At 32.6% G+C, this 247,304-nt stretch overlaps 26 protein-coding genes, 4 long non-coding RNA genes and 3 other non-coding genes across 66 annotated transcripts in view; 14 read left to right on the top strand and 19 right to left on the bottom strand.

Moving 5' to 3' along the window:
* Nucleotides 1-6,913: 6,913 nt before the first annotated feature.
* LOC100865890 (uncharacterized) lies at nucleotides 6,914-26,188 on the bottom strand. Of its 3 annotated transcripts, XM_086915883.1 has the most exons (6): nucleotides 25,998-26,188; nucleotides 25,020-25,488; nucleotides 22,753-23,240; nucleotides 14,528-15,655; nucleotides 9,096-9,764; nucleotides 6,914-8,619 (listed from the first exon to the last, which is right to left on the bottom strand). In XM_086915883.1, exons 3-6 carry the CDS (start codon nucleotides 22,918-22,920, stop codon nucleotides 7,816-7,818), a joined length of 2,769 nt encoding a protein of 922 aa, XP_086772009.1. In that variant the 5' UTR covers nucleotides 22,921-23,240; nucleotides 25,020-25,488; nucleotides 25,998-26,188; the 3' UTR covers nucleotides 6,914-7,815. The 3 variants fall into 3 exon arrangements, with proteins under 3 accessions (XP_086772009.1, XP_012347945.2, XP_086772044.1); XM_012492491.3 differs by lacking the exon at nucleotides 25,020-25,488 and having other exon boundaries at nucleotides 25,998-26,140; XM_086915918.1 differs by lacking the exons at nucleotides 25,020-25,488; nucleotides 25,998-26,188 and adding an exon at nucleotides 23,484-23,549.
* LOC147658840 (uncharacterized) lies at nucleotides 10,236-13,658 on the bottom strand. The gene is made up of 2 exons (XR_015294733.1): nucleotides 11,043-13,658; nucleotides 10,236-10,816 (listed from the first exon to the last, which is right to left on the bottom strand). It is a non-coding gene; the product is annotated as an uncharacterized LOC147658840 (long non-coding RNA).
* LOC147658839 (uncharacterized) lies at nucleotides 25,508-27,322 on the top strand. Its single transcript, XR_015294691.1, has 3 exons — nucleotides 25,508-25,618; nucleotides 25,920-26,202; nucleotides 26,606-27,322. It is a non-coding gene; the product is annotated as an uncharacterized LOC147658839 (long non-coding RNA).
* A 129-nt stretch (nucleotides 27,323-27,451) lies between these two features.
* LOC147658838 (uncharacterized) lies at nucleotides 27,452-28,546 on the top strand. 2 transcript variants are annotated; one of them, XM_086915713.1, is made up of 3 exons: nucleotides 27,452-27,770; nucleotides 27,834-27,960; nucleotides 28,084-28,546. In XM_086915713.1, exons 1-3 carry the CDS (start codon nucleotides 27,655-27,657, stop codon nucleotides 28,285-28,287), a joined length of 447 nt encoding a protein of 148 aa, XP_086771839.1. In that variant the 5' UTR covers nucleotides 27,452-27,654; the 3' UTR covers nucleotides 28,288-28,546. The 2 variants fall into 2 exon arrangements, with proteins under 2 accessions (XP_086771839.1, XP_086771889.1); XM_086915763.1 differs by having other exon boundaries at nucleotides 27,538-27,770; nucleotides 27,834-27,955.
* Nucleotides 28,547-30,396: 1,850 nt separating this feature from the next.
* LOC100865766 (leukocyte receptor cluster member 8) lies at nucleotides 30,397-35,532 on the top strand. 7 transcript variants are annotated; one of them, XM_086914648.1, is made up of 7 exons: nucleotides 30,397-30,517; nucleotides 30,603-30,741; nucleotides 31,164-31,558; nucleotides 31,645-32,816; nucleotides 32,910-33,243; nucleotides 33,328-33,535; nucleotides 34,140-35,532. In XM_086914648.1, the coding sequence occupies exons 2-7, from the start codon at nucleotides 30,674-30,676 to the stop codon at nucleotides 34,300-34,302; spliced, it is 2,340 nt and encodes a 779-aa protein (XP_086770774.1). In that variant the 5' UTR covers nucleotides 30,397-30,517; nucleotides 30,603-30,673; the 3' UTR covers nucleotides 34,303-35,532. The 7 variants fall into 7 exon arrangements, with proteins under 7 accessions (XP_086770774.1, XP_086770731.1, XP_086770976.1 ...); XM_086914605.1 differs by having other exon boundaries at nucleotides 30,401-30,520; XM_086914802.1 differs by having other exon boundaries at nucleotides 30,408-30,434.
* Nucleotides 35,533-36,119: 587 nt separating this feature from the next.
* On the bottom strand, nucleotides 36,120-43,536 carry Pka-R1 (protein kinase, cAMP-dependent, regulatory subunit type 1). Of its 4 annotated transcripts, none has more exons than XM_086915376.1 (6): nucleotides 43,315-43,485; nucleotides 38,749-38,874; nucleotides 38,048-38,357; nucleotides 37,664-37,930; nucleotides 37,386-37,589; nucleotides 36,120-37,281 (listed from the first exon to the last, which is right to left on the bottom strand). In XM_086915376.1, the coding sequence occupies exons 2-6, from the start codon at nucleotides 38,758-38,760 to the stop codon at nucleotides 37,109-37,111; spliced, it is 966 nt and encodes a 321-aa protein (XP_086771502.1). In that variant the 5' UTR covers nucleotides 38,761-38,874; nucleotides 43,315-43,485; the 3' UTR covers nucleotides 36,120-37,108. The 4 variants fall into 4 exon arrangements, with proteins under 4 accessions (XP_086771502.1, XP_086771465.1, XP_003690327.1 ...); XM_086915339.1 differs by lacking the exon at nucleotides 43,315-43,485 and adding an exon at nucleotides 41,307-41,770; XM_003690279.4 differs by lacking the exon at nucleotides 38,749-38,874 and having other exon boundaries at nucleotides 43,315-43,536.
* LOC147658837 (uncharacterized) lies at nucleotides 43,042-44,127 on the top strand. Its single transcript, XR_015294568.1, has 3 exons — nucleotides 43,042-43,178; nucleotides 43,296-43,546; nucleotides 43,632-44,127. It is a non-coding gene; the product is annotated as an uncharacterized LOC147658837 (long non-coding RNA).
* Syn2 (Syntrophin-like 2) lies at nucleotides 43,467-50,127 on the bottom strand. 4 transcript variants are annotated; one of them, XM_086915143.1, is made up of 11 exons: nucleotides 49,852-50,127; nucleotides 49,244-49,348; nucleotides 48,966-49,164; nucleotides 48,378-48,503; nucleotides 48,145-48,306; nucleotides 47,886-48,070; nucleotides 47,637-47,795; nucleotides 47,325-47,549; nucleotides 47,040-47,243; nucleotides 46,860-46,974; nucleotides 43,467-43,536 (listed from the first exon to the last, which is right to left on the bottom strand). In XM_086915143.1, exons 1-10 carry the CDS (start codon nucleotides 49,912-49,914, stop codon nucleotides 46,867-46,869), a joined length of 1,536 nt encoding a protein of 511 aa, XP_086771269.1. In that variant the 5' UTR covers nucleotides 49,915-50,127; the 3' UTR covers nucleotides 43,467-43,536; nucleotides 46,860-46,866. The 4 variants fall into 4 exon arrangements, with proteins under 4 accessions (XP_086771269.1, XP_086771354.1, XP_031775646.1 ...); XM_086915228.1 differs by having other exon boundaries at nucleotides 48,966-49,161; XM_031919786.2 differs by lacking the exon at nucleotides 43,467-43,536 and having other exon boundaries at nucleotides 46,520-46,974.
* A 22-nt stretch (nucleotides 50,128-50,149) lies between these two features.
* LOC105736708 (mitochondrial nicotinamide adenine dinucleotide transporter SLC25A51) lies at nucleotides 50,150-52,814 on the bottom strand. Its single transcript, XM_012492528.3, has 3 exons — nucleotides 52,300-52,814; nucleotides 51,902-52,162; nucleotides 50,150-51,820 (listed from the first exon to the last, which is right to left on the bottom strand). Exons 2-3 carry the CDS (start codon nucleotides 52,046-52,048, stop codon nucleotides 51,107-51,109), a joined length of 861 nt encoding a protein of 286 aa, XP_012347982.1. The 5' UTR covers nucleotides 52,049-52,162; nucleotides 52,300-52,814; the 3' UTR covers nucleotides 50,150-51,106.
* Acadvl (Acyl-CoA dehydrogenase very long chain) lies at nucleotides 52,394-56,389 on the top strand. Of its 3 annotated transcripts, XM_086914972.1 has the most exons (9): nucleotides 52,394-52,498; nucleotides 53,030-53,191; nucleotides 53,774-53,978; nucleotides 54,084-54,302; nucleotides 54,376-54,804; nucleotides 54,873-55,136; nucleotides 55,203-55,559; nucleotides 55,626-55,841; nucleotides 55,912-56,389. In XM_086914972.1, exons 2-9 carry the CDS (start codon nucleotides 53,121-53,123, stop codon nucleotides 56,038-56,040), a joined length of 1,890 nt encoding a protein of 629 aa, XP_086771098.1. In that variant the 5' UTR covers nucleotides 52,394-52,498; nucleotides 53,030-53,120; the 3' UTR covers nucleotides 56,041-56,389. The 3 variants fall into 3 exon arrangements, with proteins under 3 accessions (XP_086771098.1, XP_012348793.2, XP_086771154.1); XM_012493339.3 differs by lacking the exon at nucleotides 52,394-52,498 and having other exon boundaries at nucleotides 52,817-53,191; XM_086915028.1 differs by lacking the exons at nucleotides 52,394-52,498; nucleotides 53,030-53,191 and adding an exon at nucleotides 53,405-53,696.
* Nucleotides 56,263-60,787, bottom strand: LOC100865645 (leucine carboxyl methyltransferase 1). The gene is made up of 4 exons (XM_003690278.4): nucleotides 60,042-60,787; nucleotides 59,318-59,501; nucleotides 58,877-59,228; nucleotides 56,263-58,747 (listed from the first exon to the last, which is right to left on the bottom strand). Exons 1-4 carry the CDS (start codon nucleotides 60,249-60,251, stop codon nucleotides 58,543-58,545), a joined length of 951 nt encoding a protein of 316 aa, XP_003690326.1. The 5' UTR covers nucleotides 60,252-60,787; the 3' UTR covers nucleotides 56,263-58,542.
* A 316-nt stretch (nucleotides 60,788-61,103) lies between these two features.
* Nucleotides 61,104-75,268, bottom strand: Gyg (glycogenin 1). 2 transcript variants are annotated; one of them, XM_086914488.1, is made up of 8 exons: nucleotides 75,128-75,268; nucleotides 69,076-69,211; nucleotides 68,643-68,817; nucleotides 68,252-68,541; nucleotides 67,998-68,178; nucleotides 64,774-64,977; nucleotides 64,526-64,634; nucleotides 61,104-63,151 (listed from the first exon to the last, which is right to left on the bottom strand). In XM_086914488.1, exons 1-8 carry the CDS (start codon nucleotides 75,132-75,134, stop codon nucleotides 61,809-61,811), a joined length of 2,445 nt encoding a protein of 814 aa, XP_086770614.1. In that variant the 5' UTR covers nucleotides 75,135-75,268; the 3' UTR covers nucleotides 61,104-61,808. The 2 variants fall into 2 exon arrangements, with proteins under 2 accessions (XP_086770614.1, XP_086770568.1); XM_086914442.1 differs by lacking the exons at nucleotides 67,998-68,178; nucleotides 68,252-68,541; nucleotides 68,643-68,817; nucleotides 69,076-69,211; nucleotides 75,128-75,268 and adding an exon at nucleotides 65,556-66,696.
* A 301-nt stretch (nucleotides 75,269-75,569) lies between these two features.
* LOC147658836 (uncharacterized) lies at nucleotides 75,570-76,524 on the bottom strand. The gene is made up of 2 exons (XR_015294168.1): nucleotides 76,095-76,524; nucleotides 75,570-76,017 (listed from the first exon to the last, which is right to left on the bottom strand). It is a non-coding gene; the product is annotated as an uncharacterized LOC147658836 (long non-coding RNA).
* On the top strand, nucleotides 75,947-88,459 carry LOC100865526 (guanine nucleotide exchange factor DBS). 3 transcript variants are annotated; one of them, XM_003690277.4, is made up of 16 exons: nucleotides 75,947-76,333; nucleotides 81,652-81,747; nucleotides 81,913-82,027; nucleotides 82,095-82,185; nucleotides 82,255-82,485; nucleotides 82,543-82,802; nucleotides 82,947-83,181; nucleotides 84,268-84,462; nucleotides 84,532-84,708; nucleotides 84,774-84,959; nucleotides 85,028-85,363; nucleotides 85,464-85,781; nucleotides 85,877-86,074; nucleotides 86,137-86,345; nucleotides 86,417-86,615; nucleotides 86,688-88,459. In XM_003690277.4, exons 1-16 carry the CDS (start codon nucleotides 76,162-76,164, stop codon nucleotides 86,913-86,915), a joined length of 3,246 nt encoding a protein of 1,081 aa, XP_003690325.1. In that variant the 5' UTR covers nucleotides 75,947-76,161; the 3' UTR covers nucleotides 86,916-88,459. The 3 variants fall into 3 exon arrangements, with proteins under 3 accessions (XP_003690325.1, XP_012347308.1, XP_086770344.1); XM_012491854.3 differs by lacking the exon at nucleotides 75,947-76,333 and adding an exon at nucleotides 77,513-77,652; XM_086914218.1 differs by lacking the exon at nucleotides 75,947-76,333 and adding an exon at nucleotides 81,328-81,414.
* Nucleotides 77,515-80,751, top strand: LOC105736601 (uncharacterized). The gene is made up of 4 exons (XM_031918087.2): nucleotides 77,515-77,652; nucleotides 78,204-78,427; nucleotides 78,838-79,034; nucleotides 79,213-80,751. The coding sequence occupies exons 3-4, from the start codon at nucleotides 78,882-78,884 to the stop codon at nucleotides 80,215-80,217; spliced, it is 1,158 nt and encodes a 385-aa protein (XP_031773947.1). The 5' UTR covers nucleotides 77,515-77,652; nucleotides 78,204-78,427; nucleotides 78,838-78,881; the 3' UTR covers nucleotides 80,218-80,751.
* A 1,714-nt stretch (nucleotides 88,460-90,173) lies between the features above and the next one.
* Ak2 (Adenylate kinase 2) lies at nucleotides 90,174-92,603 on the top strand. The gene is made up of 4 exons (XM_003690276.4): nucleotides 90,174-90,515; nucleotides 90,605-90,841; nucleotides 91,099-91,266; nucleotides 91,352-92,603. The coding sequence occupies exons 1-4, from the start codon at nucleotides 90,399-90,401 to the stop codon at nucleotides 91,586-91,588; spliced, it is 759 nt and encodes a 252-aa protein (XP_003690324.1). The 5' UTR covers nucleotides 90,174-90,398; the 3' UTR covers nucleotides 91,589-92,603.
* Nucleotide 92,604: 1 nt separating this feature from the next.
* On the top strand, nucleotides 92,605-99,014 carry Cul4 (cullin 4). The gene is made up of 11 exons (XM_003690275.4): nucleotides 92,605-93,187; nucleotides 93,840-94,203; nucleotides 94,290-94,478; nucleotides 94,553-94,699; nucleotides 94,777-94,963; nucleotides 95,053-95,245; nucleotides 95,317-95,618; nucleotides 95,744-95,974; nucleotides 96,059-96,337; nucleotides 96,412-96,564; nucleotides 96,645-99,014. The coding sequence occupies exons 1-11, from the start codon at nucleotides 92,884-92,886 to the stop codon at nucleotides 96,738-96,740; spliced, it is 2,445 nt and encodes an 814-aa protein (XP_003690323.1). The 5' UTR covers nucleotides 92,605-92,883; the 3' UTR covers nucleotides 96,741-99,014.
* Nucleotides 99,015-103,295, bottom strand: LOC100871733 (mitochondrial intermediate peptidase). Of its 2 annotated transcripts, XM_086913951.1 has the most exons (11): nucleotides 103,107-103,295; nucleotides 102,216-102,372; nucleotides 101,869-102,131; nucleotides 101,596-101,782; nucleotides 101,405-101,484; nucleotides 101,144-101,332; nucleotides 100,910-101,051; nucleotides 100,476-100,814; nucleotides 99,949-100,170; nucleotides 99,625-99,855; nucleotides 99,015-99,546 (listed from the first exon to the last, which is right to left on the bottom strand). In XM_086913951.1, the coding sequence occupies exons 2-11, from the start codon at nucleotides 102,351-102,353 to the stop codon at nucleotides 99,253-99,255; spliced, it is 2,085 nt and encodes a 694-aa protein (XP_086770077.1). In that variant the 5' UTR covers nucleotides 102,354-102,372; nucleotides 103,107-103,295; the 3' UTR covers nucleotides 99,015-99,252. The 2 variants fall into 2 exon arrangements, with proteins under 2 accessions (XP_086770077.1, XP_086770104.1); XM_086913978.1 differs by lacking the exon at nucleotides 103,107-103,295 and having other exon boundaries at nucleotides 102,216-102,841.
* HDAC6 (histone deacetylase 6) lies at nucleotides 102,820-110,222 on the top strand. Of its 2 annotated transcripts, none has more exons than XM_012491841.3 (19): nucleotides 102,820-103,117; nucleotides 103,622-103,798; nucleotides 103,868-104,290; nucleotides 104,374-104,471; nucleotides 104,989-105,162; nucleotides 105,246-105,438; nucleotides 105,563-105,622; nucleotides 106,259-106,348; nucleotides 106,439-106,545; nucleotides 106,611-106,754; nucleotides 106,828-106,934; nucleotides 107,030-107,199; nucleotides 107,307-107,647; nucleotides 107,720-107,915; nucleotides 108,008-108,137; nucleotides 108,226-108,774; nucleotides 109,398-109,564; nucleotides 109,677-109,964; nucleotides 110,034-110,222. In XM_012491841.3, exons 1-19 carry the CDS (start codon nucleotides 103,115-103,117, stop codon nucleotides 110,109-110,111), a joined length of 3,495 nt encoding a protein of 1,164 aa, XP_012347295.1. In that variant the 5' UTR covers nucleotides 102,820-103,114; the 3' UTR covers nucleotides 110,112-110,222. The 2 variants fall into 2 exon arrangements, with proteins under 2 accessions (XP_012347295.1, XP_086769951.1); XM_086913825.1 differs by having other exon boundaries at nucleotides 103,079-103,205.
* A 2,582-nt stretch (nucleotides 110,223-112,804) lies between these two features.
* On the bottom strand, nucleotides 112,805-115,692 carry PIG-Z (phosphatidylinositol glycan anchor biosynthesis class Z). Its single transcript, XM_003690430.4, has 4 exons — nucleotides 114,955-115,692; nucleotides 114,481-114,881; nucleotides 113,866-114,404; nucleotides 112,805-113,777 (listed from the first exon to the last, which is right to left on the bottom strand). Exons 1-4 carry the CDS (start codon nucleotides 115,130-115,132, stop codon nucleotides 112,871-112,873), a joined length of 2,025 nt encoding a protein of 674 aa, XP_003690478.2. The 5' UTR covers nucleotides 115,133-115,692; the 3' UTR covers nucleotides 112,805-112,870.
* Nucleotides 114,986-120,437, top strand: Tmem214 (Transmembrane protein 214). The gene is made up of 10 exons (XM_012492716.3): nucleotides 114,986-115,086; nucleotides 115,993-116,283; nucleotides 116,534-116,727; nucleotides 116,823-117,506; nucleotides 117,590-117,800; nucleotides 117,869-118,008; nucleotides 118,868-118,994; nucleotides 119,073-119,338; nucleotides 119,404-119,555; nucleotides 119,618-120,437. Exons 2-10 carry the CDS (start codon nucleotides 116,157-116,159, stop codon nucleotides 119,742-119,744), a joined length of 2,028 nt encoding a protein of 675 aa, XP_012348170.2. The 5' UTR covers nucleotides 114,986-115,086; nucleotides 115,993-116,156; the 3' UTR covers nucleotides 119,745-120,437.
* On the bottom strand, nucleotides 120,116-122,632 carry LOC100864981 (deoxyribonuclease TATDN1). 2 transcript variants are annotated; one of them, XM_012492756.3, is made up of 5 exons: nucleotides 122,302-122,632; nucleotides 121,967-122,146; nucleotides 121,136-121,526; nucleotides 120,850-121,078; nucleotides 120,116-120,750 (listed from the first exon to the last, which is right to left on the bottom strand). In XM_012492756.3, exons 1-4 carry the CDS (start codon nucleotides 122,339-122,341, stop codon nucleotides 120,871-120,873), a joined length of 819 nt encoding a protein of 272 aa, XP_012348210.1. In that variant the 5' UTR covers nucleotides 122,342-122,632; the 3' UTR covers nucleotides 120,116-120,750; nucleotides 120,850-120,870. The 2 variants fall into 2 exon arrangements, with proteins under 2 accessions (XP_012348210.1, XP_003690321.1); XM_003690273.4 differs by having other exon boundaries at nucleotides 120,875-121,078.
* A 51-nt stretch (nucleotides 122,633-122,683) lies between these two features.
* Nucleotides 122,684-124,805, bottom strand: LOC100864865 (ribophorin I). Its single transcript, XM_003690272.4, has one exon. It carries the CDS (start codon nucleotides 124,691-124,693, stop codon nucleotides 122,867-122,869), a length of 1,827 nt encoding a protein of 608 aa, XP_003690320.1. The 5' UTR covers nucleotides 124,694-124,805; the 3' UTR covers nucleotides 122,684-122,866.
* A 115-nt stretch (nucleotides 124,806-124,920) lies between these two features.
* LOC100865174 (uncharacterized) lies at nucleotides 124,921-129,758 on the top strand. Of its 4 annotated transcripts, none has more exons than XM_086913281.1 (14): nucleotides 124,973-125,202; nucleotides 125,308-125,434; nucleotides 125,532-125,579; nucleotides 125,649-125,700; nucleotides 125,792-126,177; nucleotides 126,257-126,441; nucleotides 126,537-126,739; nucleotides 127,379-127,526; nucleotides 127,652-127,993; nucleotides 128,276-128,520; nucleotides 128,594-128,798; nucleotides 128,875-129,064; nucleotides 129,149-129,234; nucleotides 129,321-129,758. In XM_086913281.1, the coding sequence occupies exons 1-14, from the start codon at nucleotides 125,153-125,155 to the stop codon at nucleotides 129,499-129,501; spliced, it is 2,448 nt and encodes an 815-aa protein (XP_086769407.1). In that variant the 5' UTR covers nucleotides 124,973-125,152; the 3' UTR covers nucleotides 129,502-129,758. The 4 variants fall into 4 exon arrangements, with proteins under 4 accessions (XP_031774601.2, XP_086769407.1, XP_086769368.1 ...); XM_086913242.1 differs by having other exon boundaries at nucleotides 127,229-127,526; XM_086913201.1 differs by having other exon boundaries at nucleotides 126,896-127,526.
* A 2,280-nt stretch (nucleotides 129,759-132,038) lies between these two features.
* LOC100865051 (shavenoid) lies at nucleotides 132,039-192,720 on the bottom strand. 3 transcript variants are annotated; one of them, XM_086913022.1, is made up of 10 exons: nucleotides 192,658-192,720; nucleotides 147,927-148,053; nucleotides 146,936-147,106; nucleotides 136,958-137,071; nucleotides 136,702-136,835; nucleotides 135,858-136,008; nucleotides 135,416-135,747; nucleotides 135,036-135,254; nucleotides 134,799-134,901; nucleotides 132,039-134,640 (listed from the first exon to the last, which is right to left on the bottom strand). In XM_086913022.1, the coding sequence occupies exons 2-10, from the start codon at nucleotides 148,036-148,038 to the stop codon at nucleotides 132,101-132,103; spliced, it is 3,876 nt and encodes a 1,291-aa protein (XP_086769148.1). In that variant the 5' UTR covers nucleotides 148,039-148,053; nucleotides 192,658-192,720; the 3' UTR covers nucleotides 132,039-132,100. The 3 variants fall into 3 exon arrangements, with proteins under 3 accessions (XP_086769148.1, XP_086769208.1, XP_086769106.1); XM_086913082.1 differs by lacking the exon at nucleotides 192,658-192,720 and adding an exon at nucleotides 149,105-149,149; XM_086912980.1 differs by lacking the exon at nucleotides 192,658-192,720 and adding an exon at nucleotides 183,174-184,284 and having other exon boundaries at nucleotides 132,040-134,640.
* LOC105736866 (putative odorant receptor 92a) lies at nucleotides 190,803-193,229 on the bottom strand. Of its 2 annotated transcripts, XM_086913622.1 has the most exons (7): nucleotides 193,052-193,229; nucleotides 192,658-192,947; nucleotides 191,825-192,162; nucleotides 191,537-191,740; nucleotides 191,357-191,461; nucleotides 191,100-191,258; nucleotides 190,803-190,998 (listed from the first exon to the last, which is right to left on the bottom strand). In XM_086913622.1, the coding sequence occupies exons 1-7, from the start codon at nucleotides 193,117-193,119 to the stop codon at nucleotides 190,936-190,938; spliced, it is 1,227 nt and encodes a 408-aa protein (XP_086769748.1). In that variant the 5' UTR covers nucleotides 193,120-193,229; the 3' UTR covers nucleotides 190,803-190,935. The 2 variants fall into 2 exon arrangements, with proteins under 2 accessions (XP_086769748.1, XP_086769712.1); XM_086913586.1 differs by having other exon boundaries at nucleotides 191,537-192,162.
* A 454-nt stretch (nucleotides 193,230-193,683) lies between these two features.
* TRNAE-CUC (transfer RNA glutamic acid (anticodon CUC)) lies at nucleotides 193,684-193,755 on the bottom strand. The gene has a single exon. It is a non-coding gene; the product is annotated as a tRNA-Glu (tRNA).
* Nucleotides 193,756-194,235: 480 nt separating this feature from the next.
* TRNAL-CAA (transfer RNA leucine (anticodon CAA)) lies at nucleotides 194,236-194,358 on the bottom strand. Its single transcript has 2 exons — nucleotides 194,321-194,358; nucleotides 194,236-194,270 (listed from the first exon to the last, which is right to left on the bottom strand). It is a non-coding gene; the product is annotated as a tRNA-Leu (tRNA).
* Nucleotides 194,359-194,762: 404 nt separating this feature from the next.
* Nucleotides 194,763-194,835, bottom strand: TRNAV-CAC (transfer RNA valine (anticodon CAC)). Its single transcript has one exon. It is a non-coding gene; the product is annotated as a tRNA-Val (tRNA).
* Nucleotides 194,836-195,428: 593 nt separating this feature from the next.
* cos (kinesin-like protein costa) lies at nucleotides 195,429-198,957 on the bottom strand. Its single transcript, XM_012493426.3, has one exon. The coding sequence runs from the start codon at nucleotides 198,581-198,583 to the stop codon at nucleotides 196,028-196,030; it is 2,556 nt and encodes an 851-aa protein (XP_012348880.3). The 5' UTR covers nucleotides 198,584-198,957; the 3' UTR covers nucleotides 195,429-196,027.
* Nucleotides 198,958-199,694: 737 nt separating this feature from the next.
* On the top strand, nucleotides 199,695-204,032 carry LOC147658835 (uncharacterized). Of its 4 annotated transcripts, XM_086912869.1 has the most exons (5): nucleotides 199,725-200,004; nucleotides 200,862-200,953; nucleotides 201,243-201,431; nucleotides 201,555-201,840; nucleotides 202,370-204,032. In XM_086912869.1, exons 3-5 carry the CDS (start codon nucleotides 201,248-201,250, stop codon nucleotides 202,470-202,472), a joined length of 573 nt encoding a protein of 190 aa, XP_086768995.1. In that variant the 5' UTR covers nucleotides 199,725-200,004; nucleotides 200,862-200,953; nucleotides 201,243-201,247; the 3' UTR covers nucleotides 202,473-204,032. The 4 variants fall into 4 exon arrangements, with proteins under 4 accessions (XP_086768910.1, XP_086768955.1, XP_086768995.1 ...); XM_086912784.1 differs by lacking the exon at nucleotides 200,862-200,953 and having other exon boundaries at nucleotides 199,695-200,004; XM_086912829.1 differs by lacking the exon at nucleotides 200,862-200,953 and having other exon boundaries at nucleotides 199,713-200,004; nucleotides 201,246-201,431.
* nAChRalpha2 (nicotinic acetylcholine receptor alpha2) lies at nucleotides 204,022-207,756 on the bottom strand. 2 transcript variants are annotated; one of them, XM_012492873.3, is made up of 8 exons: nucleotides 207,512-207,756; nucleotides 206,702-206,925; nucleotides 206,533-206,577; nucleotides 206,350-206,459; nucleotides 206,076-206,256; nucleotides 205,314-206,007; nucleotides 205,027-205,235; nucleotides 204,022-204,939 (listed from the first exon to the last, which is right to left on the bottom strand). In XM_012492873.3, exons 2-8 carry the CDS (start codon nucleotides 206,879-206,881, stop codon nucleotides 204,733-204,735), a joined length of 1,626 nt encoding a protein of 541 aa, XP_012348327.1. In that variant the 5' UTR covers nucleotides 206,882-206,925; nucleotides 207,512-207,756; the 3' UTR covers nucleotides 204,022-204,732. The 2 variants fall into 2 exon arrangements, with proteins under 2 accessions (XP_012348327.1, XP_086768829.1); XM_086912703.1 differs by having other exon boundaries at nucleotides 204,022-204,935; nucleotides 207,512-207,755.
* An 11,527-nt stretch (nucleotides 207,757-219,283) lies between these two features.
* nAChRalpha1 (nicotinic acetylcholine receptor alpha1) overlaps nucleotides 219,284-247,304 on the top strand; it is a 117,096-nt gene continuing 89,075 nt past the window's right edge. Inside the window, exon 1 of the mRNA XM_031919295.2 lies at nucleotides 219,284-219,910. The gene's annotated coding sequence lies outside the window, so the exon portion shown is untranslated. The remainder of the gene's footprint in view (nucleotides 219,911-247,304) is intronic.

The following is a 247,304-nucleotide window of genomic DNA, read 5'->3' as shown; positions in this document are numbered from 1 at the left end:
TGATCCTATTTCTTCGAATTCTACCGATCGTGGTTATTAATGATCGTTTCACGGCTCGAGCATGTTTTCCTCCGCGTATAATAATTCTCATCGTTTCAAAATAAATCTTTCATCCAACGTCGTTAATCGATAAATCATTGATAAATCATTGGCGAAAAATTCTATCCCCCCCCCTCCTCTCCCTCCCATCGCTGTTTATTTACCACAGATATAACAGACATATTCTCAATCGGTATCAATATGAATAAATAAGAGAGTTAAAAAAAGAATTCGAACGATCCAAATAAATATTAATAATAATAAATCTTGTCAATTGGACAAGTTAAAAGATCAATTTTCTTCACACGTTTCCTAGACACTTACATGTACGTAAAACGTACGTTGAAGAATTTTTATTCTTCAATTTTTCGACAAGTTTCGGTTTCTCTTTAACAAATGAAATCCAATAATAAAATTCGTTGAAGTGCCATCATTTTTTCCCCTCTTATCTCTGGGTGCCACACACACCGCGTGTGTCGTTCTCGAAGAAAGAAGAGATTACGATCCGAGGTCAAACGAGGCTGCATAACACGTAGAATACTACTCTCTGCGCTGTGCTCTTCGTGAACGAGAGACCGGTGAACCTGTTCCCAGAGAAAATATGCACCGGGGAATGCGTAACTTAACCATGTGATGAAATATACTTCGGCCAACTAAATTATGATATCGAAACGGTGTGTATAAAGTGCCGAAACGGCTTTTTACAGGAGCGACAATTCGAGTTTTTGCGGTGAAAGTCATCGGTCTTAAATTATCTTTAAACTTTGATCATCCAGATTGTACATATCCGAAACTTTAATCATCCGAAATAAGAACGAAAGTTTGATTGGACGAGGATTTATCTTTACATCTTGGATCCGTGACGCGTATAGTTATTCCGGATAAATATGTTTTCTAATCTCTGTAAGAATTCGTTTTCTGAAATTAGAAAAATGTATGGATTTAAAAATAGAACAGACACGATTGAAATATATTCGAGGAGAATTACCATTTTAGAAGAGGGTATTAATATTCGAAGATTCGTTTAGGATTAGCAGATTCATAAATTCGAAAGGGAAGTATTGAATCTCATTAGAATAAACAATTTATCATCGAGCGGAAGAAATATTACATATTCTCTCACGGAATCGATATTGAAAGATCCATTCCAAAGACAATCTCCATTTACAAATTTTTGCAAATTAATTTATTTGTTTCGTTGTATATTCCCTCTACTTGAAACAAAGTTTTAATTAACTTGTTGACCGTTCTGACCGCTTAAAAGTCATCGTTGTTATTTATCGAAGTGCAGAAAAGCAAAGAAAACGTACGATGTTGTTGGGGCGTGTTATACCGATTTACTTATTGCACAACATATGATTTACAGAGATATGACATTAGCCTCGTTACCGCATTTCAATGAAAATTGACGGTTAACGTTATAAATAAAAAGGAAATACGCTTGAAAAATTGCATTTCGCGGTATTTTTGCGATATTTCAGTGTCAACGAATCGGGGAATATAAGTGGAAAGCGAATCATCAAGAAAATCGATTAGATCTCTCCTTGTCAGAAATGTATGTATAAATGAAAGTAAGTATGAGGCATTGTATAAATAAAGATAATCGGATCTGATTTATGCGCTGTCACGCTATTGTTTCGTTTAAACAGAGTAGAAAGTGAACTTTGGATTGATATAATTTGTCCGTTGACCAAATGTTTCGATGGACAGGCAATATCTCTTCTGCCGATCTATATCTCTCTCTCTTTTTCTTTTCTTAAAATTTTTTTTACGCATATACACGCACAGTGTTCTTACGTAAGATAAACGAAATTTTAATATACAAGTACGAATTACCGTGTACAGTGTATTATAGAAATTTTTCGATTTCGTTTTCTTTAATAAAAGCTTCTTAGATTTTGTATCTGAGAAAAAAAAATATATATATATATAATTCCTGAAAGTTGAGAGAAAGGTGAAAGATCCGAAGGTGAAAAATCTCGCACAAATAATAGATAAAAAGCGATCATCGATGAAGAGCGAATTGCAATAGATGGAATACCCGCAATCATTGGATAAGAGGATCGGTAAGCTCTTACAGTAATTTCGCTTCTAGTTACGCAGCGTAAATGTTCATCGTATATGATATACACACGATTGCTTCTTCGCTTGTTCGCGAAGATGTTATTTAACTTGTTGGAGAAAATTCTGCTCGACGGATAGAATCGGTTAAAAAGGTGGTCGACGATCGTTTAATTCGTTCCCGGAACGATATTATACGAGATACAATTAAACTAGTCGCTATACTTTTTCTATCCTATCCTTTAAATTGTATTGTATTGTATACGATGTATTGGAATTAATAGTGAGACATTGACATTGATCGTTTTCCAATCAAATTGTTAATAACGAGCGACGTTATTAACCCGTTCGTCGAAAAAAAATAAACGAGAAACGGATTACCGTTACACGGTCAAAGGATTATCTTCAAGGACGAAAATCTAATAAATCACCGATGTCCGTCGATCGAAATATCGTAGGAAAAAATTCTAACGGGCAAACAGGCCCTGGCATAAAGCGTGTGGCGTGCCATATAATGGGCCAGGGATCGGTACATGCTATTTCGTAGCCGTCATGCAAATCGAATCAACTTTTTCTTGGAACAGACTCATGGACGATCCGGGACAAGCAGGTTCCCTTGAGTAACCACGGCGAACTGGTTTTAACATAATATTTGGCCTGCGCTCATATGTGTGGAGATATTTGTTACGCGAATGAGGTATAATTATCGGCGACAAACGCGCTTTCTTTCGTATCTCAAGGCTATTGGCGAGGGATGCTATTACGATATTAATCGAGGTGAAAACGTAACGTCTTCTCGAAAATTAGAGATCTCTCAATAAAGGTGCGTACGTTTTATCTTGGATTTTAGCTTTAGAAAAGAGAACGTGTTATTTTTAACGCATAGTACGAATAAATATTAGATCGATATATTTATCGATTCGTTGAGATTGAGGAAGATTAAAACTGACTCGAGGATCGATTGAATTTTATTAGGAAGATAAATGAAATAATTTTTCGTTGAACACGGTTGTTATATTTCATTTGAAAAGACGAAGGAATGGAATAAAGGATCGATCGATTATTTTAATCGAGAATAATCGTTTCTACACAACGCGATCTAAAAATTATTGTAGAATATGGATTAGAGAAAACTACATTCCTGTCATATTAGCTTTGAATAGAATGTATAATATAGTAAAAGATATTTTTAGGTCATACAGGGACCGTGTTAAATTTCTAATCGAATAAAACAAAATAAAAGGTAATATAAAACCGGAATGAGGATTTGCATGTACAGGATGTGATAATGGGAGAGAAACGTTGAACAGCAATGATTGGCAATTTTTTTAAACCCGAAATTCTGTGTATTCTGATCGAAGCCTGTTCGCGTGACAAGTATCATATATGCGAAACAAGGCCGGTTGCTTATATTCAATGCTGATGCCTGTGTGAACTTGATCCATTAGCATTGTGCAACGTGTTGTATGTGCGTAGGCTACTCGTTTTACTCGTTCGATTTAAAACAGCTCAGCTCCATTGCGAACGGGCTATTTGCGTTTCATGATTGCCTTAACGCTCGTTTTTTCCATCTTCCTTCCTATTTACATTCGAATCAGATTTAATAAATTCATTATTTGATAAATCCTGTATCCTGTTATGTCTTAGTATATGTCTTAAAATTATTTGGTAATTTTAAAGAGGAGAAGCAGCGAACTTTCTAAGAGAAAAGGAGATCGAAAAGATACAAGGGGAGATTGAAATGATTCGAAGATGATTCAACGTCGAGTGAATATTAATGTCTTGTTAGAAGTAAACACGTGAGTAATGCGCTTAAATTATTACATATATGTGTATATATATATATATATATATATATTTATATCTCGACGATCGAAATAAATGAGGTGAACGCAGGTTAATTAAACGCGGCCTAATGGATAATATGGAAAATAACACCGCTTTCGGACCGATCGAATTATAAAACTCGATAACCGGCAATCTTGTTGCGCTATTGCGTAATATTTATCTCTGTCGTATTAACGTTGCAAATACTTTTCAAGATTATCGAAAGTGCGACCGATCCTTCTTTTTGCCAATTAAATTTTACAAGATTTATCGAACAAAAGTGATCGAGCACGCAAGGGCTGCGCCAAGCTCATCTCGATCTCGTTCACGTAAACCTCTAATTATCATCGATTCATATGTGAGACGTAGCTTGAATTTTTCACTCTAAAACTGGTTGGTCAGGTTCCATCGAGTTTTCTCTCCAATCATTGAGTTCACGGGGTCAGTACGCAATTCCTAAAGGTGAAACGAATACCGGCGATCATCATCAGGAACAGGAACAGGGCAATGAGATCGTGGCAAGCGGCATTGTTCAAAGAATAAATGAACGGAATGTATGCCATTTTAAGATCACGAATCGGCAAGAACGATGACCTTAAAAACTAACCACGGCCACTGGCCACGGTGATTCATCTGTTTGCTCGCGTGTTAGAGAATCGTAATTAATTTTCAGAGAGATTAGAACGATGCTTTCGCGCGAAATAGAGGCTCAAAGAGGCCGTTTTCAACTCTTCCTTATATCTCATACCTTGATTACGTTTTACTCTTAAGTATACAGGAATCGAATCGCAGTTACGCTCGTTACGAATTATGGAATACCCAATCCACAATATCTAATTCGTTTCGTTTGAGATTCAGAGATTTGTTACTTTCGCGAGGAATGAATCTAATTTTTATCTCGAAAATTTTATTCATTTTTCAAAAGTGAAAGGATTATCGGTGCTCGAGTTTTCCTGGATTCTATAAAACACGATTACGTATTACGATAATTTTACAAGATAAAAAAAAAAATTTGTATATTAATTAATGACCGTTTCCTTTCACTGAATCAACTGAATCGTAGAAATGTTGATCGCAACATCCGCGATATTTTTCGAATCCCGAGAAAGCAGTATGAAAGCAAACTTTTTAGGGTAACAAGCGCGATAAATCAAGGATACGACGAAGAAACCACTTTCGATCCACTATCTTCTTTTTTTTCCGTTTGTACGTTATATAGCAGAAGTTAACAATAATCGTTAAGTAATTCTCTCTAACGCTACTTTACATAACACATTTTACCTCTTTCGTTTCTCAATTTCAAACGTGATTGCAAAATTTATCGATCTTTTCTAATTATTCCGTTTATTTTATAAATCTAACGGAATGTTATTAGAGATCATTATTCATTTCGTGTCAATTAGGAATATCATTGGACAAGATAATCGCGTTTAAAAAAAGTTCACGCCAGATAATTCGTTTCGAATCATCGTGGTCTTTTGATGATTAATAATCCTTAGCTACGAACAGCTTGAACGATAGAATTTCGAAAAGCTCGTGAAAGCCAGACAAATTGACATTACATTATAGATCCTTCTGTTCATATATCATCGATATATATATATATATATAGATTTTTTTTCCTTCCATGTGGAATTTCGTGGTCACTCTGATTCAAGGCAAAGAAGACATATGATCTTTGAAAGCAAATATTAGCTCGCTATTTCTGGAACGTTTATCAAACATTTACATTGAAGATTCGATAGATTACCAAGTAGATATAGACTTGACACGAAATTCTTTGACTACGAAATTCAATAATTGTGGAAGTTTTTCGATACTTCTTAAAACATTTTTATATTTCGAAAGTGTGAATAGATGATTGTGATTCGTTTCGAATTTCAGATCTGATAAAATATTTTTCTTATCTGATGTATCATTATATATATATATATTTCTAAAAGGAAAGTAATTATTTTGAATAGAAAGACATAGTTTCGGATAGTTGCAAGAAGGAAACTATTTCTTGATCATTTTTTTTTCGTTCGCCATTTTATACATTGGAATAAGAGTGATTATAATCTTTCAACTGCAGATATTAATTCCGATCTCTGAATTAAAATCTCTCACATTTAAATCAAATACAGTGAATTCTTACCGGATTTCGTTTATTAATTCGCTTTTGGCCTCTTTAGATCGCTAGAGTTTCATGTCGTTCATAAATATTTCCATAAAATAAGGTCACGAGAGGTCCCGTAAACGGAACTGTCAGATACTACAACGCAACGAGACGTTTTCAATGAGATAATAGCTTAGAGTCGTCTATAAATCAGAAATAAATAGCACATCATGTTGTATTCTAACGTTTAACGGAGCTTTCAGCAAGTATGGTAGCGCACAGAGGTCTTCTTTTATGTTAAAACGATTGAGTGTTAGTACTTACATATATATATGTATACAAAACTTCTGTTCCTCAAGAGAGAGTGGAACAACTATCTTCGATATACGATACGATCTCTTGAACAGCTCGAAGAAACCCTTTAAGTCGTAGCCAAAGAGAAAATAACATAATGATTGTTACATGTTTTCGATAAATCAGAAGAAAGTCTATAAGTGTCGTCTTTTAAATGGGAACATAATTAAGAATCTAATTGTAAGAAACTAGTCATTGTAGCAGATTGTCCCACAAGTAAAGAAATTTAATTTTGATATAAAGAAATAACAACCTGATAATTATGATTGTATTTTAATGGGACCGGTGATTCATTACGTTTTTTTAAAAAAGGATCCTCTATCCAGATGCTTTTACTTTGATCTTGGCTAGAAAATTTTTCTAGATGAGTGTATCAAGATAATTCCAAGAGATGGAAATGGTTAAGCTGTATTAAGTTACCTTTGATTCAAAACAGAATTAAAATTATTCTCTCCTGTTGAAAAATATTTTTTAAAGTACTTATCGTGTGTGAAATGAAAACAAAATATAATTTTTCAATAATTTTCAGTGATGTTCATCGTTCGCAAATTCAATTTTATTGTTGCGTATTTTTTTATACAAGAAATATACATCCTTATGTATATATTACAAAAAAATGGGAGTTCATATATAACAGATTAAAATACAAAATGTCACAAACCTTTCTCATTAAATCTCATTTTTCAAGCAATTTTGAAACCTTATCGATATTCATCATACACGCATGTGGAAGAAAAGAAATCATTTTTTTGTGTATCGTCATCAATTTTTTGCGTGATTTTTTTCTCGCAATTACAATAATTATACAAAGATTTGTAATTCTTTCAATTATAAGTTAATAACGTGGATGATATGTTTTGAACAGAAAGAGAGATAAAAAGAAAAAGGAAAATAACATGAAAAAAAGGAATTCAGGATCTGATGTAATGATTTACAGGTTAAATCGATATGTCTTACCGTAAAACAACGATTTCTAGGAAAAGGCGGTCGTTCGTACTGTTATGGTAACTCTCGGATTACCAATTGACAGTGCTACTTTCAAACGAATCTAATACTTTCTATCGTTCGATTACATTTGCAGGCTGTAGCAATTCGATCGATTTATTCATTGAATTGCCTCATCAAGCATTATCGTTTTAACCACTTATCTTGAAAACACCGGGCAAAAAGCATCTTTGTACAATGGTTGCTTCGTTGGTTATAAAAACCAGCTACACATTTTATGCGATTGTCAATCCTATAGAGAATCTAAATTTCATGATACAAGTCTGATTCATAACCGCGACGTGTATTTCATTTCTTCAATTTGTCACACAGATTGATTTCATCGAGTCGAAGAATATATGTACTTGTTATTTCTTTATCTAACTACTGCTAAAATATCTCTTCGAATCACTTAACAATCACGGTTTAGACGGTTTAGTAACATGCTTTCGTTACAATCCATTCCCTTCTATTCCGTTATTTTTAGAAATCGGTGTTAAAATACTTAATTCTTGATCCGAATTTGGTGGTGTTAACGTATCAGTAGGTGTTCTAGAGATTATCCGTGCTTGTACAGTCTTAGACGAGTCTCTCACAGTACCTTCCAATTGTGAACTTTTCGTTTCCATCAGATTATTTACGGTACACTTTTTGAAATGAGTCCTCATATTACTACTTTGAGAAAATCTTAATCCACAATTTGGACAAGAATAAGGTTTGGTCCCTGTATGATAATTAAGATGAGTTTTTAGATGATGTTTCTTCGTGAACGCTTTAGAACATAATGTACATTGATACGGTTTTAATCCAGAATGTAATCTCGTGTGTAACGTCATATTCGATCTATCCGCGAAAGCTTTTTGACAAACTTGACACTGATAAGGCCGTTCCCCGGAATGCGTTCTAAGATGTTGCTTTAACAACATTTTCCTAGAAAATGCTTTTCCACATTGTTCACATTGATGCGGTTTTACTCCAGTATGGATTCTAACATGCATATTGTAAGCGACTCGCTGATTAAAGCTTTTACCGCATTCCGCGCACCCATATTCTTTTCGGTTACGATGGATCTTCATATGCGAACTTAGATAGCCACGGTCGTTGAAATATTTGCCGCATTCTGGACAGGTCGCTGCGAATTCCCTAGTGCCCTCATGTACGCTTCGGTGGTACTTGTAATTTCGTAGTTGTGAAAATTGTTTACCACAGTCGGTACAACGAAAAGGTTTTTCTCCTGAGTGCGTTCTAACGTGCACCTAAATTTGCAATGGAAACGACGAATTTTTATCATCTTGTAAAATTTTTTTGTTAATTGCAGCTGATTTTTTAGTAATTAATTTGAGGAATTTTTGTAATAAAATAAAACAAGATAGATTATAAGTTGCAAAAAATTTATGTTATGTTATAATATTATAGTTATAATGTTTAGAAAAAGCAATAGAGTAGATAATATAGAATAAGAAATTGTAAAGAATTATAAATAAAAAAAGCAGAATTTTCATATTTTGTAGGAATTATTTTACAGGATAAAAAAATTAAACTTTATTACAATAATTTGTTCCAATGATAATCATTTGAAATTTTAGCAATACAGGATAAGGAAGTGTCAAAAAAATTGCAACAATACCTTATACCGACAGTCGTTAATCAATTATAAATGTCAGTAACATGGAATATTAGACAAAAATGAAAAAAAAGCAGAAAAAGTTATCGAAAGCCAATCAGTCAATACCTTTAGAGAGGCTTTGGTAACGAAAGTCTTGCCACACTGATCGCACCTATGATTCTCCTGCGCTCCTTTTCCCCGAACAGCATCCTGACTAACGATGGCATCATTATTGTTCTTATCACTGTTGATAATGACTCTCTCTACGAGGTTATCGTCGATCCTCGCCTCTTTCTCCGAATTCTCAGCTTCTAGGTTTGTAAAATGATCGATTTTACCGGTCGACTCGATCGTATCGCATAATCTGCTAACAGGATGAGAGATTTCTGGCTTCTGCTGCGATTGAACTAGCGTTTGCCCGAAATAACCACCCTTTTTATTGATATTTATCTGACTACTCTCCATAGGACACGGCAACGTTCTCGTTGTAGAAATTATATTATTTTGAGATTGTAATATCGTCTCGCTGTTTATAATATCATTGTTCATCGATGTAATCATTTGCGTAATCGTCGACGAAGGGATTTGAGGGGAATAAAACTCTTGAGGTCTCGATATCGAGGTAGAATTTGCTTCCAATAATTTGTTACCATTATGATACGTGACCTCGTGAGTAGTAGGAACTTCAACACCATAATAATGATCCGCAGAGTTTTTAGAGAACTGTCGATTAGGACTGGTAGAGATCACAGAAGATCGCGTAGTTTCCAGCACACGTAGATTTTCCTCGCTTCTCTGAAACAAAATCATCGAAACCTTTACTTCCTTTCTCTATCTTCTATCTTTCATCGCTGATAATTAACGTTATTAATACAACTCGTAAGCTTTAATTAATCTCCTCTCTCTCTTCCTCTCTCATCTTTATTCCATCATTCGATTTCTTCGTTTGAGTTTAATCACTTTTTTAAAACAATTAATTGATTAGAGAAAATCATCAGAAACGATCGAGGATTAATTTCGTTCGGAGGAAGTGTAAATTCGATCGATATAATTATCAATTCTTAATTAATTTTTGTTTTCAAGTTACAGGACTCAATTAATTGATAACATTGTAAACATTCCATACATCTATATTTGATTTTATCGGCTTGATCCGGTTTTTGTATTTATCACTTCGATATCGATCCATGGAACGATTATTCCAACAAAAGCAAATGGATATTAGAATGTACGGTTATCTAAGTGGAATATTATATACGAGCAATATATTAAATGATAAAAACAGTAATTTAATACCACATTCTCTAATGATATTTAATGTATTAATCGAATTATGTTTACGGAAACAGTGACAATTATTTTAAAAATATAACGCAACATGAGAAAAGAATATAGATAGAAATAATGTTGCACAAGATCAATTAGCAATGTATGCATCGTATCTTTGCATGATCTTATCTTTGTAAAGTAAATAAATTCGTAATTTTTATTCCCAAAAATATTAAAATCTTTCACTCGATTTCTACTCGATACGCAGCTCAAGTATCAATTTTCACATCGCTAAAATCATGTGTGTATGTGAAACATCAACAATACGCTCTTTTAAAAAGAAAGGTGCAACTGTGCTGCAACTGTGAGTGAAAGAAAAATAAAGAGGAAGATTTCGCGTTGAGATACGCAGAATCAGGTTGCGCAAGGTTGTAAAGTAATCGGAAAAAATCTGGAGCATATCAGTGCACGTGTCGAAAGAGAAAACGCTCCTCTCCAGATTACTTGTAATAACACGTAAAAGGGTTTCTCGCAGCTGGCCTGTGCTACCAGCTGGTCTGGCACCTTCTGGCACCAATCTGGAAAAAGAAACGGAGTGGAAAAAAAAAAAATAATGCGACAGAGAAGGGAAAAAAAAAGGGAGGTCCAAACGGAAAGGGAGAATGAAGGAAAGGGGGGGGGGGGAGGGAAAAAAAGAAAGAAAAAGAAAGAAAGAGCAAAGAAATTCATCGCGTGTAATTGATAGTTTCATTAATAAGAATGACATTGGGCCAAGCAGCTGGTGTTGTGGACAAATTTTATCACCTGGCACCATCGAATTAACCATGGCCCGCTAAATGACTGGACTGCAGAAGTGCACACCCGGAGAAGCACTGATTCCTCTGCATATTTCAACAGAAGAAAGCAAAATGAACGGCTGGCATATCGAGACGCGCACGATTCAACGGCGTGCTTTCATTTGTGGTGAAAGGTCGATGAAGAATAAGTGGGTCCTGCTTGTACTCCCGGCTCTTCTCGCTTCTTTCTTGTTTCCTTTATAAATAACAAGCGATCGGTTTGTACAGGGTGGTTTGCATCAATCGGTCGTCATGATATGTCGAGCAACCGCATCGATAATAGAAATTTAATAAGAAAGATAAAAAAAGGAATCGAGGAACAATACTTCGAAAGTATATTTCTTTTTTATAAAAAAAAGAAATCGTTTAGCGTTTCTTCTTCCTCTTCTTTTTTTTTTTTAAATCGTATCTTGGATTAAAAATCTCTTTACAATTCTCCTTACAACCTCACTTTATGACCGTGTCTTGTCTCTAACATCGTCGAGCAATCGATTTTCATTAGAGCGTCTGGTATGTGTTTGATTGAAGGACGAGTAACTTCACGTTGTTCCTCTTATTTTTTTTTTTTTTTTTTTCTTTCTATATCCCTCTCTCGATAACATCAAAAATAACGATCAGAATGTGTTTTCAAAGATACGAAACGTCGATGAAGATGCGAAACTGTAACACTTTTAACGAATATGAGAGAATGATTGAAAGATACGTTTGATCGATCAATAATGAATTGTATGCAAACGATCAACGAGGGACCTAGTTTCGATTGATCCCTATAGCAGTACGTTCTAACGTCAAACGAACAATTTCTGCTCTACTTGCTTACCAGCAACGATAGGTACATTCTTCTTTTACGATTGACACGGAAGATAACGATTTCAGTCATGAACCAGAAATAGGATTGGCAAAGTTACCGGCCCGATTAACCTTTTAACCGAACGATTTGGAATAACCAATATTTCATGTGCTCGGCATGCGAATAGTTCAAATCACAGATGGCTGTTCACTGATCGTAGTATCGCGTGTGCATTTGTTGCGAATTCAGCAAGTGATGTGCTTATGTAATTTTTTTTTTTTTTTTTTAATAAAAAGTAAAATTGGCAAAAGCGTAGGTAGATTATCCAAAATCGTTAAAAATCCGAATAAATCCGAGAACATTTTAAGCTTCGAGGAAAATTCGAAAATTTTTTTTATTTCCAAAGTGAATTATTCGAGGAAATGCGGTAACGACGACGAAGCGGTGATGTTTATTAACTTTCGAGGCGTGTGTGCAGATATTATTCAATCAAATTGAAAAACAACCGGTTAAAAAGAAGAAATCGAGTTCCGAGATAAATGGGTAAAATATTCTTAGCTATCCTCTCGAACGAGTTCAAATTTTAATAAAAGTCGAAAAGACAAATGGTGGAAAATATATTTAAAACGTCCAAGGCACAGAATGTTAGGCCGATCGCGGACTTTCCATAAGTGTTTTATTCCTGAAACGGGGACGATCTCGAGCAATACGGACGGGTGAATGTTATGCAATGACCCGAGCATGTTCGAGAGATCATCAAACGCGAGAGGGAAAAGGAGGAGGTGGAGAAGCAAAAGAGCGGAATGTTGAACGCAGTGATTTCGCGGTGAAGATTTATAAAATGAAGGAAAGGGGAGGGAGGGGAAGGAGGGTTAAAAGAAGAAAGAAGAAGGTAAAGGTGCATTAAACGGTCAGCTGATTTTACGATGAAAATACGATCGATATATAATAAGGAATCCCGTCTTCTTTTTTAAGCGCGTTTAATTTGCAAAAATAAGAAAGTATCTATGGATAATTCTAGAAAATAATTATGGAAAAAGAGAAGAGTTGGAAGGTGTATAAAACATCTACGCGATTTCCACTCAATTAGCTTTTAAGACGATTCATCCTGCCAACGATGATCGGAAGAATAATGCAAATATTTTGTTAGTCATTGGATACGATGACGATCCGAATCAGTGACATTTTCAACTTCTTCTTCGTTTGAACGAAGAAAGAGTTCGGAATCGCTTGAGGTTTAAGATCTGATCATTAGTTCCAAGCATTTCCTGTTCAATTTTATTTTAAGAATGAAATAACGGTCCCAGATAAAATTGCTTCATCATTTGCCACGAATACTTAATTATTTAATTAACGATGGAGGAAGCACGCTTCAAATTAGACGAGTCGAGCAAATTTTCCTACAAATTTTTTTCAGAGCGAGGAAGAAGCACGAAGGATAGAGATTGTATTGGAGAAGGAATTGAAAAAAAAATTAAAAGAAAAATATAAAGAAATTTCCTTGTTATCGCTGTAATAGGTTAGCATATGGCGAGGAGGAATCTCGAAGGATGAGAGCACAATCTCTCCTTCTTGATCAAAAGCCACGGTAAACAAGTTACTTTCTGTACGAAAGGATAGAGATTGCTACCGAGTAAGATTAGTAACCCGATCTAAGCGAGATCCGTGTATGCGACGTGATGTAACAATATGAAGGCACGGAACAGGAATCGGTAATTGTATCTGGCCGATAATCGACCGAACAAATTCATCGAGCGTTGTGCAATTGAAAATCCGACGTATTACGAAAAACTCCTCGAGTTACTTATCGTGCCAAATTTTCTGCAATCTCTCCCCCCCCCCCCGCCCTCCCTCCTCTCTCTCTCTCTCTCTCAGCGCATCAAAACCAGTGCTCTAATTTTCATGAAAGTAGTGAAAGGAAACGGCTATCTATCTTGGCAATATCTTCTGATCTTATTTTCCGATGGAACAGCCCGACGAGAAAAATCTCAAAACTGTTATGAAGCGGTTTTAATTTTTTTTTTACCACTTGGAAAGATTATAGATCAATTGTAGAAAACGTTGCAAATTCGTTTCGTAGATAGATGCAAATGTATCCATAATGTAACGATGTATCCCGTTCATTATCCCTCTCTGATATACGTTCAGAGCATGGAATCGGATATTCGAGGAACGATAAGTTTACGAGATAAATAATATTCTGAAAGGAGTAGCGTAACGGAGAAGTGTAATGGGCACCTTGAAACAGAAATCTCGATTCGCGTATATTCTTCAAGCGATGCGAGATGTTTTCAGAATACTCGATCCCGCATAGAATCAACGGAAGCTGCGAACGATCGTTTAAACGCTCTTCTATTATTTACGAAGCGAAAAATTCACCGTTTAGCATTTCGATGTTCCTTCCATGTTCCATTCAATCATACGTGAGTAAATATACGATCGTTTGTATTAACTCCACAGACTCTTTTTAAATATCTCTTAGTTTAATAACGAAATATTAGCTTCGTTCAAGTATATCGATTATTTGACGGATACTTATACAATTAACATCTCTCTCTCGTGCGATGATTTTTCTTGCACGAAGAAGATCGTAATCTTCGTCTCTAACATTTGTAACCTATCCCACCATATCCTGTTTTAAAAAAAAAGAATCATAAACTTACAACGTTCTCGACATGAGGCTGAAGAAATGCCATCGGCTGCATTTTCGGCAAATGATAAGGCTTAACAGTCTGTTTCCATGGCGAAGCTATCACCCTGTTCGCCACTTGTCTCTTCGGTGATCTCCGGACGAAACAACTCTCGCGACACGTCAAATCCTCGCCGAAATCCGTTCTTTCGTACGAGTTTCTGGCAAACTCCGATAAGGATACGGTTTTACTCTGTACGGGGCCGATCCGGGAACGGATCACGCTAAGACGATCCTCGGGGATGATCTTCTCCGAATTGCAATCACCGCACGAATCATTTCCCGGTGCGTCTTCCTCCTCGTCCGCGAGGCGAGAGCTCTTCATCCTCGCCTCGAGCGTTGGAGGCAACTCCAATCCCCCATCGCGAGGAGCAGGCTCGTAGGCCCCCGTCGAAAACAACTCGCCGCGGGCCTTCTCCGGAAAATCGGAGTTAAAATGATTTTCCCAGTGGCGAGGAATCCCGGTGGGGACGTCGGCAACCCTATCGATCCTCGCCACCACGGAGATGGGACGATACCGCGCCACGTCCGCCTCGCTCGTCCTGTCCTTATCCAAATGCTGATCTACGCCGTGGACCATCTTTTCCCTCGCGAAAGGAGGAACGGGCCACGAGGAGGTTGTAGAGCGATATTTACTCGGCCCGTATCTCGATCCGGCAAAGTTCATCGATTCAGGAAGCGGTCTGATTTCTGCCGCGGTTTCTGCCAAGGGCTCGATCGTAGTGGGATAGGGTCCCTCCTGTTTGCCCGCGGGGCCATCTCCGTCTTGATTTATATAGGAACGGGGACGGTAGCAACGGTCGCAGCACGGATACTGATCGCAGGTTGAGCGAAGGTACTTGGGGTCGATCTTCACGTCCTTGATGTCTTTCTGCTTGCAGTCGGATTGCGCGCACGTCATTACGAGGGGGACGGGAGGAAGCGCGATGTGGAGGGCCTCGGCGGCGTGGAGGAACGCGTCGAGACGAGGGCGAGGGACCGTCGCGCTTCCCGTGTACACGAAGCCGAGGATGGCCGCCAATTCCGGGGCCTCCACCCCGGCAAGGATCACCGTGATGGGCTCGCAGTGGGTCGACGTTTTGCTGTGCGCGAGCAACACCTCCTGGAAAAGAAAAAAGGGGGAAAGGTCGAGCTGGATTATTTGTTATATATATTCGAGATCGAGATCGACGTTGAAAAATATACGTTGAATATATTACGATATCGCGTGTTATTCTATACGCGAATGTGAAATTTTGCGCCGTGACGTGGCCAACTTCCTCGTTTTGGTTGGACGACACACACTGCATTCCACACACACATAGAGAGAATTTAAATTCCGCGTGTGCGCTCGCATACGGAGACCTCTTTCGGTTCTGGGAAAAGGTCAGAGATGATCTCGTATCCTAGATTCGTTCGTTACTTTTGAAAGAGTAGTGAGTCTCTCTCTCTCTCTCTCTCTCTCTCGTCTCTGCTAATTTTATTCACGGAAAGAATTTAAGCGACCGTTCTTCAAGATTTTGTAATGCGATGAAAACAGTCTTTTTTTTCGCTAGATGAATTATCATAAGTTCATCTCTCGAGATTTTAACGTAATTCAACTTTTATCATAGATCGAAGATCCAAGTTTCAGTTGGCACGTTATCTTTCTTAATGAGCATTATAATTCCGTTGGCCGTGTAGAAAGAATTTTATACCGAAATTTATAATAGTTATAAAATTTCATCGAGTATCTGAAAAATATTTTATTTCTTACGAAACATATTTTGAAACGAAATTACGACGAAATTACAACCGAGTTCGCCACTTGATCTCATCCTCCCGATCTCTCTGTTCGCAGACAGACTTCATCTTTCCTCGTTATAAATGAATTTTCGCTCGAAACGAGAGCGAAATGAGTGGTATCCTTGTGGTATCCTCTTCCAATACGATTAAAACGCGCAACTATGTTTCTAATGCAACCGTAACGCGTAAGTAGAATCGGTGCTAGTTCTCTAAATGGCTCGACCGGATCGCGATCCACGTCTGTGTGCGCGATGCAAAACATTCAACGACGCAAGCGTTATCTTGGATCATAAATCTTCGGAATAGAAGAACGCAGAACGATCGTGCATTCCGAATTGGCAAAAAAGAAAAATAAAAAAAAAAAAAGGATATTCTGACCGGTTGTACGCGGTGAATGAAAATTAAACGAATCGAGATATTTACCTTATATAGTATACGTGTAATAAGATTGTGAAAAGCTCGTTGTTATTATATAAATTACTTCAAAGATAATCGAATATTAAAAAGCAATAACTTAGAAAGATAAAAGTAAGTAAAAAGTTCAAGGCAGACTGGGTTAATAGCTTGTACACCTTGTATAACACGGCTATCGATAAATTGCTCGCGTATAATAAGTATAATATCACTTTTATGTTACATTTATAACGAAAAATAATGGTTTCTTGATTGCCCGTTCATACGTCTTTTCCGATTTCCTATTCCGATTCTTTCTTATTATTTCGACGATTCAGAGATTCTGAACAAAAAACGAAAGAATACATCGAATGTGAGTACAAAATTTTTCGAATCCGAACTTGTCAAATGGATATCTCGTGAAAATGTCAGTTGGATGCCGCCAATCTTTCTGTTATCAATTGTACGTGTTACTTACTGTAAATGCGATGGACAAAATTAAGTTATCATTGCTCAAAAAGCAATACGGAATACATCAATAAATTCAAATAAATATATCGGCGAATCTATGAATAATACTATTGGATTTGAGTTTTTCATTTTTTTTTTTTTTTTTTTGAATTGCTGTACGTACAAATTAAAATAAATCCAAAAAATTAACGATATTTCGTAATATCATTCGCAAAACGATAAAATAATTTTCATTAACATGAAGAGATATCCACGGATATCTATAAAAAAAAAATGAAATATACGAAAAAAGTTCTAGAAGTCGGTAAACATTAGGAGAATTTAAAACGAAGAGAAAAACCAACTGAAAGTTTCGAACACCTTTAACACGTAATTCATAATAGAAAATAAATTTAAAAGATAAATTATTCGATATCAACGATTCTCTTTACACATAATAAGAAACGTATAATTATTACACTAATTTTCTAACGAGATAAAACCGTGAACGATAGCACGATAGACGTAACTAATGGCCATCATTAGAGAACCACGGTGAACTTTTCTTTGATGCGTAACCAGCCGATGTCACGATCAGAGAAGCACGCGGATGGAGAAAGGTTGACGATCGATTTTCGTATCTCGAGAAATCATTTTCAAACGTATATACATAATTATCTAACCCTGTAATACCAGCTGTTTCTCCTTCTTTTTCCCGTCTATACAATATAACAACACCTAGAGAATTCCATGAACAATTTCTGAAAATAACTGTTCCATTAATCAATATTACAAATTGGAACGATATGATTATTATATTCGCTGTTTTGTACGAATAAAGTCAAATTAATTAGAATTACCAACAACGTGATTATTTTCAGTACCATATTTTTTTGGTCGGTACGATTATTTTTGCGAGAAATGTAGAAAACGTTTTATTTCTTTCACTTTCTACAATTTCCGGTGTTAAATAATTAGTAGAAATCAGCTCGATATCGACGAATTCACGATTATATTTTACACGTAATCAGATCAACTTTCATGAATTTTCTTATCCATTTATCACGAGATATGGCGCATCAAAAAGAGAATTAATTTTCGAATATTTATTTTATTACGATGTATTGGAACGTTAATTGGGCAGATTTAATTACTGTATTAAATTGAAAAAAAACCAAAGAAAACTTTTTAAAATAAAATTGTAAAAAATTCCTAATTATGAAAACAAATATTGAATTTAACATGAAACTATTATGAAAATACACTGGGAAATTTAATAATTTAGATAATCCTATAGAATCAAAAATATCGCAATATTAGTTTTTAATTATATCAAGTTAAAAATATAATTTAGAAATTGAAAGAATATAAAAATCTCTAAACAAGTTTTATTAATCATTTAACTAGTTGTAAATTGTAAATTGAAATTACTGGCAATTACTTGTTGCAAAAAATGTTACACAAGATGTAAGTTCCTGAATCATTTTATTATTTCTTCTTTTAGATAGTAAATAAATATCATCCATGATAAATTATTTTATTGAAAAGCGATTCTATATTGTCGCATAAAAAATCTAATAGCACGTATTAAAAAAGAAATTGATTCAAATCGAGATTTCTTGTAAAACAATTTCCCATATCATTGCACTTAATCATGATTTTACATATGAAGTTGAACAAATATATATCTGTAAAATTTTTGTCATACATCAATCATTAATATAATATTAAATTGTTTTACAATTAATTCTGCTTTTAATTACCAAAATTTTGCAATAATTCTTCAATGATTTTTTCAAATATTTTTTTTAGAAAATATCTCGTCGATAAAATAGAAAAATAATTATAGATGAATAAATGAGTAAATCTAAGATTGCGATGATTTAAATATATCCCATGTATATAACATCCATTTTTATCGATTTTAATATCGATAAAATCTTAAAAGCTTTTTTTGCCAAGTGATTAGAAGAGCAATATACATTAAATCGCAATATATATATATATATATATATTTAATAAAAAAACATTTAATTTAATTTTATGAATTCATACTACGTTTTACCACTTATACCGTTAAATCTATAAAAAAAAAAAAAAAATTTTGCATGATTATCATTAATTAGAAAGAATTTAAGAATATTAAATGTCCATCCAATGCGACTATTTGATTTTAATTTTAAATTTTCGACTCGAAGACAAATTCATATATTCCATCGTGCCATCATTTTTCAATTCTCTGAAAATCAATTCATCTATTAATTTTTTGACTAATTATTATTAATTGATTCAATTTGTGAATCCAAGATAATAAAATTATTAATTAATTTCAATGAAGAATTTGATGGAGATTACGATATTTATATATGTACTGTGTTAAAAAGATAATAACATAAAAAATAAATCAAAAAAAAATAATGAATGAAATTTTTTATGCATCGTTTAAAAATATTTAAATCATAACTATAATAAAAACAATTTTTAATAAAAAAAAACAATAAACACAATCTTAAAAATATAATAATTAAACAAATATTTTAATAAAAAGTGAAAAATGTTTAGGTCAAAATTTCCATTTTCTTAAAGATAAAATATAAAACAGTGAATGGAGTGATTTCAACGCGTGTATAAGAAATAAACGAGTATAATATAAATAACCTATATATATATATATATATATATATATATATATATATATATATATACTATATACATCCATATTGCAGATAGCTGCAAAAAGATAATTTCTTCATCTTCCGTTTACAAAAAGTACATTGCACATGGAAAAAGATCAACAACTTGCATACACGAGACACGTCATTCATTCTTGTTTATGACAATTCTCTAGAGAGGCGACAACGTGTACTATCTTGAATATAGTGAATCAACTGCTATAAAATAGCTGCGTGCAAGTATTTTAATGGTACCGTAAGCCGCTATCTGGTAGATCAAGCGCGGCGTTTAGCATGCATCAACTGGCTTAACGCGTACAATCCTACGTGCTAGAACCTCTCTTGTGCTCTTTTCAAGTGACCGAAACGGTAAATGATATCATTAGAGTGCACTGACCCACGAATATCGAGATAGATTATCAACATACACATATATTTATATAAATGCCATCGAGCTTTTCCTTACAAAACTGTCTATCAAGATAATATCTCAAAATATATCTTGTTTATCGATTAATTGGTGAAATTAATTATCTCAATTATCTTCATACGTATCTTGTTAATTACAACAAAATTCCAATTTAAAATTTAAAATTAAATCAATGCTTTATCTCGAAATTATAATTTTTAATAATAATTTTCGAAATTAATATGGAAATTAGGACAATGTAAGAGGTTAAATTATTAAAAAATTGGTTTTAATATTCTTATCATCAATCTCTAATGTTAAAGATAAAACGAAGGAGTTATTTTGATCGAAGATTAAGTAACATTGTTTTTCTTCTCGATTACGAAATGGTTCGCTGTGCATGGAGAAACATTAGATTCTAATTCAACTACCTATCGTTCCAGCTACTTTTCCATTTTACTCGTCAATTATTTCAAACGTGAAACACGTTCCATCGGGTTTTGGCGTTGACTATCTGAAAATGGCTCGAGTCAGGAAGCGTGACATTGAACAGTAGACCATACGCGGTGCAAAGAAAATTTCTGGAATGGCATAAAATAAAATGTTTAATTATTTAAGTCATCGACGTAACAGAGAGATTGTAACAGAGTTTATAATATGGCAATCAACCGGATGACAAAGATGGTAATGAAAGAAAACGAATCCCGTAAATAGTATTCATTATCGACCGGTTAAACGTGAAATCCGAAATTAGCGATATCGAGACAACTTTGTTATTTTGTATGTTTGTTTTCTCGAAGAGAGAGAGAGAGAGAGAGAGAGAGAAAGGAAAAACAAGGAAAAACAACAAATTGTACGATGCGTGAACTAAGAACCTTTCACAGTCGAGATTTGCAAGGTGTAATTTTTAAGACAAGTTCTCCACTGTTTACCGGGTGAGCAATCGAACTGAAAACGATTACCAGAAAATTGTAGACTAAGTCGACGGGTAAACTAGAAACATTGCAAAGATGTGGGATAGAGCATGGTGATTATGTAACGTGGCATGGATGGATTAGAGTTCGATGAAAAACATATCAGCAAATAGAAAGGAGAAAAGAAAAAAAATAAATAAAATCTATTTCACGTATCTACCGCTTTGTAAAATATATAAAACTTACCCATGAAGATTTAGAATTAAAATTAAAGTAAATGTAATCGTTTAAAATAATCCTATTATTATTGATTATATTTATTATTATATTATTTAACAAGAGAATAAGAAAATAATTTTTTTAATTTCTAACTCGATTTGAATCAATTAGAATGATATGATGATATGAAAACCAAATGATTAATTTTTTCTGTTTGAAGATTAATTTCTTTAAATCTTTATTTAAAATCTAAAATTGTCATTATAATTATTTTAATGCATCCTCATTGAATACAACTGATTGTCATAATAGAAATTAATATACAAATAGATAAATTTTACCTGTGATAATTTAATTATTTCAATAGTTTTGTTAACGTCTAAATGATTTTTAATTATTAATTAAAGATTAATTTATAAGCAGCATTATTCTAAGAAATTTTTGACTTAATCTTGAATTAATGCATATTTGTCTCATAACTATAACATACGTCATATGTATATAATGTACTTTCCTGTTTCTTGCCAATTTCTCAGAATATCCTTTTCGTTTCAAGAAACATTATTAACGATAAATTCTACGCATTTTATTATATCAATTAATCATCAACCTTGTACTTTATGATTTCAATGACTATTAGCCTCTTAAAATGTAACTTTATTGAAATTATTCGTATTTATTGACCTTTCTTATCCGTATATTTAATATTTAATATTTAAATTATTAAAACATTTAAAATATTATAGCATAATGAAGTTTATTTAACGGAAATAAAATTTTTAAAAAAAACGAGACGAAAAGAAAAAATTAATTTCAATTCGCTTTCATTATCTATTTAATTTCATATAAAGCGATTCTATTTGTATTCTATTTCCTCATCTTTTATTATAATTGAATTAAAATATCTAATAGTTAATGATTAATCCGACTCATCATATCTTTAAACAGAAATTAAATCACTTTATAATGGATTTTAATCTAATCATTAATTATATTATAAATATTTGATTGCAATCAGTATATTTGGAATGATATTTTTTTCGTTTGTTTTTTGCGCATACAAACAAGGAAGTTACATTATGGATCGTCGATATAACGTGTACGCGTTTCTTTTTTATTTTTCAACATTTGAAACACTGTTGCCCCCGTAAGTAGCAATAATTGATGTTCCTTATTATGGATGAATTTAACATGATATTGCTATTCTATATATAATTATTGATATTAATTATTAATTATTAATTAAATCATTTTAAAAGAAAACATTTGCATAACACACTTACATTTGGATAAATTTGGATAAATTTCTATTTTGTAAATTTTGTATTACAAAATTTTTCTTTCTATTAAATTCTCAAAATTGAAATATAATACCGACCTGTAAATAAGGACTTGCAGCTGAAAGAACCAAACGATGTGCCAAGAATTTTTGTCCACCAGGACAACAGAGAGCCACATCGGCAAATCTTTGAGACAGCATCGCTTCCTTTAGAAATTCTCCAACATCCGGTGCACGTCCAGAAACCCGGATCACTTCTCCCATCATGCTCCAATTTTTTTTACGGTAACACACTAATTTTTATATTTTTCAATCGATTTAAAACAGTTTGAAAAATCACCATGTATTCCAGTTTCTTTCCATAATAATATGTTTCATTAGCAGAAATGTGTTTGTTAAATGACGTCAATTAAGATACGATTCCATTTTGTTGATTCACGTTTCACTTTAAAAACACTGATTTCCTTAATATGCGTATGATCCATATGACGAAATGATCAAGAATTGTTATTTAAGTTTCTTGACGTTATAAATGAAAATCAATTATCTGTAGAATAATTCCATATCGATGCCCAATATAGCCAGTGCTACAATAAAAAGAAACAAATTCTGATCAGATATGAATTCCAATAAAAAAATTTGTAAAACTTTCAAAATGATTCGATTATCTATTCAAAATCTAATGTATTATTTGTTCAAATAATACATTCCTATAACTTTTTATTCATATACGTTTTTCTTATAAAATGCAGCTAACATATAATTGATATACATATTTGAAACATTTTATAAATATATTATGACTATTAATTTTAGAAAATTTTACTTACACAATTTAAATTTTATTAAAAATAAATAATTAAAATATATATAAAAATCTTTTTCATTCATAAATCAGAAATAAACGATAATATTTTAAAAATATGATTTGGAATATATCCTATATCCTATATATCACAAATGACAATATATATATCATTCGTTTATAAGTTTAATCTACGTGTAAAGAAACAAATTGCCTAAAAATTTCTAGAGTGAGATAACATCACTTTATATTATAATAGCAGAAATTGATGAAGGCTTATATTATTATTATATTAGTTTACTACTTGATCTAGCGGTTTATGCAGACTACGACTAATACCATTGTACTGTGAAATTAGTTTGTGGCCAAGAAATTGATATTCTATAAGATAACATCCTAGCAAAACGTAGAGCACATAAGTAGATTAGACCTTGTCATATGCGTGGTTGAAAAATTTCTCACGTGTTTGCGATTTTAATAGATAATAGTATATCACTTTGCATGTACTTATCAATTAGAAATAAAAATACATATTAATGCCAGTTGTAACATTGAAATAAACATATTATTTCTGTCTATTTATTATATTTAAAACAGAACATTATTAAATATAAATTTATTTATTATTATATAAATATGATAAATTCATTATTATTATGTATATACATTATTAATATAAAAAAAAAATTGTTTTTTGTTAATATAGAAAATAAAATTCATTTTTAAATTCTTACAGTTTCTAATTGTTATACTCTTAAGATTTTTATAATTAATAATTTTAAAAAATACTTTGAAAATTTTTATACTCTTAAATTCTTAAAATTTTTTGGAATTTTAAATTCTTTCTCGATATTGAATTTTCGGAAAATCTTGAATTATTATGTTCTTCAATTTCTAAATAATTTTTTTTAATTATTTAGCATCTGAATTTTGAAATCTTTGAAATTCATAAATTTCACATAGAAATAAATAATATATATAAATATATATATATATATATATATACACTAATTATAAGATAAACTTATTAATCTCCTATTAAAGAAATTAATCGCTAAATTTATAATCGATCGTACACTTGTTTCTTTGTCAAATGATTGCCAAAATTTAACGATCTGGTAGCTTTGATATGTTTAATTATTGTTGCAATAAGAACACTAAGCTTTCAATTTGTATCGGTACGAAATTATTAGTTTCAAATTTGTTTAAATTCACAGAATTAAAACAATTATATTAATTGTTTTTATATTAATTATTTTATATTAATTGTAATATAGTAAATGCAAAATGTTTTAGAATTATTTATTAATTATCATAATTTATTCAAAAGAATCAATGATTAATAAATAATTATGTTAAGAGATTTCAATATTGTTTAACAACTTGAAAAATAATTTGCAATATTTTTAACAGAATAACGAAATATGTTTCATCCAAGTACAGCAAAATGTTTCTATAATGCATAATTTTCTAATATTATAATCATTATTTGTTTTTTAATTTTCGAATTATATTTTAAATTAGATTTGTATAATCTATATATATATATATAAAGTATTACCACGATAATATGAGTTAATTAAGTTTTCACACCAAATACTTATTCCCATAATCGATTGTGATTATAGAAATTTTTAAATTATTGATTAATGTCTCGATATTTTTTTCGTATTTATAATACAATCAATTACTACGTTATTGCAAATCGGTTTATCAGCGATAATTTTATAAAATAATTCGTTAACTCGTATAAATTTCGTACAAATTTTTGTACATATAATGACTTTTTTGTTTGATTTTTCACTACACTATTTTTTTTTTCCAACTTATTATCAATAAAGAAATTTATCAAAGTTTGAAAATTTTCACATTTATCTCAAAATTATACAATTTTGCTGTATATTGAAACATATTTATCAATTTATTAATTTATTGTTTCACACACTTCGCTGTCTTTATACAGTCCATATATAATTTTAGAGTTCATTTATTTATATCAATCACTTTATTAAATTGTACTATACTTTACACTAATAACAGAAATCAATCGATATTCAATTTTAATAGTATTATTATAATATTATTTAAACTCGAAGTTTGCGAACATCTTCATTGATTTGATATTTCGATAATCGAAACCTATAATCGAAAGAATTTAAGGTAAAAATTTTAAATTTAACCAACAAATTTACAAAAAACAGATTTATTAATATTATATAAATAAAATTATTTAAATAAATGTTTAATTTTTATCATATAAAAAAATCACTCTCTAAGAAACGTTCACTTTCTTTGATTCCAATGCAAACATTTCGCATTGCATCTAACCTCTTTAAAATTTGTTTTAATTGTCTAAGAAATTGTTCAATCATTTATTTTCATTATTTTCTTATATTTTCGGCAAAAATCATTACAATAAAACAATTAAAATTAAAATATCAATCAAAGATTTTGTTATTAGATAATAATCTGTTCCGAAGGAAAATATTTCCGTGAGAAGAAATAGTTTTCAAAAGGGATGACAAATAAAATAACTAACCGTACAAAACGCGTTTATCTCAAACGATTCAATATTGTGAGTGTAAAAACAAATAAATAAATAAAAATCCAACATGATAAAACAATATGCAGAATAGAACGAGAGTTCAACTGAGATCTCGCGGTAATTCTGTGAATCACAAAATGATTACGAGATACCCGTCGCTGAACAACTCAGCACGGCGACTGCCATATGAAATCTTCAGGTGAGTAGAAACCACCTCTGCTCCTTGCAGTCTCTCAACGGAGAGAGAACTCGAAAGAACTCCTCCCATATCAATGTTTTACTCCCTCCTTAAAGAGTTACGTTTCCGATTTTGTTACCACAAATCACCAACTATCACACCAATATTCAAATTGATGATTAAGTAGAATATAATTTTTTCAATACTATTATTATTTGTAAATTAAAGTTTCCTAATTTCGTTGTATTATTTTTTTAATAATTTTTTACAGAAAATTCGATTTGATTAATATGTGAGTGACTAAAAAAATATTATAATATAAAATTATAATACAATATAAGATATTAAAATTGAGTGAGTAAATAACATTTTTTATAAAAAAAATTTTTAACGATAATCGTAATAATTTGTTGATGTTTTACAGGAAAAAGAAGAAAGTAGAAATTTACATATATGTATCAACATTCTATCGAGAGTGATTCGATTTTAGACATAAGACAATTCAATTTTGCATCAAGAAATATTGATGAACTCTTTAAATTTTTTAAAAAATTATCTACAATTAAGTTAATGTATTAAGATTTATAATTATTAAATAGAAAATACATAAAAAAGATGGATTTAGAGTGAAAGTGATAATGTCATACGTCGCAACTTGCATTTATTTTAAGGAATATTTTATCAGGGTCATAATAATTATTTCCATTTATATCTTTCAAAAGAAACTGACAAATCCCTAATCTATCTTATTATCCATTTTACAGAATTTTAAGAATTTAATTCAACTATCAAGAATTATATTAATTCATCTATTTGATTAACATTTAATTAGCAAAATATCCTGTGTATCCAATAAATTATGAAATCTATAATTCCGATACAAATTCTGCAAAAGATTTGTAGGACATTGCTAATTTCGTCTCGAACACGTGGTATTCGCACGTAACATTAAATTTGTTAACACAAGGTGAGAATGTTTTCCAGATTAATTATCGGATAAGCATAAGTTGTGTCAGTTCCCGTTTTACCTATACATTAATCTCGTTGGTATTCATATTATGAATTATTAAAATTCTAATTTCTACAACTTTTATTTCTACTATTATTATTATTGAAATAAAGGAGGCACATAACATAAATATTTACTAGTTTCATTTCTTTTGTAAAAAAACGCGTTAACTTATTTTAATAATATATCATTTTAATAATATCTTGATAAGTTACAATAAAACTCATATCAATGACTTTTAAGAACTCACTTTGATTATAGACATGATACGTGATATCGATAAAATTTATATCGATGATTATTATAATGACATTTTATTTTATATTATATGTCGATAAAATTTTAACTTCGAGTTTAATATCGATATTCATCGTCATTTGTTTAATTTGATTCTTTTTAAATAGTTCATCATTTTTTGCGTTTATTGCGTTTGATTTTAAGAATTTGCAAACGACCTTAGAATAATGAGCACAGATACAAAGGTGAAAACATGGTCACCCGCGGTTCCTTGTAAAATTCCAGACAATATTATTTCTTCTCAATTCGCATCCCAAAAAGTGTTTATTCCGTCTTATGAAAAGTGCGTAAATTAATTAAATTATAATTAGATTCAATATTTATATTTCTTTTATTAATATATTAGAGAAAAACGTCCTTGTATAGAACAATTATTAACGAATGAATACCAACGTATATGGTGGCAAGAAAAGGAAATATGGGATAAAAGATATGGAACAAAGAAAACTACCAAACAATTACTGCAACGTATGGTAAAATAATATATTATAAAAATCTTTTTCGATAAGAACTTATACCATTTATTTGATAAGAAATATTTATATAAAATATTGATTAAGCTTGTAAAAAATAATTTTGTATAATTTCTATTAAAGATAATAAAAAAAAAAGTAAAACCTGTTATCGACATATTAACAAAAAGTATAAAACCAAAAAAAAAGAAAGGAACAACAAAAATAGTCCAAACCAAAGAACCAAGGGATATTACGGAAGAGAAAGAAAAAGTTTCTCCGAAAAAAGAAAAAATACCAGATGAAATCAATGAAAATAAAAATGAAGAATCAATAGGAATTTCATAAATTACCGTTATCTATATTCAAATTTAAATTCAATTTTTAATTTTATAATAATATATAGAATACATTAGAATACTGTGACTCATAATTCAAGCTCAATGCTCATTGTTATTATTATTCGAATTTGAAAAATCGCAATAATTCTGGTGCAGCATTCATTAATATTAAATTGTAATTATTTTATTCTCTTCTATTCTTCTATTCATGAAATATTTTTTGTATTTAGAAAAAAAATAAAAAATTTTAATTATTTTTAACTAAATTGTGAAAAAGAGTGTTATTCGTCAATTATTAATTAATTGCCATTTTTGGATTTTTTTACAAGGAAACTGAATTATAATCCTACAACAAAAATAGATATAAAAAAATAATATTTAAATTCAGAATATAATAACAATCATATATTAATGATCAGTTTAAGAAATGGTTATATAATTTTAATGATTTTTTTTTATTTTTATAAAGGCTTTTTAATTATTACTTACCAATCTGTTCTAATATGATAAGATTACATAAAATCGCACTATACACGATTGCACTTTGTTGAAAAACGAAAGTGGGAAATGCTGATGCAATTAGCAACTATAGTTGAGTTTGATTTTCAGGATGAATAGAATGAATTTTTATGGGGAAAAAGAATGTCGTATTCAGGTTTTATAGTTTTTCACAATCACATATTATAAGATTTGTCTTATTTTATAACTGAACAAATAAATCTTTTATTTCTCTTAATATTTAAAAAAAATATATATATTTTTTAAAATATGTTAAGTATATGTAAGAGAAAATAGTACTTATCTTTCATTGTTGTATTACTTTAAATATTACTTTCTTGTTTAAATATTTTATACGTATTCATTTTTTATTTTTTTTTTAATTTTGAACAATATTTTTAAAAGAAAGGTCCACAACTTATTCAAGGTAAACAACATGCCTCTATCTATCAATTAACTACCTGATATTTCATCTATAAAACAAGATGAAATAATCAACATTATTGCATCATAATGAATTTATTTATCTCTATTTTAAATAATAATATGATAGCAAAAATATGATCCTTTATAATAATATTCTTCTGAAATATAAAAAAAATAATGTCAAATATATGTTATAAAATCGAAATATATTAATAGCAACATATATATACATAAATATATTTGCAAAAAATGATATATTTAAAAAATGATATTTATTTTTTAAGATAAAATTTATTTTTTAATGCTTTTATATATATTTTTATATTTTCAATAAAAATATAAATGAATTTTAAATAAATTTAATTTTAAAATTAAAATTGTAAAAAAAGATTCTAATATGTATAATCAATTTGAATCTTGAATGAAAAAAATTCTTATATTTATAGATAAATTAAAATATGATTAAAAATTAAAATATTGTTTTTATTTCTATAAAAAAAAAAAGAAAAAAATAATACACAAAATAACATAACAAAATGTAATCAAAGATTCGATAATCGAATTAAAAGATAAAACAGATTGCAGTCTACAACTCTATGTATATATTCAAATCTATCTTTAGTCGTGTTCTGACATGAAAAAAACAACATAACTACGTATGTACAACTTCATTCGATATCCTTCGAATATAATGTTACAATTCGTGCTAGGCCATATTCCATTTCTATCATTTCATTGCAAAACTATCTAAGTATTTGATTACGTTATGCTACCGCATTAAATAACAACTATCGACAATTATTTTCTATATGAATGAAAGAGAAATCGAAATAAATTATCACAAGTACAATACAATTTTGCACTCAATCTTAGAGATGATACTTTAAAAATAGAAAAAATTGCATAGCTTGAATACTATGTTTGAGAATTATTTATTTTTAAAAATATCAAAACTGAATTAATACTTATAATGTCAAAATTTTTGACAAATTTTTTTTACAAACGTATTACATTATATACCAATATAATTATTAAAACGTATTAAAATTCTTCAATTTAATTTAATTCTATTAAATATTCTATTAAACTACTAAGCTTTTAAATTTATTTATTAAATATTAAATATAAACAAATATATATATTTAACAAAATTGGCGCGTGAAAGATGACAGTGCTGCCGTCTGACAGAGAATAATATATTCCTCAGCACCATTTTAGTTCATTGAAACGGTTAGTCATTTCGAAAGCGTTACAATTCGATAAAATGTATTCGAGAATAGTTTAAGAATTTTATTTCCTGGTCTAAAAAATCCGTGGTAATACAAAAGTGTTTACGGCAACGGAACGTAAAGGGTACAATTGTTTAAGCAATTCTGATTTTGTTCTTCGGTATGTCAGAAGGCGAGGCTACAGCGTCGCAGAAGAAACAGCAGCCATTTCAACAACAGCCACAACTTGGAGTAGGCTCAATGGCGAATATGGCATGGCAATATCCCTCGCCAAACAATATTCATAATATGTTTTCTCCATATTCAGGGTAATTATTGATTACAGATTTAACCATAAAAAATATTATTTTATAAGTGCATAATGAGTAACACGACGTTTTGAATAAAAAAATTTCATAAACGTATTAACAATGCATAAGCGTAACATTTAATGATTTAATAATTCTTCTTACTTTACATTGCTTTTACGTTTTTTATGATTTAAAAAAATAAAAACAATTACTAAGTAAAAATAATATTAAGAATGAAAGAAATGAAATATATGTGATATATATTATATATAATATATATAAACATTTTATAATGGCCTAATTTTAGATTAATGCATGTGATATATATATATATATATATAGGAAATTATAAAAGTGAATATTTTATAAACGAAATAAATTGCAATATATAGTGAATCAAAATTAAAATAATTATTTCTATATATAATTTTTTTTTATAGGCAATTGTATGGACCAGGGTATCAAAGCGTACCTCATCAAGGACAAACATTTAGTTATTATCATGCAATGATGCCTGGATATGGACAACCTTTTACTCCACAGCAGATGCAACAGCAGCAGCAGCAGCATCAACAACAACAACAACAACAACAGCAACAGCAACAGGACAACAATCAAGGAAAGCAGTTACATCAGCAACCACCAGTACCTGGAACTCCAATGTCTTTAGATGATGATTCTGAACTTCCTCCTTTACCTCCTGGACCTCCACCATCTGTGCAAACATCTCAACAACATAATAATCAAGTACAACCAACAATACAGCCTCATCCAGGTTATATGTATAATGCATTTTCATATGGTACTTGGAATGGAATGCATAATGATATGTCTCGTAAGTTTGCTTTTCATAGAAAATATAAAAAGAAAAATATTTTCATTTTATATATAAAATAATATTTATTTTTATTTTTGTTTTAGAATATAATAATCAAATTCGTTTCAATGTATACAACAAAAAGAATGGTTTAACTTTTCTTTCTCCATCTGGCAATAGTGGAGCTGCAAAGAAAAAACGTAAGCGGAATAAAAATTTAGCAGCTCAGTTCAACAATAGCTTTCAGGCAAATAGTTCAACGACGAATTTTGTACCGGGTCCTAATCTGAAGACCGAGTTACCACCTTTACCTCCTGCACAGCGTGAAGTAGTGGCTCCTCTTCCACCAACTGAAGAATCCTCTACTCCTACTACACCCGCTATCACAACTGTTAATAATACAATTCCTAATGCTGGTACACCAGCTGTAGGTACTCCCTCTATTGTGACAAATCCCAGCCCAGTTGGTGATTGGCCTGACAGTTTGAAGAATTATGTAAACAGGTGTTATGAAAAATGCAAAACAGCAGTGGACAAGGATCAAGTTGAAATTATATTAAAAGGAAAAATTACGCGTGCCGCGAATGATGGCTCACTTTGGGTGAAAGATTGGGACCAAGAACCTTTGCCTAGCATTCATAGTGAACGTATGACTATGACGATAAAACCTCAAAAACCGGCCTTGAAATTAAATAATTTACCAAATCCACTGATGAATGCACAGGGAGGCTTGCGCAAGCCAGGTCTCTCCACTTCTCTCGGGGCTCGGCTTGGTGCTCGTCTCTCTGTGAATTATAAACGGTCAAGGTCGAGGACTAGATCAAGATCAAGATCAAGATCGAAGTCAAGATCGAGGTCGAGGTCGAGATCGAGGTCAAAGTCGAGGTCACGTTCAAATACACGTAGTCCACCATCACGAAAATACAGACGTAGTACATCGTCGTCGTCGAACGTTAGTGATCGGGAACACGATTATAAATCATTAAAAACGAAAAAATCTACTAAAAGCAAACCGAGTCACAACAGCAAGAAAACAAAGAAGACTAAACAGATGAAATCACATTTCTATTCAGAATTTGGTTTAGCTACAGGAAACACTGAGGAATTAGGATCCAAGGAGAAATTACAACAACGTGCTGCAAGATTTAACGATACTATTTCTAGGACAGTCAGCAATGGTGTTAAAGATGATTCTTCTACAGATTTTGATTTTACTGGACTTCACATTGTTGGAATATGCAAGGATATAGAGAAACCATATTTACGTTTAACATCTGTAAGATTTCTTTTAATCAAATTTTCATCAGTTATCAAATTTATTTGAAATTAATTTTTAAAATTAATTTAAATATTTGTTATTTTTATATAGGCTCCAGCTCCCTCCGCTGTTCGACCGGTAAGTGTACTCCAAAATTCTTTGGCACATGTCAAGAAACGTTGGGTGGCTGATCAGGACTATAGATATGCTTGTGATCAACTTAAATCTATTCGTCAAGATCTTACCGTCCAAGGTATTCGAGATGCATTTACAGTCCATGTATATGAAACACACGCTCGCGTCGCTCTAGAAAAAGGAGACCATGAAGAATTCAACCAATGTCAAACGCAATTAAGGATGTTATATCAAGATGTTGGTGGAGAAAATCGATGTGAATTTATTGCATATAGAATATTATATTATATTTTCACGAAAAATACTCAAGGTTTTTAATAATTCTATATACATTTTAATAACAATACAATATTTTTTATATATAGAAATTAAAAAATTAATATTTTTGTTATAGATTTAACAACTATTTTAGCAGCTTTATCAACAGAAGACAAGAATGATGAGTGCGTAAAACATGCATTAAAAGTACGTTCAGCATGGTGGTTGGGCAATTTTCATGCCTTTTTCAAGTTATATACTTCAGCTCCAAGGATGGCAGCCTTTTTAATGGATTGGTTTGTTGCAAGGGAACGCAAGAATGCACTGAAGAGCATGATAAAGTCGTATGTACTAAACTCTTTAGAAATAATCATTCATATTTATTTTTATCAATAAATCTTTAATACTTTATAAAAAATTAATCATAATGCAAAAGAATATAATCAATTGAAACAACATAATTTTATATTAATGAATATATTTTGATAAATTACTAGTTAGTTAATATAGTTTTCAACTTTAAACTAATTTTATTTAATAATTTTTTTGCAATTTTTTAAAACTAATGAAACATTTTTTATTTTTAGACAATCTTTAAGTATATTTCTATAAATAAAATTGACAGAAATATATTTAATTGTTTTTTCTCAAATCTTTATAGATAAATATTATCTATTGTTAATTTGTAAAGAAATGGAAAACTATTTCAGAGATTAAGCTTTTCGAGAATGGGAGAAATGAAAAATTGCAAATAATTTTTTTACCAATTATAATTATATATATAGATTTCTGTTACAGGACATCGTAGCCGAAAAATGACTAGTTTTGTAGTTATTATTTATTTTCATTGTACTATATATATATATACATATATATATATGTTTGTACATTTTTTTATATACATATATTCAATACATGATCTAACGATACATTTCTTCTGCTGTTTAGCTACCGGCAAAATTTGGCGGTTGATTTCATCGTAGCAGAATTGGCCTTTGAATCTTTGGACAAGTTTTATGAATTTGTCAATGAATTGGGGTTGGTTTATGCTGATCCTGAACAACATCTAATCGACTGCAAGACAAGCAGTGGTTCTGTAGGTGCTTGGTAAAAAAGCAACATCACTCTTTTTTCGTGGAAGATGTATAAACAAAAATCATTATTGTGCATATTCATAGGCACAAATTTGTGTGTGTATATGCATATGTTTTCCAATTATGCATATGTAGGCTTAACATATGCATATGCATGTGCATATATTTAATTACACATTGATCACTGATAATTCTTACCATCCCCTAATCATTGTTCTCTTCGTTGATCGACGCTACAACAGTCGAGCAACAATTTGTAAATGAAAGTTTTTCCCGCAATAATTTGTACATATACGTGTTTCAATCTCAGCCCAGCGCAAACGAAGAATGCATTTACAGGCTGATGTGAATTGTACAAAAAAATTAGGATGACCGTTTTAAAGTCATCCGTAACTACCTCAATAGACTTCGGTATGAAACCGAGTTCGTAGTAAATTACGAAAAGAGAGAGAAAACAATAGAAAGTTATCTTCAGAAAACGAATACTTCTTGTTTGGTCAAAACTTCAAATTTCTTTGGTCACAGCTGATCGATTTTCTACAATTTATTCATGTCATATATGAATTTTTAGTCTTATCTCTGGTAATTTTTTTCCAAACAAGATCCACTAAAAGAAGTCGGATTTTTTTAACTATTTATCAAATCTTTTGCTCTATACAAGGATCTACGTTTCGTCATTTCGAAGAACTATCGATTCGTAGTATGAATTCGCAATTATTTCTACGATAAAAAATATAAAGAATTGAAATCAATGAAAATGAATATATATAATCACTATGAAGGGTTTTTCGGTAAAAATTAAAATTATTGAGGGTTTGACAAGAAATTGGCATGCTCGACATTTCGTTGATGAAGAAAGAAGAGAAAAAACGTGGGAAGATCAACAAGTTTTAATTTGGTGGTAATAACAACATGAAACATATGTTCTAAGAAAAAGAAAATATTCGACGAATCGTGTTCAAGAATCAACAATTAGAAACTTTTAACGGGACAAATGCATATTGGTATCTAAATCATTCTCGTGTGTGAAGAGTGATTATTTTTATCTTTCTAAGTGTTTACTACAGGACAATGCTTTTTTTCCTTAACAGTTTGTTGTCGATTCTCGAGTGTTGAGAATTTTATCTTTATGTTTTATCCAAAATACAGGAGTACAGAGGTATATAATGAAAGAAGAAAGATTTCATTGTACGATCACATTTGAATATAGTGTTGTACGTAATAAATTATTTAATTTTTGAATATTATATTATTTTTTAATCTATGTTGAAAACCTAATATATTTAGATGAATCTAAATTATGATTTTATTATTAATAAACAAAATTTATTATGTATATTTAGTATTTGAATAATGAATGATTACTAAAATCTATAATTTTTTTTTAAGTCATTAAAAATTATTTTGATATATGGCAGTCAAGATGTAAATCTATTCCCAATTATATATGGAAATATAATAGATCTTTCATAAATCATAAATCTTCAATCATTTAATTTATAATATATGATTTTATATTAAAAGAGTTAATTGATAATTAATAAAAAAATAAATACTCTTCTCTATTATTATAATACTAATAATTCTCTACACAGAGGACATGAGTTTATTTCAATTTAATATTTATATTTTATTTTAAAAATAATAATTAAATAATATATATAAAAATTATTTTTTTTATATTTACATGCAATAAAATAAAATTTTTATTATATAATTCAGAAAAAATAAATATATTGTGTTAAAGAATACAGGTTTGTTGCAATTAAATTATTAATTATATTGCAGATATGGAAATTGAATAAAACATATTTTAATTAATTAATTTCAATAATTAATGATCAAAACCTGTTTTTTTATTGAATTTACAATATGATAAGTTTGTATAAGCAATCAACGCAATTACTTAATATAGAATTTTTTTAATCAGTTCTTGTGCATAAATGGCCAATAAAATTGTGCGATGTTACAGCTGAATTTTAGTTTTTAAATTCATCGGCACATAAGTATTTAAATTACATTTTTTTTTTCTAATCTTAGATATGTGTATAAATAATCATTGCGTCGTAATGCATATAATAAATTCTATTTCACACGTTTCCAAAACTATAAAATTTATTTAAAATTTCAATAAAATAAATAAAAATATTACTATAATAGAAAATGAAACCTATGATTTAATAACTTAACATTTTTTTTATTCGTTCCATAAAAATCAAAACACTTGCCAAGTGGAATATACAGTTATTAAATTGTTTCCAAATACTTTCACAGGTTTCGAATATTTTAAAGAAATATATTGTGTAAAAGTAGCTAAGATTTGATTTCTATGATGCCTGTTATAGCAAGTTATAAAGTACGTAATAACCTGATATATTACGAAATTTAATTATTCACTTCGCGTTATAAGAATTATATATGTTTTTGCAAAAATATATATCAATTGCATACATTAATATCATAAATAATAAAAATTCGCAAAGAAAAAAGATATCTTTTTAAATTTTAAAAATCATTTAAACTAAATTTAAATTTAATTATTCAATAATAATACTTTTGTCAATCTTTAAAAAAAACTTTTTTGATAAAATTTAGATCTATTATGAAATTTTCAAATTATCATTTATCATTTATCGTAATATTCATGATATAATAAATATAAATTTAATAAGCAATTATATTATTTAACATATATAATTCTTAATACGACTATATCGTTATTTGATATGATACAATTACTTACATTATTCAAATAAAAAATGTTAATAATGAAACGTACTAAAAAGAAATTAAAGTGACTGATAATATCATTGATACAGTAATTTATACGGATAGGGACACAAAACTATTATACTGGGTGATGTTGCGTTTCAAAATATCTGCACACGGTCCTAAAACTCGTTCAAATCTTGCTCTATCAAGTTTTACACACTTTAAAGGACCTCGCGCAACAACGGTTGCTGCCCTTGGCCTATCCAATAATAATGCAATTTCACCTGCAATCAATAGAAAATTATTATTAGCATAATATTAAATTTTTTTCAAAATTTATAATTACTTAATTGCATAATTATTAATAATAATTTAAAAATAAATATACCGAAATAATCAGATGGTCCTAAACGACCAACTTCCGCTAGTTCTTCACCTTCTGAACGTTGTTGTAAAACAACAGCTGTACCCTCAACAATTATATAAAAATCTTCACCTGGTTCACCTTGTCGAACTATAGTTTCACCATCATCAAATGCCACTGGTTCTAAAGCATCAGCTACTGTGAGCCGTTCCCACTTATCCAAAGATTCTAAAAATAACAATTTTGTATAAAATATTCATAATAATTCTAATATATTTTCATGGAACATAAGCATTATTTACCCAAAATTGAAACTCTGGAAAGGAATTCTTCGTACATCTTTCGTTTTCTTATAGTAGAACCCATAAGGATTCTTCGATAAGAATCTCTATCGATACCCCATAATTTCACATCTGTTTTTGCTCGAACAGTTGCAGCACGAGGAGTCCCGTATATTAATGCAAGTTCACCAAAACTTCCACCTTCTCCTATTGTTGTGGCTAATTCACCATTAACAAAGATTTCGACTTCTCCTTGATCGATTACATAAAAATTGTCACCTTCGTCGCCTATTAATATTTGACAAAAAATATTTGATTCAAGCAATTAAAAATATTCGGTTAACTATTGTTAATTAATTAATTAATAACAATAGTAATGTATTCAATATATATATTTTTAAGTACCTTGTCGAATAATTGCTTCTCCAGGCAAAAAAGTAACAGGAAACATAGCATCAAAAATATCAGAACGTTCATTCTCATCAAGATGAGCAAAGAGGACATTTTTAGCAATCGCTTTACTCAGGGCAGCCATTGTTTTATAATCCTTAGGTACGACTTTTTTAACATAACTAGTCGCATCTTCTTCGGAGACCGGCTCCGCAGAGATGCCTCCTCTGCGTCTGGGAACTTGGGGGCCTTGTTGCCCAGCAGGTATGTCCTCGGTATCTTCTGGGCTAGTTGCAATCTGTTGCTTAGCATCATGAGCCTGCTCCTGAAATCAAAAAAACGAAAGTCAATTAGTTTCATTACTTATATAATATATACTTTTATTATTATTTATTATTTATTAGAGATAACTTTTATTATATACTTTATTCGATATATGTTATATATGTTTTGGTTTTTGTCAAAAAAAGAGTTTATCAAAGAAATCATTTTTTAAAATTAATTTAAAAAAATATATATATATATATACATTGCTTATTATATATATTTTTTAATAATTATATATTCTCCTTAAATATTGCTCTATTTAAGGAATATTCCTTAAATAGATTAGATAATTTCATTTTCATATCTATTTTTTTTATTTATATTATGTAGATTAAAATTCATTATCAATTAGAAAATTGAACGCTGTTCATGTATTTTGCTTTACTTGCCTGTTGCACCATGTCGAAAGCTGATGTTTTCCTAGTTTTAATTAGTATCTTCGATTTTATATCCAATCAATCAATTTTTTTTTTAAACTTTTGCTTATTATTTATTTATTCCAAAACGATGCAACCCTGAAAGAGTCACGTAAGACAAACAAGCCGCTTTTATAAGTCAATTTTGCTTAGACATGCGCAACACACAATATTGTGCCCTTCTTTTAATGAAATCATATTTTCTCAATTTCTTAAATATATATATACATTGCAAATATAAACAACATATATTAATGAGATCACAAAAAATATGCATTATTTTTTCCACAGAAAAATTTGATATAACAAGAAGATTTCTACTTTTTAATTCATAGTTAATAATTTTTAAATAACAAATAATATAGTTTACTTTATTTTTAGTATTCTTACTTTTTCCAATGATAAGTAACATCAAATTTTTAAAAATTATTCTTTTTTAATGCATTTATAAAAATTTAAATGATTAATCTTTCAATAATAAGAAATAATAAAATATATTTCATGAATAAAAAAACTAATGCTTTATCAGATATTTTAAAGTGAATTTCGTTAGTATATATAGAGAAACAAATAAAGAAATTTCTATTGAATATTTTTATAAGTATTATTTTATATTTTTCGAAAATTGACTACTTATTATAAAAGTATATTGGATAAAATATTAGCTTGTGAACGATGAACATCGATGAAAAGGTGGGCAAATAATGTCATAGGTCACTTGCCGTTTTTACAGATGAATGCCACCTTATATATGCGCAATATAACATAAAAACATTATAATAATATGATTTTTTTCTGAATCTTGTATATTTTATTAAAATTCAATTAGTTCAAGTTGAAAACAAAATGAACGCATCGATGTATGATAAATTTCCATTTTATTCATGACTTTTAATTCTCGTGAATTTTGATAATGTTTAAATATTCATAGAAGATAAGATCTTGAATTTTTCCTTACATATGCAATTGTTAGTTGGTCTTAATTTTTAATATATTTGTAAACATAATTGTTATTATTATAATAAAACTTAGCATTAAGTATTAAGTAAAAACCATTACATTTAATATTTATTCAAAATATAAAATAATGAGCGATCGAAATAACAATAATAAATATAAAGTACATTTTAGATACCAACAATCATAAATCGTATTTTTATATTGATTAAAGTTGTTCACAAACTATTTGCAAACTATAGAATTATTATATAATATTCATACTAAACAATTCATAAACAGATTCTTATTATTTGGAGATGAATTTGCTGTAAATAATTTATTTATTCACACTGTTAGCAATTACATTTTACGAGCTGTTGTGTGAATAGTAGTATGAACGCGGTATGATACACACGCTGTCAAGGACATATAAGTGAAATTTAATGTAGTAGTAGTATAATTTTTTGCAAATATTTTAAAAACAAAGATTAACCGATGATATAAGAACTGATATATAAGAAAAACTTACTTAAAATTTTATTTTCTATAACATAATTTTTTTTTTATAACATAATTTTTATTTTCTATAACATATTTTTAAAAATCATTAAAATCTATAAGTTATACAGTTATCCATCGATATAATGATCAAATATTTATATACTCGTAAACAGTAAAATAAATTAGGAATTATTCGTTTTTTTTAAATTATAAATTAAATTATATATTTTTTTTTTAATTATAGATTATATTTAGAAAAATTAATCGATTAAATATTAATTTATATCGAATAAATATTAGTGATTACAATTATTTCAAATTAATTATCAAAAATTTTGTTAAAAATCAATTTTTTTTTGCCATCCAGCATTATGTTTACATTTTTATATTAATTATTAAGCATTTGCAAACTATCAAACAATAATTATCTATAACAACTATACATTTATTTTATATTTTTTAAATTTTATTAACTGATATTAGTTAATATTAAAACTAAATTTTTTAAAATAAGCTATAATAAAATAATATCTTTATATAAATTATATAATAAATATATTAAAAAGATGATTTATGCAAAAACATATATATTTAAAACATTTAAAATAGTACTATTTTATGAAAGTGTGCGAGTTCATTAACAATAATATCAAATTTGAAATAGTAAAACAATAAAGATCAATTGATCAATGATTTTAACACGTGCTGAATTTATTTGACATGCGTACAATTAAATACCATGTGCATTATATCATAAAAAATAAAAATTCACATCTATCATTAGATTATTTTTAATAAATTATACTAAAATTCCATTCCATGTTTCATGATTTATTTTTTCATAATAATTATATAAAAGAAAATAAAAAATATTATATTGATTATGTTATGCTGCACATAAATTGCTTAATGACCATTAAAACAAAGCAATAATATAAAGTATCAAAACATAAATTTGAAATTGTTCGTTGCTCAGTAAATAATATATTCAAAAATCGGAAAATTACATATAATGATAATATATGCAGAAATGATAAAACGTATAAAATACGTATTAAACAATATAAATTTTGTATAAGATTCGATCATACCTCATTCATTATATGTTGATATTAACTCGATATTTAACACAAAACAAGCAACGTCTCTTTTATTCAGTTATTACATAAATTTCTTTGTTAACACTTGTTTCACATACCCGAATAATTGTGAACGAAAGAAAGATACAAATCACAACTATGAATCTTTTCTGATCGCGCGTTATATATTCAATGTGTGTCGCTTGAATTTTCTAAGGTCTCGCCAAATTCGATTAATGCGACACGATCTTTCGTAGTAGTTACTTGTAAAGTTGGTACTGTGTGCCAGATGATATTTTATGTCATAAAATAACGATATTTTTCGTTAATGTAAAATCGAATCTATAGGTCATTCATTTACAGATGAAATCCGAATGGATGACAACGTACTTCTGATGTTGCCTGTTTTAAACATATTGTCGCAGTGCGCTTCGCACATTTTTGAGGACGATGCGTTAAATACCTATACAACTTTTGTAGTTGTTGGCTAAGGTACGCGCTTAGTTATATTTTGAGCATATGCTATATTTAGATCAGCCCCTGTAGTCACACATATTCTCTTTCGATATATGTGTATAGCTATGTGTATAGTAATAAGTATATAATAATAAGAACTGATGTCAAGTTTCTTTTTTTGTTGCTCTCATATTATGTTTATTTAAAATGAGAAATAAAAAATATTAATCATTTTATGCGATATAAGTTTATTCATAATACAATACAAAAAAAAAAAAAAAAATAGCCAAATATTCAATTTTTTTTATGAAAATCTTAAATCTTAATAATAATGTTGCAAAATTCCAAGGAAAATATATATATTTAAAAATTACATTTTTAAATATATATAATTACATATAATTATTTTAAAAACATCTTTTTTCATTATAACGAGAATTAAAAAAATTAAAATGTAATATTGATTATTGTTAAAATAAGTATTGGTTATAAATATTTATATATAAAAGCACAAATGTTTGATGATAAAAATAATGGAAAATAATAGAACTTTTATAACTAATAATATTGACCGCTACTTATCTATTTAAAAAAACTAATAAAATAAAATGAATATTAAATAAATAAATAAATAGTCAAATAATTACATTAATATTAAAAAAAAATATTTAAAATTTTATATATAAATCTCTAAATTTTCTTTCAATTTCTTTGATCATATTTTGTTTTATTTTAATTCAACAATAGCAAATTTTTAAATGATTGTTTGTTTAATAAAAAGTACTTCACAATATCGAACATTTATTAAATAATATTATACATATAATATTAAATATTATGCACATATTTAATATATGTATAAAATTTTTTTCTATAACAGTATTGGTATATTAAAGCATGATATCCAAAAAAAAAATAAATAAATAGATTATAAAATGTACAAATTAAAATGAAAAAAATTAAGTTTTTGTTGCATTATTATATTTCATTTATATTATGTTAAGTGCATTTTATTTTTATTTTTATTGTACAATGAATATAATTTTCAATTTAATTATTTTTTTTAATTAATTAATTATGTAAATAAAAAATGTATTTAATTATGGATATATAGTATAACTTTTTTAAATACAAAATTTTTAATTATAAAATAAAATTTATTAAATTATATACGTATATGTATCAATCTATTTATATTGATCAAAATAATTTGTTTATAAAATTGCAAATAAATTTTTTTCATAATAATTTTATGCAAAATTACAACTTTGTATTAATAAAATAAAATAGCAGTAAGACTTATTGTATAGTATAATATATATGCATAGTTTTATTAATCTTAACATTTCCTAATTCTTTGATAAATCTATAATGTAATATATATAATTTATCTGACAAATGATATTTTTTTATTACATTTATATTATTGTAAGTAAATATTTATCTTTAAAATAAGAGAAAATATATCATAAAAAACTAAATTATTATATTTATAAGTAACGATGAAATAAGTAAAAAATAAGAAATCTAAGGTTATTTTAATAGGACATGATTCAATACATACCCGTTCCAGTTTTTGAAAGTATTCTCTCAGGAAAGATATGGGATTTTCAGGACGACCTACACACAGCTGCACTATACAGTCTTTTAAAACTTGTTGAATATTGTGTCTTTGTACGTATTCCTCGCACTCTCTTAAACTTTGCTCTTCCTCGAGATTCGCCGCCATATTGATACACGAGTTGACACGTTATAGCAAATACCTCTTCAACAATTCCGTTCTTGGCTTTAATAGTGTAAATATATTATTTCTTATAGTTACTTCAATTGTTTTATATAAAGAATATCGATATATTTAAATATTTATATTTCTCATTACAGTCTATAATTAACAAACATCCTTTCCGAAATTTTAATTTAATGAATATTGATATTACATATATATATATATATAAGTAAAGTTGAAAATAAATTTTTTTTTTATTTCATTTTTGTTTCAAAACATACATTTATAATTGTTTAATAATTTAAATAATATAATAAATTTTTTATTGAAATTTAATAAAAGAAATGTTCTAATATATGTTTTTAACTTTTATATATAAAATATTATTTTTTATACAAAAATATTTAAATAAAAATAATGAAGTTTTTTTTCTTTCTATGATAAAAATGTAAATAAAAATTCACTACATATAAAATATAAAATATAATTAATAATATGTACTACATATGGGTAGGTGGTAGGAAAATTCAAAAAATATTATAAATTTACATTTATAACTTCTAACAATAATATATTTTAAAACATATTGTCAATGGGTGGATAAACATTATAACACATAAACTATATTTTAAAATATATGATAAAAATGTTTTTTGTTTGTTTTTTTGTCTTTGATAATTGTATCTCTGTAATCCCATATCATTCTGATATCAATTTAAACAAAGTTTTTCATTATTTAAATAAAGAAAAAGAAGAAATGGGATTTCAGAATTATCAGTTTTAAATTAAAATATCATTTAAAAAATGTGTATATATTCTATATACATAATATATGATGTATATAAAAAAAAATATTTATATGTAAATATCAATACATTGTAGAATTCACAAAAATTGTATTAACATTATAATAAATTTAATTTAAAATAGTTATAATAATATAAATTATATCATCTATATTATATTTACTAAAATTATATTTCTATTATATTTTGATTAAAAATTTATCAAATTAAATATATTTCATGTATTTTTTATATTTATATATAAATAAATATTTATTATTAAAAAGTTATAGAAATTTTCGTGAATTCTTCAATGATTTTATTTAAAAAAGTAATTTCTTAAATAATAATTAATGATAAATAAATATGTTTATCATTGTTCAATTTTTATAGTTCAATTACTTATTTTACTTATTTAATCTAATTGTGCAGTTTTTTTTAATAATAATCTAAATTTAATTATAGAATACATGCGATGTATATATATAATAAAAAATGGCAATGTTACAGAATATTGCAACATATGCATCTAATAATTACAATTGCTTTAACAATGCATTGATTTGCATGCATGTTGGAATTACTATGTTCCTTTATTATTACATTTTTATTAAATCTAATCATTTTTGCAAATCTAACAAGTGATTAACTATGAATAATACTTCCCTGTATCCGAATTTTTTTTTTATAGTTTTGAATTTTCTAACATTAAAATTTATAAAATTCACCGCAATGTTTCTATAATTAAATTCAGTTAATTAGTTGCACTTAATATCTAAATTATATTATTACTCAATATTATATGCATATGCTCATTTTATGAATAAATAAGATTAAAAAAACAAATTATTTTATTAAAAATATAATAAAATAATTTTTTCTAAAGTGCCTTTTAGCTATAATAAATAATATTATAATATTAAAAATTCTGACCATAATAATAATGTAGTAGTTTAATTAGATTTTAAGAATAAAACAAACAAAATTAATTATATTTTATATATAAAAACAATTTCTTTTATGATTGTATTGTAATATATATATTTATAGGCACTTTCTACAATTCTAATTGGGTATCTTTAAAATGTGAAAATTGGAAATGAAATTTTTAATAATTTTTTTATTAAAATTCTATTAAATTTCTATGTAAATGCTAAAAATGTTTCTTTAAATAGTAAATCATCAACTAAGAAAGTTAAATAATTAATTAAAGAATAAATTATACATATTCATATACATAATTATAAGCACACACAGTTTTATTACTTTTTTTTGAGATGATTATGATAAAATTGTCATAATATTTTAACGATAAAAATTGTGTATCATGATTAATATAAAGTGCAGTTTGTTATCTAAACAGCATTTGTTTTATTTCTTGATTTATTATATATTTATTGCTCTAAATAGATTTGTAAATTGATAGATTAATTGCACAGAATGTGTTTTAAGTAACTTTTAATGTAATTAGTAATATTAACTTTTAAATGTGATAAATGGGAATGAAATCGTAATAAGTTATGTATAATAATATAATAAGTTATCATGCATAGTAGAATTTTCATATAATAAAAAAAAAACCTAATAAACAACATTTTAAATCTATTTAGATTTATATTAAATGTAAAAATTAAAATTTATTAAAAAAATGCTAGCATTCAGAGAAAAATAATTAACAATTTAACTATTTATTAAGTTTCAATAAATTAATTTTTTCCCTATAATTTCTCTCTCATTTATATATATTTGTAAATAAAATTGTTTAATAGATGGCCACCATGGTCTGTTAGTACTACTTATTGCTATTAGATAGTTATATGTATAATTTATTTCTCTTAAGTAATACTGATTTATAATTAATATCAAGTTAATATAATTTTGAATCTGTAAATCTTTAACGTAATATGAAATTTTCTAATGCGTATTTGTTAATATTAAATGCATAAAATTTGCTGTTCTAAAGAACTATGCTTAACTAATGAATTTTTTTAACTTATTAATTACATCTTGTTCATGGTTTTTAAGGCACCAGATATACATGAAAAAAAATTTAACACATAAATATGCAACTTATTGCTTAGAAAAGATTGCCTTATCATTGGAACTTAAAAATCATGAACGAGCACAAGTTTTTTTTAAATTTCTAACTTAAGATTTCTTTTTCATAATAAATGCAAATATAATTATTACATAAAAGAAAATAAAAATTTTAAAATTAAAGTAACAATATTTGTATTTTATAATTGATTTAAAATATATCAATAAAATATAAATTTATTCAAAAATTTCTAATATATTGAATATAAAAAATAAATAGTAGTACTTAGTTAATAGTAAGGTACACAATAAATAAAATAATTTTTAGTAATAAACTCATTAAATATGAAATTTTACTATTATTTTATAGATATAAAATTAAAAACATAAAAATAAAATATTTATAAAATTTTTATTCAAAAACAATAAAGAACTTTTTTAAAAATTGACTAGTATTTCATATCGTTAATCTAATTTATTAATTAGAATATTTCTGTTTATGCAAATATGCGAATATTGAACAGTGATCCATTTTCTGATTTATTTGGCAATAATACTTACTTCAATTTTATGGAGTTGTTGATGTTAAAAATGTTGGATCAACTGCAGCAACCTTTGCAGTTAAAAATGCATGCATACAGAATAATAAATTCTGCAATTGAGAACATTCCAATTCCTACAAATGAAATGTAGAGAAAATAAAATTTATATATATTATTTCTGCTTCTAATAAATAAATACCTTTGTCTCAATAGCAATACTATCTGATTCTTGAAAATGTAATTTTAATCTACTTTTTCCATCATCACTAGATCCTCTTAATTGTGAAAATTTATAACGCCATACAGTCTCTCCAATGTCATCATAAGAAAGTGTAAAACCTTGAGTCCATTCTAGAGTTAAACCTGCACTTTTCCCATTAAAAGTAACTGGAAATGTTTTACTCTATAAAAAATAGAAACTTGTATAATAATAATAAATTTTAAAAATAATTTTCAACGAAACACATAAGAACCGATTACTAACTTTCAAATGTGTAACAGCTGAACATACTGCAGTATGCCATGCTGCTTCTACTCTTAATAGTTCTTGTCTAGTTTCGACACTTAAATATCGCGGTGGTTTACCTGGACTTTGAGCTAAAAAACAATGTTGTCTTTCATCAACATTTTCGGATTCTCGCATTACGCGAAACATTGTTTGATATACTTTAAAGGTCAATGCACATCGTGACCAATCTCCTATATTGCACTAGAAATAAATTGTTGACATTTATGCACAACATGCATTATTAAAATTTATTAGATATATGTTAATTATAATATTACTAACACTTACAGGAGGAGTTTCAAATAATAACAAATCAGGTCCTTTTAATGCTAAAAATCTTGGTCTATAACTTTGCCATGGTTGATTACTATTACTTACTGCTTCATTAACCCATCCCATATATTCTATACGTTCACCAACTCCAAAATTGCGGTTATATAATTTCATCTAAAAAATAAATAACTTATAAACAATTATATAGTTATTACTAATAATAATTAATAATAATAAATTAATTCGGAAAAGAATATTTTTCACCTGTAAATGCGTTAAACCTGTAATATTATCTGTTATATATTTTAACCATTGACTTAAAATGGCACTATCATCACAATGAATTACACCTGTACGTGCACCATTTAATCCTCTTACTTCAAATGCATTTCTTCTTAGTTTATCTGTTCCAAAGATATATCTTGTCACATAAGCCATCATTAATGGAACTGAAATTACATAATATTCTTAGAAAAATTATTTATCTTAAAAAATTTTTTCAAGAAAAAAAAATGATTAAAACCTGTTATAACATCTATCCATTTTTTATATTGCATTGAAGTGGCAGATGCATTTGAACTTTGTCTACTATGACCACATCTAGAACTATCACTTTGTCTATTAGATGATAACCATTCATCTTCTGATCCTCCATTTGCAACGTTGTCTAATTTTTCTTCTTTTTCTAAAAATTATATTATTATTTAAAATCAAAATTATTAAAAAAATGCTTAAAATTTATTAAATGATATTTACCATTTTTTTGTAGAAATGGCTTTGCTGCACGATAATGTTTTACTGTTAAAACTACTATATCACCAGCATTTCTTAAAATGTTGACAGCATCATCATGATTACATGCAGTTATATATTCTCCATTTACTAAAATAAAAATATTATTTATAAAAATAAAATTATATATTTTACAAATAATTTTATAACTAAATTTTATTTTTAAAATTTTATAAGATTGAATTATTTTAAATAAAATAATTTTCATTATTTAAAAGTAAAATTTTATAATATATAATATATAAATGAATAGTCAATACAGAAATATTATTTCAAAGAAAAAAGCCAATATTGACAGGTATGACACAAATAGGCATTCAAGACTATCTATTATATAAAACAGTATATGTACAACCAATATGTTTTTCATTGGTTTATTTTCCATTATGGAAATAAAAATCTATATTATTTATATACAAAAACATTTATTTTTTTAATATAAAAAAAATTTTTTTAATTTTTTAAAACATTACTTTTTAATAATTAGTATTTAATATATTATTAAATCTATATTAATTTTATTAAATTTAATAATATATATTAAATTTAAACCTTTAATAATCGCATCTCCTACAAATAGTTGGCCACATTGATCAGCTGCTTGGCCTTTATAAATTCTAGATATAAGTACAGGAAGTTTATGTTCTGCTCCTCCTTTTATACTTAATCCTAAGCCTCCAACTTTTTGTCTTGTAATTTGTACCATTCTTTCTTTAGCATCTAATGGAGGTTTATTATGATTCGCTGCCTGCTGAAAGTCAATAGTATTTTTTTTGTATGTTGTATAAATAAAATCTTATGATATAAAACAATAATATTATAAACTTTACCTCTAAATCTTCTCTTTGAAGTTTTAAAACTTCCATAGACAGATGTAAACGCATTGGTACTGGTTTACTTTTTCCATCACTAACACTCACCATTCCTGTTCTTACCTTTTCAAATATATAATAAAATATATTGAATCTTGTATATTTTAATTAAATTAAATATCTTTAAATTAAAAATAAAATTTTTGTATTATAATTGTTGTATATATTATTCCAATGGTTTATACATTTATTATATTTTAAAAATATATATTTAAACAATTCATTTTACATTTACAATTTCATATTATTATATTATCATATTATTATCATCTCTAAACTAATATTTTTTTTCTTTATATATTTTATTATTTACATAATTGCAATTGAAATATGAATATAAAAATACTATTAATAATAATATTATTATTATTTTTAAAATGCACTTATAAGATAAATAATTTCTAAAATTAAAAAATATAATTTTATGTTTATTTTATCATTTTATTTAAGAGAAAGTCAACAACAAATTTAATTATAAAACAAATATTATCTTTCATATTTATATGAATTTGAAAAAAAAGATAGATAAAATATATTTAGAAAAATGAAAGATATTAATTTCTCACCTTCAATTTCTGATCAATCTTCTCCTCGATCGGAGTACTCATTTTTGTTGCGTTGATTCTCATTATTTAATATAATTATGCAACTAATAAATGCAAGTCCCCGTATTGCTGAACGCAAATTGCCGGGGTTAATAAAGCTTCGTAAATTAGTGATATAACAAGAAACATATTAATTTCACACAAATTGTTCAACACAATTACGACAAGTATTCGAACAATGAAAAAATGAGATCATATTCTTATTGCTTATTAAAAAAAATGCATCAACATATTCATAGAAAATATATAATCGAGAGTATTTTAATATAAGACACATTCATTACAAGTTTTTATTTTTCAAATTATACATTATGATGTTTTAAAACACTCGAATAAAGCAAAAACCCCGTAAACCGGGACGCAGAAAAATTGGAGTAGGCTAAAAGTAGCTAAAAGCCCGCGGCTGAGACGCATCGATTTATACAATGCAGTGCGCATCGATGGTACTTCATTTGCTTCAAATTGCGGGAAACACAAAAATTGAAAATGACAGTCTTAATATCAATTATTCGAATGTTATTTATATTTTATACATTATTTGATAAAACTATAACATATGATATATTCAAAAACCTTAATGCATGAAAAGTGATACACAAACAAAGTAGATACTATTATATTATATTTTTTGTAAATTTAAATTACTGATACTAATATTTCGTTTATTGTATTATAATATACAATAAATTACAATATTTAATTCTATTTCTAAAAACACAAAAAAAATGTGCATTACATATATAGAAAAAGTTATTAAGACAAAGTATTTATTATATTAAGTAATGCACATTTATTACATGAAACAATATTAAACAAAATACATAATACGAATTTTTATTAAATATGTGACTTGATTGTCATTTGATTTTCTTTTTCTAAATGCATAATTAAAGGAAAGAAATATTTTTTCTTTTTATTAACAGTGAATAAAAAAAATAAATCTATACAATTTCGTACTTTTTTTATATAAATCACTTTATAACTAAGTTTATTAATTATAACTTACATTGATTTGTTTTAAAATAAAAAAATAATTTTCCATAATATTTTTATAATTATTTTCACATTTGTTATATTTTGCATTTTGCTATTTCATTGCAAGAAAAATGTGCGATTAATAGCTTGAATAAATTAAAAAATATTATATGTATATATATTATACAATAGAAATATTTTTTATTAAATAAATTTAAATAACAATTTTTGAAATAAATTATTACGAGAACATGATTGTTTTTAGAAAATCATAGGATGCATTTATAACTCCCCAACTTATAAATGATCTTATACAATTTAAATGTACACCTTTGTAAAATGACATTACATTTCTATTTCTTGCAATGTATATTTCTCGAGTAACACTCATAAACTTCTCAAAGTTGCCTCCTATTTTTGATTGCATATGTATTTTTATTACATTCATAGGATAAAATATAGTACTTGTGAAACCACCTATTAGAGCACCATTAATAAAACTTGTAGATAATGATTCTTGTTCACCTATCAATTTTTTTGATTGTTCTTTCAAAATAAAGAACATAAGATTAGAACAACTATTTCTATATATAATTGGGACTAATCCACGATAACATTCTGATATACCATGGTTTTTTAATAAATATTTAAATGCATGAGAAGTATTTTTAAATTTATCATGATACCGCCAATCTTGTAACAATGTTTGTACCCTTTCAAGGGGCATAAGTATAGCCTCAACAGTACCAGCAAAATGCGCTGCTAATATTCTAGTTAATACATCATTATTTGTTAATGTACACAAACGTTCCTTGCAACCTTCATACATACTAAACATTACACTAACCGAAAGAGTTTTTTGGCAAAGAGGTGGTAAAATTCCACGATATATTAATCTTATTCCCTCTCTGGATATTTGTTGAAACGCAGTATTGACTGGAACATCTTCTAAAATCTGTCATAATGATAAAAATTTATTTATTTAATAAATTTATCTAAAATATTAAAATATTATTAAATAATTTTTCTTATATACCTGTCTAAATATAATTTTATTAATAGGAAAAGTAATAGATACATTAATTACTGCAGCTCCCCAACCACAAACAAATTCTTTAAAATCATTATTATTAAGTGTTAATAACGATCTTAATGAGACATTTTGTGAAGCAATGTTACTCATATTAATATTTTATATAGTAATTCTTTCAAACTATAATTTAGAATGTACAATCAATCATATTTATATCTTTCAAATCATTCTCCTTAGAAGGTTTGAACTAAATATATCGTTTATCTGTAATTAATAAGTAATTATATAAATTCAATATTTAAAATATTTAAAATATTTCATTGTTATTCACATTGTATAGTTTTTAAATATTTTGATTATCATAGATCACAAATATATGATTTTATAAATATACAACTCACATTTTGTGCGATTCATAATTCAACCCATATCTTATTTTATATATATCATAAATTTGACGTAAATATACTTTTTAATTCACCAAATTTCTATCATGCATTTCCTTGTCAGTACTACGAACAGTACGAATTATTCATGTGTTGGTTATGTTATTAGGATTTTAAAGTTCTTTAAAATTAGATAAAATAACCAATTAAAACTGTACGTAATGTGTATGTGCGAACCAATCAAAATTTTGAAATAAAAATATCAAACTTCAAAATCATTTTCATAATAATGCTGTTGTATTTAAAAGATATATAATTATAAAAATGTTATAAATGTTTTTTTAGATATATGTTTATAAAAGAATATATATTTTTTATATAAATATATAATTTTCTAAGAAAATATAATACAAATAATTTTTTTTTAATATCAAAATATTCAAATCATAGATAAAATATCTTTGTAAATATATCTGTAATAATCCGTAAATAATCAATTAAAATATAAAAATACAATTTAATATATATATATATATATATATATATATATATACATATATAAAATAATTTACATTAGCTATTATTGTATAGTTAGTTATATACATTTCTATATTATAGGCAAATACATAAAAAACAGTATCTTTTTAAGATAGATCTCTTTTCATAATATTAGTATTGAAAAATTAAAAATTCTTGTTTTAATTTCTTAAAAATATAAAATATATTATTTTTTTACTTATTTTAGTTTTATTTTAAAATATAAAAAAATTTATAAAATCATTTTATTATATATATATATATATTTCATCAAATTTGTATATTATAAAATCTTAAAAATGCTACGAATTACAAATTATATTCGATTAAAATCGCAAAATTTTATCAAAATCATAAACTTGAATACAAGGTAAAGTATTTTACTATTATTATTTTTGTATAATTTATGTCACATAATAATTGACAATATTATTGTATTTTATTTATATGTGTAATGATATTTAAAATTTCTAATTTTTTAAATAATTAATAAAAATTATTTTTATTGATTAAATTATTATATACGAATTTATAAATTCGTATTTCAAATATTTGCTTAGTAAAATATATTGTTTTTGTATTATTTGAACATATGCATGTTATACATATGTTATATATATATATGCATATATTTTGAACTTTGAACAATTATATTTATACATATATGCAAACTATACATTTTGTATAAATTGATATAATGATAATTTGATAATTAATAAATAATATAATTCAAATAATATATATAAGATGCATATATAAAATTGTGATGTATTTATGAACAATTATTTTTAAAATGAAATAAATATTGATATAATATGTAAAAAAATGAATAATGATTTATTTTTGAATACAAAAATATAGATTTTATATAAAAAGTTATAAAATACTTTTAATATTCAATCAAATTTACAATTTAATTTGAAAAAATTATTAAAAATGTGATATGTTTTAGATGTTTAGCGACTCAAGCTGTTGTAAAAAATATAACAGAAGAAAAAACAGAAAAAAATACAGCTTTAAAATATCAATCTTTTGTCAGAAATATTTTTATTAGTCAATTGGAGACTAGTCAAATATTTCCATTTCCAAAAGTGTTAACTGAAGAGCAAAATGATACATTAAGATTATTAATTGATCCTATGGAAAAATTTTTTGAGGTAATAAAATTTTAAGAATGAATGAAAAATCTTTTTTTTAAAATTTATAGTTGCAATTTATTATTAATTGATTATTATTTAATTGGTTTAATTCTTTGTTTAAAGAAAGTAAATGATCCAATGAAAAATGATGATAATGCATCAATAGATGAGAAAACTTTACAATCAATGTGGGAACTTGGAGTATTTTGTCTTCAAGTTCCTCAGGAATATGGTGGATTAGGATTAAATAACACTCAATATAGCAGATGTGTTGAAATATGTGGATATAATGATTTAGGTATTGGTATCACTTTAGGTGCACATCAAAGTATAGGATTCAAGGTATATTTTTATTTACACAGAATTGAATATTTTACATGAATATTATTCAACTATTTTAATTTAATTTATACAGGCAATACTTTTATATGGTACACCAGAACAAAAAGAAAAATATCTTCCAAGAGTTTGCAATGGCGATTATGCAGCATTTTGTCTTACAGAACCAAGTAGTGGTTCAGATGCTGGTTCAATTCGTTCTCGTGCAATAAAATCTGCAGATGGTTCACATTATATTTTAAATGGTAATAAAATTTGGATATCAAATGGTGGTTTAGCAGAAATAATGACAGTTTTTGCTCAAGTTCCTGTACAAGATCCAAAAACTGGTAAAATTAAAGATAAAGTTACAGCATTTATTGTTGAAAGATCTTTTGGTGGTGTAATAAGTGGACCACCAGAAAAAAAAATGGGTATTAAATGTAGTAATACAACAGAAGTACATTTTGAAAATGTTAAAATACCAGCAGAAAATATTATAAAGGGCGAAGGACAAGGTTTTTCGGTATCAATTTATTTATATAAAAAATTATAAAAAATTTAAAAGATATTCAATATTTTGTATTTTATTAGGTTGCAATGAATGTTTTAAATAATGGTCGATTTGGTATGGCTGCTGCTCTTTCTGGAACTATGCGTTATTGTATTAAAAAAGCAGTTGAACATGCAACACAACGAGTACAATTTGGGCATACAATAGATTATTATGGAAGTATCCAAGAAAAATTAGGTCGTATGGCAATGTTACAATATATAACTGAAAGCCTTGCGTATTCAATTGCGGGTAACATGGATAATGGAAGTCAGGATTATTATTTAGAAGCTGCAATTTCTAAAGTAAGATTAATTCAAAAAAATTAATTTAATAAAATTCATATTATTATTTTAAAATAATTATTTTAGTGTTTTGCATCAGAAGCTGCATGGTGGGTTTGTGACGAAACTATGCAAATATTAGGTGGAATGGCATATATGAAAGATACAGGTCTCGAACGAGTTATGCGAGATTTACGTATTTTTAGAATTTTTGAAGGAACTAACGATATTCTTCGTATTTTTGTTGTACTTTCTGGACTTCAACATGCAGGAATTCATTTACAGCAATTAATATCAGCAATTAAGATTCCTACTATTAATTTAGGATTAATATTTGAAGAATTAAGCAAAAGAGCAATGCGAACAATTGGATTTTCATCAACACGTAGTCTTATTCAATTAGTTCATCCCAGATTACACAATAGTGCTACATTATGTGCTAAGGTTTATATTAGTTTATAATAATCAATATTAATAATTAATTATTAATTTATAAATAATCATTTATAGAGCATAGAAGCTTTTGGTCAAGCTGTAGAAGGTGCTATTATTAAATATGGACCAAGAAATATTGTGGAGCAACAATTTATTCTTAACAGACTAGCTCAAGCAGCATTTGATATATATACTATGGCTATTATATTAAGCAGGGCATCTACATCTGCAAACAAAAATCTTCCAAATATGGAACATGAACTTCTTATGGCAGAAACTTGGTGCAATGAAGTAAATATACTTAAATTTAAAAATTAATTTCAATTTATTTTTATTTTTAATAAGTATTATTTTATTATAGGCAACTAATCGTGTGAATAATAATTTAAAATTTGATAAAAAATTGAATATATTTAATAATTTAAGTAAAATTTCAAAGAATATGTGTGATGTTGGTGGATGTGTTCAATTAAATCCATTAGGCTTTTAATAATAAAATCAATTAAATAACTAATCAATAAACATAGAATTGTAAATTATTTACTTAAAACAATATAATTAATATTACAATAATTTTAAATATATATGAATTTTAAATCCGTAAAATATTCCAATATGAATTAAGATATAATATTAAAATTTAATAATTTTGTAACAAAATAGAAATTTTTTACGAAATAGATATTATAAATAAATTGTTATATAAAAAATATACACATGAAAGTAGATGCTGTTTATTTTTCATTGAATCTCACAAAATAGTGAATTGAATGCTTAAGAAATAAAATAATGTATACAGCTTGTGTAGTTCTTTATATAATAAATTAAATGTAAATATAGAATTTTCCTTTATCATACATTTCAAAATGTTATATAATCCATATACAAAAAAAAAATACTATGGTATTTTAATTTATAATTAATATTAATCTTCGATTATTTTCATTTAATTGTAATATAAATGCACAATTTAACAATATCACAACATTACACAAAGGTAAGAATATATTTTTTGACAATTTTTTTATCTGTCTATAATATGGAAGCACATAGAATATAGCCATTGTATGATTTAACTTTTACAGCATCCATATAAGACATTAATAACATTAAGTGAAGTGAAATGAAGTACATGCAAAAACAAATTGCATATCTTGATATTATGAAAAATGTACTTAAGTTTGAGAATCAAACCATCAATTCTTTTTTTATATTGAAACAAAATGAAACAAAATTATTATTGATTAATTTTGATCATATAAAAATTAAAAACAAAACAATATAATGCCTGTTATTTTGTTTAATATGTAAGATTTTATAAATAAATAATACGATTTAATAATAAATATGTTATTAAAATTTTGCAATACATTGGCAGTGTTTTTCTCCAATTTATGATAATTAATGATTAATTTGAATCTCAAACTTTAAGTTATTAAAATATTTAACACATATAATAAATATTATTCAAACGTAAATAAGATGGCATGAAACTATTATGATGAGGTATGATTTTTATTATTGAATGTTAAAACATGAAATTGGAAAGAATTTATCATTGTGGACAGATATAACTGTAATTCATAACTTTTCAGAAAAATAGAATATTAGATTATTTCTTGATATTTGTGTTACTCCAGGTATGTAATTTTATCTTTAAAAACATATGAATTCCATAACATGAATTCACAATTTGTAATATATTTGTGTGTTTCTCCTATGTACTATACCTTATGGTCTAATAAGCCTTTATAAGAATATCAGTAAATATATTATATCACGAATAAAAAAAAAGAATAGTTAAAATTAAATAAGAATCGATGTATTAAAATATAGAAATAAAGAACGATTTCACGATTAATTATTAATATAACAATTTTTTAATATCATGATTATTTCATAAATTTTCTTTTTTAGTATTAATTTTGATTTTCATATCAAACTGAAATTTTTTTTAGAAAACATTATTCATATTTTATTAAATTATATTTAATAATGTTCTTAATAATTTAATAAATCAACTTGAATTCATTGGAATAAAATTGACTTAAATATTATATAATTAATGTGTTGATCTTTTATGACAGGATAATGTTATTATTTTTTACATTTTTATAATCTGTTTATTATATTTTTACGACAATGAAAATGCAATTTTCTGCATTTTTTAATAATCTAAATGATTATATTTTGTAAATGTAAAACAATTTTATTTTAATTAAATCTTTTTGATTATATAAATGAACATTTATAAAACATATTTTAAAAATGAACGTTTTAAAAATAAATTTTCAAAATGTATATTATTTTTTTTTTCATGTTTAAGTGAAATCACTCTTTCGTTGTATCTATTATCTTCATAAGAAACTGCATAAGTAGAACTAATCAATAATTTATAATATTATTTAAAGTTATGATTTAATAGGAAATTTATAAATGTAGTATATAAAAGCTTCCAAGTACAAAGTAGTAAATAATATTGGAAAACAAAATTTGTTAATGCTGAAATTAGTTTTAATTAGAAAATTAATTTTACAGAAAGTATAAAATAGAATTTTAAGAAATTAAAGAAATTATACAATTGAAACTTTGTATTTTTTAATGTTAGATTATATTTAGCTGCTCAAAAAATATAAAAGAATTTTAAAATTTCAATAATACTATTTTAATATCATAGTCACAATATTTATAGATTATTACCAAATAAAATTAATTAAAATTAATTTTTGTAAGTCATCATTATGTAGTTATATATAAATTATTTCTTCACAATATTTTAAAGATATATGAAGTATCTATATAACAGAAAAAACTATATTATCATAAAGCAAATACATTATTATAATAATACCATAAATTTATAATTAAAACTTATTCATTTTAATAATAAACAATGATTTTGTATCATTAGTTACCACATTGTACTTACAAGCTTAAAGATTTTTAATGACACAGTATCACTACCTGGAGTAACTTACAAGAGTTAGAAAAGCTAACCCTGTGCTATAGACAAATTTTTAAATGTTTGTCCATTCCAAGCAACTGAGATACAATAATGTTGCAATAATTGAACTAAAAGTTCTCGCTCATCCAACATTTCTATATGTTCGATTCGACTACGATCATCTTGAGGCAGTGAATCATAGACTTCTACCATTGTCCATGCATTAGAGCCTTCCCAACTGTTTATTATAAAGCTGAAATATATAATTTTATTTATATAATTTTTTTATATAATTATAATTATAATTTTTTTTATATAATAAATTATTGCTTCTAAAAAATTCTTATTTCTAAAAAATAAATATAAAAAAAAGCAGATATACCGTCTTTGTTGAGTTTCCAAAGATTCACAATCTTCTACACCTGCTAACAAACATCCACGACTACGTAAATTAGATAACATAACTTGACCAAATTTATCTTTCATGTTCACTTGTTCATAATTAACAAAAATACTATTTGGAAATTTTCCAGCAAGCCATTTTAACAATGCAGAAGCTGCACTAGTGTCTATGTACACTAAAACACATTCTGCAAGGAACATGGTTGGAAGATTAAAATTAACTTCTGCTTGTGTTAATTTATTAATAAGTTCAGATATGTGCCGCAGATCTATTCCCACCAAATGATAATTAGCAGCATGTAGATCTGTTGTTGAAAACCTAATTTCTCCATCTGCAAAATAAATTTTAATTAATAAAAATTTATGCACAAAGATAGAAAAATTATAGAATTAATTAGAATTTAATGCTATAATTATGTACCTTCTGTATTTAACATATCTATCAATTGTTTATGTTTTTTGATGTGATAACATTTTCTAGCAGTAATGCTAGGAAAATCAAGTTCTATAAAATTTGCTGGACTCTTTCCTGTTTCCTTAAGTCTCCAATAAAGTGTATCAAATCCAGCACCCAAGTTTATAATTTGTCCTTCTTCACCAGATAACTATATTTATCACAAATTAATTTTATTTACATTTTAAATAAATAAATTTATTTATATATTTATTTTTATTTAAATATCAAATTAAAATAATAAATATAAAATTTATTTTATATTTTGATGCATTCTTTCTTTTTATGTAAATTAGCAATTATAAAAATTTATAAATAATAATATGAAAGTATATATACATTAGCTTCAATTTTATTTGATCATTATATTTGAAATATAACATTTTTTTCATTTTTTGTTAATTAAAAAAATTCTAAAAATCATTTAAAAAGTATAGTGCATTTTCAATTGTTTGTCATTTCTATGCAAAATATCCAATGTATATTTAAGATTGACCTATTTTATTGTTTCGTGATAAAAGGAGGACTTCGGAAATTAGGACAGGGCCTCGGCCAGGTCAAGGTTTCCGGCATTGCATGTCCTTTGCTACTCAAATCAGCTGTATCCCGGATTGTTTCTATCATGTTCTAGGTTATGCCAATTTTGAAGATGCAAAAATGAAATCTAAAGGAAAAAAAAACTAGTACATACCTTAAGGAATTTGTCAACGAACACCTCAATTCCTTTTACTCTCGCATAGTAACCACGATTGATTTCAGGTGCTTTTCGACCAGTTTGTTTTACGAAAAAGTTGATAAATGGATCGGACCAGTAACTAAGTTGCACAGCATATCTTTTACATTCACTTGCATCATCATTAGTGGCCTGTATGGCCTCATCATCAGCCATATCTTTGATCATTACACCAATTTCGGTTCACTTCAGTTATGATAAATCATTATTCGAAGTTTTCTTAATGTAGAAACCGTTACTTGTCACTCATAGAAAACTGTACAAGCGACCATACTGCTTAAGACTGTATGGAGACTGCTGTAGACTCGCATCGCATCTACTTGCGGCGCAAGCTTGCGCCTGCTGTGCGGGTTATCTGACAATAGGGGTATATTCCCTAACCAGTATTTTAAATACGTAATAAATTTTATGTGTATAAAATATTAATGTATTTTAATATAAATTATTATTATTTGTAATTTATTTTAACTTGCAACTTTCATTAACTATGTTATATTATATATTATTATATATGATAATAATTATATTTATTATTATCAATTAAATTAATCATATTAAATTGATCAATAAAATTATTTTATTTTATGATATATTAATAAAAGATTTTCAGAAATGAGTTCGAAGTGTTTTTGGAAAATTAAAAAAAAAAAGTAAAAAATGAAATTAATATAATTATAATTGATATTGAATAAAGTGGATCTATAAATTAATCAAAGAAATATATTTTTTTTAAGCATTTCTATATAATAATGCATTAAATAAAAAAATATGTAATTTCATTATTTACCATAAAATTAGATAAAATAAAAAATAATTTAATTGTTATAAATAAATTTTTTAAAAAATCTGTTTTATATATATTGATTATATTATATATATTGATATTATATATTGATATGATTATATATATTATATATATATGATGTGATATTGATATACTTAAATTTAATTGTAAAATTAAATTTTGTTTATAAATTAAAATAGATTATTTTTAAATGATAATAAATAAAACTATATATCTTTTGATTTTAATAAATGTATTTAAACACAAATGTCTGACAATTTTTTAAAAATTTATGTGATGATAAAATGATTGCATATTATATATGTTACGTGTATATGTATAAATATAGATACAAATTGATACATATAAAATGTATAAATATATAATTATTTTTTATAACATTTTTTGACAAATTGTTTTGTAAAGATATTTTTTGTGCACTTTTATTAAAATAATATATATTTTAAGTTAATCAATCACAGCTACTCATACATACGTTACTAAATAAGTTGAAGCTAATATATGAGTAAAAAATTAGTTAAAACACATTAAAATAATATTATTATAATAATTATACAAAAAATTATTTCTTCAATTGTATTAATTTCATTTCAATATATGTAAACAAATAGATAGGGAAGTAATATAAAAAAGTTTTATTTAGTACTGACATATAATTAAAAAAAGGACATATGTAATGTAATAAAATATATATAAATTACGAAACAAAATATTATATTAAAATATAATATTTAACAAAATTTCAAAATATTCAAACAAATATCAAATCTGTAGGTGATACTATTTAGAATATATTAAAAATATAAAAAATTAGAAAAGACTAGTGAGTATCACCTTTCATTCTTTTTATAATTTCTAGAGTTGTTAAACTTTCATATAAAGTATTTAAATAATTATTGTCAGTTTTTATGATATAATTACTATTCTATATCTGATTTTTTAATAACCAATTTTGCAGCTATAGTTTTCACTTTTCTTTTAGGTGGAACTGGAGTTAAATCAGAAGTGCTAGATGTTGGAATTTCAGAAATAGTAGCATCAGTAGAAGTTTTTTGTGATGATTTTATACCTTTTTTAACAACTTTTAAAGTCTTTTTTTGTTTATTAAAAGAACTGCTGTCTACTATATTATCATCTAGTCCTTCTTCTGATTTTAATTTTTTCTTTTTTACTATCTTCTTTGTTATTTTTTTTTCAGTATCATCATCAATTGCTTCTACATGTTCTCCTATTGATACTGATTTTTCTGTAGATTTTTTTATCTTTTTTATTAATTTCTTTTGACTTGTTGAATCAAATTGTCCAGTTTCTTTAATACTTGTTGAAGGTGAAGAATTTAATTCTTTTATTCTTAAAGGTCTAACTGGAGTTTTGTTTAATGTTTTATTTGTTTCATATTCTGATTCTGTTTTATTTAATTTCATTGCTTCTTTTATACAATATTCACTTGTTTTTCTTTGTTGTTCTGTTTGTTTTTGCATTAATTTCTCTGGTATTTCAAAGTTATTTGAAGATAATGTAGGTATTTCTTCTTCAAATTGAGGTTGAATTTGTTCTATTGTCAATGAGATTTCTTTTGGTTTTATTGACAATTTGCTTAATTTATTGATAGCATCAATATTTTTTACATTTGTGATATTATCTAAATTTAATTTCTCTTTACTTTCTATGAACTCTATTGAATCATTAATATGTATTTTATTTTCTGTTTCTGTTAAATGAACTGGTGTAATTATAGAAGAAAGAACTTCTTGCGATATTATTTGAGAATCTAACACAGATTCTTTTGGTTCCATTTGTAATACAGATTCTGCAACTTGAATCGGAACAGGGCTAACTGTTAAAATTTCAGATGCAGTTAATAATTCTTTTGCATATTTTTCATCTCTAATATCTGGTTGATTCATTTGATGAATATCTGTGGTAATTTTAAGATCTTTATTCTGTAATTTGTTTTTTAATTCTTTTGTTGAAATAATTATTTTCTGTTCTCCAATTGAACAAGATTGATTTAAATCAGACGATACTATAGGTACACTAGTCTGTTGTGAAATTTTATTTAATAATTCAGTTGTATTAAGTTCTGTTATTTCTTCATGAGATGTTTGTACAGAAAGGTTTGTTGCAGGAAAATCTATAAATGTATTATTTCGTGATTTTCTTGAAATATCATCTTCACTCTTTTGATTTTCCAATAATTTAGGTACATTTGTGGTAGGAACATTATTAACTAGAGATTCTTCAGTATGACTGTTTGTTTGAGCTAAATAAAAAAAAAAATTATATTATATTTACATATATATAACAATTTACAAAAATGCAATTTAATGTATTTCTTGCTTACATTTAAATTTTATTATCTTAACAAGATATTTAATAAAAATGAATTCTACATAAACGTAAAAATGATGTGCAATATTAGAAATATGATATTTATAAATGATATTTTATCTGTTTAGTTATTTTTTTTAATACATAAGATATATCTGAAAAATAATTTTAATTCTACTACAAAGATGATTATAAATGAAACTGTTATTGCAAAAGTGCTCTTATAAAATGCTGTTTAATACAACAGATATTTTTTTAAATTAATTTAAAGCATATGGAATATAAAATTAGTATTTTTATTGCATCATACAAGCTTAAAAATGCAATGATAAAAAAAAAAGGTTATAAAAATATCATGCACATAATTGTTATTTTAATTTTTAGTGCAATATTATATATTAAATATATACCAAGCTTAAGGTACTTTTGTTATTAATATAAATAAATCACATATATGCAATACAAAATCAAAACATTTTTTATAAATTATTCTAAAGAATTTAAAATAATCTTTCAAAGAATAATTTAAGAAAAAAATTATATTTATATAAACATAAAATTTTATGTTTTACATTTCTTTAACTTATAAATTAAAGAAATTAAAATCATATATAATATTAGAATATTATAAAAAATATGATTTATTATAAAATGATATAATTTTTATGATGCAAGTTTTAACATATAAATGTGCTTGTTTAGTTATATATCACAAACTTTTTTAATTTATTTATAATTCGCGAATTTATGATGATGCGAGTTCTCAAAATATTTACCCCATTAAAGCAAAATGACATTACAAGACGTAGCAATGCTATGGCGCCAGGATCTGTTAGTTGCTGTCCTCCGTTCCTGTTTCAAACACTTAAACTTGATAAACTGTATAAAAAACATATTGTTTCATTTGTTTAAATTATGTCAAAATTTTGCATATATTATTAAATACAATTTGATTGTGTTCAAATTAAATTCCTATAAAAAATCTCCATTTTCATGAGTGTGAATGCCACATGCTGTATTAAAAGGGAATAGGGAGAAAATAAAAGTGCAAAGCATCTTTATAAAAACAGTTAATTAATGGCTTTACGAGCACTTTAATTTTTAATTTTATATGTATATAGTTTACATTATCAAGATTTTATTGTATGAAACCAATATTTTGAATTCTTCCTACTTTTATATAATAATTGTAATTATTATAGAGTAAAAATTTATTAACTTTAAAAATTGTTTTTTTTTATTTTTAATTAAATAATTTTTGCAATCATAAAATATTTATAAGAAATAATACAAAAATAATACATACCGGTTCTTTTATCCACTTCATCTGTAGACTTGATAAATTGAGTAATTTCAGCAGATTTAATAAATTCATCAGTTTCATCAATTGTAGTTTTGACAGACTTTTGTATTTCCTAAATCATATATTATATTTTTGAATAATATATTATATATTATATAATATATATAATATATAATAATATATTATATATTTTTGAATAAATTTTATTTTCCAATTTTATTTTGATTTATTATTATTACTCAATTAATTACTTTAGGAGGAGATGGTAATCGTGGAGGTGCAAGAGCAAGAGTTTCACAAATTTTTTTCCAAATATTATCAAAACTATCTCGACCCATATAGTCTATTTGACCTTGTTCCCAACTTTGTTTCCGCATATGTTCTTCTAATGCAATTTGTTCAGAGCTTCTGGGTTCACCTAATGTCATTTGAGCCAAGGCACCAGCAAGACCAGCCTATAGAATCAAAAAAAGTTATTCTATTTAAAAATTTACAATATAATAAAATTAAAAATATAAAATATAAGAATATAGATTAAAATTATCAGTGTTACATTCATAAAAATTACCTTACATAATTATCATATATAATAATGAGACTCTGTATACATATAATGCATATACCACAAACATGAAACAACACACAAATTTAATAACACAATAATAAAAATAGATCATATAAAATCATAATTTTATAAAGTTATTTTTAATAATTATTATTTTCTAAAATCATTTTCTTTTCTTTATTATAATATAGAAAATATGGAATAATATAGAAGAAAATAAACGTGAACTAATAATATTAGTATTATAAAAATACTATATAAAATAAAAAATATTTATATAGGCAACTATATTAAAGCTGCAAGTAATGTCCCAAAAACTACTAAATATACAAGCAATATATTTAAAATTACAATGCAAATGCTAAAGCAATATAATAAATGAATTTTTAAAAATATAAATAAAATTCTTTAAAAAAACAAATTTTAATTTTAAATTTAAAAAAAAAATATGTGGGAATAATTACTTACATTTGAATTATTTAGATCATCCATTATATGTGGATCAGATTGCGTTGCTACATTGTGGAAATCTATACAAGGTTTGGAATCAGGATAAGGATTAGTAGATATTAATGTTCGTTTGTCTGTAACGTTCATATTTTCATTTTGTGCAATATTTTGCTTAATTAAAACATTATTCTGATAAGTTATATTATTTAGCATAATATAATGTTGATCATGAATAATGTTGACATCTAGAGAATTGCAAGTTTCATTTTTTTGTTCATGATGTTGAAAATGTTTATTATTATCGAGCATTTGATAGTAATGATCATGATGATCTCTATAAAGTTTATTATGTAGATGTTTTACTTCTTCTGACAATGATTTATTAATATTATTAGAAGAATGTTGATAAGTATGTTCATAATTAATATATTGTTGTTTTGTTTCTTTTGGTAATATATTATTATTATTATTATTGTTATTATTATTGTTGTTGTTCTTATTATTATTATTATTATTATTATTATTATTATTATTATTATTATTATTATTATTATTATTGCAAGTTTTTTGAGAATTATATTGATAGTTGACAGATTCATGTTGATATTCATTCGAATGATGATTTTGTACAGGTATATATTTTTTTATATTGTGTTCAAGTTGGAAATAATTTGGTTGTATATTTATAATAGTTGTATTATCAGAATGAGAAAATGAATGTCGTTTTTCAATTTTATTGATAAATTGATTAGATTCTTGATTTTGATGATATTGAGTATGCAAAGAAAAAATATGTTCATTATATTGTTGATTATGATTCCCTATTAATTCCCTATTTTTTTTTGGAGATGATTCATGAGTCTGTTGAACAGACTTTATGTGACTAAATTGATCATTTAATACAGATACAGGTGAAGAGTTGTTTACAGAATAATACTGTTGTCTTTCATTATTTTCTGTTTTATAAATAACTGAATTATTTTGTACATAATAATTTTCCCATGGATCTTGAAATTCTGAGAAATCTGGTAGTTCTAGATATATGTCATTTTGTGTTTTGTCTTGTATGTCTGTACAAATGGGATTTTTTGGAACATAGGATTCAAAAAACATAGGAGAAAATTCGTGCCAAATTGGTGCCAATGTGCTGGTAGCCTATACAAGCATCATGCCAAAACAGAAAAATGCACATTCAATTGGTTAGTGGGAAAACTAATTTAACAGTGTCCATTTTTCTAATTAAATTTGATAACAAATAGTATTAAAAAGTAATTATAGAATAGCATTTTTAGCAAACTTAAAAATTTATATATTTATTTATGTTTTATAAATAAAAAAATAAAATATAATTTACATATTATACTTACATTCTAATACAAGTTAGGACACTATTGCAACTACTACAATAATTACATAAAAAATATATATATATATATTTATAGAAGAAAATAGTGAATGTTATAAATATATGTATAAAGGGAGAGAAAAAATGGACACTGATCTAAAAAAAGATTACAAAAAAAATGAAGTTAAAATATACTAATAGCTGTAATATTTTGACAATTTATAACATTTAATGATATTCTACAAACCTTTTTTAACTTTTATATTTTTAGACATAACTTTTTTTATATATATTTTTATATATATTTATATAAATATACATCATGTCATATGTATACAATGTAATATATGTGTGTATATATATATATATATATATATATATATATATATATAATTTTAATTCAGCTATTAATATTTAAATGAAAAAGTATATTAATATGAAAAATTATAAATATATTTTAATAAATGTAAAATTATAAAATGCCATTCTTAAATGTAATAATATATTTGTAATAAAAATATTTGTAACTAATTATTTAAGTACTAGTTCTTAAATGATCAAATATCTATTTCTAATTCTATTTGAAATAATTACATGCACATCAAATTTTAAAAATTTAAGTCTTTCTAAAACTTCTAAAACTAAAGGATTAATAAAGATTAAAAAATTAAATTTTTTAAAAATCTCTTAAAATACTTATTAATATTATAAAACATTAACTTTTATATACATTATAATAATACATTTTTATTATGTATAATATATACAATTTTAATTATATTTTATCAAGCATATTTAGATATGCATGATTATGTTTTTTTTAAGATGTTATCTATTTATCTATTATTTCAATTCAGAAAATTTTTACAATATAAATGATATAATACTTTAACAAGAGCAATATATAAAAGCATAATATATAAACCTTACCTGTTTTCTTATAAACTATAAACAATAGCAAAACTTATAAAAAAAATAAAAAAGAAATAAAAAATTTAAAAAATTTGAGAATATTGTACAAATGTTAAATTCTATAATTTTAAACATTTATAAATTATATATTAAATTCAATGACATCATAAATTGATTAAGAAAAGATTTATTAAATAACTCACCATTACAGGTGATAATTGAGAATGCACTTTTTCACAAAATATATTCCACCATAATTGTAATAATGGTTGCAAGTGTGTAGAACCCATTGGTGGTTGAACAACACCAGTTAATGTGTCAAAATACTGTAACCATGGTTTTGTAATACCAATAAAATGAATTATTCTAACATCATCTCCAAACCTAACAAGCAATATATATTATTTTATTTTTGTTTATGTTATTCCTTATATTAATAACAAATATATTTTCTTACTGCTTGAATGCAGGTAGATAAGAGTATGTAGCAGTAGAACACATATTATAAATAAATGGCAAATGTTTAGAAATATCTTTTCTAGCCCAATCACTGAAATACATATTCAATAATCCTTGGTCACCACCATCAAATGAACCTTTAGCAGCAGCAAATGCAGTAATAGAAGCAAAAGTTTGTTGGGATGGTCTGTATACAAATACACCAGAATTGAAACAATCAGGCCAACCCACATCAGGAGCAGCAGATAGTTCTTCTCTTTCAAATAGTTCATCACAATTTCTGACAACCTAAAATATAAGCAATATAGAAATTAAAAAACTCAAAATTCTTTTGAAGAGAAAAATACAAATAAATTTTATGATTAAAATATATTATTTTATAAACTTACAAGTGTATCTGCATCAAGAAACACACACTTTTCATATTGAGTCAATCTCCAGCAATGAAGTTTAGTGAATGTAATACCTAATTCTGGTCTAGCTAAAAGTGCCAAATTAGCTTCATCTTTTGAATCAAGTACATTTACTTCCATTACTACAGAAAAGATTCCTGAAAGTTTTTCCCTACAATTGAAATTAATATTTTAGTTATATAATAATAATAAAAAAATGTAAATGAATCATTAATTTTATTATATTATTATAAATTATAAATTGCATTTAATTTATAATATGAATAATATATAAATATATTTATAAACTATTTTTTTGTTAAAAAATATTTGTAATTTTTTTATTATATATGTACATATATGCACACGCACATCTATTGACAAAAATCATTTTAATCATATTAATGAAAATCATTTAAATTTAGCTTACCTCATTATCTGCGTTACTCCAGGGGTAATCAAAACAGCCAATTCATATTTGGTACCAACTCGATGTAAAGAATGTGCCAAAACTAAAGCTCCCAAGGAATAAGCATCATTGGTAGCTAATGTAACCCAGGCATATCCTTAATTAAAATGAAAATTAAATTATTATCAAAAATAATTAATTAGTTAAATAGTTAAAAAATAATTGATATTATTTTTTCATAGTGTGTATATATATATATATATATATATATATATATATATATATATATATATATATATGTTGATAATCTTATTATTCATTGTATTTTGCATGTAAGTTGATAAGTCATGCATGAAATGAATAATTCGACATTGAAGTATTGATTGTTGAATATTCTTTGATGTTACATCATTAAGTAGTTAAAATTGTTAGATTAAGTAAAAAATGCATTTTAATATATTTAATAATAATATTCTAAAGATTGCTAGTATTATTAATACTATTACATTTCTTTATTTCTTTAAAAAAAAGAAATTATTATGTAAATACAAAAAGGATTCTAATTATCTAATGTAATTATAATATACAATATATAATTATAAATAATATAAATAGGAATAAGAATAACTTCGAATTGGAATAATTTTTCAATTTTTTATACTTACAGATTTAACTTAGAGATTTATATATATATATATATATATATATAATAATTATATATAATATAATAATATATATATATTAATATTTATAATTATATTATAAATTAATATTTATATAAATGAATATATTATATTTTTCAGAAAATATTAAACTTAATTCCAGAAGCACAGAAAATATGCCTTGAATCTCTAATACGATAAAAATAGAGGAGGATGCACATATCAGAGATTCATTTGATCTAAATAGATGAACTTAAATATGTTCAACTTGTTTTTCAGCAATAAGAAATCCAACGTTACCGTTTTATTTATAACCCTTTCTATTTCTATTTCGTAAATGTCATCACTTACTTTGTTCTAGTTAGTTGATGAATTTTAAGAAATTTGATTCTTAATTGAAAATAAATAATATTTTTATTTATTTATTTAAATAGTATTTTTATTCCAACAATATGAAAAAAAAATATAAAACTTAATTATACATTATAAAAAAGAAAACATTTTACTACGTTCTTATATAATAATTAGTTATAACTTTTCCGTTTTTCTAAAAAAGTATTTTTAATTTTTTAAAATTTAAATATATTAATATATTTAAATTATAATAATATATTAAATATATTAATATTTAAATTTTACCTAATAAATTATTGAATATTATTAACGTCCATATTTTTTTTAAAGACAGAATTATAATAAAGAAATATTATAATATATATTAAAATATATATTAATATATTAAAATATTAAAATATTATAAAATAATAAGAAATATCTTTATATTTTTTATATTTATTTTATATTTTTTATATTTATTTCTTGCTTCTTCAAGAAAAAATTATTATTTGAATAAAATTAATATCTATGAAATAATTTTATATATATAGGAGCATTAATTAGCGAATTAATTATTTGAATAAATTTATAAATAAATACTTAATAATTAATTGTTATCTAGAAATATTCATTTAAAAGCATAATAATCAATATAACAAAATAATAAAATTCAATCAATTCATAATTTACTACGCAATATGTTTCATGAAACGAAAAGTAGTTTCATGTAGTTAAATCATATACGTAATAATTCTAGAATTATTCTCCCCTTCTTAAGCCTTGAAAATATACCGTTCACGTTTCTGGAAAGCGTTATACGTATCAACATTGAATGAGATATTAAGTTTCCTGCGTTAAGTAGATTTTATGAGATTATCATTATAATCATAGGAGAGATACTTTCGCAAAATATTGTCATTTAATATGATGAATTGAAATTCTTCCAATAAATAATTATTGACATTAATTACATTATTATTAAATTATATTAATTAGAACCAATATCAATTGATTATCGATTATATATAATTCAGCAATAAATATAATTTGCATATTTAATTATATTATAATATAAATATTAATTCCATTATCAATATTATAAATATTATTTTTTAAATCTGAATTTTATTATAGATTTATTATTATTATTATTATAGAGTTATATAATAAAAATCGTTTATATATATAAAATATTTAATATTTTTAATATTCATAAAAAATGGAATAAGAGAAATAAAACTAGGGTTGTTTCAATTATTATCTATTTCGGTATTAGTTGGTGTTAATTTAAATTACGCGATTAACAGTTTCTTATCAAATTCATGAAATATTTAATAGCGTTTCAGAGTTATTGTGAGTAACATTGATACGATTTCGCAATTTATCGCGTGATTTCTTAAATATCCAATTTATAGAATATCATTATTAATATTTTTATCTATTACAATTGAGAATTTTCACGAAAGTGAAATTACAAAGAAATTCTTAATGAAATTAAATGTAAGAAATATAAAAAGAACTATAGGTCATGAATATAGAAAGAAAGAGAATAGATATAGAAGAAAAGCTCGGATTTCTATTACCATGATATATACTGAAACATAATGCGGTAGATTACATCAAATTTTTTTATAAATTTTAAGCAAAATATTTTATAAATCATTGTAAAATTGATAAAAGTTAATAATAAAAAAAATTTTTAAATTGAATGTAATTTAAATCATTATCATCTCAGTAAATTTATCTATAATATAAAATACACTATATATAGATTTAAATAATTATTAATAATATTTTTAGTCTGATTATATCAATTAATTAATTTTACAATAATATTAAAACAAACTTTTAATAATATTGAATAAAAATATTATTGTATTGAATATTTTTCTTATTTCTAATATTCATTTATTATTTCTATACGATATTTAGAAACATTAAGTATATTAATATTACTAATGTATATTAACTTGATTATTTCATCATTTGACCAAAAATAAATAAATTTGATCTAAGTTATAATAAATATGAAAATTAGATTCATTTTTTTGTAAGAATCTTATGAAAAAATTCTTATAATTTGTTATATTTATTTCGTTATACATAAATCTAAGATAGTTGATAATTATGATACATGCTAGTTTCAAGGCTTCTAACGTTCCTTGAATTTGGCAATGGTGATTCTTTATTTATTTCTGATGTGCCGACATTATTGCAAAGTAAAAAACATTTATCTTGAGTATGAGAAAGGTAGTGCTCGGCTTCTCGCATATTGTAATACGCAGACGAAACCCGAGAGGCAGAATGCCGGCGTCGTTGTGCCACACAGGTTTATATTTATACAAGCCGGCCAGCTTATAATAGCAATCCAGCCTCGCGTTTGTACAAAATGCATTCATATAGCTTGCCTTAGGTCAAGCACTTGTCTCTTAGGTCTGACCAGATTTCCTTATATAATCATACATCAAATATACGTCTACGAATCGACACTTTCTCCCACGTACTCTTTTACCGAATAATCCATTGTCATCTTTGCGCTTATCTTGGTACGATATTCATAAGATGTAATTTTCGATTACATAGTACTTTTAATTAGAATTTTTATGTGAATTTTTCGTATTACAATACCAGAGATCAAATTCTTTTGATTGAACTTCTGAGAGTTATAGATTTAAAATTTTAAGAATTCTTTTGGAATTTTAAAAAATGAAATTATCATATTTGATTATTAGTATCCATTGTTTGAATTTAATTTTATGAATTTATCTACGAATTGTGAAATTTTATGATTGGAAAAAAAATTTGTGAAATGAATTAAATTTGAATTAATCATTGTCTATAAGTAATTACAGATATCGAAAAATTTTTATGAAAAGTTCTTTGATTTAGTAAATGTATATTTACAAAAAATGAATTATATAAAAAAAATTTATACATATCTTGTAAATATATCTTGTAAAAAATAAATAGAAAAAAATAGTGAAAGTTAGTAGAAATTTAAAAAAAAAAAATAATTGAACAAAAAAATATAAGTTACTCTAGGAATTTTTAGAAATTATATAGGAATTTTTAATAATAAAAAAATTCAATTCAATGATCATATGACTAGATTATCAAGAATGTATAGATTTGATGAATGATTTTTATTAAATTCAATTTAGATAATTATTATTATTAATAATTAACTATTAATAACTTAATTAATATTTTAAATTATAATTAATTTTTTTAATGATTTCATATCCATAATAATTTGATTTTGTCAAATCATATTTTTATTTTTTCTTTCAAACATTATTGAAAAATGCCTCTAAATTAAATCATTATGTATTTCGTAAGAAAAATTCTGATCAAATAATATGTAGAATTAAAAATAAAAAAAAAGGAAGAGAGTTTCACACTTAATAGAAATTCATTCTATAAAAAATATGATTACAAATCATATAATTACAAATTAAGATGCACCTAAACTCTAAACGAACATTGTAATTTAAAATTCCGTCCACTCTAGACAAAGGTCAAGATTGAATCTATGTATAAAAATAGTGTACGACTATTTTGTACCGATCATAGTACAATGAACTTAACGATTTAAACTTTTGTTCTATTTTTAAGTTTCTACAACGATGTTTCTTTGCAATGCTTTTCTTGTAAAAATTGTATTCTAATATATTTCATAAAACATGAATTTCAAATAAAAAAAAATCCAAAAAAAATTTAATGCTAAATTTTGTTTATTCTTTGCAAATGAAGATTCCTTAAGCACATATCGTAGTTTGCGGATTACGTCATCATAACGCGTCGATCGATAAATGTATTAATATTAAGTAATCATTAGTTACCGAAATTTTCTATTCTAATACAAAAAAAAGATATTAAAACTAAAAATAAATATTTACACTAAAATAAAGATAATGAAACGCAAAAAATAACATCCTATTCTTTTAAATATAATATATATATATATATATATATATATATATATAATGTAATACGCGCGCGCGCGCGCGCGCCGCCTCTCTCTCTCTCTCTCTCTCTCTCTCTCTCTCTCTCTCTCTCTCTCTCTCTCTTTCATACATATATAAATAATATTAGTAGAAATAGATTTTTTACTAAATCAAACAAATTTTATCAGGTTCAAAATAAATATGAAGAGAGACGAGGTTTGGCAAAAAGCCGTAATTTCTCCCTACGACTGCTAAAAATAAACTAGTAGGAATTCAACAGTTATCTTATTTTATGCAAAAGAAATCTTATTTTTATAACGAAAAATAATAAAAAACGAATACATATAAATAATAAAATATTTCTTTATATTTATATTTTTATATTTATATTTCACATTTTAAGCTGATATGTATTTAAATATAATCTTTTATAACTTAAAATAATAATTTATGTATTTAAATATAATCTTTTATAACTTAAAATAATAATTTTTATGTAATATTAATATAATATATAAATTAATAATTATATATATAAAAACGATGTTTCTTTTGTTGAAATATTAAAATATTATAATTTAAAGTCTATATTTTAAATTTTAAAAAATATGACATATATTTATTTAATTGTGATCATATAAGAACATAATTATATTCTTTATTAAAAAAAATGATAATTTAATACATATTAATTTTAAAATAAAAATAATAAAATTATAAAGTACATATATCAAATTCGCGCCAAGTTTCTATTAGAAAGAAAAAAAATTCACGCATGCGTATAAAGAAAACATTGTAAAGCTGAGCGCGAATTGGACCGATTTTTGTGAAATAAATCAAAACGAGATAAATATAATTCAAGTTGTTAAACAGATATTATAAGAGAATAGTTTTTTCGAATGTAAACAATAAATTACATGATTACGATGAAATCAAAATATACACATTTTTATGCATTAAGAGGTTATTGTACATTCTCTATGGAAGATGTAATTCATATGAAGGTCATTAGGTCAAGACCGGTTACCGGCGACATTATCATACGTCCTAAATGAATTCTCAATGAATGTAACTTTTAAGCAAAATGTATGAAAAAAAATAAGATATATAAGTAAAAATTCAACTTACCACCCATGGTTTTAAAAGTTTTATTTCTTTGTCAATAGACTGATTTTATACACTCAACACTTGCTGTTGATCGCTAACAACTAACAAGAAGCGATACATCAGTACCCCCTAAGCGCTACAAAACAAGTGACGACTTGCGATTCTCCTTCCATGTCACGTCGTTCTCCCCACTTTTAATGTTATTTAGTACTTATTCTATATTATCGACTGAAGATTTTGCAGATATTATTACTACTACCATGAACAAAATACATGATAGATTTTATGATACATTTATTTTTATTTTAATATATATAGACATACTATTAACTATCTTATGATTTTAATATTCCATAATAGTTAAAATTCAAATTTTAAAACAATAAATATTTTGAATTGATAAATGATCGTGATCATTTTTTTAATCATTTTTGCATATATTTAACAAACTTATAATTTACAATTAAAAGAATTTATATTTAATTTTATTTTAAATTTGTTTACATAAAAATTTTACATAAAATTGTATATCTTTGATATATTGTATATCTCAATGTTATATTTTTCTCTATATCTAATAATATACTAGACAAATAAAAATTTTTATAAAATATGTAAAATATATAAAAAAACAGATAAAATAAAAAATATTTAATCATTTATCTTACGCATTGAATAAAAATTAAAATTATAATAAATAAATACAATATAACAGCATTTAATAATTTATATCATAAATCTGATAACTGTTCGCGACACCTGTCGCGAAAATACTGCAATAAACGATGCGTCGTTTAGTTCCGGGCGTTGCTCAACACAAACAAACATGCATCGTGTAGCGGGAGACAATACAATAGTGAACGAAATTATAGCAATTTGTTCGCTTGTGCGCTATAATTCTTTCAATTTTGCTGCAAAAAGTTTGACACCGTAAAATGTAGCTAATCCCTTAGAACGAAATCATCGTGACAGTTGGAAAACTGCATACCCATGAGATCAACTTCCATTTCCATCTCCAGCACGTTGACATTTACTGAGGAGTGGCGCGCAAAAAGATGGCTAGCTCGCCGACCAGTATTGAAAATCAAATAGACAGTTTTTTGGAACAGTTCAAACGCAGTGCCTCCCGCGCGATGGAGGATTCTCATAGATCTACTTACAATGCTTGCAGCAGTAGTATTAGTCATAGCCGGAGTGGAAATCTGGATCTTGAGATCTTAGAAGCTGGTAAGTTTTCAAAATCTTGTAATTTTAAAACAATATTTATTTATTATTGTTTTTCTTTTATCATATTTAGATTTTAATTATTTTTTATAATTTTTTCTAATATTTCATTTGTTACAAATATACTCTTTTAATTTCCTACTGTCAATTGATTTTTCGGGCGTTTCTTGTATATTTCGATGCATTTATTTTTTAACATTTATTTTTTAATATTGTCAATATGAATATATTTAAATTTAAATTTCTCTGTTTTTTTTACTATGATTATTATTAGTTACATTTACTATAGTTTTGTTTGATGTGCTTTATTATTGTAATATTATTATAATATATTAAGTTTTTTAATGTTACTAATATATATTTTTTGATTTAATTGTATATAATAATAAATATATATATTTTTTTAAATAGAATAATAATTATTTGATTATTTGTCTTTATAAATTAAAAACTATAATATATGTAAAGAAAAAATATTTTAAATTATATTTTATCTTTTAAAAATAATTTTTATTATGATTATATCGTATAATGAGAATATTTTTTAACATATATTAATATATATTAATAATTTTAAATGAATTTTTTATAATTTTTGAATACGTTTTCAAATCGATAGTAAAGTAATATCTTAATGAAATTATATGTACTTTAATTAAACACTTTGACAGTAACACGCTGCAAATCACGTGTAGTTGCCCCTCTTTAGCAATTGAGTCTTTTGTGATTGGTTGTTTCATCATGTCTTTGCCTTTATCATGGAGCATTATGGCGTTATATCTTTCTTAAGTTACGATAGAGGTCGTCGTCTGCTGTAGCTGTTTTATAGTGAGGATTGAGAAGTAATAAAGCCGTAGTATAAGATGTATTCAATAGACTCGTAAAAAAAAAAAAGTATTGAATCGATATATTATATTTATTTTATAATTATACATTTTGCATATAAAATATAGCAAAATTAATTTAATATTTTATTTTTGTGCGAAGTGAGAAGATTATAATTATTTTGAAATATAAACGTGTATAAAAATAGTTGAAAATATATTACAATATTCAAATAAGAAAACCGGCACCATTATGAAATTTTATTAAATTATTATATATGATGAAAATTAGAATGTATGGTGTATTAATAAAATAATTTTGTAATATAAAAATATTAAATTGTTACGTGAAGTGTTAATTTTAACAATAATATCGTGTAATATTTTGTAACATAAAAATCGAGTAGTGAAATAGAAAAAACAGCATGATTCTTCGACGAAAATCGGTGCATGGTTGCAATTGCCCCTGTCATCAGCATTGCTCAACGAAATGTACAGGTCTGAATTATACAGATTTTTTAATATTATCTAATTTATCATTAATTTCATAATCAGAATTGTAGACTATTTTATTTTCTTTTTGTGGTTTGAACTAAAAACAAATTATTGATTTATGGGAATATCTGATTTATTTATATGTTAGCCATAGTTATGTTATAAATAATCAATACCATAATTATAAATTTCTAATATAATTTAATTTGTTTAACAATTTGTTATGAACTTCAATTTCATATTATATAACAGATGTCTGTACAGTATTAAAATATATGTACATCATATGAACATTGTACATATATTTAACATGTCTCAAAATTTTCACTATTTAAATATGTTTAAATGTATCATGAATTGAAACTAAAATGAATTATTTTTTAAATATTTAATATATAAATTTTACGCAATGTCCTCTATATAATATTTAACATAAATGACGTTTGTATAATGTGATGATTCAATGCAATAATAGATTTTTCTTGATTTTAAATTTTTAAAATTTAAATAAATTACTTAACAATATTTTTGTTTTATTAATATATATGAATAAGTGGAGATTGTTCCATTTATACGGGGCTGCTGTCGTTATCCCCTCCACGAAATATTAAGAACTATATAGATTCGCAAATCATTGAACGTGCTTTATAATGTTAACCGGTATTTGGATTTATGAGAAATTATTATTATGACAGCATATATTTTCAAATGTGGCATTTTTTAAAAGATATTATAATTAACTTCGTGAAAATAATTGTGAAGTTCAGTTAAAAAAAAGGTAAGTAAAATTTAACTTGCCACATACCATAAAAATGAAAAGCCATTGTTACGTGTAGCGATTCTCAACCATATCAATATCGAATATATTTTTTTAAATATAAATCAAAAAAAATATAAATTTTTATTTTTTTCTTCGTTATTTATATTATTTATTGAATTTTCTTTTATTGTTCTTTATTTTTGAAATACTTTTTTATTTTTTTAATAATTTTTATTAATAAATATATTTTAAATAAATATCATAATTATCATGAGTACATAAATAATATTATATCAACTGATTGTTTAGAATCTTTTTATTCGAAATTTTTATTATAATATTCTCTAAACATGATATTTAATTTATATTTTTAATTTTTCTTATTTCTATTTGTGTAAATTTATCATTGAAATATTATTGTTTACTAGAATACATAGAATAAGACATCTAACTGTATAATATTAAATGGAATATGGATACTAATTTATATGAAAAAAATGAGAAAAAAATGCAAACAGATGTATCTTTGCAAGATACTTTACATAATAAAAATCATAATTTAGAAGTATCTAATTGTCATTATATGATTAATGATGAGTTGACATACATACAAGCAAGAGAAAAGGTAAGTGAAATTATTTTAATCGTATAAAATAGATTATTTATATGAGAATACCAATATCAATATTAAATAACAATTATTTTTATAATTTTATATTAATATAATATTAAAATATGAATTTTTATGTTAATTATATATTTTTAATATTTTGCATAATATATAAAAGTTTTTTATATTATAGAAAATACATATGGATACAACAAGTAATATCAAGCCAAAGAAGAGAATAACAAAAATGAAGGTGAAGAAATATAAAAGTGAAGGAGAATCAAGTTATGAACCAACAAAATTAGAAGATAATCTAACTCAGGTATTGGAAAAATTTAAAAGAGGATGCGAATGTCAAGATGATCAGTGTTTTAAAGGTTTAAATCCTGAAACAGTATATCGTCACAGACTAAATATTGCAGAATTAACCAAAGCTGAACATGATATGTATTTAATGGGTGTTACTATGGCCTGTTTAACCAATCCATATGAGACAGCAAGACATACAGAACGACGTAGATTACGAGCACAATATGTATATCAGGGTAGAAGAGTTTGTTTAGATGCTTTTTTATATTTAGAAAACTGTACACATTATCAAATAAAACGAATTAGGAAACATTTAATGACCCATGGTGTCACTCCACGGGTTCATGGAAATCATGGAAAAATTCCACATAATACATTTTCATTAGATATTTATAAAATTGCTACAGAATTTTTAAAAAATTTTATTGAATTACAAGAAACAAAACAAAAGACTAAAGTTGCAAAAAATGCACAATTACATCTTCCATCAGATATTACTCGTAAAATAGTATATGATTCCTATATACAATATTGTAGAAAAATATCTCCTGATATAAAAATAATGGGATATTCAACATTTAGAAGATTTATGAAAGTCCAATTTCCACAAGTAAAATTTGCTAAATTAGAATTCATGGTTAGAAATCAAAATCAGAATCAAGGATATAATAAAATTGAGTTGGAGAAAAAAAATGGAACTAATGATGGAACATCTGAATCAGCAGAACTAATAACAGAGGGTAGTGCCTTATTACCTTTATTAATTGCTAGTAAAACAGGACAAAGTGATACTTATTTTTTAACACCAATTAGCAAATTACAAGATGGTATGAGTTATCAAATAACTACAAGTGGATTTCTAGTCAATAAATCATCATTACCTGTCTAAGATAAATAATATTAAAAAAAAAAAAGTCATTTATATTATTTAAGTACAATCATAAATATAATGTATATGAAAAAATATACATTTAAAAAATTATTTAAATAATATTTTAATCATTAGATTTTATATAATAAAATAAATATATTTTCTTCATATGTTTATATTGTCATTATTAAAATTATATGAAGTAAATTATTGAGTGTTCAAGAAATAACATATTAATATTTGTTTAATTATATTATTTATAAAATTTATAATTAATAATTAATTTATAAAAATTTATAAAAAGTTATTAGTTATTAAATATTTTATAAGATTATTCGTATTATTATTTTTCAATAAGGAAGATAAGTATTATATTTTTATGTAAAATTACATATTTCTATGCATATATAAAAAAATAGTTGAAAACAATAATTATAATTTATGTAATTATATTATATATTATGTAATTATATTATATTTACAATGATACTTACAATGTAAAACAGGTATGTAATAAATAATAGAAATAATAAATGATTTATATTTTTGCAATTTGATTTTTTTTTTATGTGTATAAAATACTGTGTATAAATAAATAACTTACACATATGTAAGTGAGTAATACAATAAATAAAATTAATTATTTTATTAAATACATATAATTAAATTCTAATATATGTAAACTTTAAGAATTTTTGCAAGAAACATTATTTGAAGAATCATGCAGTGTTTCTCAAATTATTTTTAAGATATATTATACATTAAATTAATATATTATTTTATATATTGTTAATTAAAATCATGTATCTTTTTATGAAAACCAAACAAAAATGAAAATTACACAAAAAATTATATTAAAAATTCAAATTATAAAATAAATTAATTTATAAATTAAAAAAAATATATATTTTTTACGATATTTTTAAATATAATATATTAATATATTCCTATTTTTTTAAATTTTGTTTTATATAAAACAATATTTTATAATTTATGTAATGATAATTTAAAATCATATATCTTTTGAGAGCCTTTTACTTTACAGTTATAGAAATATTGTAGGTACAACAGAAAACTGTAGTTTTAGTTAGTTGGAATCAAGGTCACATAAGTAAATATTGCATAAGTAATTATTTATATAATTAAATAATAATATCAATATAATATTATCAATATAATATAATATTATTAAAATATTTAAGTAATTTCATAATTGTAAGATTTAATAATCATTTTTGCCAGACATTATTAATATTTATTTATAATTTATTTATAATATAATTATTTATAAATATATTATTTCATTAATTTCTTATATTAAACATTATTTAAATATTATTATTAATTATTACTATAATATATACATAAATATAAATATTATAAATTATATATAATATTATTTTGTATTTTTAATTTTTAAATATATAATTCATTTAATTTTACATTTCATAGAAGATGTAGAGAGTATGACAGGTGAGATTGAAAATGGAGATTTGGCAATTCGGGATGTTGCAGACCTTCTTCAATCACAATATGCTATTATAGCAGGTAACATTAGATAAAAATTAATATTAGATAAATATTAGATAAAATTTAATCACATAATTTAAAATCAAATTTAATGCATTATTAAAAAATATATTTTATTAATATGTTTATTATTAATATGTTTATTAAATTTTTTAAATAATATATTTTGCATAATATGTTTAGGAGGAAAAACTCGAGAAGGATGTCCCATAATTACTTTTTCTGATAATGGTAATTTTCAAAATTTATCTGATTTGGATTATCAACGTCTCATGCTATATCTTACATCTGTACCAACGTAAGATTTTAATTATTATAAAATATTATATAAAAAATAATTTAAAACATTATTGGATAATTTTTAGATTACAAGAAGCTGATCTTGGATTTCATTTAATAATTGATAGAAGAAATGATAAATGGAACTCTGTAAAAACTGTATTATTAAAAATTTCTGTAAATATATATTCTATAAGTATTCAGAAATATAATAAAAGATTTTAATGTCATTATTTTATATTTTAGGGCTTTTTTCCTGGTTTAGTTCATGTAGCATATGTTTTACGTCCAGCAGGATTTTTACAAAAAGCTATTTCAGAAGTGTCAAATAAATTATTTAGAGAAGATTTTAAATTTAGAGTTATATTTTTAGCAAATATTGCTGAACTTCATGAATTCATAGATAAAGATCAACTAACTGAACAATTGGGTGGTACTTTGCCATATTGTCATCATACTTGGATACAAAACAGAATTGTAAGTAAAATAATGGAAATAATCATTTATTTAATTTAAATTATATTTTTTTTTCAGAGCTTAGAAAAATTTTCATCAATGACTCAAGACGTATCTTTCGCATTGGATTCTTTCACACGGCGCTTAGCCGAAATTGAATTTCCTAATAATACTGTTGCAACTACATCTTTATTATCTCAACAACAAGTAGAATATAATGAATTAAAAGAAGAAATTCTTAGTGCTGCAAGACATGGTGAAGCATTACTCGATAGTGTAAGACAATTAACTGGCAAAGGAACAGCTGATAGATTAGGAAATGTGGCAGCTATAGAAAGGTTAAAGATAATTTAACTTTACATAATAATTTTACATAATTTTATATAATAATTTTACTACTTAGTCACATTATAAAGTTTTGATTATTTTTTTATTTTTATCAACAAAAGAAGAATTAAAAATAAATTGTTATTTATTTTTAGATTACTTGTTCAGTTAGAAGAAACAGAACGTACTTTTGATTTATTTTGGACACATCATAGTTCTCGTTTGAGACATTGCTTAGCATTAAGACAATTTGAAGCTGATTTTAGAGAATTACAAGCAATATTAGATCAACATTTAAAAACTATAGAAGAAATGACGGAAGTAGGAGAAACTCAAGCAAGAGTTGAACAGTTACTTTGTGATACATCAGCATTTCAAAGAATATGTAGAGTATGTATTTATTTATATATATGTGTGTGTGTGTGTGTGTGTGTGAGTGTGTGCATATATGTGTGTACGCGCGTGTATGTGTATATATATATATTAGTTTATCATTAAAAGAATACTTTAAATTATAATACAAAGTAGCAAAAGTATATAATAAAAAATATCTTCAATAAAAAAATATATTTCCATATTTAAAATAAAAAAGGTAATTTAATAAATATTTTTAAATATATATATATATCTTAATATCTTAATCATATTATTTTCAATATATATAATACATATAATTATTGAAATTATAATCAAAGAAATATAAACTTGTTGAAAATGTTAATATTAATATTAATATTAATATCAAAGCTTTAAGATTGAGAATGTTCACAATGCACTAAGGCAGCAAGGTATAATATTCAAACCAGTAATATAAAATTTTAAAAATATTAGAATTATGACGCGTAATTAAAATAATATTTGTTATAAAAATAGATAACAAATTTTAATAGAAATTCTGGTTTGAATAAGTTTATATGTAGTTACACATACATATAATGCACATCATGCACAAATGTTATTTTGCACCGCTTTCCTCATTTTGTCGATAGTCCTATTTGTTGCATACCATGTGGATTTGGGTCTTGGTAAGCAATCCACTTAACAAAATACATATGTTTTCTAATAGATTTACATTTTCAAATATGATGATAATTTAGTATTTCAATTTTTTGATTCTATTTATTCTATTTTAAGATACAATAAAAATTTTTTATAACATGTTTTATAACATAAGTTTTATGAATTAAATCTCTATCAAATCTTCAATTATGTCAAATATATATATATTCAATTATAAAATTAAGAAATTATTCAATAAAAAATAAAAATATAGAGATTTAATTTATGTTTTATACTGGCATGATGGACTTTGAGAATGAATGTCATAGTTACTTTATTTGCACGTAAGATAGTATCTTTTTTAGAATATTTTTTTAAATCAAAAAATATCAATTGATAAAAACGTTTGATAATTGTTTGTAGTTTTTTTATTAATGTTATAGTTTTAAACATACATAAAATTAAATAAATTTATAGGGAGATATAGAACGAGCAGAAGAGGTAATATCTGCTGGTCAACAATTATTATCTGGAAGGCATCAATGCCCTACAGATGTTGTAGAACCAAAATGTGTGGAGCTACAAAGAATTTGCACTATTTTAAGTCAAAAATTGGAAAGGCGATTACATATGTTAACCAAATGTAGAGAACTCATGGAGCGTATAGATAAGGTATAAATATTTATATTTAAATTTATCTGAAAAAAAATCTATTTTTAAAATTCTATTTATTTGTGATAGGCAAATGCCTGGTGTACACGTGGAATAGAATTACTTGCATCACAAAACAACACAACACCACCTGATCAAGCACTTCAAGAATTACAAGAATTAATAGAAGCTGCTGAAGAATTTCATCATCCAAGATGTATTTTTCAAGATTCTATAATGCCAGAAACTAAGGCTCTTATTACTCAAGTATGTTTTTAAAGGAATAATCATTTATAAAGTTATTTTACTTATAAATATAATAAATATAATAGGTTTTACAAAGAATAGAAGATGTGTCTTTGATGTGTGATAAAAGAATAATGACATTAAAACAACAATTAATTAAACCAGCAAGACCAGTTCAAACTGTAACACCTGAACCAATTAAACCATTGCAATCACTGCCACAAATTGTTAAACCTGGAAGAATTCTTAAAAAGGCTAACACTATGCCAAAAGTAAATTATTATTTTATTTAATTTAATGTTTTTATCTATTATTTATTAAATTGGTTATATTCTTCTAGATGGAAATGAGTCCTATAGAAGGAGAATCTTCATCACCAGAAAGTGAATCTAAGGATATAGAAGCTTTACGTTTAAAACGTGGACATGTTTTAGCAGAACTAGTTGAAACTGAACGAATTTATGTTGCTGAATTAGGTTCTATAATCAAAGGATATAAAATGGAATTAACAAATGAAGGAATGACTCATTTAATACCAACAGTATTAATAGGCAAAGGAGATATTTTATTTGGGAACTTAGAAGATATTTACATTTTTCATGGAGAAACATTTTTAAAAGATTTAGAAAATTGTATTTCAAATACTGAACTTGTTGCATTATGTTTTGTACAAAGAGTAATTATTTATATTTATGTGTATATATATGTATAATTTTAATTAATTATTATATAAAATTTATTTAAATTTTTATATTATGAAATGTATTTACTTTTAGCGCGAAGTGTTCTTCAGATTATATAGTTATTATTGTCAAAATATTCCAAGATCCGAAAGACTACGAGAACAGATACAAAATGAACCACAATTTCTTGCAGCTTGTCAACAAAGACTTGGTCACAAATTACCTCTTGCTGCATATCTTTTAAAGCCTGTTCAACGTATAACAAAATATCAATTATTATTAAAAGATCTTTTAAAATATAGTGACGAACCATCCTGTTGCACTGAATTACAAGAAGCATTAGATTGTATGCTTGTTGTATTGAAATGTGTTAACGATAGCATGCATCAAACTGCAATTACTGGATTTGGTGTAAGTTTACTTTAAATTTATTAAATTTTTATTTTTATTTTGTCATTGTTATTTTTATTTAATAACATTATAATAAAAATGTATATTCTTTTTAGGGAGATCTAAATGCACAAGGTGAACTTTTATTGCAAGGTTCTTTCAGTGTATGGAGTAGCAGTAAACGAGAACGACTTCTCAGATTAAAACCATCACAGCGCCATATATTCTTATACGAAAAGGCTCTTATATTTTGTAAGCATAGTAAACCCCAAGCTCATAACAAAGCTACATATCATTTCAAAAGATATCTAAAGGTAACTTTTAACATTTCATATTTTTTATATCATATCTAAATGTATGATTCTGTTTTTACTAGATGTCACAAATTGGATTGACAGAATCAGTAAAAGGTGATGCAAGGCGTTTTGAAATTTGGTTACAAGGTCGTGCTGAAGTGCATACAATACAGGCATCTACAGTTGATGTCAAACAATCGTGGGTGCGTCAAATTAAAGGTGTTTTAATGTCTCAATTAGCTGAGCTTAAGGGAAAACAAAATTCTGCTCTCGGAAAAACAAATCATAAGTATATATTATTATTATTTATATGACAAATTAAAACTCTAATGATAATAATTTTTTGTAAAATGTTTGTAGACCTTTACGACAAACGATTTCGTGGGAAGCTCAAAGCAACATTTCAGGATCTTTAAGAACTCTTTCAGTTGATGGTAGCAGTGTTATATCACATATTACAGATGTTTCACAATTAACTGAAGATGATGTTGCATGGAGTTCAGAGAATAGTAATACTGATGATGAAGATGCTTTTAGTGAAAATCCTGGTCCTGCTCCTGTAAGTTTTATTTCTAATTAATTAAACAATTAAATAAGTAGTAATAAAGTTATAAATTTTATATCTAATTAGGGTGGAAGATATGTAGCATTAGCTGATTATTGCGCAGTTGGTCAATCAGAAGTTACAATGCATGAAGGAGATAATTTAGAACTCCTTAAAGTTGGATGTGCTGGTTGGTGGTTTGTAAAATTAATAAGCACTGGAATAGAAGGATGGGCACCAGCGGCTTATTTGGAACCAATAAATCGAAAAACATCGCGCAGTTCACAATCAGTTAATAGTCAAGAAACTATTTGAAATAGGCGTCTAACACACTAGAATTTCCTAGTGTGTTAGATTCATATCTATATTCAGTAAACAGTATCACTTGTTGAAGTGATTAGAAATAGCATTAACAATCATATATTGGAAAGTTTTGTAATACAAAGATATATATAATCAAGATTTCAAAAATTTTGCATAAAATATATATATAAAATTTGTTTTAAACTGTATAATATAGCAATATGTGCTTGATTAATTGATTAATCTGTGAATAATTACAATTATATATAATTTCTGAAATGAAACATTAGATTATGTAATCCATGATAAATTTTAAATAATAAGAAATCAGGGAATGAAAAAATGCATGAACTTTTTTACTAGATAAAGCATATTACGAAAAAATTTGTTCATGAAAGTGCTTTATGCAAGCAAATAAAATTTGCATTTAGATTTATTCTTACAAAGAGAACAATATTTATAGAAATATATAAAATATATTTATAGGAAGATAGATTAAAGAATATATGCACGCACACATATGAATACTTAAATTTACGTATAATATATTTGCTATAAGTTATATAGATTTCCATTCGACTTAATATATTCCAATATTGCAAAAAAATGAAATGCAATTATTTCAATTATATATTTTAATTATTACTTCCATAAATGTTATAAGAAATTCACAATGCAATTTGTAATATGAAATTTATCCATACTTATGATAATATTATATGCAAATATTTCAAAATTTAGATTAAATTTGGGATATTTTTATTTTGATAATTTATTAGCTATGCTTATAACATTTTTTAAATAACAAAGAACATGTACAAGAAAAAGAAATTAAATATATGTATTATTTATATTTTTTATTAAAATTATATAGGTACACGTATTACATATTTTTTAAATATATATAAAATTTATTTATAAATTTAATATATTATTATTGTATTATTTATAATATTTATTTATTCTTATAAATATATAATACAATATGAACTATTTCCAATATTAAAAAAACAAACTTAAAATATGTTTGAAGTATCGGAAATTGATTAAAAAGTCTTTAAAGTTAAAATAAGTAATCATTAAAATATTTATTTAATGATTTTGTAAATAAAAATTTAACAGTTCTTGTTATTAGCATAAGTCAAAAAAAACTATTAATAAATCTTTACAATCAAACAACTTTATATTAGTATATGATTTTAACTTAATAAATAGCTTATTATATATTTCGTTAAAATATTTAAAAACAAAAGATTATAAAATATTAAATAATATATATACAAATTTCCAAAATTATAAAAATTAACACCAAATATTGTGCAATATTTAATATAATAAACTTTAGAAATATATATATAATGTTCCAATAAAAAAAGCAATTTTAATAGAATTAATAATTCATTTCTTAAATATTTAATAATAATAAAATAAGTGTAATATATAATTTATACTGAAAATTTATATAGATGTGAAAGAACTGAATAAGAAATTGTTAAATATTAACATTTTTAATTTGTAGGTAAATGTGTGCAATAATTATTTTTATTTTATATTTATGTATATAATTGAAATAATAATTTAGTTACCTGAAAAATATTATTTAAATATAATTTATATATTATTTACATATAACAAAATTCTATTGTAATTATAAGATAAATATATATTGAGTACAAATAATTTATTTTAATACTATGAATATCACTAAATTCATATTATAATATATGACTATAAAATAAATATGATATTTAAATAATTTGAAAATAAAATTAATAATTACATTATTTTGTTAAGAAAATGTTCATTTTTGACCAAATGAAATGGTATCTTTCTTTCGTAAAATGAGACAAAAAACATAATTAATTTACACATAATAATGCTTTAATTTATTATATATTTTTATCTATTTATATCGACCTAATATTGATTAGCTATAAAATTTAATAGAATGAATATATTTTATTTGATGATCAATATTCAATTTGTTTGTTTTGCATATATATTGTTAATATTACGAGATATTTTGTATATTGAAATATAACATTAGTAAATGATAATAAAATTAAAAAAAATATGTTAAATATTTTTAAGAAAATATAGCTTTAAATTGATTAATTGTTATTTAATATAATGATGAATGTTATTTATTTTCAAAGAAAATTTTAAAAAATACAATTTAAATGTTTATTTTTTATAGTTTTCATTATTATTTTTATTGAATATTTATCTTGAAATGTGTACCATAGTATAAGAATAATATTTTAGAATTTTTTGTAGATATATATTAAATTGACAGATAGACAATAATTATATGTCCAATAAATGAAATGATTCCATTACAAATATAATAATAATAATAATTTGTAAAACAAAATAATGTTAATGTATTTCTGTTTAGAAATATAAATAGAAAAATTTTATAGAAAATGAATATTCTTTACATTTATCTTTCTCTCTATATATATAAATATATATATATGATGTAATATTATTAGAAATATTAGCCTTATTTAAAACTTTGAAATCTGAATTTAAAAAAAATAATTGTAATTAAATTATCGATTTGCGTATAAATTATCGATTAATTAAATTATTACGCTATATAATTATAACGCTTTAATGAAAAATTTTTTGTTTTTTTTTAGATAAACTTAATATTTAATTTATTTTTATACATAAAAATAACAGAAATATTAAAAATTTTTTTATCTAGAACATAATTAAATATTGAGAAAATTTTCACGAAATTTTAATAAAAAATAATTTAATAATCTTTTGTTCAAATATTAAAATAAATTAATTAAATTAATATTATGATAGTATAATATTAATTTTTATTATAATATTTTTATTATATTTAAATTAGAAAAAAGTCATTAATTTTTAATGAATATTAGTATGTTAAAATTTATAATAATAATATAATTAATATTGTATTTTGTTTAATATATTTTGTATGACATAAAAATATATATGTATTAAAAAAATATAAATATGTTATTTAAATCTGTTTTAATATAATTCTATTTATTATCATTTCACAATATAAATAACTAGAGAAATATATATCTAAACTGCAATATCTAAAGAAGACAAAATGATATAAATGTGATTATATATATAAATTTTAATTTATATTTTTTAAATTAATTAATAAAAAATTTTGTATTTATTAATGAATAATTAGTTAATTTTATAACATTTAAAATATTTTATAACATATAAAATTACAATTTAATTCTATAAATCATAATCGATTTAATTCGATTTAAATCGATATTAATTTAACTAGAGAACGATAGATGAGGTAACTGTATATATATGATATACAGCGAACCATTTCGTTGTATTCTTTTGGAAGATTGAGAGGAAATTGATATTTGTTCATTACACTATTTATAATAGTGTTATGTACTCTTGATAGTGAACTTTACATAATCGGTTTTGTAAATTTTATTCTTCTTAAATTTTATTAATTGTGATTGATAACAAAAAATGGCTCCGCGTGTAGAAACAGTTCCAAAAGAAATTTTAGAATTTCCAAAAGATGTACCGAAAAATGGAATTAATGCAGTTTTATTAGGACCACCTGGGAGCGGCAAGGGTACACAGGTAAAATTCATTTAATCTATAAAATTTAAACCTTATATTTTTAAAATATCGATCCAAATTATTTAATTAAATGTTTTATTATATTTTAGGCACCATTATTGAAAGAACGTTATTGTGTATGTCATCTATCTACAGGTGACATGCTTAGAGCAGAAATTAATTCTGGATCCGTTCTTGGAGCAGAAATTAAAAAAATAATTGATGAGGGTAAATTAGTCAGTGATGATCTCGTAGTTAATATGATTGATCATAATTTAAACAAACCTGAATGTAAACGTGGTTTTTTGTTGGATGGTTTTCCTAGAAGCGTTCCGCAAGCTGAAAAAGTAAGAAAGTTTAATTCAAAGTTAATATCATGAATAATTACTAATTTCTTTTTATTTAACTTACAAAAACTATTTTATATACATATATATATATACATATATACATATATATATATATATATATATATATATATATATATATATATATATATATAATTAAATGAAATGAATATTAAAATATGAAAAGTAAAGCAAAAAATATTTAATTTTTTAATTAAAATTATAATATAAATTATCCTTTTTTTCTGTTTAAACAGCTTGATCAAATGTTAAAAAAGAGACAAACTAAATTAGATGCTGTGATAGAGTTTGGAATTGATGATAATTTGTTAATAAAAAGAATTACAGGTCGTTTAATTCATCCTAAAAGTGGTAGATCATACCATGAAGAATTTGCTCCTCCTAAAGAATATATGAAAGATGACGTAAGCAATAATAATTATTTTTATTAAATTACAATTTGTAAATGAAATTAAAAATTATGTTGAGCTGCAAATTTTTTGTTAATAGATTACTGGAGAACCATTAATTAGAAGATCTGATGATAATGTAGAAGCATTGAAGAAACGATTATCCACATATCATACAGAAACTGAACCTTTGATTGATTATTATGCTTTACAAGGGATTCACTATTATGTTAATGCAGCTCGATCTAGTAAAGATGTTTTTAAAGATATTGATTGCATTTTCCTAAAAGCAACTAAACAACAGGAAAAAAAGGGTTTCTTTAGTCGGTTCTTTTAAGATGTTGAATGAAAAAAAATGTTACACTTCATTTTTTTCTTGTAAGTAAAAGGGCAATATGTAGTTAATGGGAAATAGTTTTAGAATCAACATAACTTTCAGTAAAATTTAGCACACTTTAAGTATATGATTTTGAATATAAAGACAATTTATGCTACTTTTAATCAATAGAATATATATTTTTTGTATGTCTATAGAGTATATTTAACACAAAATGTTAAAAGAGGAAGAAAAATTAATATGACTTTATTATTTTAATTGCCAACAATTTATATATTCAAAACACTATCACAAGCTAATAAGTCAAATGCACACATTTTAATAATAGAACAAGTTTAATTTAATATTTTGACATATGATTTATTATTTGACTGCATAATCAAATGATATTTATTTTTATATAATAAAAGACATTTTTTTTTTTTAAATTTGTTATAGAATATATTTCCATTTTTTTCTACTTTTTTGTTACTTTCTTATTATGTTTATTTTGAAACATACATTTCTTAAGACTTTTATATCTTTTATATACAATATGTCATTTCTTACATTTTTTTTTTAACTTGAATTTATTTTCAAGAATTTTTAGTATGAAACAAAAAATCCAATAATTAGAATATTTAAGGATATAAGATGTAAATATAAATGATAAAATTTTAAAAGAAATTTATTTCAATATTATTTTTTATGTAAGATTTTAATACATATATATTATATACATATACATATATATGTGTATATAATATTTTATACGCACATATGCTTTTATAAATTTTAATTTTGAATTTTAAAAAAAGAAATGTATGAATAGAAAATAATATATGTTTTAGGATAATGCATTAGATGCATTAGATACATTAAAATGTTTGTGCATTTTTAAATAATTTTCCAAGATGGCTATAAAATAAAATACAACATATACTAAAATCTATTTTCCATAATTCAAATATATACTAATACATAATATTTCTGTATGTATATTGAAATATAGAATAAAATTTCTAATATTCTAAAATATTTTATCTTGTTTCTTTGAAAAAAGTATGAATGAAATTATAATGATTAAAAGTGCGCGGTAAGCGCGCGGAGAGCGCCGCGTAATGTATCGCGCATGTGCATAGATTGCCAATTGTTCGTGAGTTTTGTGAGAAGCAGAGTTTGGGATAAATAAGTTTTTCCGCTTGTCGATTGGAGGGATAAAGGGGTAGAACTAGAGAAGGAGAATTTTTTCAATTTCTCAGTGGAAAACTGTGTTTTCCGTGTGCTGAGGGCCGGTGGCCGAGTGATGCACGCATATGTCTAGGCTCGGGGGAACTCAGTTTCTAGCCACAGCACAGGTGAAGAGGACGGCTGCTGATCACGCAGCGGTGTTAAACTTTGGTGCTGCAAAACGCAGCAAGCTGTCCGCCGTTGCGGTCACGGAGATCAACGAGATTGAAAACATGACGGATACGGCTGCAGCCACGACTGATACCCAAAAGAGAGCCAATTTCTCAGCTTTAACTGTTGGGAATCCAAACGGCGTCAACAAGATTTCACCAAGTTTGGCAAGCGCAAAACCTGGTACAGCTAGAAAACTCGTCATCAAAAATTTCAAAAGTAAGCAAGACCATGGGACTACTTAACCTCAAAATCAGCTGCTACTGTTCATGAAGATTTTTGGTGTAATTTATGATTGGCAATGTGCCTTCGTGGATTACGACATCTTTTTTAACATGATTTTGTAATTTTTGTGATACTTTTTTGCTTCACATTATTTAATGAAGATCAAATTAATTCTAAATGCGATTAATAAAAGTAAGCTGACATAACCTAATTTGACATCGTGAAAGAATGAAATGAATAAACGTCTTTAAGACGTATTACTTGTTCTTTATATATTTATTAAAAATTTCATATTGATTGTATAATTAATTAAATATGTTAGTTCGTATATTTATGTTTTTATTTTTATTAAATAATAAAGAATAAACACGAATGAGCTATTTTAGTAATAATAAAAATTTTAAAACGTATTTATGATTCAATTTATATTTTTCAATTTATTATTTTTTATTTTATTTTAAAATAAATTATTTCTAAAAAAAGGATACAAAAGATATTTATTAATACGTATTGATTATAAAAAATATATTAATAAGTGAAAATTATATATATTGTACCTATATAATAATATTTATATAAGAATGAAAGTTATATTTATACAAGAAATAATAATAAATACAAATATTATATTAAAAATTTTATATAGATAAACCAAAATTACCAGAAAATTATCAAGAACAGACATGGGAAAAATTACAAGAAGCTGTAATAGCAATACAAACTAGCAAAAGTATTCGTTATTCATTAGAAGAGCTTTATCAAGCAGTTGAAAATATGTGTAATCATAAAATGGCATCCACATTATATACAAAGCTAACAAGGTTAACAGAAGCACATGTGCAAGCAAATATAGAACAATTTTTAGCAGAATCAATGGATAGGCATATATTCTTAAAGAAAATGAATGAATGTTGGCAATCACATTGCAGACAAATGATTATGATTAGAAGTATTTTTCTATATTTGGATAGAACATATGTATTACAAAATCCAAGTATTTTATCTATTTGGTATGTTTAAAAAATTTAAAAACATTATTAAAAATTATTAAAAACATTTTTTTATATTTTTTTGCTCAGTATTTGTATTATTTTAGGGACATGGGTTTACATTTGTTTAGAGTATATATTGTTTTGAATAACTTAGTTCAAACACGTACAGTAGAAGGATTACTTATGCTCATAGAAAAAGAACGTCAAGGTGATACAGTGGATAGAACACTTCTTAAATCATTATTAAGAATGTTATCAGATCTACAAATCTACCAAGATGCCTTTGAAACTAAGTATGACTTTATATATATATATATAAATTAAAATATATATATTATATTTTTTTATTAAATCTTTATTTCTATAGATTTTTGGTTGCTACTGAAAGACTATATGCTGCTGAAGGTCAACGACTGATGAATGAACATGATGTTCCTGAGTACTTAGCACATGTGGATAAACGACTTCAAGAGGAAAATGAACGTTTGTTACATTATTTGGATGCATCTACAAAGTAAATATCTATTTTATATCATATCAATATTTTTAATTATAATATTATTATTAATTAATGTTAATTTAATATTATAGATGGTCATTAATACACACTGTAGAAAAACAATTATTGTCTGAACATATTACCAGCATTTTACAAAAAGGATTAAGTGGTTTACTGGATGAAAATAGAATTAATGATTTATCTTTACTTTATAATTTATATAGTCGAGTGAAGAATGGCCTTGTAGAACTTTGTTTAAACTTTAATTCTTATATTAAGGTATTTTATAAATTGTTCAAATATTTACAATTTTAATTATATATAATACATGTAATTATATGTAATGCATTCTTTGTTTTTGTTCATAGAAAAAGGGTAAAACCATAGTTATAGATCCTGAAAAAGATAAAACTATGGTTCAAGAACTCTTAGATTTCAAAGATAAAATGGATAATATAGTTAACACATGTTTTCATAAAAATGAGAAATTTGCAAACAGTTTAAAGGAAGCTTTTGAAGCTTTTATTAATCAACGTGCGAATAAACCTGCTGAATTAATAGGTAATATTATATTTTTATTTGAATAATAATATTTATTGTTTATATCAATTAATTTATTTTTTTAATTACAGCAAAATTTGTTGACTGCAAACTTAGAGCAGGTAATAAAGAAGCGACAGAAGAAGAATTGGAAAGATTATTAGATAAAATCATGGTATTGTTTAGATTTATACATGGGAAAGATGTATTTGAAGCATTTTATAAAAAAGATTTAGCTAAACGTTTATTAGTTGGTAAATCAGCTTCTGTTGATGCTGAAAAATCCATGTTGTCCAAATTAAAACAAGAATGTGGAGGAGGTTTTACTAGTAAATTGGAAGGAATGTTTAAAGATATGGAACTTAGTAAAGATATTAATATTGCTTTTAAACAGGTAATAATAAAACTTATGTTTAATTATTTATTTTTAGTTTATTTTTAATTTATATATTTATAAATTTTTTATATATTATTTATTCAATTATATGATTGTAAAACTTTTTTTATTATTTAAATTAGTATGCAGGAAATTTGCAAAGTGAATTATCTGCTAGTAATTTGGATTTGACTGTTTCGATACTTACAATGGGTTATTGGCCAACATATCCTGTAATGGAAGTAACATTACCACCAGAAATGGTTCAATATCAAGATGTATTTAATAAATTTTATTTAGGAAAACATAGTGGTAGAAAATTGCAATGGCAACCTACTTTAGGACATTGTGTACTAAAAGCTTGGTTTAATCAGGTATTATTGTTATATTAATATATTAAATTTATATTAAATTAATTATATATTCCATAGAAACATTTCGCTTAAATGTCAAAATAGGGCAACAAAGAACTTCAAGTTTCATTGTTTCAAGCATTAGTGTTAATTTTGTTTAATGATGCTGACAACTTGTCCTTGGAAGATATAAAAGCAGCAACAAATATAGAAGATGGTGAGCTTAGAAGAACTTTACAATCTTTAGCTTGTGGAAAAGCCAGAGTATTACAAAAAAATCCGAGAGGAAGAGATGTTGCAGATAACGATAGATTTGTTTTTAATGCAGACTTTACAAATAAATTATTCAGAATTAAGATAAATCAAATTCAAATGAAAGAAACGGTATGATCTTTTAAGTAATTATTTTCTTTTACATAAGACATAATTAAAAAATGTATTATTTATTTTCTGTTTAGAATGAGGAACAAAAAGCTACAGAGGAAAGAGTATATCAGGATAGACAATATCAGATAGATGCAGCTATTGTTAGAATTATGAAAATGAGAAAAACACTTTCGCACAATTTGTTGATTAGTGAATTATACAATCAACTTAAGTTTCCTGTAAAGGTATTGTGATTTATAAAATAATATATATTATAAAGATTTTAAATATATTGAATTATATAATTATAAAAAAAATTTTTCAGCCTGCAGATTTGAAAAAGAGAATTGAATCTCTCATAGATAGGGATTATATGGAACGAGATAAAGATAATGCAAATGAGTACAATTATGTTGCATAACCTGAACCAAATACCAAAGTCATTTCAGACTGGGTGGTCACTGTGTTTTTTAGCAAAAAAACCAATTTGTTTTGGTGTTTGCTCATTGTGAATGTGACATGTTGAACAAGAAAAAAACGAAAAACTTATAACTGATTGAATGTCAGCATAATGTTGCATCATGTGATCAGTTAATAAAAAAAATAGAGTGGACTCTATAAATTCGGTTTTTATAGTGCGTAATGAATACTGGACATTGAGATCATCTTTAAGATAGTGCTTTACTGTTATTATTCTTCTGTTTATGAATTTCGCTAAAAAAGGACCATGTGCAAAATATCTAATACAGCATTTAAAGAAATATATCAACAGTTTTTTATGCAGAACAGTTTTTCACAGCATACAGGTCTAAGAAGATAACATAGAATATTCTAAGAATTAAAAAAAATGCAATGACCGAAAGTGAATAGGAATGCGTTATTTATAATAAATAGAAGAAATAGTGTATTATGGATATTGAACTTCATTGAAATAATTTTAAACAAATAGAAAATACATTATAAAATAATAATTCATGTATTGAATATATTCATTACATGAAAAAGTACTTCATTACAGAATTTTAGAAATACCGAAAAGGAAAAATCACGGTACGTTCATATTGAAAAAAATGAACAAAATATTTGAAGAAATCTTATTAAGAACATAATATTATGAATTTCTATAACAAATTTTTGTATATTACCTTATAATACAGAGTTTATAAATACAATAGGAAAACACATACAATTTGTACAAATGATGTCCATTTTTGTCAAAAAAAAAAAAAAAAAAAAAAAAAAGTAAAGCAATACATATGTAAATTTATAATAAATTTAATAATAATATGAAACATCTTTCAAATAGTGCATGTTTTATTTATAACCTGCATATTATTAAAATTGATATTTTTTAATATATTTTTCTCTACTAACAAATGTATTTTTTTTATGAAGATAAAAAGAACAAACAGTAAAAGTGTTTCATATTATTATAAAATAAGTACTCTGCCATTAGCTTTACAATTTTCACTACATATGATAAATTTTAATAACTATTTAAATATAAATACAAATAATATCATATTTACTTGATATTTACTTTTTGCATATCTTTTGAGTGAATTATAGCTTGATAAAGTACAAGTTTATAAAAATATATGAATCTTCTATCTTTATATACAAATTAAAAATCAATGTGATACAAATTATTCTTGACTAATTATCAATTTACTTTATACAGAATATAAATTAAAAATGTTTAGAATAAATTTTTTCAATTTATTGCAAAAATATTATGTTTTACAGCATCTTCATCAACTGTGGTTTATTAATAATTTCAGAAAATTTTAAAATTATGCTTTTAATAACATATTTCTTTATTTTTTTTTTTATGTAAAATTATTTTTTTTTTTTTTAGTAACTCTGTATTACAAGGTTATTTCACAAATGAGTGTTAAAGAAATAATTTATTATTCATGTAAATGCTGTGCAAAATAAAATTTCTAGCAAGATAAAGTATAAATAAAATTACTGTAACTATATGCTAAATCAAATACAGAATTTCTTATTATCTTATTTACTGTAATCTAAAGATGAAGACAAAAAATTATTGTAAAAAGAAGGTCCAGTGCTTTTTTGTGAATACAAATATCTATATAATTATATTCCATAAACTACATAAGAAAACATTTTCAAAAAAAAAAAAAACAGAATTTCATAACGTAGAAATCGATTGTTATTGAAAAAAGAAAATATATATATAAATAAATATATTATTAATAATACAATCAATAAAATTTGAATCATCCAGTGGCTTGTTCAGTCATTTTACATGTAATTATGAAATAGCTTATTAATGAAATTTTGTATAAACATAAAAAGAAATGTTGATGAACCATTAGATAATTTTAATGCAAATCCTATAAAAAGTTTTAATATATATTAAAACTATCTCCCAAACGCAGTACATGGTAAATTATAATATAAAGAAATCATTTTAAAATAGATTCAAGAAAATATTTTCATGTTATTTCAGAATTTTGTTATTTTATTTGATTTCTTTTAGAAATAACATAATACAAGAAAATTATAAATGATTTAAATTATATAAATTAAATTTCATAAATTACCTTATACTGCGTTTCCTCTGTATTACATTCAAAAACTTATTTTTGTGTAATCGTTCGTAGATTTAACAAGATTGTAAATAGGATAAGATTCCATACTTGTAATAAAATAAAAGAAAAAACTCAAATTATGTTTTGTGCATGATATTTACATTTTATTTACAAGATAAAATATTAAATTATAAAATTATTTGTTTTTACAATTATAATTGAAATAATGATGTATTTATATAATACTTATTTTAAACGTATTATAAATCATCATGAATATTTTGTTAAAAAAATTATATACAAGAAAATTTTATAAATATTTCATATCTTTAAAAAGATATTTTTTTAAATATATAATCTTTTTTAGCGGTTTTCTTATCCTCTTAATTTTTCTACATGTTTGGTTTTTATATCAATTTCATAAAGTAAAGATTTTGCAAGATTACTAGCATTAGCCTGTTTATTTAAAAAATCAGATACTAATTTAGAAGGGAGCTTTCCACCTCCGTGTGCTAAGCATTCTTTCCAATATCGATTGCCTGCTGTTCGATTGAAAGGATCTCCTTGAAAATATGTTTGCCATATCCAAGAAGCAATTGCTCGAGATACTAAATAAGAATAATATTTCGCACCATATCCAACTAAATGAGAAAATCTTAATTGCCATGCCTAAAAATATAATTTTTTATTTATAATTTTTTTTATTTATAATAAATTATTGTAAAAACTAAAAAAAAAATTACATACAGTATTTTCAACATAAGGAAGTTCATAGTATTTTCCTTGTATTTCTTTCAAAATTTCAGTTGATGACTTTTCTAATTGCCCACTATGATAAACTTGATCTAACATACTATAATATATCTGATTTTGTAATTCAGAAGCACAAAATATATTTTTTGAAGCATATAATTTATCTAATAATGCTATTGGTATTTGTTCAAAAGTTTGAAAATGTCTAGCAAATGTGGATACAACCTAATAATATATATTAATATATATAACTTATAAATGATAAAATTTAAAGATTATGATTTTAAAAAATTATGATTATAATTTTTAATAACCTACTCTTGGATCACTTGCAAAATATTCCATTAAAACACTTGGAACTTCTGCAAAATCTGTACTGCATCTAGTTCCTGTTACATGCTGATATTTTGTTCTACCTAGCATAGAATGTAATGCATGACCCATTTCATGGAATAAGTTTTCTACAGAAGAAGGACTAAGTAAACATGGCTTGGACCATGTTGGAACTGGTAATGATAACATTAATACTACTATAGGATTCTAAAATAAACATTTGAATAATGATAATGAAAAATATTATTAAATTAAAATATACATATACAAAGTATTCATTATTCCATTAAATTAATAAAAAAAAGTAATTCAAATAAAAATTAATCAACATTCAGTTAACAATAATAAAAATTACTAAAAAATTATCTCACCAAAATATTATCTTATTATTATTATTTTATTATTTAAAATATTTATCAAATTATTGTCTAAAAAATTATATAATTATTATAATGAGCACCTTGTATATGTATATATTCTATATAAATATTTTTTCTTCATTTAAATTATACTTGATAAGATCCATCAGATAATTGCCTTCCACCTCTAATAGTAAAATGACAATCTTGATTAGGTTTTCCTTCTCTTTCAAAAAAATCACAATATATATAACCTAAAACTGCTTCATTTTCATCTATTACAGCAATTTTATGTACATTATTTGCCCAAACTTCACCAGGTAAAACTGGTACATATTCCAATCGGATACCATATAATGCTTGTATTAATATATTAATTCCATCCATACAAGCACCAAGTGAAAAATAAGGTGCAAATTCAGTAATAGATATATTTAACCAATTTCTTTTTGCTTTTGCTGTAAAATAAGCTGTATCCCATGGCATTATTTTCTAAATATAAAAAATAAAAAATGATGTAAATTTATTAATTTAATAACATTTTTTTTAAATAAAATTATAAATAATATCTAATAAATTTGGCAAACCTGTTTTATGGGTGATTCAATATTTTTCATCTTTTGCATTTCATTAAAATCTTGCATTGTTTTAGACTTTAAATTATCATTTAAGATATTAAGAAATTCATATATTACTTCAGGTGTTTCTATGGTACTTCCTTTAACAGCTCTATAAATTGTTTACTTTTAATACATATAAATATATAAGTAATATATAATTTTAGTTAATTTTAGTTTTATTAATAAATATTTATGATCTACCGATGAGCATAAGATGAAAATCCACATAATTTAGCCAAAATATATCTAGAATTTAAAAGTTCTTGTAGCAGATATTCTTGTTCCTCATCAGGATATAGAAATATACGATATGCAGTTTCTCTAAGTAAGCAATTAGGAGAATCTACATAAAGTCCTTGAACATATATTTTATTATCCTTTTCTGTGAAACTAAAACGTTTTTTAAAAAACATTTTAAATCTCATATTTTAAATGAAAAAATTATTTATTTACGAAACTTACTATTGTCTTATATTAGGTGGAACAATACTAGAATCTACTGCTCTTGTATTACTAGCACCTGTCATAAATTTTTGACCTACCTATTTGAAAAATATAATTACATAATAAATGTTTCTAAATATATATATATATATATATATATATATATGTAAATATTTATGTAAATAAATAAAATATATTAATCTATATACTTGTAATATATAATAATTCAATTGCACAACTTTTTCTCTTATAGATTCTGGTAAATGGATAGCACATAATTCAAAATCAGATAAGAATAATGTTGCAACATGTTTATCTACTACAGATGTTTTTTGAATATCTTCATTATATATTACGTGTTTCAATGCATTATATAGTTCACGATGAGTATTTAATCTAAAAAAATTTGTAAATAATTTTTATATTTTTTTGAAAAAATTATAAATATTTATTAATTATTTAATATTTTTAAAAGTAATTACTTCTCTACAATACCACTAACAGAGAGACAAGTTTTTTCTGCAGCTGAAACAAACTGTTTTTGTGGATGTGCAATTCTAATAAACTCTGCTAAATCTGCAACTTTACACAATGTATCAGACATATCATCAAAAATTTCTACCATTTTTCGTTTTCTATTCTGACTCATAGCTTCTGCTATAAGTGCATCTGTTTGAGATATTGCTTGATCTCTTAAAACATTAAATCCTTCTGATGTTTTTAATTCAGATATTCCAAATAATCCCTATAAAAAAAAACATTAAAATTTTAAAACTTAATATATTTATATGATCAATTATGAATATTTTAAAAAATATATATTACTCACAGTTTCTTTTCTTAAAAAATCAAATCCATATTTTTCTTTATTAATAGAATTGAATGCTGTTGCAAGAGATGACCATGTATTTACATTTCTATGTCTTTTATAATTTCTTGGAAATTGTTTTTTCAACATTTGAATCATTTTTTATAATATACTAAAACTTTTCAAAAATTATTATATTCATTTAAAATATTATAAGTTAAAACACAATTTAAAGAATTTTCATGTAAATAACATTTAAATATTAATTTAAATCATAATGATAAAACATGTAATTAAAATTTTTTTAAGCAATAGAATAATTCGTATATAAAAACAAAATAAATAAAATAAATTATTAACAAATTATTTAATCTTTATTTTCACATATAGTCATATAGTTATTTGATTGTATTTTTAATATTTAATATTTATTTTAATTTAAATTTTATTATTATTTTATTTTTTATGAAATGGCAAAAATGTTTTTAAAAGTAAAATAAGTTTGTTACTGTACATTTACATTGTACATTAGAAAATGATATGCTAAAGGTTATAAATATATAGAATGATTTATATAGTATACTTAATACAAAGTAACAATCTTAGAATACGTGATTCTAATTTTGACTGGATGATGGCATTACTGTGATTTTAACTAAATCTGTAGTTAAAAATGGTGTTACAAATAAAAATATAAATTTTCATTAGAATTATATAAAAATAAAATTGAAAGTGAAAATGAAGAAAAAACAGAATAGATGTGTTTTAATAAAAAAAATATTCAATTTATAAAATAAATTTTTTTTGATTGATAAAAGTTCAAAAGTTTTTGATTTAAGAAAGATTTATTTATTGAAATAATTTATTAGATAATTCGATTTTCTATTAAAAATTTTAAGGTTATATACTTACGAATATAAATGGTGAGAAAATTAATTTTTTCAATCATATGCAGTTGTTTGAACAAAACGAATATAATAGATTTCTATATGTCAAGTAGAAGGGATACAAGTATATGTATTATATATTCTTGTATATTATTCAAGGATATATTTTATATTATTCATACATTATTTGACATTACTTAATTTATTTCGTAATAATTTTTTTAATTTATATAATTAGATATATTTTTATTTTTGATTTTATTGAATTGTGTAATTTTTTCAATTATGTTATTTTTTTTATATTTATTATTGTTATTTTTATGTATAATAATCTTTCATAATATTTGATTTTTATAAATTATTCTTAAATTAAATTGCAATATCATATAAAATTAATATATATATGTATTTTTATATATATATATATATATATATATATATATATATTATCGAATTCAGGTTTATTTGAAATCTATTTTTTTATTTTTCATTTATATTTATCTTATCTATAAAATTAATCCTGTTTTTGTTTTCTTGCAGTCTAATTCTATGATATGTGAAGATTTATTCACTGCTGTTAAACAATTAGCAGATAGTGAGATTGAATTAATAAAGACTATAGAAAATTCAAAGAAAATAAATAATATTAAGAATATTAAAAATACTATGTCTACGACAGATAAGAAAAGTGTCAAAAAGTCTACAAAAGTATTCAATGTAAATATAAAAATCATAAAAGAATAATTTAATGATAATTGTAAATTTTTGATTTTTTCATTTGATTAGGTTCGTCCTTCTGCTGCTTTAATAGCAGCTAAACGTGAAGCAGCTCAACAACGTATATTACAAGAAAAAAAATCTAATAATGTTTTTATACATGATATATATCAAAAAGCTATTGATGCATATAATATAAAAAGAATGGAAACTGGTATTGTATTTGATCATTCTATGGCAGAACATAAATGTCTTTGGGATTTAAATTATCCAGAATGTCCTGCTAGATTGATAAGAGTTTTACAGAGATGTGAAGAATTGGGCTTAATAAGTAGATGCAAGTTGATAACACCAAGATTAGCTTCAGAGAATGAAATACTTATGAAACATAGTCAAGAACAAATAGATATTTTAAAGAGTACTGATGGATGTACAGATACAAATAATTTAGAATTATTATCATCAAAATATGATGCCATTTATATACATCCTGTATGTAAATAATTATTAATTATGAAGTAAAATATTATATTCATTTTAAATATTTATATTTAAATTATTTAAAATTGCTCTAGTCTACTTATCGATTGTCTCTGTTAGCTGTGGGTTCAACAATAAATTTAGTAGAAAGCATTTGCAAAGGAGAAATCCAAAATGGAATGGCTATTATAAGGTAAAAATACATATATACATATATTTCAAAAAATAATATATTTCAAATAATCATATATAATTTATTTAAAAAAAAGCTTTTTTGAGCATGTTTAATAATAATTTTAAATTAAATATATATAATATATATTATGGTTATTTAAGTTCATTTGATTCATTTAAAAAATAAAATTTTGTATGTTAAACATATGTATTAATTATTTTAAGTATTTTTTGAATAATTATCTTTGAGTATTGTGTATATTATATATACATTTAATGTTATGAAGAAATCATTTTAACTTTTAGAATAAATTAAAAAAAAAAATTATGAATATATACTATAAATTTCTAAAAATATTATAAAAAATTTTTGTTTCCTTAAATAATAATAAATGAACTAAGATCCATAATGCACATATATAATTTTTTTTATTTACAATGATTTAACATGTTGGTAAAATTCTTAAATTTTTTCTAAAACATCCAGGAAAAAAAATATTAATGTTATTTTTTCCATTTTCTATAATATTTTCTAGACCACCAGGACATCATGCAATGAAATCAGAATATTGTGGATATTGTTTTTTCAATAATGTTGCAATAGCTGCTGAAAAAGTTTTATGTAATAATTTAGCTAGTAAAATTTTAATTGTTGATTGGGATGTACATCATGGACAAGCTACTCAACAAATGTTTTATGATAATCCACAGTATGTAAATATTTCTATAAACATTCTATTATCTATAAATATTATAATAGTATAAATTTTATTATTATAAATTTTATATATAGAGTAATTTATTTCTCTATTCATCGTTACGAAAATGGCGAATTTTGGCCAAATCTTAGAGAATCTAATTTTCATTTTGTTGGAGATGACTTAGGAGAGGGATATAATTTTAATGTGCCACTTAATAAAATTGGTATGACTAATGCTGATTATTTAGCTATATTTCAACAAGTTTTATTGCCAATGGCCTATGAGGTAAAAATATTACATTATTATAATTTATTTTAAGTAATATAAATTTAAGTAATATAATTGTAAAAAATATTAATATAAATTCTGAATATGATTTTTGAAAAAAGATCATTTTTAATTATTACAGTTTCAACCAGATCTTATAATAGTATCAGCTGGTTATGATGCAGCTTTGGGTTGTCCAGAGGTAAAATATTTATTTTTTCTTATAATTTGTTTTTATTTTAGTTTAATTCAAATCTTATCATTATCTGGATTTAATTTATTGATTGAAAATGAAAAAGTTGAAATATATACATGATATTTCAGAATAAATGATATGAGAGAATAATTTTACATATAAAAATATATAAATAAATAAAAAAAAATATTTTTTATTTTTATTTTCGAGTTTGAAAATTTATTATTTAATTAATTTTCAATTAAATAATTGGGAAAAAAATCATCATAACATAAAAATAAACAAAGGATAAAAAAAAAATTAATTTTAACGAAATTAAAAATTGAAAAATTCGTTTAATACAAATATTTGGTTACTTTTTAACTTTATATATTATATTCAAGGATGAAAAAATTAAATGTATATAACATATACAATAAACTTTTATTAATAATCTTCAAAATTAGCTAAATTCATTTATAAAATTGTAAACTGATACACTTTGATTATTTATTTATTTGTTTGTTGACTTTAATTCATTCACTTAATTTTATTCACTTAAAAAATTTTCAAGTTATTCTCTTTCTTTGAGTTACAAAACATTGTATATTAATGAAGTATGTGTCTGAAGAATTTTAATATTTTTGTTTTGTTAATATTTAGGGTGAAATGTTGATAACACCAGCATGTTATGCTCATTTACTATCATCATTATTATGTTTGGCTTCTGGAAAAGTTGCTGTTATATTAGAGGTACAAAATATATTTTCATTCTATTATTAAATTTTATTATATATTTATAATCTTTCAAATATATTATTTTCATTATATTTTTTATTGCAGGGTGGTTATTGTTTAAAGTCATTAAGCGAAAGTGCAGCATTAACATTGCGTACTTTGTTAAATGATCCATGTCCTATGTTAGAAACTCTTACATTACCTTCAATAAGGTAAACTAAAAATACAAACATGTATAATCCTTAATCATGATTATATATACTTAATATAATTTTAGTATACGTGATACAATTTTGAATACAATTTATACACATAAACCATATTGGAAATGTTATCAATATCAAGATACATATAGTATTAATAGTACATCAAATAATAAAGAAGAAAATACTAATCAATATTTACCTGTAGTTATATTCAAGTAAGAAATTAAATTATTTTTAATAAAATTTTTTATTATTATTTTTAATTATATAAATTTTTATCTACTTTAGAGAAACTGATGTTAGGCCAAAAGTATATGAAACTCAAAATTGTTATCCAGTTCAAACTCAAGAAATTATTGAAATAATAGAAAAGCAACTGAATACATTAATACAATGTAAGTATCTCTAATTTAATGATTATAATTATATAATATATATATTATGTATATATATAATAATATAAAGTTTATAAATGTAAACTTCTTTTTAGTTACTAATTTGTCTAAAGCACCTAATAAAGTATGTATTGTTTATGATGATAGAATGCTAAAACATTACGATATATCTGATGATAATCATCCAGAAAAACCACATCGTATTAATATTATTTATAAAAAATTTCAAGAATATAATCTACTTGATCGAAGTTATGTGCAACAGGTATGTAAATTTATTTTTAAAAAAGATAACTATTGCACTATTAAAATAAATACTAACATCAATATTTTTATTTGAAATATTAATTTTCATCACCGATTATTTTAAAGGGACGAAGTGCAACAAAAGAAGAGTTATTATTAGTCCATACAAAAGAGTATATTGATAAAATAAAAAATACAAAAAATTTAAAATCAAAAGAGCTAAAGAAGCAGGCAGAAACATATAATTCGGTTTATTTGCATCCTGAAACATGGTCAAGTGCTTGTATATCAACTGGATCATTATTACAAGTAATTGATAGTGTTTTGAATGGAGAAAGTCAATCTGGTATTGCTATCATTAGACCTCCAGGGCATCATGCTACAGAGGATGCAGCATGTGGTTTTTGTATTTTTAACAATGTAGCTATAGCAGCTAAATATGCCATAGAATTTCATCATGTAAAAAGGTATTGTAATTGATTTATTTTATATATTGACTATATTGTCTATATTGATATAAACAATAATATAATTTTCAGAGTATTGATAGTAGATTGGGATGTACATTATGGTAATGGAACTCAATCTATTTTTGAAGAAGATTCTAAAGTTTTGTATATATCTGTTCATCGTTATGATAATGGTAGTTTTTTTCCAAATTCTAAACGAGCAAATTACTCTTATGTTGGTTCTGAATCAGGAGAAGGTTTCACTGTTAATATACCATGGAATAAGGTTAATTTTAGGAGATATTCTGTGAAATAAGTTAATATTAACAAAGTAGAATTATTAATTATTAATGTAATTATATTATTTGTATTATTTAGAAAGGAATGGGTGATGCAGAATATATAGCAGCATTTCAGCAAATAATAATGCCAATTGCTTATCAATTTAATCCAGAATTGATTTTAATTTCTGCGGGTTTTGATGCCTGTATTGGCGATCCTTTAGGAGGTACAGTATCATTTTATAAATATTCCTTATTATTGTGAAATTTTATATTAATATTTTCCTTATTTTTATTTTTATTTTTATTTTTAAGGTTGTTTTGTAACACCAGAATTGTATGGACACTTAACACATTGGCTATCTTCTTTAGCAAATGGCCGTGTTATTCTTAGTCTTGAAGGAGGTTACAATACTAATTCAGTTGCACATGCAATGGCTATTTGTACGAAATCGTTACTTGGTGATCCTTTACCAATGTTAGAAAGTGGACAAATTCCATGTGCGAGTGCCGTTCACACTATCCATAATGTTTTAAAAACGCAAAAACAATATTGGCCAAATTTAATATTTAATTTATCATTACCAAAAGAAAAAATACTTTCTAAACCTAAAGTGTCATATAAAAAGACAAATGAACAAATTATAAACAACGAAGAACTTTTAAAATATTCTGAATCTAAGATAGCATTGGAAGAAATTGAGACAGAAAAAATGCAAAATAAAAAAATTGCAACCTGGAAATTCATAAACAAAATTAAAAACGTAGATAAAAAAGATCTTAATGACAAATTAGATGAAACGATTGATTCATATTACGAGTCACAAAATACTCAACTTAATGATAATACTTTCTATAATGAAGGTATGATAAATTAGAAATATATGTATGTAAAGTGTTAAAAAAAAATCCAAAACTTTAAGGGTTTATAATATTCAAGAGAAACAAAAAATATTCAATTATGTAAATTCTGAGATTAATTTTTTCGAGTAAAGTCGATTTTTGTCATTTACGAACATTGGATATCGTAATTAAAATTCTTTGTTGAATATAAATAAAGAGATTTATTCAATAGTATATTAATTCAAAATTATAAATATAAAATTATTATTAATAAAGATTATTTATACATGTAAATGAAGTAAAAAACATTGGCAAGATTATATATAAAATCTATATTGTCATTTCCAATTTCTAAAATCATTTCCAAACAGATTGAAGACTAAAAAATAATTGTTTTTCATATTCAATATTAAATGCATTGAAAATTTATATTTTTATTAATGTAAATAATAATCTTATGTTAAACGAATTTCTGAATTAATCCTTCACAAGATATTGAATGTTAGTGATAAAAAGTGATTTCATATTGATTAAACATTTTTTACTTCTTGTAGTCTAAATATTATAAGCCTTTAAGCTTTTAAACTTTTTTTTTAATATCCTATCTATAAAACGATTTGTCATATAAAGAATTATTTTTATAGTTTCTAAATATACAAAGACATGTATGAATCAAGATCAAAAAGAAGGACATTCTAATGAAAATTTTACCAGTTTTGCTGCTGGTAGTAGTGGTAAACAGAATGAAAAAATAATTACACAAACAAGTGGCAATAAAAATTTATATGATTATTTTTCAGAAAATTTGCAAGTAATTAGTATTTAAAATTTTTAATATTATATATTATATATTTAATATTATATATTAATTAAATATATTAAATTAATTTTCATTATTTGGAATTTTTTATAAAATTCTATAGGCACTAATAGCTGGAGACATGTTTGCAGTGATACCCTTAAGAGAATGTCCACATTTAGATAGTATTAGGGATGTACCAGCTTCAGGAATTGATGTACATTTACCTTGTGTAGAATGTGGAAGTATTGCTGAAAATTGGATCTGTCTACAGTGTTATATTATCCATTGTGCACGTAACATTAATCAACATGGTGTATTACATGCTGAAAAAATGGAACATCCATTGGCACTAAGTTTTAGTGATTTATCGGTTTGGTGTTATAAATGTGAAGCATATATAGATAATCCAGTAAGTTTTAAATACTTGTTATAAATATTTTAATATGATTTTTTTTAATATGTTTAATAATATTTGTAGCGATTATTTGCGGCTCGTAATGCTGCACATCAAAGCAAATTTAATGAGGAATTGCCATGGACATATAATGATGAATGAAATAAAAATATATTTAAAAAAATTTGCAATTAACTATGTATTTTATATCTGTAAATCTATAAAGTATATACTTTTATTTCTGTATTATGTTTAGATAAATTGTTAACATAATTTATGTATTTTAATATTTTATAGCTTTTATCACAGACAAGATACAGTATAGACCTAACATTTAATGCATTTTTTTATTCCATGCCTTAAAGATATTAAAACTTTCTAATTGTTTTAGTGTTTAAATTTTAGTGTTAACAATATCAATTCAACTTAAAATAATATTACAATATTATTTTATTATAGTAATAGTTGGAATAGAAATTAAATTTTTATATAAAATCAAATAAAAAAATAAAAAATAAATTTTTATAAAATATAAAAAAAAATTTTATAAAATATAAAGAATAAGAATGTGTATATAAAATTAAAAAATATTTTATTATTAGAAAATTTTAGTAAGTACATAAGAAGTATTACATATATAAAACATTTTATATATATAAATTATGAAACAGGTAATTGATTGTTCTACATTATTATATACATTTCTTTAATTATAAAAATTTGCTTTTATTATTATTAAATGAAGATTAGAAATAAATTTTTATTTTGTAATTATTTTAATAAAATACTTTTAAAAATTAGAAAAAATATTATAATGATATATCATGCATATTATTTATAATTTATTTTAAAATCAATGTTCAGTTTTAATCAATTACGATATCAATTCACAAATTAATTTCATGAAAATTAACGTATTATATATATTTTTTTAAATAAAATTACATATATTCTATATTTATATTTTAAAATTTATTATTTTCTAAAATAACATTTGATTTTTTTATATATTATAAATTATTTATACATGAAGTAAATGATGAAATATACATAATTATAAATTAAAGAATTAAACACATTATAGTTTTAAAAGAAAAATAATAATAGTAATGAAAGCATTCAATTGATAATTGATATTTTATGATTGATATTTTATTGATATTTTATTGATATTTTATGATGAAAGCATATATCAAGAGCAAGGAAGGAAAGAAAAAAAGATGAGGATAAAATAAAAATTCAGGGCTTATTTAAAATATCATAAAAGAAATATAAAAACAGGACAAAAAATAGTGGAAAAAGAGTAGAAATAAAGAAAAATTTATCTTCAGAGCTCTTTATGGTGCAAGTGCTAAAAATATTTTTTCAAAATAAAACAATTTTAAAATAATTAAGAATTAGTCTAAAATTCAAATTAAAATAATATAAAATTGAAGATCATTTCCCAAATAAAAAAAATAATACATTTCTTAAAAGATTTCTTATTTAAAAATTTTCTTTAAAAACATCAGAATGCTAATTTTTATTCTATTTTATTTTGCTTTGTAGAGATATTTTTAGATAGTATCTAAGATATGTTGCTGAAAATCAATTTCTTATCATATTTTTATCCTTCTTCCGTCATTTTTTTTTCTTTATATGTTTTATTCATTAATTATATCTTAACAAAAATTTTTGTAAATAAAAAACTTTCATTAAAATTGTTTGCAATTATCTAAAAAATCTTCATATGTATATATTTATTATACATGTATTATATTTATTTTTTATTTTTATAACCCGTATTTATTTATAGTTCTAATTTGCTTAATAGATATATACATTTACATAATAGATATATACAATGTCCTAAAAATGTAGGAATATTGATTAATTGAAGATTTCTGAAATTATTTCAATCAATGATTTTTTTTACAAAAAGCTTTTTTTTGGCTTTGTTAACGAATTATTAATAAAAAACATTGGCCAATAATTATGGAGCACATAGATTAGTCAACTATTAGGTATATGCTATTGGTTAAGCACGAATAAAATCAAATAATATGTATATATAACATGTAATATGATAGATATTTTTTTATGGAAAAAATTATATCAAATTACATCTTATTTGAAATAAATTAATTTGATTATGTATTCTGTAATTGGCCAGTATTTTTTTTGTTAACAACTTATTAATAAAGTTGTAACGAAAGTTTTTACAAAGAAAAATGTTGCTTGAAATTATCTTTGAAATTTTAAGTTAATCAATGTTTTCATTTTTGGAATATCTTATATATGTTATATATATAAATTTAGTTATCAAAATAGTTATATTATTAAAAAAAAAATTGAAATACATATTACTTTTATTTATTAGTATATATATAAAATTATATTTAGTAATTTTATTAATTTATATCTTTATATTAAAATAAGCTAGATAAATAATCTCAAATAAGCTCAAAATAAAAATATCAAGATTTTTAAAAATTAAGTTTTATATATTATACATAATATAATACATATAGTGAATTTAATTTTATGAAATTATTTATTTTAAGTAGTTTTTATACGCAATAAATATTACAATTTGTTTGTATTATGCAATAAAATTTTATTTTTAGAAAAATTTAATAATATACATTTTAAATATGTTATTTCTTATATATATCAAATATGTTTATAGTTTTTAATTTCATATCAACTATTTAAATATAATATTTTTTTGTTAAAAATTTTAAGAATATTTTTACATTATATGATATAATCATATATTTAATACTATTGTATTAATAAATTATATTATATCGATAAAATATTAATTTATATATATATATATATATATATATATATATACATAAAATATTAATTTATATATATACATACATATATATATCATAACCTATTTAAATTTGTAGTTATAATTATAATAATTTCTTTCAGGACATATGTACACTTTTATATTTATTATCTATCAAATATTCAATTCGTATTAATAATAATTGGAATTGTTGAAACGTTTCCAATATATTATTCATAATTTCAGTCAATTTTTCTACTGAAAATATAGTGAAATGAGTAAAACGCGTAATATTCTTAGTAACTTTTGAAAATGGTAATTTTTCAATGGTAACATGTGGATAAAATTTATGTACAATATGATAATCAAATAAATTTATATTATTTTGAATAAAAATAAACTCTTCCAAATCCGTAGCAGGAAGAGCATAATATAATCTATATGGTACTTTTTTAGTAGCATATTTATATTCACATTCATGAAGTTTTAAAGCAATAACATTACATACATCTTGTATAGATTTTGAACCTTGTTCATAAAGATAAAAATCTTTTATCAATTTATACTTATGATTTCCACTACTTACATATGTCTTTCTAGTATTTCTTAAATGTAGAAGTGCTGTTGGTATAGAATAAGTGTGTGATGTAAATAGATGTATATGTGTAAGATCTGGTTTTGCTTTTAATTCAGTTGCTATGTGAGATGATAAGGGTAAAACTCCACCTTGATGAGCAAATCCATAAAAAAATGTTAATGCAATATTACATATAAACCATAAGATCTGTAGTTTATTCAACTTATTTCTTTCTGTTGTAAAAGTATTTTCATTATTTCCCGCAATACGAGTAATAGTATCAACTCCTGATGTTTGATTTATATTTGGTGCATACAAAAAAGTTAGAGGTAATAATGTTGGTATAATAAATCTAGGCTCTTGATGTGGAAATATTGACAACAACATAATAGGTATAATAAAAGATGTTGTCATTAAACCAACAACACTTTGTATCCGCGGCAAATTTAACCATTGTGCCTTTAAACCACTGTAAATCAAAATTAACTATTCTATTAATTATTTTGTATTTCATATTTTATACAAAATATTATTACAACAATAATTTAAATATTTACCTATATAACATTTTTCCAAATGTAAGAAGGCCAATAATTCCAAGAACATTATATAAAAGAGGTACATTTACTATAAAATGTAAATAATAAGGATGCAAACCATGATCTTGTAAATTTTTAGTATTTGAATTGTATCTGAGAAAATTGAGTGGTGTTACGACAAAGTTATTCATGCTAATGTCAAGATTACCTATTTCTGCCATTGTTAAGTAGCCAAAATAAAAACTATCGATTAAAATAAAAAAGATAGTAGTAGGTATTCCACAAGCAATAAAAGTGAGTATTCGGACATGGAAATGTCCAAATCCTACACTTTTAGAACCTAAACCTCTTTGTAACCAAAAGAAGATAGGAATGAAGGCAAATGCAATAAATGTTGGCCTATTAAATATACCAATTACAGTGATTGTTGCAATTTTTATACAATGATTTAAAGAATGAGGAGGCAATGAAGCTTTAAGTTTATAGTATTTTACTCTTTCTATTCCAGTTTTTGCTTTACTATATTTATCCGATAAATAGTCACTTTGAATAACTACCTGAAATAATAAATATTATTTTTTCATAAATTGTATTTTCTAACTTATCAATAAATTTTTATTATAAATATAATACCTTTTCTGAATGTGCCATAGAATATGATGCATAATATAATAATAATGCTGTTAATACTAATTCAATGGTATTTGATAATGTATGAGTAGCATAAACAAGCATAACATAGGAACTGGCATAAATAATCAGTCTTATTTTGTAATTTTGTCCATATATATAACAGATTTTATACAAACAATAATCTGATATAAAAGATAAACCACATACTAATAAACGTGGAAATAATATAAGGAAATATGGTGATTTTAAGGATATACCCAAATAAAAAACTGTATATTGTGAAAGTTTTTTTAAAATTGAATATGGTATACCAACTATGATTTGAGATATTAAAACAGTTCTTATAGGAAAAGTTGAATTAAATTCCCATGGTTTATTAACATCAATGTCAAAATAATCTCCTATAAAATGATTTCTTAAACTTTTTATATCATTATTTAATTATGATCTAAATAATAATAATTTTCCACTTACCAGATATAACTTCAATAGATTGAAAATATTCATCAGGATGAATGTATCCTGTTTGAGGAATAAATGTTAGAATAATTCTTATAACAACCAAGATCCAATAAAGTCCCATTTTTCTTTTTATTGGTATAGCAGGTTTGTATTCATCTATAGATCTACGATATTCATTTTTGAAGTGCATTTTTATTAATGAATAGTTCAGAACAATAAAATTAATCAATTTTTTCGAGATGTCACTTTAGTAAGGTTAAAAAAATTGACAAGAATTTTTGATTTATTAAATTAATCATTATTTTTGATTATCATAAAGTCAAATGTATTTTGTTTTATTATTGTTTTATTCAATCACGAAATATTTAATGATTATTGTTGAAACATAATGTTCTTTTCTATAATTAATTGAATTATCGGATTCGTAAACAAAACCACGTGATTAATATCTAAAGAAATTGGAATCGAAACATATAAGATAAAATAGAAAATTATTTTTTTTATTTTAAAGTTGTTTTTATTCACAAAATTATATGTTGTCATTATAAATATGAATAACATAAATATAAACTTTTATATTATAAAATCTATAATGATCAGCTATCAGTCAAATATAATATTTAATTAATTCTAAATATATTTTTTTGAAAATAAAGCATTTATGTTTCTGTTAATAATAATTGTTATTTTTGATTTCGATTTTATTTTATGCTCTAGAATTTCTATTTTATTTATACTTTTATGAATGACAGCGCATGTAAAATTAGATTTATTTAAAAACATTAAAAATAAACATTAAAAAGTAAAAATAGTTCAGAACAATTTAAGTAAATAATTATTGTCTATTATTTTTAATGATTGTTAATAAATTTTAATTAACTTAAAATTATTTAATACATAAATTAGATAATATTTTATAAAGTTCATATTATTTATAATAAATAAATGTAATAGTAAAAAATAAATTATAATTTTTTATAATTAATTATACTATTTATAATGAATATAAAAATAATAAAAGTATTATATTATCATTAATTATTTTTTTAGAAAACTGTTAAGAAAGTTATTTCATATAGGAAAACCGCGTGGCAATTTATTACGCATGCGCGACCACGTACGATATTTGGACGACAACACAACTGCCAACAAACACTTGTGCCTTTTGATAGTATTTTATTAACTGTTCATTTGTTTATTGCATATATTACATTATGTCCAGTGGTGGATGGGAATTAGTTGGAAGAAGTAAGAAAGATAAAAACAATGGAAAAATTAATAAACTTACAAAGGCCGAAAAAAAGAAATTTATCGAAAATGCTCCAAAAGTGGAAGATTTTCGTAAGCATTTTTTCCTAATTTTTGTCAATTTTTAATTTATTATATTTATTATTATTTATTATTATTTATTATTATATTTTTATTATTTTAATATTTATTATTATATTTTTCATTTTTTTATAATATCAGTAAAAATTTTTATCTTCTTTATATAAATTTTTTTATAAAATTTTTCTATATATGTGTTTGAAAATTGAATTTTCATTTAATATTGAATTAGATTATATAATAATAATAATGTTTTTTTTAGTTCCTTTAAGTCAAGTAAAAACTTTATATGATAACTTAGATAACAATAAAGAAAATAAAAAGCCATCAAAGGAGAAAGAAAATAAAACAAAAGAAAATGAAGAAAAAAAAAAACAACAAAAACAACAATCTGAGAAAAAAAAACATGAACCTAAAGAAAAGCCACCAAAGTCTATAAAAGATGCATTAAATATGGTACATATACACATATACATATCTTTTAAATTTGTCATTTTTTTTAAATTTAAATATAATAAACTTTATTTATATTAAAACATTATTTTTAACAGATTAATGTAGCAGAGCTTCACAATGTTTTCATTAATAGTCAAACAAGATTTCCTGAAGCTCCATTAATTTGGTTGAAAGATCTTGCTGCTTTTCTTAATATAAAAATACCTGTTGATAAAGAAGATGTAATCTTCTCTGGAAAATCTAAAGATTATCCTTTAAGTATAGTACCTAAATCAATTTCTTCTGTATTAGAAAAAGCAATTGACATGGCAGGCAAACAAACAGTACAACTTTTTTATGAAAATACTCTTACTACTATGGCTACTGATATGGTAAAAGGGTCACCTGTTTTGGGTCATAAAATATTTTTGCAACTTTTAGCATATATTAATCCTGAAATGACAATTTCTAACATTTCAAAATTAATCAGAATAAAAAATTCTTATCAAAATAGAAAAAATATTGGTCTCTCTTTATTGTGGGCAATATCACAAGCTGGTAGAAAAAACTTAGCTGTGGGTTTGAAAGTGTGGCATGAAGTAATGTCTCCCATGTTAGAAATAAAAAGTTACTGTAGTTATGTAGCACAAATTTTAAACAATCTTGTGTTTGGACATGAAACATTTCATGATCTTAAACCAGAACTTTATCTTGATATTGTAGAAGATATATGTTCTGGAAAATTTAATGTTTCTGCTTCTATAGGCAGAGAAATTAATAATAGCATTGAAAAATTAAGAGTATGTTTCAAAGTTTCAATTATTGATTATTAATTGTTACAAGACAATTTTACTGAAATATAATTTTTCTTTATTTTTTTCAGTCAATTTTATTTAAAAATAAAAATATAAATTATGTAAAGCTATTTGAGATGTTAATTACAAAAATTACACAAAAAATACATGCAAATTATAGGGATGAATTAATTAAAGCACTTGTGACTTGTTTGGCTACAGATTCACTTTGTTTTTCTGTTTGGAAATCTATTTATGCCAAAAATTTATATCAATCTCATTTGATTTTATCATATATTGGTAAGATTATATCATTTTATAAATCTATGAAATAAAATTTAATTTATTTACTATTTAATTTTTTGTAGATACTAAGTGGCATGTTTTATATACAACATTGGAAATAAAATGTTTGAAAGAAACATGTATAGTATTTCAAACAATTAATGAGAGATGCAAAAAGAGTAAAGATGAAGGTCTTGCTAATAATTGCAGTAAATTATGCAAGGTAAAATTATGATTGTTTTTGCATTGAATATAAACATTTATATGTATTATACAAATAATATTTTACTTTTAAAATTAAAATGTTACAAAAAATGAACAATTATTTTAACGTGATGCATATTCTTTATATAAAATAATATATTTAAAAATATATTTGAAATAACCCGCGTTACTTCTGTTTAGTAGTTTATGTCTTACGTATGCGCAAAGCAATATACTGTTAGAACGCTACGTGATGTAAATCGTGTTTTAGTTAATTTTCTAGATTTACATAAAAAGACGTATTTAAACATATATACATAATTTTTTAGTCATAAATTATAAAATTCTATTTATACTCATATTTATTTTCCTAAAATCGTGTGTGTGATATTCAAACAATTTCATAAAATTCAAATCTCAAAGTTTAGGGGTTAGGTAAGTTTGTTTTTTCGGAAGAAGATTATCGATCGCATATTGTCTGTTCGACATTATTACTGACGACATTAACATCATTTATCACGTTATACTTTTTTTTGTAAAAAAAAAAAAAAAAATAAAAAAAATAAAAAGATAAAAAAGAAAAAAAACGAATTACAGACAATATTTTAAAATAAATAATTTAGAATTTATTTTCATTCTTTTTTTTCAACTCTGTGGATAAAAAAGTACGTATTCAAAAATCAAAAGTGTATAATATGTTTACACATGTACTATATATATATATATATATATATATATATATATATATATATATATCTATGATACAATTGTTTTTTATTTTATATTGACCTTTAGACTTGTTAATAAGAATATTTCAATGTTTCAAATGATTAAGAAATTATTATAACGTATAGTGTTTTATTAATCCTCTATTACAGGCATTATTATTGAAAATGACAGCCTCTGCCAATAAAAAATTTCCCTGGAAAAAGGGAATTATTTTGTTATTACTTTTTATTAGCGTCATTCTTGGTTATGATATTTACAAACATGATGATTTTAAAGGTAATAATTAAAAAAATATTTATTTCATTTATGATATTAATTATTTATTAACTTTCATATTAATAAATAATTTTTTAGCATCTAATACAAATAAGTTCTTGAAAACAAGTGGATTACTTGCCTGTGGACAACAATCGTGGATTATAATGCAGGAATATTCTTATAAAGCACTTGAACTTGTAGAAGCTACTTCACCTGAATATTATAAAGCAACTATTGAAACATGTCAACCTTATATCAAATTAACTGGAAATGTTTATATTATAATAAAAAATCATTTTTTTAAAATTTATGACAATATTCTGGAATATATTGAAAAAAATAGTCCTTTGATTATACAAACAGTAAGTATTAATGATTTTAATACATAAGTTGTATATAAATAACAAATATTTTATATATTTTATAGATAGAACATTATATTCCGGGAATGTTAGATGAAATTAAATTACGAAGTAATCAAGGATTAGAATACGTAAAAGTGTATTCAAATTTATGTGTAGAAAAATTAAATGAACATTCAATTGCAACTCTTCAATGGTTAGAACATAATGTTTTTGTGTAAGTATAAGAGAAATCTTTGATTTGTAATGTTATGCTTTAAAATATTTTTATTTTTTTAGTGGAAAATTAAGTCCAGAAAATTTGCAAAATTATGCCTCAAAAGCTATTGATACTACACAGACATTGGCAAGTCAAACTTATGATTGGGTCTATGAAAAGGTGCAAACTCTTTCTAAAGTTCCATGAATGAAATTTATCAAAAATTATGTACCAGTTTTATTTTGGTGATAAGGAAAATCTCCTCTCATACCTCTGCATTTAGTTCTATAATTCCAAAGTTAATATTACACATTTCCAAATATATTATGGTGGCCATTTTGCCTGTGATATTTGAAAAATGTATTATATTCTGATTGATTATGACATTTTAAAAATCTACATATTTAATGAAAATGTCAGTTTCTTTTTTACGTTAATATTGTCAAAATACTAATTAAAGTAATATATAGACTACTATATGTAGTACAAAACTTAAAACTTCTTATTTTATACATTCACTAATATATTTTCATTTAATGTCTCTAATATGGTGTTCACAATAATAATATAAAAATTGATTTATGATCAAACAGTGTATTTAATGGAATTATTTTTGGTATATTTTTTTTTATAAAAATAAAAGAGGAGTATAGAATAGTGGTTAACATTATAATACATATAGAGTATTAAGTTAATATCATTGGATACAGCAATAAAAAGAATAATAATATTTATAGGACGTATAGAATAATGTTGATAAATATAGATATAATAATATAATTATTATTTTAATTATAATTATAATAATGCTAATAGTGCAACTCTAATGATGATGATTATGGTGATAATGATAATTTTAACGAAGAAAAAAATAAAATTAAAATTTTATATGAAAAGAAATCTGTGGAATGTGACATCTATCACATCCATAGAACTATGCATATAAAAATGAATTCCTTCATTTCCTTGCTTTTCAGAAATGAATTCAGTAGAAATTATTTTTTTTTCTTTATATAATTTCACAGCATTTTTCCCTGATTATAAGTATGAGCATATAATACTAAAATGCACACTGATTACAAAATTAAGTCAGTCTGAATTATTGTGTTAGAGCTCATGAGGAAAAAAAACTTTCATTGTGTTTTTATATATTTGATTGCATAAATATTCTTCTTCTTCATCTCTAATTCGTGCAAGTATTTCCAAAATTTGGCTGTAAAGAAAAAAAATCAAAATTCATTTCATAATTAAAATCTATTTATCCTTTACTATATAACCAATGTGAATGTAATTTAATCATTTTAAAATTTACTTTAATAATTGATTAATATATTTACACTATGGTACATGGTTCATTTCTTCCTTTAACCATTTTATCGGGTTGCCATTTTTCTTTTTTAATACATGGAAAATTGGTAATAATATCTTTTGCAGATGCATGTGTAGGTCTTATTTCACACCATGGGCAATCAGTTTCTATCATTAATTTATCTGATGGTATAGTTGTAACAGCAAAAAGATTTTCTTCTGTTTTAAGAGAACTGTAAATAAGATTATATTATTTGATTTTGTATAAATTTATCATTTATATAACATACCATCCATTGATGCCAATATATAATCCCATTTGTAAAATGGAATTAGCTTCTTCTGGATTCCCATCAAAAGAATGTACAACACCAGCTGTTAAAGAATCTTTATGTTTTCTTAAAATTCTTATAAAATCTTCACTAGCATTACGACAATGTAAAAACATTGGTAACTTCAAAGTAGTACATAAGGATAATTGCATTTCAAAATATTTTTTTTGAATATCTTTGGAACAAAATTGTAATCTATCATAATCTAATCCTATTTCACCAATAGCTACGATTTTGTCTTTATTGCCTGCAGCGAGATCTGACAATGATTTCAGATATGCTTCTGGATCATTTTCTTCAAATTCATTACAACGTGTTGGATGACAACCAACTGTAGAAAATAGTCGTTCTGAAATATATATAAGAATTAATATGTAAAGATATTCAATATAATAAAAAAATAATGATATTATATGTACCTAGATATTTCCATTGACATGCATTTTGTTGTTGGAGTTAAAAAATAGAATTACAGCAACCATTGCATCTCTCTTTCACTGGTTTCTTCATATGCAATGATTGTATTTCAGTTTAATAATAAGAAATAAATAGTAGTTGTATATTTTAATACATATAAGTTTTACCCTCACAGTTGAAAGCCTGCAAGGTGTACAAAATGTTAATTGTATCAAAATCATTATATATGTCTCTAAAATATTAATGTTTCTATAGAAAAATAAATTAAAAAAACCATAAAGTATTATTGCCTGTGATAGAGAGACGCGATAGTACACTATAAATTAAATTTAATAAAATTTTTTTTTCAATATTTTTAAAAAAATATCTTACCATCTGTTCGTGCTATTTCGAGAGCCTTTTTACTTTCTTCTATATTACCGGCAGTGATTATAATTTTTGAAATATTGTTATTCCAACTTCGTTCTAAAACTTTATCCAAATCTGGTAGATGTTTCTGTGACCCATGATAAATTCCTTGATACATAGGATCTGTCAAATTGGCCCCAATATCTATATTGAAATTAACAACGGTAGAATATATTATCTGTTAAACTATAACCTTTCCAAAAATATCTTTAAAAATAACATAAAGATACACTGTAGTTTGTGTAAAAATATTGATCATTAAAATATTAATACAATCACTAAATAAAGAATTTATTTACCTATAAATTTTCTTAAGTTAGTCATTCTATTTCTAAGCATTCAACCTATCAGTGAAATGACAATTTTCTTAAACACGATACTGTTTGAAAGGTTAGCAGGTGTCTTATTTAACCGGCGTTGTATACTAATACACGAGTTTAGTTGATATTCGGTGTTCCATAAAAATAGAAATTATACTTTTTTTATCATTTTATATATGCAACAAATCTAATAATAATAGAAATTAATGTAACTTTTATATATACACCTTATATTATTCTTTATTCTACATATTAATTACATATTTTTACATATTATATTCTTATAAAAATTTCAATTAATGAATTAAAATGCGCATTTTTTAAATTAATATATTATAATTTTTAATAAATATTAAATGTATAATTTATCATGTATATTTATTACAAATTATGTTTATTACAATTTTTTGAAATTACAAATCTTAATTCATTATAGAGGAAAGATAAAACTTATTATTTAAAAATTTTAGCTATTGCTAAATTATTTTTATAGAATTTTTTATTCTCAAATATTTTTTATGTCAAAATATTTTGAAAAATTTTGTTACTGTAAAGATTTTATGATAGAATTTATTTTCTCAACACAGTCTTCTTTTTTTTTTGTGATAGCTGCTTCTGCTTCTACAAACTGTTGACGTCCTATCTTGCCTGGTACTAATTTGTCTACATATAATGCTTGTTGTTGATTATAAAGTTCTTTCAAATTTCTATCATATTTTTGTAATTCTTGAACACGATCATATACATCTATTGATTCTCCTTTTAAACGTTGTATAATTTCTGTAATAGAACTTGTTGCATTCTTATATTCTTGATTAATACCTTTTACCACAGATAAGAATGTATTGGCATCTTTATTTGCTTTAAGATATGCCAATTGATCATCTAATTCATTATAAGAAGTTACTCTACGATCTTGTGCAGCTAAGATCTTTTCACACTGTCCAGCAATTCTTAATTTACTTTCTGAAACTTCATCTTTGTCAATTGAAAAGTCAAGTCTAACATAAGTAATTACTAGCAAAAATAATAAATATAAAGCAGCAGCTACAAGCAATGGTTCTTGTAACATCAATATACGTGGAAATGTATATTTTAATTTAAAATTCTGAATATGATTTTCAACTAAATTTTTTTTAGTAACAGAAATTACTGGACGACCAGTAGTATCTAAATAAGTATAATGAAGAGAATCTGGTAAACGTGTTGTAAGATATGGCAGGCTAAGTTCAATATTTTTAGAACCTTCTGGCAAAATAATCTTAACAACTAATTCATCTATAACCATATCATCAAAAATATGATCCAATAATCTCATTTCTAAAGTATATAAATCTCCAGAATGAAATAAATATTCATAACTAGGTACATTATATCCAACTATATATTTAGTTTTCCAACCTCCAAAGAGTGGAAATCTTGGACGAAGATTTAATTCAACTGAATCTTTCTTAATACGAGTATGTGATGTTGAAATGTTGCCAATTTCATCTCTGTAATAAATATCTGAGGCAGCTGCAGGTAAAATAGTATCAAAGCTTTGAATACTTGCTTCCCATGATTTTGATTCTCTGGCAAATTCATATCGTGAAAATGAACCTTTTAGTAATGCTCCAGTATGTAATAAATCAATGTGTTCTTCTACTGCTATATTACCCCAATGTGATATTTCAATATTTCTTTCAAGTCTGGTAACAGTAAGGAATTTATTGTTGTTTTCAAAATGTATGTTTAATTCCTCATAAGAAAATGGACTAAGTTTCTCATATGGACCATATGTGATAAATGAATCACTTTGTGAAACAGGTTTAAATTTGGTATAGCTTTCAATATTACGTGATGGTAAAGATACAGTAGTTGTTTGCTTTATTATAGTATAAGGTGTATAAAGATAAATATTTCCTATGTATTTTACTAATTGCTTTTCTTTTTGTGTAATCTCTTTGGGATGAGGTATAAGCTCATGTGTCAATATCCATTCTATTTCAACAGACATAGTTCTTCCAGGAGATAATGGATCTTTTAATTCAATTTGATAAAAAATTTTATCTGGATAAGCATTTACCTTTGCCTCGCTTAATTTTAATTCAACTCGTACTGGTTCTCTATAAGCAGCTATATAACTAAGACTATTCTTTTGTTCAGGTTCTAATGAAAAAAGAAAATTTCGTATGTGGCGATCTTTACTTCCATTTTCTAATACAAGTCTAATTGTAATTTTTGTTAATTGAGATTGCAAATCGATATGTTTTTCCACATTCTTAAAGTTTAAATCAGGATCGATGATATTGGTAGCAGCAAAAGATTGGATATATAATCCAAAAAATAACGCGAAATTCCATATTGATATAATTAAACTACTATAAATCATATTTTTTTATGTAGGAATTTCTTTCACTGCTGTTTTACACTTTTAACTAACCGGCAAACAGGTTACAGTCGACATATCATAGACGTGGCGTTTATATGAAACTATGTATAATCTAGATAGGAAACCGAGTTACAAAAAGATAGGTTTTCCAAGGAAATAAATAGTTTTTAATTTTAAATTTTTACTATGTAATAAAAAAAGAATAAAAGAAATAAAGAAGAAAAAGAGAAGAAAAAGACGACGTTAAATTACAATTTTATATTTTATATATGCAATTTTATATTATGAAGAATCTAACCTTTTAAATGTTTTCTATTATACTTCGTATTGCAAGTAAAGTAATAAGTATTCAAGCTTTGTATAAGTATTCAATTTGTACTAATTATTTGAAAAAAATATAAATGAATAAGCATATTATTAAATACATAAATATATATATATAAAATTAATTAAAGAAAAATGGTATTACCCCAAATTATGCTTAATTTAAAAAAATTATTATATAGTCAGTAAGTAATATACATATTTATAAATTTATTATATAAATGTAAAAATAAAATATAAAAATAATAATTGGAAACATAATTTTAATACATCATATTTTTATTAAACAGTTTATATTATACAAATCAATATATATGTAGATCAAGTTTAAAGAAATTTTACAAATATCAAAAAATATTTTATTCTGATTACAATGGACAATTGGAAATAAATGCAAAATATAACGCATTTAATAATGTAAGTTATAAAATTTTTACTTTATTTAGAAACAAAATAAATTAATAATATTTAATATTTTTTATTATTTTATTAATTTTATTATTTTTTTTTAAAGTTAAATGATAATAAAAATAAAATTAAAGGAATAAAGAATTTTACAGAGGTAAATGTATTAAATTTAATTATAATATCAATTTAAAAACATAATATTAATATTAAAATAATATAATAGGAATATAAAGAAGATATAATAAATTCTAATAACTATATGATTATACAAAAAGGTAAGTAAAATAATATTAATTTAGTTATATTTATAAATGATATAATAATATTAAATTTTATTAATAAATATTTTTATATAATAAATTTCAGATATTGAAAAATTACATCCATATCCTAAAAATGATCTTAAAATTATTTATGAAATTGTAACTAAAGAATTTAACAAGCAATGTATATCATATACATATACAAAATTAAAAGAAATGGAAACAAAATGTACCATTCAAGTCACATGGCCTTACGAAGCATCTTTTTCCAGTGTTGCATCTAATAAAAAAACAGCTGCAAAAAATGCATCATTACAATGTTTGAATTGGTTATATAAGTGTAAGAAGATTAAACAAAAAGGGTTAAAACCTATATTATATGATCATCAAAATGAGAATAATTTTTTAAATTCTCAAAAATATCTTAGTATTGATCTTACATCACATTTAAAAATTGAAATACAATCTCTAATTGATACTTTTGATAAAGTAATTATAAAGTTTACAAATAGAAATATGTATTTAATATATAAAAATATTTTAATATATTACATGATAATGATTGTAGGAAATAAAATCTATAATAACAGTGCCATGTATTACTAAAAATAATAAAGATAATTTGGAAAAAGTAATGGAAGCTGATGTAAATGCCAATTTTTTAGATTTCAATCAAATGCATTATAATCAATTAAGAAAAAATTCTAAAAAAAGAAAAAATCAAAATAACGATTTGCCTATTATTAATTATAAGTATATACATATATTTATACATAAAATTTATTATATTTATACAATAAATTTAAATTTAAATTTAAAATTCTTTTAAAATAAACTTATTCTTTCAGGGAAGAAATTCTTAATAGTTTACAAAATAATCAAGTTCTGGTGATTAAAGGAGAAACTGGATGTGGCAAAAGTACCCAAATTCCACAATTTATATTAGATGCATATGAAGAACACAATAAAACACGTGAATGTAATATACTTGTGACTGAACCTCGTAGAATATCAGCAATCTCTTTGGCTCATCGTGTTGCATGGGAAAGAGGTGAAAATATAGGCAATACAGTAGGTTATCATATACGATTTGAAAATAAAATACCACAAGTTCAATATGGTTCAATTTTATATTGCACAACTGGTATACTTTTACGAAAATTAGAGTATGATCATACTTTAAAAGGAGTATCACATATAATTATAGATGAAGCTCATGAAAGAAGTTTACACACTGATATATTATTGAAATTACTTAGAGATATATTGAAACGTAATTCACATATAAAACTTATAATTATGTCTGCAACCATAAATGCAGAAATATTTCAACAATATTTTTCCTCTATACTTATTAATATTCCTGGAAAATTATATGATGTAAATATGCATTTTATTGATGACATTCATCTTTTTAATGATAATCCATTAAATTTCAATGATCTAATGAAAGTAAAAATTCCTTTTGATAAAATAATAAATTTAATAACATGGATTATTAAAAATAAACCACCTGGAGCTATTTTATGTTTTCTCCCAGGTTGGCAAGAAATTAAGCATTTGCATGATATGCTTCAGAACACAAAAATGAAAAATTTATTGATACTACCTCTTCATTCTAAACTAGCTAGTAATATTCAAAAAAAAGTTTTTAAACCAGCTCCTGATAATTTTACAAAGATTATTTTAGCTACAGATATAGCTGAAACTGGTATTACAATTCAAGATATAAGATATGTTATAGATACTGCTATTAAGAGAGAAACAGAATGGAATGAAAAGAAATCTTTATTTAATTTAAATTTTAGTCACATATCACAAGCTAATATTTTTCAGAGGTAATTTTTATTCCATATATATATATATATATTATTTTATTAATTACAATAATTAATTACAATATATATATATTGTAATTTGATTTTCAAAGAAAAGATTAAAATATATATTTATTAATATATAGGAAAGGAAGAGCTGGACGTGTAAACTCTGGTGAAAGTTATCATTTAATTACTCGAAGTGAATACAGTAAATTAGATTTGTATCCAAAACCAGAAATACTTAAAGTCCCATTGGATAAAGCAATTATCACGTGTAAAACATTAAGTGATGAGAAAGTATATGATTTCTTTAATAGTATGATTGATTCACCTAATGAAACTACAATAATTTCTACTGTGAATACTTTAAAAAATCTTGGTATTCTCGATGATGACGAAAATCTTACAAGTTTAGGAAAATATGTTTCATATATTTCATTGACTCCAAAGCTAAGTAAAGCAATAGTATTGTCTTGCATTTTTCAGTACGTAATATAATTAATAAGAAAAATTTATACTTTTAAAATTTTATAAAAATTATATAAAAAATTATATAAAATTATATAAAAAATTACTTTTATAAAATTAATTACTAATATATTAATAATATATTTAATAATAATTTTTTGAAATTTGAATCATGTTTATATCTTTTATAACTGTATGATTTTATGATTGTACATCTTTTATTTAGTATTTTTATATTTTCATAAAATTATATTTAATCGTATCTATAGATAGATATATATTTGAATTTATTTTTTCAGATGTTTAAGTCCTATATTATTAATTGCCACAACATTTTCTAGTATTAAAAATTACTATGTTTCATTAGATCAAACATCAAATCTACATATAGTTTCTAAGGAAGAAAAATTGAAATATCATAAAACGAGTGATCATATAGCTCTATTAAAATATTTTAAAGATTTTGAGGGACATAATGATATGTCATCATTTTTTTCTATTTTTAATGATGATTGTAAAATTCAAACAATGAAAGTGATACAAAGTAAGTCTATTAGGTATTTGAAGATATATAATATAATAAAACTGAAATTAATTATTAATTATTATATATTTAGAATTATGTATGATACATATAAATGAACTTATAAGTAGTAAAATGATTCCATCATCATTTGATTTTAAATATTTGAATATAAATGCTAAAAATAATGAATTAATTCGAGCGGTTTTATTTGCCGCTACGAATAATTTAATAAAAAGAAATGCTTATGGTTATAAAAACAAGTATTTTACACATCAAGCAAATAATCTAATAATCGAGTTAGTATATTTAAAAAAATACATATAATTATAATATATAGAAAAGAGTTGAAATATATATAATAATAATTTTTAGGAATAACGAAATTGTTAATCTTAAGAATGAAAGTGTAAATTATAATCGAAAAAAATGGCCAAGTGATTTATTAACTTATATTGATAAGATGGAGTATACTAACAGATATTCTTGTTTGATTTCTGATACGAGCATGATATCATCATTATCAGTTTTATTATTTAGTCATGCTGATGTTCAATGTACAAAAGTAAATTTTTAAAATATAAATATTATTATATTTATAGATTCTTAATTTATAGATTTATAAATTTTTATTTTTTTTTTTTTGCAGATACAAAATAAAGTTTTTATAGAAAATGAAAAAATTATTATTACTATAAATAATTTAAAGAATATAAATTTGATTTGTGAACCAGAGTTTGTATTTATATCTATACCTTTTTGATTATCTTAATATCTTAATATCTTAATACCTAATATTTCATACATAATTTTTTTTCTAGGACTGCAGATCTATTATTAAAATTTCGAAATATATTATGGAATGTTGTTGATTATATAATTAAATATGAAGGCACAAGTGATGACGAAAGTAATTTAAAATCAGTTAAATTATTCAAAGACAATTTAATGGTTTTAATTTTAAAAATATTGGAAGAATCGTCAAGAGATATTGATAATTAATGAAAATGAACATATTATTAAATGTTAAAAAAATTTAAATTAAAAAAAATCAATAAATATTTCTAAAAACAAAAAATATATTTTTAATTATATACAAATATATAAGTAAAAATAATATACATATAAATAATATATACTATAAATGAATATTATTACAATTCCTTGTTTTTCATCCATCAATTTTAAAAATTTATTTCAAAATTTTTGTTTATTTATTAATGTGTAAAATTTACATATAAATATACATATTTATGGGATAATGTGTACTTCATTGTAAATCATAGTTAATAATTTTTCTATTTTTTCTATTTTACAATTTATCTATAGTCATGTAATATTTAATAAAATGTCATATATTTTATAAAATGTCATATAAATGATATATAATCTTTTAGCTTAATTTAATACTTACGATTTCTTTTTTATTAAATTTTTAAAATCCTGCCAACACCAAGTTCTTCTTTTAGAAGAAGAAGAATGTTAAGAAATTGAATCTTAATCTCAAATTTATTTTTGTTAAATTGTAATTATATTAATTGTATTAATTTAATAATTTTATCGTACATTCCAATAAATCTTTGTCGCACATTCGCAGCGTTTATTATTTTACAATACAATACAGAATATTCATAATTTTGTAAAATATACATACATATATTTATTTTCAAGAAAGATTTTTCAACAGGAAGATTAGAGGTAGTTATTAAAAACACTTGAATAATTAAATATAATTGATCAATCAGTAGAATTTCTATATACATATTTTTGTTAAATCAATTTTTTAATATTTATAACAGTATAATAATATAAGATGCATAATATTTCTGGTTTTACATAAAATATATTAACACTGATATAGTAGATTGTAGAATTATAAATATATTCAATATATTAAAATCTAATTTATATACATTTGACAGGTACATTGAAGCGTGCGCTTCTAATATTTTATTACAAGAAATAAAATGCGAGGAATAATCCTTTTTGTTTTGCTTTTAATTGTTTAGTAATTTAATATTTTTTTTTCCTTGCATATAGAATTATAATAAATTAATGAAATAACAAAAGTATATATATTAAAATTTATCGTATTATAAATATAAAATATGTATGATTCTGATGATATATATGAATCTATTTTGATAATAATAAATACAGTTCGAAATATGGTACGTTTCCACGATATATGGTATTATTAAATAAAGCCTAATATTTTGCAACAATAAAATCAATAATGAATATTAAGTTATAATTAAATAAAATTTGAAATAAATTTATAAATAATCGATGTCTTGTTTGGTAAATATATTAAATATGTTGTTATAATTCTCTTTATTTAATGACTATTAAAAAGATAACAATAACAAATATTAATAACATTAATAAAATAATATATTAAATTCAAGTTTGAATAACTATATTCTAAAAATGAAACAACTTTACATTATATAATTTTCTAATATAATCAATTTCTTATATATATATATTATTTAATAAAATTTTTTTTTATTTTCTTAGGAAATTATTATCACATGGACTAGCAATTAAATTATAATCTAGATATAATATTCTTTAAAGAATAGTGATCATTTTACAAACAAATATTCATATAATATATTTTTATAAGATAATATTGCACTTCCGGCCTTTTTTCTATTATATTAAATTACAATGGCAATTTATAATTATTGTCAACCACACATTTTTTATTCTAAGATAATTATATAAATATTTTCTTCTTATCAATATCAAGAATAGAAAAGTAAGTAAACATTCCTTTTTATAATTTTAATAGTTTGTTTTTAATATATTGTATAAATATAGTATATTAAATTATAAAAATAAACTATAAATATAATATAGTAAATGCACATTACTTTCAGATTTACTCATTGTCAGATTTAATATTAGTAATTAAATTATATATTTACCCGTTTGACGAACTTTTAAATGCGTTTCTGTTTCATATTTAATTTAATTGAATAAATTAAAATCTAGATATAATTAATTTTTTATCGAGAAAACGAATAAAATTAATGTAAAGAAGAAGATGAAAAGATAAGCTTATAAATTAAAGAAAATTCTATTCTAAGATTTTATTTAAGACTATGAAAGATAAGATGCAATTGTAAAAAAGTAAAATGGATAGGAATTCACTGGCCTTTAACAAATATTAAACAATAGTAAATAAATATGTAAAAAAAAAGATTCATAGATTGCCATGAAAATCTTTATACGATAATCTGGAAAGATGGCAACTTAATTTTGATTTTTACTCATTTCAAATATATTTTACAATACTGTATTTTCATTTTATTTTATTTTATTAACCTTTGAAAAGAATAAAAAAAAGGAAAAATAAATAAATAAAAAAAGAAAAAAAATTAAAAATATGAAGACAAAAAGATTCTATTACTATTATAAGTTACTATTATAATCACAATTCTTAATTGTGATCAGTAAACAAGCATAATAATTATATCTATTCTAATGTACCATTCTAATTTAAGGTTTCACTTAAAAATATATATATATATATATATATATATATATATATATATATATATATATAATTTTAATATTTACTTATCGTGCACAATTAAACTGATTCTCTAGATCCACACGGCGGAAGAACCGTGATAAAACTTTCAGTCTCGCTATCGCTGGTGCTAAAATTTGTAAGAATGTAAGAGTTTTTCGTTCCAATTTCCACCTCTGAATCATTGTTTTTCAACAAATTAGACACATTCGAAAGTTTGCGAAAGTTTCCAAAAAAAACACTATCCGTTCCAACACTTTCTGCACCGCTCTCACTCGCTCCATCACAGACGGATTCGGTTTCATCAGTTTCCGAGACGCTACTCACTTCGTGTTTCAACAGTTGTTTGTGCGACCCATTACTATCCGTACTACTTAAATATCCGCTATCCTCTACTTTCATTCGTGGTTGCGGTTGATACCCGAACAAATGACTCGTGGAATTGCTAACGGATTCGCTATTTTTGGAAAGTCTTGTCAAATGTTTTCTTTGGAAATCTTGTTTATGACATTGATCAAGTAATTTCTTTTTATCCTTTTGAATGCGAGAGTTATACCATGATGCAGATAAATTAGTCTTTGACTTTTCTCGCATGCAATTGTTTCTCGTTTGATCTATCAATTGATGTTTGCATTTTGTCATCGACTCCTCGGCTTGTCGTCGTTGAGCGTTGTCGGAGTAAGAACAACAATCAGTGGCCCCTACGTGGAAATGGTCACAGGGGACAGGAGAACCGTTGCTGGTCGTAGGGTCACCCGCTTCGGCAGGACTCCTGTCCCACCCGTTTTTTGACACAGAATTCGTTGATAATTTCGCATCTTTCACACGCCGCGGAGGTTTTGGATGCTGATAGATGTCCTCCGTGGGCGGTAATGGTACCACGTCCGGTTGGTTGCTCGGTTGTCGTTGTCTTTTCAACTGTCTTATTTCGGGTGTTAAATACTTACATTTCTTCCAAGATATGGAATCTTCCAAATGGCCGTTCAGCGATTTAGTGCTGTTATTCAATTCCTTGGAATTGGATTTCAGCCTAGCCTCGTAGATTTCTCGAAGGCTTCCGTAACCACGATGCAAACAAGAGCCATTTTTCGCCGAGTCTTGATCACGAAAGCTACCCTTACTCTTGAGAAGAATTTGAGCAGGCCTTTCGAGAGAATCGACATAGATCTCATCGGGAACGTCTTTTTCATAACTCGTGTCGTCGTTAATTTTCAACTTCATCGGTTTCCTGTCCAACGTGTCGGGTTCGTACTCAGATTCGTCCTGTTTCACGTAATTCTTCGGTGAATCTTGAACTTTAATGGTCAAATGTCCAGGATTCTCGGGCTCGTATTGAATCTCTGGCCCAGAATCGTCGCTGCAGGCTGGACTATCGTAACCATCGTTCACGTATACCTCGCTAACCAGGGAATAACTCTCCGATTTTTGAGAAGAGATTAGCTCCGGTAGATTATTGTAATACCCTCTTTCGAAAATATCTTTATTTAATTTATTCGATATCATCATCTCACCGGTTCTAGGATTGATCACAGCATTTTGCATCGTCAATTCTTCATCCATTGGCAGGGCTGTGGACAAAGCTGGACTCGATTGATCGGTGGATTCTGGCGAATTGGACGATTTCCTGCTGGATTTCGACCGTTCCAAGCTATCCACTTCGTAATCAGTGATATTCTCTGATTTCGAGTGATGTTCAACGAGCACCTTTGCGTCGACCATTTCACGGATGACGGCATCCATGATACGTTTCGCTGTATTCTTAGCATTTGGAAGCTCGTTGATCATGTCCGGCAATTCTTTTTTCGATCCCGCCGAATTTTCACTCGATTCATTCGTTCGTTTCCGCAACGAACCCTCCTTGACATTTGCCCCTCCTTCCTCCTTCCCATTTTCATTGCTAGAAAGAACCGCGACGCTCTTCTCTTCTCTATTTTCTTCTTTCTCCGCCGCCCCTTTCTCCAAAATGGCGTTCTCTTCCATCTGTTCGACGAACGAATTTTCGATGGCTTTCCTCACTTTGGTGTTGACGAGTTCATCGCCCCCATTAATCGAACAATCCCCGTTTCTCAGCGAATAATAATTGAATTCCTCGAACATCGATTTGGTCGAACGTTTCGAAACGCTATGTCGATCGTCCGTCTCGAGAATTTCGCTTCTTGCCACGTTTTGAAACGTTTTTATCATTTGTGAATTCTCCCTCCACGAAGAAAGAATTTTCCCCGACAAACCTTTCGCATCCATATCGAATTCTCGTTTGGCCAATTCCTTCAAATACTCTAAATTCTTGTTGAACGTTTTCGTGTTCTCTTGAAGGGTCTTTCGAGCTTCTTCCGCGTCTCGCCAACGTTGAGGCGTCGACCTAACGTCCGCCAACCATGCTCGAACTTTGCTCTCACCAGGGTTTAACTGATGATCGGGTTCCGGAAGCGCGGCGGGCGTCTCTCTGAACGCGTCCGTCGTGCAGCCGGGGCATCCGGTGCATCGTTGCGATTTCCTTGACTTGGTGACAGAGCTTCGAGTCGAATTCGAGGCCGATTGTTGAGGCTGATTCTTGCTCGTGGCGTCGCATTGTTCCGTGCTCGTTTCCTCTTCCGGAATCCCTGAATTGTCGACAGATCGAAAAAATTCGATTAGGATCTTTTAAATTTCTCGCTTGAGAGATTTGTCGCTTTTCTTTCTTTCTTTCTTTTTTTTTTTTTTTTTTTTTTATATAAATATCGATAAAGAAAGCAATACTCAATACTCAATATCAACTGACCGACGAGGATAGGGACGAATTTCTTTGCAGCCATTTTGTGCTTCGCTATGGAGATGACCTCCCGAATTTTTATAAGAAATTCGATAGCTGCCGGAGGGGGCGCCTAGAAAAATTCCGGGCTGTCTTCAAATTATCTCATAGTTAAGATATTAGAGCGAGTAAAAATATATTTTTCTTTTCTATATTCAACATATTTTATCTACATCTATGTATCCTACATGAGGCAATTTGGCTTACGAGCAACAATTGTCTGTCGAAGTAAGCGGGATTGAAGTAGAGTTTTCTTCTCTGAGCACCAGGTAATACGGGAACATCCTGTTGATGGGGATTATCCACAGTTTCCACGACTCGCACATCCTCTTCCGGCAATCTTTCCCCTAGAATGGATCCAGTTCCGAAGCAAGCTTCCGAATGTTCCATGTAAATGCAATGGGGGTGAACAATGGCCGAGGTAACCTGTTCAATCCACGCATAAGATGATAAAATATTCAGCAATTCCCTTGGAAATCGTTTCATGATATTCATGCAAGAAGGGATTAAGGATTGATCGATTGAAAAGAATGAAAACGATGGTGGTGGAGCGGTGGGCATTTTTAAAGAACAAACATTTCACGAACATTTTCGAATCCCTGTTCACCGTCACTCGGTGGAAGATCATCCCCTAGATCGCTCTCCGTTAAACCACTGTTAGTGTCGCTCTCGAAGTGTCTCGAAGCAGCGAGCAAAGGGTTGCTCTTCACCAACCCACTCGCTTCTCGGCCAGGAGTCAAGTTTATTTCCGGCTCCTCGACGATCTTTCTCTTCGTCTTTTTGCTGTGAAGGTACAGGGACACGCTCGCGACGTAGATCAGCGCAAGGATCACGGATGAGAGACCGATGGCCGTGTACTCGGTGGCGGAAAGCCCTTGCGAGAGTTGCGTTGTCGAGGAGAACATCACTTCTCGAACGTCTGAAACGAATCGAAAGGGAAGTCGACAGTTTTGAAAAATGTATCGATATCAAGAAGTAAGCAAAAAATAGAACTGAAAATGACTCGAGAGAAAAGACACGAATACCGACTGCTTTTCGATTGTGAACCAGCCACCCTGAAAGCCACGCACGGGGTGAAGACACCGGGGAGCTTCGACTTCTGAGAGGCGTCTCTGCACACGAGTTTGGCTGTCACCACGCGACCCTCAGCCGCTTCTCTCAATCCAGTTTCGCCGATCCACTGCAACAATTCCAAGATTATTCTATTCAACGAACAGAAAGTATATCGTGTATTGTTTTTTATGCTGATCTACGATGATCTTCTTGCAAATGACGGGCAAACATTCATTCATCACAAGGCACAAAAGGTTCTTTTCTTCTCGTTTCCCTTCGTTTTTGAAATTCGAAATTCATTTGAAATTCGATCGAAGAAAATGATATGGGGGATCTTGGTCGTATCATCGTGCATTTCGTCGTCCACGAAACCAATTCTTCGATAATGAAATTTAAACGCGGTTCGCATTCTCGAACGTTCTCGAACTCCTTCGAAGTTCTTCCTTAATTAACCTTCAGATCGAAGACACGGGGAAGAAAGCAGAAGTAAACGGCTGTCTTTCGTTCATTTGCTCCGAGAAGAAGTATTTTGAATGGCGTTCACATCGTTCATCTTTATTTCACTCGATCGTGGAAAAAAAATTGATGTTACGAAAATGTTAATAATTTCGTTTGAATCGAAAATACGAAGAGTCTTAATCATGGTGAAAAAGGAAGAAAGTGGAAGAAAAGGTGGGAGCGTCATTATAATCCCTCCCTACTTGTCCGCAACGAATAGAAAAAATGATTCTGAAGCGTTGCGAAGAACGCGTGTTATTTTTTTTTATCATACGAATCCCTTGATTAACTTGTTTCGCGCCAACCCATTTTAGTGACCAACCTGTAAAAACGTTCTTCCTTCGTCACGAAACAGCCTGAAGGGTGGCTCGGTGTCCGAAAGGTTCCTCAACTCTGACCATCCTGCTCGTCCCAATTGCTGGGCCCCCGTTATTCCGCACACCGGCGTGGTCACACCTTCGCTCGAGAAAGAGAACACATTCAACTCGATATATCAAGCTATTTACAATTATTACGTTGTCAACGATAAACACGTTTCGAATCGAATTAATGGTCCGAAACGGGACGAATTAACTTACCTTCGAAGCGTATCTCCGCGTGAGGATAGATTATCTGGCCACGTTGGGGTAGAAACACGTACGGCACCCTCTCGACTTGGCCTGTGCTGCTCACGAAACCAGCAACGTTGCATTCTAGAATCATCGAGAACTTTACTTTTCTTTTGGAAAATTTATCTACGATGAATAAATTATCGGAAGAAGCGTCGTTAAATTTTGCGATTATTTTTATAATTTTAAGGTTCGTGAATGAACGGAAAATAAATAAGATTAATTTTGGAGAAAACTTTAGAAGGATATTGTATAAAAAGTTTTCGATCGAAAAAGGAAAGAGTGAAATAAATCTTGTGGCGCAGTGAGAAATTAAGATGTCATTCCGTCCGTGTTACAGTTTTGAGCTTTCTCGTGACTGACAATGTTTTGGCGTATGCATGAGATGGCGTGCAATTTTCGTTTTTTGGTTTTTTTTTTTTTTTATCGCTCGCGGTCATCTCTGGCACAATTATGCAGCTCATTTAAAAATTTCGGATTCTCTGCACGCAAGTGCAACGGAGAAAGCGCTTCCTTTGATCGGGAAACGTACAAAGGGAAGTATAAATGTCGGCATTCTGTTAAAAAAATGTTGTTACTGCCATGAATGTGACGGAGAGGAAGTCGTCTCTTTTTTCGCGCAAAGAATTTTTCTTTTCTTGCAAAGAACGGAATTGTAAATCTTAATAATAAAAAGAAGTAGAATAATCTTCCTCGAAAGAAAGTAGCAGTCGAAAGAAGCTGGGAAGAAGAAGTTTCACAAGTTATCTATTCAAATATATCGATTAACCATTTATTGCTTCTCTCCAATACGACATACGAATCATCGCATCGAAGCATTTCATCCATTTTCCAGGATTAAAGCGATATAGATTGCAGATTGCGAGCTCCACGTTCGAAGATTATTTACGCGCCTATGTGTTCCAAAGGCAAGTATCGTTGCAAAATACGTTGTTTAATTCGTAATTTAACCCACGAGTTAGAGGAGGACCGCACGTTAAAATGTTCAAATCGTTTCGTCGAAATTGTCGGAAAAAAAATTCATCGCGGATAATTCGACGCCTAAAATAGAAACCGGTCTTAGAACGTTTCGTTGCAGAATAATGCAAATTAACGAGCGTCGATATCGAAAATGTAAATAATATCGAACGACTCTCCGGAAAGGGAAGAAGAACGCTTGAACGGATCATCTTCTCCTCCTCCCAAGATTCTCCACCGATTCCACACCGTCGTATATTTATAGGAATTGAAGAAAAAGGAAGCTTTTGAATTCGTGATGCGGCAAACAGTAGTGAGCCGCAACGGTCGCAAATCGCGCGACTCCTGTACCGGTTCCTTAACGAGAGAACGCCACGCGGACAATATTTTCCTGTTTATCAAGATTTAGGCGTTTGAACACGTATCGTCCTATCCGCTCCACGATACGCTGACAATTCGCTGGAAACGGGTTTTTCTGGAAGAACTGCCGCTGTTCCCCGCGGATCTTTTCAAAAGAAATTTCGAAACGTCGAATGGTTAATGAGATTAGCCGGGTTTTCAAAATTATGCGCGGTTTACTTTACCTTGAAATATTAGGCGTTGCTCTAACGAAGAGCACTCGGTTTATGTAACAGTACTCGTCGCAACGGGTTTACAACAGACCGATTTCCATCTGTTTTATTCTGGATTTATTAAAAAAAAATAGCCATTTTAACAGATTGCCCCATGTGTGGCGTTAGGATCAACCGATGTAAAAATGTGTAAAGATGACAGATCGAACAACGTGTTATAAATAAAATATATAAAAAAGGAAATGGAACAAGCGTTTCAAGATGGATCGAAAGATTTTCGAGGAACATTGACAAAGTATTATTCATCGAATGTAGTGTAAATTCAATTCGTGGAAATAATCGGGAAAGGAATAATGCAACGACAACCTCGTGTACTCTCGAGTAAATTTAAAATCAAGCCGCACGACTGGCTAACGTATGTAACCGAATGGAAAGGCTCGACAAGTTACATGTTTGGATTACATTTCATAGTAGCAGCAGCATTCATTGTTCCTTAAAGGAGAAAGCCGAAGAAGGAAGAGTCATTGTAGATCTTTCGTCGACTTTTCTTTTTCGAATACGCAAGATATATACCATACGTGCGCCGAAAGAGAAAATGCACGATCCTATTGCATATATATATATATTATGTTCACCCTGAGGTCTTGACCCTGATCGTTTGAGTTTATCTCAACGTTCTATTAATTGCTCGATTCGGTAGCTGTGTCCCCGTTCGTTGTCGACTTTCTTCCAGCTATATTTGGAAGCTGTGTTCGCGTTTCATTTTCGAAACTTTTCCGAAAATTCTTTCGTTAAATCTATTGTTTGTCGCGAGGACTAGAAAAGGAAGGAGTTTATTCTGAATAATTTAATTTAAAAGCAGGTGTTTCTGGAAAATGACAGATTTTTCTTTTACACAATTCTTCTCAGAAGATGGGATTTCGTTGGAGATTATTATCGTTTGTTGAAATATGGTTGAATTGTTCTATCTACATATATTTGTTATACAGATTAAAAGAAAGAAATTCGATTCAGACGAATCCAATTCTTTTTTCCTTATAATAATTCTCAGAAATTAGATAGTTCTCGTGTCTTTCGTTTGGAACTTTTGAAAGGGATTCGATCATTTTCTCCTACGCGTCGAACATTTGCGAAGAAAAAGGAAAAGAAAAAAGCGAAAGATGGTCGAGGTAAGCGAGGTAAGAGTCGAAGAAGAATTGCAGGAGTCAAAGAAGAATCAGGTCGATGTTTCGATAGAGGCACGCTCCAACTTTCGATCTTAGGATCTACACGAAAGTGTATTGGAAGAAGAGAAACTTGCGGTTAGGGCTTTTCAACGAGAAACTGTTTTTGCGGACGACATTGTAACATCGAAGCTCGTAACATGGAATCACGATCGCGAATTGCGGCCCGTGTCCATAATCACATTTCACTCATCACGCGCATTGTAATGTAAAATCCTCGTCGAGGATATTTAACAGGTTTACGGTTTATCCAAGAAACGTAACCGTTCGGAACAGGTTATAATACATGTAATTCGATTAAACATCTTGGTTTCACAACCTCTTGTATCCTTTGTCTATTTCTGCTTTCACTTTTTTCCCGGCGATAATAAGACGAATTCCTCGAATTCATCGTTGCGAAAGAACTTTCTATATCTATTATATTTTATATTAATTCCACAACAAACAATTGCGTTTCTTAATATAACGCCGTCTCTTTCGAATTGACGACGGCCGATGCAAGTATTTATTAGTAGGAGTCGAAACCTGGTCGAAACCGGTTATCCGAGAGAAGAACACGAGGCTTATTATTATTTTAAAAACGACTTAACATTTCCCCTCTTCTTATCGCATCCATCCATTATCATCGTATCATTTTTATCGACGAAAATTGTATACAATGTTGTGCGGACATACAATGTTTCTGATAAAAATTTCTTTTCCGCCTCGTCATCAAGGATCACGATCGATCCTTTTAAACCTTTATACATCGACGATCCTCAAACCGATTCTCAACAACCGGAGACAACAATTTTTCTCACTTTCATCAAGTTGAAGAAGAAACTTCAGAAACGTACGTGTTCGTTCGAATCGTTTAAATTAAACTCTTCTCTCTAAACGCAACGCCGGCCACCGATTTTCTCACTTTCATCAAGTTCGCTCGATTCCACGACCGAGATCCATCTCAAGTTAAAAGCGTCCACTCTTCTTCTCGCCGACACGATTTACGATAATCGATGGAAGAGAGCAATTAACGGCAGCCTCCGTGTCCCCGTTTCGCTCGTAGGAGGATGCTCGATCCGTGTCTCCTCTACGATCGGGCAAACGGATAACGAGCAGTTGATTAACGATCGGCAAAGTCGACGTGAAACTGGTGAACCAGACGATACATGCCTACGCGATGAACCTTGACCTTCGCTCCGATCACGACCGATCTTCCTCCTTTTTCTCTCCCTTTCTCTCCGACCAATAGTGTCGCTTCGTAATGGAAATCGATGAATATATATATATATATATATGTGATGGACGAATATCGGTATCGATACGATTTAAATAAATTAAAGATCGATTTAAGGCGAGCGAATCGAAACCATTCGACTCGTTTCGATTATTCGAACGAAGGAGATGAAAGTGCGTACTAAAGCGTGATGAAAACGTGAAACGATGAATTCGTGATCGCCAGGAGGTATTCTCCCGTTAAAGTGGTAACGTCGATACGGGACGATCAAGCCGATAATTAAATAGAATCGAGGGAATGAGTTAGCAATTTGGTAATCATTTAGGACGATTATTACGCAATCTCGTATAAGAGTATCCTATAAATATATATAGATAGTTCGGGTTCGACGTTTAAATGTTTCCATTACGAAAGATTTATTTATCCTAATTAAAACGTTACGTTCGTTTACACAGAGGGGTAATAATAATTCTCGACGAGAGAAGATTTTCATTTCGCGATAGAATTCGTGGTATTCGACTCGTGGCTTCTCACTCCCCGTACACACGATACAATAACGTATATCCTCCGATTCTGCCGATTGGAAATTTTACTTTCTTACTTTTACGCTTAAGTCGATTTCACGGTTCGTTAATGAACGAAGATAGGCTTTCGAAAATGTAAAGACGAGGAGGTCGGCGAGGATATTCCGTTCCATTAGAATTAGAAACCACGGGTGGAAGAGATATTGTTCCTTGCGGTACTTTTGATCAACTCGCGAGCCCCTCGGCCTCCGCTCCACCACGCGCGGCCGTACACGCTGCCGCGAATCTGTTATTTATAGATTGCACGGGACGCGGCCGGGCCCGCAGAAACAGACACGTTTGACACGACCGGTTGACCCCTTAGGACGTCGAGGCACCGAGGTCCACTGGCTTGCGCTCAGACTTTTTTAATTACCGGCTACCACGAGTTACGTGTCGAGCTACGGCACACGGTGAAAAACAGATACGTACCTATTAATACGTCCCCGCGTTTAAAACGTTTCTCGCGTTCAATCCACGTACCATCCATCCTTATCCATAAATTATTCCTACCTATCTACGAACGAGAAGTCGCGCGTATTTCCATTATCTCTCTCCCTGAAAATTCCCCTTCCAATCATCTTTTTCCAATCGAATTTTCCCTCTCTTTGTTATATAATTTTTTAACGGAAGATTTTCGGTGTATCTCGATGTATCTCGTCGGCCATCCTGTTCCTCGAAATTGGAATTCTCTCCCTGAAATTTCTCCTTCGAATCATCCTTTCCCACTCGAATTTTCCTCTCTTTGTTATATATTTGACGGAAGATGTTCGATGTTCGAAGATTCGAATTCGAATCACTCGAATTTTCCCTCTCTTTGTCCCTTAACGAAAGATATTCGATGTTCGAAGATTCGAATTCGAATCACTCGAATTTTCTCTCTCTTTGTCCCTTAACGAAAGATATTCGATGTTCGAAGATTCCATATCGAAGATTCGAATTCGAATCATTCGAATCATTCGAATTTTTCCTCTCTTTATCCCTTAACGAAAGATATTCGATGTTCGAAGATTCGAATTCGAATCACTCGAATTTTCTCTCTCTTTGTCCCTTAACGAAAGATATTCGACGTTCGAAAATTCCATATCGAAAATTCGAATTCGAATCACTCGAATTTTTCCTTCTCTTTATCCCTTAACGAAAGATATTCGACGTTCGAAGATTCGATATCTCATCGGTGGAAATCCTGTTGCTCGAAAGTGGGATTCGCGGGATGAAATATATTCTTGTTGCGTCCACTCTGCCCGTGTGAACAGGTAAGGCAACATCATTTCTCTGCTCCCCAAGAAAAACGAGGAGGGGGTAGGAAATCGATGGGAGGAAAAGCGTGAAATTGAAGGAAGGACGCGTTATCGGAGGCGACGCGACATGGCCCTGGGCCCCGCGAAAGGACTCACTCGTCCATCGTGGCCGACGTGACTAATGCCCCGCTACGGTTCCTCGTGACAGAGCTTGGGGATAATTCTTAATGCGATAATCCACACTGGCGAGGACGTACACCGTTAACGCGCGGCGTTCGGTACCGTGCTTTTAACGTGAAATCGATGGAGGGTAGATACGGGAGGATATACGGCGGCTGTCACGAGTTTCCCGCCCGATAAACAGGATTTCGAATGTATTAATATGTCGCGGGCCTTTATTCGATTTAACTCGCAAGATCGAATTGTGAAGTGATTCTCCCGCTCCCCCATCAACGAAACGACGATGATTCGAAAAGAAAACGGAAAACGGATCGTTCGATGAAAGATACACGGATACTTTGTCAAAAAGTAGGATTCGAGTGAAAATTATGCGACAGTTTTGCGTGTTATTGAAATTTACGTTCCATTGAGATAGGATCAGCGGCGCTCGATCGAAGGATATCCAGTTTCTGGTGGATGTGTTGCCGTTTTCCTTGCTGTGAATTAAGCAATTTATGTCGAAAAAGAAAGGGAAAAAAAAAAAAAAAAAAGAAAGAAAAAAAAATGAAACGACAATTTTTTATCGCTATTATCAACGTTACGCGTTCCTCATCTTTGATTCATCTTGTACAACATGTTATGGCGAAGGAGATAAAACTGGTTAAATAGAAGAAAAAGACGAAGGAATAAGCGAGGTAAATATTTGAAATACACGTCTCTTTTCTTAGAGATATGCTATTTTATTGAGCGGATGATCCGCCGTAGAAATTGCATTAGCGGATGCGAATGTTGAATAAACAAGAAAACAAAATGATGGTCGGAAAACCGGACGATCAAGAGTTTTCGACGCGCAAAATGATTGAATTGAAGGAATTTAAGATATCGGTGATTGGTGATCGTAAAGGAACGATCCCCCGGCCAAGAATCTCTCTCGCTAATTTCGCGCGAAACAACTCGTCCCGACTCGTGGTCGAACGAATGCAACACGCGTCGAGGAACGAACGAACGAACGAACGAACGAACGAACGAAGGAACGTGCGGAATAAGTAGAAAAAATGAAAATTACAAACTCAGCCAATGCGCTATTGACGTAAGTAATGCGCGTACGTGCACAATTCGCAAGCGTTATTGCAATTAATATTAAGATTGCTTGGATAGGCATGCGTGGATAGGATATTTTATGGTTTATAAGGCCCCGGGGATGATTAAGGTCACGCGTGAAACAATGGGACACTTATTCGTCGAATTGAATTCTCATTAAACGAATGGGTTTACTTTGAATGAAAATCAATCGTTTGTTGAAGAAGAGATACCATTGAAATTTGCATTAGAACGGTTAATTAATTTATGGTAATGGTAACGGTAATCGTACAACTTTCTCCTCGACAAAGTAGTAATCACTCACTTTGGAATCCGCTTGGATGAATCCCCTAAGAGGCGCTCGAAGCGCTGTTTCAAACGCTGCTCGCGCGATGAACTTAAGGTCATTGTAGCCATTGTATTATTATTAGAATAAGAGCTCGAGGGTTTCGGGTCTTGAGAACCTTTGTTCCGACCTTTCGAAGATGAACGATAAGTTGTATCATTGATCTTGTGTAAAGATCGTAAAAATTTCCAACCAAATATTTTCGATTTAGTATATATAAAAGTAATCGTTCGTTTTGAAAAATTTCCATTCACCACGCATTTTGTTGGAGGTGTAGATATGATGGAAAACGACGTTTATGAAGAGGAAATTACAGCGTGCTAAGAGATGCTTTCGCTGCAGCGTGCATCAAATGTAAGGCGATACGTATATGAAGAATCTTTACGACTCGGCAGACGAGATATTACTGCATCTAGTAACGTTTCTCTATATATCGTAGCGTACCATTACACCTGTTTCTTACGAAAAATTAATGATATCGTATCAGGTTTTAAATTGTTTATCATTCATAGATTTTCAACATCATATTCTTTGCAAACATTGCGAATCTAACGTAAATTCAACGTTCATCTCGCGACGATTTTATTAAACATATTTCTTTTTAACGTGTTTGCTATCTTTCCCGTCGACCAATAGTAGTCTTTTCAAAAGTTTTAAACTCAGTTTAAGTTTATTTATCGATTTTCGTGTCCGAATAAAAGATTTTTTTTGAAAGATTTCTCGAGTGACGATAAGTTTGAACGGATGTACCGGTTGTATTCACGAACAATACTCGCTCGAACACGAATTCTCGTGCGTTCGTTTCTTATGCAGGCATCGAAGTCTCCGGTTGCTTACGCCGCGATTTCGTGCCGATACTTTTCGCGAATAGATCCAAAACGAGTTTGAGATCGATCCTAGAACCCGTTGCTTAATACCGTCGCTAAAATAATCGTAAAGATTCTAATTGGAGATAAAGCGAATATATATCAGTTTTTTCTTTCTTTTTTTTTTTTCGAAACGAACGAAAAATGTAGATATCGATGAAATTTCTACTTTGACATTTTGAATAATTCTTTTCTCTCTCTCTCTCTGTCTCTCTCTCTTACTTTAACGCTACATTATTAAAACATCTCTGTTTACCGTTACGAATCCATCGTGTTAAAATTCACATACGTTGACACATGTTGCAATTATCCATAATCGTACACGTTTTTGCATTTAAGATTGTAGTCCGCCCATCAACATGGACGGGAGTCGATAAAGATAATATTAAAACGTGACGTTATAACGAGATTTTAAGTATAGCGCGTTATACACTTCGGTTCGAACGCGTCGCGTTGAAATCAGAAGTACGAGGTTTGCGGTTGAACCGCTACGAGAATCGGTTATTAAAGCGAGACGCGGGCCACACGTAAAGCAAATTTTAAATTGCAAATTAATCCAATTCGTCAGGTCGACGATGGTAGCGGTCAAACAACACCTTTAACTTAACAACACACGTTTTACGACGATTCGGCATGCGACCGGATCAATCCTCGTTCGCACAGTAATCGATAACATGTGCATCTCCTTTCCATCTACGTTCCATCTATCGCGAGGTTTGCTCGATACACATTGAAAATTTCCCAGATGGAAGATTAATTTCGTTTCACCGAAATTATCACGTTTCCACGCGTGCAATCTTTCGCCCCGAGATCGAGACTCATCCGGGAAAGTTAACGTAACGTTGTAGCGCGAAGACAATTTGCGCGAACAGCTAGAGCAATCATTTCTAATGACACGGTTCAATTGAAAACGGTATATGCACGTGACCGGTAGATGGAAACGGAGGTGAAGAAGATACCCAAGGTCTCGAACAGAGTTGCGAAGGGAAGAGATGCAAATCGAGCGGAATAATGATCGCTACACCGAGATAGAGAAAGAGAGGGAAAAAATATTGAATTACAAATACAAAGTTGTAAACTTTCTTCCAATCACCCGATACGTCCGTCCTCCAATCGTGGAAATTTGAAACTTACTTTTCCAAGCTTGTTTACGCAAACGTGTAAAAATATTCATCCGCGATTTTTATGCTTTCTATTCTACGCATCTCGAGATCCGGTTGTTCGTAAGGTTGTAAGGTTAAGCGAGGCCGCTGGTTGAAAACCCTCGCGATGCAAGATCGTTGAATAGTCTCGATCTACGTGTTCTTTTTTCTTTTTTTTTTTCCATCCGATTTATCGATATTTCGAGAGGCGAGGCTTCCTTTGGGAAAAATTCTCGAGAAGAGCGAATCGGGATTAAATCGTGCACAATGTAGGGCGTGTTCGTGAACTCGTGGAACGGTGCTTTCGGCCCTCTCGAAAATTGCGTGCAGAGGATGGGATAAGTATCGCGGGATTCGTCATCATCGATCGCGTATTGGAGGAGAGCTTTGAGATTCGCCGCGTTTCGGGTGATCGAGCGAGACGTGTTTGGTACCGTTGCGTGCACCACATTCTTCACGGGATAATCGTACGAAATCGGGATCGGCCATCTTCTTGCCTCGTGAAGCGAGGTGGAAAAGAAAAATCTCGAACGGAAAGAAAAAAAAGGTTGGACGAAACGAGAGATAATTAGAAACGGCTCACCGTGAATGTCGTTGACGCAGATGCGAAGATCCTCCCGGAAGGTGGGAAGCCCGTAGTTGCACTGGCAGGTGCAAGTGTTGTTAGGAGGAACGAGCCCTGCGGTCGAAGGGCTACGCGTGTAAGGGCTGGCTGTCCCGCTGCTGAGCACCGTGCAAGCCTCCGTGCAGGAACCTGAATAATTTCGAAACTTTTTAATCTTCATATATATATATATTGATAATTGAAACTTGATTGACGGTAACCAAAGATCTTTTAAAACCGTGCAAGCTGCAACCTGGATTAATTCGAAACTTAAGAAAGAAGAAGAAGGAAAAGAGAATTAACTCGTAAAAGCTTGTCAATTGTTCGTTGGAATTACGAATGGCAATGGTCGGTCGATATGAAAGCAAGTAGTTCAAAAGTTTATTTAAGAGATAGTAATACAAGTAGAGTATATATGAAAATTCTCATTCGAAAAGTAATTATCAATCGGTTGAAACAACTGGTTGGTAAGGATACTCGAATATTCTTGATAGTCTGTTTTTTTTTTATCGTAAAATTTCCACTCTTCCTTCCAGAAGGTGATCATTGGGAAAAAGTTCGGTACGGTACGTAACTGTACTCGCGCTACACGCTATCGCGCAAAGAGACGTTCGGGAGAGATAAATTTGCAGAAGGGAAGGAGAGGATTCATCCCGTGGTTGGACGGGCAGAACGCGACATATAATCTGGCCAGGTGAAATACAGCTGTCAAATCGTTACATTGTAATTTCATGGTTAATCTGTTACGAGCTTTTTTCCCTCTCCCCTCCCCGGCTTTCCTTTGTGCGCGAAACCCTGCACAACCACCGTTCCTCTTTTCCGTTGTTTTTAATATCGGATCCCGTACGATCTCTCCTCTTCCCCGACACACGAGTTGCGCAAATTCATGGCTACGCAATTTACGCTTCCGTCCTTTCTTCAACGAACAACGATCGAAACGAAGACGAAGAGGATCCCGCTCAATCCTTACCTTCCAGCGTGAAAATGTCTCCATCGGAGTGCCTGATGACCGAAAGCTCTTGACAACGAACAAACTCGAGAACGTTCAAGAAGCCCGCGAGGACGAGGACTAGAAGACGCATCTTCTCCGCTGCATTCTGCAACAAAGTGGACCGAATTATTGTAACTTTTTTCTCTCTCTTCTCTCTCTCTCTCTCGTGTTCAACGCGTTGAGAGAAAGAGAGAGAGAGAATGTTTTTCGAGAGGAGGAAGAAGAGATTGTTCACGCTTTGAATTTAAAATTTTTCTTGGTCGAACACTTTCGTTTAAAAAAAAAAAGAAGAAACTTCTCTCTTTTTTCCAGCGTAACAATTGCACGAGTCGTCGTCGAGATCCTCTCGAGCTCGATCTTTCTTGATGAATCGATCAAAATATTTTTGTTTAAAAGAGATTAAACGACGCGCGTTTTAAAAAGGAAAAAAAAAAAATATCGTTCGCTTTCGAACGATCACAGTTTCTCAAGTATGGGCCGGGTAATTAATCACGAGGATGATTCACGCGGATTCGTAGAAGGCGTAATCGCTTGAAATTAAAGTAATTATAAGGTTAGGGAATAGAGTCGCGGAACGCCTCCGTTGACTAAAATTAATAAGGATAATTAATCAGCATTAAGAGGTTTGACGATCGAGCGAGTTGTTGCTCAAGAGTTGTTCCCTCGTCACTTTTGCAACTGTCCACTGCTGTTTAGAAATAAATCTCCTCCGATAAAGACTGTGCGCGGAAGGACTGCTCGCACCGTTAAATCGTCGGCTGTCGGCGATTTTGCCCCGACAAAAAAATCACCCATGCCATCATCCGTTGGCAAATGTTAACTACATTTACTACGCCACAAAGTGTTCTTGGTATCGTGGTATAGCATAAACGGAAGTTCGAGGACAAAGGATCGGAAAGATTAATTTGTAAGGGGCTTGAAGAAAAAACTCATCGAATATAACTGGTTTCCACTCGCGACGTTTTTATATTTTTTTTTTTCGCTCAAACAACTTTTTCTCGAACAAAATTATTCGCGAAACATTCGTGGCAAATGGACGACAATAAAATTTAATCAATTCAATATTTTGTATTTGGAAAGGAAAGTGAAGTTGTTTTGAAAATTATCACTGTTGGAAAAGACAAAAAACAAAATTGGAGATAAACTTTTTCCTCCACCTCGTAGTTTTTCCTCACAGAGAATAATATCTCCCCGTACGACGGATCTTCTTCGGAACGCGAAATTACTGCTCGTATGACGGCGTGTCCAGAGAGGCATGCTGCTTCGGTGGTCGACAAAAAAAAAAAAAGGAAAGAAAAGAAGGAAAAAAGGAAAAAAAGGAAGAAAAAACTCGAGGAAGAATGTTGCAACGAGGTTGAAGGATCGCATCCCACCGCGTTTACGGTAAACTACGGGTGCACGAAGCAGGCATAAATTACACGTTCGATGCATGTCGCGAGCCGCGCAACGTGTGTCCACGTTATGCACAATCGAGGCGATGGCACGCGTGAGATAAGGAGGGAACGATGGGAAACGGCGTAAGAAGAGGCGGGAATTCCTCTCTCTCGATAAGAGAGAGAAACACTTTTTCGCGGATTCGGCCAGATGCCGAGGATATCCAATCGCCTCGATCTCGAACGATCTTCCTAGAAATGGTGGTGAACGGTGGAAAAAGAAGGAATTTTTTTTCCTTTCTCCGTTGCTACTTTATACATCGCGTCTCGAATCAGTGGTTCTCAGAACGCACCGTGCGGATTGTGACAAAATTGTTCTCGAAAGTATCGTATCTTTGACTCGATCGTTCTCGAAACATTTGTATTTACTTTTCTTCGATTAATTAAAGCGTGGATGAAAAAGGGGAAAGGACGCGATCGAGGAAATTAAAGGAAGGAATTGTTAGTTAAATTAGGAATCGTATATTGTTGAAAGGAAAAGAAGAAAAAGGGGTGGTTGGGCGATGAAGTATCAGATGGCCGACAAAGATACAAGGGGGTTCGATCCATCGTGTTGGAAGTATATATATATATTGTATATATCGAGCGTATACCTTTCTTGGGGACACGGATGCTCCTCACGATCAAATTGAAATAGTTTGCGGGTAAAAAAGAAGTTTGGTCGGATGCTCGATACTCGTTTGAAGAAACAGGCGCGTTCCTTCACCAATCGTTGTCTTCTACCTTTTTAATTGCTTCCAAAATGAATAGCTTCTCTCACGGGTATCGCGGTACCGGTTATCCACAGGCGCAGTTTTTTAAATCCTTTCTCTCCCGTCTCGTCTTCCAAAAATTTACGACGAGACATCTCGTCGACACACAATTTTTATCTAATTTCCACGATACAGTCTCTACAGGCGAGATTTTCGTAATATCGATTTAAATCTCGTTTAAAAAAAAACCTTAAAAGGGGAATTCGAGCCGTTGTTAATAAAATTTTCGGATTTTAGCGAGGCGCGAAGTTTCCAAAAAACTTTGGCGGATCTTAAAATTTTTATCGCGCGCCATCGCGAGAAAAAAGGATATATTTATGCACACAATGTTTCGGATTGGTTGGATTGCCAACACGAGAGCCATTATGGTAAAATACGTTTCGGCTTAAGCCCGGAGTTACGCGGATGGCCGGGTCACAGGGCATTATTTTACGCGACGGAGAAATTTATAGCCGATGCGTTTTACGTATCGAATGGTAGTTAGCGCGATTTTTTTCCCCCTTTCTTTCTTTCTCTCTTTCTTTCTTTTTCTTTTTTTTTTTTTTTTCCTTTCGAACAACGCGAGTTAAAGTTTCATCGAAGGAGTAAAAGACTACTTGCTACTTGCTTCGAAGTTACTGCACAAACCTCTTTGATCAAACCGTGAAAAGAAATGACCAAGGAGGATCGAGGTAGTAATATATCTCGGCGTAAATCAAAATTATTGAATTACCGATTCGATGGTTTGACGTCGAATCGATGTTAAACGACGTGATATTTAATCGAAGTTGGAACACGACGATCACGAATTATTCCTCGAAATGTCGAAGAAAAAGTTGATCTCGAGCAAGGAGGGGGATATCTTAAACGAGATAATTTATCAAGCTAACAAGCTCGATACTTGTTTCCAACTCGTACGCTTGTATTTAACATTTTATGTCGCGATTAATCACTGTACATATGTCGTTTTGAATATTGGACTTGGCCGCATAAAAAAAAATGGATCACTCAAGGGAACGTATTATTTAGAGCATCGAGGGAGAGGAGGCTATTCGAAAATAAGCGCTCGTTACGCATTGCGCATCGTGTAAGATGCAAATTCTTTTTTTTTTCTCTCTCTCTCTCTCTCTTTCTCTATCTCCTTTTTCTTTCTTTTCTTTTCGTATCAACGTAACTCGGTTAAAGCAGCACGGCGAAAAGTAAATTGAGGGTGTTCGATTTAATGCCCGTCCAGTTAACGGCTCCGTATAATTAGTTTCGCCGGACAAATTATACTTTTCATGATATTCAACGAAACGATTACTTTCTCGTTACGCCGTTTCGTACGGCCAACTTTTCCCCCCTTCCTCCCGCCTCCTCCTCCCCGAGATGCACATCGAACCGGTCGAGGGATGAAATTTCTTCGATTTCGACGATTTCACAAATGCCAACAATTCGTGCCTCGCAAAATTGTACTCGTTGTTTTCAATTTTGTTTATCGATTTTTTTTACCGATACTTTTCGCGGAATGGAGTTAAATCGTTCGACGAACGTTCGATGAACGCGAATTTTGAAATTCGCCTTTCTCGTCGAATATGTGACATCGATTAAAGGCATTCAAAGGTAACCGGGTCAAACGGACACTTGGAACACTTCTCGATGTTGTACAGTAATAGGATTTATCCAATAGATGATGTTTAATGTCGAAAACTACTTTCGTTCTTTTTTTTTTTTTTTTATCGCGTTTCACGATTACTGGAGAGATATTTCTTATATTTGAGAGAATATGCGTTCGCGTTTTCAGTTTTACTCCAGGCTTTCAATTATTTATGGCTCGCATAATTCGCGTCGAGGAATGATCGCTCGCGTAAATCATCCAAAAATCATCGTTCCCGTAATTTTTTCCTTTTTTCTTCTTCTTCTTCTTCTTTTTCTCCGGAGAGGATTTTTGATTACACCGCGAGTATTAATAATAATAATTCATTCCCGGAACGTCGATTTGTAAATCTTGAAAAACGTTATATATTAAAATTATTATTCACCCTTCTTCCCCTCCCCCCCCTCCTTTTTTTCCCTCCCCATTTTACAACAACGAAACGCGAGCGAAGGAATCGCGAGCCCGTCCCGAGTTTCTTTTCGATTTAATAGCCGCCATTAATCACACGATGTATCTCTCCCCCCCCCCCCCTAAAATTAATTCGACGACCACCGAATGAATTCGCGACATTGTTGCGCAATCAACCTCTTCCCTTCGAGTAAACTCTTTATAAAACCGCTCCAATGAAATATTCCCTGTTTACAATGCTGATGCGGTAACGAGGTTACTCTTAATACGAATAATTATCACGCCATGATAAATTTATAGGAAGTTACTCGACGATGGCCGATACATCAAATATAATCAATCGATTATATTTCAATTATCCGTGTACCGTTCGTTCTCCAGAACTTTTTTCTTTTCATTATTATCAATCTCCCCTCTTTCCATTCCATGATTTATGGACACGTTTCATAATAATAATTTCATCAACTTTAATCATCTTAGAAGAAAACTTCCAATCTTGAAATTAACCAATCATTTCTCTCTCTCCCTTTCTCGAGAGAGAGATTTCTAAGGAAGGGACAATTTAATTTCAAGACGTACAAAGACGTCCGCGATACAAGATAAGAAACGCGTGCGATTAGCCTGCATTTTCACGGACACGCGTCACCCGATCGCGATCGGGCACGTTCGGGCGCGTGCATTTCCGTCTTATAATTTCGAAATTATGCAAAAGGAAAGGGCGAGCGTGGAGAGCGAGGATGATCGCGGGACGAGATGGTACGTGACCGATTATCGAGCGGAATGTCGCGTTCTGTGTCAAGGTGGATGCCACAACAGATTGCATCTCCCTCACGAATCGCCTGGCAATACCTGGATTTATCTCCCTTCTCCAATCAGTCAACTATCCGTTTCCTATCTGCCCACCGTACACGCTTCCTTCCCCGACTTTCCCCCCCTACCCTCTTTCTTCCAACGAAAGTGGGAAAAATGAGGCTACGTCTCTCTCTCTCTCTTTCTTCAAGACGAACGTATATATTATTTCGATCGATTAGGGTTAAATTTTAAGAAGAAGAAAAAAAGAAGAAAATAATTCAATGTATCCTTCCTCGATTGTGTCGTAGTATCGTAGTTTTCGAGTCGATCGATGCCGATTAAAAATATCAACGCCATATGTCGCGTTGATGGACGCGTGCGGTTATATCCAGTTAAGGAGGAAGAGGAAGAGGTAAAAAATTTCGCGCGTCACGCTTTTAAATCGGCCGATCTCGAGAATCGAGAAAGAAATCCATCGATACGAGTATTGAGAGGGCGCGAGGGGGGAGAAAAAGGAAGGAGAGAAAAAAAAGGGAAAGAAGTGACCGTGAATCGACACGTTTTGCACCTGTTGGTGGATTGGATGAAGATGTTTATTAAGAGGAGAAGTTCGACGCGTAATCGATGATACGATCCTCGAACGAATGGAACGAGGATCGTTTCGAAGCTATCGTTCTTTTTTCTTCTTTCTTTTTTTTTTTTTTTTTTGCAGTTATTCGTGTCATTAATGGCGTGCAATCAATCTCCAAACGGTTCTACGAAAGAGATTGGAAACGTGGGAATAATTTACGCGAAATCCTATTTTGGCGAATGAACCGATTAATCAACGAGACCTTGCATTTCCACCGCCATTATCAATCTTCGAGGATGAATCTTGGCGAATAAATCTCGCTCCGTCTTAATTATTTTTGAAAATTAAACGAGACATATCGCGCCGCACTCCCGTGATTAATCGTCCACAATTTCACGGTTTTGTAATTTCCTAATCGAGGATCCTATCGATTAAACGGGACGTATTATCTTTCAGTTTATCCGTTTCATCTCGCCGAAGGGGATCGTTGATAAAGTTGAATTTCAATCAATTGTGGAAATTGCTTGGAGTTTGATACAATTTTTGTAATATTCGATTATTTTCCTCCATTTCCTTTCCTTCGTCACCAATGATTGAGCCGAATTTTATCACAGAAGTTAATTAACCTTTCGCGCTCGATAATCATTTTATGGATACACGAGTTTATTACGATCGAGCCTAAAGTGGAGATTACATATCGATGCTCGACAAAAGGGACTAAATAATAGTAGCTTCGAAATATAATCCTTATCCTCTTTTCTTTCATAATTAATATTATTAACGATAATGTCAAAATTACGACGATTTCGGATATTTATTCCTGTTATTTGGCATCAGATTCTTTAAGTAAGGGTAAGAATCCGATTTATCATCCTTCGAAATCGGGTGTTCGTAATTTAAAATTTTGTATTACTTACAAAATTTCCATTTTCTTTCGAATATTACAACGAAAGAACATAATTATAACGTTTCATTCGAACGGACGACCGTTTAACGCGATATTTCATCTCACGTCTTCATCTTTTCCTTTTTTTCTAGCTTTTCACGATTCCGTATAATTAATTAGGAAAATTTTTATTCGAACGTGGCACACGCCACGTATTTTTGCTATTTCGACGAGATACCGTTGTCGAAATAAACATTCCTGACACAAAATGCTATAAAAATGACACCAACGATCGGTCAGATTTTAATACCAATCTCCAGCTTTATTTGTGTATTTTCACGCAAACATTGAAAGCTTTTTTTTTTTTCTATCGATCGATCAAAAATCGCCATTAGAACGATTATATCCTCCTTTTTTCGTTTCGACGATTCGTTTATCTCACCAAGCAATTCCTTTTGGTTTTCTCTCTCTCTCTCTCTCTCTGTCTCTCTCTCCACCCGTTAATGCGTTAAAGTATCGCGTTATCGCGATATTATTAAAATACCGTTTCGCGGGAGTTGTTCAATCTTCCAGCCGTTAGTTTTTGCACGCATTGTCGCGATTATATTTCCACCCGCTGATGTTAAATAATAGCGTGAAATCAGGCTTTTAACCATCACGCTAGCTACGCTTCGACCACCCTCCAGCTCGCGTAACCTTTACTTTCTCGCTTCTATGTAACAATTGTTCGCCAATTTTTATCTATAACCGCGTTTCGAATTTAAAATTTAGGGACGAGTTTAAAAGGAAGAGAGAAATATAAGAATAAAAGCCATCTTTATTGTCGTTAAACGGCGCAATTAGCCAGCCAAATCTCCTTCAATTTTACATATTTCCAAGATTAAAACGAGATTAAAACTTGTTTCCCTGTTTTCATCCTTATGACAAACGACCAAAGACTCGGGTGTCTTGTTAATTTTTACCACCTCTGATAATTTACGATGAAATTAAAAATAATTTTACGACTATTCGTAACGTCATCGTTTGAAAATTACCATTTCTTTCCTGCTTTATTAGTTTTTGAACGATTATTCGACGATTCGATTAAATCTCGATGCCAACGAGTAACAAAATCGAATTCGAAAATCGATTCTCTCAAAATATATCTACCTACAAATAAACGACGGGTGTTTAGAAAACCGTTCGAACAAAGAAATTACACTCGATAGGATAGATTCGATTCGAAAAATTGGATTTATCGCAATTTCAAAACGCAAATGAATGTCTAGAGATTCTATAATTATAACGAATATTCAAGCGTTATTCCGACAAGTAATTTTACTCGATAAATAACTTTATTCGATATTTTTAAACCCAATCTACAAGATTCCGTCAACCTATCAAAGATTCTAGCGACCAGTGTGTTACAAGTAGCGCGACTGTCGGAGGCAAGCCACGGCGACTATAATCGTAATTGTTCGAAATCGGTCGAACTTCAACTGGAAGAAACACGTGTTCGTTCCGGCCGACACGTGTGAAGAGCTCTTCCACCCGTGGGACGAGGAAATTTACTATTATAGGGCCCGTTCGAGTTACATCGGTCTCGTTTCGACAACGATTTAAGGCGTTCCATTTTTGAACACGAACTCGCGTCAGATCTGGTCGACGGATAGAGACCCCTCCGACCGATTATTCCCATTTTTTCCTTTTCATCCGCATTTTTATCCGTTAAGTTTAGAATTTCAACTTTCGGAGGAAGAAGGATCGAGCCGACGCTTCTTGGTCCAATTCCCGCCTCGCTCACTCCCCTTATCTCTTTCCGAGATAGAAAAATTCGAGAGATCGTCCCGAAAACTGTACTACTACCGATCGTCGTGTCACGAGGCTCCCCGCGCGTATCGCTATACACGCCCTACCCATCTATCGATGACAGTCGCTCGAGGCGAGAGATCGTCTCCGTGTCTTTATTAACCTATAAATTTCGGTAATTATGTAAATTACCTTGGTAGGATAATATTTACCGGCAACGTGGTAACGATGCTCGATAAGCGGGCCGACGAAGAGGAATAAAAAAAAGAAAAAAAAGAAGAAAAAAGGCTCTCTTCTCTTCGAAGGCAAACGAACTTTGATGCAAGAGACGTGGACGGCCTCTCCCGGTGGCGCCCTGTTTGAGCGAAGGGGGGAGAGGAGAGGTGAAGAAACATCGCGCTCGGTGTACAACGATTCTTAAAGTGTAGCCAACATTCTGTTGAACGACACTACGAGCGACGATACGATAGGGAAATCCTGCTCGAAAGAGAAAACACTCGAGAGGAGCGTGTTTGAGCGGAGCAAACACGCTCGAGCCGGGTCGTCTCCGTTTACGGCTCGACTTCCGATTCTCCACCTGTTCGCGCGTAAGATCGTAAAACGAGATCCGTTTACCCGTCACAATATTTGCGGGGACGAAACGCAATGCCCCTCCCCTTCGATCCTGGACGAAGCGCATTTGCACAAGTTGAACAAACCGACGGATTGTTCTTCCGAGCGTGGAGAAAACGTGGAAGAGAGTTTAAAAGCGCGTAGTGAAAGTCCTCTACCCCCGTGAAAAGAAGTAGATCTTTCTCCCTCGCGAAAAATTTCACTCGGAGGAAGAATTTTCTGATTCTCGAGCGGAACGATATAATAATTAATAGTAACGGCTTAGTCAGCCAGTGATGGCTTTCCGGATTATTACTAACGTGACTGCGTATTGCGTCGTCACGAAGCAGCTGACGAAGCACGGCGGTGGACAGAGCAATGATGAATCGCGCGTGGTGGGTGGCAGCAACTTGGCGTCAATTTATTCGACAATTTTATCAACCGTATCCATTTTGCCACGGTGTTGAGAAACGGTGTTGCGTCGAGGAACGCAGCGACACCAACCAAGATTCCAAAGTCGGTTAGACGTTGACGCGAGATGCGCGATTTATTCCCTTGCTCGATTCGATTTTCCATACCAATTCTTCCTTTCGATTTACGATTTGATAAAAGTTGGTTGATCTTGGCACTTATCGAACATCGTTCTCGAAGGAAAGAGGAAGAGGAAGAGGAGGAGGAGAATTTGAAACAACGTTGCCGATCCCTTTCGGGCAGTCGTCCTTCCTTTACAGATTTAAATATCACGATCTTCTCCACCGAAGAAGTTTTATCGTTTTCCTCGCTCCAACTTTTGAAGTTAATCTTGCGCGGCAATCTGTTCACGTGCAATTAACTACATTGGATGATACGTTTTTAAAAGATGATGATTCGATGGAGGAGAAACGGGCGGGCGTAAAAAATAAGAAGGCGGTCGAAATCGGCGGAGGATCGAAGCGAATTACGGCTTCCACGAGATCCTCCCACCGAATCGTAATTGCAACGTGGCGGCTGCCGACAGTGCACGAGGAGCACGATGCTCCCAAATTTACTACGACGCCTTCTTGCTTACATTTTACGACTGTAGGCGCAGGTGGCGTGTAAATAAGAACGAAGTTTCATCAATTCGAGTGTCGCAAAGTCGATTGGCTTTCGGATATTGTCTTCGTTGGATCGAGAGGCTGTAAATTCTTAACCTTCTTTCTTCCTTTTTTCTCGCTCTCCAGGAGTCAAATTATTACGCAGAATAATATAATCCCATCCGACTTCAATTTTCTCCGTTATCTTCGATCTTTGCGTTTCAGTTTACGATAAATCTATTTCTCGAAGCACAAATATTAATTTCATACGAAAAAAATCAGTTGCAAAAAATATTTTTTTCGAGGAATACCTCGAGGTGCGTTTTTATTTCGTTTATTGGAAGAATTTTTTTAATGACAGGAACAAGTAATAGAACAGGAACAAGATCTGGTTCCAATCAAACAACTGTAACAACTTCTCTCTTACAACGACGCCACATCGATTCGCCAATTCTGCCCGTTTTTCTGCCTCTCAATTTACCAAGCTGATTGCAGTATTTGGTAGACTATACCACCAGGATGAAATCCAGACTTCGGCATAGCTGAAAGTCTATCAAGTCTATCTATTAAGACCACGTGCGATGCACATTTTGATACAAAATCCAAGTCTCCAAGATCTCCAGTGACAAGCCTCTCTTTAACACGGAATCTCTTTCACGTCGATCAATTCAATATCTTTCCATCGATAAACATATCCTGATTAGGCGACTACGCATCCTGGAAACATTAGTGGCGTCCATTATCTCGTTATATCGCGGATTTTCAGCGAGCATGGCCTCGATAGAGTCCGTCGAGTCAAAATTGTCTAAATCTCTTAAACTAATTACGTTTGGACGATCGTAATAGCACCATTCCCCAACGATGAAGAACTCGCAGTATCATTTGCGCTATTAAAGCGATGAAGCATAACATGCCACGAATGCTTCCTTTGATTATCCATATTGAAAGAGATCTGAAACGACCGATGCCGTAAACGGTTAATAAATAAGCCTGCATGTTTATATAAAAAATAGCCAGTTAAAGTCAATGCTAGCGTGGTGGAAAGAAACTTATGAGACACAAATGATACTCGTTTGGGACGGATCTCGATTTTAATTCACAAGCGATATCCTATCGAGCGCAGGGAGAACGGGTATTCGCCATAAATTTGAAAAGAGCTAGTTCGAGGGCATAGATCGTATTAACCACGTGTCGATCATCAATCGTGTCTAACCCTCGTCGAAATTATCAATATCCATGCTCCTCGAAAGTTATAAATAAAACGAGAGTCTTTAACTTGTCTCGAGATAGCGTCGATGCTTCTCCTTTAATTTGCTCCCGTGGCGCTAGTTTTCGTTTTTAGATTCAAGTTCCGTTTGGATGTGAGAATGGAAATTGTATATTTCGTATGCCGCATAGATCGTATTAAGCACGAGTCGATCATCAATCGTGTCTAATCCTCGTCGAAATTATCAATATCCATGCTCCTCGAAAGTTAGAAATAAAACGAGAATCTGTAACGATCGGGATGACATCGATGCTTCTTGGTAATTTGATCTCGTGGCGCTAGTTTTCGTTTCTAGATTCAAGTTCCGTTTGGATGTGAGAATGGAAATTGTATATTTCGTATGCCTCATAGATCGTATTAAGCACGAGTCGATCATCAATCGTGTCTAACCCTCGTCGAAATTATCAATATCCATGCTCCTCGAAAGTTAGAAATAAAACGAGAATCTGTAACGATCGGGATGACATCGATGCTTCTTGGTAATTTGCTCCCGTGGCGCTAGTTTTCGTTTCTAGATTCAAGTTCCATTTGGATGTGAGAATGGAAATTGTATATTTCGTATGCCGCATAGATCGTATTAAGCACGAGTCGATCATCAATCGTGTCTAACCCTCGTCGAAATTATCAATATCCATGCTCCTCGAAAGTTAGAAATAAAACGAGAATCTGTAACGATCGGGATGACATCGATGCTTCTCCTTTAATGGTAATTTGCTCCCGTGGCGCTAGTTTTCGTTTCTAGATTCAAGTTCCGTTTGGACGTGAGAATGGAAATTGTATATTTCGTATGCCGTTGCGAATAAAGACACGGATCATTTAAAAAAGGAATAAATGTGCAGAGATATTAACCCGTTGAAAAAGGTTAGCCCGCCTTAAGCAATCGCTTATTAAAATGCTTATAAATCGATCCACTTTTCATCTAAATTATTTGCAATTATCATTATGCTTTTGAACGCGAACAAATTATCGAAGTAAATTCAAATTTTCACTGTGCGAGCGGAAAACGCGAGCGGAACGTGTGTCTATACAATCCGAACCCTTTGCTCTACCAGTCCATACAGATGTGTATCATCTTACTCAATTATATAAACTTGGAGTTTAAATTTCTTGGACATTGCTTCCTGGATCATATCAACACCCCGTTTTAATAAATCGATAGAGACAACGAAGAAAATTTGTCCGTCTTCTCGAGATTTTTCTTTTATCCCTACGTCTATCGAGGCGATAACTGTCGGTTTAATAAACGAGAAATTCGACAGATCACGAGTTTACGAGGAGTCTTTGTAGGAGGTTGCTGACGAAGAAGCAACACGATAAGCGGACCTTTTAGTGGCTAGTGGAACGAGTGAGAAATGATATCCTGTCCGTTTCGGTGAAGGTTGATTAAACGCAGCTGTCTTCTGGACGCGCTGGTACACGAAACTATCGAACGTTGGGTTGGGCAATGTGTTAATCACACGTACAGCCTACATATATATATATATATATATCGGAAAGCGAGCACGAGCTCGAACTTTAACGCGTTATTCTTAAGTGTCTATCCTTTTCTCGCCTGTTAGATATCTTAAAAATATAATTAAAAATTCCTCCAACTGAGGAATCCATTAACCCACTATACGTACACCTTCGATCAAAAGTATACTTTTAACCGAATAATATCGCCGATAAGAGACGAATCACGACTCTTCGCCTCTAATGTCTTCCACGTAAGGATAACTCTTTTCGCAAAGAGAAGGGAAGGGAGTAATATCCACTGGCGCGTAATATTTCATGATGTCACGCTTTGGGAGGGAAACGAAATACTAATCTTCAAATAACGAAGATTGGGCCGCGAAACGGTTCAATACGTCCATCCTGCTTTCCTTCCGCGTAATTTAAAGCGTGGAGGAGGGTTCGGCTTAAAAAAAATCGCGGCCATGTTGCGAGAGATATACGCGCAAGGGGGCAGTAAAGACCGTCGAGAAACGACCCCGATATCTGGCGGCGCATCGGGAATTTTAACGGATAAAGGCACTCTTCTTTCCAGTAAGCGATTTACGAAAACTGGACGACCAGCTTTTTATGCAAATATCAGATTAACAGTGGATGCGGTGGAACAGCGATTCACGGCAATAACGTTGCAGAGGACGATGAAGTACACACAAGGATCCCGGCATCTTGTAATTACAAAGATAACCGCGCGCGATTCCAGCGTGAAAATCGTCGTACGCGCTCGATGTCAAGCCGGATCGAATCGAGCCGAGTCGAATCGGAATCGAGACGAATCTGATCGTAAATACGCACTGGATACACTGGATGAAATCGTGTCGCTTCCGCATATTTCAGGGGATCAGAGGAGTTGAAAACAGAGTGGTGAGAATTTTTGGATTTCGAAAGAAGTCGACGAGAGAAGTTTAAACTTTTGATCGAAATTGAAATCGAAAATCGATGAGTAAAGTATGGAAAAGTATCCTTCCGGATGTTTATCGTCCCGATTTTTCCAATTAGACTCGACTGTTTACGGATTCACAATTCATAATTAGTTTTCGAAAAAGAAGAAGAAGAAGAAAAAAAAACCGTGATCATTAATACGCGGCGAGTATTATACGCGATTATCATAAGTTGGAAAGAAGTTGGAAACGGGTGGAACGAGTCCGTCACGCGTAATCGCACCGCGATTAACGAGCCTGGTCCTGTGATTATCGGTTATTAATTTTAATCAAGTTCCTTTTGATAGAGGCACCGTCTCGGTGCCCCTGGCCACGCTTTCATCCTCATTATATTCGCAAATGGGACTTGGCACGAAGTGAATTCGAACCGTGTAATTAGAACGAGTCCGAGGGGAGGTAAAACAATAATGGCTGGGGCGAGTTAAAAGAAAGAAAAGAAAAAAAGAAAGAAAACCCCGAAAGAACGATGATGGTCGATCTGTAAACAAATTGAGAGCGCATAATTTGTTTACACGTTATTATATTATGCATAACGAAATTTGCTTGCGCGAACGGCGATTGAGAAAATTGAAAATTTAAAACTCCTTTCTTTTTTTTTCTTTTTCTTTTTTTTTTTTTTTATATAAATTTTTAACCGGCGTTAGCGTTCGATGATATTATTATTGCGAGGAGCAGGTATGCATGCGCGTACACGTATTTCTCGGATGATTCAATACGTTGGAATTTATAATCGATACACTCCGTGGTGAAATGGCGGTGATAAGAGTTACTTTCGGCAAAAGTATCGCTTTTACCTGGTTGCGATTTGGCTGGAAGGAAACTCGTTGCCTTGTCTCGATATTGCAATGCGCCTTTCGATTCCGCCACCACTTCGATTCCAAATTGCTGTTTTTAGCGGTTCCTCCGGCTCGCGTATGCGATAAACATATGGCCATGTCCCACCAGGAAATTGAAATCCTTCTGAAAGATCTATCGAATCTTTCGATAAACCTTTCCATTAACTTTAAAACATAGATTTAACCGGGATTTTTTACCTCTTTCTCTTTCTCTCTGTCTCTCTCTCTCTCTCTCTCTCTCTTGAGATTCACGAAATCTCATCTCGGCCAAAGTTAAACGGAAACCTGTATATTCGAAAATATGGACACGTGCAAAGACACTTGTGACACTTTCGTGAACGAGAACGCAAATTTAATATTATAAATTATAGATCGCAACGTGAATCTTACTCTTTCATATCTTATAAATTTTCACGCGTAACGTAAGATAAATTGTTCGAATGGGGTAAAGAATGGGGAAGGATTATTGAAAAATCGGTATAAAGACGATCGAAACAAAGATATCGATGAAATCGTTAATAAAAATAAATTAAAAGAAACTTACTTTCCTTCGCCGTTGATCTCTTCTTTTGGATAGTTTACGAAGATTTTGCGGTATGCATCCCGATATATAAACCCGGTTTAAGAAATTTCATCTCGGCCAAAGTTAAGTGGAAAGTTTCGATAAATATTCGAAAATATGGAGGCACGTGGAAAAAGTGTGACACTTTCCACGCAAATGAGAGTGCAAAGTGTTGAATTATAGATCGCAACGTGAATATCTCACTTTTCGATGCCTGGTTACTACAAATTTAGTTAGAAAACGATAAAATATTCTCGACTAGGAGGATAGAACGGAGGGAAGAATAATTAAAAAAGTCGGCATACCGAGCAACGATTGGAAACGAAGAGATATCGATGAAAGCGTTTAAAAAGTTAACGCGAAGAAATTATACCTTCGTTCGCCATTAACCTATGCCACCTCTTCTTTCGGATAGTTTCTAACTGCCGTGGAATCGATTATCGTTCGCGAAGATTTTGCGGTATAATCAGCATACATCGCGACAACGCATGCATGCGTCCCGTATAACTTGGTTTACCACGGCTGAAAACGAAGCGAGTGAATCACGCGTCCCACGGTGGCGCGCGTTCGAGTGCATAGTCGCGCTTAATGCAGGTAACCGCGACTCGCGTGTTACCGCGACCGTTCAAGCATCATTCGAGATCCATCGATGCGAGCGAATCGCCACCGTGAGATCTCTTATCTCCGGTTAAGAGGAATCAAATTTTCCCGACTTTCCTCCCGATCATTCGTGGTACATCGCGATGATACGTGGATGGAAAGATTTTTCAAAATGGTTGGATAATGTAAAATCGTCGAAAGCGAAGGATTAATGACGCGAACGTTCGGAGAGAAGATTGCGGGACGACGATTGTGCTCGCGCGAAAATGTTTCCTCGATGGGAATTCCGAGATTGCACGTTGTGGTCGAGGTTCGAAACTTCCAACGAGTGGAACTTTTTCCACTCGGTCGTTAAACGAGACGAAAGAGATTAGACGGGACGACAAGTTTGAATTATTTATGAGACTCGGTTTCGGATGAAATTTTTACTTCGATTTCTCATTATCCACCCATCGCCAATTACGTTCTTATTATTCATCGTTGCGAACGATATCCTCTCTATAAATCGATAATCCCTCCCTCCTTCTAATTCCACCCACGACGCGCAGGTGATGGTGATTCATAATCGTGGGGGGAAAAATCACGCGCCTCCATAAGAGATTTATCGATCGCAAACTCTTCCGCGAGAAGACGGCTCTTTGTCCGGTTCGGCCGCCCCTGTTCTACCACTCGAACGCGTCGTGGCGGCAAGCTATGCAGCCCCGCTGCCTACCTCTCGCGGCCACCGATGGGAAAAAGGTTGGAAGCTCGCTGGATTTATCATCTTCTCTCGTTCCGCTCTCGCCTACGCTAAACCTATCCCGCCGCCATCTTTTTCTATACCACGTTGTAACCTTTCCCTAATAATTATCCCTTTGCGCTCGACGACTTTTTCAGTCAGGGCGATCTAACGATTCCACGATGATTTTATATCGCATATCGTGCACGATTTACACACGCGAATTTATTAACTTACAAGAAATGTTATATTTCGATCGTTTACACGCGTTTAAAAATATGATTTTCTAATATCAATTTCTGTATTTTTTTTTTTTTTTGAGTGATAATTTATAAAGGATTGGTTTGGGCAACAGCAAATCACTTGCGATCTTTCCTCGTACCCGTTGAAATCACCCGTGGTGCTTCCCATTCCATCGAATCTCACTGATAAATTAGTTGATTGATTATTATAATAGAAAGTAATATTGTTTTCTAAAAATTAAATCTCCATACGCAAGCTCAAAATTAATGGAAAAAATAATTTTGTCCCTAACTCTCCCTAACCATACGCGATTGAGAGTCGCCTCAAAGGATTCTTCGCAAGAAGCATGCGCGCGCACACGCACAATAGAAATCGATTTCCAACGAATCATCGCTTGAAACTTTTTGTTCGAACCTCATCTTCGATCGAGTTCTAATCGCGAGTTTCAATGACGTTTCGAAAAAAAGAAGGCAAGATCGCGCATTCATTTGCATAGAGGCGTCCACGTAGAGAATGTCTGAATGTGTTTGCGCGCATCGACGATAAAATCTGTTTATCCGGCCCGTTCGTTTCTCGTTCCCTTCTTTCTTTATTTGCCTTCTCCCTCTATGCTACTTTTCTCCCGTCTACCCGTCTCTTACCCGTTTAGTCCTCGCCGAACACGTCGACTTTGACTAAGCAGCTTTGTGCCAAGGAATTGCAAATAACAGGCAGGAAGAAGTCGCAGAACCTGCGATGCTCTTACGGTTCCAGCTTATTCTTATTCATCAAAAGGGCAGCGAACGCGAACCAAGACGGATGACACGAATTTCTAAACAACAGGCCGAGTCCCCGCCATTCCATTCCGTTTTAAAATTAAAAATTTCACCTCTCTCTCCTCTCTCCATTGTTATCAACTTGCCAGTTTGTAGGAATATCATTATCGTTACATCCCGATTATTTTTACCAATGTCGACATCGTAATTTTTAAAATAATTTAAAACGTTTGAATCTGATTTTTTTTCTTGTAATACGCGAATAAAGAATACGTTATATTTCGTTCATTTTACACGATTAAGGAGTCGTTGCTAGGTAAAAAGAAAAAAAAAAAATTAAGGAGTGCAAAGGATTAATATTATAACAAAGCTGCGATCGTTTTAATTTCGCAAACGAAAGTAAATTATCTTCTTCCTCGCTGTGCGTTTTTGTCAAAAAACCGAAAAAAAGATTTTCTATTTATCGTGTCATCGCCTCGATAATTTCATTAACGCGCGTTTCGACGGAGAAATCCAAGATCCATCGATCGTTCAAAGTGGCGAGGCTTCGATTCATCTTTCAAGCAAACGTTTCTTCCGATGAAGCGTAAACCTGTTTCCGATTTATACGCTGTATCGAATTCCTTCCCGAGTCTCGAACTCTTTCTTTCTTTGTTCGCGCTTCGCTGTTTGAAGTTCATAATCGAATCGTTCGTCGATGAATTTCGTTTAGCTTAAAACTTCACACGTGCGTGCCGAAAAAACGAATTACGCGGCGATCAAAGAAGGGATTGGATCATAATCTCAAGTTACGTCTTCCGTTATTATTCCGTTATTTCTTCGAATGGAATGGAAAATAACTTTCATTCGATCTACCCTTTTGCCGATTTTCCACGGATGGTCACAAGCCGCCGCTTATCTATATAAAATTACCCAGCCGCTTGTTCACACACAATGAACAACAACGAGCATCTTCTTCGTGAATTCAAAGCGAATTAGTTATTTTATCACTTTGAAATAGGTAATTGCCACTTCTGTCAATTTTCTCTTATTATCATCTACGACTACGACGGCGGCAATCGCAGCATGGAAAAACCAGTTTCTCCCGTGTTTCGCGAGACGATTAAGGGACGATTCTTCGGGGGATAATAATGACCCCGAGTACAAGAAATATCATTTCACCTCCGCCACGCGTTGACTCGTCAAGCCTTTCTACATACATCGTATATCTCTCTAATCGAGACAAATCCCACGATTAATTTGTTCCGATAATGATCGAGAGGATTTAAAAGACAGATCTCTCGATGCTTGGACCCGCGTAACTGCTTTAAACGAAAAGGAATCGTTGAAATATCCTCTCTATTTCTCTCTCTCTTTATCGATCGATTAACCAGATTGATTAATCCGACCAGGGTTAAATATCGTCCCGATTATCTTATCCGCCTTCGAGATTTTCGAAAAAGACTGTTCGAATCTCTTTCTTCAGCTACCGTTATACTTATGGACTATTTCAAATTTTATTTCAAACGTTTTATCCGATCTATTTTCCTCTTCGAGCACGTGGAGGAGCGAACCGTGGCGGTTGTTGCAACGAAAACTTTGTAATACGATTAAAGATCAAATCTTTAGGAGAAATAAAGGGAGGTGTGTTACACCTCTCGTCCTTTCTGTCTTCTTCTCTCCTTCTTTTCTTTCTTTCTTTCTTTCTTTTTTTTATCGAGGAGTGGCTTCGTCGTGTGTGCTTCGTCATCGTAGCCATCTACAACCGGGATCGAACATTGATAATTGTTTTTCCGTGGAAAAGTGCTCGCGAAGTCGTTGATGAATTTAACCATGTCGAATCTTATTCACTTTTATCCTTATCCAGATCGCAGGATAATTAAGTCTTTGTTAGCTTCTCAAAACTAGAAGAATTTATGAGAGAGAGTCGAATAATCAGACGGTCGTCGCCTCTTTTCTTCTCGTTTGGGGTCGTCGTCGTCGTCGTCGTCGTCGTCGTCGTCGTCGTTTGGAATTTCACCAGAATCACGCGGACACGTCTGATCCCAGGCGTGTGTGTAATTAACGAGTTGGGGGGGGATTCCACTTGGAACGAAATTACATTTGGAACGATATCGAGCGAATCGGATGGAGATACACGGAGGTGTTCGATTCGCTGTGAGCGGAACGGGACTTTCATACGCGTATACATATTCATTCGGTCGATCCGTTAGATCGTTTTCAAGTTTTACTTTTCCACCACGTTCGTCCACACGGATTTTCGAGGTAATTAATTTACGCACATTAATTTACCCTGCCCTCTTAATATCAACCCTCGCGTAAAAGTAGTTAGTAGACTAGTTAACCCCATTAACTGCGGCTACTTTTGGCACAGCTTTTTCACCAAAATAAAAGCGTGATACCATAATAGACAATATAGTTCTAATTATTTTATAAATTATAAAAAACATAAACATACAATAAACTTTAACTAATATAATTATCCGATAAATACAAGCCAGATATAGGATTGTGATAATTTAACAAAATAGCAATAAAAAACAATGAGACTGAAAATTATGAAATGGAAAAAACATATTGCATACGGACAGCTCAAACATCGAAAGAAATAAGAAAATTATCCAACCAAAGTTAGGAATATTTAATTGTCGTTATTATTATGCTTAATGTATGATTGTCGTGCATCACATCAAAACAATTATTTTTTTTATAAATTTGAAAATGAATTTCGCCGAGCTAACATTACGTAATCACGAGCCACCGCGAGCCGATTTTATAACACGCTTCAATCGTAAACGCTTGAATCTTCCATTAAAATTTTTCTATTTCGTAGGAAGATACGAAAAAAATCGTATTCGATTTCACTTTTTTTCCTGGAATCGAGCGCCACGCCACACGATCGACCGTGAATTAAGACGTATCGGCCTCAACTTTTACGACCTTCCAGATTTATGGACCACCATTCCCTTCTTCTTTTTTATGCTTCTATTTACGCGATACGCGAAAACGACCGATTCGTACTTCTCCTCTCGAGATTATGATCAACTAATAAAGGAACGGTTTAACGTTCTCGAACGAGGAACGTTTAACTATCGCTTTCTTTTTTTTTCTTTTTTTTTTTTTTTTACACTCACAAGCAGTGTAATTTCGAATGATTTATCGAATTTATCCTTTTATCCAACTCGAAAATCGTCAAACGGAGGATTTCTTAAATACTAGGATTAAGGTCGATGCTCTTCTTCCGAATTCGATCGTAAAATTATTATTATTATTATTATTATTATTATTATAGATATTTCCTTTTACAGAGAGACGTCGATCGCCACTCTTTCACAGGATGGTGGCCCGTGCTCCGTATATTCGACGCGTATATATTATCTCTGGATTCTCGCTTAAGCGGCTCGGTGAAATATTCGCCGAAGCATGATTCGATATTCGATTCAGGGAGGAATTCTTTATTAAGAGGATTTATCCGAGCCAGTGAACCATCGCGTTCTAGAATATTTCTGTACCCGCGCGAACAGATTTTTATCGCGAAATGAAAAATTATTCAACTCATTAATTTTTTAATTAATATCACGGGATTAAGTTGACGCGTTAACTCGAAACGTTTTCTCTCTCTCTCTCTCTCTCTCTCGACGAGACGAGATAACTGCGATTGAAAAGGACGAGATCAAAAGATACAGTTCCGACTGGGCGCGAACTCCTCGACAGCTTCATCCTCGATCCCCGTTTCGTCTGGACACTTGACGCGGAGAAAGAAAAAGAATCGAAGGAGCGGCGATGCCGGCGCGCTTGTCCTCGACGACAAAATAGAAGAAAGCTGTCGTGTACGATACTCGAACCGAGAAATATATATTTGCACGATTCTTCCGCGCTCTTTCAAAGAGCCGTGGGAACGATTACGTATTAATGGGGAACATATGGCGTTCGAGGATGGACAAATGGATGGACGAGTAGGAAAATAACATTTCGTTACAAATCGATCCAGCCTCATCGATAGATGATTTCTACTCAAATAACACAAATCCGATATTTTAATCTCGTTGCTCGACAGACTTCACGTCTGAACACGGTCTAACGGTGTTCCTTTTTTTCCCCCCTCCCTCCTCTCCGTATCCGCTTTCTGACTTTACTTGTTAACAAACAACATATTTGCCCCGACGATTCGAATTTCACGTAACGAGATTCTAATGTTCATTTTCGCCGGTCCCGGGAATTTCTCTCTCGTTAAAAGTGCATCAACGAGGGGAGGGGGCGGCGCACAGGGCGATGCTGCGTTACGAAGCGGTTGAATCGCTTTCTATCCTTGCCCGCTTATTATCGAGTTATACCACTAACTGGAAACGATAACTCGCGAAAGTCATGGTCGAAGGTAAAATGATGAAAGTAGGCACCAAGTTGCTGCGTATTTCGACATTTTCACCCATCAATTTTCAAACCCGGCCAAACTCTCTACGGATAAACGTACGTGCGTCTTCGTCTCCTGCGGAATGTTTTTCCGAAAAAGATCTCGATTTTTCTTAATCGAGACGAAAGGTATTTCGCTACTTCGAATCCTTTAAAGATATTTATTCCTCGATTAAAATCCTCTCGAAAATAACGGAGGAAGAAATAGTTTCGTCGTTCGAGTATTCCATCCAGTTCTCGAGAAAGATGAGGGGAAAAAAGGAAAAGAATCGCGACATTGTACAATTGTATACACCTGATCATAGTTAATCGGCCGGTATAACGCGTTGGGTTGAGATAAAAGAAAACTATAAATAAACGCGTACGTTTTCCCCTGCGATCGATGCAAATATTTTTCTCGATTTTTCTTAATTAAAAATGAAAAAAAAAAAGGAAATATTTTATGCTCGGACGACGAGGGAAAAAGAAAAAGGAGGAGCTGAATCAATTATCCATATATATATATATACATACATACATATACGATCACGCTTGATCATAGTTAATCGGCTGGCAAAACGTTGCGTCGTCGTGTTCGACATTTTCACCCATAAATTTTCACCCGACGAAACTCTCTACGGATAAACGCGTACGTCTTCCCCTTTGCGATCGAGCAGAAGATGTTTTTCGAAGAAAAGAATTCGATTTTTCTTAATTTAAAAGGAAAGAGGAAATATTTTATATCCTCGAAATTATTCTTCAATTAAAATTCTCTCGAGAGAAATACGTTCGAGTACTCGTCCAGTTCCGTCTCGAGGAAGACGATTCGAACGATGAAGGAAAAAAAAGGAAGAAAGGGATCCAGTAGCTGACGAGTCAATTATCCAGAGTATATACAATCATACTTAATCATACTTAATCGGCTGGCATAACGGGTCGGATGCAGCGGGATAAAAAGCTTTCGTTCGTATAAACGCCTGCTAAACAACGCCTGTCCTCCTTGCAACGTTGCCCACCTGTTCATTTCGTACGCTATCCACCTCGATTTGTCCCGCGCGATTCGCCTTCGCCTTGATTTATTCCGTTTCGCCGACGCGGCACGAATGCTCTCTCCTCCTCTCGATCGAGGAGAAGGAGTGAAGAGGAAGAAGGAGGAAGAGGGAGAAAATTGTGTTCGCTCGATCGATCGATCGAGCAACAAAGTCAACGCGGGGTTAACGCGTGTTAACCGTTGTTGAGCGATTGTCATTAAGTTGCACTTTACGGTGCATCGACTATGGTGGTGCAAGATGGGCGCAGGATGAACCGTACGATGAATTTGCGATAATTGAACGCGTGGGGAGGGATCGCCCAACTTTTCGATTAATCATTTTTCTTTTGATATCGCGGCTCCCTACGGCTTAAAATTAAATCGATTATTTTCGCGCAACACCTGGTTTTTGCACGATACAACACAACCGAGAAGAAGAGTTGTTGTATCGAGAGAATTTGTTTTTGATAATAATAACGATTGGATCAATTTGAGGATTGGTCGATTAAAATCGAGGTTTCGAGAAAAAGTTAAAACGGGTCCCTCGGCGAGGATCGAAACGAGACGGGACCAACTTTTTTGCCCGTGCTTCTCGAAAAGGATGCGGGTCATTACCAAATGTCTCTCCATGTATCATCGCGTTTTTCTCGGGGGCGAGAAATTTGTACGCGTTTTCGTTTTGCGCGATTACGTGTCGAAGAAAAATATGGATCACAGTCGAAGGGAGGGGAGGGACGAATGTTTTCTCAACGAGAAATGATCCTCCCGTTATTTCTCCTACCGAAAATTCCTTTTTTTTTTTTTTCTTCTTATAATCTTTTGACACTTATTGGAGAAAAATGAGAGAGGCGCGCCACGTTATTTCATCCAAGGGGGACAGAGGAGGAAACTCTCACGTTGGGACGTTAACGAGATCGTCGAAACTCTTTGGAAAAAATTCACGTACGTCGATCGCGGCAATCGGCTGGAAATTTTCACGTTACGCGGAGGAAAATATTTTACGTTGGGGAAAATCAAATTATTATCGCACGACAACTTAACCGCGATTGAGTTGATAATTTATGACGGATTATCGATGGATACGCGTTGACTGGTTGGTTAATTGCTTGGTTAGTCTCGATTTATTAATTGGCGGATTTGGCATCGAGATTAATATCCAAGTCTCCATGAGGAGGAGACGAGGAGTCGGAAGGAAGATCTGTCTTTCCATTTTTTTTGAATTTTTCTTCCATCGATCCAGTCATGAGAAAGTAGCGCAAGGAAATCGCGCGCGAATCGTGTCTATAATTCTCCTCGTCCCTGTTCCTCGTTCGCGCCAAATCTACGAGCAATACCCGAAGAATGACTTTCTCTCGGTGCAATTTATGAATTTATCCGATCTTTCTATATCCGATGTTTAAAAATACTCGATAGTTTTAATCACTCAAGCCTCGCTTTGAATACTTGTTGCCCGATTAAAAGAAATGCTAGATTGACGGCGAATAATGCACGGAGCGGCGAATCGAGGCGGAATCCTGCTAGACGTAACGGTATCGACGCGTTTAACTAACCATCCCCGGATCGTTTTCGCGGGCCACTTGCGCCGCATCGTTTCGTCGCATCCTTCGATAAACATCGCGTGAATATTCCCACGCGGTATCGATACGATCCTTTATTCCCTCGAACGGATCTGTTCTGTTGAAAAAGAAAAGAAAAAAGACGATTTTTCGGAAGGAGGACGAGGGTAAATTTTTTCGTGGACATTACATTGCAACAACGTTACAAATGATCCTGCGGCAAAAGAAAGAAGAAGAAGAGAAGAGAGAAGTTATCGCTTCTTGGTAGAAGAAAAACGAACGATCGCTCATTGGCCTGTCATCCCAACTTCCTTCTATCGTACAGATACGATATTTTATCCCAAGAAAGGATTACCGAAGTGTGACCGATGAATTTATCTTTTAAATTATCTTTTTCAAGTTATTGTTATTTATTCTTTTTTTTCTTCCTGGTTAAAGAGGATAGTAATAATAACGTAATTAAGATTTCGATATGGAAATTACACCCGGGGAAAGATCGGATAGGAAGGATCTTTTTCTTAGATAATTGATGGCCAGCCGGGAATCGTAAATTCCGAGCCCTTAAGGAAGGAACGACTGTCGTTTAACAGTCTTGCTTAACTTTACTGCGAGTGATTCAGCCGAGCTAGTGTCAACGCATTCGTTAAAGACCGGGCCGCTTTATCGCGGCGAAGACACACCCGCCGTCCTACCAGTTTAACGACTAAATTCGGATACGCGTCCTCACCCTTCCCCTCCCCTTTCCCGGCCACGAATTCTCGCGGTTCCGTGTCTATGGCACTTTTAATTGGGCAACACGGTTTTTTAACGAGTTTCCACCAGCCGAACGAGGTATCGTTATTTATACGAATATTTATACGAGGAGAGTATATTTCCTTTCTTTGAAGAGAGAGAGAGAGAGAATACTTTGCGCAAAGAAGACTCGTTACGATCGAGTTTCTCATGGAAACGCCGAAAACAGGATCGGATAAAATTGTTATCAACTTGTACATCTTCCCTTGAAAACTCTCTTCCTCCGGTTAATTATCCAATTTTTCTGCCGTTTTTTTTTCAACCGAGCTCCGCGGAAATCGATTAAACGTCGGAGAACCGGAAGATCGAGCTGTTCACGACGAAAAAAAAAAAAAAAAAAAAAAAAAGGAAAAAGCTGAGAAACGGTTATTAATTTATATCCTGCCTTATATATATAGTCGAAGTAAAAATCGGCAAGCAGATGCACGCTTATTTCCGTCATTAACATCGAATTCATCGGATATCTCGAATTTCCAACCGTATCCACCGCACGCACGCAGCTATCTGCTCCACTCGTTCTCTACTCTCCTCCTTCTCGCGTTAACGTCGTTCGACGCAATTTAACGCGTTGTGCTATTAGACGCGTTATTATGTATTATTCGAGGGGAGGAAAGCCAGGAAGCAAGGAGGAATTGTGAAACGCGCGAGGGAACCTGTTCCCACCACCTCCCCCGCCCTTTTCTACCGCCGCCCCGATCACAATTAATTGGGCACGAGCGAGAGAAGAGCGAGGCGTCCGCCTGATTTACGAAAAATCGCCTCGTACGCGACCTCGGCCGAGCTATTATCGAAATTAACGTTTAATCATCGCCACGTATGATTATAATAAGGAAGGGAAGTAAAAAGAAGGGTCCCCCCCTCCGCGAGGCGGATTATTAAAGAGGCGCGGATCGTTTGCTTTTACGATGTTTGATTAATAACACGGCTCCCGTTTGACGAGACAATCTCACGTTACGCGTGTTGCCCCCATTGGGCGCGGCGATCTGCCCGTTAAACGTACATTTTTCGCCTTTTGGGGGGAAATTGACGTACGCGCTCGTTGTTATACATTGGGTGATTCGAATTTTGCGAAAATTGGAAGTTCGAAACGGCGAGAATTCCTCTTCGCTATTAGGGACGTGGCCAGAGTGTTTAAAGTTTAACATTTATGTCGAAAGAATTTCGCGAAAATTGTAAGTTCGAAACGAGGAGAATTCGATCTTTCTTCTTCGAGATTAGGAAAGTGTTCAAAGTTTATCTAAAGTTTCCATTTTTGAGAAAATTGAAAGTTCGAAACGAAGAGAATTCGATCTTTTCTCTTCGCGATTAAAGGAATGTCCAAAGTGTGTAAAGTTTCCATTTTTGAGAAAATTGAAAGTTCGAAACGAAGAGAATTCGATCTTTTCTCTTCGCGATTAAAGGAATGTCCAAAGTGTGTAAAGTTTCCATTTTTGAGAAAATTGAAAGTTCGAAACGAAGAGAATTCGATCTTTCCTCTTCGTCATTAGAGAAGTGTCCAAAGTATATAAAATGTTTTCCATTTTTGCCGAAAGAATTTTGTGAAAATTGAAAGGTCGGAACGAAGAGAATTCGATCTTTCCTCTTCTCGATTGGAGGACCGTCCAAAGTGTGTAAAGTTTTGAGAAAATTGAAAGTTCGAAACGACGAGGATTCGATCTTTCCTCTTCTCGATTAGGGGAGAAGTGTTTTGCATTTTTGGGCGAAAGAATGTTGAGAAAAATCGAGGGAGGAAAGGAAAGAAAAGAAGACGAGGCTCGTAAATAATGAACAGATAAGAGCAGGAGACGGATAAATCAAACGGATTGATTGGGGAGGTACGAATATACGGCGGAGGTTAAAGTAAAAATGAGTACCGTATTTCGAGATAATTACCGGGCTGCCCAAAGACGACACGTTTCCAAACAGAGACGTGTATCATAAAGCAACAGTTTTTTGTCGACGAACATCGTTGCGATTCCCCGCAGGTAGCCGCGCCGGCCGGTGTTCCGTTCGCGTGCATCGCATTCCGGGAAAGTAAAAAACGGGTCCACGCTCGATTTATGCGCGAGAACTAGCGTGTGCCTTCCGGTCAGCCCTCCCCGCTTTTCTCGTTTTTCACTTTCTTCCTTTCCTCTCCATCCATCCATCCATCCATCCAAGCGTTATCCGTCTATTCTATTCGTTGTATACGTCTTAATACGGCCTCAACACGGGGGGGCAATTAGTCGTTTCATCCGTGTGATACGCCTACGTCTAAGGCAAGGAGGAAACACGCTTCCTGCTGAATCTCCTTCCCCCTCCCTCCCCCTCCCTCCTCCCCTTCTTCTTTTTTAATATTTCATGACTTTACGTGACCGCCTCCGTTTCCACAGGATGAAACAGCTAGGCGGGGAACCTAACTCGAGAGGGGTTCGCTTTGCCCCTTTTCGATTCCCCTGTTCCGCGGCGAACAAAGACCGAAATGCCAGGCTGGATCTGGAAATTTTAATTTTATCGTTTCGTAGATCCAAGGCCGCGTTTCGAAAAAAAAAAAAAAAAAAAAGAAAGAAAGAAAGAAAAGAAAAAAAGAACGCAACGCTCGGATAAGCATCGTTGCTCGAATCAACATGGGAGGAGTACCGCCCATTTCTCCCGCTCTTCTCACTCCTCTCGGCGAACGAGTTTGCAAAATCGAGCGATTCGAGTTCGGGTCCCTTTGTAATAAAAAGTAAAGGCGATTAATTATTAATCGCATTTTTGCGTGTACGTGAGCGAGCATACGGGGTCGCGTGTGCATCGGCAGTCTTTCAATTCATTCCGTCGAAAGGATGCGTTTTTTCCTCTCTCTTTTCTTTCTTTTTTCTTTTTTTTCTTTTTTTTTTTCCTTTTGTTTCTCACGCAGTTTCCGAGAAGGCCGGCGCACGATCGCACAGTTACGCGCACCTCGGTTCGTCATCTCCACACGTCTCCACATCCCAATTACCTGTCCACCGTGCAAACTGATTTATTTGACACGGATCGCGGACACAATAGGCGCTCGCCTGCTATACTTGGCTCCGCGGTGGCCACGCTCCTTTCCACGAACGTTATCGACCCATGGTAAAATCCACGCGTCCCGTCTCAATAACGAACGATATTTACGCCTCGTCCCACAATTCCGATTCCCTTCCCTTCCTTCCGCTCTTGTCGTTTCTTCACTTTTGATTCGCAGCTCTCCGCCTGCCACGATCGAACTTGGAAAGGCGCCAAGTTGCTCGACCGCGCATCCACTCCTCTCTCTCTCTCTCTCTTTCCGCGTTAATGAGCACCACTACCGCAACCTGTTACCCGGCAAACAACGCTAAACCTCGCTCGTGTATACGGCCTATACGCGGCAATTACGGCGAGGAAGCTAGTTGAGAAGCGGTTGTATCGATCATCGCGGCGTGACGAAACGCGATCTGTTTTATTCCACGCCCTCGTCCATCGTGCGAACCATCGTGTTTTTTTCCTGAATACGATACACGGGGATCGGAACGGCGGCGAAACGAATTCTCTCGAGATCGTTTCGAAACGTTTCTCAAACGTTTGTGGCCCGGAACCGACCGAATGAATTCCACGTGAAAATTCCTCTCTCTCGAGAATGCCTCTCGAGAATCGGAGGAGAATGATTCTCGATTTAAAAAGAAGAAACGAGACGAAGGTTTCGTTTTTTTTTTCTTTTCTTTTTTTTTGGAGGAGGATCGATCTGGAAAGTGGATTGTGGTGTTAATAGAGAACGATATAAGGGGGAAGGAACCGTTTCCGTTTCGGCCGATCCTCTCTTCCTGCGAGCGTTTTAAATTTATGCGTTATTATAACCTGTGGATGTACACGTATAAGCGCGTGTAGGCTAATTAGAAAACGAAAGGGGCTACTACTCGGGGCTGATGTGGAAACAATGTGGTGAAAAAAGCAGCAGCGTATCGAGGAAGAAGCTCGTTCCCGCGTAGTTTGTTGGAACACGAAAACTGACGCAGACATCCTGATTCCCTTCTTCGAACGAGTTGCTTACCAGAGAATCGCTGGAGTAACGAATTGTAATTAAGGGGATCGTGTTACGAGGATTTGATATTTATTAGAAACGTAATGGAATTGTTTTTGATTTCGTTTCTATTTCTTTCTTTCTTTCTTTTAATTAATCGAATGAATGAAACGTGTTTCTCATTCGTTAAAACTTAACAGTCATTTTCACGTAGGAAGGGATAACGGTATCAATTAAGATATTGAAACGCATTAATATACAGGAGGCGAATCAAGATCAAACGATCAGATAAACGGCATCACGATCATGCAAATCGAGTTTGCTTTGCGCTTGGATTCCATTCCGTGCGACAAGGTTAGCGGTTGAGCTTTTTACACCTGCAACCTGTTACTCCAGTTACGATAATTCGAAAAAACAGTTTTCACGCGCGAAAGATGAAAATTTCTCGAATATCGGGGAACCTCGACACGGATTTCCATTTATATGTACACTTCCACGTCGGGTTTCACCATTGGATTACTGTTGGAAAAATATTCAAGATAAAAATCGAGGATGAATTTTCAATTTTTTTTTTTTTTTTTTAATTAAAAATGAAATTCCGCTTACTACAAATTTCGCGCGTATTATTATGAAAAAAAATCTCATTACAGAAATATCCGATCGAAGATAGTTCGAGTAACAGTTTTTGCGCGCGCGAAAGATGAAAATTTCGATATCGGGAAAGCTCGGACACGAATTTCGATTTATCTACACTTCCACAAATTTTTTCCGGATTTTTTTACACAACTTTACACAATTGGATCATGGAAGTTTCCACTTTGTAATAATTTTTAAACGGAGAATAGATAAAAATGGTGGATGAATTTTTCAAAATTATCTTGGATCTCTTCTTTTTAATTAAAAATCAAATTCCGCTTACTATAAATTTCACGCGTATTATCGGGCAATATGAAAATCTCATTACAGAAATGTGCCGTTATTAGCCGATCGAGGAGGTAGGAATCCTCGAAGCGCGATTCAATTCTCTGTTTTTTCTCGAATGATTAATCAACGTAGCATCAATCGATATTCACCGGTTCATTAATCACGCAGGGGGATCGATAAAAATCTTTCGGCAAATGAATTCGAGATGAATGGACGACGCAATGGACGACTATCCCGCGATGAATTTCTCATTTTCTTCTACTAGAGGAGGGGAGTCATATTCATTCTTATTTCCCGGGAAAATTCAGTAACAAGATCGTGACTTAATGAACAGGGGAGAAATGTTTAAATCACGCGCGAGGAGCGCTGGGGGATTTTTCTTTCGTCTCGAGTGTCAGCCGGCAATATATCACAGCCTATTACCGTTGTCGAGATCTTCAGAGACGCGCAAATGGACGGCTACGAGTATAGAATTATTCTCCTCGAGTTTAAGTAAATCCACCGGTGTGGTATAATTTAATAAAAAAGAAAGCCGCATCTCGAAACGAAACGATCTCTGAAATGATTTAATCAATCAACGAAATTATCATAGGATTTTTCTTGTCCGAGAGATCGAAGGAATCCTCGATTTTTCGATCGTTTTCTTAACGAGAGTGCCTGCCCCCCCTCTCTCCCTCTCTCCCTCCCTCTCTCTCTCTCTCGAATCGAACATTGGAAGATATTAATGAACCGTCAAGGTTGGCAGGCACAATCGGTCCACCGACCTTTTCCTAGCGGATTCCTCCTTTTTTTTTTTTCCTTTTTCTTTTCTTTCTTTCCCACCGACAGATTGATGACAGATTAGAGAAAATCGTGAGACACTTTATTGTGGCGGTAGTTAATTGCGCTATGGTTACACGAGCGAACGTCAAAAGGTAATTGAAAACTTTAATGAGACAGACACGTGTTCCATCCCGGGTGTTCATTATCGGCCGAATGGGAATAATAATCGCGACACGAGGAGACGCGTGTAATTTTTCCCCATTAATAACGGGACGGGAAGAGGAAGAGATCTAGATCGTTTTATTATTGGGAATGATTCATAATACGGTGATATCGCGATCATCGATGAAAAAGGAAAAAAAGAAAGAGGGGGATCGATCGAGGAAACCGGATGGGAGCATCGTAACATCGTTTCGACGCGCTTTTACTTTCGTTCTTGTTCGAGAACCGGCGGTAATACTTCGTTTCGTCCTCTCCGCGTTATAATTGGAACGAGCGGATAATTGCGCTATTCGTTTAAAAAAAAAAAAAAAAAAACGAGCGTATCGTAACACGCTCTCTATACCACCGAGTGAAAGTCTAACGCTCGCGCTATCGCCCTCCTCGTCTTTCTTTCCGCCTCGAACGAGAGCCGTTCGATCGCTTAAAATTCTCCTCTCCACCCAACTTTTCGATCCGCGATCTAACTAACTCTCTCTCTCTTTCTCTCTCTCTCTCCAAGAGATTCAGAAATAATCTCTTAATAATATCTCGGATTAATCGGTGAAAAGAAAAATTGACAAGAGTGTTATGTAAATGCCGCGTCCAATTTACATAATCGTAAACTTACGAACATCGATTCTTCCGCCGTTAAAGATAATCGCAACCATCCATCTCTTCCTTCCTTCCTTTTCTTTTATCATCTTCCCCCATCCCTTCTTTTCCCTCCTTCTTTCGACGATGTTTGCTCAATGGACGAGGAGACGTCGATCGAGGAGAGCACGATTTCGACGAGTTTTTATCGGCAGCGGAATGGAAACGAGAAGACGATTATTATCGTTTCGTGTGTGTACAAGGCGCGCGCGCACCTATCGAACGAATTACAGCCGAGCCGTGTGTAAAACTTGGCCGTGACGAAAGTGACGCGGACGGATTTAACTCGACGAGACGAGACGTTTCTCTCCAAAAGTAAATCCCGCCAAACTCGAACTTCCGATACGTCGACCGACGCCAATTCCCAGTTCGTGGGAAAGAATTTTCCGAAGGAAGAGGAGAGAACGGAGATTCACGAGCGATCGGTCTTGTCTTTTCTTTTTTTGGAATTGAAAAAAAAAAAAAAAAGGAAACGTAAAGTATCACGCGAATACCAGCGCGGAGGAGACGAGAAAAGAGGAAAAAGAATGGAGGGAGGGGGAATGGTAGGAAAGAGATAAAAACGGGACGGAACCGTTAAGCGCGATAAGTCTTTTAACGTGGCTAACAAGCAGAGAAGGAAATTACATAGGGAGGAATAAGAGAGGAGCTTGCTGGAGGAGTGACAAATACGTGTAATATACGACATAACGCGGAGGGAAGGTGAATTATTAGTTACACGATGTCCTTGTCCACAATGTGCCGCGGCAGTTGTAATAAATTGGCGTATAAACAACCTTTACCATTCATTTCTCATCGAGTGTTCTCGAATCGAGAAAAAGTTACACAGCCTAATGCTGCTCAATCCTTCTCTCGACTTCGTTCGAGAGAATCCGTTCGAAGTTTGATAACGGAAGCGAGATAACGTTCGTATTGAAATTTCATCGAGACACCGGTCGTTCAACGCAGCCGAGAGTTACCATTACGATTTCTATTTCTACCGTCTGATCGGCGCCCGTTCCATCGAACCACTCGTTTCCTGACGTTAGATTTTCCACGCGATACGACAGTCGAGTCGAAACCTCGCTGAGTTCCCCTCGAACGATCGCGCAATTCGAACGCTTGTAGATATAATAATAAATAGAAGAGTTTCGCGGAGAAGGTCGCGTCGAATTTTATTGTTCTCGAGTGTGTGCTCGAGTCACTTTCGCGAGAGCATTGGTCGCAACGCAATCACCGTGATTGCCGCGATCTAATCGGGTCTAAAACTGCTTCGACGCGCTTCCTCCTTGATTATGGATCGGTTATGCAATTTTCGAAACAATTTCATTCGAGTATTGTGTAATAACGGAGATGATGCGTGGAAAAATGATGGAAAGAAAATAAAGAGTTGAAAATAAAGGTAAACTCGAAGGAATTGGAGTCGAACGTATTCTCCGAAGATCGCGAAGATGGATTATCGAAACGTGAAAGTCAACCAAGGTCGGGAGATTGAATCAATAAGCTGTAATTCAAAAATGATGGAGGATGAAAATTATCGTATAATAAAGAATTAAGCTCTCAATTTGAAAGGATGGCAGAATGATGGAGAAATTAGCTTCTTCCAACTTCCGCGTCCAACATATGCTCGATTGTTGTGTGTAATGAGTTTGAGAAAAATTGAAAAAGAGGAATCCTCCGATTTATAACCAAGTTGTAAAACCGATAAAGTTCTATCGGTGAATGTTAACGAGATACGAAAAATGCTTGTTCCCGCGAAACCATCGGCCATCTGTTCCTTCACATAATTAAAATCATTCTCTTTCGGACGAAACGAAACGATGGATGGTGTGCTATTATCGATTATCGTTATCGATCCAGCTTTCATAAATATACAATCTTCCTCTCGATGCTTCTTTCTGCGAAACCCAAACGAGAAATCATTGCTAGTTGATTAATCGAAAAAAAAAAAAAAAAAGAAAGAAGATATTTTTCTTTGAAGCTGATTATTTATTCGAACGGACTCTTCTCTTTTCCTCTCGATCACAGTTGGGACACGAATGGTAAGTACGTTTCGCGTCTCAATTCGATAGATCGGTAATGGTGATCGATAGACATTTCAATATAGGTATCGATTATCGATGATCAGTGGGGGAAGAAGAGGAGGAAAGGCGGGGAAAGATAGGATCGCGGAAACTGGAGTATCGAGGCGTGGCAAGGCTGAATGAACGTGGTAAAACCCGTCTAGCGAATGAAGGGGAAGCTTGCTCCCTAGGTGAAACTCGGTGCCGGTTTCTAGCACGTTCACGATGCCTCTTTGGTCTTATTTTACGGGTATAAAGTGGGTGTGTGTGTCGAGGCGGCTTCTACGTGGCCTTGCAAGGTCGTTTCTACACGCCGTCGCGGAGAAGATTCTATCTTTGCCCGTTTCCTCGACGCGTTCGATTCCTGGACGCGAATATCGATACGCGGTACGGAGAATTTCCGCAATTTTTACGACCGGTCTTAAATTGCCGATTAAGCGAAAATTAAACGATTCGATCTCCCGAACGAGAAGGAATAACGGTGAAATTAAATACCTCTAATACCCTATTACCCTAACAATAATAATAATAATAATAATGATTTAAGAATTATGTTTATGTTTGGAAGAGGAATATCTTACAAAAATGTTGGGAAGGATTAAAAAAAAATTATTGGAAATTGATATTTTCTTTAAAATTTAAAAACGCCCAGTCCATTTTCATCACTTTTTTTTCAACGTCTCAATAATCGATAAATCGTTGAGTGTCGTTTTATTTAGGGATAGAATTTATATTACGGCAACGATATAAATCTTTCGGTTCGATTTTTCTCGAATAATTTCGCTCGGTGAAATTATTTTAAAAAGGATATTTCAATAACGAAAATGCAAATTATCTTCAGAAATTTTAAAATCCCATTGATCTATGTTCCAACGTAAAAAAAACGAAACGTTAAAAAGTTTTACTTTTTCTTTAATTCGACTACTACTTTATCGCGCGATAGTAATATATTAAACGATTCACTTCTGATCAGCTATTTATATTCATACGTAGACGTATCATCACTACTCCGTGTATTAATGTTATTCGCAATCGATAAATAAATTCAGCGATCTTTGTACTTTCTTAAATAAATGTATATATATATACATTTCGAAGAATTCGAGAAATGGAAAAACTATAAATTCCACAAATTCAATTAAACTGAAACTGTCGGTTATTAGACTAGATTAAACTTTGACCAGCCGGTTTGTCGAAGAAATCGTAAACCATCGATCATCCCTTGCCGAGTTCACTATTATTTTGACTGAACGTTGTTGAAAAAAGAAAAAAAAAAAAAGAATAAATTTTTAACCGAACGATTAATGAGAGAAATACGATTTTTTCAGCAATTCGAATACTATTAAATCGATACAGACATCAACGTGTGAAAAATAACGGTTTAAAAGACTTGCTTCGATTATTATCTTGTTAGGGATCAAGAGTTACGGCAGCTATTTAACGCGAGACGATACGATCGCGATTAATTCGATTTCGTTAGTTATTTTGCGCCTCCCTTTCCTTCTCAATCTCGTAAAATATATCTTTTTCTTTTTTGCGACATTTCAGAAAAGCTTGGACTCGAATAAAAATTGTGGAAAACTCGAAAACGATTAGGCGAAAAAAAAAAAAGAAAAAAAAAAGAACAAGTGGACTTACCTGTTAAATTTCAACTGGATTCGACGAGCCATGCGGTGAATCCCATCGATCCCACAGCGTTCGATGAAGACCGGCGATCGATGATAGCACGTGCACGAAATTTGTTAAACAGCCGAGACGTATCCGCATCGCATCATAGCCGGGATATTCATCATCTTACGATCCTTCCACTTCTCCCTCGCGGAATTTTTCCTCTCTTTCTCCGTTCTCTTCACCTTCCGCTCCACCTTGCCAACGTAACTCTGTCCATGCTCTTCTCACGTGGAATCACCAGGATCGATTTTACCGATCGATTTTTCCATCGATCCTCGCGTCGAGGAGGAGAAGAGAGAGAGAGAGAGAGAGAGAGAGAGAGAGAGAGAGAGAGAGAGAGAGCGAGTCACTCTTCCCTCCCGACGAAGGGATATCCTACGAGGAGGAAAGTTCGCCTCGCACAATATAATAACAACCCCACATTGTTTGAATCAAGTCACTGAAGAGGAAAATTTCAGAATCGGTCTCCTCGAATCGATCTTTGTCGCGCGTCGAACCACATCCTACGGATACCGTTCGCAGCACGCTTCGATATCGGTGAACTCGACGAACTGTGAATCTCATTCGAGCTCATGACAGCGGAAAAGGAAAAGGAAAGGAAAGGAAGGGAAGAGGAGAGGTGGCGCGATTGATGAGACGGTGTCGGAAACAAGGAAAAGAGGGAGGACAACAGGTGTGCCGGACGAACCGAGTTTTCAACGCGAAGAGCAGCCTTGAACCTTCTTTTCTCTCTCTGGCGGAAAGAAATTCGTTCGAGGGTTGTCACGTGGGCCCAAGGGCGCAAGGTGAACGTATTCTGCGAACCGAGTTGTAAACCAGAGACAACAGAGAGAAGGTAGGGTTTCGGATCCGTGCTGGCTGGTGGCCGAGTAGTTTGTGCCTGAGAGCGCAAGCGGAGCTACGACCATCTTCCTCCGTCTCCTTTCCACCGCGACCGCTTCTTTCCTCCTCTGTGATTCCTCGTCCCTCTTCAGATCCTGCGTCGCGATCCCTCGGAGAATTTCTTTCTCTTTCGGTTGCTCGTCTTGCTAGATGACGCCAACCAGCGATGGCCTCGAGCCTTTCGCGCAACTTTCGAATCTAGCGCCTCTTAGATTCTGCGCGAGTTCCACCTCCGTCCACCGCACGATCCCTCCAACTCGTTATATTTTCTCGAATCGTCGCGAACGCCGCCACCATGATCTCCTCCTCCTCCTCCACTTTCGCCGAAAAAATTCGCGAATACCGAAAAATTTCGTCGAACCTTTCGTTCGATTCCCTTTTCACGATAGATGCACGCTTCCATCGCTAGACTTCCCCTTCCCTTCCTCCCAACACACCTCTGGTCTTTTTATATTTCTTTTTTTCTCTTTTCGTTATCGCGCCTAGGCTAATCCACGTGCCATTAATACCAAATTATCCCTTTTCCTTTCCTCCGTTATTTAACACTCGTTATTCAACATTCGTTACATTCGTTTCTCCTTCATTCTCCACTCCACCGTTTTCCCCTCTTTCTCTCCTTCATATTCTTTTCCTATCTCGAAGTGTATATCGTGTGTTTCCAACCGACGACTCCCTTTTTCGGAGAATTAATTTTTCATCGACTCTCTATCGATGTTGCCGGGGAGGAAAACACCGGGAGGAAGGTTTATTGCACACGTAACTATTAGCATTGGCCGTTGATCTACGACCAGGCCGATGTCATCGACTCCGGCCGAGAAACACATTCTTGCTCCAAAAGAATCCAGCCTGCGCGTGGCCTGTACGGTGACTTATTTTGTATATACAGAAGAATGGACTTTCTGTTCATTTTTACGGGGTCCAAGTCCACTGCCAAGGCGACGTCATAGTCCTGATTAAGAGATAATAAAGACAATAAAGACAATAAAGTCTTTTTGCGCCAGTCGAGAAGTGGCGCCGACTCACTCGCAAATTACATTCTCCTCGAAAATTAAAATTCGATTTCTCCCTTTCCCAGAATGCTACGAATCCAGATTACAACGATAAGAAGTTGGGTTAATTAAAGGAGGTTCGTCAACTGACTTCAAGCGCACGACGAACCGCGACGCCTCCATTCTACTTCCATTTCGACACTTCCGTTTCGATGGCGCTCGGCTAACGGATGCAACTTGTCCCCGGCGGTCACCACACAATTCCTCGTCCCACTAAAGGAGGAGCGAGAAGACGAGTCCACTCTTCATCCTTCCTACCGTTTCTCCTACTTTTGCCCATCTTTTTTTCGATCTTACTTAGAGACTTACTTAAAAGCGCGCTTCATCCACTCCGTGACGCGAGTAAGTGTCTCTCGTTTAACTATCCGCGGGAGAAAAATTTTCTGCACACGCACGTTCTAATCGTTTCTAATAAAAAGGAGACATTCTGTCCGTTGCGAGAAATCGTTTCGAAGATTGAAAAACTGGACGATCGAGAAAAGAGAAATTAAGCGTTGAAGAATAGGAGAGGTTGCACTCTTCGTGGACACTGATCCGTCCGTGGAGGAAGATGGTTTGTTTAGCGATCCGTGTTAGAAAAGAAGGCTGCTGAAAACGGGGACGGTGTGGCGGTGGAGAGGAACACCAGCTTTGTGACGCTTTTCACGATCAGCCGCGTTGTTCACGGACGAACACGTGCCCGCTCAACCAGGCAGCCAGGCCCAGTTTCTATTTTGCGAATTATCATAATCATAGTCACGAATGGAACATTTATTCCATACGTTGTATACTCGTTCGACACGAAAGTTTCGTTCGAGAAACGAACGTCCGCAAAATGGATTTCAAGATTTTTTTTTTTTTTATTAAACTACATTGAGACCCGAAAAAAAAAAAATGTTACTCGTCGCGCGAACATAGATTCGGAATTGACGATCTCATCAGCATATTATATGTCCGACCGATGATTCAAAGAGAGTGGTTACTGTAAAAAACGATACCCATCAAAAGTTTATATATGATAATTAGCCCGGGAATAATCTAAATTAATTAACCGAAATATCGTATCCAAAGATCGATAGATAAATTAACGATTTACGATATTTAATCGCTGACTAATCGAATTTTTCGAATTTTTATCTCGGTCGAAAACAAACGGAACAAACGTTAGAAAAAAAAACAGGAAAGTTGGAGTAGACGTGGACGAAAGGCAGGAAGTCGATCGATATTTTCTTTTCTTTTTTTTTTTTTTTTTACGACGAAATCGAATTTAGACGAAATCAGTTTTGATTTCGACGAGCGAGGTGGGATGACGAGAGGCGAGGGAAAAAATGGTTTGACTGCTATAATTTTTTTTACCTCGGTCGGCGGAGGAAAAGAAGGCAGTAAAGTATCGGATGATAAATTTTGAATAGCGGCCGGTTACGTGCGCGCCTACTCTCATTGCTGGTCGCGCGGTGGAACTTAGGCGATTCGGATTTACATCTCCCCGATACTTCAACGGAAATTATAATTTATATTATCCGAGATAAGAGGCGGTAGTGGTTACGTATTCCTCGTGTGGAATAATCGGTAAGAAGCGGGTAAGAATACGTATCCTTTCACAAATTTTGACCGACGCGAGCAGTTGGAAGGAAGGAAGGAAGGGATTTCGATCCCGTGGACAGATTTATTGCAAAATTTTTCGGGATGGCCATGTTTCTTCGGGATTTATCGACCGATATGGATCGAGTTTTACAAGAGTTCGGCAACGTGTCTCGAATAAGTGTATCGCGGATGTTTTTTTTTCCTTTCTTTTTACTCAAGATTCCCTACAAACGATTCTCGGTTTTATTTTAAGCGAATAGCGCAACTTGGAAATGGGCTACGGCGCGCGCAGTATCGTGACAGGCCGTTTCGAGAGATTATACGGTACACATCGGGACACAGCAGTTTGCCGTAGAATCAAAAGATGCTGTTTTTATCCGGGTAGCAAATATTCACCTGACCACCCGGAAGATAATTAAAGAGTAATCTTTGGTATTTTTGTTTTCGCGTTTTTTCCTCTCTCGAACACTTTTTACCCGAATCTTCCGATTTAACGGATAATCTTGGCCCAAACAGGGAAGATGAGGTGGAAATTGGGACGGTTTTGGGATGATCGCGCGCAAAGGAATGTTGTTAACGAATTAATGATTTCCAATTAAATTAAATTTCGCGCAGTGAGTAACGCCCGATATTTCTCGACTCGTAAAGTATTCGGGATTAACAGGGTTTGCTCGAAATCGACGAAACTTTGCTCGAAAGAGCTACGTGAGCGAGTACCGTTAACGGAATTTCCAAATTTGTCCCCGTAATTAAATAGATTTACGATTCGATCAGAGTTATTTACTTCATTTTTTTCGATCTTGTAAATCGTGCAGCGTAAATCGTCTCCCTTGTCGAATCGATCCTCGAATTATGCTTAGTCACGGATATTATATCCTCGAAACGAAAATACATTAAAATCAATCTTTTTTTTTTTTTTTTTTTTACCATCGAGTTTCCTTTCACGAGGAATATTTTCTTTTCGTCCGCTTGATATCGTATATAGTCGAATTCCAACGTTTACGCAACTTTATACGATCAAGATGCCTCCAAATTTTTATATCGTGCACGGTGTACGGTACACGGCGAGCACGTATGTGTGTACATGCTTTTTTTTTTTTTTTTTTTTTTTTTTACGTGGATACGCGCGATGTAATAATTTCTCGATGCACATGCCTCTTCTTCGTGAATAGCACGATGGCGCGTTTGCAATTTTTATCCCGCGCCATTTCCCACCGGGATCGTCCCCTCCGCAACTTTTCCCCGCAATTTTATAATAAAATTGTTGTCATCATGTGTTATTATACACGCGAAGGAATGATCGATCTCGATTTCCATCCACCCGGAGAAGGAACACCCAAGGAGAAAAATGGCCTATTAATTTTTCTCGATTAAATTGAAAGGAAAAAAAAAAAAAAAAAAGAAAAAAAGATTCACTCGCCCCCTAAAATTCATTACACCGATCCAATTAATCGTTGGTTACAGCTCGCTTTCGCGAAATCCATTAAGTTTTCTACCTTGTCATCGAACTGTTCCTTCCCCCTCCGCCCGACTGACTCATCCAGTATGCGTACCGTACCACGTATCGAATTTTCGCTCGCACGAAACGACCGTTTCGCCTTGGTCGATCGAAGTTGTGGATACAACGAAATTTCCAACCATTTATTTATCGTCGATTCGATGGTACAAATTCGAGGCGGATCTTGACGAAAGGAGAAGGAGAAGGAATTTGGAGTTGCTCGCGTTGTTACTCCAGTTTTTGGTTGCAACAGATAAACGGGCAGCCGTTTAACGAGGGGGACGACGAAGAAGGATGCGTTGAAGGCACGGGTCAGGCGACGGATCATTTTTTTTCGGGATGAAATCAGATGAAAGGCCCGGTACGAAAATTTCACCGGTGAATTTATGCTGCCCCCTTTACAAGGGGCCGCGCGATAAGTGGAAAGAGATCGGCGGGACCACACGCGGAACGCTTCGTTTTTAACGCTCGGATTATCATCCCTCCTTATAATGCCATCCGTGATCATCCCATCGAGCACTCGATTCTTCCCCATTTTTTCTTCCCCCTTTCTTTCTTTCTTCCTCTTCTTTCTTCTTCTTCTTCTTCTTCTTCTTCTCGTTTAAATCTTTATTGACGCGTGTTCACCACCTTGATTTGTCTCGCGATAAATTCACATTAGAGCGGGCGATAAAACGAATTATTGGGTAATAAAACGAATTTTCCTATTTGCATTCCGCGCGATATATACCCTTTTTATCGCGAATCGTATATACGCGATTTCTGCGAGATAAGGAGGCACGTAAAAGGGACTGAACGTTTACAACCATAGAGAACGTTCCTTTTTTTTTTTTTTTTTTTATACTTTTGCGTAACGCGGTTAAAGCCGCGCGCTCCTGCAAAATAAACACTTTAGAGAACGTCTCGCGCTTGGGATAATCGGAACGATAATACTTGATTCTTCTTCTTCTTTTTTTTACTATCGATTTTTTTCGAAAGCCGGAAAGGGAAGAAAGAAAGAGGACAAAATTGAGAAGAAGAAGAAGAAGAATGGACGATCAGCGATTACGAGAAACGCAAGAAAACGGAGGCTGGAAAAAAACGGTGCGAGAGCGCGCACTCAGCCTGGCCGAGGATACGTACGATAGAAACGGTAGAAATGGACGGTTAAAGGGGACCTACAGTTAGATAACATGTGCTGAACCGACCATCTGTCTAGGAAGCAAGTGCCAGTGGAATGGCCTGCGGAACAACGACATCCTCGCTCCTTCTCTTTCCTCCACGACGAGGCAGAAGATTATTCGCTCGATTGTATTCGATCTCGAACGAATCGTATACGCGTGATTATTTTTCCACTAGGAATGGTCTGGGGAGATCAGAGACGATTGAATTCCCGTTCATGCCACCGAACGGGATGAAACTTTAATTTCCTTTTTGCACGAGAATTCCCCATCGACTGTACAACTATAGACTAGTCCGCGGACTATGAATAACATTTCGTCTCGAAACGATTTATCGTTCCTTCTCATCTGATCCGTGCATCTGAGTTTACAATCGTCCGTCGTCGAAAGGACGTGTATATAACGTAATAACTTGGCATTGATTACTCTCGAAAGAGGGGGAGTTTTCTATGGAGAAATATCTCATAGCAGAGCCTACCACGTTCGAGGTGAAAACGAAACGAACACTTTGTTTCGTTAATTCGCTTGGGAATCCAAAGGAGAGTGATATTTATGTAAGCCCGGTTAAATGAAACGAACGCCGTGCGAAGCGGGTAGGTCGCTATAAATCAGGCCAGATACTCATCGGTCAGATCAAACGGGAGATTGAAAAAGGGGAGCGGAGAGAGTAAGACACGAGCCCTCTCGTGTTCCTCCCGTCGTGTTCCGTGTCGTGGACGAACGGATGGGCAGAGGGCGGTAAAACGCGCCTTTTTAATTACCATCCTCGAATTTCCATCATCTTTGCCCGCGAATACGTTTTTCGAAGGAGCGGCAACTTTATCGCCAAGTATTCACGCCTGGTGATCAATTAATCGATGGAGATGACCGACGCTCGCCCGTAATCGTAATTTCGTTTAATTGCATTCGAATCGAGCGAACCGATTTTCGACCGCCACAATGTTAACATTCGTCACGCGGTTAACCCTTTCGCATGGAGAAAGATGGTCAACGGCCGCGTTCGCTCACAATTCGACGATTTTGTTTATTGGAAAACGAAATATCGATGTTTCCAGAGAAATATAATATACTCGATAATGCGCGATAACTCGAATCGCTCGTCATTTCGTACGATATCTTATGCAGCCCGATTATAATAATCGCGAAAAGGTTAAAAACGAGGAATTAATTGTTCGATTTCTTGACTCTCTCTCTCTCTCTCTCTCAAACATTGAGAAACAAGACTGTTTATTATCGTAACGCAATTATTACCGAGCAGAACAAACACAGAACGAATCGGTAAATTTCTCGAACAATCCCGTCCGACTAATGATTTGCAAGGTTGCTGGCCCGAAGAGGATCATGGAGCGTGATGAGGGAACGAGTTATCGGGATAACTTTAACGATTGACGAATACTTCAACGATAGGGTTTCTATTCTTAATTTTACGTTATTATGTGTGTTATCACGGTGGAACGCTGAAACATTGGATTAAGTTTCCGTTTTACCGTTTTCAAACCGAAGAATATATGTATAATCGATGCCTCTAAACGCGCGTGTAAACGGTCTTCTTCTCATGTTGAATAAAGACAGCGGTGTTAATGACCCGTTAAATCCATGTTGTTCAATAAGGTGAAAAATGAGTAGGATCTCTTTATAATCTGCAATGTAAATACGTGTTCTTTGGATGGAGCGCAGTTTGCGGCCTATTAATAACAAGATTATCTGGTATATCCAGGTGAAGGGTATCCCGTCTACGAACCACGATAAAAGTTTCCAAAGAAAGGACGTAAAATGCACTGGCTCTTAGAATTATCGATTTTCTGGTGAACACCGTGGACAACGTGAATATCCGAGCAACACCGGCCAAACGTTCGTGATGCCAGCCCGAGAACCACTGACTTTTGTCCAACGTCGAACTCTACGAACGATAATTCATATGATTCGTCCTTTTTCTTTCTCCCTCTTCGCATAATTCGTTTCACAAAATTTCATTCAATCCATTGGATTAATCCTTACCGCGTAGTCGAGCTCGTTCCCTAACCAACAGATGTAGAAGAGTTGGGACATAGCCGCGCTAAGATAAATCCCGTACTTCATAATATTCGAACTTTGCCCTCCGACCTGTTTCGACCGATGAAAATCGATCACGATACACTCGACCCGGCGATTATATCTTCATCTTCAGTCCTATCTTACCACAACAGCTTGAAAACCAGTCAGGCATATGATCGTGGTGCTCGAAAGCATCTGAACGAACATGCTTAAATTGTAGATATTGTTGTAATCCTTCGATATAATTACTAATCGTTGATGAAATCGAAGGCACCTCTCGTAACGATCGAGAAATCTGTTCTTGTCCCGTTTTTTCTTATCACCATCCGTGTAAACGTCGATCGTCGTCTGCGGATAAGAAACGAAGGTTACGAAAAATTTAATCACGAAAGTTAAGAAGAGAAATTCTTTTCTCCTTTTCGTCCCACGTACTTGTTCCACTGTTTCATCGTGACAATTTTCAAAATTGACATTCAACGCGTCCAACAGCATCGTGATCAAGCTGCACTTGAAAGTCGTCATGCTGTCCATCACGATTATTCCTAACAAACCACCAGAAACGGCGCAAGTTTCCACGAAGAAACTGATCTCGCGCCAAGGTGATATAGTCGTGTTCAAAGGATACTTTGCCCTGATCGGCAAACCGTCCTCCATCGGCGTGAAGCACAACAGAGCGAATCCTAGACAACCTCCTATCACGCAAAATCCGTAGAACATCACTTTGTTACGCGTGTAATACTTGTCGATAGTTTCCTTAACGCTTTCGAGTTCTACGAAAAAAGGGGGAAAAAATTTCATACGATCAATTAGCTTAAATGAAACCGAGACAATTGCTGCAAACGTTTTATAACGTTTACACTCGGCGAATGTGTTGGTTCGCCAATAACCAAGAAGTTAAAGTGTGCGTCGTACGTTGGAAAGCTGAGCGAAATACGAGGAATATGCCGAGTAATTCTGAATAAGAAGTTCCTGGTTAAGGACTCGAGGAGGGAAGATTGTGAAGAGAGGAGGGGGTGGAACAGGGTATGGAAAAGTGACGGAGTGGAATTAATGAAGTCAACGTGCATCATTTGCTGCGTCATTTCACATCCTCGACTCTGTGCTCTTAATTTTACCTGTTTCACGTTTCGTTCGTTTTATTCCGAGATCGTTTTATTCCATCCAAGATTCGATGGACAGAAATGATAATCGAAATTGAATGAAATAACGATGAAAAAATCGAGGCGAGCATTAAAAAAACGTTTATCATTTCATAATTCACTCACCGGAAAATTCGCAGAGATCGTCGCCACACTTGAATATATCGTCCAACAATTTTTTCATTTTTCCTCGATGAATCTGAAGGTTCATCGCCTTGAATATCACAACGAAGATTCCAGCGAAGATGCAGCCATCGTCGGTTGTGATCGACAAATTGTCCATATTCGCGTAAATATCGGCGAATACGGTGATCGCTAGGATGCACATCGTTACCAACATCCATACTTTGTACACGAAATACGCGCATTTCAAAATATGCGAGCAACTTGAGTCGATTTCTCCCAGGCCACTGTACCTGTAATAAACGGAAAATATACTGTTTCCCGAAAAGATATCATTTTTAACAAATCTTTGCAATAATTATTAGACGAACGACAAATTTACTGTCGCGATTCTCACTTCAAATAATTAATTTTAATGCTCGTTAATCTTCGAATTGATTTCATCCATTCGTGACCGGATGCCATCGGCAACCTGTCCTCCTACGACTACGAGAGTAAGTAGAAAAGTTTTCTTAAAGTCGTCGTGCAAGTATCTCGCGAGTACGTAATTTAGTTTATGCACGGTACGTACGTACTTTAACCCTGACAAGTTACCATAGGTTATTTTCAATCGCTCTGACGCGATACCTCTCGAGAAAATTGCGACCGTTTTTCGGAATTATAGAGTGGATAGGGATACACGTGTTGGGTCTACAAGTCATTTCCGCAAATGTCGATAAAAATGACAGTGATTGCATACCGATAGACAAGCGGAGTTACGTCTTACTAGGCATTTACGCGATGAATAAGAATAGTGTAAGGCAACAGTGTTGTCGAATAACAACCGTATTTTGTACATCAAATAAATCGCGAATACGGTAGCTAATGAATGTTTGAGATCTAACGTGAGGTACAAGTAATATCTCGAAGAGTTGTAGATAAATTTAGAGACTTACGATTTCTACTTCGATTGAAGGTAAATCGGTAAAGTGACCGATTAAAAGTAAAAAAAAGGTAATTTATTTTTGTCAATCAATGTAAGAAAAATAATTCCGGTACCGGGAATCGAACCCGGGCCGCCTGGGTGAGAGCCAGGTATCCTAGCCACTAGACCATACCGGATTTTCGAACGTGTGCTTTTTCATTACTCGACATAAGGTGATAACAGGAATAATCGAGTAGTAAAATTTATAATTAGTACAACTTAAATGTCGGGATAACGAGAAAAATTCGTTAAATTAATTTTTTTACTACAAGCACATGTTTATCACTATATTAAAAAGTAATTTAATATTATTATTGTATCTAATGCACAATTTATCCGCCTAAAATTTTAAAGAAACTGTTGAATCTCGAACAAAACGAAATACTTTATGGTTATAAAAATAAAATAATTATTTTATTTCGCTATTGTCTCGCGTAACATGATGTTTTTCATTTATTTCTGTGGAATAAAAAAAATAAGTATTTCAATGAGAATTGAACTCAAGATACACGGCGTTGATTGTCCGCATCCGAAAATATTTAAAAATATTTTTAACAAAAATTAAGATACAAGGTATTTTTTCGGGATTGAATGTTTATAAAAAATTGGAAAAAATTTGTCAGGAGTGGGATTCGAACCCACGCCTCCAGATGGAGACCAGAATGCACATTGATTCAGTCTTGGACTGAAAAGGGGATTAACCTTGAGTCTGGCGCCTTAGACCGCTCGGCCATCCTGACACTTGGTAGCAACGTCGTTTAAAATACACAACATGGTTTTGACACGATTGCTACTATATAGATAATTACTACGTTATATAGATATCTCTAGTACATTTCTCTTTTTAATGACATATATATTATAAAAAAAAATGTTTTTATTCCTATTTTATATTGATAAATCACGAATGTAGTATAAAAATATATTATTATTTATACAAATATTATTATTTTTAATTTTTTTTTTTGATATATGTATAGAAAATATTAATTTTCTAGAATAAAAATAATTTCGAGAAAAAAAAAGATAATAATTTTAAAGAAAAATAAAAAAATATAAATAAATTTTTTCTTTAGCGATGTTTAAAATTGTTTTAGCAAAAATATCACAAGTGAAGAGAAGAATGGGAAAAAGAGAATATCAATGTTTCCGCCCGGGATCGAACCGGGGACCTTGTGCGTGTGAAGCACACGTGATAACCACTACACTACGGAAACCACTATTGGTAAATTTTCATAGAAATTTTATAAATAATATACATAATATATTGATTTTAAAAATTAATTTTTAATATAATTTTTTTTATTAATTTTATATCAATTAATACATAAAAAAGAAAAAAAATTATATACTTTTCTGCAAATTGTAAAAATAAAATAATTCTGTATTTAATCATAGAATGAAGAACACATTTTTTTCTTCAATAATCGAATATTTATTTAGATTTCATTTTGTGAAAATGTAAAGGTGATATTAATTCTTTCCGTCCTTGTTATTACTTTCGTGTGTGTATTATAGGAATTTAATGATTTCATAAATTATAAATAAATTATTATATTATATTTCAGCGAAGGCCTAAAGGATTCAATATTGTATTCGATAATGTATATTATTAATATATTTACAAAATTGCAATAAATAATATATCGGAAGTTAAAGAATATTATCTTATATAAATTATTTAAGATCTGTTTTTACACTATCAAGTGTAAAATGCATCTATCGTTACTAAATGGAACTACTAACATTGCGCATTGCGTACAATGTATTATCGAATATTTATACTATATTTAATACAACGATATATATTTAATTGATCATCAATAATTCGGATTTTATTTTCTTTAAATAATTAACAATGTAATAAATATTTGATTGTATTTATTATATTTAAATGCAATACTTATTTTCTATTAATTGAGATCTGGCAAACATGCAAATGCTATTTTGATTGAGGTTCAATATTCTTAATTTTATGAGTATACTATAAATCGAGTCTACTTTATGATTATATAATAAATATTGATTGACAACGAACGAAAGAGGGAAAAATGAATACAAAATTACATATCTTTATTGCAAATTATACTTGGAGGATTTGTTTTCTGAAAACCTGAAATTGAATATTTGCGATAATCAGAAAGAATCTATTGAATGTATTTTTAAATAATATCAGATGTTCAGAAAAATTTTTATCGATATTTCTTTAATTTTTCAATTAGAAAACGATAAAAACTTTTCTGGATACTTAATATAAAATGTACGTTTAAAAAAAATGATAGCGTTCTTGTACGTACTATCAAATTAGTAATGTAATTGCTAGACACTGTACAAAAGATAAAAAAATAGAGTAAAAAAGAAATGTTAACAGAAAAGAAACATAAAGTATAATAAACTTCTCAAAGAAGTTCATTTTTTTTTCTTATCGCAGTCAGTAGTTTTTTGTATTATCAATTTATTTCGCTGCCTAGTTACTTTGGTTGTTGGTCGATTACATGGTGGAATTTGTTTCAATCCTTGCTGTGATATTTTTGCTGGACTAGCTGTACGTGGTGGTGTTGGACCTTTCAAAAGAGCTTCAACGTCTGCTAATCGTTTCCTCAACGTTCTATTTTCACGTTTATATTTCGCAAGTTCGGAATCTTTGTCCAGTCTTTCATGACCAGAACTACTAGTTTCTTCTGCAAAATGTCTAAACATGAGATGTAATTTTTCCTCGTGTTCTCTTTGCATCAAAACTATTCGCCTCTCTGCTTCCAATTTAGTTTGTTTTAAAGCATTTGTCAACGTTTGAATCTGCCATTCCTGAGTTTCTATATGACTTTCCAATTCAGCTGTTTGAACTTCTAGATTTTTTGAACTCTCCTTTAAATCAATTACCTTTAGAAAATATTTATAGAATAAAGTTCTCATTTCACCATCTGAAAGTTTCGCCAATCTTTCCATTAACATTCTTTCCCCTTTTTCACGCTGTGATTGATTTTCATCGAATCCCTTCCGCCCACAAATCATTTCATTCTTATGCTCGATCATAGCATCGATCGCTTCGATGGTTTCTCCGCATTCCAATAATTTCCTCTCTTCTACAGTGGATAGCGTCTTTTCTTTTTGAAATTTTTCATCTAGATCGCATTTTTCGTCCACTAGACAATCACGAGTACGTCGTAGATTTCGAATTTCGTGACGCAAAGCTTCTTTTTCGTCTATATCAGCCGTTCTTTCCAAATCCATTGATTTTTCTTTTAAAACATGATCAAGATGCGATATTCTCGCACTAACGTCTAATAAATTCTTTTTTTTATCAGAATAATCGGTTTTAGATTTACTATTATTTTTCTCATCCTCGCTTTCCGATTGCATCTCCTTCAACTTGGAAGCTGTTAAGTTATATTTTTCTTCGAGATCACGAATTTTTTTCTGATCCTCTGCTAATTCTTCTTCTAATTGTTTCTTACGTTCCTCCTCTTTTTTCAACTGTTTCTTTAATTTTTCCATTTGTTTTCTAGATGTATTTAAGGAACTTTCAAGTTCTAATACCTTTTTAGCAGAATCACCTGCAATTTGTTTTATCATTTCAATATCCATCAATCTCTTTTCATAATGAATAGCCATGTTTTTATATAATTCAATCTCCTTCTTATGGGCAGACTTTTCTTCTGAATCTTTGTAGATAGAAGCATTTTCAGCTTGAGCCAATTGGCTTCTTGTATTATAATATTCTTCTTCCAATTTACTCCATTTTCGTTGAAATTTTTGTTTTGCGCTAGCGCGTGCATCTGAATTTTTTATCATATCTGCAATGAATTTTTCTTTGATTTTAATAGTAGTTTGTAGCTCTTCTATACGTTTATGAGCTCCATCTAAATCTGATTGAATTTTTTTTACTTGAGTTTGTTTTGCTTCGTTATTTAATGTCAATGTTTTCAATTCCTTAATTGGCTCTGGCATTTCTGTTGTTTTCAAAGCATCAATTAATAAATCTGGTGAATTATCATTATGAGTCGTATGATTTTCATTAATAATTGTTTCAGATTCACAATTGTCTAATATTCTTATACTAGTAAATGCTGAAGTTTTATTATCTAAAATTTGATTTTGGTTAGGTTTAAGGCTATCATTGAAGGCTAATACTTCATTACACATTTCAGAACCAGGAAGCATTGAATTCCTCCTGGAATTTGGATTTCTAAGTGGAACAGCTCTAGTTACAAGAACATTATTATTAGTATTTATAGATCTTGCCACAGTTGGAATAATCTCTATATTTGTTTCTCTAAATTCGTCCCTTGTAGAATCAACTATTCTATCCGTTTCTATTTTAAGTTTATTCATACATTCGTCTAATTTTTCTAAGAAATCTGGATTTTCTGAACTAACATCACTATGATCTTCTTCTTCTTCTTCTTCTTCTTCATCATCATCGTTAGTTTCAGATAATTCACTTTCTGAACTAGATGAACAATTTATTTTAATTTTTCTTTCCATTTGATGTATAGATTCATCTGTTTTTTCATCAGTTTCAGTTACTTCTTCTATTCTTTCTAATGATCTTCTTGCATTTTCTGTATAACCTTGTAAACTACCAGTATCATCACTAGCAATACATTCTTCATATTCTTGTTTCATACAAAGCCATTGTTCAATTTGATCTTGTTCCGTATGAGGTAAAATATTACTTGTCATAAGCTTAGTAAAAAGACCTTCTGCATTTGAAACTAATTTTGACCATTGGGCTGCTGCAAATTCTAATCTAAATATATCAGCACTAGAACTACGCTCTCCTGATGTAGCAGAAGTCATTGTATCATGTGTTTCATCTCCTGTTTGTTCACTCTCTTCTTCTGTAATATGTTGTTGCTCATGATTATTATGTGTGTAAGATGGTACAGTATTTATATACGGTGTATAACATTGATGATTGTCCAGCATTGTTTGATGGTGGATCCAAGGTGTATAATGCATCATTTTGAAAATATTATATTATACAATTTAATATAATAAATATGGCTTTATTCATTTATATATATAATATAAATATTTAACGAATATCTTTTAATGATCTCATTTTGTTTTAAAATACTATTCTTTTAGCATTTGAAACATAAGATTCAAACTTATTTTCATGATTTCTAACCTATAAGGAACTTTTTGTGTTCCAATCTTATATTTAAATCTTCACTATTATATATACTGCTACATTTTCGTATATTTTAGTAAGTAATATACAAAATTCAATTATATAATTTCAAACGCATTTGATAGAATGTTTTATAAACTTCTGTATTAAATAAGTAACAGAAATATCTGGCAGAAACTGTTACCAACTTATAATTAATATAAAAAAGAAAGAAATATATTTAAAATATTATAAATTTGTCTATATTATTTATATTGAAATTCATCATGTGAAATATGTAAAATATAAATTGCATGGAATTACATAAAATACAACAAATTATTACAATAAAAGATTTATGAAATGAATCCAAAAAAAATTCCTCAAAAGTTAATTTCGTAATTAAATTAAATTTTCAGATTATAGATAACTAATATAAAAATGCAATATAATATAAATATATGATAATAAACATGTAAAATATACTTAAAATATTGTTAAAAGAGTCAACAATTTTTTTGAATCACTCGTCTATTGGCAATTCTGCCAATAAAATTCAATAACATCGAGTTTGAAATATTTAAAAATTATTATATTAATTAAATTTATATTTTTACTTACAAAAACAATAATTTGAGTTAAGACCTGACTTCTTTTCTAGACACTATCAATATTATCTCTTGATAAATATATTGCACTTTTTTATTTAAAAATCGAACCATACTATCATCCAAACGCGGCAAAAGTTTACACGATACTACGAATCAAAATGAATCAAATAATGTTTTAATATTTTATTAATATTTGTATATTTTATATATATACAAAAAATTTTTTGATTTATAAAAATAATAAAAATTTTATATAAATAATAAAATTTTTATCAATTGATTTTATTTTAATAATAATTATTTGCATTATGATATTATTTAAAATATTCCGCGCCATTTTCCTGAATTTCATTTCTGGAATAATACCAATGCTCTGATTGGTCATTGGTAAAAATTACAACAGACTCTTGTCTGTCGCTTCAGTTATGTTAATGTGACAGTTTTTGCCAAGTTTTGTGTAGTTTTCTTAATTTTTTTTATAAATACGTGAAAAATGTTATATAATGTTACGAAATAATTAATTATCTAGTAGTACGATATGTATATCAATACTTCTATGGTGCATACAAGTCATTACTAATTCGGAGTGTTCAACTATAACTAACCTCCTCTTCACAAGTAGCGACTACGTGACTTCGAAATCTTGAGAAATCAATTTAGTAAGAATATTATCTTTTCTTATTTTTCTTTGTAAATAATTTATTCTTTTTTGGTTATGGGGTAGGATGATTATGTAGGTTAGAATATATTATAATCTTAATTGAAATAGTTTTATTAAAATTCTAAAAAGAGTTACATCGATGCATTAAACGTTTACGTCATATACATTCAACGCATTTAAATTAAAAAAACCAATATTCATTTCTCGTGTTTTTACTAATTAAATGCTTATATAATCATGTTACGTATACATTATTTGACAAAAAATTATTATGAATTTAATATTTATTGAAATAAATTATGAATTTTTTTTATATTTCATAAAGTTTTTAATTTATATATTATATTTTTCTGAATATTGTTATGACTAATAATTTAAATTTGCTTTAAGTCGTAGACTTTGATATGTACATTCTTTTATCGTTAGTGTCATATATTTGCGTTTGAAAGATCTTTTATTTATATCAGTAACTTTCAATTGGTATGGTATATTAATGTACCACGAGAAATTCATAAGTGTGCTCAAGATTTTTATATATAAATTGAAAAAAAGTAATAAATATTATTATTTTCAAATTTTTTAATATTTTATCATAATTTTGGAAGAGGAAAAAAAAATATTTTTCTTTGGAAATTAATCAAAAATATATATTTTAAAGAATTTAATGTATTTTTTTATATGTCATAGAATTTTAGCAATTAATTTATACGTTTTTATTATATGAGATAAAAAATATTGAAAATTACTGATTTAAACTAAAGATCTTTGTAATTTACATATTTAATAATTTATGTATCAAACGTAATAATTTTTATATTCTTACAATTTACTCGTTCAATTTCACATTGAATCGAGGTTAAGTGGTTATTCGAATTACGTTTGAATAATATAATCCAAGTTTGAAGCAAGACCATAACGTAATATCTGATGGAACAAAGAACACGAATGTAAGTATGATGGGTTCTAAATTTTCTAGAAACGGTTCTATACACCAACATACTTTGCATTATCTCTATTACTTAATATCCGTTCAACTTTCTATTCGCATATACGCGCTTTCGCGCTCATTTGTCTATCTTTGTTTATGTTTAAACGTGATAGCATCCATAATTTTTAATTCAACTTATTTATATTATTAAATTAAAGCTAGATTTATCCGGTATGCGATTGATAGTACATGTATAAGATATTTATTTTTCTTAAGATATTTAAAATTATATTTAAATATTATTTTAGAAGAAATGGAAAAAAATATGGCGTTCGCTAGTGGAAGTACTCAACCCTCGGCTCCTCCACCTTCGGCACCTCCTTCTTATGAGGAGGCTGTTGAAAATGCAGCTCGTGTATCTCGGCAACCAAACATTCCAGTAGCAATTCCATATCCAGTGGGACCATCTTCTATGCCAATGCCATCTTCTATGCCTCGTACGTGTTATTTTATTTTTATATTATAAATCAATATATAAATATATATATATATATATATAAAATATAATAATAAATTTTTAATGATACACAATTGAACGAATAGATTAATTGGAATTTCAGATAACGCTCCTCAGATAATTCCATCGAATCAGACGACGGTGCCATATCCACCGAATTATTCTGGGCCCAGCGAATCTATGCCACAGCCACAAACACAATATAATGCAAATCCGAATGCGGTGCCTCAACCGGAAGTCCGAGTTGTCTATCAGCCAATGATTTATTCTCTGAGTCCAAATCCAACAAAAACAACGTGTCCCACTTGTCATGCTAGTATTAAAACTTCCACAATGTCGGATCATCAGCGTTGTGCTCATCTATGCTGTATCTTGCTCTGCTTATTTGGGTGAGTGTATATTAATTTTTTAAATATTTGCTGCATTGCTTATGCTATAAAAATTAATAGCTTTTGCTGCTTATTTTATTTTTAATTTATCTTTTGTTCAACATTTTCTTTGTGTTTTTCTTGTAATTGTTCAATACAAATATAATTTTCTTTTTAAAAAATAGGAATAGGAAATATTAAGAATATTTGTAATAATTTATAACACGAGTTTTATATATCAGAATACATGCCTGATTGTTTTTTAATTGACTTACTACTGGCCTTGGTTTTGTTTATTCCGACTTCAGATTTATTAGTATCGCTTTAACGGAAATAACGCACGGATCTCTAGTTATTCACTTTGGAAACACTAAAATATTTATATATGGGTCCTCTTTACTTATAATATGGCATTTCTCTTAGCTTTCAAGTGCACGGTTTTTTTCCAAATATGTTCTCGTTCTGTCTTGGTGTATGTGGTTTTCTATTAGAGCGTAAAAAAAAAAAAAAAAAAAAAAATAATTTTGACCGATGTTCTTTCAAATTTCAGATGTTGCCTTTGCTCATGCTTACCGTATTGTATGAGCAACTTCATGAGTGTCCATCATTTCTGTCCGAAATGCAAAAGTTATATCGGTACGTGGAAGGGTTGAGTCAAACCTGGGACACGTAAACTTGTATATTGTTACGCGATTCTTTATATAATCAAATACATTGTGTAATATGTATTATCGCACATTGCATTATATATATTTACATATTACATTATGTATTAATCAGTATAACATTATGGGAACTAATCGATATTTCCCTGCTTGTCGCGTACAGTAAGTTAAGAGAAAGATTTATCCGACAAGATTGTCATAGGTCGTATTATTATACATACATATATGTGACGCTTATTCCTTGCAAAATGAGATCTGATTGCAGTATACTATAATGTACAATAGTCTCGATGATTGTAGATTTCATGTCGATCCGATATAAGTGAGATGATGTGTTCGAGTGTGTTCATGTCGAATTTAGAGATAGCGTGCGTAATACTATTATAAAGATATTTTCGAGTGTTGAACTGATGAGCAGTATTGTTTTTACTTGCATTTGTCATATTCTACCTAGCTTTAGGAAAATTTTCTAGGAAAAAGAGAGCCAGAGAGAGAGAGAGAGAGAGAGAGAGAGAGAGAGAGAGAGAAAGAGAGAGAGTGAAATTCGCGTGGAAAGAAAGGAGAAACGATGTTTCTTCTGGTTAGGCGAGGAATTGTTCCCTTATTTCTTTCAACGTGTTTCATTAGCGTATAAGAAGAAAAGGGAACGATTAGTGGATAGTGAGCATAGAAAGTTGTTCCATTTCTTGTTCGCAATAATATTCGTGCATTTTTATTTTTGTATTTTATTGGTGCTTCCGGGATTTTATGTGAAATACATTCTTGCATATTACATAGTATATAGAAATTATCGTATGAAAAATGATATTTTTATGCAGACTGCAAAAGGATTTGCATATTGAACGAAACTTATTCGAATTATTATATTAGCAACAAGATATATTAGATTATCTATTTCCGTTCTCGAGTAGTGTATCATACTCTGTTCAAGCAATTTATATGAAATATTAATTGATAACTGTTAGAAATTCTCTTCTATAGACGGGTGTACCAAACAGAAAGAATAATTTTGTGTGTGAAGGAAATATCTTCGAGCTTCCCTTGCAATTCCAGAAAGATAATATTTAACGAAACATTACGTAATAGAGATTCACACGTTGTTTGATGTTTCACGTATTTAAGATTTTCACTCAAATATTTCTATGATTCTACGCATATTTATACTCGCTATACTATTTTGTTCTTTTTATGTATTATATACATATATATGTCTTTTGAATCAGCTACAATGATTAATATTAATGTCAAATTCTCATTCTGAGTAACGTCGCTATTATCTCTTGCTTTATTTGGTTTACGTGTAATTTACATGAAATTTTTTTAGCGTTTTATATATATATATATATATGTGTATTTTAATGTACGATATTTTTCTTGTATACGTGTTTTATATAATAAATTATATTTTGGTTTTTGAAGTGTATATATATATATATATATATTGTCGATAAAAATGGGAGAATTGAATTTGATCTGGTTATAAAAAAAAATAAAATATAGCACAAACAACCATATAATCATGAATAAACGATAAAACTATAATTATAATTGTCGTTTATTTAATTTTTTTTAGTCATACAAGATATCGAACGATTCTGAATATATATATATATATATATATATATTTCGTTTCTTTTTTTGAAAACGTTTAATGAAAAAGATTGATTTTATATTATTTTTTTTAATAGTTGAAAAAATTACGTATATACTATATATAACAATTTTCTTGATCGCTCATCGGGAAGGTATCGCGATTCGAGCAGAAAATGTTTCTCCCTATATACGTACTTATTATAGACTTTGATGGGCAATTGATACTCCGTTTTGTACGTTCTACGATTTAAAATCGATGTTACAAAATTTCTACAAGTAATATTGCAACCTTTTTTTTTTTTTTTTTTTGTTTTTTTTTTATTTTGTTTAGCTGAACGGTTAACACGTTTATTGTTAATTCAAGAGCACTTAATCGTCATGTGCGCGTGAGTATTATATACCGTCGAGTACTTTTAGACATTTCGAGATTATTGAAAATCTTATATCTTCTAATAAAAAGTATGTAAAGTATGTAAAGCCAAGGGGTGTTGATTCGCGGATTTTGGACAAATGCCCAATTTCCCCGCGACGAGTGAGAAACAAGAAAGTGAAGAAGTATCTTTGATTGACGCGACATTGTACTATGATGAAGTTTTTTTAATAAGAGATACGTCAGCACCCTGGCTTTCTTGCACGTCTACTCTCGAGGAAATTTCTACACGAGAGTTTCCAAAAAATCATCGTGAGGAAGGAATTGTTGCTGGGCCACGGAGGAGTATTCCATGTCGATCGGTTTGGTGTTGTCGCGAAGGGCCGGTGCCTCGCAGAGAATGATGAACGTGCCGACGATCGAAGCTATCGTGAAGATCCATAGGAAAAGTCTGTCGAGAACCATCGCTACGAAACCCCAATCCTGATCTTCCTGTCCAATTCGATTCAAAATTCCAGATTATATAAACGAACCACAACAACAACAAACTCTTTTACCCATTCAAAAATAAATACACACCGCGTTGAACTCGTCTTGCCGTTGTATGTGGTGCTGAATGAACATCACGTTGTGCAAAGCTTTCTCGAGCTCGAAAGGATATTTTTTCCTGGGCGTTACGTCGCTCAGGGACTCGTCCAAGCCTGACATCACCGTGGGAAGCCCGTTGTATCCACCGATGCCTCCCAAGAATCTGTTATGCGCGGTTGTCGTGTGCAATCCGTTGCATCCTGAAATCCAATCATTTTTTATAATAGAACATCGTAAGAATGGAAATATATATATATATATATAACATCGACGCTCACCGCCGATCCGTTGATGCCGAGCTGAATCCGGGGACGAGACTATCGAGGATGATTGCACGGCAGCCGCGACAGCAGCGTTGAATTTGCTTTTCTTCCCGGATCTCCCTCTACCGTGCATCTTGTGCGCGGCAAGATCGTTCAACAGATCGTCGGGCACCCTCATCAAAAGAAGTTTCGGTAATCTCCTTATGAAAATCTTCCTCACCCAGGGCGCCATTTTATGGGTGCTCGGCTTACGATAATGAACGTTCAATATAACGATCGTTATAACTACCGAGAGACCGACGAGGATCATGGTGAACAGCAAGTATTTGCCGAGCAAAGGCAACGCCAACGAGGTCGATGGTATAATCTCCGATATTAAGAGGAAGAACATGGTTTGGGATAGTAGGATGTTGATGCAGAGGGCGATCTTTTCGCCCGAGTCCGCGGGCAAGTAGAACGCGAGCACCGACAAATACGAGATGCTCACGCATGGCACGATCAAGTTCACCGTGTAGAACAACGTTTTTCGACGGAGGGTGATGTTGAAGAAGATATCTGGGTAGGGCTCGTCGCAGCAGGGATAGTATTTCTTGTGCCGCTCGGCTGGAACTCCCAGTATGTCCCACTCCACGCTGGGATAGTACTCGCGAAGATCGATCCCGATCTCCACTTTGTCCCCCATGTTTTGATTAATGTGTTTCAAGTCGATCTGAGCATCAGATTCGAACGGTGATTGTTAGAGGAAAGAAGTTTCTTTCTTTCTTTTTTTCCTTTTACCTGAATACCGTCGTAAGTCCACGAGCCGAACTTCATGAAGCAAGTTTGCTGATCGAATGGGAAATATCGGACGTCTATCTCGCACGAGGATTTGAAAATCGCCGGAGGTGTCCACAGTACCTTGCCCGTGTAATGTAGGATAGCTTTGGTCATCGTGGTAACCCCGTACTCCCCATCCGCGCTGAAACCAATTTTCCAATTTCGTGATCCGAAAAAAGGAGTTGGACGGAAAAGGAAAGATTTTATTAGATTTAAAAAGAATACTTGTCCGTACTTGTTGTAGAGCACAATGTCGGGAAGCCATATGTGCTCGCTGGGTACGTAGAGTTCGGTGACACCTCCGTACTCTGCCGGATCCCACTGAAACTTGTGATCCTGCCATTCCTGCAATTCGTCTCGAATGATTAAACGATGCTTCGCCCGGGGATTCGATATATAATCTCGACCGATGACTTACGTGCTCGAGCCATACGTTTGTCGTGAGAATTTGATCCTTCAAATTCTGCAAATTTTCAATATTATTGCGTTACTCTAAAAAAAATTTCGAATACCCGGTTTCGAATGTTTCGCCTACGGTGTTTTCGTACAACCATGTTGTTTATTATGTAGATAAAAAGGCCACGTACGAGATCGATCAGTTGGGACAGGCGAAGTCCTAGTTTAACGACTACGGTGTCGTTGTTATTCGAAACGGGGCGAATCAGCCGATTGTAATTCGACAGCAAATCGTCGTACAGCCTCTTCGCGTCCGGATTGCCGTGGCATATCCTCGCTGAGAGGATCAAGATGATCGCCTGAAGTATCATTTCAAATGCGTAGCTAGTTTCGGGATTCAGATCCAATCGGCATCCTGTTCATTTATAGAGAAAATTGTTGTTGAAACAAATATGGAAATTAATCGTGGGATAAACATTTATCCTCGATACGTGGATTTAATTTTGACAATTTAGCTATATATATATATATCGGAGTATTAGATAGTGGGATCGTAGACTTGTTGCGTTGTATCGATTCTTCATTGAAATACACGAAACGCGAATAATAACGTTTTTTTTTTTTGAGATTAATTATTACTTCGAGTGCAACCGCGTCCGCGATATTTACATCAGAGTATCGTATTATTCGATTTCGTTCCGAATTAATCACGCCGGCATAACTATTTAATCGATACAGATAAATTTTCAAAATTCGTTCAAATTTCTCGAAACTATGAAACCATGATTCGAGTTATAAAACAGAAGAATTTGTTCGAATTTGTTTCAAGTCGCAAGTAGAAATTTTCGAGAGAAAATTTCCTAAATTTCCTTCGAATAATTCGCGTTAACTCGTTCGACAAAATTCGAAAAGGATCTGGGCCAAAGCGATCGATCGATCGATCGATCGATCGGTCGGTCGGTCGATCGCAATGTTTACGACAAAGTTGAATGAAAATTTACTTGGTATTCCCGTTCAATCTCCTCGAGTGCTCCTCTTCTCACGAGAGTCGATCTCGTGTTCGTCTCATAACGAGGCGCCTCGATTCCTCGAAACGTTGACGATTCGTGCGTTCGGGCGGCGATCGGGAACGCGACGGTCTCGCATCACTGTGACGCGTCACCCGTTGCGAAACGGCTGTGCGTGGTGAAACGGCGCCGCGGATGAGCGGAGAAATGGTATTCTGTATACAGCCAATGGACCACTGGATGATGTTACGTGCATCTCGGATTCTCCGGGATCGATACGCCATTGCGCATGCACCGACCGAGGCTCGAGGGTGGCTGCGCGTTTTCAACGCCTCCCCAACCGCGCAGCTTCTGTTCGTTGCACTCGACAGTGGAAAAAGAGGCGCACGACCGCCGCCGCTTCTGCACCATCTCTCCGCCCCCGCCTCCGCTTCTACGCCTCCCTTTCCAATTCCTTTCCTTCCCTCCCCCCCCCTCCCCTTCCGTCTCCCCAAATTTTCTCTACGCGAGATCCTCCATACCCTTCCGGGGACTCTAGGTTATGTTTCACGCGCCGGTCAAACCATGCGGAATCGCGATCGCCGCGCGAGAGATCGATCCCCTCGAGATTTAATCGATTAATTAATTCCGAAAATATACGCGTGAACCACGACGTTTCTCTTCCTTTATTAATTCTCATCAAAGAGGAGTTGGAAGATTTGTTGTACGAGTAGAGAGGGGGGAGGGGGAGTATTTGAACGACGGAAATGGAATTGAGCCGAATCGAGTCGAGCAGCTTCGAAGAAAAATCTTCCCTTTCTCTCTCTCTCTCTCTCTCTCTCTCTCTCTCTCTCTCTCTCTCTCTCTCTCGGTTTTCTAATTTACCTAACGAAGGTAGAGACGAACAATAGGGGGAGAATTTAGGACTAGGCTAGAATGATATTTGAAAAGGGTTTCTGACAACGGCTCTTTATTCCGTCGGTTTCTCATTTAATAGAGATCTCTAATCTCTAGAGCGTGTATCAAATCGAGGGAACTGTTCGCGATCCTTTAACGCGTTTGATCGTTTTTTCACGTTTTTTTCTCACGGACGACTTAACTAGGGTAAAATTTTATTTGGTTAGCGAGGGATTCTTTTTTCTTCTCTTCTCTTTTCTTTTCTTTTCTTCATCTCTGTATACGGCTCCTCTTCTTTCAACGCCCTTGTATCTCGTACATCGTGGTAAATGGGATTATTTTTCCAGGTTTGCGAAGCACTAGCTAGCAAGAAGCGCGTTAGGGAACCAGTTTCGAGCCGAACCTACCCCTCTCTGTCCCCCGTTCCATACATTTTATACCTCGCCCTTAAGTATATATATATATATATTTTTTTAATATATCGACAAAAAGCTGCAAGTTGTTTAAAGATCAAATATTTACGCCCCTTGCTCTTCAAACATCCGCAAGTTTGACAAAACCGCTTTGAACTCGGCACGCTTTTAACCGGTAATTTTTCTCGTAACGAGAATCAATTTTGCTTCGCTCGAGAGAGAGAGATAGAGGGATATCTTGAACTGCAGAGCGAAGCGCGTCGGTAAATACACGTGGATGGCGTTACATCAAAACCCTTTTATTTTTAGGGGAGGGGGGAAACAGAGGCGAGTTTACATTTCAACACGCGTCCAAGTCGAGGAATACGTTGATGTGTTCGTCAAGGTAGAAGAGGCCATCACCGATATCATTTTTCTCGGAATGCGAGCCATTATACGCGAGTCCCTCTCCTGAAACATTTTATCCTTGCAAAGTCGTTCCCTCGCGTTATCTCTCTCTCTCTCTCTCTCAAGCTTCATCCCTCGACGCGCTTACCACCCACCATGATGAACGTGACTGACTGTTTTCCTCCTTCGTCACGAGGAAGCCAAAGTTGAACGAAGGGGAGGACCAGTTTGTGCAACGCACCAGAAATCCCTGGTCGTGTTGCAATCGATGTAAAGATTATTCGATCGTGTATTTCTTCTCGCGCTTTCCATCCAACGCTGCTCGAAGCCAGGATGCCTCTTTATTGCTTATCGAACCAGAAACGGAAATTTATGATTATGTTGCATTATTTTCGTTATTTACGCGGGTAAAGGGGAAATAGAGGAGGACGATTTGAAAGCGGCGACTATTTCGTGAATGCACGAGATTCGTGTTCGTGTTTTCTCGTGATCAGCCAGAATTGGTGTATATTTCGCTCGAGGCGAGTTGTTTCGCGCGATAACCGACGATCCGCATATTTATTTCGAGGCTGGAAGAAGAAGGGAAGGATGGGTAAAGTTAAGAAGGGTAGAAAAACTCGGAAGTTGAAAGAAGCAGGGACTAATAACAACTATATTCGTCGGTTGAGGAAAAAGAAGTCTGTTCGCGAGTTCGTGTTACATCTAACTCGTGAAACATTATGCATTTGGTTAAAAGCAACGCGTTCGAGCACGAACGGGTCGTTATATAACGAAGGCGTTGCAAAGTATTTTTTTTTCCGCTTTATGCATCGCGCTTTCTTACAGAATCGTTTCACAGAATGGGATAAGAACTTGTGTCTTGGCTTGTGTTGTCTCTCGATTCAATCTCTCTTTCTCTCTTCCTCTTTCTAAAAATATATATATATATATACAGCGGATATGATATCGCGTGCATACGCAATTTCACTCGGAGATTCCTCGAATAGAATATATCATCATCGCTCGTTTCATTTTTCCTTTCGCACTTTCAATTACTCTTCCTGCGGAGGGGATTTTCTCCGCGTCGAGAAGGACGGAGAAGAGGAGGGAGAAACGAGGGAAAAACGAGAGAAGAGAACAACAAGGCAATATGCATAATGTGAATCCAGCCCGGAGACGTGGAAAGTAGCTGGCGCGAGGGTTTCGAAATTGGTTCTCGGGGCATTAATTAATGTGGTGTCACGCATCGAGCAATCTTCCACCAATCTTTATCCCATTTTACGCACGCACAAGGGAAAGATTCAGGGAGGATAGGGAGATAACTAACCTAACCTTAGTCGTTTCGTTCAACGCTTGTCCCTTCTTCTCTGTTCGCCCTTCCACGTAATCGTAAAAACACCTTTCTGGATCCCGGAAAGATTGACTTACCACCTGAAATTCAACCATTTAAGAGACCCACAGATCATTCCACAGGTGCAGTTGTATTTGGTTGTATCGAATAGCGTCACATACACTCGGTTGTACGATTGTTATCGTTATTCTTATATATAACGATCGAGCAAGCTGTCAATGTTATCGTTTGTATCATATGTTTAATCGTGTGGAATTAAAATCATTAATCATTGGACAGGGAGGAAATAATTGGTCTAATCAGGTTTAACTAGTTGCGACTAAATTTACGCTTCATAACAGTCCACGCAAGCTCGTTTAATACGTGCAGCCAACTTTGCCTTCGATGAACAACGTCCACGACGATTTTGATGAAGGCTATGATACAAACACCATCTCGGTTTGTACTACACGAGTTTGAACCTTTTACTAGCTACTATAGTCGGGTAACTATATCGTACTACGATATGACGATTCGATTGAAGTTATTCGAATATTCTCCGGAAATGTAGCATCGATTTATAATTTTTTTTAATAAACAAAAACAATTGCAATGATGGCCATCTTTCTCATTTTTAATTCAGAAAAGTCGCCCGTGGCGAAAGGGTTAAACGAGCGTTTATTTGTATTATCTGTATAAATTATAGTCTCACGCTCGACTCGCGATAATTCTTTCGAACCGGTCATTTCCATCCTTTCTCTCTTTCTCCTCTTCCTTTATCTTTCTCCATCGAAATTGTTAGCCGCATTGTTCAAGAAACGACATTTGTTCTTTCGAGGCGAAGCTTTTCCCTGGCATCCGCGTTGTTCGTTCACCGGGTGGAATTCTCTTTGGAATTCCTTTCCCAGAGATTGTTAGAGAGACGGTAGAGAGAGAGAGAAAGAGGTATCGGTGCTCGCGGAAACAGAGATTTCAGAGGTTAATAACGATCGTGGAGACGCGTTTTAATTCGCGCTATTTGCAAAAAAGATTATCCTCTTTGACCGACTACGTGACTTTTAATCCGTTCTATTTACCCTGTCCCCTGTAGGATTATCCGTCAATAATTAACGCTTGACCTGTTGGCACATATATATATATGTGTGTGTGTGTGTGTGTGTATACTACACGCGAAAGTGTAACGAACGTGCACACACGCACGCTCGTATCCAAGAATAAAGATCAAGTGACGCGAAATTACTCGTCCATCGCCGCGACACCTATCTCCACTCGTGGACTTGGAGTAGATAAATATTCCTTCTGGCTGTGGGGGGGAAAAAAAGTGGCATAAATTTCCATAAACGTCCAGACTCGTATTATTTCCATGAACGACTCGACTGGGAATACGAATGTTGAAGAAACTTTAAAAAAAAAAAGAAACCTGCGTATTTCTTCGAGTTTCGCGACATCCCCTCGCACCGTTCGATGTTAAAAGAAATCGTTCAATCATATTTATGTTTTTCTTAAATATAATAATTCATGAGTTATCGTCAATAGTCGACGAATTCGTTTCTCGATTTTTACAATTTTTTTTTACGCAAATTCACTCACGGTCAATCCAGATCTTCCAAATCACGCGGAGGAATGCAGCATCCGCTACGCGTAAAACCGGATATGTGTATCCGGCGACAGACGAGCGAATATCTGTCGGTTGATCGGGAACAGTTCTTCCTTCCAATTTCGTGGCTTTCCGTTTTCATCCTCCACACACGTGGTCGCTCGATTCGATCTTCTTCTCATCCTCGTCTCTCTTTAGTCGCGATACACTCGCTCTCATTCGCTCGCGAGTTTTCATCTCTCTTCGCTAACGTCAAAGTTGAAGATGTTCGACGAGAACATCTCGGCCTCGAAAGGAGGTAAGGTTGAAAAAAAAAAGAGAGAGAGAGAGAGAGGAGAGATTGGCGTCGAGAATAATGTGGCGCAACCGCTGCGTGGAACGGGGTAACGGGGCGCGAGAGCAGCCGCTTTTTAAATCCGACCGCCGCGTTGGAATGTATATCGCGGAATAACAAATTTATTCCACGACCTGGAATAATTCTTCCACCGCCCGTTCCTTCTCCCTGGGATAACTTCTTCCTTCGCGGCGTTATCGTATCCCTCGAACAATTGTGGGGTGGAGAAGGAAGGGGATCGTTACCCACGCATTCCGATTTCATTTTCGCCGATTCGAATATTGTGAATAGAAACTGAGGGAAAATTCACAAGGCCTTGGAACGACCATACAATAGTCGGCTTTTAATTAATTCTAATACCTGTTATCCGACGCTGAATTTGTTATAAACTTGCCTATACGTTACAAATTGCGAGCGATGTATAGGAAGAGTGTGCGGTAGAGGGGGGAGGTGGGGGAGGGTGTAGGGGGCTCGTATTAGTGCGCTCGTTAGTGGTTGCAAATACGTCTCCCCCGATGCTGGGAGGCAAATTCGAAAACAGTCACGGTTCTATTATCTAGCAGCGGTGGTACAAGAACCGCAACAACCGCAATGAGGAATCAATATTCAAAAGGAATTTATTTGTGTAAGTGGGCCAGCGCCACTGTGTATGTACACCGTGCGATATTGTATATTACCGTCACATTGTTCCGTTCTTTAATCCACAAGTTTCGCCTAAATTTAGTGGTACGCTGTTATCGTAACTCGCGCCATTCGCAGCTGTTCGCGTCTCTTAATTATTATCGGGAGGGGGGGGGGAGGCGCTAATGAAATAAATGGCCGACTTTCTCCCTTAATTGACTCGAGCCGGCCAAGAAGAGAGATAATTTTAATCTCTCGCTCCCCGATTCAGTGTCAATCATTGTTGGAAGACCACGCTTTCGAGATAGGTCGAAACGAAGGCGCATCGAATGCGTGAGCGAATCTTTCGAGATGTCGATATTCGAGGGCAGCTTATCCGTCTTCTGGATTGAGAACACCTTTGGGAAATACGTCCGGTAACCGTGGCACGTGGCGAGCCGAGCACCACCGACCTGTTTCAATTTTCGCCAGGTATTACACACCGTTGCACAATCGTATCTTATCGAAGATCTTAATGGTTTTTTCCCCACACGTTTCCGCGATATATTTCCCTCCCCCTCCCCCCTCCTATATTATTATAGTTTCTATCTTGTTTACATTTTTACTTTCGTTAATCCTCCTTTTTATTCTGCGCGTTTAAATCGCACGATGGATCGAGATAGCGAGGGAGATCGGTCGAAATCAAGATTGACGTAAATACTTGTAGAATATCTCGAGTTATCGTTGGAGATAATTAATACTCGATGGGACGCGTCGTCACGGGCACGTTCACCGATCGTGAAATCGATCGTATATGATGGTTATTTTTAACGTATTTATCATCAATATCGTCATTATGATCGGAAGGGAAAATTAAATTTCCGCGATCCAATTTGATCGGAGAAAGCATGAAAGTCGCGCAGCGGAAATCCTCGATTCCGTGCGGAAGGAATTCCCGCAACCAGAGACGAGATCGTTTGGATCATCCTCTCGCACTTTGAACCGATAACGAATCAATTTACGTACCGTGTACCGTAAATGCCAATCGGTCACCGATCATGGCTCCCATGAATTATTGATAACTCGGTGTTGTGCGTACATATATACGTATATATATATATTCGTTTCGTCGATTCCCCGCTCGATGCACAACCGCGTTCGTTTCTCGCGGGATATATCTATCGGATGCGCGAACAGTTTCGAATTCCGTCGAATTTTCGTTAGAGGCCAGCGGCCCCAGCCTCTCCATCCGGCCTCGAATAGGGCGTGTTCGCGTTGTCCAAAGGCTGTGCGGAACAGTGGCAACCCTCGAGGAATTCCGGCGTCTGCGCCTCCTCCCCGAAACAAGAACTTCACGCATACTACCCGTTTATTTTGGAGAATCCTTGTAGATCGGAGGCACTCGGAAATACCTTGCGCATACCTATCCCAGGCCAGGATACAACCGCATATCTGAGGTTGTCTCGCGTACCTGGTTGCATTTACGTGCACGCGTTTGTCACATATTTTCCACCCGTTCCCCTCCGATTAACGGCTCGCCACTCCACCGAATATTTCGCGTTGGAAATTTGAAACGTATCGGGAACCGATCGCGCTTGCTTCCTTTACGCCTCCCTTTCGCGCGTTATCCTCTCGTTATTTCGTTTTTTTCCTTCCTTTTTTTTTTTTTTTTTATTCGTTCGAATTCGAAAAATACGTCCCCTTTGAAATTCATTCCCATCGTGCACGCGTACACGAGGCGAATAAGGATTCGGTTTGAAGAAGAGAGTGGAGAAAAACCGGGTGGAAAAAGCCGCCGCCGTTTTATTCTTGGAGCGAGCGAGAAGCTGGGTGGAAGGGATCTCCAGAGTCCTCGCTCAAACGAATCTCAGTCAATATCCAGACGTGTTCCGCTCGCTTGCTCAACAAGTTACAACGGTACGGTTTTCGATTCGTATCGTTTTCGCTCGCCACTTTTACGCCATTAATGCACACTTTCCTCTCGCGCTCTTAATAATTCAATAAGACGTTCCTTTTTCTCTCCACCTCTCTCTCTCTCTCTCTGTGTTTTTAATTCCAAGAGGCGAGATCTCGAGTCTTTTGATCGAGCCGCTAATCGGAACGAATCACTCTCGAGTATCGTTTCATTCTCCCGTTCACTATTATTCCGTTGTACCGTTCCAAAATAGAATTTCGAAATGGGAAGAAGATAGAAAGAAGAAGAATATAAAATAACGGAAGGATTTCACGACCCTTTAAACTCTTACTCGTCCTTCGACGTTACCGCGTTAACCGCGATTGGGAGGAAGAAGATTTCAATCGTCGATACCTTTTTTTTTTCACGGAGGATTATGCGATTTCATCGATAACGATATCCGTTCGTACAACTGACCCATTAACGTCTTTTGCCCTTTAGCTGTAAAAATCTCACCGTTTCATTAACAACGTAACAATTTCGAGCTCGTTCGAGAGAGAGAGAGAAAAGGGTTACAGAGGCGCGAGAAGCGGGCGAAAATACGGCGAGGGAAAGGAGACAGAGGCTGCGGGGGCTATGTCCGCATCGGATAAGGCTTCGTTTCTATTGTACAATTTCAACGGAGGAGGAAGGTGGAAGGGAGGGAGGGAAAGGCAGAAAAACCTTTGGGAGAAGAGAAGAAGAGAGGAGAGACGTAACGTGAGGCTCTCTCTCTCTCTCTCTCTTTTTTTTTCGTAACCACCCCTTTGCCGCCTCTGCACTCCGTTCAGCACCCTCTGACGAGTCGACCTCGCACCGCCAGTGTCAGTATCGACTGGGATACCTCGTGGAGAGAACAGCAACGAGGAAGGACAGAGGGTAGGCGAGATGCTGAACACATACAAGTGGAACGGAAAGCAACGGAGTAGATGGGGGCGAGAGGGAGAGGGAAAGAGATAGAGAGGGCGGTTCGTCGATGCTCGGCAAGGGTCGTGCACAGTGCCGTGCTTCAGGTGTGCCTATCCTCGGGAGAGAAATTCTCTCTCTCTCTCTCTCTCTCTCTCTCTCTCTGAGAGAGAGAGAGAGAGAGAGAGAGAGAGAGAGAGAGAATCGCGCAACCCCCGAATCACCTAACGGGATAAACAAGATAAACGATGCTCGCTCTTCCACTTATTCTTCTCCTTCTCGACGATCATTCCCAACTTGTCGCGAGACAAGTTTCGTCGAAAGAGGGACAAGATTCAGTCAGGATCGCGCGTATCGAATCGTAGTCGATAGTCTGGAATATTCGTTGCGAGATAGATAGAGGAGGGGAAAAAAGAAAAGGGTGGGACGCGCGTCGCCTCCTCGAGATTTGCACATGGTCTCGCGTCCTCTCGTGGTGGTTGGACGCTCGGCCAGGTTCGGGATGGGGTCCTGTCGGTGCTGCCACATGGCCGCGCGTCGTCGGTGTTTTGCGGGGTTGGCGAGCTTTCAGGGGCGGCACCTGGCTGGTGGGGGATCATCACGGTCGTTGTACACGATCGCAGGACGGCGTCGGCGGCGGCGGTGGTTGCGCGCAGGGGTGGCGGCGATGCTCGGCCACGTTCGGCCGGGTTCGCGAGTGATCGGCAGCGTCTCGCGTCGGGGCTTCCACATGGGTTGGTATTGGCTCCCGGGGCGCAGGGTGGCTTGTGCGGCGGGGCTCTAACCGGAGAGAGATTCTAAGCGGCGAGAGTATAACGGAGCGGCGCGAGAGAGAGAGAGAGAGAGAGAGAGAGAGAGAGAGAGAAGCGGCGTACGGGGGGCAGAGGAAGGGACGAAGAGGGCGAATGCGCGGACGAGCGCGAGCGAGAGGGAGAGATACGGCTCGCCACAACATCCCCCCCGCCACACCACCACCTCCACCTCCACCTCCCCCTTCTCCACCCTCCCCCTCCACCTCCTCTCTCTCCACCCTCGGAACGGGCAGAGCGTCAGTGCTAAGGTGGGTTGCTCGGTCGGAACATTGGCAGAGAGAGAGAGACACGAGTCCTGGGAGTGCCTGCTGCACCGACACGATTCCCTGGTGCAGGACCCGCAGCAGCAGCAGCGGCGGCGGCGGTGCAAGGATCGAGAGAGAACGCGCGCACCGCTGGACCGAGCGTGAGCGAGAAGAAGAAGAAGAAGAAGAAGAAGAAGAAGCGAGAGACCGTGTGTCTGGTGACACTCACCGATCGACACGCGCCTAAACCACGTACACGCGCGTAACCACGCACGCGAGAAGGGGATAGAGAGAGGCGAGGGAGCACGCATACGTAGACCGCGCGCACACGCGCGCACCCACGCACGCACTCACTCACGTACGTACTTACGTACGTAGGGAGAGAGCGAGGAACGGGCGAGAGATCGGTATTGGGAACACGGGAACGCAGCATTCGCTTCCGTTCCAGAAAACGGAAGGAACGGAGGAGGCGGTGAGGAGAGACGCTGATGAGGATTTTCGGTGGATGAGCTAGCTAGCTAGCTAGCTAGCTAGCTGCCGCTTCTGCTCTGCTGTCGTCGTCGGTGGTGGTGCGTAGACCGAGAATACGGTGGCGTGGTACGCTAGTGGTGGTCGTGGTGGTGGTGGTGGTGGTGGTGGTGGTGGTGGTAGTAGTGGTAGTGGCGGTGGTGGTGGTCGCGGCGGTGGTGGTGGTGAGATCTTGGACGAACGAAAAGCAAGCCCCGTCGAAACCACGCTCGGAATCATCATGAGAGAGTGGAAACGGTGTTGGGTGATGTCGGTCGAAACGGTGGACACGGCTGGATTAGCAGCCTTCCGTTTCATCGGTTGAACGGTGGTGCACGTATGTACGTGTACCGTATCGCGGGGAAGAGGACAGGACAAAAGGACAGGAAGAGAGGGAGAGGAGGGAGGAGGAAGAGAAAGGTGTGTCGAGGAGACGAAAGTGCTCGGTAGGAGGTCAGCGTGGCTCGCGAGGGTGGCGGTGGCCGATGGCGAGTGACGGTAGCGGCGGTGGTGGTGGTGGTAGTAGTAGCGGTGTCGTAGCGGTGGGTGCTCCGAGCGGTGAATGATCGTCGTCAGCCTCGTGGAAGAGGCGGCCGCCGCTTATGCGGGCTGCCGTGCGTGCCGCATCATCGCCAGCGAATGATCCGAGCCCGCGGGGGATAGAAAGTTGGTCGGAGAGAAAGAGGAGGAAGAGGAAAACGAGGAAGGGTGTCGTCGTGATCGGCGAACCACCACCGGTCGGTCCTCGAATCGTCGTCGAGGTTGTCGCATCGGATCGCAAGGTGGAAGTTCGCGTCGAAGGGATACGAGAAGGAGCAGGAGGCGGAGGAGGAGGAGGAGGAGGAGGAGGAGGAGGAGGAGGAGGTGGTGGAAGAGGAGGAAGAGGAGGGAGAGGAGGAGGCGGAGAAGGAGGAGGTGGAGGAGGAGGAGGCAGAAGTCCGCAGTCGTCGAGCTGGCGGCTGGCAGGAGCCGCTAGATCCCGCCGGTTATGGCAAGTTGGATCGCGCTGTCGGATTTCTGCCGGAGAACCATGACGAACGCGTCGTCGTCTAAAAGAACGAACAGGTTACGAGCGAACGGCACGAGCGTGATCAAAACGACGATCTCGACGAGGAACGGTATCCCGTTGACGACTACGACGAGGAGGACAACGACAACAACGACGACGACGACGACGACGACGACGACGACGACGACGACGACGACGACTACGACTATTACGACGACAACAACGACGAGGACGACGACGACGACGACGACGACGGCGACGACGACGACGACGACGACGACGACGACGACGACGATTTCGACGACGACAACGACGATAACGACGATTACGACGACGACGACGATTACGACGACGACTGCGACGAGGAACGCGGCATCAATAGTAGTAGTAGTAGTAGTAGTAGTAGTAGCAACAGCAGCAGCAGCATCGCAGAGGAAAAGTTCGAGTTTGAGAAAGATGTCGAGCCAGATGTTTGGAAAAGCAACGTTCGTGTTCAACGGCACGTCGATCGTAACGATGATAACGATGATGATGATGATGATGATGATGATGATGATGATAATGATGATGATTACGATGATTCTGTCCCGTATGCTCACGCTGTCGTTAGCCGTGGTGGACAAGGGTGTCGCAGCAACCGGCTCGTACGGTCTCGGGTCATCGAAGGCCTGGTAGCGCGTAGGTAACGCGTGTCGTACGGTGTTTTGTTTACTCGTTGGTACCAGTCTTGGTGGTGCTGGTAGTGGTGGTGGTCGTGGTGTTGGTCGTGGTGGTGGTCGTGGTGGTGGTGGTGGTGGTGGTGGTGGTGGTGGTGGTGGTGTGTTGTTGTTGTTGTTGTTGTTGTTGTTGTTGTGCCGTCCGGATCTCTTCTCGGGGCTATCGTCTCACTCGTATCTATCGATACGCGGTATCGGTAGTGGTGCGTGGCCCCTGTTCTCCGGTGGGTGTTGGTGTGTCGGTGCGCCGTCCCTACCCACTCTACCGATCCTACCTACCTGGTTGCGACGTGGCGGCCGGCCGCCGGTTCCTCGTCTCGATAGCCGCGTACCCGCACTGCGGCCGACTCTCGGCTAGATACGAGGGCCGGTATTCGCGCGCGTCTCGGTGACAGTCCTCCCGGTGATTGGCCACGAGCACGACCGCGACGAGGACCGCGACCGCGACGGTTACGCGTCCGGTTTCACGCGCGAGACAAGCTTACGACGACGACGACGACAGTGACGGCGGCGGCGGCCACGGCACCGGCGACAGCACCCGCTACGGCCACGACGTCGGGTACGTGGGGGATATGTGCGGGTGCGCCACGTCCACGCGACGAGGACTGGGGACTGCTGCGGGTGAATCGGCACGGCGCACCAAGTCCTCGTGCTCCCTACACAGCAAGCCCGGGATACGGTAGCTCGTCCTTCGCCGTTACTCCTCATCGACGCCCGCGGGCAATGTGCCCACCCGCCGGCAGAGCAACGTGAGTCCGTCTATCTTTTATTCTCCTCCGCTTTATTTATTTTTTTCTTTTCCGCCCGAACGTTTATTTCGTCGTTATTTCGAATCGATTCGATTATTAATATCCCATATTATTATTGCGCATACATTACATCGCGATATTTCCAATTTCTTATCGTTTCTTTCGTTCTACCTGTAAACGTGTACAATCGTATACGTCGCGCGTTCCACGTATCCGAATTCTTGGAATTCGTAGCGACACGCCAATTATGTTATGTTATGTTTACGACGTATTTCGTATTTCGGACAAAGAAAATTTCCTCGTCTGTTTATATTATGTGTATACATATACGGATACGTACGCGCGATCGTTTCTCATTTCGATCGTGTCGTTGAACCCGCGTACACGCGTATGCTGAAACTGCGCCATGGTTATTTCTATAACGCGACAATAGTGAAACGCCATTGGTATTTCATTTATGTAAATAAGCGACAGTTCTGCACACCGGAAATTTCGCGACAATTCTACGAGCGAGAGATGTTGCGCGTGTGAATTAATTTAATTAGTCCGTCGATGCGAATAATTTTAAGGGCGTTGTCATCGTCACGTGTCCACCCTCGTGAGTGAAACAAGAGCGATATAATTAAATTCTTCTCTCTCGGCTTCGATCAGGTGAAACTTTAAAAACGTAACCTTTCTCGTTTCACGGACAAATAATCGCGTTCTCCCTCCCCTCTCTCTTTCTCTCTTTCTCTCTCTCTTCTCTCTCTCCCTCTCTCCCTTCCCCTCCCTCGTTCGAGGACGATCTCTTTTTCAAAGTATATCGATCCGTTCGCTTTTGTAACGCGAATCTTAAAATGGAAAATCGAACTTTGTGGGAAATCAGGATCAAAGCGAAATATTTAAAATCGACATGTAAGTTAAACGCGTTTCCTACTCTTTCTTATTTGTTTTGTTTTTTTTTTCAATTAAACTTTCTCGTTCGCAGTTCCTCGACTCGATCGATCGAATAGGATCTCGTCCCTCTTCGAAAAAGGAATCAATCAAGAAAGAAAACGAATCGAGAAAAGGAATCGATCGACGTCTAGAAATCCTGGTTAAATACAAAGTAGAAGTGTTTTTTTTTTTTTTTTTCCCCCTTATTTGGATCGCGTCTTTGCTCGAGACGACGAATAAATTCCTTCCATCCCCCCTCCTCCGCCCGAACTTTTAGGAAAACCAACCGAAAGCTTCTATGGAATCGCGCGAAAACGTGGGAGTGCTTTCAAGGATGTCGTGGTAGGTCTTGGGCGTAGTCCTCTAGTTTCTCTCTCTCTCCCCCCCTCTCTCTCTCTCTCTCTCCCTCCTTCTTCCTCTTTTTCTCCTATCAATCCGTTCCTCCTCTCTCTCTCTCTCTCTCTCTCTCACTCCCTTATCCTTTTTTCCCCACTCGATACCATTTCCCTTCGATATTTCATTGATACTTTGCGCTTCGAAATGGAACCGTGGTGGAAAATTTTAAGTGAAAAATCATCGTTTCCACTTTTCCGTTGCGGTTCCATTATCTATTCCCTCCCCTCCCCTCCCCTCCTCCCCCGTCGCAATGTTGCACGATGGAAACGGCGCGAGTTCACACGGGACCGTGTATATTTATACACGTATACATAGTGCGTAGTAGTTTTCGAAACGTACGAATCCATTACGATTAAAATTTACGCTCGCTTTTGCCGATAATATTTACGCGTGACGCGAATTCACGTTCCCCGATCTCTATTTTTCACCGATCGTTCGACACCGTCCCCTCCTCCCCTCCCCTCCCTTCCCCTCCTCCGTGCCAAAAATCGTAAATCCATTGTCAAACTCTTTTCTACTCTTGATAGAAGCGCGATCGCGTTTTAACCGTTGAATCAAACAAAACTGCCGCCATACTTGCGGCAAATACACCGTTTCAATCCCCTCGTTTCGTTCCCCGTACGTACGTATTATCGTAAGGCAACAGATTCGACGAATAACGCGCGTGTTTATCGCTCATCGATTCCATCGATCGATAACGCTCATTCTCGAATCTAATATTGGAAGTTTCGATTCGAATCATTAATTCGTATCGCAAACAAATTTCCCTTTAACCCGTTTCGTTTACAGAGACAACACGAGGGCACATCTCCGCGATCAACAGATGATATCCCATCGTTGTTTCTCTGCCAATCGACGAAATTTCTCTGCCTTATCCGCGGGTCTTCTCCATCGAATCCGTTGCGAACCTCGTTCGAACGTTTGTTTCGCCATCGATCGACCCAACCTTTCACCCGATTTCATCCTACGCGAATCTCGTGAAACGAATCCATCCTTTCCTCCCTTTCTCTCCTCCTCCCATCGTTCGAAAACGAATCACCTGCATCATCGACGTAGATTTCGCGTATAGTTGAGTATCGAATCGTTCGAATTCTATCTACACTTGGATGTCTCGCCTCGAGATCTCTTTTTTTTTTTTTTTTTTCAAAGGAACGAAAAAGGACGATTGGGCGTTTCATCGCGACCGCGTCCGCTTCCGGACAAAGGGCGAGGACACTTCCGTAGTGGCGAGCGAGCTCGTGTGTCTCGGATGGAAATGCCGAACGGTCGAAAACCTGCTGACGCGGCCCTCCCCCACTTCCGGCCCGCCCCCCCTGTCATTTTATCGCCGAATCCTTGATTAAACCACTCCTGACCCCCTCCGCCGTTCAGTTACCGCTCAATTTTCGATGAAACGTCGGAATTTTCAGTATATTTATCGTATATATCCCCGACCAAAGATATATGTATATATTCGCGTTTATCGCGTTTACGTTTCAATTTTATTTTAACCGTTTTTGACCACGCGGATCTACAGATTTATTATCCGTCCCCTATCCGTTGCTTTATATTACGTATATAATACATAACGACGACGAGAGTTACTCTCGTTTAAAATTAATTTCGATCTTTTTTATCGCGTCGATTTAAAAAAAAAAAAAGGAAAAAAAAGGTAGATATCGGACGAGGATAGTTTTTTTTTTTTTTTTTTTCCTTTTTTTTTTTGCTCGATAAAAATGCAAACTTTTTCCATCCCATCGTGGCGCGGGTTTTTCTTTTCTTTTCTTTTTTTTTTTTTTAAAGAGAAGGGAAGAAATTGTCATTAAGGAGAGGAGGGGGGGGGGAGGGGAAGGAGAGAGAGGACTGTCATCGTCGGTCAATCGTTTCTCTTAGGCGTGACGCGAGCGTGATTTATCGAGCGGGATATATTGATATTCAAATTTATGATCCAACCCACAGTCATGGCTCTGTGCAGGGACGAAATTTACATTCGAATTAACGTCTGCCCGCCTCCACCTCTGCGGTGTTGAGGTTTTCCCGTTCCCTCGTCACGTTCGCCAACGCGTTCTTCGCCAACGACATCGCGAAACTTTCTTCCTTTCTTCCGTTTGACCGGATGCCAGGTATTTCGAGGAAGAACTATCCGCTCGCGGTTCTTCATTAATTCTTCGAACTTTCCACCTCTCATTGCTCGCGAATATTAATTACGTGTAAGGATCAACGTAGGGAATCGTTCTTCTTCTTCTTGTCTCCAAAATCTTCGTAATGAAAATTCGTACGTGAAAATTATTCGTACAGCTTTTTCCCCCCTTTTCGTAATAAAGAGAGAATTGTCGTTTTCAAAAACAAAAGGGGAGAGTCTGTTCGAAATGCATCGAAATGGATATATCGTGGATGATCGTGGTCGTTGAAGGTGTTTCGTATACCGATTGATGATCGTTGAATAAAAATTAAGCCGGGATGGAACGAGTGTGTTAAGAGAGGGGAAAAAAAAAAAAAAAAAAGAGTCGATCCGTGGCCTAGTCCGGCTAATCTGTATCGAATTTACGATGATTTTCAATTGGCCTCGAATTTTCTACGATGATCCTGTTTGTTCGCGCGGATACCCGCACTCTGTAACGCCACTTTTTATCGCTTGCTCCCTGATCCGATTTTCTGTTTCACCGGATGAGCACGCGTATTATCGTATAATCCGAAACGACTACAATCTTCCGCCTCCTCTTTCCCTCCATTTCCTTCTCTCTTTGTAATTCGGTCGAAATCTTAATCGAATTTGCAATTCTATCGGAACCTTGAATTTCCAAAGTTTGCTTCGAATCGAATGAAAATTACGCCATAATTTCCATCAACAACGAATTTTCACGCTTTTCCCTGATACAAGTCAAAATTTTTGTTTTTTTTTTTTTTTTTTTTCGTTCCCTCGAGAATTAGAAATTCGATAGAAATCGAATTCGAAAGAAGTAGTTTTCACGAATGAATCGAGAATCGATCCGTTGTTATACTTTATATAAACGCGGAATTAGCGGAATCAAAAGTGCGATTAAACGCGAATATATATATATATCATATCGCGTTCGAAATTAACCAACTCTCTTTTCAAAATGTATTTAATTCTCTAAATACATCATCAGCATAAATTCTCAAATTGTTTAATCTCTTAAAATTACGAATTACCAGTCTCGATCGTTTCGCACGGATAGGTTTCTTCTTCGGAACTGGTTCTCGATCGCGCGCGATTTTATCGACGCGAAAATTAACGACGGGGAAAACGCGAGGCAGCCAATAATTAATAGTGGGAGAAGCGCACTTTTATCGGCTTTTTTTTTTTTTTTTTTCCTTTTTAATCGAGAGGGGTGAGCGATAGCTACTGGGATAGATAGGAATACACACAGGTTAAAGCGACCGAGTTGGTCGGTCACTGTGAAGTGGTGGTGTTACACCACGTAACCAAGTGGACCGCACCCACCGCACTGCTCCATTTTCTTACTCGAACGTAAATTGAGCGATAGAACGTGGATGTACTCGAGTACGCGCCACTCCAACTCCGCCCAGATATTCCAGAGATGGATTTTCGACCGACTAAGGGGGGGAGGGAGAGAGAAAAGAAGGAGAGTGCCCCTCGTTAATTTTTTCCTTTTTTTTTTCTTTTTTTTTTTTTCCATCCATCCCCCGAAACGAGGAGACAACGAACTGCTGCTCCGTTCTTCGTTCGCGCGCGGATCGATTTTGTCGCCGAGATTTTTGTCGACCGCTTTCGTGGAAAATTCCTCCCCATGACTTTATTTATTTTCTATTTTTGTTTTTTTTTTTTTTCGGAACGTTCGATTCGGCACACGGTTGTTGTCGCGTGGAGAGAGACGAGATTTTTTCCTTTCCTTCTCTTTCTTTCTCTCTTTCATCTTAGTAGCTTTCGTTGCTAATTTTCGCGGCGGATCAGGAAAGATCAGACACATGTCGAGACGACACGTGTGCGCGTAGTTTGACGCAATCGGCGAGATCGAGCTGGGCGTGGCTACCAGTGAAAATTTTAGTTTGTTCGCAAATCAAGTATAATTTATCGCGAATCCGCCTTCGTGAAACCATTTCCTTTGAACGATCGAGCATTTCTATCACGAACGCGTTTTTCAAACAAAAATTTGTATGAAAATTTAAAATTGAATCTAACCAACTCGTTTTTTATCTCATCGACAGCTCTTTACAGTTTTTCTTTCTTTTTTTTTTTTTTTTTTTTTAACTCGACTATTCGTTATAATTGAACGAATCGCAGATACGATATTAAAATAGAAATGCATCGCGCCAGGTGATGCTGATATTTCTCGTTGTTTCGAGCGTCGTAGCGCGCATCATTTCACTCGTGTTCGAAATAGCCGAGAGCAATCAAACACAGCAAGCACCGGTCGGAAGTGGATCCGGTCGGCTTTTTTTCCCCCACCCCCCCTTTTTTTTTTACATATTTTCTCGACTCTGCGTTTAACATAAAACAACAACGTCGGATTTCTCGAATTTCTCGCGCGTCCAATCAACGTTCGGCATCCCTCGGCCGATTTGATTCGAAATTTCGCGAAACGAGGGATAACGCTCGCCTCGAAATAAACCGTGAAATAAAAAAACAGAGAGAGGGAGAGAAAAGGAAAGAAAAATGAAAGGAGGGGGGGAAAAAAAAGAGTGGCGAAAACACGAGGGAAATTGCGAGCTCTTGGAGAGAACCGCCGCGAAATCATCAAATTGCTTGTTTAACGAGTCAAGTGTGTGTGCATAGCGCTTCGTTTCCTTGCCTCCTTTTATCGATCGCCTCTCGAGCGATGCACTCGAACCGATGTCTGAATGCGGATATTCAAATTCACGTTGCTCGCGCGGGATGCCAACCGGCTAAACTTTCGCATTACAGTTGGGTTTATTTTCGGAACCAACGAGTCGAAGCCAACCCCGATTACCATGTATATCCTATACATCCAATTATTTCTACTATTTTAATTTAATTATCCTCAAGCTCGTTCGCTTCGTCGATTTTCTTCTTGCTCCCCGCGAATCATTTACGGGTTCCAATCCAATTCTCCATTGTCCCGAGGGAAAGAACGGAGGGGGAGGAGAAGAATTCGCCGATATTCGCGCGAACTTTTCGTTCGTCGAACTTTCGAACAATACGGTGCGCTTCCTCGTATTCCTTCCAAATTTTCTAAAGCCTCTCGTTTCGATCCAATCTCTCGATCATTTTTCAATTTCTTCGAATGTTTATTTATTTTTTTTTTTCTTACTTCGTCCAGGAAGAGGAAAGGTGCGCGTATTCGAAAATTCGAAGATTCGAGGATCGAAGAAGACCGAAAAGCTTTGGAGAAGAGCGAAAAAAAAAAAAAAAGAAAGGAAAAAGCGGCGAGCGTGTGGGATTCTCGCGATCGATAGGGGAGGAGGGAGGGGAGAACGCAGCAGAAGGCATTGTTTACGCCGGGTAAACGATTCAATGCTGAGAAATTTGCGACGAAATTTTTTTTCTTTTTTTTTTCACCGTTCGATGGAGAAGGTTAATCCCCTCGTCGAGGAAGGGAGGAACGCTGCATTTTTCATTTTGAGGTCAGGACCGATTTAGCGAGGGACCGCGGGTTTCAAGCTGCTTTTCGAAGCGATGCTGCGAAATTGCGTGCTTTCCCCCCTCGTTGCCATTTCAAATCAACCGCGAAACGTTTGTTTTCAACCTTTTTTCTTCCCCGAACCGAATCTTCACCTATCTATCCCTCCCTTCTCCATCCATTCGTTAATTTTTCTCTATTCTTCTCACAGAGAGTCACGAATAAACGTAACTCTCTCTCTCTCTCTCTCTGATCTCAAAAAGAGGAAAATTAAAGAATTGGGGCGGAATATTTTTCACTGGACGAGTTTTTATTATTATTTAATCGCATCGCGAAGAAGAAGAAGAAAAAAATTGCAAGGAATTACGAGAGAGACGAAGTCGAAGAAGGGCGATCAAAGAATCGGGTGGATCGCCTCCCCCGCGTATCGAGGACGTTGATTTTCTCATCCGGCCGTGGCAAGTATACACAGACTGCATTTTTCATTTCGAGGCTATTGCCGGGCGCAGTCGCGAATGCAGGTTAAAGCGACCGAGTTGGCCCCTCGCTATGAAGTGGCAGTGTTGCACTCCGAGGCCAAGAGAACCCGTCCATCCACGGCACTGCTCCATTTTTCTCCCCTTTCGCCGGCCAGAGGCCACCGCCCGATACACGAGATACACCACTTTGTAATGCAAATGTTTCGCAATAATAATTTCATCCCGACACGGCTCTCACCACCGACCGTATTAAACGTCCTCCCTGTGCGCGCGCGAGCGTGCAGTTTGGGTTGAGAGAGAGAGAGGAAAAAAGAAAGAGAAAAGAAGGAGAAGGGGGAAGAGAGAAAGGACGAGCGCGTTCGTCCCGAGGAAAGCGGGGAAACGAGAAAATAAGAATTTGTGAACAGCCTGTGGCGAACCACTCCCCTGCGAACCACTCAGTCACGCTACTGACTGGTGCATAATCGTGAATGATGCACGCGCCAAAAGTAAGGTACACTCGTCCGGTGAAATTCTGCGATTGTTATTTTTTTAATGAGCTTTCTGTCCAGTGGCCAGAGCTTTGCAAACCGCGAACCTACCCTTTCGGTTATAACGGAGGATTTAAACAGTCGTCGACGGAGAGAAATCTTTCTATTCGACGATTATTCGCGCGATTTTTCTTCCCATTTTCATCGATTTCGACACGATGAACGTACGTACACGTTACGATGAAATATATAAGAAGGAGTTGCTTAAGAAGGATCGTAGGACAGCGCGTTCTTTCCTTCTATAGAAGAGAGGATATCCTTGGAGAATTTGCGTGCAAACAACGTCATCGTCCTCGTATCGCGATTTGTAATTTAAATAGAAGCTTCTCCGTGATACACTTTACATATCGCTCTGATGCATAGTTATTTTTTTTTTTTCACATGCATAAGATTTCCCCGCCATGTTAAATATGTATTAACCGTGTGGTGGAACGACTGGTTGGAATTCGTTCCGAGCAAATATTTATATAACGAAGAGAAGAAAGCACGAAGGTTAATTTTACCCGAATTCGAGGATTTCGAAAGATTCGAACGAACTTTGTTTACACGTATTATTACACGAGCCTGGAAAAATTCATTCTCCCCGCGGCGAACGAATTAATTTTAACCGAGTTCGAAGCGCGATATTTCGTTTTTTCGGGGTAATAAATTTTGAAAAATTGGTTCCCAAACAAAAAAAAGAAAAAAAAAGGGGGGGGGAGAGGAAAAGTTTCGATATTTTCAATTTATTTATCCTCGCGGAAAGTCGTCGGCTGTATACCACCTGTTACGGTTACCAACACCCCCGTATAGAGATCGATAGACAGTAAAAACGAGATATTCCCCGATTATTGTTTACCATGGAGGGATCGCGCGCGCTCCAATAAAACGGGAGCCGACCGATATTATTGGGTGTTGCGCGTAGAAAGTTGTTGCTTTATTAAAATGGGCCGACGTCCGTCCGAGTATTAACGCGAAAATATTGACAGCCCTATAAAAAGAACGTCGGATCCCATTTTTAAAACACCGAAACCGAGCCCCCGAAACGAAGCGCGGCTACGAATTGGCGAGATCGAGAGGCATTTCCCGAGCTTTGCAATTTTTCTGATCGCTTTTGTACGCCAGTGAACAGCGTTTACAGTAGTGGTCGCTCTCGTGCATCGACCTCGACTTCCCTCTGATTTCATCCCTTGTTTCCGCATTGCTGATCCCCGCGGTTAAGCAGTAAACCGTGGCCGCGTGTTTAAGCGCTTTAAAGGATCCGTTCTCTTGCGAAATGGAATACGGTTATCAACGTTGATCCAACCCTCTGTTCTTCCAACCCTTCTCCTCCTCCTTCTCCCCGTTTACTTTCGCAAATTGATAAAAATTTTTCCTCTCGATTTCGATCGAACGATTTTTCGATCGCTTTCTTCGTTGCGAGAAGTAGAGAGAGAGAGAGAGAGAGAGAGAAGAGATGCGCGTGGACAGCCTCTCGCGAGTTTCGAAAAATTCGAGGTGATTTTGAACGATGATGGAGGGGAGGAATGCCGAAAGGAATCCCTGCTAACGATTCTTTGTCCAGATTGTTATTCCGACGCCCCGGAATCGACGACGGGGTTCACTGAACTTCACCAGGAACTGTGCTCGAAGGAAATTCCGGCTGAGCGATGATAGAGGGAAGGGGATGGGGGGAAAGGGGGCGGAAAGGAGGAGAAAACGGGGGTGCAAAAAATTGTCCTCGTTAAATACGACGACCTCCATTTGTCTCGCTATAAAGAGATTTTATGGCCGCCGAGTAGAGGATTCCTCCCCTTCCTTCCGCCTTGAATTATTTTCAACGCACGATCAAAGATCGATACTGGCGGCCCCGCGTTCGAATCGACGATTCTTTTTTATTTTTAATTTTTCAATCCTTTCGGTTCTTCCCTTTCATTTTTCGTTCTTTCTTTCTTCTTCTTCTTCTTCCTCTTTTTTTGAATATATATTTTCCAATATACGAGACTCCAAATCGCGTTCAATTGACTCCAATGGCCCCACCCGGTTGATATTTCGCCGCGCACAACAAACGAAGAGAACGCTCGCGGATTCTCGCGGTTTCAATTTCCCTCCGGTAATTGCAATTTATAACAAAACCCGTGGTCTCTGATCGCGAACAAAACGCGGAATATCGCGCAGTTTTTCCTCATCGTTTTCGATGGAGGAAACGGGGGGAGGGGGGTTGGAAAGTCGAATCGATGCGTATCCGGGCAGTCTCGAAAAAAAGGAAGGAAAAAAAGGAAGAAAAAAAGAAGAAGAAGAGGTCGAGAGAGGGAAAGGGATGCGGCAAAGGGGTTGGTCGAAATGGAAGGCGGTCGAAGGAAAAGGGAATTAAGCAGCGGCCCCACAAATCCGGCGCTCCCCGCGCCAGAGGAAGAGTAAACGCGGCCGTGCGCAATAGTGCGAGGGCGAACAACCTCGTGAAAGAATTATACGAGAAATATTCGAGGATGATGGACGAGACTTTTTAATACAACCGTACGAATTCGAATTAATCGAAATATTTCTTCGTATTTCCGAAATGTTAGAGCGGACGTTGGTGTTAAAGATTTTTCGATCGAATGTATCGTCGCGTGCATATAAAATGTCCTCGAGGGTTGATGATCGAGGCCGGAAGACCGAGGAGGAACCTGTTAAAGTTTCGAGGGTCCAGTTAAAGTGCGAGGGAGCTGCTCCTATCCCATTTACCAACCGAATCTCTCTAAGTTGAAACAGTTTTTCTCTTGTTTTTTTAAGTTGCACGACTTCTCCGGAGCCATCCTTCATCTCTCTCTCTCTCTCTCTCTCTCTTGCAAAGAGGCGCTTCCTGGATAAAAATCTCGAAAGAGATTTTTTTTTACCGTATATACATACACGTATATCTTGGTGGGTGATTTGCATTAAAGCGTTTGCTGCGTTTTTATTTACATTTCGACGATCAAGTTCCAAGTTATTAGTGTCTGTCGGCCATCGTTTCACGCGCCACTGCCTTCTTAAAGGGATGGAACGTTGCGATCGACTCCATGACGATATATATTTTTTTCCTCCCCTGCTCTCCCTTTTTCTTGTTCAAAACAAGGAACGTGGCAACGCAATATTGAATCTTTTTTTCTCTTTTAAAACTTGTCCCTCTTCGGTTTATCGGATCCGATTTAAAGAATTGCATGATTTCGCGCGAGAATTTTTCGCTGCTCGTTTTCTTTTCGTGGCGTTTTTGTTTTAGTTTCGAATTACCGTGGCAAATTTTCCCAGATTTTTAAACGGCAATTTTTCAGAGAATCCGGTCGTACATTCCGCGTGCTCTCTGCTCTTTTCCAAACGCGATACGGATCCGATGATACGACGGACACGGGCGTCGTCGAATTCCCTCGTTGAATGGGCAAAAACACTCCGCCAGATTAAAAAATATGGCACCGGTCCAGCCGAACGACTACACTTTCGACTTCTTCCCTTCCATTTGGCAAGTTGGTCGCTCGTAAAAATTCGTCACGGTTCATTCGAATGGACGTCAGCTCCCGAAAATTCCCCGTCATTTTTTCCACCATCCCCTCCGTGAAATCATTTCCCCTCGATATCGATCCGTGGGGAGAACCGTCTCTTCTTTCCATAAATCGGCGCGTCGATGCCGTTAAACCGGTTTCATCATTTTTTCGTAGCTCGCCGCGAAACCTGCGCGCTTTTTCTTGGAAAATCACGCCCCCTCTCGATAAGACGCCAAACTTCCCCGATCCCGAGGGAGGAAGTCAGGTTTACTTTGTGAAATCGAACTGTTTCTTCGATTTCTTTTTTTCGCCCCCCTCATCGGTAGATTATCTTACTTTTTCTTCCGTTAAGGAAACTTTACTTTTTAAAAGAAAAAAAGAAAAGAAAACGACCCGGGGAAGAAGAATTAGAAGAAAACGTTCGTTTTTTCGCTTCGCTCTTTCCTCTCACTATTTTCAATATTTCTCCTTTTAACATCTCTTCTTTTATATATTATTTTCCATTCAGGGCAGGAATTGTTTGGCGGGCTGATCACCGCGTCTTTAGCGAGTGTCTCGCTTCCTTGGATGGGAGAAAGAAAGACGAGGCGAAGGATTTACCGCGTTCGAACTGGAATTATTCGAGGGGATAAGAAAGCGGCGGAGTCTTCCGACGAGCTATAGAGAATAGCGCTCCTCCCTCCTCTCCCCCAAAATATAATTCTCCACGATACGTTTCGTGATCCTCGGTTGTTCGTCTCGTATATCGATCTCTCGATATAACGATCGGCCAATCGAATAAAACAAATTCGAATAAACCGCGAGACACTTAACCCTCTTTCTCTTCCTCTTCTCTAATTATTTTCGAGGAAAAATTAAAGAATCCTTTAAACAATCCCTTTGCGTGACGCGTGAAAAGCAACAGTACATCCGTTTCATTCGTCTATTCCCCTTTTACTTGCACAGCGATACCGGATGAAATCCTTTTAATCTCCGGTTTCAGAAAAGGGGAGGAGGGAAGGAAAAGAGAAAAAAACACGTGTAAAATATCTCCCCCCAGTCGAATGTAGGTTTCGAACATACCTGTGTGTATTCCTCGATGGTATCGCGGGGTTTCGATTTTTCTCCCCGTTCCTTTCAAAACGAAACGAAATGAAAATGCAACCGGAAAGTCATTCCCACTTCTATCCCTCTTGCGCGCGCGCGTGTGTGCACGCGTATGCGCGCGCGTGTGTGTGTAGCACGCACGTTTTAATGGTCCCAGCATTCATATTCATTTTCCCTTTCGTTTCGAATGTATCGCGTTACATTCGGATGTCGAGCGCGCGGCGGCGCAACTCGGTTTTTCCTTTACTTTTTGATCGCGCGTACGCGCCGCGTCCTGATTTTTTTTTTCCGTTTTTTTCCTCCCCCCTTTTGTTCCCGCGGGTTTGCATTAATTTTTTTTTTTTTTCTTCTTCTTCTTCTTCGAAAAAAAAATTGTTGTCCGCTTAACGAAACGCCTGCTTTCCATACGAAAGGCGCGCGAATCCGCACGAGATCAGGATCAGTTCTTAGTAAAGAAAGGAAAAAAAATAGGTGGTTAGAAAAATATCGTGGATAGCGAAATTTGAAGCGACAAGCGTGGAATCGCGTAATTATAGTCTTCGAGTCGAAATCGAATTAAGGAAGCGGATCGTCTCTTATTTCGATCGAAAATTTTTCGGATCGAAACCGTTGTCGTACGATCGAAGTGCATTTTTCAGGGCACTTATAGCGGATGAAAGGCAGGCAAGTCGAAAGCCAAAGGAAAAATGGTTTTCTTTCGTCTTTCAAATCTTCTGTAATTCGGTTAAATATTTTTCTCCACGCTGCGCGATGATTCGAGTCCGTGCCCCATCATTTCCATCCACCTGTCGAGATAACAGATTCGTTCGAAAACTTTGCCTCGATTCTTCCCGACCGATCGAAAGATTGGATCGAAACCACCAACTGAGCAGCACAAGTAGCTTAGTACCATCGGTTAAAGTTGTATGGAGGGGGCGGGGGGGGGGGAGGGGGGGGAGGGGACGACTCGCTGACTCGAGGGTTCTCTCGTTGAAATCGGAGGGCGGGGTTCGTTTTCTTGGCGAACGGTATCCATCGGTCGGGTAAAAAGCGGTTAGCTTGGGAAATTTATCAATGAGAGCAAGCCGCGCCGCTGGGGCCTCGTAAATACTCCACCACTCGCCTCACTCGTTGGCTGAAACTCCCTGTAGGTGTGTTACCCGCCGGGATCGTTCATAATTCACCATCCGATTCGAACAAAGTTCTCCGACTGCCATGCGATTTGCTTAATACGCCATTGTCCTCCTTTTCACCTGTCCTCTCCCCCCCCCTCCCGCCTCAACCTTCCTATTTTTACATCCCCTCCCTTGCTAGAGGGGGAAAAGAATCCAATCCTCGGTTCGTCGACCGACGACGCGACATCGATTTTTAGAAATTACGAACACTCGCCAACGAACCCGGCCCAATTCGACTTGCGGCGAGTGTTAATTCGGTTCCCTCCCCCTCCCCGGTTTGGAAAACTCTTTTTATTCCGACTGTTATTTCGCCACTTTCTGGCACACTCGGTCGACTCCCGCGCTGCTCATGCTGAAAGTTGGCGCGGATCGATGCGCGCCTCGATTCGAAGAAACGGTGCGTAACCCTCGCTGCACTTTTCCCGCGAATGGATTCTTCCTTTTTTTCCTTTTTTTTTTTTTTTTTTCGATCTTTTAATACGTTTCCGCCCGCGGAAATTAATCGAGAATCATTCGAAGCGTATTACCTTCGGTGTAAAAGAGGAAAAAAAGAAAAAAGACGAGGCGAGATTAGCGAGAAAACGTTCGCCGCCCTCCCCTCCGGGCAAATGGAATAAACGGCGTTTGTTGTTCACCCGGCGTTCCCTAGATCTGGAGATATTGTTATTTACCTCGATTCATTCCCCAGGTTGGCGCGGATAACCGAGGTAAGGGTATTACCACGATGCTACAGTTAGTAGTAACTTGCAATTTAGAATTAATAGGGATGAAATCATTTGTTTCGACGACCCCCGCCCTCCCTCTTATCAACCTTCCGGGGAATACACGCGCGCTCGTGCAAATTGACGACGGTCCTCCCCCTCTCACCCGCAGAGAGGAGAAACGCTATCTCAGGAGATAGATAACGGACCGTGAAACGTGGGACGCTTTCGAGATATTTCGATAATTTATCAACATCGCGGAAACAACCGCGTTGGTTGATCGTTATCGATATCACTCTCCCTCCCTCCCTCGTCCTCCTCGCCTCTCGCCTCTCCCCCCTTCCCCCCCCCCCTCGCCGTGTCGAGAATTGACGAGCGCGTTTCCGGTTTTAATTAATCGCGATCCCCGATAAATCCAATTTTACATCGTCTGTTTAACCCTTCCTCCCTCTGCTCGGAACCACCTATCTACCTATTTCTTTTTTGATCGGGCAAGGGGGGGAGGGGAAGGGAGAACGCGTTTAAATACCGCTCTCGAATCAATCCCGTCGAAGAATTCACACCGCCTGTGCTCTTTTAACGAGCATATTCTCTCCTCCCTCCCTCGTCTTTTAATTAAATTCCTCGAATCGACGGGTCTGCGGGGAGGGAGCATCGTCTCGCTCGAGCTCGATCGCGATCTCACGCCCTCGATCGAAGCGCGATTTCGCGAGCTGCTCTTCTTCCTCTGTGGAAGAAGGAATTGGATCGGGGCCGTGCTCGATCCAGGGGGGTGGGTGGGGCCGCGCCCTCGAGGAAAGAAAGAAAATTTCCATAACGCGAGGACAACGGGGGAGGGGATGCAATAGCTGTTAGCTCGCCTCCCCCCTCCGGTAATTAATTATATCGAAACAGTGTATCTCCTCGGCGCCATCCACCATCGCCTAACTTTTACTTACTTAACCGTAACCCCTCCCCCTCCCCTCGCCTCCCTCCCTTTTATCCAAGCAGGTTGTTGGATAATTTTAATTCATGGCTGTGCTCGCGCCATTCCTGTCCCACCCCCGCAAGGAATATTAACGGCTCGCTGACAAGGGGTAGAATATTTGTAAAACTATGCATAGCCCAGGGATACTTGATGGGGACATGCCAACGTGCGGGTGGAAATATGACGAGCTTCCAGGGAAAATACCCCAGGCACCAGAAGCCGAGGTGAACTAAAAGCGCTTTAAACTGTACATACATACACGTGTATATGTATATACCCGAGGAGGATGGCTCCTGTGTATATATACGTGTATTCACACATGCACAACACATGTACAACCTGTTCCGTGAAATACCGTGAAGGCAAGAAATGCGCGATACCGAGGGCGCTCCCTTCTTCTTCTTCTTCTTCTTCTTCTCCTTCTTTTTCTCGCTATTCTAAAAGATTAAAGTATCTCGGTTAATTAATGCGGCCCCTTTCGTCGATGATTTTAAAGTGGGCGGGGGAAGGTGAACGAAAAGGAGATAAACGATGGCGATGGGATGAGATATACTCGCCACCGTCGGATATGGACGTCTTCCTCTATCCTTCGTTACGTAGATCGAGACGATGATGGTACGATCGAGTGTCTGAATGTTTAATGTCACACGTCTCGTACGTCAACGACGACGCGAAGAAAGGTTCGAGGTTTGTTAGAAAAGAAAAGTCGCAAAGAAAGGAAAGAAAAAAATAATTGGGAATAATTTTTTTTTTTGGAGCGAGTTGGAAAGAAGGGCGGCGGTGTTATCCGTAATTTAGAAACCGATTCGAAGTTTCGCTGTGGAATAGCGGCACTGATTCGACGCAGCGGCGTTTCCTCTTTAACCCCCTTGACACGTTTTCACAGTCGATTCCGAGGCAACGGCCACTCGCCGCGGAGCCTCCTAGCTTCCTACCTTTTTATCCCGGGACAAATTCTGCGGTTCTTCCCCTGGCAAGATTCTATCCTACAAAAGCTACGCTCCTCCTTTTGACAAACTTCCAATCCAATCGACAAACGAATCGATCGACCCGGGGATACTCAATGGCCCGCCTTTCGACTCTCTATTTCTCTCCTTTTCTCCTCGTACATCCTGTGTGTACGTACACACTACGTATCAACCTCTCCCTCCCTCCATCGTCTTCCAATCCAATTAACAAAAGTTTACGAGAGTAATTTTTATTCTCTCCGGTGCGATATTTTCCATCCGGATGTTTAATCTTTCCAAACGAATTTTGTATATCTTTGAAAAAACTTTGGCGATTATCGTAAAAAATTTCTCTTCCCGAGAGAAGATTTTCCTCTCGAGCCGAACGGTCGAGGTCGAAACGGGACGAGCCCGTTTGAAAAGGGGATCCTCCCGCGTCTCGAAGGGAGATCATTTCGGAAACGATAATATTTTAATAAAAGCCCGGTATAATTCGAGACCTTTGTTATCTCGAATAATAATAACCGCGAATTCGTTCTCGCTTTCGCATTCGAGCATACTTGCTCCTTCGTCGAACGATAATTCCTCTCGATAATTCCTCGTTCGGGAGAAAAATTACGAAAATTTTTTTACGTCGTGTATTTTTCCCCGGTTTTATTTTTTATTGCGAAAAAAGAGAGAGGGATAGATTCGCTCCGGTTGCAAAATCTGACCCGGTTGTTCATTTCGTCGGCGCTCCTTGCAGATTTACTGCGCGAATCACGCGGCCGCCGGAAGTGACGTTTGCACATGCACGCGCGATTTATTTTCCAACGAGAGAACGAGGCGCCCCCATCCACCGCGCCATCCGTTCCGCCCCTCGTCACGCTGAATCGACCAGCCGCGCGCTTTCAACACCGCCCTCTTCTCCGCGTCTTGATTTCTCGGCGTAAGCCTCCCTCCTCCCCCAACGTCCGCTTTGATGCTGGTCACGCGGAAGTGCAAATCTTCCCTCAACCATTTCGCGGCCGGGGAAAAGCCACCCATGAGATTTTGTTTGTCTTTCCTATATATCCCCTCCCCCGTCCTCCTTCGTTTCGACAACCCGTGGATGTTGCCTCGTTAAGCGTGTAAATAGAATAGAACAGCTTCTTCGGAGAGGGAATCTCGCGTCAAACTCGCGTCGAGAGAGTAATTTTACTTATCCTCCCCCTCCCCCCCTCCCCCTCCTATTTTATTTGGATGTAACGAGTCGAAGAAACGACGAAAGATTCGAAGGATTCGAGATCATTTAATTAGAATCGAATTGGCTCGAAGAAAAAGGAATGCGCGGAATTTCGAATTTATGATTTTTGAACTTTATGAGTCTCCATTTTCGATCATCGAAAAAAAGGAAGAAAGAATCGAGGAACACGCTCGTCACGAATCGTGGAAAACAAGGCTGCGATCGCGCGAACCATTTTGAAGCTTGGACACGGATACGTATATTCTTTCCCTTCGTCCCTCGATCGATCGGTGTTGGATAGATATCTCGCTGATAAATGTCCTTCCAAAAAAAAAAAAAAAGAAAACGTAAAGTTGACGTATCGACAAGCTGATCGAGAAGTTGGTTTTATTTCATCGATATTCACAACCGACGAAACAAAAATCGCGAATATTACTTCTTGAAAAATTGGGAGGAGGGGAATGTTACGATTGTTCGTAATAAATTCCAACGCAACAATTTTAAATGGAATGGCCGTTGGGCGTGCGATTGATTTTTCTTTTTTTTTTTTTTTTTTCTTTCTTTCTTTCTTTCTTTTCCTCGATAAATTGAATTCGTCCGTTCGAACGAGATATCGTATATATTCGTTTTCCAACGATATATTCCCCTCGTCGAATTACTCTCGCCACGAATTATTATTTCCATTTTCACCCTTTGATCTCGATCGAATCCAAGAGTAGTTCGTTTCCTCGAGTCGCCGGCCAACGCGATCAAGGTCGTCACTCGACTCCCCCTCCCCTCCCAGATCCAGATCCATCCAAGTTAATCAAGATCCCCCGGTGCGGCTACACTCGGCGATCCGGTTAATTAGACGGTGGCCAGAGGTTAACGACATGGGCGTTGCCTCTCGTGGCGGGTGTTCGGGGAGGCGAGAGGAGAAAGGCACGGGGAAAGAAAAAGTCGCGGAGAACGCATCTAAAATTCTAGAAGCTTTTTGTGCCGTGTCTATCTGGCGGAGAGAGAGAGAGAGAGAGAGAGAGAGAGTAGGAACACACAGGCTATGAGGAGGAGGAGGAGGAGGAGGAGGAGGAGAGGACTATGAAGAGGAACTACGACGACACGACGTGGACGACGCGCGAGACAAAGGGACGATGGAAAAGAAGAAGCAGAGGCATCCACCGTGTATTATTTTCCAGGATGATGATGATGAGGGCGGCTGCGCCAGCTACAAACCCGTAGCTACGCCTTTTAGGGACTGCTGCAGGCCGAGAAGAGACCAGGATGAGAGGAGGACCAGACGTACAATTAGTACCGGCTTCCTTCCCTCCCTCCCTCCCTCTCAACCTTTTCGCCGCTCTTTCGTCCGTCGACTCGATTGTCAACTCGCCGATAACAGTTGCTCGCCCCTCCCCCTCCTCCTCATCGATGAATTCTCGTTTCAAGCGAGCCGGAATTGCGCGGTGAGGGATGGGGGTGGGCAAAGGTTAAGGACTCGGGGAAGGATGGAAGAACCGGGAAGGGAAAATTAGTTCTTGCTCTTCTACGTGCAGGGGGATGGAAACGAAGGGAAGGGTAATACGGGGGATGTTGTTCGGGCGGGGTTGAAACTTGCGAAATGACTTCTGCGGCTTCTCCCCTCCCCTTCCCCGCCTTTGAGGTTTCGACGTACGAGCAGCACACGCCTTGGAAACGCAATTTCGCTTTGCTCGCCATTCCTTGGCATCGCGTCGGCCGACGACGCGATTCGCCGAGATTTCGTGGAAATAATGTTATTCGAAATGGATAAATTCGCTCGAGCGTGAAGGCGGGGCGGGGAAATCGGGGAGTGGAGAGGGAAGGAGAAGGATAATTCTTTCGAACGTTTTTTTATTCCGACGCTGCACGAAGCGTCTCTTCACGGTTGCTTGAATTTTCAAGAGCGAGGAGTCGCGGGAAGAACAGCTTTGCGGATCCTGTCTCTACCCTTATCGCGGATTCCAGGCCATTGTCCAGATCGGCCGAGCATAAACTTTCATCCTCCCTCTTCGCTTTCTCCCTTTTCTCTCCCTCCCTCTCTCTCTCTCTCTCTCGGCTTCACCGGTCGGTCGGGGAACGCATTAAGGGATTGAGGGGCGGTGAATCGGGGGAAATTAGTACGGCGAATAACTTGCAATTAGCCGGTGAAAGGTATCGTAATTGAATTATCCGCGATATAATTGAGAGATGGAACGGGGACGAAATTAATAACGAAAGATTATCGGGCTGGGATTATTATTTCGCGGTGGTGGTTTGGAAAGCGGGTGGTGGAAATTGACGCAGAGAAGGAAGCGCGGGCCTTTCCCCCGTTATTATCGTCAGGTGACCCAGTGACACGCATCGGATTCGTTTCGCCCCGCTTGAAAACTCGACACAAAAAGTGCGCCGCGAAGACGCCATTGACGCGCCGTGAAAGTTTTATCGACCGTCGTCGCCGCTCCCCCCTCCTTCTCCTCCATCCAACGTTTTCGTTTTTTCCACCGCGAATTCATACTTATCCCCTCCTCCTCCTCCTCTTGTTCGAGAGAGGAACGAATCTTATCGAATCTTTTTCTTCGTTTTTTCACATTCATTATCCATGGTTCAGGGATTAGAGGATTTCTCTTGTTCATGGATTTTTGGATGTTTCGCGAGAAGAAGAAGAAGAAGAAGAAGAAGAAGAAGAAGAAGAAGAAGACTAGGATTCTTTGGAGGCTTCTTTCTTCGAGATCGACTCGATCCCGAAAAACTAATGATTTCTAATTACGAAGCGTCGTCTGGCGTGAGTGGAGTGGCTCGAGTTTTCGGAAAGGTGGAGCGGCGACGTGACCCGATTTTCGCGAAGGCGCGTGAAAATCGCGCAAATATGACGGGGAGCAGGAGAGGGAGGGCAGGGTGCGACATTTCATCCGGCGGAGGACTTGACTTTTCGTCCTAATTTCGCATTAATCGATTTCGACTCGCGTACGTTGCATGCACGCGTCGACTGCAGAGAGTTTAAAACGTATAAAACGTACCGGGACGTACGTGTTCCCCTCCCCCCCTGCCCCCCCTCTCTCTCTTCCCTTTCGTTCCTTCTTTCTTCCCGCCGTCCTTTTTTCCCTTTTCCACACTTCTCGAATCGTTGTAAATCGAAGTCGGTTGCGACAGCTGCGGCTAACGGTCCGACCGTTTTATCTCTTCTTCTAATGAAACTCGATTCCTCGATGGCCTCCGCTCAAATGATACTTTAACCGGTGGATTTTTATTTCGAGAAAAGTAGAGAGAGAGGCACGGTTGAAATTTTCGCCGCGCAACGAGTTCGAGCGCAAATAATAATAATCGATTCCAAGGGGAAAGGGAGGATGGAAATGGAAATGTTTCGCTCGTGGAAAATTCGGAGGCGCGAGATTAATTTCGAGAACGCGATGTCGCGCCATCGTTTTATTCGCAGCAATCGAAAGTTAGCGAGCCGCGTTAGGCCGCTTTCTCTCCCGGGCGTTCACCGGGCGGAGAAGCGATGTCGTTCGCAATGTCCTTGGCTCGAAATGGTAGAAATAGCACCTCGGCGGTGGTTTCGTAACGGGCAAAGTTGATCTCGGATTGTCTCTTTCGTCGGAGAACGACGAAGCGTAGGACGCGCGAAGAAAGGAGAACCGTCCATGATTTCGACGAAGGGGAAAAGTTTGCGATAAGTGTAAAAAGTTGTCGAAAAGAAATATTCGATAAAATATCGCGATATACGTAAACACTATCGAAACTGGAAGAAAAAGAAGAAGAAGAAGAAGAAGAAGAAGATCCCTCCAAATGTATAGTACGTGCATTGTAACGCGGCATTGAAATATTTTCCAATCGAGTTGCACGCATCTTCCCCCTCTCGATATCGTTATTTCACCTCCTCCCAACATGTCGAACATGTTAAGATCTAACATGGACGCGAGAGGAAACAGAGGATGTAGAAGGGTGAACGAGATCTCGAAGCGTTTCGCTAATCTCGAGCATCAATATTAGCAGTAAACCTTAGACATAGAACTTGATTAGCAGGGCAACCACGATATTCCACGTTTACAATCATCCGTTTGCTCGAGACTTCTCGATCGGGCGTATCGTGGCCGCCGAGACGATATTGACGGCTTCGAACACCGCCTACAATTTCCGTGTCCATTCCAGATCTCTCCCTCCCTTTGAACTCGAACGTTTGCACGCTTTTCGCGCGACCTTTCACCCGTAACCGCGTCGAAACGCGTCAATCTGCATGCATCGATTCGAATCGAATTCTTCTTTCTCAAGAAAATGTCGAATCGGTATCGATCGAAGACTTTTAAAGCGCGAAAGGATATCGTGGTGGCGGGTATGTAATCGACGGGTATCTCGTCGTTGGGCCGACTAAATACGATTTAGAGAGGTTGGGGAGGGGATCGTTTCTGAATCGTGAAATGGAAAAAGCGGAGAGTGAAGATGGCGTTTTTGCTCATCGCGAAATAGGTATTCGATAGGTACGAGAAATGGCTTCTTGCCGATATCTCGTTGTATCGTGTTTTATCAAAGGTTCCATCGATATATATTCATGACTCTCGACTATTCCATCGAAACGTTTTTAAGACGATCGAAAACTCGTGAAGCTCGCCGTACGTACGATCTCAAGAACTCGTTTGTAATCGACCAATTTTCCCTCTTTTCGAGTTTCTCCTTTCGAATTAATCGTTGGATGAAAATTTCATCCACGATGGACCAAGTACTCCTCTTCTTCCACGGATCTTCGCCGTTTTCTCGTTTTCCAGAAGAAGTTTAAAATGAAATTCTTGGCAAGAAGTTGCGAGAAGTCCCTTTCTCCTCGATCAACTCGCAAAATCATCTCATTCATAGAATTGAGAATCGTATCGAAAAAATTCGTCGAATCGGTTGTTGTTTCGAGTCGAACGCTCTCGACGCGGAAGGAAAGTCATGGCCGCAGCAATGGAAAAACAACACGCGTTGAAAAAAAAGCGTGTTGCATAATCGTCGAGAAAACGGGTTGGGATCGCAACCGCTTTCAAACGATGGAAAACGTTAACGCGTTTTCAGTTTACGTTAAAAGTTTGTACGAGCGAAAAAAAATATTTTCCACAGATTTTCTATTTCCTCTCTTTCTCCTCTCTCTCCCCCCTCCCCCCCCGCCTCTCCCTTAAGGATCGCGGTTCTTCCTCCCGACCGATCATCACTGTCATCTCGTCTCTCATTGTCCTGTACCGCTTCACAATTTTTCTCCTCGCGCATCTCCTCTCTAAGAGACACGAGAATTTTTATTATCGATAAAATAAAAATTCCCTCCACGGTGTGGTAAACACATTTCCATCGAGGTTATCGCTTTGCTCGATACCGGGTTATCGACCACGGTAAAAATACCATGTATATCGCGATGTATATACATACATACATACATATATGTGTATATATATATATATATACACACCAAGTATCGACGAGTCGATTTTTCCCCCCATAGAAATGGCGGATAACAAACGTTTTTTTAAACGTTTCCGTTTACGAGGCTGAATCGAAGAACGAGTTAACGCTAAACCGATCCTTCGTCCCTCAAACGATCGCACAATCGATGCCCGTTTTCCATCCCCCTTTAGAAGCTTCGACGATCGAGTTCGCGAACTCGAAGAAAGAAAGATATTGCTCGTTTTTTAATTCCATCGTTTGTTGTTCCAGCTCCGTTCGAACGGATGGTTTAAGAAAGCGGCGCGAATTTTCACCTCCTTCTTCTACGCGTTAATCCGTGCAATTGGAAATTTCAAGTATGCACCCTCCCCACCGTGGGTGCATCCGAGAGAAATGGCTGTGGGTGGCGTCGACCGGATATTTACCGCGAGCTGAGATATAATTTTCAGGGGTGGGGTGAATGGCGAGTTTAAGTATACCCATCAAGAATTTTCCGCCAGTTATAGCGTCGTCGTCGACGCTATGCCCGATGTATTGCGATATACTGGGAGCCACGTATATACACTTCATATTATATACTTTACAGCCCTCGAGCGACAGATTTAGTTTGCGTAATTTAGTTGCTTTTGCGCGGTTAGGGTGGTATCCTAAATTTAATATAAACTCGCGTCGTTGTGCAAGCCCGCTAACTTTTATGCGGCGACAATCGAGGAGGGGGAGGGAGTACGACCCCGCACGGGGTTGGTCAACAACGACCGACCTCTTGCGACCGGCTAAATTTCCTTTCGCGCTTCGCGTTCGAATTCCCTTTAACCCCGTCCGTTCAATCTTCGTCTATTATTTACACTCTCGATTGTTTATTTTCTCTCGTTTGTTCGTTTACCTACCCGTTTACTCGTTTGTTTCTATTTTATACGCACGTACTGTCGCGTTTATTTTTTGCCGAGATTCGAGGCGTGGAAACAGATGTGGGGAGACGAGTTGAAAATCGAACCGAAATAAATATCGATCGGTACATTATTCGTAATATCCTCCAAGGATTTCTCTCTCTCTCTCTCTCTCTCTTGGTGGATTGCCTTTTTCACGCGGAATTAGGCAAAATTCTCGACTCGTGGCCGCGAGTGAATAATCGAAGAGATACGTCTTGGATCCGTAGTCGTGGTCGTCGTCGAGGCGAAGTTGGGAAAGTTTCGCGTTTGGCCTAAATAGACACGGCTCGATTCGAGAGATCCCGTTGAATTATTTAAGGGAGAGAGAGAGCGCGGTGAAAGGAGGAAAAACACGAAGGAGCGTGCGTGGAATCGTTGGAGGTTGGCTGGTTCCAATGGCGCGGAGCAAATATAACAAAGTGGCTACTTTGAACGATGATGCTTGACCTTTTGACGCGTGATTAAAATAGAGCGCGACACCGCCCTCCCTCTGATCACCTTAATGAATCGCCGACAACGGAATCTGTCTAGACATTGTGACCGAATATTATATATCTCGCCATCGATATCGATCGAATTCGTCGATTGTTAAATTATCGACGAGAAAAGAAAGACCGAGGCAGATCGACTTCTCTCGTCGCGATACAAAAGTAATTAAAAATTGCTTTCTTTCTCGTCTCGGCCCACCGATTCGAGCACGAAAATATTCATCGAATTTTTCTCGAAATTTTCCAAAACGCTACCTTAAATTACCTTAAATTTCCCACCTCTTTCGCACAGAGTCGAGTCAGACCACTTTTTCTCCCGGTATTTCTCCCAGGCTTTCCTTCTCCTTCCTTTTTTTTCTCCTTTTTTTTTTTTTTTTCACCTGTTTCCAAGGCAGATCCCATTCTCTCGCCCCGCTCTCCCTCTCTCCCTCCCTCCGCCGCTTTGCATAATTTCTATCGCTGCAAGTGGAGCACAGAGGTGCACGTAACCGCCACACGTTCTACGTGCGCGCACCCTCGTTCCACGCAACGCCGTGGGGGTAAATTGACACGAAAGGAACGCGACCGTCCGCACGGATACTTATTAGCGAGCAAATACCACTCCCTCGTTTATTCCTTTTTTTTTTCGTTACGCGACGCCATATCGCGTATTTCCACTTCTATTTACGTTCCGTATTCATCGTGTATCACGCGTTATCGGGGAAAGTCTTCTGGAAAACTTAAAGAAAACAAAAAAAAAAAAAAAAAAAGAAACGTATGTAGCTTCGCTCGTTACTGGACTCGTTGCTAGGATGGGATACGGGAAGGGAAATAGGATAATAGGGTTCGAGTGAATCTCTCAGAATCGCCTGGGCGAATATTCGGATTGGAGAAAAACACGGAGGCGAATAGGATCGTGGAATCGGTAAGGATGGTTGGTTCACGTCCGATAAATTTGGATTAATTTCTGGAGGAGGATATGTTGCCGCTATGTCGTTAATTTATAGGAGGAGGAGGAGGAGGAGGAGGAGGGGGGGTTCCCCGAACAGTGGGGAACAGTTGGATACATTTTCTCCTGGCTTTAATCGATACAGCTGCTGTCCTAAAAAAAGAATCGAGGTTGTATCGCGCGCGAAATTCGGCTGACTCATCTATCATTTCCATTTACCGATTCGCGAAACTATGGGTTCATGGGGTATGTAACACGCGGGCAGGATTCGCAGTTATTTAATTTATTGGAAATTAATTAGATTCGCTTAGCTTGCCCTCCTCTCTCTCTCTCTCTCTCCTCGCTGCCCCTCTTCCTATCTATATTTACGATCCTCGATTTAAATTGTGTGTTTCAACCGATTAAACGCGAATCTCCTCGGTCTAACGTGAACTTTGTGATATATCGCGGCGATAAAATCGTGGCGTTGCCCGTTTAAAAGTTGGAAACTCGTTAAAAGTTGGAAGAATAGGGGTGATCGAATGTCCCGCTCGATTCGATTATAATATCGTTATAATAATATTAAAAGAAATTAATACACACAAATTTCTCCTGATCCCATCACGTAATCTTTTTTATCTTGATTTCTTTATCTAACGATCGTTCCTGCGTTCATTCCTGCGAACCACCACAGCAATCTCAATCTGTTGGAAAAATTTCGTTCAACGGAATCGAATATATTCATATTCGTCATCATCCAAAAAGCGGGATCGATATTCTCCCCTCCCCTCCTCGTCGTCGCCTCGAAAAGTTTAATCGTCCATTTCCGTCCCGTCAATAAAGAGACAACGAAGCACAGGTTTTCTTTTCGAGGCCGTCGATTTGCTCTCTCTCGGTTTATCGAACCGTTTACAACGCTCGATGCGTAATGGATCTATCGGATCGCGCGGGATAAAGGAATAACGCATGATTCCCTCAAACCGAAAGCAACCGGAAGGAAGGAAGGAAGGGATGTTTTCGAGCGAAGTAACGACTCGAGAACAACGAAGGATGATTTTGCGTCTTAACACGAAATGATTTTCATACGCTTCCTAACAAAGAAACACAAAAGAGGCAAGGAGCTTCGAACTTCACGACTTCACGACATACTGCCCTCTTATTAATCGGAGAGATCACGATATGATATGGCGTAAGGAAGGAAGAAGCCTCTTCGAGCGCGAAGGGTTAAACGCGATTCGTAATTCGAATGGCAATCGACGATGAGGCAGGCACGATTCGAAATTCGAGATGGAGAAAAAGAAGAAAGACGAACAATTTCCAATCCCGTTTCGTCTATTATTCTCGAGATTCGTGCTCCATCGGCGGGAGGGGGGAGGGGGGAGGACATCGAACGAGCTTTCTTTTTTTTCGTAACTTTTTATTCGGCGGGAAAAATCGAGGGGGGGAGGGGGGACGAGGGTTGCGCGTGTTTCGCGGGTCGACGAACCGCGGAGATACGAAATCCCGTCCCGCTTGTTATTTTCCGCTCGCGAAAATGCTCGCGCGAAGGATTTCCCCGGGAAGCCATTAATTTGCATCCTAATCGAGGAAATCATTACTTTCACCGGGGTATGGCCCATTTACAAAGTAAACAGATTAACCCCTCCCCCCCTCCCCCCTCTTCGCGCCATGAATATTTAGTTTTAATGTTAATCCTTTAATTAATATTAATGCACCGTTATCAAACATTGGGGGTGTGTTTAAACTTTTGGATCGAATTAAACGCGTTTGCGTACACGCGCGCGCGCACTCTCTCTAATCGAGGAGGGACGGAAATCGAGATTCTTTTTTTTTTTTTTTTTTTTGTTTTTCTCTTCCCCCCCAAATCTTTTTCGAAATATCCTCGTTGAAAAATCGATATCACTCTTCATTCGAATTCCATTCGTCGTGGAACTGGAAGCGTAATAGCGTTCGACGAGAGCGGTTTTTCTTTTCGTTTCTTCTCGTCGAAAATTCCGAACAATTCGAGTCAACGAAAACGTTCGATAAAATTGCTTTTACTCGTTTCCAATCTTCGAATGAGAAAGAAAAAGAAAAAGAAAAATTTCAGCTCCGATGGACGATATTCTCCTTCGGAAATCGGGAATTCGACCGGCAAAGGAAGGATTCGTCTTCTCGACGCGAATATAGAAATGGTGGTTGGCTCCGACGCATGGTTATGTACAACGCGTAATTATTCAACGCGTCCCGTTGCGCACGTTTCTACGAATCCTCCCTTACTTTTTACGAGGCCTCGTTACACAAGCGACCGAGGTGATTCAGGGGATCCTCC

This window comes from Apis florea, unplaced genomic scaffold, assembly GCF_048593485.1.
Source record: "Apis florea isolate Af1SG1 unplaced genomic scaffold, ASM4859348v1 contig_1615_pilon, whole genome shotgun sequence".
Taxonomy (NCBI): domain Eukaryota; kingdom Metazoa; phylum Arthropoda; class Insecta; order Hymenoptera; family Apidae; genus Apis; species Apis florea.
Note: the sequence above shows the minus strand (reverse complement) of the source record. Positions and strands in the feature narration are given on the sequence as shown.

What these genes read in the sequence shown, in the direction of transcription:
- LOC100865890 (XM_086915883.1), bottom strand. Translation starts at nt 22,920, where the DNA reads ATGATGGGAGAAGTGATCCGGGTTTCTGGACGTGCACCGGATGTTGGA. An exon ending in CTGCAAGTCCTTATTTACAG is followed by an intron (nt 15,656 to 22,752) that starts GTCGGTATTATA and finishes TTTCTTTTCCAG; the next exon opens with GAGGTGTTGCTCGCGCACAG. An exon ending in AGCCTCATGTCGAGAACGTT is followed by an intron (nt 9,765 to 14,527) that starts GTAAGTTTATGA and finishes ATTTTGTTTCAG; the next exon opens with AGAAGCGAGGAAAATCTACG.
- LOC147658838 (XM_086915713.1), top strand. Translation starts at nt 27,655, where the DNA reads ATGAGCACAGATACAAAGGTGAAAACATGGTCACCCGCGGTTCCTTGT. An exon ending in TTTATTCCGTCTTATGAAAA is followed by an intron (nt 27,771 to 27,833) that starts GTGCGTAAATTA and finishes TTAATATATTAG; the next exon opens with AGAAAAACGTCCTTGTATAG. An exon ending in AACAATTACTGCAACGTATG is followed by an intron (nt 27,961 to 28,083) that starts GTAAAATAATAT and finishes TTTCTATTAAAG; the next exon opens with ATAATAAAAAAAAAAGTAAA.
- LOC100865766 (XM_012492496.3), top strand. Translation starts at nt 30,596, where the DNA reads ATGTCAGAAGGCGAGGCTACAGCGTCGCAGAAGAAACAGCAGCCATTT. An exon ending in ATGTTTTCTCCATATTCAGG is followed by an intron (nt 30,742 to 31,163) that starts GTAATTATTGAT and finishes TTTTTTTTATAG; the next exon opens with GCAATTGTATGGACCAGGGT. An exon ending in AATGCATAATGATATGTCTC is followed by an intron (nt 31,559 to 31,644) that starts GTAAGTTTGCTT and finishes TTTTTGTTTTAG; the next exon opens with AATATAATAATCAAATTCGT.
- Pka-R1 (XM_003690279.4), bottom strand. Translation starts at nt 43,479, where the DNA reads ATGGCGGCGAATCTCGAGGAAGAGCAAAGTTTAAGAGAGTGCGAGGAA. An exon ending in AGAAGCAATTATTCGACAAG is followed by an intron (nt 37,931 to 38,047) that starts GTACTTAAAAAT and finishes AAATATTAATAG; the next exon opens with GCGACGAAGGTGACAATTTT. An exon ending in AGGACCATCTGATTATTTCG is followed by an intron (nt 37,282 to 37,385) that starts GTATATTTATTT and finishes TATTGATTGCAG; the next exon opens with GTGAAATTGCATTATTATTG.
- Syn2 (XM_086915143.1), bottom strand. Translation starts at nt 49,914, where the DNA reads ATGAGAATCAACGCAACAAAAATGAGTACTCCGATCGAGGAGAAGATT. An exon ending in AGGAGATGCGATTATTAAAG is followed by an intron (nt 48,504 to 48,965) that starts GTTTAAATTTAA and finishes TTTTTATTTTAG; the next exon opens with TAAATGGAGAATATATAACT. An exon ending in CAGGTTTAACGCATTTACAG is followed by an intron (nt 47,796 to 47,885) that starts GTGAAAAATATT and finishes TTTATTTTTTAG; the next exon opens with ATGAAATTATATAACCGCAA.
- LOC105736708 (XM_012492528.3), bottom strand. Translation starts at nt 52,048, where the DNA reads ATGAGTAACATTGCTTCACAAAATGTCTCATTAAGATCGTTATTAACA. An exon ending in ATAAAATTATATTTAGACAG is followed by an intron (nt 51,821 to 51,901) that starts GTATATAAGAAA and finishes TCATTATGACAG; the next exon opens with ATTTTAGAAGATGTTCCAGT.
- Acadvl (XM_086914972.1), top strand. Translation starts at nt 53,121, where the DNA reads ATGCTACGAATTACAAATTATATTCGATTAAAATCGCAAAATTTTATC. An exon ending in ATCAAAGTATAGGATTCAAG is followed by an intron (nt 54,303 to 54,375) that starts GTATATTTTTAT and finishes TAATTTATACAG; the next exon opens with GCAATACTTTTATATGGTAC. An exon ending in TAGAAGCTGCAATTTCTAAA is followed by an intron (nt 55,137 to 55,202) that starts GTAAGATTAATT and finishes TAATTATTTTAG; the next exon opens with TGTTTTGCATCAGAAGCTGC.
- LOC100865645 (XM_003690278.4), bottom strand. Translation starts at nt 60,251, where the DNA reads ATGATCAAAGATATGGCTGATGATGAGGCCATACAGGCCACTAATGAT. An exon ending in TCGTTGACAAATTCCTTAAG is followed by an intron (nt 59,502 to 60,041) that starts GTATGTACTAGT and finishes TGATAAATATAG; the next exon opens with TTATCTGGTGAAGAAGGACA. An exon ending in TTGGAAACTCAACAAAGACG is followed by an intron (nt 58,748 to 58,876) that starts GTATATCTGCTT and finishes TATATATTTCAG; the next exon opens with CTTTATAATAAACAGTTGGG.
- Gyg (XM_086914442.1), bottom strand. Translation starts at nt 66,650, where the DNA reads ATGTTTTTTGAATCCTATGTTCCAAAAAATCCCATTTGTACAGACATA. An exon ending in GATTACCATCTCCTCCTAAA is followed by an intron (nt 64,635 to 64,773) that starts GTAATTAATTGA and finishes TATATGATTTAG; the next exon opens with GAAATACAAAAGTCTGTCAA. An exon ending in TGAAGTGGATAAAAGAACCG is followed by an intron (nt 63,152 to 64,525) that starts GTATGTATTATT and finishes TTTTTTATTTAG; the next exon opens with CTCAAACAAACAGTCATACT.
- LOC100865526 (XM_003690277.4), top strand. Translation starts at nt 76,162, where the DNA reads ATGGCTAGCTCGCCGACCAGTATTGAAAATCAAATAGACAGTTTTTTG. An exon ending in ACAATATGCTATTATAGCAG is followed by an intron (nt 81,748 to 81,912) that starts GTAACATTAGAT and finishes TAATATGTTTAG; the next exon opens with GAGGAAAAACTCGAGAAGGA. An exon ending in CATTATGTTTTGTACAAAGA is followed by an intron (nt 85,364 to 85,463) that starts GTAATTATTTAT and finishes ATTTACTTTTAG; the next exon opens with CGCGAAGTGTTCTTCAGATT.
- LOC105736601 (XM_031918087.2), top strand. Translation starts at nt 78,882, where the DNA reads ATGGATACTAATTTATATGAAAAAAATGAGAAAAAAATGCAAACAGAT. An exon ending in ACATACAAGCAAGAGAAAAG is followed by an intron (nt 79,035 to 79,212) that starts GTAAGTGAAATT and finishes TTTATATTATAG; the next exon opens with AAAATACATATGGATACAAC.
- Ak2 (XM_003690276.4), top strand. Translation starts at nt 90,399, where the DNA reads ATGGCTCCGCGTGTAGAAACAGTTCCAAAAGAAATTTTAGAATTTCCA. An exon ending in GGAGCGGCAAGGGTACACAG is followed by an intron (nt 90,516 to 90,604) that starts GTAAAATTCATT and finishes ATTATATTTTAG; the next exon opens with GCACCATTATTGAAAGAACG. An exon ending in GCGTTCCGCAAGCTGAAAAA is followed by an intron (nt 90,842 to 91,098) that starts GTAAGAAAGTTT and finishes CTGTTTAAACAG; the next exon opens with CTTGATCAAATGTTAAAAAA.
- Cul4 (XM_003690275.4), top strand. Translation starts at nt 92,884, where the DNA reads ATGTCTAGGCTCGGGGGAACTCAGTTTCTAGCCACAGCACAGGTGAAG. An exon ending in CCAAGTATTTTATCTATTTG is followed by an intron (nt 94,204 to 94,289) that starts GTATGTTTAAAA and finishes GTATTATTTTAG; the next exon opens with GGACATGGGTTTACATTTGT. An exon ending in AAATTCAAATGAAAGAAACG is followed by an intron (nt 96,338 to 96,411) that starts GTATGATCTTTT and finishes TTTTCTGTTTAG; the next exon opens with AATGAGGAACAAAAAGCTAC.
- LOC100871733 (XM_086913951.1), bottom strand. Translation starts at nt 102,353, where the DNA reads ATGATTCAAATGTTGAAAAAACAATTTCCAAGAAATTATAAAAGACAT. An exon ending in GTTAGTGGTATTGTAGAGAA is followed by an intron (nt 101,783 to 101,868) that starts GTAATTACTTTT and finishes AAATTTTTTTAG; the next exon opens with ATTAAATACTCATCGTGAAC. An exon ending in TTTTCATCTTATGCTCATCG is followed by an intron (nt 101,052 to 101,143) that starts GTAGATCATAAA and finishes AACAATTTATAG; the next exon opens with AGCTGTTAAAGGAAGTACCA.
- HDAC6 (XM_012491841.3), top strand. An exon ending in TATTGCCAATGGCCTATGAG is followed by an intron (nt 105,439 to 105,562) that starts GTAAAAATATTA and finishes TAATTATTACAG; the next exon opens with TTTCAACCAGATCTTATAAT. An exon ending in GAATTTCATCATGTAAAAAG is followed by an intron (nt 107,648 to 107,719) that starts GTATTGTAATTG and finishes TATAATTTTCAG; the next exon opens with AGTATTGATAGTAGATTGGG.
- PIG-Z (XM_003690430.4), bottom strand. Translation starts at nt 115,132, where the DNA reads ATGCACTTCAAAAATGAATATCGTAGATCTATAGATGAATACAAACCT. An exon ending in CTATGGCACATTCAGAAAAG is followed by an intron (nt 114,405 to 114,480) that starts GTATTATATTTA and finishes TTATTATTTCAG; the next exon opens with GTAGTTATTCAAAGTGACTA. An exon ending in TTTGGAAAAATGTTATATAG is followed by an intron (nt 113,778 to 113,865) that starts GTAAATATTTAA and finishes TTTGATTTACAG; the next exon opens with TGGTTTAAAGGCACAATGGT.
- Tmem214 (XM_012492716.3), top strand. Translation starts at nt 116,157, where the DNA reads ATGTCCAGTGGTGGATGGGAATTAGTTGGAAGAAGTAAGAAAGATAAA. An exon ending in GTCCTTTGATTATACAAACA is followed by an intron (nt 119,339 to 119,403) that starts GTAAGTATTAAT and finishes TATATTTTATAG; the next exon opens with ATAGAACATTATATTCCGGG. An exon ending in TTAGAACATAATGTTTTTGT is followed by an intron (nt 119,556 to 119,617) that starts GTAAGTATAAGA and finishes TTATTTTTTTAG; the next exon opens with TGGAAAATTAAGTCCAGAAA.
- LOC100864981 (XM_003690273.4), bottom strand. Translation starts at nt 122,341, where the DNA reads ATGCTTAGAAATAGAATGACTAACTTAAGAAAATTTATAG. An exon ending in CGAAATAGCACGAACAGATG is followed by an intron (nt 121,527 to 121,966) that starts GTAAGATATTTT and finishes TATATATTTCAG; the next exon opens with AACGACTATTTTCTACAGTT. An exon ending in AATGAACCATGTACCATAGT is followed by an intron (nt 120,751 to 120,874) that starts GTAAATATATTA and finishes TTTTCTTTACAG; the next exon opens with CCAAATTTTGGAAATACTTG.
- LOC100864865 (XM_003690272.4), bottom strand. Translation starts at nt 124,693, where the DNA reads ATGATTTATAGTAGTTTAATTATATCAATATGGAATTTCGCGTTATTT.
- LOC100865174 (XM_031918741.2), top strand. Translation starts at nt 125,153, where the DNA reads ATGGTATTACCCCAAATTATGCTTAATTTAAAAAAATTATTATATAGT. An exon ending in GAATAAAGAATTTTACAGAG is followed by an intron (nt 125,580 to 125,648) that starts GTAAATGTATTA and finishes ATAATATAATAG; the next exon opens with GAATATAAAGAAGATATAAT. An exon ending in TTGCCTATTATTAATTATAA is followed by an intron (nt 126,442 to 126,536) that starts GTATATACATAT and finishes TTATTCTTTCAG; the next exon opens with GGAAGAAATTCTTAATAGTT.
- LOC100865051 (XM_086913022.1), bottom strand. Translation starts at nt 148,038, where the DNA reads ATGCGTCTTCTAGTCCTCGTCCTCGCGGGCTTCTTGAACGTTCTCGAG. An exon ending in CTGCGTCAACGACATTCACG is followed by an intron (nt 137,072 to 146,935) that starts GTGAGCCGTTTC and finishes CGATGATTCTAG; the next exon opens with AATGCAACGTTGCTGGTTTC. An exon ending in AAGGAAGAACGTTTTTACAG is followed by an intron (nt 136,009 to 136,701) that starts GTTGGTCACTAA and finishes GAATTGTTGCAG; the next exon opens with TGGATCGGCGAAACTGGATT.
- LOC105736866 (XM_086913586.1), bottom strand. Translation starts at nt 193,119, where the DNA reads ATGGCATCCGGTCACGAATGGATGAAATCAATTCGAAGATTAACGAGC. An exon ending in GGAACGAGCTCGACTACGCG is followed by an intron (nt 191,259 to 191,356) that starts GTAAGGATTAAT and finishes TATCGTTCGTAG; the next exon opens with AGTTCGACGTTGGACAAAAG. An exon ending in CTTTGGAAACTTTTATCGTG is followed by an intron (nt 190,999 to 191,099) that starts GTTCGTAGACGG and finishes TTTACATTGCAG; the next exon opens with ATTATAAAGAGATCCTACTC.
- cos (XM_012493426.3), bottom strand. Translation starts at nt 198,583, where the DNA reads ATGATGCATTATACACCTTGGATCCACCATCAAACAATGCTGGACAAT.
- LOC147658835 (XM_086912784.1), top strand. Translation starts at nt 201,248, where the DNA reads ATGGAAAAAAATATGGCGTTCGCTAGTGGAAGTACTCAACCCTCGGCT. An exon ending in AATGCCATCTTCTATGCCTC is followed by an intron (nt 201,432 to 201,554) that starts GTACGTGTTATT and finishes TTGGAATTTCAG; the next exon opens with ATAACGCTCCTCAGATAATT. An exon ending in ATCTTGCTCTGCTTATTTGG is followed by an intron (nt 201,841 to 202,369) that starts GTGAGTGTATAT and finishes TTCAAATTTCAG; the next exon opens with ATGTTGCCTTTGCTCATGCT.
- nAChRalpha2 (XM_012492873.3), bottom strand. Translation starts at nt 206,881, where the DNA reads ATGATACTTCAGGCGATCATCTTGATCCTCTCAGCGAGGATATGCCAC. An exon ending in GACATTGTGCTCTACAACAA is followed by an intron (nt 206,257 to 206,349) that starts GTACGGACAAGT and finishes AATTGGTTTCAG; the next exon opens with CGCGGATGGGGAGTACGGGG. An exon ending in GGCAAGACGAGTTCAACGCG is followed by an intron (nt 204,940 to 205,026) that starts GTGTGTATTTAT and finishes CGAATTGGACAG; the next exon opens with GAAGATCAGGATTGGGGTTT.